The sequence below is a fragment of the Stenella coeruleoalba genome (assembly GCF_951394435.1).
Source record: "Stenella coeruleoalba genome assembly, chromosome: 10".
In the NCBI taxonomy this organism is placed as follows: Eukaryota; Metazoa; Chordata; class Mammalia; order Artiodactyla; family Delphinidae; genus Stenella; species Stenella coeruleoalba.
Window position 1 is genome coordinate 13,095,802 of NC_137156.1, and position 288,358 is coordinate 13,384,159.

Here is a 288,358-nt window from a genome sequence, read left to right on the forward strand (position 1 = left end):
ATTTTTTTTTTTTTGGCGGTACACGGGCCTCTCACTGTTGCAGCCTCTCCCGTTGTGGAGCACAGGCTCCGGATGCACAGGCTCAGCGGCCATGGCTCACGGGCCCAGCCGCTCCGCGGCACGTGGGATCCTCCCAGACCGGGGCACGAACCCGTGTCCCCTGCATCGGCAGGCGGACTCTCAACCACTGCGCCACCAGGGAAGCCCCCTTCCACAATTTTTTATGCACCTAGTTCACGTCATCTGTCTTTCTTTTTCTGAATAAAATAAGTAGTTTCTCTTTCCTGCACTGAACCCATATAATGCCTTACCTATGATTATTTTATTCTTTCACGAACTTCCTTTCTTTCTGAGTAGTTAAGCTTTTTACAGGAAGGAATCACACTTCTTTCTCTTATCTGCCGCCCATAATTGTCATCCAGTGCTTTGCTCAGAGTGGGAACAGGAAAGCAATTCAATTCATTTGTGTATGGCATTCAACTGAAAAGCTGCTCAATGAATAAAATCCTGGAAGAAGGGATGAAAAAAAAAAGGACACCCCCCATCCCAGTTTTCCCTCCTCCTCAGTGTGTTATAGCACCTGGATGTGCTCATCTGAACCAGGAGAGAAAAACTGCTTCTAGTGGGAAACTGTTGTGAGACTTTCTTACTAATGGGCTTGATTATATGCTCCATTCCAGGCAAAGGGCCATACAGAGTATCCAGAACACACACTCTCCCTAGAATCATATCAATCAGGCATTTGGCTCTAAATATCTATTCGCTGATGACTCCCAGGTTTACGTCCCCAGGCCTGGCCATTCTCCTGGACCCCAAACTTGTATATGTAAATGTTGATTTGACATCTCCACTTGGATATCTGATAGTCATATTAAATGTAACATGTGCAAAACCAAACTCTTCTTCTAGCCCAGTCTGCTTCTTTCACTGTCTCTTGCTTCTTCGTTTGTAAATGCCAACATTATCCACTCATGTCAAAAATGACTAGAAATAATGACTAATTTCTCCCTTTCCCTCAACCTCCGCTGCCAGACTATCAGCAATCCTGTGTTTTAACTCAAAAATCGATCTAGGGCTTCCCTGGTGGCGCAGTGGTAGAGAGTCCGCCTGCTGATGCAGGGGACGCGGGTTCGTGCCCCGGTTCGCGCCCCGGAAGATCCCACATGCCGCGGAGTGGCTGGGTCCATAAGCCATGGCCGCTGAGCCTGCACGTCTGGAGCCCGTGCTCCGCAACGGGAGAGGCCACAACAGTGAGAGGCCCACGTACCACCAAAAAAAAAAAAAAAAAAAAAAAAAAAAAAATCGATCTAAAATCCATCCATGTCACTCCATCTCTGGTGCTATCACCTTGGTTCAAGCCACCATCACCTCACTGGTTTCAATGTTTTCTCTCTTTCTCCCACATTTTAAAACAAAACTTGGATCATGTCTCTACTCTGTTTAGATCTGGTCTGTAGCTTTTCATCAGAATAACGTCAACACCCTTTAATCCACTGAACACAGCTTTACATGGTGTAGCCAGTGCTCAGCTCTCCAAATGCATCCTGTCCCATTCTCCCCTTACTCTTCATGCTGCAGCCCTAGGTCTTTTTTGTGTTCCCTGATCTCCCAAGCTCCTTACTACCTCAGGGGCTTTGCACTCGCTTATCTTATCCCTTCTCTGGCTCTTTGCATGTCTAGTTCTTTTTCTCTTTCAGATCTTGGCTCACATGTCATCTTTCCGATATGTTTTGCTTGATCAGCCCATGGTAAGTAAACCCCACCCTCGAAGTCATTCCTATCCTATCACCCTGGTAATTTCCCTTAGCCGTCATCAGCATCAAAACTACCTTGCCTACTCATCTGTTCTTTTGTTTATTGCCTGTGTCCCCCCCCACCCCGCCCACTAGAGGACTAGAACTCTCATTAGGGCAGGACCATGTTTTGTCTCACTGCTGCATCTCGGCACCTGAAACAGGGCTCAGCACATTGCAGGCCCTCAGGAAATAGTTGTTGAATGAAGAGTTGAATATGTTCTTATCCAGGTTATTTCATTGTGGCAAAATACATATAACATAAAATTTACCATCTTAACCATTTTTAAGTGTTCCGCTTAATGGCATTAAGTACATTCACAGTGTTGTGCAGTCATCACCACCATCCACCTGCAGAACTCTTTTCATTTTGCAAAATGGAAACTCTGTATCCATGAAACAATAGCTTCCTGTTCTTCCCTCCCTCCAACCCCTGGCAACCACCATTCTACTTTCTTTCTCTATGAATTTGACTACTCTAGGTACCTTATATAACTAGAATCATACAGTATTTGTCTTTTTGTGACTGGTTTCGTTCACTTAGCACAATGTTCTCAAGGATCATCTACGTTGTAGCATGTGTCAGAATTTCCTTCGTTTTAAAGGCTGAATAATGTTCCAATGTATGTATAGACCACATTTTGTTTATCCATTCATCTTTCTATGGATACGTGGGTTGCTTCCACCTTTTGGCTATTATGAATAATGCTGTTATGAACATGCGTGTGCAAATATCTCTTTGAAACCCTGCTTTCAATTCTTTTGGGTATATATATATCCAGAAACATAATTGCTGGATCATATGATAATTCTACTTTTAATTTTTTGAGGAACTGCCATACTGTTTTCCATAGAAGCTGCATCATTTTACATCCCCACCAACAGTGCACCAGGGTTCCAATTTCTCCACATTCTTGCCAACACTTGTTATTTTCAGTTGTGTTCTGTTTTTTATAGTAGCAACCCTAATGGATGTGAGGCGGTATCTCATTATAGTTTTGATTTACATTTCCCTGATGATTAGTGATGTTGAACACCTACTCACATGCTTTTTGGCCACTTGTATATCTTCTTTAGAGTAATGTCTGTTCAAGTCTTCTGCCCATTTTAAAATCAGGTTTGTTGTTGTAGGAGTTCTTTTTGTATTACAGATACTAAACCTTTACCCAATATATGGTTTGCAAATATTTTCTCTCATCCTGTGGATTTCCTTTTCATTCAGTGGATTATATCCCTTGATGCACAGAGTTTTAAATTTTGGTGTAGTCAGTGAGATCAGCTCGGTGCTTTGTGACCACCTAGAGGGGTGGGATAGGGAGGATAGAAGGGAGACGCAAGAGGGAGGAGATATGGGGATATATGTATATGTATATCTGATTCACTTTGTTATAAAGCAGAAACTAACACACCATTGTAAAGCAATTATACTCCAATAAAGATGTTAAAAAATTTTTAAAAATGAAATTAAAGAAGGTTTCATGTCTGTACACTGGAGTTTTTATGGTTATGAAATTTGTACCCACCATATGAGAACTGTAATTGCAATGCAAGGCAGTATGTGATATATGCTGTATCAATTGTAGAAGCAAAGTGTTTTATGATTTCAAAGAAAGGAGAAAGCATACCTACTGGAGTTAAAAAAAATTTTTTTTGGTGTAGTCCAATTTATCTTTTTTTTTTTTCTTTTGTTGCCTGAGCTTTTGGTGTCATATCCGAGAAATCATTGCTAAATCCAATGTCATAAAGGTTTCCCCCTATATTATCTTCTAAGAGCTTTACAGTTTTTGTTCTTGTGCTTAGATCTTTGATCTATTTTGAATTAATTTTGGCATATAATGTAAGATAAGGATCCAACTTCATTCTTTAGCATGTAGATATCTAGTTTTCCCAGCACCATTTTTTGGAATAGACTGTCCTTTGGCCAATGAATGGTCTTGACATTTACAAAAAAACATTTGTCCATGTATTTGAGAGTTTATTCTGGGCTTTCTATTCTATTTCATTGGTCTATATGTCTGTCTTTATGCCAGTACAACACTGTTTTGATTACTGTGACTTTGTAGTAAGTTTGGAATCAGGAAGTGTGAGATCTCCAACACGGTCCTTTTTCAAGATTGTTTTGGCTATTCAGGGTCCCTTGAGATTCCATTTGTATTTTAGAATGGATTTTTCTATTTCTGCAACAACAACAGAAAAGTCATTGGGATTTCGATAGGAATTGCATTGAAACTGTAGACCACTTTGGGTGGTATTGACTTCTTAACAGTACTAAGTCTGCTGTTGAATCCTGTTTCATAGTATCTTGTTAAGAATTTTTTCATCAATATTCATCAGGGTCTGTGGTTTTCTTTTCTTGTAGTGTCTTTGTCTGGCTCTAGTATTAGGGTGATGCTTGTCCTCCTAAAATGAGCTTGGGAGTGTTTCCTCCTCTTCAATTTTTAGAAGAGTCTGAGGAGGCTTGATGTCATTCTTCTTCAAATGTTTGGCAGAATTTGCCAGAGAAGCCATCTGGTCTGGGCTTTTCTTTACTGGGAGGCTTTTTATTACCGATTAAATCTCCTTACTAGTTATAGGTCTGTTCAGATTTTCTATTTCTTCATGATTGAGTCTTGATAGGTTGTGTTTCTAGGAATTTGTCTATTTCATCCAGGTTATTCAAGTTCTTGGACTACAGTTGGTCACAGCACTCTCTTACAATCCTTTTTACTTCTGCAAAATTGGTAGTCATGATCTCGCTTTCATTTCTGATTTTAGTTACTGATTTAGTACTCTCTCTTTTTTCTCTTAGTCAATCTAGCTAAAAGTTTGCCAATATTGTTGATCTTTTCAAAGAACCGAAAAGACTGGTTCTTGGTTTTGTTCTTATCTATTTTGTTTAGAACTTTAAAGGGAGGGGGAATGAAAAGAAAATAAGTACCTTTAAGATAATTATAAACTTGACTGGAAAGGAAAGGAGAGATTGTTGAACTGAAAATGACATCATCACCACTTAGGTATGAAATTGGAAAAATTTTTTTGGCATTCTTCATTCCAGACACAGCCAAGCATGGAAAAGAGGGGCTTTATTGTGTGCTCCATGCAAAACAGATAATTTTTTAAGCTTATATTTACATATATGCTTACTATGTGCCAGACACTATTATAAGCACTTTACATGTATTAACTCATTTAGTCCTCTTAGTAACCCAGTGAGGTAGGTATTATTATTAGTCCCATTTTACAGACGAGTTGACTGAGGGAGAGAGTTTAAGTCATGACTAGTAAGTGTCAGAACTGTGATTCCCACTTAGGGACTCTAGCTTCAGAAATGCTATACTACTAATAAGCACATCCTTTTGATGATTGAAATAGACACATAAATCGGTCTTTCCTTTAAAGTTTGCCAGTAGGTAAACTGGCAAATGAATGCTATTTAGAAGCTACCAATGAGATGGCCTTGAGATATGCTATCCCAGCCCAAAAAGCTTGTTCTTAGGGCTTTGGGATCCAGGTCTTCCCTATTCCAAGCTTTCTTCCCAGTGTCCGGACATCCACTTGAATCTCTGTGATGAACATATTACTTGCCAAGCTTTACCATCACTCTGACTCAAACAGTGTCAGAATCATGGTCTGAAATGCCAAGGTGACACCGTGCTGGGCACTTGGGCATGCGTGATCAGTGTTACGATAGGCACCCACACTTTGGCCCCTCCCCTCCCCTGTGGCATCTGTCCCATTTTCAGACCTACTGTGCTTCCTTTATGTTGTTGCTTTGGGCTCATCAAGTTTCTCATATAAATCCTGACTGCTGTCTTCACTTCAAGGCTGAGCAATCTGATAGGGCCTATTTTAAAAGGTCATTCTTGTTATTCGTAGAGAACAACAGCAACCAGAGCAAAACAGAGTCGGAACGTCAGTGCCCTGGTCAGAACCTTCCTGGGAACTGGGGGAGAGGAAGGCGGATGGAAACCTACCTTGACACAACGCAGTACCACGGCCCTGACGCAATAATCTGTAAGTACATATATGCACATATGCGCAGTAGTCACGGATTTCTTCTCTCTCCTGCTGGAACACCGAGTCAGGAAAAATATTCAGAGCCTGAGCCGGGACGTTGCTAGTGAAGCAGAGATTTCAGGTGAGAAGTAAATGTGCAGAGCGGATGCAGTGACCTTTCTTATTTGCAGTGTTTTCATTCTGCAGCTTGCACGGCAGGGACCCTGACATCAGAGGCTCTGATGGCCCGAGGCTGTGTTGGAGAGGAAATAAATGAGCCTGCCCTACTTCCACAGGCGCTGGTAATGTGTGCGGCAGGGAACCTGGGCCGGGCGAGATGTGTGTAGCCGAGCGACCTCTAGTGCCTGAAAGCGGGAGCTGCATCGCCTGCTCCAGTGGGCGGAGGGAGGCCGAGGGGATCCTGAGTTTGAAAGCACAGGGTTTGTTGGGAAGATCCTGTTTGTCCAGCGCCGTCCAGGGTGTTAGGGAGGATTCAAAGGAATTACAAGCAGGCAAACTTAAGGAGCTTATCCTCTGGCTTGGGGAAATCAAAAGAGCATATGGTTTCTGTATTGACATGAGGCCACAGGAGGAGTTTCTGAGAAGGGAGAGAACACCATGGATGAGTAATCCCGGCAACTGAACCTGGAAGGGCGAATGGACTTAAGATGAAAAGAGGGAGGGCAACCCGGGGATGGGAGAAAACAAGCCGGCAGGAAGAAAAACCTTGACCACGTAGAGCAGAGATTTCTAATGAAAATATCTGATAGTCTGTGGTATTGGGGTGATTGACAGCGAAGCCCAAGAATGGAGGATCCAGCCCCTCTGGGCTCTCCAGAGGACCCTGCTCAGGTCTCCGCTACGGAAAACCTCCTCGCCACCCAGCCTGCCCAGCTCTTGCAGTCAGAAGGGAGCCCAGCAATCGCTCTTTCTGTCCCAATGTATGGGGAATGATGATGGACGTTTGACAACATGATCATGGGCTGCAAACTCAAATAGTACCGGGCCAAAGAGTTAATGTGAAGGCCTGAAACAGATGGGGTGGAGGATTCTGGCACTTCAGCGATGTCCGCTTTCGTTTTACATTTTGCAGAGACATTTAGCCAGCCTAGAGTCCTCAATGCAGCAGGAAGTAGTGGAGGCTTCTTCAAGGGGCAGCGGTGATTCAGCCCCGGCCAACTGCTAGGGTCAGGAATGCAGGTCTGAGTGCCAAGTATTCCACGCCTGCACAGGAAACACATTATCTAAAATTTTAGGTGACGCCTCTCCATGTTTAAGTGATGGGTCTTTTTATTTTTTAATTTAATTTTTATTTGATATTGGAGTATAGTTGATTTACAATGTTGTGTTAGTTTCAGGTGTACAGCAAAGTGATTCAGTTATAGGTATACATATATCCATTCTTTTTCAGATTCTTTTCCCATATAGGTTATTACAGAATATTGAGTAGAAAACATTGTGCGGATCAAACAATGCATGCTGTCCCTTTACGAATCGGGGTTCAGTTTAATCACATTTATTATGAAAAATGTTTCAAGATGCTGAATTAAATAGACAAGTTTTACTATAAATCTTATGACTTGGGGGAAAGGTACTGACTTTGGGGGCTGCCTTAATTTCTTTTTGGTGAGAGTGGGAAGTGTTTTTTCTCTGATCGTGGCCTTGAAAAGAGCTTGGGCTAAGTTCCTGAAGCCCTTTGCTCCTGTCTCTCTGCCCCTCACTTGCAAGTCCGGTCACCTTCCTGAGCCACCGTTTTCTTTTTTTTAAAACTGATGTATAATTGACATATAACATTATACATATTAATTTCAGGTGTACAACATAATGATTAGATATTTGTTTGTAGTGCAAAATGATCACCACAGTAAGTCTAATTAACATTCCTTACCACACATAGTTACAATTTTTGTTTCTTGTGATGAGAACTTTTAAGATTTACTTCCTCAGAAGCTTTCAAAGATACAGTGCAGCATCATTAACTATGGTCACCCTGCTGTACATTACATCGTCACGCCTTATTTATTTTGTAACTGAAAGTTTGTATGTTTTGACCACCTTCATCCATTTTGCCCACCCCTAACCCCCATCTCTGGCAATCACTAATCTGTTCTCTGTATCTGTGAACTCAAGTTTTGGGATTTCTTTTAGACTCCACATATAAATGAGATCATACGATATTTGAGCCCCTGTTTTCTCATTAGTAAAATTGGCAATCTAATTAGAGGTCATTTTAGCACAACAATCTATGATTCCTAAGGCACCATCTAGATCTAAAATTCTGTGATTCTTGCTCCAGTCTGAAAGAGGGTGTGTTTTCCAGCTGACCTCACCTTACAGAAGGCTCAGAGAGAGTTTCATTTTGTGTGCTGGATTTCTGTCATCCTTCAAGGGAGGCAGTGCAGAGTGGCAAAATCACTGTCAACCTTGGCCACACATTAGAATGAACTGGAGGGTTTGGCAACAAACCCAATGCCAAGCCCCATTCGGAACCACACAGGCAAACTGAAGGGACTCTGGGGATGGGTTCCAGGCATGGGGATGTTGTGATGGCTCCTCAGGTGATTTGAATGTGCAGCCAAGATTCAGAGGCACAGGCATAGGCAGAAGTAGACTTTCAACCCAGCATCTGGAATCTGACAAACCTGGGCAGTGGCAAGCCACATTTGCAGCCTGAGGCAAAAGGAAAAAATTTGACCTCTGTACACACTTATCAAAACACCCTCCCCTAGTTCAAACAAAATGCGAAAAGTTTATAAAATCTCTACAATTAGAAATCAAGACTGTATATAAAGTCTGTGTTGTCCAATCTGTTCTTGAACTATGGTCAACCTTGGCCATCAACGCATTGGGGACGCAAGGTCCTGCAGTGCTGGGAACCATGAGTTGACTGGAAACAACCGTTCCTGCTGCACAATAATGCAGGGTCGTAAAACAAATCAACAGTCTGTCTTTATTTAAAATTACAGGGACCTCCCTGGTGGTCCAGTGGTTGAGAATCTGCCTTCCAATGAAGGGGACGCTGGTTCGATCCCTGGTCGGGGAACTAAGATCCCACATGCCATGGGGCAAGTAAGCCTGCGCACCACAACTAGAGAGAAGCCCGCGCACCACAACAAAGAGCCCACGCACTGCAATAAAAGATCCCATGTGCCACAACTAAGACCCAACACGGCCAAGGAAATAAATAAATAATAAAAATAAAATTATGAGAATTTGTTCATTATGGATATTTTTGCATTTACTTAGACTTTTAAAAAATATTGAATTTAAATATGATTTACCTTGATTACTGAGTTTTTTGCAGCCCCCCCCCCCCCCCCCCCACAGTGTGCACCTGAGGAGAGTGCTTCACTCATCCCATCCTAATCCCAATTCTGAACCTGGGTGTAAATCCTGCTTCTGCTTGGGTAAGTTACTTAACCAATCTAAGCCTCACTTACTTGTGTGTAAGATGTCGTTTATGCCAGCCCCTCCTTTACAGTGCTGTGAAGTTTAAATGAGGTGACGTGGTGAAGTGCCCAGCCCAAAGTGGGAAGCCTCTACTATGCCCTAATGTGGGTTGGCTAATATCATGTACAAAGGTTGCACAATACCATGGTTCTAATTTGCTTATTCCAAGAAAGTTGGCTTACCTGGGGTTTGCCGGTTCTTGGGTATAGGACTGGGGTTGTCTCAACATTGCAAACTGTCTCCAACCAAGTAATTCTAGATGAAAGGTGTTCAAGCTCTTCCATAAAATCCTAGGGATCCCCAAATAACCAGATGTTATTGACAGCTGAACACTGACTCTATAAATTGCCTGATAGGCATAATTATTTTAATCTATTTTATATTTTTGGATCTGTGCAAATTTTATTTTAATCAATTTAAAGAAAGAGTTTGTAGATTTAAAATAAGTTTGAGAATTATGCTTCTAGATCTTAGTTCTCAAAGTTTAATGTCCATAAGAGTCAGCTGGGCATCTTGTTCAAGTTCTCAAAGTTTAATGTCCATAGCAGTCAGCTGGGCGTCTTGTTCAAATTCACGTTCTGATTCAGCAGGTGTAACTGCTGAGGTTCTGCATTTGTAACAAGCTCCCAAGTGGGAGCGGCTACATAATTCGTGGGGCTTGGTGGGAATGAAAATTCAGGATGTCTTGTTCAAAAATTAACGATTTCAAAATGGCGACAACAAAGTATAAAACCACATGCAGATTCTTAAGCACGAGTCCCTGGGCTACTCCACAGGCCACACGCCCATGAAGGCAACCCTGCTCCCAGGTGACACCAGTGCTGTTGGCCCATGGCCATACTTTGAGTAGCAAAGGTCTAATCAGCGGTGTCCAGTAGAACTCCCTGTGATAATGGAAATGTTCTATATGTGTGCTATTCAATACAGCAGCCACTTAGCCACATGGGGTTGTTGAGCACTTGGAATGTGGCTAGAGTGACTAAAACCGGTTTTATTGAATTTTAATTAAATTTAAATAGCCCCATGTGTCTGGTGGCTGCTGCACTGGACAGCACAATTTGGTTGTCAGCTTTCTCCAGCAGGAAATGTCCTATTCATAAGCACATTTTCAGTCTTCAGGTTGCCTAAAGAACGTTATAGTCAAGGGAAGTCAGACCAGATCTTTTTCTTTACGTTTTAATAGATTTATTATTATTATTACTTAATCTGACAGGGAATGCTGCTCCAAATAGTCTCATGGAAAAGACCTGGCCTTTTGGCCTGGGAAATAATCATTTTTTTACATTAAAAATTTTTTTGTACTTACTGTGGAAAAATATTGGCAATTCAGATGTTAAAAGTTTCTTGTCTCCCGTCGTAGGACGTGATTGACAGCCTTTAAGTGCTTGTCTGCGTCTTTTAAAATGAAAGTGACTGACACTCTTCAAGAAGAGCACACTTTCCTGCAGCCTGGAAATGTGACTTGATCGCCCTGATGTGAAGATGGTTTTCAGGTGTCTGAGCAGCTCCTCAGGCTTTTTTGCGGTACGCGGGCCTCTCACTATTGTGGCCTCTCCCGTTGCGGAGCACAGGCTCCGGACGCGCAGGCTCAGTGGCCATGGCTCGCGGGCCCAGGCGCTCCGCGGCATGTGAGAGCTTCCCGGACCGGGTCACGAACCCGTGTCCCCTGCATCGGCAGGCGGACTCTCAACCACTGCGCCACCAGGGAAGCCCCTCCTCAGGCTTTTAACCCTCTGTGGTCAGACATCTTGTTTCCGGTCATTGGACTGAGCCTGTGCAGGGAAGACAGACAGAACTCGCGGGAGTGCCACCAGGCTTGCTATTATGAACCAAAGAGGCACTTCAATTCTGAAGGGCTTTTTTTTTTAGTTTGGTCTGTGTGAAATCTTCAAGTTGCTAAATTGCTAATCTCCAGAGAGGTTTTCTGGTTTCCAAACTCTGCTCAAGACTTTAAGCTTTCTTTTTGAAACAGGATGAATTGGGCACTCAATGAGAGACAGAGAGATTTAAAATCTAACTTCTTGAGTCAAAGAAATGGAAGTAAGAAGATGCCACGAGAAGTTTGGGAGACCAGGAAGGAAGGAAGGAATGTGAGAAGGGGCTCATTTAAGAATAACAGCCAGAAACCAAAGCTCCATCCAACAGGAATTTATAAGTATCAGGAAAAAACAGCCCTTGGTTTCTGTGACTGCTTTTTCTTTGGATCTTAGTTGGTTCTTGACATCAAAGCACAAAGCACAGGAGGGATTAAACATTCTCCAAATGGGTCACTGCTTGGCAGCCCCGAGATACACTATTTAGAAACCTAACATCTGGAAACAGACCCAGGAATCTATAAGAAGTTAGTAAATGATAGAGTGACAGTAGAGGAAAAGGTAGTGTTATCCAAAAGTGTTAAGTCAACTGGCCAAATATTTGGGGAAAATAAATATTGCTCAATACTTATACTCTACAACAAAACAAATCCCATATGGATTAAATATTTATATGCTAAAAATAAACAAACCCCCAAACTATAAAAGTGCTGGTGGAAGAGTGGAATTTCGGGGTCAGGGGTGTGTGTGTACTTAATTTGACCACAGTTTACTCTCCCACTGGCAGTGCAAGGGTTCTATGTCTGCAAATCCACACCAATACCTGATATTATCTAGTTTCTAGTTTTTGCCATTTAATAAGGCATAAGTTTATTTCAAAATGCATTTCTTATATTATTAATGAATTTGAACATCTCTTCAAATTCTTTTTAGTTTTTTGGATTTCCATTTTCATAAAATGCCTGCTTATACCCTTTGCCCAATTTCTACTGGGGTTTCTGTAGTTTTCTTCCTGATTTGAGAAGTTTCCTTGTGTATTCTAGATATTAATCCCTTGTTAATTTGCACATTGCAAATACCATTTTCCTCTTTGTCACTCTAAAAAGACCAATGTTAGTAATGTTAGTCTTTGCTGAACAGAAGTCCTTCATTTTGATGCAACAAAATCTGTCTCACAGGATCCATAAGTGGATGCAGGATTGTTTGTGATGGGAAGTTGGAGGCAGTTGGAATGCCCATTGCTGGGAGAGCAGATTGGTGAAATGTTAGAGGCACACCAAGGAGGGCTGACTAGAAGTTAGAAGCAAGGCATCAAATGCACACAGAACATCAAGCATGGATCTTAAAAATGCAATGCTGAGTGAAACAAGTAAGAAGCCTAATGAGAATATATAACACAATATCATTTATGTATGTCAATTAAAATGCATCAACATCATACAATATGTATTTAGCAAAAACATATGCAAATGAAAAAGATACATATTCAACACCTTAGAATGGTTTTATGAAGGGGAGGACTGGAATAGGAAATGGGGATTACAGGGAATAAATAAATAAGAGAGGAGCCTAAGAAGGATCAATCACTGATAATATCTTAGGAAATGAATCAACTGCGCCTGAGTATTCCACACTCAACCACAGAAGAAAAAAGTACAGGTAAATATTTCTATCATGTGGAGGTAAGAAAAGACTTTCTCAGCATGATGCTAAAGACAAAAACTATAAAGGAAAAGGATGTTCAAGCTAATGAAATAAAATATTTTTGAATTATAGTAAATATACATAGCATAAAATGTACCATTTTAACCATTTTTAAGTGTGCAGTTTGGTAGTGTTAAGTACCTTCACATTGCTTCCCAACCAATCTCCAGAACTCTTTTCATCTGACAAAACTGAAACTCTGCACCCAGTAAACTAATCCCCATTTCCCCCTCCTCCCAACCCCTGGCAACCACTGTTTGATGTTCTGTCTCTGTTCATTTGACTCCTCTAGGTACCTCACACAAGTGGAATCATACAGTATTTGTCCTTTTGTAACTGGCTTATTTCCCTTAGCATAATGTCCTCAAGGTTCATCCATGTTGTAGCAAGTGTTAGATTTTCCTTCCTTTTTAAGACTGAATAATATTCCATTGTACAGCATTTGATTTATCCATTCATCTGCTGATGGGCAAGTGGGTTAGTCCCACATTTTGGCTATTGTGAATAATGCTGCTATAAACATGAATGTACAAATATCTCTTCAAGACCTTGCTTTCATTTTTTTTTGAATATATATCAAGTGGAATTGCTGAATCATATGGTCATTCTATTTTTTCAAAGTGGCTTTGAAGAGCCACTTACTCCTAATATGAAGGGTCTACATTCAGCCACAGAGTGGCCATGGAAAATTCCCATTATGTGGAGGTCAGCAGGGAGAGTCACACATCTCTAAGGGGACCCCTGACCCTCTGAAGATGGCAAAGGTTGCCTGAAACAAATATTACAATAAAAATGTATTATTAAAATTTTATAAGATGTAACAAGTATAATAGAAATTTACATAATTTAACTTTCCAGTGGTGTGATTTTGAAAGATTTTAGCAAATATACTTCTGAGGTTATTAAAGCTGCACTGAGACTTGTGGAAACCCTCGTGCGACAGGCAATGCTTCCTTTGTAGTTTCACTTTAGCTACTTGTGCACATGTGCAGGTGATATACTTTCCATCTCCTTTCAGAGCCTTTCTTCCTCTTTTTATGTGGTGCTCTGTATATGTAGAGCTGCTAATGTGAACTCACTCCCCGCTCCCCAAAGCCGTGCTGTGTCCAGGAAGTTACAAACTGGAAGTAGTTGCATTGAAGTGAAGGCATGGGGACAAGTTTTAAAATGGGGAAACTGGATTTCTTTGGCCTGGAGAGGAAGAAACTCAGTACAGGATAGTGGTCTTTAAATACCCGAGCTGCTCAAGAAGCAGAGATTACAAAAGACAGTGCTTTCTAGGAAAGAAAGCTGTCCATCAAAGAACTGGGCTCCCTTGAGAAGTAGTGAGTTCCCCATCCCTGGAAATGTTTCTCCTGTAGAGAACATTGCTCCAGGGGGCTGAACCAGATGAAGGTCCGATGAAACACTGGGGTTTTGTGACTGACTGAGCACACAACTGCCTTATGAAAAGATGAGAAGAAGACCTCAGTGGGAATTGTGTGTCTGAGGAGGAGGCTTTGTGGCACATGCCTGGCAGCACGTGGAGAACGAGATTGGGATATAAGCTTGATGTCCTTAGTGCCCTTTTTTCCAGTTAACTATCAGCCCCCACTGGGCCGCCCCACCCACTGTCTCCCAGTCTCTCTCCACCACCTAAACCTCCTTCCTCTTTGCCTACTCAACCCTAACCATTTTCTGAAGCCTCTCTTCCTCCACAGAACCTTCTATTAAAACTTCCTCCTACTCACTGCCGCATTTAATGGAGATGTGATTCAAAGTTACTGATAGAGATCATGGGGCTCTACCCACCTGCCCACTCACCACAGAGCAGTAAGACGTCAAAGTTAAGAGAATGGCCTTTGCAGTCACACCAACGTTAGAATTTGAGTCTTACCAAAACTACCTATTACTTCCCACCCCTCAGCTTCGGTTTCCTCATCCGTCAGTTGGGGAAGATGATGCAAATGACAGCTCATGTTTGCACCAGGTGCTAACTAAATGCGTCATACACACAACCTCTCCTGAGAGGTACGTACTCTTCGTTCTCTGCACTTGACCACCCATAGGATTGCAGTGAGGCACGGAAGCGCTTCACCCAACCTTGCCCCACCCCCACTCCCAGTGCACACTTGGTGCTGCATAAATGCTGCCTGTTATTGTGATAAGTCAGGTCGTGGGATCTGGTGCTATAGCAATGGTAGACGTAACTCCACTCTTTTCTCCCCACGGATCATGACAACCTTGAGAACAGCTGGTCTCTACAGCAGTTTGGCATTTATTCATCTTGGACTGTTACTGGGTTGCTCACGAATCTATTTGTGTCTTGTCTCTGGAGGATAAGAACTATTGGTGACACTCAGGACATCTCCCCCAGAGAGTGATGAGCCTCTCAAGCCCACGGGGTCGTGGTGGCTGGAGAATGCGTGTTGGATTAGGTGGATCCCAGCTGGGCAGTTCCTCTAAGGCTGGGGAACGGCGCTTTCCCAGATGCCAGACAGATGCCTTGCAGAGAAATGACAGGCTGTGGGTGGGACCTCAGATAATGGAGAACTCTGGGGCCTCACAGCCACCAAGCTTGCCTTGGCAACAGCTCTTTTCCCTGTTCTCGTTTGAAAGGGAATTATGTGACTGCTGGCACTAGGCAATTATCATTTGTGAACATTTTTTCTCTTGTGTCATGTCAGAGAAAGGCACACACAAACCTTGCCTGTGAATAGTACATTCAGGAATTATAGGCATAAGCCAATCTAGTTTTAAAAATGATGTTGCCATCTAAATTCTATTAAGCCTACAATGCAATCTCCCTTAGACCAAAATATTCTCTTTTCACTTTCTTTTTCTCCAATTTAATTTGATTTTTGCTCTCTTCAGAGGATACACAGAAATCGGGTTAGGGCTTCGTCGATTCAGTATTGCCCGTAGAGAGCTTCTTCCCTTTCTATTTCAGCCCATTCTCTACTTCTTCCTTAATCCACTTTCTGCCCAGCGAATATCCCAAGAAGAACTGGACAGAGATAAATCATTTTGCCTTGGAAATTTATCAGGTTGAAAAAAAATAAACAATCTGCTGCCCTCCGAAACTCAGAAAATCACGTTAGCCTCAGGTACCAAGTCTGTTTATTTTCCTTTATCCTAAGGGATAGATTTCATTATGAAAGCTGGGCCCAACTGAATGTCCAAAGCAGTCCCTCATACCCAGGGAGTGCCAGAAATAATAAATGAATGTGTTTGCTATTGAAATGGTCCAATCGCGAATTCAGAAGGGATTATATTTGGTTTTTTGGAGGGGTTGAATCATATAGGTTTTAAATAATAATTCTGCAAGTTCAGCTCTTTTTGAGGGCATGCAGAATCACTTGAATCACAGGAATCACAACTCCTGAAAACCCAGAGAGTAATTGTTATAACAAGACTGAAGCAATATTGCTTTTTATGCAGCTTAAGGTGTAAGCAAATATTTCCTCTTAACACATTTCTAATGTTTGGTACAGTAACGTTCATCAGATTTGACGAAAAGAGACATACCTTTTTAAAAATCCAGGCTTCTCTCATTCCTTCCCTTTCTGTATCCAAGAAAATGAAGAAGAAAATACATAAATTAGAATAAGGCAAGTAATGGAGTCTAAGTGGCGTGTTTCTTTCTTTCTTATAAATTTTAGTTACGTGTTGACTTGTAAAGAAGGAAAAGGACTCTCTGTCTACAAGATCTGGTAAAAAGTGCCTTTCTGTTCTGTAGGAAAGGAAAATGACGGAGTAATAACAATATGATAATATTTCCATCCTGGCAGGCAAAGCAACCTCATGGATGTTTAGTGCAGCTAAGGAGAGCGCTATGATCTAGAATCATTTGAAGGCGCATCTCTGACAATTGGGAAGCCCCAGTGAAACTCCACATAAAAACTCAGACACCCTGGCCTGTGCACTACCTCCCATATTCTGGTCAGCTTTGCTACCACCCTTGGTCTGGCTTCACACACTGGCATTCTAGCCCCCTGGGATCCTGCCACCCTTTGACATGATGGACTTGATGTTGCAATGACCTTAAAAGACATCTTTCTGGTAACAAGACTACTAGGTTACAGACATCCTTGGTTACAGCCCAAGCAATGTGGCTTGGAACATTCTCCAACCAGGAAGGCTGGGCATGAATCAGTGGGCATTTCTCATAGTCAAAAGTAGAGTCCATGTTCTTCCAAAGAAGAATACAAGTCATTCAATCTACAGGGGCAAGAAAGAATATATAAAGGCCCATGAGCAAAATCTTGATCTCTTTGTCAAACTTAAAATTAGATTCATCAGCAGGGGGACCTTCAAGATGGTAGAGGAGTCATACATGAAGATCACCTTTCTCCCCACAAATACATAAAAAATACATCTACATGTGGAACAACTCCTACAGAACACCTACTGAACGCTGGCAGAAGACCTGAGACCTCCCAAAAGGCAAGAAAATCCCCACATACCTGGATAGGGCAAAAGAAAAAAGAAAAAACAGAGACAAAAGAATAAGGATGGGACCTGCACCTCTGGGAGGGAGCTGTGAAGGATTCCACACACTAGGAAGCCCCTTCACTAGCAGAGACGGGGGATGGCCCAGGGGGAAGCTTCAGAGCCACAGAGGAGAGCGCAGCAACAGGGGTGCGGAGGGCAAAGCGGAGAGATTCCCGCACAGAGGATCGGTGCCCACCGGCACTCACCAGCCTGAGAGGCTTGTCTGCTCACACGCCGGGGTGGGTGGGGCCTGAGAACTGAGGCTCGGGCTTCGGAGGTCAGATCCTAGGGAGAGGACTGGGGTTGGCTGCATGAACACAGCCTGAAGGGGCCAGTGCACCACAGCTAGCCGGGAGGGAGTCCGGGAAAATCTCTGGATCTGCCAGAGGCAAGAGACCATTGTTTATGGTTGCACAAAGAGAGGGGATTCAGAGCACCACCTAACCGAGCTCAAGAGACAGGCACAAGCTGTGGCTATCAGCGCAGATCCCAGAGACAGGCACGAGATGCTAAGGCTGCTGCTGCAGCCACCAAGAAGCCTGTGTGCGAGCACAGGTCACTATCCACACCCCCGCTCCTGGGAGCCTGGGCAGCCTGCCACTGCCAGGGTCCCATGATCCAGGGACAACTTCCCCAGGAGAACACACGGCACGCCTCAGGCTGTTGCAACATCACTCTGGCCTCTGCCACTGCAGGATCGCCCCGCATTCCGTACCCCTCCTTCCCCCCAGCCTGAGTGAGCTAGAGCCCCCTAATCAGCAGCTGCTCTAACTCCATCCTCTCTGGGCAGGGAACAGATGCCCTCAGGCAACCTACACGCAGAGGCGGGGCAAACTCCAAAGCTGAACCCCAGGAGCTGTGCGAACAAAGAAGAGAAAGGGGAATTTCTTCGTGCAGCCTCAGGAGCAGCAGATTAAATCCCCACAATCAACTTGATGTACCCTGCATCTGTGGAACACCTGAATAGACAACGAGTCATCCCAAAATTGTGGCGGTATACTTTGGGAGCAACTGTAGGCTTGGGGTCTGCTGTCTGCGACAGATTTGTTTCTGATTTTTATGTTTATCTTAGTGTAGTTTTTAGCGTGTGTTATCATTGGTGGATTACTTTATTGGTTTGGTTGTTCTCTTCTTTTTTTTTTTTTTTTTTTTTTACGGTACACGGGCCTCTCACTGTTGTGGCCTCTCCTGTCGTGGGGCACAGGCTCTGGACGCGCAGGCTCAGTGGCCATGGCTCATGGGCCTAGCCGCTCCGCGGCATGTGGGAACTTCCCGGACCAGGGCACGAACCCGTGTCCCCTGCATCGGCAGGCGGACTCTCAACCACTGCGCCACCAGGGAAGCCCTGTTCTCTTCTTTTTTAAAATTATTATTATTTTTTAAATTTTTTCATTTTAATAATATTAATTAATTAATTAATTTTTCTTTATTTTTTCTTTCCCTTTTCTTCTGAGCTGTGTAGCTGACAGGGTCTTTGTGCTCTGGCCTGGTGTCAGGCCTGAACCTCTGAGCTGGGAGAGCCAAGTTCAGGACACTCGTGCACCAGAGACCTCCTAGCCCCACGTAATATCAATCAGCAAGAGCTCTCCCAGAGATCTAAGTCTCAATGCTAAGACCCAGCTCCACCCAACGACCAGCAAGCTCCAGTGTTGGACACCCTATGCCAATCAACTAGAAAGACAAGAATACAATCTCACCCATTAGCAGAGAGGCTGCCAGAAATCATACTAAGTTCACAGACACCCCAAAACACACCACCAGATGCGGCCCTGCCCACCAGAAAGACCAGATCCAGCCCCACCCCCCAGAACACAGGCACCGGTCCCCTCCAACACGAAGCCTACACAAGCCACTGAACCAACCTCACCTACCTGGGCAGACACCAAAAGCAATGAGAACTATGAACCTGCAGCCTGCAAAAAGGAGACCCCAAACACAGTAAGTTAAAAAAATGAGAAAACAGACAAATATGCAGCAGATGAAGGAACAAGGTACAAACCCACCAGACCTAACAAATGAAGAGGAAATAGGCAGCCTACCTGAAAAAGAATTCAGAGTAACGATAGTAAAGATGATCCAAAATCTTGGAAATAGTATGGAGGAAATACAAGAAATGTTTAACAAGGACCTAGAAGAACTAAAGAGCAAACAATGATGAACAACACAATAAAAGCAATTAAAACTTCTCTAGAAGGAATCAATAGCAGAATAACTGAGGCAGAGAACAGATAAGTGACCTGGAAGATACAATAGTGGAAATAACTAGCGCAGAGCAGAATAAAGAAAAAAGAATGAAAAGAATTGAGGACAGTCTCAGAGACCTCTGGGACAACATTAAATGCACCAACATTCAAATTATAGGGGTCCCAGAAGAAGAAGAGAAAAAGAAAGGGTCTGAGAAAATATTTGAAGAGATTATAGTTGAAAACTTCCTTAACATGGGAAAGGAAATAGTCAGTCAAGTCCAGGAAGCCCAGAGAGTCCTATACAGGATAAACCCAAGGAGAAACATGCTAAGACACACATTAATCAAAGTATCAAAAATTAAATACAAAGAAAAAATATTAAAAGCAGCAAGGGAAAAGCAAAAAATAACATACAAAGAAAACCCCATAAGGTTAACAGCTGATCTGTCAGCAGAAACTCTGCAAGCCAGAAGGGAGTGGCATGACATATTTAAAGTGATGAAAAGGAAAAACCTACAAGCAAGGTTACTCTACCCAGCAAGGATTTCATTCAGATTTGACGGAGAAATTAAAAGCTTTACAGACAAGCAAAAGTTAAGAGAATTCAGCACCAACAAACCAGCTTTACAACAAATGCTAAAGGAACTTCTCTAGGCAGGAAACACAAGAGAAGGAAAAGACCTACAAAAACAAACACAAAACAATTAAGAAAATGGGAATAGGAACATACATATTGATAATTACCTTGAATGTAAATGGATTAAATGCTCCAACCAAAAGACATAGACTGGCTGAATGGATACAAAAACAAGACCCATATATATGCTGTCTACAAGAGACCCACTTCAGACCTAGGGACACATACAGACTGAAAGTGAGGGGATAGAAAAAGATATTTCATGCCAATGGAAACCAAAAGAAAGCTGGAGTAGCAATTCTCATATCAGACAGAATAGACTTTAAAATAAAGACTATTACAAGAGACAAAGAAGGACACTACATAATGATCAAGTGATTGATCCAAGAAGAAGATATAACAATTGTAAATATTTATGCACCCAACATAGGAGCACCTCAATACATAAGGAAAATGTTAACAGCCATAAAAGGGGAAATTGACAGTAACACAATAATAGTAGGGGACTTTAACACCCCACTTTCACCAATTGACAGATCATCCAAAATGAAATTAAATAAGGAAACACGGGCTTCCCTGGTGGCGCAGTGGTTAAGAGTCTGCCTGCTGATGCAGGGGACACGGGTTCAAGCCCCGGTCCGGGAGGATCCCACATGCCGTGGAGCAGCTAGGCCCATGAGCCATGGCTGCTGAGCCTGCGCATCCGGAGCCTGTGCTCTGCAACGGGAGAGGCCACAACAGTGAGAGGCCCGCATACCGAAAAAAATAAATAAATAAGGAAACACAAGCCTTAAATGACACATTAAACAAGATGGATTTAATTGATATTTATAGGACATTCCATCCAAAAACAACAGAATACACTTTCTTCTCAAGTATTCATGAAACATTCTCCAGGATAGATCATATCTTGGGTCACAAATCAAGCCTTGGTAATTTTAAGAAAATTGAAATCATATCGAGTATCTTTTCCGACCACAGTGCTATGAGACTAGATATTAATTACAGGAAGAAAACTGTAAAAAATACAAACACATGGAGGCTAAACAATACACTACTAAATAACCAAGAGATTACTGAAGAAATCAAAGAGGAAATCAAAAATTGCCTAGAAACAAATGACAATAAAAACACGACAACCCCAAACCTATGGGACGAAGCAAAAGCAGTTCTAAGAGGGAAGTTTATAGCAATACAATCCTACCTCAAGAAACAAGAAACATCTCAAATAAACAACCTAACATTACACCTAAAGAAATTAGATAAAGAAGAACAAAAACACCCCAAAGTTAGCAGAAGGAAGGAAATCATAAAGATCAGATCAGAAATAAATAAAAAAGAAATGAAGGAAACAATAGCAAACATCAATAAAACTAAAAGCTGGTTCTTTGAGAAGATAAACAAAATTGATAAACCATTAGCGAGACCCATCAAGAAAAAAAGAGAGAAGACTCAAATCAACAGAATTAGAAATGAAAAAGGAGAAGTAACAAGTGACACTGCAGAAATACAAAGGATCATGAGAGATTCCTAAAAGCAACTATATACCAATAAAATGGACAACCTGGAAGAAATGGACAAATTCTTAGAAATGCACAACCTTTCCAGACTGAACCGGGAAGAAATAGAAAATATACACAGACCAATCACAAGCACTGAAATTGAAACTGTGATTAAAACTCTTCCAACAAACGAAAGTCCAGGACCAGATGGCTTCACAGGTGAATTCTATCAAACATTTAGAGAAGAGCTACCACCTATCTTTCTCAAACTCTTCCAAAATACAGCAGAGGGAGGAACACTCCCAAATTCATTCTATGAGGCCACCATCACCCTGATACAAAAACCAGACAAAGATGTCACAAAGAAAGAAAACTACAGGCCAATATCACTGATGAACATAGATGCAGATATCCACAAAAAAATACTAGCAAACAGAATCCAACAGTACATTAAAAGGATCATACACTATGATCAAGTGGGGTTTATCCCAGGAATACAAGGATTCTTCAATATATGCAAATCAATCAATGTGATATAGCATATTAACAAACTGAAGGATAAAAACCATAGGATCATCTCAATATCTGCAGAAAAAGCTTTCGACAAAATTCAACACCATTTATGATAAAAACTCTCCAGAAAGTAGGCATAGAGGGAACCTACCCCAACATAATAAAGGCCATATATGACAAACCCACAGCCAACAAAGTTCTCAATGGTGGAGAACTGAAACCATATCCTCTAAGATCAGGAACAAGACAAGGTTGCCCACTCTCACCACTATTATTCAACATAGTTTTGGAAGTTTTAGCCACAGCAATCGGAGAAGAAAAAGAAATAAAAGGAATCCAAATCGGAAAAGAAGAAGAAAAGCTGTCACTGTTTGCAGATGACATGATATTCTACATAGAGAATCCTAAAGATGGTACCAGAAAGCTATTAGAGCTAATCAATGAATTTGGTAAAGTAGCAGGATACCAAATTAATGCACAGAAACCTCTTGCATACCTATACTCTAAAGATGAAAAATCCGAAAGAGATTTTAAGGAAACACTCCCTTTTACCATTGCAACAAAAAGAATAAAATACCTAGGAATAAACCTACCTATGAAGACAAAAGACCTGTATGCAGAAAACTATAAGACACTGATGAAAGAAATTAAAAATGATACAAACAGATGGAGAGATATACCATGTTCTTGGATTGGAAGAATCAACATTGTGACAATGACTCTACTACCCGAAGCAATCTACAGATTCAGTGCAATCCCTATGAAACTACCAATGGCATTTTTCACAGAACTAGTACAAAAAATTTTACAATTTGTATGGAAACACAAAAGACCCCAAATAGCCAAAGCAATCTTAAGAAAGAAAAATGGACCTGGAGGAATTAGGCTCCCTGACTTCAGACTATACTACAAAACTACAGTAATCAAGACAGTATGGTACTGGCACAAAAACAGCAATATAGATCAATGGAACAGGATAGAAAACCCAGAGAGAAACTCACGTAATATGGTCACCTTATTTTTGAAAAAGGAGGCAAGAATATACTGTAGAGAAAAGACAGCCTCTTCAGTAAGTGGTGCTGGGAAAACTGGACAGCTACATGTAGAAGAATGAAATTAGAACACTCCTAACACCATACACAAAAATAAACTCAAAATGGATTAAAGACCTAAATGTAAGGCCAGACAGTATCAAACTCTTAGAGGAAAACATAGGCAGAACACTCTATGACATAAATCACAGCAAGATCCTTTTTGAGTTACCTTCTGGAGAAATGGAAATAAAAACCAAAATAAACAAATGGGACCTAATGAAACTAAAAACATTTGCACAGCAAAAGAAACCATAAACAAGACAAAAAGACCACCCTCGGAATGGGAGAAAATATTTGCAAATGAAGCAACTGACAAAGGATTAATCTCAAAAATATACAAGCAGCTCATGCAGCTCAATATCAAAAAAACAAACAACCCAAACCAAAAATGGGCAGAAGATCTAAACAGACATTTCTCCAAAGAAGATATAAACCATGAAAGGATGCTCAACATCACTAATCATTAGAGAAATGCAAATCAAAACTACAATGAGGTATCACCTCACACTGGTCAGAATGGCCATCATCAAAAAATCTACAAACAATAAATTCTGGAGAGGGTGTGGAGAAAAGCAAACCCTCTTGCACTCTTGGTGGGAATGTAAATTGATACAGCCACTATGGAGAACAGTATGGAGGTTCCTTATAAAACTAAAAATAGAACTACCATACGAACCAGAAATCCCACTACTGTACATATACCCTGAAAAAACCATAATGCAAGAAGAGACATGTACCACAATGTTCATTGCAGCACTATTTACAATAGCCAGGACATGGAAGCAACCTAAGTGTCCACTGACAGATGAATGGATAAAGAAGACGTGACACATATATACAATGGAATATTACTCAGCCATAAAAAGAAATAAAACTGAGTTATTTGTAGTGATGTAGATGGCCCTAGAGTCTGTCATACAGAGTGAAGTAAGTCATAAAGAGAAAAACATATACCGTAGGCTAACACATGTATATGGAATCTAAAAAAAAAAAAAATTGGTTCTGAAGAACCTAGGGGCAGGACAGGAATAGAGATGCAGACATAGAGAATGGACTTGAGGACACAGGGATGGGGAAGGTAAGCTGGGATGAAGTGAGAGAGTGGCATTGACATATATACACTACCAAATGTAAAATAGATAGCTAGTGGGAAGCAGCCTCATAGCACAGGGAGATCAGCTTGGTGCTTTGTGACCACCTAGAGGGGTGGGATAGGGAAGGTGGGATGGAGATGCAAGAGGGAGGAGATATGGGGATATATGTATATGTATAGCTGATTCACTTTGTTATAAAGCAGAAACTAACACAACATTGTAATGCAATTATACTCCAATAAAGATGTTAAAAATAAATTATATTCGTCACTGTTGGAGAGATGAATGAATCTGTCTAGATATCAATAAACATAAACCAATATGAGTATGTCTGTCTGTCATCTATCTATGTATTTATCTATCTATCTTTCTATATCTATCTTTTTGTCTCTTTATCGTGACATGAACATAGTTCCAGGTAATACGTTTTGCTAGTACTTACTAGACTCTATGCAACTTAACTTGGCACAATAAGGTCATGATGTTTACTCTCTCTTTTTTAAATGAGCAAAAGTAAAGTAGCTCCTCCTTAGGCAATGCAGCAGGCAAAAGTGTGTTATCAAATCACTGTCAGTGACTCTAAGCAAGCTGTAGAGAAAACCCTCAAAAATGAAAATTGACTGGAAAAGAAGGCTTGTACCCTTTGTGAAGCAGACATGAACACAATTACAATTTGTCTCAAACTTTGCAGGCAAATCTACCTTTGGATTGATGTCAAATAGGGAGAATTTCAGCCTGAGGACACTTTTTTAAAAAAAAATTAATTTATTTTATTTTATTTATTTTTGTCTGCGTTGGGTCTTCATTGCTGGTCGTGGGCTTTCTCTAGTTGTGGCAAGCGGGGGCCACTCTTCATTGCAGTGCACAGGCTTCTCATTGCGATGGCTTCCCTTGTTGCAGAGCATGGGACCTAGGTACACAGGCTTCAGTACTTGTGGCAAAAGAGCTCAGTAGTTGTGGCATGTGGGCTCTAGAGCACAGGCTCAGTAGTTGTGGTGCATGGGCTTAGTTGCTCCACGGCATGTGGGATCTTCCCGGACCAGGGCTTGAACCCGTGTCACCTGCACTGGCAGGAGGATTGTTAACCGCTGCGCCACCAGGGAAGCCCCTGAGGACGCTTTTTAAGGAACTGATCAGTACTGGAGAACAGAGGAAACAGAGAGAACTAGAATGGGCGTGTTAATGGAAACTCCATCTCTGTCATGCCTGTAGTGTCAATGAGAGCACAACCATGGAATGGGTACCACAGAAGCAGATAATCCCTGTTCCTATTTCCCCACCTTCAGCCTCCCAATCTGTCATTCTCCTAAAGTAGGAATTGTTTTCCTCCTTTCTGTTTTTAGTTGGCAATTATATCTGAGCACTGAGGTGCTGCCATCATGTTCTTGTAAAACATCCTGGAAGGGAAGCCAAGGTCCACGACCACAAAGAACGCTTGAGGATCTTCAGCATAGCCATAGAGGCACAGCAGAAAACGACCTCAGTCAAATCATCATGCTGCACGCCTGAAACTCATGTACTGCCGTATGACAATTTCACCTTAATAAAACTGGACGAAAAAACAATTAAATTTAATTAAATTAAAAAAAGAAAACACACCTCAAGGCAACTTTACCGTGATGGACCATCTTTATTTATCAAGTGTCTAACTTATCATTGGCTACTTTTGTTTAATAAGTGTCCGCCTATTTACTTGTTCACATGGAAATGATGTGTCGTTAACATTATCTGAAGCCAATGTAATTCATTCAAAGGGTCCCTGCTGAGTGTTCTCTCCGTTCTCCATCTCCATTGTCTGGGGAGGGTCTAGGGCATGATGCCATCTGCTGTTTCAACAAACAAGCAAAGGGAAGGGCCTGGGGTTAGGTGATATGATATGGCGCTTTAACTCATGCCTTGGAACCAGAGCTGAGCCTCTGTCTCTTTAGCGACTGGAGGGAGTAGAAGCACAGTGTATGGGCACACACTGAAGGCATCACACCCTTACTTCCTTTTTTAAAGGGCAAAGTCACGTTGAGTGGAAGGTGCTGTTGGAAAAAGAAAATGAAGGTCCAGGGGATTGGACTGTGGGATTCTATGTGTTGTTCTCATCAATTCTATCTCCATTCTAGGGGCTGTTTGTGCAATAGTGGGTGGATAGCTTTCTCTCTGGCTTTCAATTCATTCTAGTCCATTCTAATCCAATTTAATTTCTCAAAACACACACACACACACACACACACACACGCCTTCATCTCCACGTGGGAAGGAAAGGGAAGAATAACCGAGGTGACAGCAGAAGTCATGAGTTTGGCAATGAGTGGGCTAAGAGGACAGCAAAGGATGTAGACAAGGCAGCAAGGAGATGCTCTGGACCGATGGCCATGAGAAGTGCCAGTCGCGGGTAAAGCATGGAGGACTCAGGAGGTGAAATCATATCAAAGCTCTTTTATCGGCCCCATCTGTGGTCTCACCCTGTTCCCCAGGTTTTGTTTTTCTCCCTTGGTGAGACTTTGTACCTATGTGCTGGGGTAGAGAGGAGTGGAAGCTGGGTTTGGCAGAAAGGAAATAGAAGAAGAAGAATGAAACAAAGGTGAGAACTGAAGGCCGGCTAACAATTCCCTTGATTCCCCAGTTTCTGGATGTTGCCTCTATGTTTGTCCTGCAGAGTATGTGATGACGAGACCCAGTCCTGCAGATTCAGCAGCTGAGGCGTGAAAATTGGAATTGAATACTTTTGGAGAAGGACACATTTGTGATGGGATAAATGAATGACTATGTTCATTCATCAGAAGCTACGATGCAATGAATTTCCAACTGGTTAACTTCTAAATAACAAGACTTGCTATAATGAAGGCTGAAGGGTACTTGATTTTGGTTCTTATACTATAAAAGACATCAGAATTTGCACTTATTTTAAGTGTGGTAGGAAGCTCTTGATATAAAGAAATAGCAAATTCTGACCAGTGGGTCTTCATCTGCGTGGGCAGATATCTGAGAAACGAAAATGATTCCGAAAATGAAAAGACTATGGTGCAAAGAGAAAGAAAAGTTGTAGAGATAAGGTTGGCAACGCCTATCCAAGCACCGCTGAGTGGGGAAGACGCTCTCAGGCTGATGGGAGTTATGTTCCCACCTTAGCGAGGGATGTATCCAACTATCAGATTCTATGCCATTAAACATTCCAATCCAGTTCTGATGCCATATTCACCAATCCCCCTATGGTGATCTAGCTTCCCAGAGAGCTTGCGTAGGGGGAGAAGACATTGTTCAGGTCAGTGCAAATTTCTGAGCTATGCAGAGTTACATTTTCTATCATCAATTAATACACTTAAGTGTTATGCATCTATTTTAATATTCTAAGTGCAACGCTCTGGTTTTCAAACTGAGTCAAAAATGACGTCTTACAAAGCTCACTTCTTTCAGGGCCATAGGGAATAGTCATTATCCAAATCAGCAGTTGTTTCCAAATACACAGCTCCTGAAATCAAGGGAAGCCGACACCGACAAGGTTGTATTGTATACACCGACAGATTGTATAAGATTAGTCAATTTTGAAGGCAACTTAAGTGAGTCATTTCACACTGTTGACTCAACTGGTTTTGTATTGGTTTTGAATTTACATACCACACGCTTCACTTTCCATTACTAATTTCATCTTGCTCTTTAGCCTGCATTTATGCTGATGGCACAAAACTCGTGAGCTTTTCATCCTTTCTAGCTTAAAGATGCTCCTTGAGGTAATTATCCAGTCTTTTGGGATTTCTCCTCCTGTTTCATTGATGGGGCCATTCTCTGGGTCTTCCCAGAATCTGCAGTGGTGTTGCCTGACCTACCTGATCTTTTGGGCATCAAGTTAGCTCCAAATCCATTGCCTCTGGAGCTTAGGTCCCTACCCTCTGTGGAGGGAGTAGAGACATCCTGCTCAATGTGGCTTTTATTCCAAATCATGGTCAGAGTGATCTTTTAAAAACTCAGATTTTTTCCATCACTCTTTCCCCCCAAGTATTTAAAGGCTAACCATTGCTCTGACAAAGTTTGTTTCTTTTTTTTTTTTTTCAATCCCCATCTCCCAATTCATCCCATCCCCCCTTTTCCCCCTTGGTATCCGTATGTTTGCTCTCTACATCTGTGGACAAATTTTCTTAACAAGGTCAATGGAGCTCCACACAGACTGCTCCTGCCCCGTCCAGACCCTCATCAGGCTCTATATTCTCTCTGACCCCTGACCCTGCTCCAGCCCCACCAGCTCTCTTTCCTTTTATACGACACATTGTGCAGCTGCCCACCACAGTGCCTTAGCACATGCTGCTTCCTCTACCTCGAATGATCTTTCTCCCCTCTTGCCTGTTTAACTCCTATTTGTTCTTCAAATCTCAGTTCAACCATTAAAAATTCAATGGATGAATGTGCTGTTAAGGTATTTGGATGTATCCTTTTCATGGCAAGGTTTTCAAAACTGTTGTTTCGTTCTGGTGTACTCCAAAAAATTCTGTTTTCTGAAGCAGTGAAGCATACCATTAAGGTTTAAACCCTCACTGCTCTAAACACTCAAATGATAAATATCTATGCATTTATTTGTCCACTAATCTCAGACCAATGAACTTTATTTCTACTTAGAGTAACTGTGAAGATGTTAACAAACAGATCTTGAGCTGATAGGCCAAACCCTTAGTAGTAGCTCAGTGACTATTAAAACACAGCAAGATTTCTCAGTTACTTTTGACCAACAGAATAACTGCTTTTAGCTACCTGTGCCACATCAGATATTGATGAATATACAGATTTTTTTTAATGACATTTCAAGATGAATTTGGTTGATTAATATATATTTGGTCATATTTTTCTTCCAGGCTCACGTTATAGTCACAAAATCATAGTGACTGCATGCTGGTTGGAATAAGTGAGGGGCAGTATATGGCTTTTGATTTTCTAAAAATACTGAATTGTAATAACTTTGCATACCTGAGGCCTTTAGTATAGATCCAATTGAAAAATAAACTTTTAGCAAACCTTGGAGAAGGTTCCAAGCAGCAGGATGTACTAACCTAGGAAATAGTCACTCTGGTCAGTTACCTACTTAGGCTGCCGCTGTTGGTTGGGTAAGTAGTTTTGTGCGTTGGTTGGCCAAGTGCTGTGAAAGCAGATAAGAAACTCTTGTACACACACACACACACACACACACACACACACTATGCACACATACAAAGTTGCAATAACTGAACCTCAAAGAAGAGACACAGATTTTCTTACGAGTTGAAACTGAATGAAGCTATGCATCTCAGTACCTGTTATTGGAATCCAAAGGGTATTCAGGCATCAACTGGGGCATTTGTTAACTACTCGACTTCTGAAATTAACTCAACAATAATAATCGGGAATAGAAATGTAGTAAATGACAGAGTACCCAAGAGGAAAATGCAGGCTCAAGGTCTGGGTTCCCTAGCAGAGAACGTCCATCCCCCAGCACCCTTGCTTGAACACAAAAAGTTTTAAGGAAGTGATGTGACCCTGGCCTCCTTTTGCAACCATAACTAGTGGGCAAACTCCACTCTTCCAGTAGACAACACTCCAGCAACTTTGGGTGGCTGTTCTAACAGAACGGCATCATTGTCAATAGGGCAATGAAATATACACCCTCAGCCCCAAAGACTCTGTTTCTCGATGCACATAGATGTATGTTTGGATGCATTGTCCTGGTGTGCATGTTAGCTCACTTCTCGTTCTTTCTCTTTTCTCACTTGTTAAAACGCAAACTTCAATATCTTAGTAAGAAAGCTTTTCTTGGAAATAGATTTAGAACACGTGGAGTTAAGTCTATACAAGGGAAAAGGACATTAATGTTAATCTAGTAACGTGGGAAATACCCTCACAACAAGCTCCCTCTAAGAACTCCTTTGTATCTCTCCCACAATGATACAAACGTCTTGCTGTAAGTCAGGGCTGTTACTGCTGAGTTTTTCGCAGTTAGTAATGGATGCTTCTAATCTGCTTGCATAGACAACAGGAAATGAGTGACTTTAGGGCCTTGGAAATAAATTATTGGGCTTACGGAGCCCAAGGAGGCAATGTTTTGGGGTCACAATTTTTCATCTACAAAATTACTTCCCACTTATTCCATCTGTGAGTCTCTTAACCTTTGTTTTTTCTATACACCATTGCCAGATCGGTTTTTCTGAGGATAGCCCTGCTCAGCCCTGCCTTGTTCAGAGGCTGCTGTTCATCTTTAGACTGATGTAGAAATTTTCATCCTGTACAGTTGAGACCTGCCCATATAAAATTCTAGCCAATAGTTTAGTCGTGTCCATCCCCATACCCCACCCCCATCACCCTACTTCCGCTCTGTACTTGAGCCCAAGTGGATGGCTTTCTGTTCTCTGTATGTCTTTCCCCAGCCTGTCTTTTAACATCTTTCTTGTCCCCTAAAATCCATCTCAAGTCTCATCTCTCTGATGAAACTTTTTCCCGGGTCTCCCAGCTACATAAGAGGCCCTACCCTCTTAACTACAATAGATCTGTATTCCTCCTAGAAGTGTGTGCACTTATGTCAATGCCCATCCTCCAGTCAGAGCTCCCCCAGGGCAGCTAATGCATCCTAACCTCATCTCTGTGTCATAGTTCAACCTCTGCAGCACAGTCCCTTGCTCAAAATGGATATCTGTGGAAAGGAACTGAATCAATGTATTTTCCACTTATTTATAAACAAGCAAAAAAGTGTCGGGTATTAGATGGGGCTAGGGAAGAGAACTATCAGATAAGAAAGGTCCACAGACAAGTGGTTGTCTTTCTTCCCTTTAGAGAAGAAAGAATATCTATCCATCCAGTTCTCGTACTAACCTGTTACTATCTCATGCTATAAATATCCCAGGGAGATCCAGAAATAGCAAAAGAGAAAAATGGGGCTTCTGATATCATGGGGCCTTGGGAGTGGAGGGGTCTTTACTTGTCCCCAGACCCATCTTAGAGAGTCTGTGAATGGTGGGGAAAATGCAGAGAGAGGGGGGCGGGATTTGGGAAGCAGCTGACCACTAACAAGAAAGCAGGTTAAACAAAGAATGAAGTAATGCCATTTGCAGCAACATGGATGGACTTAGAGATTATCATCCTGAGAGAAGTAAGTCAGACAGAGAAAGACAAATATCATATGGTATCACTTTTATGTGGAATCTAAAAGAATGATATAAATGAACTTATTTACAAAACAGAAACAGACTCACAGACTTCAAAAACAAACTTATGGTTACCAAAGGGGAAAGGTGAGGGGGGCGCAGATAAATTAGGAGTTTGGGATTAACATACACACACTACTATATATAAAATAATCAACAAGGACCTCCTATACAGCGCAGGGAACTCTACTCAATACTCTGCAATAACCTATATGGGAAAAGAATCTGAAAAAGAACTGATGTATGTATAAGTATAACTGAACCACCTTGCTATATACCTGAAACTAATACAACATTGTAAATCAACTATACTCCAATATAAAATAAAAATTAAATTAGAAAAAAAGCAAGCAGGAGGGGGTGCTGAGTGGGGGGATGGGAAGAGAGAAGGAAAATGGGTCGCTAAAATGGAGATGGAAGACATTCCAGCTGGTTGACGCCAGGGCTGCTGGGAAGCCACCACAGCTCTGCCCTTCTTGTAACTTAATCTCCACCCTTGCCTCTTCGTCTATAAAATGCCCCAGAGGTGATGTGGGTCCAAAGCGCTGGAAGATTCTTGAATTAAAAGGCACTATGGAAAGGCCAAAGCATTACCATTATTATTATAAGGAACGTGTCATAGCAGAAACAGACACCACAACGCAGAATTAAAAAAAAAAAAAAAATACCATGCTGTCAAATTCGAGAGTGACTGGGTGTGAGATAATCTGGCAACCACAGTGGAGCAAGTGTTCAGGAGAGGTGAGTATTTTTCCACTCTTCCAGAAGGCCGGGAGCATAAACAGCAACAATTTTTGCCTCAATCTTTCAGGCGTGTCCATCACATGAAGCTTTCAAGTTGAATGCTGAATAAAATACCCTAAACACAGCAGAGAGCAAGCCCAGACTGAACATCTTGAAAGTGGTAAGCTGAGAGAGAAAGCATGCCCATTCCACGTGAATGTTTCGGCAGTGTCAGAAAATGCAGCACGTTGAAAAAAATCAGGCTGTGGCTTTCTTCAGCGAGTTCCGTTTTAACAGTCCAAGGGGAATTCGCGTTTTAACACAGCAATTTAGGCATCGTTAGCATCAGAGCGGGGAGCAGTTAGCTGGACACCATGTGCTCTGTGACAAATTAGGACGCCCTGAAAGCAGAGAAAACTTACACAATAGGTGTGTCCCTAGCACAGGCCAGCGCTTCGCGCCAACCACGTGCATGAGGTGAAGCGAGATCAGCTGTGTCTGTGTGGATTCAGGACCAAGGGCACGGTGAGAAGAGTGGGATGCTGGAGCGACAGACTTGCCCACCAGCAAAGAGATTGGCTAATAATAGTCGTGTTTGTACCAGAGAGAATTGAAGCCACAGCAGAAGGGGAAACTAAAGACATTAGATTTTAGTAGAGCTAATTTTGGAAGAAGGGGGAAAGTGCTGAGGGAAATGAAACAGGATAAAGCTGTAGAAGAGAAAGCCACGAAGGAAATAGAAAGTGTGCAGAGAGAAATGAATGCCTTTCCCAAATCACTACAAGCTACCCAGTCATAAATATTCCAACAGCGTGTTAAAAAAAAAAAAGGAAAGTGAAGGTGGATTAAAAGTGAGAATCAATAGCAAGAGAAACAAATGCTGTGTGAGAAGAATTTGGGGAAGGATAAGAAATCAAGGATTGGCTAAAAGACAATGATTGAATGAAAATAAAATGTGGAGAGGTCATTCTTTGGTTGAACAAACACCTCTGATCGCTCCTCTCTATACATTGTCCTCCCAGCTCCCTTTCTCTCATCCTATAAATAATCCTATTTGTACTTTTCTGTCTGGCATCTGCTTCCATCCACATCCATTGTGATTCAGGTCGTGTTTACTCCCATATTTTTTTTTTAATTGCTAAGATCATTTTATTTATTTGCTTATTGACTTATTTATTTTTGGCTGCGTTGGGTCTTCATTGTTGCACGCGGGCTTTCTCTAGTCACGGTGAGCTGGAGCTGCTCTTCATTGCGGTGCGTGGGCTTCTCGTTGTGGTGGCTTCTTTTGCTGCAGAGCATGGGCTCTAGGCGCTCAGGCTCAGTAGTTGTGGCTCGTGGGCTCTAGAACGCAGGCTCAGTAGCTGTGGCACATGGGCTTAGTTGCTCCACAGCATGTGGGATCTTCCCGGACCAGGGCTCGAACCTGTGTCCCCTGTGTTGGCAGGTGGCTTCTCAACCACTGTGCCACCAGGGAAGTCCCTCCCATATGTTTTTGACTGAAGGTAGGGAGGTGGGTTATCTGAAGTTGGGGTGATGGGGGGACCCACCTTGGGGAAAATACTAAGGCTTTAGGCGATGGCTACCCTGCCTGTTAAGAATGCTTCCCTCAACATCAGAACAAGACGTGACTGAAAAACTTCTGAGGTACACACCGAATAAGTCAAGATGTTGGCAAGGGATATTTAGAACATCATCACGACATGGAGAACACGGTCACTGAGGGAGGCACAGGCGAGCATCTCTGCCCCACTGTTCCCTTGGGGACATGGGAAGAAGGCACACATCTCTGGGTGGCTTTGCACAGGGTGTGAAAGGCACTGGAGACTGACAGCTTTTAAGCCTTAACTCCCTAATAAGTAGGTCAAGTGGAAGTCTGCAAATGAAAAATGAAAAATCAGGAAGGGGCAAAAATTATACCTCATGGCTAAATTACCAGCAAATGACTCCAATTCAGCATGTTGAAAAGGGGAAAAAAAAAATGATAAAAAGAAGCATCTGGTCTGTGGAAATTCAATACATTTATCAGCAAGCACACATACTCTGAAATCCAAACTAGCATGAGTTTTCATACTTCGTTTTCACAGATTTTTTTTTGGGGGGGGTGTCTCAGTTTGGTGGGTAGCTTTTATTTGGTACAAAGAGTCCAGAAAAAAATTCTAGGCGCTACGAATTACTACCTACAGGTGAGCCCTTGTGACCCCCGTCTCAGGGCCCTGCTGGGAGCTGGCCACAGGTCAGGAATCCCCAGCCTGCTCCACCTCTGTGTGCGTTACACTTAGAGGAGAGGGACAAGGCTAGGCTTTCTTCATATACCTTTTACAGTAGAGACAGTAACACTTCCTCACTAGGAAATCTGGGGGCTATAGCCAGCTTGGCAACAGAGGGCTCAGGTTGACTCTGGGGAAGAGGAGGCGATGCTTGGTTATACTGATGTCTGAGCTCGTAGTATGTGAACAATGGGAAATTGGAAGAGGGCTGTACTGGGTTAAATAGTATCGCCCCCAATATACACGTCCATCCAAAATCTCAGACAAATGTAATTCGTTAAAATGAGGTTATACTGAATGAGGACGGGTCCTAGATCCAATGACTGGTGTCCATATAAGACACAGATACAGACAGACCACACACACACACACACACACACACACACACACACACACACACACACACGGAGGAAAGATGACCATAGGCAGATAAAAGCAGAGTTGAGTGATGGAGCTACAAGCCAAGGAATGCCGAGGATTGCCAGCCACGACCAGAAGCTAGAAAGAGGTGAGAAAGAATTCTTCTCCATCCTTTAGAGAGAGTACAGCCCTGCTGACACCTTGATTTTGGACTTCTAGCCTCCAGAATATGTGAGCGAATAAATTTTTGTTGTTTTAAACCATCCAATTTGTGCTGCTTTGTTATGACAGCCCTAGGAAACTAGTATATGTGAGGACAGTCACAGGCAGGGAGTCTGACAATAAGTTACAAAAGGAGTGAGGAAACAGTCAGAATAACTACAAAAAGCTGACCTGAGGACAATAAAAGCACAGCCTCTCAGGGCCTTTTACCATAGAGTAAATAACCCGATGTAGCCCACACACACAGTTGGGGATGGAGGGGAAAGCGAGAGGACATTTTAAAAATCAAGTCTCAGACAATTTTGATGTGCATGAAAGTAACACTTAAATCCTCATTGGCCAGATACTGCAAAGGGAACCGTGGGCAGGGGCAGAAAAGAAAGCACCTTTTGTTTCCAAGGGGCAGTGTTTTTAGCCGCACCCTGCTGGAAGCTATTTCTTCCCATTCAAAAGCACGGGGGAAAGATAAATCGCTCCTCCTAACAGGTTGCAAGGAGAGATCAGAGGGTTTGCTAGAATCAGTACAGTAGAAGATTCAGGGACCTAGAATAAACTGTAGAAGTCGGGCTGGGAAGACGTGTGGGGCAATTTCTTCTCAGGTATTCTACATGCCCAAGGCCAGTTCCTTCTTCCATTCTCCAACGTGTGGTTCCAAGCCTTCAAGACTTTCCCTGAAGCCCCAGACCTCTCCTTCTGTTTTCTTCTTTCTTGGTTTAGTGCATCCTTGCATTTCTCTACACAGAGAAAGTTCAGGCCATCCACTATGCATGCATTCAACCTCTTGCCCCCTTTTCCGTAAGTACCCATTGTATGTCTTTCCCGCCTATCCTGGAAGAACAGGATTCTCCCTCGTGTTCAAAGTCAACTCTTCCACCTGCACTCTGTATCTTCTCATCTTCTTAGAGACCTTGCTCCTTCAGCTATCTTCTCCTTCATGTCCCTCAGTATAAAATATATTCAACCCTTCTCAATTGAGGAAACCTCTCTCTGGCTTCTGGGATAGCTCCCATCAACCTCAATAATTACCCATTTCTAGTCCTTCCCTTCTTGAGACTCCTTGGAAGAACAGACTGTATTCAACAGGTGCATTTTTGCACCATCCTGCTGTAAGTCAGGCTATTGGCCCTATCATTGCACTGAAACCATCCTAGCCAAGGTGACTGCCAAATAAGATGGCATTTCCTACTCTTATCATAGGTGATATCTCTGTGGTATTTGGCATTGCCCTCTTTGAAATTCTATTCTGTGACTTAAATGACACTACTCTCTTCTTGTTTTTCTCCTACTTCTCTGGAAACTCTTTTTTATCTTTTTAAGGTTTTTTTGATGTGGACCATTTTTAAAGTCTTTGGTGAATTTGTTACAATATTGCTTCTGTTTTATGTTTTTTGGTGTTTTGGCTGCAAAGCACGTGGGATCTTAGCTCCCCGACCAGGGATCAAATTTGCACCCCCTGCATTGGAAGGCAAAGTCTTAACCACTGAACTGCCAGAGAAACTCATTTTTAAATCCCCTTCCCTTGATCTCCTTTTGTTTTGGGACTATCCCATGGTCTTCCAATAGCCCCCCTTTTAAATTTCTGAGCCCTCTCTTTTTCACTCTGAGAGGAAGATGCCTGGAAAGCCTCTGCCCAAAGAATGTCATCCACACCCATATTTTAATACATGCTGATGAATCCAAAATACGTATCTAAAGCTTTGCTCTTTCTCCTTACTCATACTCCACAGCCTCTCCCAATTCAACACGTTCAAAGTTCAACTCATCGTCTTTGTCTACTACTCCTTTACCCACCCCAACCCCCAATCAAAAACCCTTGCTCTCCCCCTAAGCTTCTTTCCTTCACTACCGATAATTCAGCTAAGGTTTCTTGAAGTACCGGATATATCTAAGTGCCTGGTCCTGAGCTTGTAGAGATAAATGAGACCTCAGAGAACAGAAGGAAAGAAAGACAAGCAAACACATAAGTTATAGTTTAACAACAGAAGCAAAACTAGAAAGATGTACAAGATATAGAGCTAGCGTGGAAGAGAAGATGGTTATCTGGATCGGAGTAGGAGGGAGATTAGGTCAGCAGTGCCAGGGAATGCTCCCACAAAGAGCTGCTGGTCTGTCACTCTCAATGCTCACCGCTACTAATCTCCACCCCAGCCTGAATCCTGGGAATTTTCCTGGAGTCATCTCCTATACCTATATCAATTTCTATCAGTTCTACATGCAAAAATCTCTCAAAACCTGTCTCTTAGACAAATTTAGTTTATCTCCTAATGGGCTTAACTCTTATTTCACTCCCAATTCTATCTCAGTGAGAGCAAGGAGTTCACCCACTTTGGTCACTTATCTATCGTGCATGAATAGATTAATTTCTGTACAAAGTGGATGCTTAATTTTGTTGAATGCAGAAATGGTCCAGAATGAGATTCCTAAAACTTTTATCTGATCATGCCACTTTACTCTCTACAAATCTTCAAGGCCCACTCACTGTGATCAAAGTAAAATTGAAAATTGCCTTGGCAAACAAAGCCATCTTTACATTCCGGGCTCTGCAGATTTTATCAGCAGACATATCACTCGTTCCAGCTTCTGTGTTTTCTTTTCTTTGCTCTCCCTTAGAATCCATTTACCTTTCTGGTCCTCCAGATGGATTTTTCATCATTTAAAATTCAGGCATCTTCTTTTTATCCCTCCTATTCATCCTTTCTGTTCCAATAAGACTATGACTTGTCCTTGACTGTCTGTGTTCTTAGGCTTTCACAACATTTATCACTAATTATCTCTTTGACATATTCACTTCCCCCATAAAATTGTGAGATCCTTGAAGACAGAGCATGGGAGTCAGAACAACAACAACAACAAGTCAACCTAATTAGCATGTGATGGTGTCACTCTTGGGTCAAAGAGAAAACCACAAATAGAGACAAATACAGGCTGATTTAAGATTCTCCTTCTACTATACACATATTGCTATCTCTCAGGGTAAAATTATATTACATTTATATAAGAAGGCAATCAAGCGTGTAATATATTTAGAAAGATTTCTATCAAAACGGTTGAGATTTTTTAAAATATTTGGGAGCTTACAGAGGATAAGCTTTAATTATCTAAAGACTCATTGGTATGGAACACCTCATTGCCTTCTAAAACTAGATAAATGGATATATGACAAAGGTTACGAAACATGCAGCAATACCTTCAGAACAAATGCGAGATGACAAACTCTACTGGTGTGATCTGTAGCATTAAGCCCCAAAGGAAAAACTAGAAAGACCATGGATAAAAGCCACAAAACTGGGGGGACTATAAAACATTCAGCAGGAGAAGGGAAGGGAGGGACAGAGTTCTAGATGCCTGAAAGAGGTCTTTCTTCTTTTAGACGTAAAGGGTAACTGCTGCTTATAAAGTGTTTTCAAAATCATGATATTTAGCGTGCCTTTGACACTCTTGATTTACAAAGCATGATTGTGAATATCAACTAATCGATCAACCTGCAAAACAGTCTTTAGAATTCAGTAATACTGGATCCCAGTTAAAGAGGAGCAAACATGCCTGGAGAAGCCACGGAAAATCCCATGGTTGGGTCAGAATCTTCAGGAGCAATGAGGTCAGCCATTGCAGATGTAAACTGCAATCTTAGTCTTGGGTCAGTGTCTCCCAAGTTCTGGAAGCTTCATAAGATGATAAATTAGTAAAGGACATATTTTTTTTTCCCCAGCTTTATTGAGAAGGACAGATATTTTTACTTTTAATAGTTGATTATTTTAATGAGACTTTGGATAATTTATAAATATAGCACCTTATTCATGATTTTATAACGCTTAAGATGAGTAAAAAATATTAAAAAGGAAATCTATTCAGAGAAAAATAGTGATGATACTGACATTATGTGCCTATGGAAGAAGCCACCAGGGTGATAGGTTTTGGCAAATTCTAAGTAAGAACAAGTCTGACTCTTATTATTTCAAATTTGTGCCTGTTTAGTCTTCATGTCTGAATGAAATGATTCTAAATTTGTGAGATTTTTATTTCTGATGTGGAGTTAAAGAGAAAAGGATAGAAAAGGGGGATGATCTGAGGAAAAGGAGGCAGGGAAAGTAGGGAAAGCTTTATATGTAAGTTCTAAACGCCAGTTAAAGAAACCCAGCAGAAACAAGTCCTCTGAATACAGTGTACAAAACAGTCTTCATGAAGCTTCAGCTCTATTTTATTTAGAATTTGGCTCTCTTGAGTGCCCTGGGGAGATAGGCATCTCATTTTTCAGAGGGGCCGAGAGAAATAGCAATCGCTCGCCATTCTTCTTGCCAACGTCTTGCACAAACAGCACACAGCAGTGGCTCAATCTAACAGACAACACAGAGCACTCAGAGCCCAGTTCTCTTGGTAGAGACGAGGCTCCTAGATGGGTTGACCCAAAAATAGGATATTTTTGAAGTTCTTTTTTTCCCCCCTTTTCTCAAACTACTGCTTCTAATTGCATCCTTGCAGTTGATAGGAATTTAATAGGAAAAGCTAGACCAAGAAATGTCAGAGGTGACACAGAGACATGTCAGGTCCACTCTGCGGAGGTCACAGAAACAGGAGCCAGTCACCAGATTTGCCAGAAGAAAGGCCTGGAACATCACATTTCAGCCACTAAGGGATGTTCTGTGGTCTCCTGCAGAAGGGCCCAGCCTCTGCCGTAGGACATCTCTCAGCCTCATCTCTCAGCCTCATCTCTGACCACTCCAGCTCAAACAGTCCATTCTCTCAGCCTAGTGGAAATCTCTTTGTTTTTCAAGACTCAGCTTGACCTCACTTCTTTCAGAAGATCCCTGGTTCTTGTGTCCTGAGTTAGAGCCAATGCTCTGGGCTCCTGTAGTGCCCTCTCCCTTCTCCTTTTGCCTCTCTCCCTCCCTCCCTCCCTCCCTCCTTCTCTTCCTCCTTCCCTCCCTCCCTTATTAGATCCTTCAGCAGATATTTACCGAGCACCTACTATGTTCTATGATTGTTCTAAGCACTAGAGCTATAAAAGCAGCACCTGTTTTCATGGAGGGTACATGGTGGGTACAGCCTCCCGAAACCCCTCCAAACTTTAAACAACATACTTTTGGGTTTTTGTTTTTTTGTTTTTATTGAAGTACAGTCGATTTCCAATGTTGTGTTAGTTTCAGGTGTCCGGCAAAGTGATTCAGTTATAAATATACATATTTTCTTTTTCAGATTCTTTTCCATTATAGGTTATTACAAGATATTGAATACAGTTCCCTGTGCTATACAGTAAGACCTTGTTGTTTATCTATTTTATACATAGCAGTGTGTATCTGTTAATCCCAAGCTCCTTATTTATCCCTCTCTCACCCCCTTTCCCCTTTGGTAGCCATAAGTTTGTTTTCTATGTCTGTGAGAACAACATACTTTTTGATAATAAAAGTTCTGTGATGACAACAAAAAGGGTCACATGTGGTGACCGGAGGAGGGAGGGTGGTTTACTTTAGGCTGGATAGACAAAAAGGTCCTTTCTGAAGAGAGAATTTTAAGCTGAGACCTTGATGACACAAAAACGCTGTAAAAGGAAAGATCTGGGAGGTCAGTGTCAACAATGTAAGAAATGGTTCTAAGACCGGGAAGAGCTCTTGGGAGTTTTCAGAACAGAAACAAGGCCAGGGGGCTCGCGTGGATGAGTGAAAGGGGGATCAAGATGAGGTCAAAGAAGGAGGTAGGGGCCAGGAACCACGCGCCTTTTTAGGCCATGGACAGGCATGTGGATTTTATTCTGAGGGCAGTTGGAAGCCACCTTAGGTGGCTTTCAACCAGGGGGAGGTGGGAGGATCTTCTCGAAATCACCTGATGAGTTATTTTAAAGACGTGCTTGTTTGCCAGACATTCTGATTCCTCAGGTCTGGGGCAGGCTGGGCGTCGCATATAGTGAACCATTGACCAAGATGCTCTGTAGACACATCTGACTTGACATGTTCAAAGTCAGAGTCATCATCTTCCCCTCATTCATCCTTCCTTCCCCTATGTTTGACCAAACCTGCTTCTCTTGTATCCTATTCCAACATTGGCAGTTCACAGCCACCTAAGTTGGAAATCAGAGTCCTGCTTTATTTCTCCTTCACTGTCACAATGAAATCTAACCAGACTGAATCCTGTTCATTTTATCATCAAAATATCTCTTCATTTGGTCTTTCCTTTCCACTGCCAACTGCAGTAATTCAGACTTTCACTACCTCTCATCTGACATTCGTAATACTCTCCTAAACTCGCCCACGGTCTCCATGAACAAAGTTATCTTCCACACCTCAGTCAGTGTTCTCTTTCTAAAACAAAAAATGTGATAACAGTGGGCGAATCTCTGTCTATGAGGGAGTCTACTGACATTTCCTTCCCAGATATCGCGGACTCTCTTGCCTGTTAAATATCACTAATAACTCCATGCACTTACAGAATAAATTTCAAGTCTTTACTATGGTTTATCAGACCCTTTTGAATCTGCCCTAAAAGTATGTCCCTCACACCACTCTAACTCTATTTCCTACAATTACTTCTTGCTTCTAGACTATGCCCTGCCTTTTCATGCCTCTGTCTTCTCACAAGCTCTTTCCTCTGCCTAGAATGTCCTTCTTCTCAAGCAAACTTCACTTGTTTTTCAAGTTCCAGCTCAAATGAATCCTCTAAAAGTGTAGGTGCTGCGTTCTTAGTGCCCGCACATACAGCATTTAGCACTTTATATTTTCAGGACTTCTGGTTTCAGTTATAAATATCTGAATCCCCATGAGCCTCTCAGGAGCAGAGCCTGGGTCTTATTTATCACTTTATTTCTAGCACCTAGTGTAGTATCTGGCACAGAGAGCTGAAAAAGATATTCATTAAATGGATAAACCAATGAATTATCTTCATCTCCCACCCCCATTTGCTATGTATTTTGATATACACCCCCTCTTTGCGAGCAAACACAAAGAACAAACAAGATCCAAAATTTCAAGCCAGTTCTGTTCAATGGCCCCCATGGATTCTTCCTCAGTCACAGCTTTAAATAATGTAAGGTGATGCTACATTGGAATTATCGTGGCACAGCAACGGCATCTGAGATTTAACTGAGTTTAGGCCAAAAGATTTCATTTTTCAAGTGGTTTTTGCCAAAGTGGCTAAAACAGAAACAAGCAGGCACTGCTTTAAATATAGTTTGCTTCTTCTTCTGTTCAGGGAGTTACTGGCCCACTTTGAAACTGGTGAAAGCTCTCCAGGGGACAAAAGCAATGATCATTCCTTTCAGTTTAACTACAGGTAGGACAGCCACTCAGAGACACTGAAGGGTTTGAACTATTTGTCCTGGCACTTTCATTTGGGTTTACCTGATACAGTGCTCTGCTAAGAACTTACTAATGAAAAAGCAACGTTATTAATGGTTGGCTGTGCTTAGAAGTTTAGGCAAGGAGGTCAGCAAGCTCTAGAAAGAAGGTGTCCGTATATCTCCCTTAGACAGAGTTTTACCCACTGTAATCACAAAGCAGAACACAGGTAGCAAAGGCGGCTGTAGGGCTGAGCTGGGAGACTTTTGACGCATAAACATGTAGAGATACAGCTGGAGCCTGGGAAGAAGGGGACTACCATTGCACAGAGAGGACCTCTGTGTTGGTTCCCTTCAACTGTTCACCTGTGTCCCTCTTTGTCTGGACAACGGGAAGGGGCTTCACTGAGCTGTGCTCTCACTCTATAGAATGCCTGTTGCCCAACTTCAGGGTGAAGCCAGTCCCACACTGGCCGTTTTCCATCTCTTCACTGTAAAATAGGGGAATTCAGGTCTAGGAGAGTGAGAGTGAGTTCAGAGGAACGAAAGATGGCTGACAAAGGGGTACGGCACACACCAGGGAAGCCTGCATAGAAGTTCTGGTCTTTGAGCATAGAAGAAAACACAAGATTTAGAGGTTAAGAGAGGAGGAGAGTGCTGCCCTGAAGGGAATGTAGATGTGCAGAGGGCAGAGACAGAGCAGGGGGAAGTTTGTTCCAAGAACAGTGAACCTAACTGGTAGCAGAACTGAGTCCCACCACATCTGTCATTTAAATCTTTAATCCGCTAATGTTAATTGAGTTCCTTCTATAGGCTGAGTACTGTACTACAGGCCTGAGGAGGTAGGGAAAAAAAAAGACATAGTTTCTGAACTCAAATAACTCAGAGTCTAATGGAGGAATCAGCCTCCATTAGAGCAATATGATCGATGCTATGGTAAGAGGTATCAATAAGTGTCTTGGAAGCACACAGAGAGGACAGCCTAATTGCCTGGGGGATCACAGAAACCTCCACGGAGGTAATGACATTTGGAGTGGCTTTTCAAGATAAGCAGGAACTTGCTAGGTCTGCAGAAGAGAGCGCCAGCAAAAAGAGACTCTCCTAAACCTTCCCTGCATAACTGCTCTCCATGAACCCTCCAGTACTTCCAGTTTCCTTAATGGTTCTCATCTACACCAGACTCATCTTCAGCCCACTCTTTCTGCTTGTTACCTGTCGTGTGTGCCAAGCTCTGGATGCCCTTTCCTGAATGCGGCGGCCCAACACCTCCCTGAAGCTTTCCACGTGGTCTCTATAACTCTCGTTCTTTGGGGAAATGACATTACTGCTGATACATCTGAGATGTCCAGTGATCAGGCAAGACAGTGTACAGCAGTGTAAGGGCTGGCATAAACGCCTACAAAAGAACCACTCACGGCGATCCTTCTACGCCTGTTCCCAAAAAACATCTCAGGAAAATGTGATGCCAAGTTAGCAAATGGCTGCCACTACTCCAGCCCACGATGTTCTCTCCCCGCTTGGAAATTCTAAAACGCTCTTAGTTTGTACTGCCAACTTTAGAATATATAAATGCATCATTTTAAAAATAAATTCATCATTTTAATTGTTTCTTATGTGCCACTAACTAGACAAGAGTTGATGGTATAGTCAGCTGTATCTCCCTAACTTGACAGTAAGGTCCCTCATGACAAGAACCAACTCTCAAATTCTTCTATAAGGAGCATGACCCTGCGCCCTGGGACACCGCTAGCAGTCCCAGTCATACCCATTACGTGATGACCCTACTTAGAAGCCTACCACTAACCAGCCCTGTACTGGAAACATCCATCCACTCAATGGAAGGTACCCAGAAAATATTCGATTAATTGATTTTCTCCAAATTTTCACCAACCATCTGGTCCTAAAGACAAAATGTCTCAGAGCTTTGCCTCGGCTGTGACAGCAGTGCTAAAGTATTCACTGGATCTGATACCATTTCTTTTATGCAGATGATGCCTAAAGCTACATCTCTGGCCCTGACACATCATGAGATCTTCAAGAATCCCACTGTCCTCTAACTCCAGTCACTTAAACTCAATATGTCCGGAATTTAGACTCATCACCTCATCCTCAGGCCTTCTCTTACTCCTTCCTTCCCTGTCTCGGTGAATGGCATCCATTCTGTGGCTCAAACCAAAACCCTGTGAGACACCTGTCATTTCTAACAGGAGGAACCATAAAATTTACCATTTAAAGCAGTGTGTTCTTGAGAGTGAAGGGAGGTGCTAATCGTAATTACTGTGGCATAACCAGAACTGTTCTGGACAAACGAGGACCCATGGCGACTCTCTGCTTACTTTCTCTTACCACTTGATGATCAATCAATCAATCATCACGTCCTGTCAGTTCCATCTCCTAAAGACCTCTCAGGCTCTGGTGCCCCCCCTTTTTGTGGCCATCATCTCTTGCTCTCAGTTTTGCAAGTTTCCAATCCATTTTCTACCTAATGGAGGGATCTTTCTGAAATATACATTTAATCATTTCACCCCGTGCTCAAAAACTCTTCAGTGGTCTTGCATTTTTTTTAAGAAACAAGTTCAAGCTCCTCAATCTGGTCCCCATTTACCACTTCAACATCTTCCCTCATCGCCCTTGTCTCTTATTACCCTTGCAATTTATGCTACAGCTTGAGTGTAGTACTTCAGATTCCCTGCAAATGCTGTACTCTCTCATCATGCAGCCTTTACACACACTCTGCCCAGAGCCCCGAACCCTTCTGTCTCCTCACATATATCACATGGTGAACTCTTCTTCATCCTTCAGTACCCCTGCAATCTTACCACCAAGGTTTACAACTAGCCTCCATCCAGCAATTGGAATGCCTTAGCTAAAATACAAATCTAACTATGTCACTTCTTTGATTAAGCAATTCAGTGATTTCTGATCTCCTGCAGCAGAAAATTCAACCTCCTTAGTAGATCTCTGGAAACATTGATTTACACTCTGCCTTTGCTCTTACCATTCCTTGTGCCTGGAATGCCCCTCCATATCTGGGGTGGTGCTGGGCTTGAATCTTGGTTCTAACACTCATTAGTGGATGATCTTGGGCAAATTTTTTTTTTTTACATCTTTATTGGAGTATAATTGCTTTACAATGGTGTGTTAGTTTCTGCTTTATAACAAAGTGAATCAGTTATACATATACATATGTTCCCATATCTCTTCCCTCTTGCGTCTCCCTCCCTCCCACCCTCCCTATACCACCCCTCCAGGCAGTCACAAAGCACCGAGCTGATCTCCCTGTGCTATGCGGCTGCTTCCCACTAGCTATCTACCTTACGTTTGGTAGTGTATATATGTCCATGCCTCTCCCTTGCTTTGTCACAGCTTACCCTTCCCTCTCCCCATATCCTCAAGTCCATTCTCTAGTAGGTTTGTGCCTTTATTCCTGTCTTACCCCTAGGTTGGTTCTTCATGACATTTTCCCCCCTTAAATTCCATATATATGTGTTAGCATACGGTATTTGTCTCTCTATTTCTGACTTACTTCACTCTGTATGACAGACTCTAGGTCTAGCCACCTCATTACAGATAGCTCAATTTCGTTTCTTTTTATGGCTGAGTAATATTCCATTGTATATATGTGCCACATCTTCTTTATCCATTCATCTGTGGGTGGACACTTAGGTTGTTTCTATCTCCAGGCTATTGTAAATAGAGCTGCAATGAACATTTTGGTACATGACTCTTTGAATTATGGTTTTCTCAGGGTATATGCCCAGTAGTGGGATTGCCGGGTCATATGTTAGTTCTAGTTTTAGTTTTTTAAGGAACCTCCATACTGTTCTCCACAGTGGCTGTATCAATTTACATTCCCACCAGCAGTGCAAGAGGCTTCCCTTTTCTCCACACCCTCTCCAGCATTTTTTGTTTCTAGATTTTTTGATGATGGCCATTCTGAGATGATATCGCATTGTAGTTTTGATTTGCATTTCTCTAATGATTAATGATGTTGAGCATTCTTTCATGTGTTTGTTGCCAGTCTGTATATCTTCTTTGGAGAAATGTCTATTTAGGTCTTCTGCCCATTTTTGGATTGGGTTGTTTGGTTTTTTGTTATTGAGCTGCATGAGCCGCTTGTAAATTTTGGAGATTAATCCTTTGTCAGTTGCTTCATTTGCAAATATTTTCTCTCATTCTGAGGGTTGTCTTTTGGTCTTGTTTATGGTTTCCTTTGCTGTGCAAAAGCTTTGAAGTTTCATTAGGTCCCATTTGTTTATTTTGGTTTTTATTTCCATTTCTCTAGGAGGTGGGTCAAAAAGGATCTTGCTGTGATTTATGTCATAGAGTGTTCTGCCTATGTTTTCCTCTAAGAGTTTGATACTGTCTGGCCTTACATTTAGGTCTTTAATCCATTTTGAGTTTATTTTTGTGTATGGTGTTAGGGAGTGATCTAATCTCATACTTTTACATGTACCTGTCCAGTTTTCCCAGCACCACTTATTGAAGAGGCTGTACATTCCTGCCTCGTTTATCAAAGATAAGGTGGCCATATGTGCTTGGGTTTATCTCTTGGCTTTCTATCCTGTTCCATTGATCTATATTTCTGTTTTTGTGCTAGTACCATACTGTCTTGATTACTGTAGCTTTGTAGTATAGTCTGAAGTCTGGGAGCCTGATTCCTCCAGCTCTGTTTTTCGTTCTCAAGATTGCTTTGGCTATTCAGGGTCTTTTGTGTTTCCATACAAATTGTGAAATTTTTTGTTCTAGTTCTGTGAAAAATACCAGTGGTAGTTTCATTGGGATTGCATTGAATCTGTACATTGCTTTGGGTAGTAGAGTCATTTTCACAATGTTGATTCTTCTAATCCAAGAACATGGTATATCTCTCCATCTATTTGTATCATCTTTAATTTCTTTCATCAGTGTCTTATAATTTTCTGCATACAGGTGTTTTGTCTCCTTATGTAGGTTTATTCCTAGATATTTTATTTGTTTTGTTGCAATGGTAAATGGGAATGTTTTCTTGATTTCACTTTCAGATTTTTCATCATTAGTGTATAGGAATGCCAGAGATTTCTGTGCATTAATTTTGTATCCTGCTACTTTACCAAATTCATTGATTAGCTTTAGTAGTTTTCTGGTAGCATCTTTAGGATTCTCTATGTATAGTATCCTGTCATCTGCAAACAGTGACAGCTTTACTTCCTCTTCTCTGATTTGGATTCCTTTTATTCCCTTTTCTTCTCTGATTGCCGTGGCTAAAACTTCCAAAACTATGATGAATAAGAGTGGTGAGGGTGGGCAACCTTGTCTTGTTCCTGATCTTAGTGGAAATGCTTTCAGTTTTTCACCATTGAGGACGATGTTGCCTGTGGGTTTGTCATATATGGCCTTTATTATGTTGAGGAAAGTTCCCTCTATGCCTACATTCTGCAGAGTTTTTATCATAAATGGTGTTAAATTTTGTCGAAAGCTTTCTCTGCATCTATTGAGATGATCATATGGTTTTTCTCCTTCAATTTGTTAATATGGTGTATCACATTGATTGATATGCGTATATTGAAGAATCCTTGCATTTCTGTGATAAACCCCACTTTATCACGGTGTGTGATCTTTTTAGTATGTTGTTGGATTCTGTTTGCTAGTATTTTGTTGAGGATGTTTGCATCTATGTTCATCAGTGATATTGGCCTGTAGTTTTCTTTCTTTGTGACATCCTTGTCTGGTTTTGGTATCAAGGTGATAGTGGCCTCGTAGAATGAGTTTGGGAGTGTTCCTCCCTCAGCTATATTTTGGAAGAGTTTGAGAAGGATAGGTGTTAGCTCTTCTCTAAATGTTTGATAGAATTTGCCTGTGAAGCCATCTGGTCCTGGGCTTTGGTTTGTTGGAAGAGTTTTAATCACAGTTTCAATTTCAGTGCTTGTGATTGGTCTGTTCATATTTTTTATTTCTTCTAGATTCAGTCTTGGCAGGTTGTGTATTTCTAAGAATTTGTCCATTTCTTCCAGGTTGTCCATTTTATTGGCATAGAGTTGCTTGTAGTAATGTCTCATGACCTTTTGTATTTCTGCAGTGTCAGTTGTTACTTCTCCTTTTTCATTTCTAATTCTATTGATTTGAATCTTCTCCCTTTTTTTCTTGATGAGTCTGGCTAATGGTTTATCAATTTTGTTTATCTTCTCAAAGAACCAGCTTTTAGTTTTATTGATCTTTCCTATTGTTTCCTTCATTTCTTTTTCATTTATTTCTGATCTGATTTTTATGATTTCTTTCCTTCTGCTAACTTTGGGTTTTTTTGGTTCTTCTTTCTCTAATTGCTTTAGGTGCAAGGTTAGGTTGTTTATTCGAGATGTTTCCTGTTTCTTAAGGTAGGATTGTATTGCTATAAGCTTCCCTCTTAGAACTGCTTCTGCTGCATCCCATAGATTTTGGGTCGTCTTGTCTCCATTGTCATTTGTTTCTAGGTATTTTTTTATTTCCTCTTTGATTTCTTCAGTGATCACTTCGTTATTAAGTAGTGTATTGTTTAGCCTCCATGTGTTTGTATTTTTTACAGATCTTTTCCTGTAATTGATATCTAGTCTCATAGCGTTGTGGTCAGAAAAGATACTTGATAGAATTTCAATTTTCTTCAATTTACCATGGCTTGATTTGTGACCCAAGATATGATCTATCCTGGAGAATGCTCCATGAGCACTTGAGAAAAATGTGTATTCTGTTGTTTTTGGATGGAATGTCCTATAAATATCAATTAAGTCCATCTTGTTTAATGTATCATTTAAAGCTTGTGTCTCCTTATTTATTTTCATTTTGGATGATCTGTTCATTGGTGAAAGTGGGGTGTTAAAGTCTCCTACTATGAATGTGTTACCGTTGATTTCCCCTTTTATGGCTGTTAGTATTTGCCTTATGTATTGAGGTGCTCCTGTGTTGGGTGTATAAATATTTACAATTGTTATATCTTCTTCTTGGATCGATCCCTTGATCATTATGTACTGTCCTTCTTTGTCTCTTCTAATAGTCTTTATTTTAAAGTCTATTTTGTCTGATATGAGAATTGCTACTCCAGCTTTCTTTTGCTTTCCATTGGCATGAAATATCTTTTTCCATCCCCTCACTTTCAGTCTGTATGTGTCTCTAGGTCTGAAGTGGGTCTCTTGTAGACAGCAAATATATGGGTCTTGTTTTTGTATCCATTCAGCCAATCTGTGTCTTTTGGTGGGAGCATTTAGTCCACTTACATTTAAGGTAATTATCGCTATGTATGTTCCTATTCCCATTTTCTTAATTGTTTTGGTTTCGTTATTATAAGTCTTTTCCTTCTCTTGTGTTTCTTTCCTAGAGAAGTTCCTTTAGCATTTGTTGCAAAGCTGGTTTGGTGGTGCTGAACTCGCTCAGCTTTTGCTTGTCTGTTAAGGTTTTAATTTCTCCATCAAATCTGAATGTGATCCTTGCTGGGTAGAGTAATCTTGGTTACAGGTTTTTCTCCTTCATCACTTTAAATATGTCCTGCCAGTCCCTTCTGGCTTGCAGAGTTTCTGCTGAAAGATCAGCTGTTATCCTTATGGGGATTCCCTTGTGTGTTATTTGTTGTTTTTCCCTTGCTGCTTTTAATATGTTTTCTTTGTATTTAATTTTTGACAGTTTGATTAATATGTGTCTTGGCGTATTTCTCCTTGGATTTATTCTGTATGGGACTCTCTGTGCTTCCTAGACTTGATTAACTATTTCCTTTCCCATATTAGGGAAGTTTTCAACTATAATCTCTTCAAATATTTTCTCAGTCCCTTTCTTTTTCTCTTCTTCTTCTGGAACCCCTATAATTCGAATGTTGGTGCATTTGGTGTTGTCCCAGAGGTCTCTGAGACTGTCCTCAGTTCTTTTCATTCTTTTTTCTTTATTCTGCTCTGCAGTAGTTATTTCCACTATTTTATCTTCCAGGTCACTTATCTGTTCTTCTGCCTCAGTTATTCTGCTATTGATCCCATCTAGAGTATTTTTAATTTCATTTATTGTGCTGTTCATCGTTGTTTGGTTCCTCTTTAGTTCTTCTAGGTCCTTGTTAAATGTTTCTTGCATTTTGTCTATCCTATTCCCAAGATTTTGGATCATCTTTACTATCATTACTCTGAACTCTTTTTTAGGTAGACTGCCTATTTCCTCTTATTTGTTAGGTCTGGTGGGTTTTTATCTTGCTCCTTCATCTGCTGTGTGTTTTTCTGTCTTCTCATTTTCCTTATCTTACTGTGTTTGGGGGTCTCCTTTTTGCAGGCTGCAGGTTCGTAGTTCCCAATTGTTTTTGGTCTGTGCCCCAGGGGCGAAGGTTGGTTCAGTGGGTTGTGTAGGCTTCCTGGTGGATGGGACTGGTGCCTGTGTTCTTTTGAATGGGGCTGGTTCTAGTCTTTCTGGTGGGCAGGACCACGTCTGGTGGTGTGTTTTGGGGTGTCTGGGAAGTTATTATGATTTTAGGCAGCCTCTGTGCTAATGGATGGGGTTGTGTTCCTGTCTTGCTAGTTGTTTGGCATAGGGTGTCCAGCACTGTAGCTTGCTGGTCATTGAGTGAAGCTGGTTGCCGTGTTGAGATGGAGATCTCTGGGAGTTTTTCACCGTCTGATATTATGTGGAGCTGGGAGGTCTCTTGTGGACCAGTGTCCTGAAGTTGGCTCTCCCACCTCAGAGGCACAGCACTGACTCCTGACTGCAGCACCAAGAGCCCTTCATCCACACGGCTCAGAATAAAAGGGAGAAAAAGTAGAAGGAAAGAATTAGTAGAAGCAGAAAGAAAGAAAGAAAGAAAGGAGGGAGGGAGGAAGGAAGGAAGGAGGGAAGCAAGGAAAAAAAGAAAGGAGATAAAGTAAAATAAAATTAAGATAAAATATAAAGTTATTAAAATAAAAAAAATTATTAAGAGAAAAAATAAAACGGACGGATAGAACCCTAGGACAAATGGTGAAAGCAAAGCTATACAGACAAAATCTCACAGAGAAGCATACACATACACACTCACAAAAAGAGGAAAAGGGGAAAAAATCATAAATCTTGCTCTCAAAGTCCACCTCCTTAATTTGGGATGGTTCCTTGTCTATTCAGGTATTCCACAGATGCAGGGTACATCTAGTTGATTGTGGAGCTTTAATCCGCTGCTTCTGAGGCTGCTGGGAGAGATTTCCCTTTCTCTTCTTTGTTCTCACAGCTCCCAGGGCTCAGCTTTGGATTTGGCCCCGCCTCTGCGTGTAGGTCGCTGGAGGGCGTCTGTTCTTCACTCAGACAGGACAGGGTTAAAGGAGCCGCTGATTCGGGGGCTCTGGCTCACTCAGGCCGGCGGGGGGGGGGGGGGGGGGGGGGGGAGGGCGGGGCACGGAGTGCGGGGCGGGCCTGCGGCGGCAGAGGCCGGCGTGACGTTGCACCAGCCTGAGGCGCGCAGTGCGTTCTCCCGGAGGAGTTGACCCTGGATCCTGTGAGCCTGGCAGTGGCGGGCTGCACAGGCTCCCCGGAAGGGAGGTGTGGAGAGTAACCTGTGCTCGCACACAGGCTTCTTGGTGGCAGCAGCAGCAGCCTTAGCGTCTCATGCCCTTCTCTGAGGTCCGCGCTTTTAGCCGCGTCTCGCACCAGTCTCTGGAGCTCCTTTAAGCAGCCCTCTCCTCGCGCACCAGGAAACAAAGAGGTAAGAAAAAGTCTCTGACCTCTTCGGCAGGTCCAGACTTTTCCCCGGACTCCCTCCTGACTAGCCGAGGCGCACTAACCCCCGGCAGTCTGTGTTCACGCCGCCAACCCCAGTCCTCTCCCTGCCTCCGACCGAAACCCGAGCCTCAGCTCCCAGCCCCGCCCGCCCCGGCGGGTGAGCCGACAAGCCTCTGGGGCTGGTGAGTGCCGGTCGGCCCTGATCTTCTGTGCGGGAATCTCCCCAATTTGCCCTCCGCACCCCTGTGGCTGTGCTCTCCACCGCAGCTCCGAAGCTTTCCCCCTCCGCCACCCGCAGTCTCTGCCCGCGAAGGGGCTTCCTAGTGTGTGTAAACCTTTCCTCCTTCACGGCTCCCTCCCACTGGTGCAGGTCCCGTCCCTATTATTTTGTCTCTATTTATTCTTTTTTCTTTTGCCCTACCCAGGTACGTGGGGGGTTTCTTACCTTTTGGGTGGTCTGAGGTCTTCTGCCAGCGTTCAGTAGGTGTTCTGTAGGAGTTGTTCCACGTGTAGATGTATTTCTGGTGTATCTGTGGGGAGGAAGGTGATTTCCGCGTCTTACTCTTCCGCCATCTTCCCAGAAGCCTCCTTGGGCAAATTTTTAACCTATCTTTCTGTGTTAGCTTTATCCTCAGTTCAGTACAATAGGGATAATCATAGTATGTATCTCAGAGAGTTTTTGTGAAGATGACACAAATGAGAATTTTAAACAATGCACATAATCAACTTTCAGCAAATATTAGCCATCATCATTAGTATCCTTATTGTTACTGATGTTCTAGACATTATCTCCTTCAAGAAATTTCTGTTCAATTTCCAGGTTTCATTCATTCATTCAGTAATACTTTTTATTTTATTATAATTTAACTTTTTATTTTATTATATTTTAACTTTTTATTGTATATTGGAGTATAGTTGATTAACAGTGTTGTGAGAGTATCTAGTGTACAGCAAAGTGATTCAGTTATACATATATATGTATCTATTCTTTTTCAAATTCTTGTCCCATTAGGTTGTTACATAATATTGAGCAGAGTTCCCTGTGTTATACATTAGGTCCTTGTTGGCTATCCATTTTAAATATAGCAGTGTGCACATGTCAATCCCACACTCCCTAACTATATTCAGTAATACTTTTTAAACCCATACAGTCTTCCAGAGACTCTCTAGACACTAAGAAATAAAGATGAATCAGGTGGTCCCTGCTTTCAAGAATACCATAGTCTAATTCTTCTCCCAGATCCCTTGTGGTAATTTCACCGTAATATCCCAACATCATCTGTTCATATGTGGTACCTTCTCCATGAGGTTGTTGACTCTATGGTCCTCAGAGTCAGAAATGGATGTATTCACTCTTGATCCCCCAGGGCCTAGTACACTTCCTGGCACATAGTAGGTTCTCAGCTAATATTTGTCTGACTGAACAAATACACATTTCATCATTCTAGTCTTAACACAACTCTTATCAAATATTATGCAAGCAAGTCTCAAATTTATAGAAACCAGTTTATACCAGTTCTAAAAACTGTCCTTGTTTCTGCTGTGCCGGAGAAAATAAAAGTGCTACTGTACTCTTTGTCTATTACTGCTGATGATTTCAGAAGTCTGCAAACCTTAGAGACAAAATATGCAATAGCCTGTTATAAGTTATGGATGGAAGTGAAACAATATCTATTTTGGTTAAGTTTTCTTAGTAAGCTCCATAACAATAATCATTGTATATTTCTCTGAAGCAGTCCTGAAATTTGTACTGCGGACAAATTTCAGCAAGGAGCATCCAAACTCAAAGCCATCTGTCTGTCCCTCTTTCCATCCCTCCATCCACCTATCCACCCATCCATTCACCAGTTAATGTCAGTTAAGCTTAAACTCTATCACAAAATGGTGTCAAGACACTAGAGTCTTATGCATTTCAGTATTTCTTTCTTTGTTTTTTGTTTTTTTTTTTTTTGCGGTACACGGGCCCCTCACCGCCGTGGCCTCTCCCACCGCGGAGCACAGGCTCCATATGCGCAGGCCCAGCGGCCACGGCCCATGGGCCCAGCCGCTCCGAGGCACGCAGGATCCTCTCGGACCGGGGCACGAACCCGTGTCCCCTTGATCGGCAGGCCGACTCTCAACCACTGCGCCACCAGGGAAGCCCTTTCTTTCTTTTTTAATATTTTAATTTTATTGGAGTATAGCTGGTTTACAATGTTGTGTTAGTTTCAGGTGTACAGCAAAGTGTTTCAGTTATACATGTACATATATTCATTTTTTAAAGATCCTTTTCTCGTATAGGTTATCACAGAATATTGGGTAGAGTTCCCTGTGCTGTCCAACAGGTCCTTGTTGGTTACCTATCTTATATATAGTAGTGTGCATGTGTTCAACCCAAGCTCCTGATTTATCCCCCTCTCCACATTTCCCCTTTGGCAACCATAAGTTTGTTTTCAATATCTGTGAGTCTGCTTCTATTTTGTAGATATGTTCATTTGTATCTTTTAAAAATTAGATTCCACATATAAGTGATATCATATGATATTTGTAGTATTTCTTATAGAATTTTCAGCATTAAAAGTAGGAGAAAAGAAGACTATATGGATGTGTCATTTCTCCTTAACACGTTTATTATCGGTATTTTTATCTGATCATAAGCACTTTTATCGGCGTTGATGATAAATATGCCATGTTTTGGGAAAAGTTACCTTTTTTAAAAAGATTTACTTATTTTTATTCTTTTTTATTTTTGGCTGCGTCATCTTAGTTGCTGCATGTGGGATCTTAGTTGAGGCCTGTGAGATCTTTCGTTGTGGTGCGTGGGCTCTGTAGTTTGTGGCACGTGGGTTCTCTCGTTGAGGCACGTGAACCCAGTAGTTGTGGCGCCAGGGTTTAGTTGTCCCACAGCATGTGGGATCTTAGTTCCCTGACCAGGGATCAAACCTGCGTCCCCTGCATTGTAAGGCAGATTCTTTATCACTGGACCACCAGGGAAGTCCAGAAAGTTACCTTTTGAAGAAAGCAAAATAATTTTTTTACATTGCTTTGGGAAAGCAAACCTGAGTAAATAGGTAAAAGTCCTGAGGATTTAGTAGAGCTGGGACTTCAAGGCCTAATGAGCAAATGGAGAGAGATGATCATATGGTTCTAAGTTAAACAGTAACCCCCCCAGCGCGCACTTGGCAAACTGTAATCATTACCAGTGCTGAGTGTGCTGATAACACTAATAAATCTAATCCTCCAAACCAAACTTAATTGACCTGGAATAACTACAAAGAATACCAGTCATAGTAGAAGAGAACATGCTTATCGTGAACTCTATAGCTGCACACTCTCAGAAGCAATGCGTCAAGAAACACTTTCTTTGAAGAAGATCCCACAAGAACAAATGTGTCACCATAGTCCATGGTATTCCACCCTCTCCAAAAAGTCTGATCTCTATTGAATCAAAGAAGAAAAATCTCCAGGCTTAGACACGTCATTCCCTGCATAGTTATAGAGCTCCACCTGCTGCACGAGGCATGGGCAGCACACCCTAAAGCCAGGAAATCTCAGAGGGGATAAAAAGATGGGATCAAACCTGTGCTGACAAGGAAACAATCATGCACGTAGTCTCACGAGAGCTCCTTTTCAGAAGCCCTGAGCATGCCACCCTTCAGCCGAGCTCAGTTAACTTCATTAAACATCAACAAGCAAAGGTTGTATTGTTACTCGGTAGAGTCTATCCCTAAGGGATACTCAGGAAGTTGGGGGAATGTAGGACAATTTCCAAGCTCACCTATCTTCCTTCTGATGAACGTGGGGGAACTTTAGCTCCTAATCCTATACAGAACCAATACAAATATATCCAACTGTGAATAGCTGATGATAACATCACAGAAGAGTTGCTTTCTCTCTCTGTTCCGAAACCACGGCCACATTTTCCAGGTGTTTCCCTTGAGAACGGACCATCAGCATCTCATAGTGTGTGCTGCCCACCTGCTGTTCCGGAAGCAGCAACCCACGAGCCCAGAGGAAATATCTGAGTCATTTTCTTCTCTGGAGTGCTTTTTTATAGCATGCCTCTTGTCTCGGAATCTGAAGAGGCTGGCAGGTAGGACTTCCTCCATGGAGGACCTTGGGGAGACATTCCACCAAAGAACAACTCTCAAGCCTTCTGGTCTCTCTCATCTGAAAGATCCTAATTCCTCATTAGTAATTAGTCACTGTTTTCTAGGATTCCCAAAGGCTTTCTGGTTACCTCAGAAAACATAAATACTGTCGTTTATGTTTAATCTGTGGATTTTGCTCTGTCTCTTTGAATTCTATTTTGCTGGTTACTTACTTATTCTAGAATCATCTAATGGAATCATCAGCTCAATAGTTGGATGCCTCCTGTCCTCTCCTGCTGTCCAGAAGCAGCTCTCTGCCTGTTGGCAATCATCTACAAGAGGACAGCCTCACAGACAGGGACCACAGGAGCCTCTGAGAGACCATGCAAATTAGGCCAGCCTTTCCAAGTGCTGAAATGAACTTGCAGGAGTCTTGCAGGCAAAGGTATATTTTGGGACGTCAGCACTGCATATTGAAAGTTAAATCCCCTGTTTCACATTAGTATTTCTCTCTCTCTCTCTCTCTCTCTCTCTCTCTCTCTCTCTCTCACACACACACACACACACACACACACACACACACACACACACACACACACTGAGACACACAGATACAGTCTTTCATTTCTCATTGTGTCTGATTGTCTCTTTCTGTATCAGTCTGTCTTCTTCATGACTTTCCACTCTTTCTGTTTCAATCTCTGTGACTCTGTGTCTATCTTTATCTGTCTAGTTCTCCCATGTTACTTTTCCCAGTGTAGTCCTTTCATTAAAATAAGAAAATCCTATTGTTAAATGGCTGCCACTAGTTGGTCACATGAGTCAGTGTGACCTACCCCATTTATAGGTTATTCTTGTACTATAGAGACCTGATTGGATAAGGGTTTTCCAGGTAAGAAGAAACTGATGATTTTGTATTCCCAAGATTTGGATGCTTAAGAATGGACTAGCATGGGAATTCCCTGGCAGTCCAGTGGTTAGGACTCTGAGCTTTCACTGCCAAGGTTTCAATCCCTGGTTGGGAAAGTAAGATCAAAAAAAAAAAAAAAAAAAAAAAAGAATGGTCTAGCAGTCTGCCAAAAGACATATAGAGAAGAGGAAGAGGCATGCCATGCCTCTGGAAATATGGAGTGCCCCGTCTTCTAACCACACCCAGGCAATAATCAGGAATTCGATAACTTCACGAGGAGTGTCATGGAGCTGAAGCCCAAGTCACATGACGCCATCAGAATTCAGATGAAGGCTCTTCTGAAGATTTTAGAAAATTGATTGTATTCAATCCTTGCTATAAGAATGTTTCAAATCAGCCTTCCACGAGTTTCTGATGAATAGAAATACAGGCAATCTCTTGTATCCATCCCTCCCCCACATTCCTATCCAGTGGCCACATCAACATCTGGTGGACATTCTGAGTGAAATCTTAACCAATTTTCATAATTGGGAGGAGGAAAGTGGAGCGTAAGAAAGAATAGGAACGATGATCAGAGTGTACAAAAACACTGGAGGAAAGTGCTTTTTTAAAACTTGGAATAAATATATTCCAAGTTGGGAAAGGGTGACTAAAATAAGTGAAAATTAACTAAAGTTACTCATTTCTAAAGTAGATTCAAAGAGAGTGTTTTTCACATACTAAATTGGCATAGATTCTAAACTGAGAATAACTAGTGCTGTTAAAGATACAGTGGAAAAGGGACTTTTAGGGACTCATAAAAGGACACAGAGGTTTTGGAAATCAGTCTGATGGAACATTAAGATCCTTAACATTTTTTTTCATATCCATTGACATAGTAACATAGAATTCTGGGTAGGATTCTAAGCATATATTCTGAAATGATTTTAAAAATAATAAACAGAGAAATTCATTACAGTATTATTCATCATTGCATAAAGAAAGAAAAATTGGAAAGAATTTGAATATCTACCATTAGGGAAATAGTTAAGGAAAATGATTTGCAGATAATTTTAAATATAGAGAAATGTTTATAATACAGTGTTAGGAGAAAAGGAGCAAGATATTATCTAAACTATGATGATAGGAGTAAGAAAAACTGAATGTGGATTTATAAGTACTTTTTTCCTTTTGAGTTTCTGAGGTCTTGCAAAGTCTCTACAATATACCAATGTTACTTTAACAATCATTCTCAGAAACCTGTAGACCCAAAGACAGAAATTCGAACACTTATATAAACCTTGTGACTCAACCCACCAACCAATTCTCTGATGTCTGACTCCCTGAGAAAAGAAACTGTATAAATGTTTCCTTCTGAGATTCTTAGACTCTCTGATAACTTTCTATATTTATCCTTTATTGAATTAAAATTACCACAGCCCTGATTACCAAACCACATGCAAGATTTTCAGAAATATTTTGGAGCAGCTTCCCATATCCTCCAGGGTTTTTCTGTAGTTGCAAATTTCAGAGGGTTTAGGTAAACTGAATATTACATGAAAATATAGTGTTATAAGTTGACTTACAAAAGTTCTTTGGTAAGATTTTAGTAACCATATTTTCGTGAATAAATGGAACTAGGAGAGTGAATCATGTCCTGAGATGTCTTTGTCTGGGAAAGCCTTTCTTAATTAGAAATCTCTCCCCTGGGGCCTTAGGGCCAGGTTCAGGGTGCCACAGGACTGTCAACCGTACCCACTTCCGTTTAATTTTAGTAGGCTCTCACAGAAGCTGTTGGTCTGATAATTCAACCTTGTTCTTAATTTGTATATTCTGGATAGTTGTAGTTGTCAGATATACGTACAGGGAATATTTTCTTAACAATGACATTTTTTATAGGTAATCTTTTTTTTAACTTTTTATTTTATATTTGAGTACAGTTGATTAACAATGTTGTGTTAGTTTCAGGTGTACAGCAAAGTGATTCAGTTATACATACACAAGACTTTAAAATTTTTTCATGAAATACAAGTTGTTGGCTTTTTTCCTGTTAGTTTTAGTGTTTTTATGTCCTTTCTGAGAAACATTTGCCTACCCCAAGTCACAAAGATAGTCTTCTATGTTTTCTTCTAGAATCTTTATAGTTTTAGCTTTTAAGCACAGGTCTACGATTTAGCCTGAATTAAGTTTTATGAGGCATAAGGTAGGGTTCAAAGTTGATTTTCCTCATGCATTTGTTCAACTGTTCCAGAACTATTTTGTTAATAAAACTTTACTTTCCTTATTGAATTCTCTTGACACATTTGTTGAAAATCAACTGACCATATATATGTGAGCTTATGACTAGCCTCTGTTGTATTCCACTGCTCCGTTTGTATATTCTAACACCAATTATCACACTGTTTTGTTTACTGAAATGTATACTGAGTCTTTAAGTCATACACTGTAGGCCTCCCAACTTGGTTCTTTCTTCCCTTCCTCCCTCCCTCTCTTTCTTTCCTTCTTTCCTTTCTCTTCCTTCCTTCCTTCCTTCTTTTCTTTCTTTCCCTCCCTCCCTTCCTTCCTTCCTCCCTTCCTTCCTCTCTCTCTCTCTTTCTCTCTTTCTTTTCCAATATTGTATGCTATTCTAGGTCTTTTACATTTCCAGATACATTTTAGAATGAACTCTTCAGTTGTGATTTTGACTGAGAGTACAGTTGGCCCTTGAACAACATGGAAGTTAGGGGCACTGACCCTCTTCAGAGTTGAAAATCCACATATGACTTATAGCTGACCCTTAGTATATGTCGTTCCTCTAGATTTGCAGTTCCGCATCAGTGGATTCAACCAACTGCTGACAGTGTAGTGCTGTAGTGTTTACCACTGGAAAAAAGCCATATAAGTGGACCCATGCAGTTCAAACCCATGTTCTTCAAGGGTCAACTGTATATTAAATCTACAGATAAATATGTGGACAATTGACGTATTGAGAATATTGAATTGCCCTATCCATGAAGATGGTATTTTCTTCCATTTATTTGCATTTTCTTTAATTTTTCTCAGGAATATTTTATAGTTCTCAACATGTCTTGTGTGTTCTTTCATTAAATTCATTCCTTAGTATTTTATTATTTTTTTAAGTTCTGTTTTAAAGGAATTAAAAATTTACTCTCCTATTCTTTACTGTTTGTTTATAGAAATGTAAATGATTTATGCATATTGATCATGCATCCTGTGACTTTGCTAAATTTACTTATTCTAGTAGTTACTCTTTAAAATATTTAGTATTCTCTATAAAATATCACATTATCTGCAAGACCACTTTACTTCTTAATTTCCAATCTGTATGCCTTCTTTTCTTACAGCTTTAAGATAAAAATCATCATAGAAGAAACTGAACATACTTAATTATTACAGTTTGATATGTTTTGACACATGTATAGCCCCATAAAACCATCACTGTAATTAAGGTAGTGAATATATCCATTACACTCAAGTTTTTTTGTGCCTTCATGTACTCCCTCTTTTCTACCCCTCCCCATCTAAATTTCTTTATTTCTTTTACTCGTCTTATTGCCTTGACTAGAGCTCCAAATTACAAATATCAAAAATGAAAAAGGGAACATCACTGCAGATTTCACAGATATTAAAAGGATAATAAGAAAATATTATGACTACCAATACTTGACAACTTAGATGAAATGGACAAATTTCTTGATAAATATAACTTAGACTGAAACTAAAAGAAATGGAAAATCTAAATTATTCTATATCTATTAAAGAAGTTGACTGCATTTTGTTCCCTCATTTCCAAAAAATTCTCCCAGACATTCCCAGTCATTCCTTTTGTTTCAATGATTGTCTCTACCCTGATGAATTCCAAATATCTATTTCCAGACCAAACTTTTCTCTTGAGCCCCAGATCTTATATCCAACTGTCTATTTAACTTTTCCACTTGAGTGTCCAAACTCCACATGCCTCAAGCTGAACTCACTACATTGTCTCCCCACCTCCACCCGACCTTGTCCTTCAGTGTTCCTAATCTCACAGGAATGGGACGTCCAGGTGCTTCCATCAGAATCCTGGGTGTCATCCTTGACTCCTCTTTTTCCTCAGTCCTTCACATTCAGTCAGTCATTATGTTGCCAGTTGAACCTCCTCAAAATCTCACAAGCCCATCCAATCCCTTCCAACCCCACTGTATTATACTAGTACAATCTACCTTCAGTTCTCACTTCGATTCTACATTTGTATTTTAACTGTTCTCCTCTTACTCAATCTTTTCTCCCTATAGTCTGTTCTCCAAATTGCCGCCAAACTGGTATTCTAAAACTGAGATTTAATCGTGACATCCCCCTGCTTAAGATCATTATTGGCTCTGCAATGAAGTCCAACTCTCTTAACATTCTTATGGGCCCTGTGTAATCTGATTGGTGGTTGGCTCGTCAGCATTCTGAACTTTCCCTGCCATAACACTAATTACATGATAATATCTTGAAACGTCTGTCTTTGTGCTTTTCTTTTCCCAGCATCCATATAGTTGCGTGACTTTTCTGTTTGTCAGAGGCATTTACTTTGCTTGGAGGAAAAGTAGAGTTAAATTAGGAATTTAAAAAGCAGGAAACAGTCAATGTTCAGAATTTCTTTTTTTTTTTTTTAAACCTCTAAACAAACTTTTGAATATCTGAAGAGAAGTCCTGAGGGAATCAGAGAACAGAGTTTAGACCATAAAAATAGAAGTAGGAAGAGGATAAAAGGAAAGTGGAGCATTGCCTCCCCACCACTACATATAAATAGAGGGTCTGTTGGGCTGAGAATCGGGAGTGTGGAGTAGAAGATGGGCATGACCTTAGAAAAGGTGGGGGCTGGGAATGAGAGGCCTGACTGGGCAGGACAGATACAGAGAAGCAGGGTGAGCAACAGAAGAATTGCTAACCAGACTGAACAGCACTAGGAATTCCTGTTGAAGCTGAACCAGTGCCTGCAGACCATCTGTTGCCATTCTAGGGCATATGACACTCTACCCAAATGGTTAAGTGTTAGCTCTTCATCTTGTCCTTGGCTGCTTCCATTATAACAGTTCAATTGTTTGTTGCTTTCCATCTGAAATGTATGGGTAGTCACTGCTCTCCTCCATTTTTTAAAAGCTTAGGATACTCATAAATTCTTCTCCCAACAGATAGGGTTGGGGCCCTGACACCCAGAGATGAGATAGTAGACAGTCCCTGCACTAAGACTTAGGTGTAACGGGACAATAGTGAAAAACATTTCTATCACACGCTTACTATATAGTATTAAAATCACTTCTTTACTTTTCCTATCTTCCATTAGACTGTAGGCTTAGGAAGGCAAAGACCTTGTCAATCTTGGTCAACATTAGGCCCCAGTGCAGAGCCTGGTATGTTGCAGGTGCTCAGTAAGCACTGTTTGGTTAAATCAATGATTTAATAAAGAATGAGTGATTTTAAATATGTTGACTTTAACTAGGGAGAATATCAAGGTGGCAATGCTTTTTTATCCTACACATGTAAGGTTGAACACTTTTAGAAATTAAGTTAGGGAACTAAATTATTAATAATTTTAAAGTATTTCCTGTTTTGTTTTTAAGACTTCCCAACCTTGGAGGCCTGTTTGCAGTCTCCTATATGCATTCTTTGGAGTCCTGTATATATTTGGCGTTTCAAATGATAAAGCCGTTGAAAGCATGGCACCAAGAGGGTTGGAGCAGGCATACGTGTCATCATGAGGAAACTCCATTCCTCCCTTTTGCAAGAAATAGTTTGACGGACATAAAATTATTACATTAAACTTTTTCTTTTCTACGTGTGGTAGAGTGAATAAGAGTCCTCCAAAAATGTCCATGTCCTAATCCTCGGAACCTGTTATCTTACAGAGCAAAAGGGATTTTGCAAATGTGATTAATTTCAGGATTTTGAAATGAAGAGATTACCCTGGATTCTCCAAGTGGGCCCAATGTAATCACAGGGGTCCTTATAAGAGAGGCAGGAAGGTCAAAAGTCAGAGGAGATGTGATGATGGAAACAAAGTCAGAGGGAGATTTGAAGTTACTCTGTTGCTGGTTTTGAAGATGGAAGAAGCAGCCATGGACAAAAGAATGCAGGCAGCTGCTAGAAGCTGGAAAAATCAAGGAAACAGATTCTCCCCTAAAGCTTCCAGAAGGAACATAGTCCTGCTGACATTTTGATTTTTAAGGCTTCTGATCTCCAGTATTGAAAGATAGTAAATTTGCATTGTCTGAAGCTACTAAGTTTTGGGTCAATTATTATACAACCATAGAAAACTAATGCAGTTCTATAAACTTTATCAGTTGCATTAGGCATATTCAGAATGCTAGCTGAGAGGGGTTTGGAAAGAGCTTAATGAGGTGACACTCAACTGGGACAGAACAGGAATTCTATAAACAGATCAGGTGATGCTAAGGAATTTAAATTATTCAGTTATGTATAAATTGCCTAATGAATATTTATAAGCATATGTCTGAATATTATAAACATATCCAGATGATATATACACACACACACACACACACACATATCACACCCAAATACACACATATACACTATCTTGAGAGAGGTGTAAACAGAAGAGTGTGATAAGACTCTTTTGGGATAAGAGTACCTAATCCATTTTTAATTACCTGTGACTTACCCAGATTTTCCCCATATAGTACTTTACTTGAAAAACTATTGTCAGAGTTAGTCTGACCAGTGTTTCATGGTAAACCAATGATTGATTTCACTGGGTTTTTCCTAAGAATATGAAAAATCCTGATCTTTGAGCAAAGCTGAAAAAATATTTTGTCTGCTTTATATAATACTAGGGTCAAGGTTAAATGTATAAATAGAAGCCATGAGTGGTGCCAAGTTCTAAACCTGAACTCTGCCCCAATTACAATGTTTTGAGAGATACCAACGAGACCCTCTCAGCCAAAATGTACTCTCCACTTTCATCTTAATGTCTGAAATTCCATTAGTAGCCATTTGTTCAATTATGTTAGTAAGAGCTTGTGCGTTAGTCTTCTCTTAAAATGCCAACATCCATAGGATAGGGAAACTCTCCACGTCGTTACCGCCAGCTACTTTAGCAGGAATAATTCATATAGATTCCTTTTGAGGAGAGTAGGAGATGGGGAAGGAGGGGAATATTAAAAAAAGAAGAAAAGAGGACACCAGAATCTGCCTAAGGCTGGCCATAGCGAAGTTTAAGAACTCTGTACTCAAGCTGTTATCAAACTCAGCTGCGAGCAAAATCACAAAATAATAATTGCTAAATGCACTAACTGCTATCTCATCTATGCCTACAACAGCCTGGTTTATTAGGTGGTAATATGATTCCAAATTTAAGGAGGTACAAGGTGACGTATAGAGCTGGAGGTGAACAAGTCACTAAATAAGTGCCTGGTCTGTGGGACTCATTATGCTGCCCCAGTTCCTCTCGCGAACCTTATCTTTGGTACCAGCCTCTTCCTCCACTGCCTCCCTGACTTTGCATCTCAGATGCTCTGTGCTTTCCTGTCACCCTGTCACCCAAAGCCTCTCATTCTAGAGCCCCCATTTGATTGGCTTCAGACTTCTATTTCTTCCCTCAGTGGCAGAGCTGGGGTTCATTTAACTCAAGGAGGGTTGCAGAGGGTTGCAGAGGGCACAGAGATGCTCCTGAGAGGACTCCCATGGGCTTAGCTGGAAGTTCAAGAGGGCAAAAAGTTAGCACCCTATTGATTCAGTAACAAGCAGCAAACAATGACCATACCTGTATTTATTCAATGGCCAATGAAGGCCACTTTTGCAGGGTGCTATGGTAGCTGCTAGACAATTGAAGTCAGTGTTGGGGAAATCTGAGAGCGTGCAGTGGAAACACAACCACATGAGCGAGAAGACTTCAGTGTAAGAAGAATAAATCACAAAGAGGGTCTTGTGCTGGAGCCCCAAACAGTGATCCCGGATTGGAATTGGAGCACAAGAAACAAAGCAAGAGCCTGATTGCTAGAATAGGTGAAAGTCAGCTGAGCAGCAAGTGTGCCTCGACCTTGATCTACTCAGCTGAGGAAGTTTCTGCTGACTTACTAGAGCTCAGCCTGCAGCTGACGGTTGTATAGGCTGAGCCAGTGTTTTTCAAGCTGCGGGTCATGACCCATCCGTGGTCATGAAATTGGTTTAGTGGGTAGTAAAGAACACTCTTGAAAATAAATAAAATAGACTGGAATGGAAGAGAAAAGAAGGTAATGAAGGGCACTGCACATAGTAATGGTTTCAGTTGAGGTACAGGTATCTAGTGATGTAAAATACATTTCTCAATGTCACAGCCAAAAGAAGTTTGAAAACTTCTGACTTGAAACTAGAAGATACAGGCCAGGAAGCCAGACTAATGATTATGTTTAAAATATTTTCTGCTTTTTCCAAATGACTGTGAGCTAAGATAATATACCAATCCAGATAGTGGTGTGGCTGCAGATGAAGGAATTAAATAATACAGCCTTCTTCATGGAGATATTCCACATATAGCCCCACTTGAGAAGAAAATTGGGAAATAAGGACGGAGAGTTTTTAAAGCTCAATGAACTATTAGTTGTTTCCATACCGAGTTACTTTACACGTTGACGAAGGTATCACATGGATCCTTAGCTCAGGCGTCGTTGAGCTGCTCTGCCTTCATGAGACCATGAACTAGGACCAGCTCTGAGGAACTCCCTCTAGCCAGCATGGCAGTGCCCTTGTGCGGTTCAGTCATGAGGTCGTTGACAGCTAGTGTCAACGAATCCAAAATCTGGATCTGAAACCTCCCTTCGCCTTTGTTCCACATCTTCAATTACTCACTAGATATTTTCACTTCAGATCTCCTTCCACATCCAATCCTTTCCAAAAATTGTATCTTCTTTCCCTAAATACACTTCAGCTGCTATCTTTTCTGTCTTTGTTAATGGTACCAACACCCTTTCAATCACTCATGATTTAAAGTTTGGAATCATGTTTAATTTTCCTCTTTTCTTCATTCCCCATAGGCATGTACATATACTCCCAGAACAGAATAAATATGTATTGAGGTGTGGTCTTTTTGGTCCCAGGTTCCCCATTTCCAATGTCTGCCTCTTATCACTGCCAAAAAACAAAAAACAAAAAACTCTCCTAAAGTAATCTCTAATCACACTATTTCTCCTCACTGAACAAGTGGCTCTCATTTCCTGCTATGAGGCATTTCATTTTCTGACTGTTTCCACTTTTTAACCTCAAACTCCTTCCCTCTGCCTCCTCAAATATAGACCCATCTCCACCAATCTATTTAACAAACCCTTAAATTGTATTTTCCCCAGAACTTTTCTAAATGCCTTATACATATTAAAACTTTAACTGACAGAAAAGCCCTGTGCACAGTAGGTAATATCACCTCGCATTTTTACGTAGGAGAAAACAGAAGCACAGAGAGGTGTATGAACCCAAAGGATACCCATGTTCATGTATCTCATCTCCCTGTATCCCGGGAAGGTCGTATTTCTTTTACCTGCAGTGTTCCCCTCTCCTGAAATGCCACTGATCTACCTGTTAGTTATAAAGATCCTACTTATGCTTCAAAGCCCAATTGCCAGCTTTATCCTTTCTCCTTGACAACTTATCTTTCTTGAAAACTCCAGGTCTCAATATTTATCGCCGTTGATTCCTACAATACTCACCCTCTTCCACACGTAAGTTGGCGCTTGATGACATAGCTGTCTTATATCCCCCTAACGGTTCCTGTGCAGGAGTCTTACCCTGGGGGCAAGGACCATGGCTTATCATGGTTCTGCGTCCTTCCCCCTCATTCTTTCCTTCTTTGCCATTTTTACGCCTCCTTCCCCTACCCCCAGCCAGGCCTTGCAAATATTGAGTACATGAAAGATACTCCCCAAATAATGAATTGACATTGAATTCCTTTCATAGGTAGAGTGGGGTAGCCTGGCGTGTTCATTCAGGTCCTCTGAGAAGTAAATAACGAGACAGAATGAGACTTACTGGGAGTCTCACTTATGTAAGAGATTTCTTGGGCTAAAAATGCTGTGAGGGAAAAAGAGGAGAGAGTCAGTGGAGGTGGGAACAGTCTTTAGAACATGATGCCGGGCTAACCCCTATGAAAGAGAAGGAAAGGAAGGAGGGTTGGCTAGGGAGACTCTCAGACTGCAGCACAGTTCTAAGACAATCTTGGTCTAACAGCTATGGAGTTCCTAAGCTGAAGTCCCCGGTGGGAGGAGTCTCACAGCAACAGGCTGCGTTAGGACTCTGCCGAGCCAGATCCTTGCCCCGAGCAGACTCCGGGTAACTGCGGCCTGGGCGTGGACACAGAGGTGGATTTGGAGCACAGCAGTTTTGACCGTCATTCAATTTTGCTTCCTGCAGCAGAAGATCTGAGTGGCATGTTTTCTTGGCCATTACTCCTGGGATACTACAAAGAACACTGGATTCAAAATCAGAAATCTTACCTTTGCATCTCAAATGTATCCATCACTAACTCTGCACCTTCATTAAAACTCATCTTCGTCCCTTCATTTGTAAAATGGAAATGGTCAATAACTCAGAGACCTATTGTGAAGACCACACATTGGCAAGAATACACAGCACTCTGTCTACACTGCGTGTGATTTCATCGGCTCTATCTAATTGTAGTAACACCTGACATTTGTGAAACATCTCATGGGTCACAGCAAGTTTTGTTCCAGCCAGTGATCCTGTGAGGAAGGCAAGACCAGGATTCTTTCCTACCTCCACTGCCCTCCTGGCTCTCTGAGAGATAGAATGGCTCTGGAGAGGAAGTTGGTGTGCTGAATTCAGATGGGGACAGGATGCAGAGCCCACTTGCACGTAGGGCCTGGTTAAAACCATGGCAGGTGAGGAATCAAATTACTGAGGGAAGGGCTTCCCTGGTGGCGCAGTGGTTGAGAGTCCACCTGCCGATGCAGGGGACACGGGTTCATGCCCCGGTCCGGGAAGATCCCACGTGCCGCAGAGCAGCTGGACCCGTGAGACATGGCCACTGAGCCTGCGCGTCCGGAGCCTGTGCTCCGCAGCGGGAGAGCCCACAGCAGCGAGAGGCCCGCGTACTGCAAAAAAAAAACAAAACAAAAAAAATTACTGAGGGAAAAACATATGTAAAGGATCACATGGGCCCTGGTGATCCAGGTAGATGTGCACTGGTCCAGAGCATCCTCTCAACCTGAAGGCAGCCTGGCCAGGTCCAGAGTCTAGCAGGTCACAGAAAGTGAGTTCTGATCCTGGCATAGACACTGACTGGCTGACTGACTCCCCCATCCTCCTCGTGCAGGTGGAAAGGGGCACACAGGTGTATCTGGCAGATCTGGGGAGAACTTACCTCTGTCTATGTAGGAGCAGAGGGCTCATCCCCTTCCCTTAATGGTTCTGGCCCTCAAGAGTAGTATCAAGTAAACAGTCATAGAACTGGCTCTCCTCTGCCTGGAGAAGCATGGGAAAGTCAAAGCCAGGGGCAAGGAAAACTTCTTACTCTTCTATGTAATATCAAGTTCAAAGAATGCCAAAAGCATCTGCAAAATCCCTGCAGGAACAGCAGTAGCGAATTTGGAAGGAGCTGGCCCATGCGCTGGAGGTTGCACATACACAGGGAGTAGAATTAGAAAAGAAAGTAAACAGGGTTTCTGCTATGGGTTGACATATGTCCCCCAGAGAGATATGTTGAGGTCCTAACCTCTAGGACCTCAGAATGTGACCTGATTTGGAAAGGGGGTCTTTACAGAGGTAATCAAGTGAAAATGAGGTCATCTGGGTGGGCTATCATCCAATGACTGGTATCCTTATAAAAATGGGAGACTTGGGCACAGACACACACACATAGGGAGAACACCACGTGAAGGTGAACGCAGAGATCGGGTTGATGTTTCTGTAAGCCAAGGAAGGCCAAAGATAGCCAGCAAGACACCAGAAGCTAGAAGAGGGGAATGGAACAGAACCTTCCTCAAGCCCTCACAAGGAAGCAACCCCACTGGCACCTCATCGTGGACTTCCAGCCTCCAGAACCGTGAGGCAATACGTTTCTGCTGTTTAAGGCACCCACTCTGTGGTACTTTGTTACACACCAAGCAAACTAAGGTTCTCCAGGAGCTCACCCAAAGTGTCATCTGTGCTGAAGGAGAATGGAACTTGTCCTAAGGCCACTTCTTTACTTCTAGATGAGGTCAAGTTCACCTCCTCTTCCTCTGCCTCCACACCACTGCCCCCCACCTGTCAGCTCCTAAGGTTTATCCTGGAGGCGTCTGGGGGATGTGGTGACGTTGTGGGGGGAATCAGTGTAGGTAAGTTGGGGGAGGGGGAGGGATGGTTAGTGCGGGTCCCTTTTTCCTACTTCACCTCTTGCCGGGCGTTTGAACGGAACAAAATAAGACCAAACGCCATTGATCCGATTTACCTCTGGGTCAGAAGACCAGCTAGCTCTACGACTAGGCAGAGCACTGGGGCTCACGCGACTCGGCGTCTCTGAGCAGCAGAGTCCCTGGGCAGCACCCTCTCACTCTTTCATCACCCAGTGAGTTTCACCTGTTTTCGCACAAACGCAGGCCCCCTTTGGGTAATCAGAGAAGGAAAAAGCAGCTCTGTGGAAGGCAAGGTAAGGAAATCCATGCTGGGCTGTCCAAAATTAGACCGGAATCCTCACCACCTAGGAAAGCAAAGCACTACCCTTCTCTGCGAGCCTGGATCACACGCCTTTGTTGGGAGTGGGATTTGCGGCGTAGACCTGAATTGTTCCAGCCTCCAACACTGCACCCAGACCTGAAACGGAATCTCTGTCTGTGGGAACTTTTGACAAGAGCTGGCAAGCTGAGGTTTTCTTTGAAATGTGGACGAGGGCGTAGCACTTGCTCTCTCGTGAGGGGCAGGGCTCTCCAGCCTGTGTGAGCTGCAGGGTTTGCCGTCATCAGCAGGAGGGGAAATTGCCCTGGTAAATTACCAAGTGGGGGAGATAGGAGTCAGGATCGCCATAGCGGAATTTACTGTGAAGTTCCAAGATTCTGTGAGAAGAAACCATTCTGATGTGTCATGTCGTGCATGCTATGGCTCTGTTCAACAAGAAAAGCTTTCATTTTAAATCATGAGAAAGCCGTGACACATGATTTGAAAATATTCTGCCCTGCTTTGCCTTCCCTTATGGCAAATAAAAGTCTTGAAATAAAAATGTTTCCACTGGGGCTTCCCTGGTGGTGCAGTGGTTGAGGGTCCGCCTGCCAATGCAGGGGACGCGGGTTCGTGCCACGGTCTGGGAGGATCTCACATGCCGCGGAGCGGCTGGGCCCGTGAGCCATGGCCGCTGAGCCTGCGCGTCCGGAGCCTGTGCTCCGCAAAGCGAGAGGCCACAACAGTGAGAGGCCCACGTATAGCAAAAACAAAAACAAAAAATGTTTCCACTGATTTTCAGATCTTTGCATGGGTTGCACCTTTCGTCACACATTCTCTCTGATATTACTCACCGGCAGCTTTAATGGAAGTTATTAGCATGAATGAACACTCTTTCTTAATGGCTGAATCCTGGGTGAAATCGTTTGTAAAGCCCAAACAGTCAGACAGAGAAAAGCAATTAATAGAATTCTCCTTCATCTGAAAGAAACTTGGATTGTTCGTGCAGTTATGTGCTGAGGGAAATGAATATGGTAGTTGATTATCAGGAAAAGTAGACTGAATCTTGCCCTCGGGTCAATTCACAAATGTGCTCCAAGTGGAAAACCCAAGTCTGCGACCTCGAGGAATTGCACAAATGTATCACAAGACAAGATCTGGCCCAATGCCAGAAGCGGATGAGGTCAAACTCATGACTCAGAAAATACGCAGTGGACCAGGCTCTCATTCTTTTGCTCTCCACTGTTGAACGGAGATCTCTTCCACTTTTCTCCTGCCCCCATCTCCTGTCATTAGAAGTAAAAATGGGATTCCCAGGTGTTTAACTTATGTAATCTTGCAAAGATGCGACATGTACTCTCTCATCCCATAGCCTGATTTTTGTTGTGGCCCTTCTTGCTCTGTCTGGAGGCATTTCAGCAGTTAATGGGAGTGATTCAAATGATCCTACTCCAATTCTGGCTATTTTAAGATCCTTAGCTTTTCTTAGCCATGGATTTCTTCTGTCTAAATCTGCCCGACGGAATTGGAAGCTGCCCAGAATCATCTTCTTTGGAAATTACATTTGTGCATCTAGGGTATATTTGTCGTTCCACCCACGCTCAAGCCACTTTTTGAGAAGTGCAGAGCAAGTCATGTGACAGTCATCAGTGTATTTGCACCCTTTTTTGTTTAAAAACATAATCTGCATTACAAATTGCACCAATTCCTGTATGTAGTAAGTCATCATTCAATAAAAAGCCCAAATGTATGCCTGTCACATCCAACATAATAAACTGCAAGTAAATACATCTTTTCTTAGTCCAAATCAGTCAGTAAATGATGTCTTTATTTTCTCTGTTATGCACCAAGTTTGCAATCAGCTTTATTCTTGATTCTCTCAGGCCAAGCCCGCACAGCTTAAGAGCAGTGGAAAGAGCGTGCTTTTGTCAGAAGCATTTGGACAGCTGAGGACAGGAACGTGGCCAAAGCCATCCATTTCTCCAGTTCACTTTGTTTTACCTCATCTTCGTCCGTCCAACATGATCATCATCTTCATCATAACTTCCATCTAAAAAAGATTTATTACGTCTGTATCTGAGACGATGCTGTAATACAGCAAGACATTGCTCCCTGCCTGCTGTAGATGAGTTTGCTGTTTACAAAGGAGTATGGTGTAGAAGAAACACTTGTGATTTGAAGACAAAACTGGGTTAGGACTGCAGTCTTGTCACATACATTAGATACTTGTCTTTGGAAATATTATTTAACCTCTGAGATCCTCTGTTTTCTCATCTACAAGATGAAGATAACAGGTACCTCCCAAAATAGATGTGATGACTTTAAAATACATGTGTGTTGTGCTAGGTACACAGGACCTGATCAATTAAGCTTTAACAAGTAACACAGATGCGATTTTACGGAAAAAGGCAAGCTACCCTGGCTATATCTACTGTGGACATATTATTAATAACAGTGATTTATCATACTGGCTACCACGATCTCCTTTAATTCTGTAACAAGTAAGGTCGACTCGTCATTTCCTTTTTATAAGTGAAGAAAGTGAGACTCAAATAGTAAGCCAGATTTTTCTGCCTTAAATCTGGATTCCCTTTTCACGAAGATCATAACCACTTCAGTGCCCTCTCTTTGTCCTTCAAACAATTCAAGCTTGTTTCTGCCTTTGGATCCTTATATTAGCTGATTTCTCTGCCTAGAAAGTTCTACCTTCAGTATTTTACATATCTGGCTACTTCTCATTATTTAGGTTTCAACTCAAATGCCGCCTCCTCAGAGAAGTCTTCCTTGACTACCCTATTTAACGCAGGCTCCTCACCCAGCCATAGCTTTAAGTCTCCCTTTGCACTTTATACCCTTCCACTGACCCATGGCCCTCCTAGCAGTAGAGGAGTCAAGTGACATAATGGCTAAGACTGTGGGCTCAAGAATTAGGTGGTCTGAATTTAAATTTTACTTTCACCACTTACTGGCAGGGTGACCTTGGAAAGTGGCTTAATCTTGCTTTCTATGCCTCAGTTTCCTCCTCTATAAAATGGGGTTGATAATAATGTCAGTGGCAGCATAGAAGCGTTGGTGGGATTAAATGAATTAACACATGTGAATCAGTGTCTGATGGAGAGTAAACACTCAATTAATATTGATTAAGCTTTTAGGGTTATGTGACACACCTCATTCTCTGACATTATCTCAACTGTTTGTGTTTGTTTATTGTCGTCCTCACCACGACAAAGGCATGGAGTCCCCTGTCTTGTTCACCACTCTGTCCCCAGCATTCTAGAATGGTGCTTAGTAGGCACCCAATAAATATGTGTTGTTAGTGAATGAAAGAACATTAGATGTATGTATATTAGAGACCAACGAGCAAAGGTGTGATGAAAAAGAGGTGAGGACACAGTAGCTGCATATTTAGGTGAGATGGTTTCTGGGGAATTCCTGCTTCTGTTTCACTATATATCAAGGATTTATTCTCTCAGTGCATTCCAAAGCCCTCTGTCCCCTCTGATCTTGTCTCTGGGCACTCAAGCAAAGATCTCATCTAACCAGCACCTCCACACATGTGCTTATGACCCACAGGTGTAACTTCATAAGCTGCTACGACTCAGGAAGAAAAAGGCACGCTGAACCCTCTAGAAATAATAGCAGATTTTATGGCTACTCAAGTAAGGCAAGGCGTGGGCCGACTCTATAAAACATCAGTATCCTTATAAAAATAGAGCAGGATCCAGAAAGTGAGCAAAAGGTGGGGGGGAGAGGGAAAGACCTTGACAAAAGCCACTTCTGCCACACACACTTCACACACATACACACTCTCACACCATGAAACACTCTCACACACATGCAACACACACTCACAGCCTTGATGCTTCTGTGCTTTTCCTTCTGTGATAGGAACCTGTACCGACTCATAGAGGTTGTCCAATTACTCATCCAAAGCATGAAGCCAGGCCAGGTGGTCATCGCACCTTTGCCTCCATCTCTTTACCTGGTCATCGCACCTTTGCCTCCATCTCTTTACCTGGCCAAACATCCACAGTTTGGCCTCATCCATCACCGTTTCGGTTACCAGTGCCCTCCTGGCCGCTCTCTTCTGTACCTTACAGCTTGGTTACACCCAGGGTGACCTATGTCCCTGTTTGTCCAGGACAGCCCTAGTTTACACACATTATCCTCAAGTAATTACCAGTGGACATTAAATTATATGGTCCCCTAATCATGCTCAGCTTCATGTGTGAGGCTCAGAAGAAGATGCCGAAATCCCAATGGGAGTCACTTCTAGTGTTTCCCCCAAAAGAGCTCCCGAGAACAGCCATCCACTGACTTCTAAGTCAACAGTAAGCTAATAATCTTAGGCTGTCCCATTTCTAAAAGGATGGCAAAGAGATGGAAGAACGTTAAGGTATTGAGGTTATGGGGGAAAGTCGGAATGCAGGTGAACTATAATAAAGTGTAATGAATTACAACAAAATAGAAAAATCAAAATCTTACTTCTTCCTTCAGCTTCCTAATGCTAAATATGTAAGTAGGTGTATTTTGCCATTTGGAATAAGTACCACTCTGCCTGTAAGAAAAGCTGCCTGTAAAATAAATTTCTGTTTATGATAGCTTACGTTCCTGTTGAATTTCAACTTAAAATATGTCGTTCAGTGTTTGTACATTCTCCTGGAACAAGTGGACTTAAAAGTCTAATAAACTTTCACTTCTGTATGACTGGGATGAATGCCCACGCAGGTTGAGATTCAACTACTTGCAGCAACTCTTCCCCAAAATGCACATCCTCGACACACTGTATACTCATTTACACAGTCACCACTCATAGCAGGAGGTCCAGAAGATCGGTCTAACAATTCTCCAAGACTATCATTCGTGTTCTCATCTCCTGAATAAGATTCTAGTTCTTTGAAGCAGGAAATAAGCTTTGTAGTTTTCTTACTTTTAATTCTACTGATCTTTTTACAGGAATAAAACATGAATACATTCTCCATGTAAAATATTCAAGTAATGCTTTGTACTTTTCTTGTCTACCTGAAAAGATCTTGCACATACTAGGCATAAAATAAGTGTTTAGGAAAATGTCAGCTTTATAAATAGAATACTGTCATTTGGCATATTGGAAAATGCTCCAAGTGTTCAGTTAAAAGGATTTTACTGTGAAATAGATCACACACACAAAAGAGTGTATAAAACATATGTGTACGGTGTAAACTATACTAATAATATGTGTAATGTTTAAACTATACTAATGATATGAATGCTCAAAAATTTATCATCCCGCTTAAGAGACAGAACATTATCAGTACTTAAGAATTGCTCTTCTTGACAAGTTCCATATAAAACCATACTGGAATTTTTGTTAAAATTTTATTGATTCAATAGCTATATACCTTTCTATTGTTAAATAAAATAGAGATAGAGAAGACCACACTATACCCTATACCTATACCCTAATTATTCATTAGGGTATAGCCTAATGAATAATTATAAGGTAAAGAAACAGAAATTTACCAACCATTCTAAAATCTCCTCCGTGTTCTCTATCCAGAAAAAAGTCAACCACCATCTTAAATTTTATAGTAACCAATTTCTTGAAATTCTTTATGATACAAGTATAGTCTTATTCATCTTTTCAGTATTTATATACTGTAAAATTAACTTTGGGGCTGTACAGTTCATTGACTTTTAGCACATGCATAAATTTATGTAACCACCATCACAACTGGGACACAGAACAGTTCCATTGGCCTCCAGATTCCTTCATGCTATGCCTTTGTATTCAAATCTTCCTCCACCCCTAACCTCTGTCAACCATTGATCTCTCTCTCTAGAATTTTGCCTTTTCCAGCATGTAATATACATGGAACAATATGGCATGTAACCATGAGACTGGCTTCTTTTATTCAGCATAATGCATTTGAGATTCATCCATGTAATTGCTATCTTTTTATTGCTTAGTATTCCACTGAATGGGCTACCACAGTTTTGTTCATCCATTCACCCACTGAAGGACCTTTGGGTTGTTTCCTGGTTTGAGTGATTATGAAGAATGCTTCCATAAACATTAATGTGCAGGTTTTTTGATGAACTTAAGTTTTCATTTGTCTAGGTTAAATACGTAAGAGTGAGATTGTTGGGTCAGACTGTAAGGGTATGTTTTACTTTGTAAGAAACTGTCAAACTCTTTCCTAAAATGGCTGCACCATTTCACAGTCCCACCAGCCTTGTTTCTTTGCCATCACAAGAATTGCAAGTTTTATACTTTTATTTTTGTTTTAGCCATTCTAACAGATGTATAGTAGTGTATCATTGTTGTTTTAATCCGCCTTTCCTTAATGAGTGATGGTGTTGAGTATCTTTTTATGCACCTGTTTGACATCCCTATATCCTACTTAGAGAAGTGTCTACTCAGATCCCAGTCCCACTTTTAAATTGGGTTATTTATTGAATTTTGAGAGTTCTTTATATATGCTGGATACAAGTCCTTTGATGCATATGAGATTTGCAAATAGTTTATCTCTGTGGCTTCTTTTCATTCTCTTAACCTTGCCGTTCATATTTTAATTTTTAAATTTTGATGATGTCCACTTTATCATTTTTTCTTTTATGGATCACGGTTTTGGTGTCATATCAAAGAACTCTGCCTTACCTAATAAGATTGTAAAGATTTTTTTCCCATTTTCTTCTAAAAGTTTTGTAATTTAAAAGAATTCTTGACTTAAATATAAAGTCTTTTAAGTTGAATTTTGTATACAATGTGAGGTATATAGGTGTCCAATTGTTCCAGGACCATTTGTTGAAAAGACTATCTTTTCTCCATTGAATGACCTTTGTTAAATAAATTGGCCGTATTTGTGTTGGTCTACTTCTAGATTTATTTTCTATATGATTCTTATGCAAGAATCATACTACCCTTAATAAGTGTAAGTCATAGAAATCCAGTAATGTGATTTCTCTATTCTTTCATGAAACTGTTTTGGTTATTTTAATTCTTTTGATTTCTGTGCAAATTTTAGAATCAGTTTGTCTATTTCTACAAAAAATTCTGCTATTTTCTTATTAAAATTACATTGAATCTGCAGATTAATTTGGGAGGTATTAACATCTTAACTATACTGAGTCTTCTAATATATTAGCAAAGCATGTCCATTTATTTGCATCTTTGACTTCTTTAAATGATGTTTTGTGTTTTTAGCGTATAGATCCTACAAGTCTTTTGTCATATTTATACTTAAATATTTAATTTTTGGAGCTATTATAAATGGTAATTTTTTTAAATTACAGTTTCCAATTGTTTATTGCTAGTATCTAGAAATAAGATTGATTTTTGTACGGTGACCTTGTATCCTGCAACCTTGCTAAATTGACCTACTAGTTCTAGAGGCTGGTTTTGTAAACCCCTTGGTATTTTCTATACAGATAATCATACTGTCTCTGAAGGGAGATAGTTTTATTTCTTCCTCTCCCGTATGTATGCCTCTTTTTTTCTTGCCTAATTGTGCGAACTAAGTCTTCCATTGTGATGTGGAATAGAAGCGATAGAAATGGATATCCTTGTCTTGCTCCTGATCTCAAGGGGGAAGCATTCAGTCTTTTCCCATTAACTCTGGTGTTAGCTGCAGGTTGTTGATGTTCATCAGGTTGAGGAAGTTCCTTATTGTTACTGGTTTGCTGAGTGTTTTTATCATGAAGTTGTTTTGGATTTTGTCAAATGCTTTTTCTTTGCTTCTTTGGAGACAATCATGTGGTTTTTGTTTTTTAGTCTGCTAATATGGTGAAGTACACTGATTCTCAAATGGTGAACCAGACTTGCATCCTGAGATAAAATCCATGTAGATGTGATTTTTTGGGTACATATTGTGGGATTTCATTTGCTAATATTTTGTTGAGAATTTTGGCATCTACTTTCATGGAGGATATTGTTTTTTGTTGTACTGTCATTGTCCCATTTTAAGATCGAGGTAATGCTGATCTTCTACGTGAGTTGGGAAGTGTTCTCTCCTTTATTTTGTTTCACATCAGCCACACGCATGTACAGGTTGGGGCTTCACGGAGAGTTTTATGGGATTCTTTCCTCAAGCTCCTTCTCGTCATGACTTCCTCCATTCTCTTCAGCTCCCAGAGTCCCATTGTCCTAGTTCCTGGGTCCAAAATATAGGATTTTATCTTTCACCTTCTGTTTCACACTTCCCATGGTTGGTTCCACTTCCAGAGCGAAGCAGTAAAAGAAAAGAAACCATGGCAGGACTTCCCCTCCTCTATCAGGTAAAGTAACTCCCTTTACCCCCATTTCTTTCCACAGAGGGAAGGAATTTTTTTCTCTCCAGGAGTTTTAGGTGCCTGTGCACTGCTGCAGCAGTGTTAGCAGCCGTGACTCATTTTCAGGACTAGGTCTTGCCTCATGGAATGGCCAGGAGAGAAGAAAACAGGTGGTTTCTCCTACTCTCCATCCTCCTTCCCATCCCCACCATCTTCCTCCTCTGCTTAGAAAGAAGGATTTTCTCCTGGAGCTTGTTCTGACCATTGCCTATAGCACAGTTCCCGAGTTCAGGCTACAGTGGGACTAATCCAGGAGATACGGGAAGAGAAAAAAAGAGGCAAGTTGTTACCCTATGCACCATTCTTCAACTTTTTAATTCCTTCTCCAATCTACCTCCTATTATTTATTTTCAGGGTCCTCAAATAGTTGCTTTGTATATTCTGTCCAGGGTTTTTAGTGCTAGGCTGTAGGAGAGATAGCGTATAGTGTGCTTACTCCATCAACTGAGACTGGAAGTCTGGTCTTTCCCATTTAAAGAAAATTTAGTATCTATATTAGGCCTCTTTTAACGTTCCTGTCCATCCTTTTCTTTTCCTTATGATTCATTTGCTAAAGGACTTGGGCCATTTGAGCTGTAATACATTTCCCATACTCTAGATTTTGTGGATTAAGACTCAGGTTTGATCACTTTTGCAAAACTATAGGTGACAGGGTATTCTTTCAATGGGAGGCAGATAATGTCTTGCCTATTTTTCTATAATCTTTATAGCCATTATATTCAACCTCTAGATCCATTAATTCATTAGTGGGTGCAATGAATGGTAAAAATGACGTTATTAACTTCCATGATTTCTTTTTTATTGATTTATTGGAATACGTATAAAGAGAGACACATCCCTCTATCTGTTATTTGGTTACTCAAGGGTATAGTTATAATAGGGAGGTCAGGATAATGTTTCTCTTTCCTTGCAATTATTATCTTTAGCGAAGCTCAGATTCTTCCATCTTCGATGAGTGTGATCCTCTTCAAGTTGGCTACTGAATTTTTTTTGATATGACTCTAGTCATCTTTGATAACTTCCTTGCTACCTGATATAGCAAGATATTCCAGGGACTTTTTGTGTATTTCCTACTCCAAATCTAGAATCAGCCATTTCCCCAAGAATCATTGATATCATTCAGTGGGAAGTCAGTTGTGTTTCAATACCATCATCTAAATGCTAGGGGTGATTATTGCTACTGCGTTGGTCATTGTTTTTAAGGAAGTTTTAGTGTATAGACCTAGAAAAAATATATATGAGATAAAATATCTAATGAGCTCAACTGACATTTTCTATTTAAATTCAAGATTACAGATTTTTTACTCGAACTTTTCTGTATTACATTCGTATCTCCTTTCTTCCACACTAAGAATCCTAGTTCCAAAGAATACTGAGGACAATAGATTAGAATACACCATAATTATTTGTTTAAACCACAAAGCATATACAGCAGTCTCATAAAAGCAAGCTAATTCTACCACCACCCATGTAATTACTGAAAATATTTTTTAAAGTTTTCACACTCTCCCCATTTTTCACAATCGTCCAGTATCTACACTGTCAGAGCATATATCCATTACATACTATATCCTCTTCCTTTTGAGCCTCTTTTAGTCTTGGTTCTAAAAGTAACAGTACACTTGATGTTTGCCAATATTAACAAATGTCAGTATCTCTCCAGTTATTTTGGTTGTCTGAAGAGCATTCTTTAATAGATGCTGCAGGAGGAAGTCATATGAATAATATTCCCTGCATTTATGCATGTTTACTAGTTTGTCCTAGTTATGTTTGAAAGTCAGTTTTGCTGGATATAAAATCCTTAGCTCACATTTTTCTTTCTTTAATATTATATATATATATATAATTTATTTTCTGTTGTTATTAGAAGGTCTGACAATAATCCAATTTAATTTCCTGTATAAATTGAGTGTTCTTTTTAGCTAGATGCCCAATGGATTTTTTTCCCTTTTCTTTAAGGTCCAGTAATTTTATTGGAGTAAGCCTGGGTGTTAGTCATTCTAGGTTGATGTTCTCAGGTGTACGGGGTGGCTTTTCCATATATAGTTTCAAAACATTACTATTTCAGCCCTGGCTAACAGCTTGACTGCAGCCTTGCAGTGGACCCAGCTAAGCTGTGCCTAGACTCCTGACCCAAAGAAAACCTTGAAATTCTTTAAGCAGTATAGTTTGTGGTTATTTGTTATAGCCACAATTCAGTTATCCTGAAGTATAGGATTTGAGCGGATTAATGAAATCATGTAAAGTGCTTGACACATTGCCTTACATATATGAGAACTCAATTAGTATTAGCTATAATGTAAGTAACAAAATTCAGAATCCCCCCCCCCTCAAATAAGATGAAGGAACATTTTTAGCTTCAGATTTCTAAGAATCTGAATACAATGTTTGATAGAAGAATGATATTGCTGAGGTGGTTATATTCACCAGAGGCTCTCATAAGCTAATGTCCCCATGCAGACACTGTGTAGCAAGCAGGACTCTGTAAAGATGTGATATGATTTTTTAGTTTGAAGAGCCAGAAACCGCCTTTTTTTTTTTTTTTTTTTTTTTTTTTTGCGGTATGCGGGCCTCTCATTGCTGTGGCCTCTCCCGTTGCGGAGCACAGGCTCCAGACGCGCAGGCTCAGTGGCCATGGCTCACGGGCCCAGCCGCTCCGCGGCATGTGGGATCTTCCCGGACCGGGGCACGAACCCGCGTCCCCTGCATCGGCAGGCGGACTCTCAACCACTGCACCACCAGGGAAGCCCCCAGAAACCAATTTTAAATTAGCCATAGTCCTTAGAAACCTGGAGCAAAGTAGATCTTCACGAGTACCATGTATTGCCTCCTTACCCCCTGATGGACTGGTGCTATTTTGATATAGTTGGAAGTTGGGATTGATTATGTCTATATGAAGCGCTGAGCATTTAGTCTGCCCCATTGACTCTATCTCACCAGACTGATCCAAGGTCTGAAATCTCCCCTGTGACCTTGCTAAAGATAGCTCAGGTAGCAAACACAGAGTGTAGTTTGAACCTTTCTCATTCTGATGACAAAATCCTCAGCATTCTGCTCCACTTGCTTTCACATAGTTTAAGGCACAAATCAGAACTGTAGTATCATGATGGGGCATATTCTCCCAGCCTATCTTGGAGAAAAACCATACATTTGTTTCAAGCATTTTGCCTGCAGGTCCCCATTGCCAATCTTAATAGTCCATCCTAGTGATGCTTGACTTCACAACCACATGTGCTCAATTAACTTGAGCTATATTAAACCTGTAGGAATCAATCCCACAGATGCCAGCAAGCTTTGGCCTGTGTTACCTCTTTTGCCCTTAGTCCTATCCTGCTTCTTTGCTCCAACACAAAGAGCCCTCTTGAATGTTTTCCCTGACAGGCTGGCTGGGCTACAAAGTTGCTACCCACATTCCATAGTCAGGTTGCATTGTCTGGCATTACGCTCCACTGTTTACTTAGAACAAGGGTGGGGACATTTTTCTGTAGAAGGTCACTGACCATGAGAGAAAGTTTTTCAGTGGCTGTATAAGTAAAAAGCAGGTAAATATCAAATATAAGGCTCAGCCACTTTGTGTATTTAAAATTGTTAACAAGAAAACAAATGAGAAGAGAACAAATAATAAAAATTATTGTTTCATATCTTGGCTCTTTATAAAGGAGAGAATGGGAGACAAGTAGAAGGAAGAAAAAAAATACTGTTGAAAATTTTAAAAATAAGTACTGATGGATGGAGTAAAACTCCAAAGATTTAAGGAGAGCAATTGAATACATACATACATACACACATATAGGTTTTATACATACGCACACATATATATGCATATATATTTAATTGAATACTGTGATGGTTGCTTTTTTTTCTATTTATGTGCTGTTTTTAAGAAACACATTCAAAACATAAGGATCCAGAAAGGTTGAAATTAAAGGATACAAAAAGTTACTCTGTAGAAATATCAACTGTATGTTTTCTACGGTGTATAACAAATAACCACAAACTATACTGCTTAAAGAATTTCAAGGTTTTCTTTGGGTCAGGAGTCCAGACACAGCTTAGCTGGGTCCACTGCAAGGCTACAATCAAGCTGTTAGCCAGGGCTGAGTTCTCATCTGGAGACTTGGGCTGGGGAGGACCTACTTCCAAGCTCCCTCAGGTTGTTAGAAGAATTTATTTCCTTGCAACTGTAGGATTCATGGCAGCCTGTTTCTTCAAAGCTAACAAGAAAGGGACAGAGAGAGAGAGAGGAATGGAGAGACTAGAACAACATCCAAACGGCCTGTGCTAAACATGGACCTCTTGAGAAGGAGGAAGATAAAATCTTGTAAAATTTACCATAACCACAGGAGTGACATCACATGTGCTGGTTAATTTTATGTGTTGACTTGGCTAAGGAATGCCCAAACAGCTTGTAAAACATTATTTCTGGGGGTGTCTTCAGAAGAGATTAGCATTTGAATCAGTAGACTGAAAAAAGGTCAACCCTACTAATGCAGATGGGAATCGTCCAATCCATTGAAGGCCTGAAAAGAACAAAAAAATGGGGAAACGGTGAATTCATTCTCTCTACTTGAGCCAAGACATCCATCTTCTCCTACCCTCAGACACTGGTGCTCTTGCTTCCCAGGCATTTGGACTTATACCGGGACTTGTACCATAGTCCCCCCGATTCCCAGGCCTTCAGACTCAGACTGAATTACAGCACTGGCTTTCCTGGTCCTCTAGCCTGCAGACAGCAGATTGTGGGACTTCTTGGCCTCCTTAACCATGTGAGCCAATTTCTACAATAAATCTCCCCATATACATATATATCTTATTGACTCTGTTTCTCTGGAGAACTCAAAACACAATCAATTATATATATTCAATACATATATTCAAATATATATTCAATTGACTACATATTCATATTTGCATGGCTATAATCTCCCAGATATCTTGCCTTCTCTGTGATCCTATCACATTTGAATGGAAAACAAATCAAGAGAAACTAAAATCGTCCAGGTCCCCATTAGAGAAGTTGCCAGTGGTCACTTTTGTATGATATAATTGTGTTTGGGTAACCATGGGATAAGGGAAAATACAGGCTCTTGTTATTTGTCTTGTGCTGAGGATTAAATTGAAATTGAAGAATCAATTTAGCTCCAAGCCCAAAGTTTCCCCAATCTGGTCCAAATCATTCCCTCTCTTAATTCCATGTGTACACAGCTGGCCTCAGCATAACCTGAGCAACTACTATCTTGTGCTATTTTGTTCCTTCACTTGTTTGTCTTCTGAATCATCATCACAGCTCTTCCACAGTCCCTGTTCAAAGTAAATATCAGTTACTGAAAGAAATTAATATGCCACAGAAGCTTCCTTCGACAACAAAGAACATATTATGGTCACGTTTCAGTACCAGGAGGCTGCTAATTCAGACACAGGATGTTTAAACAGCCATTAAAGATGGACCTTGAAGCACTTTTCTTTGAGAAGAAACCATAACACAAAAATATAGGTTTTAAAGTGAATTCTCGTAAGACTCAATATATACCATATTTTCTCATGAATGAACCCTTTCATTTTACATTCATTTCTGAACCATTCATATCATCTTTTTTTTTTAACATCTTTATTGGGGTATAATTGCTTTACAATGGTGTGTTAGTTTCTGCTTCATAACAAAGTGAATCAGTTATACATATACATATGTTCCCATATCTCTTCCCTCTTGCATCTCCCTCCCTCCCACCCCTCCAGGCGGTCACAAAGCACCAAGCCGATATCCCTGTGCCATGCGGCTGCTTCCCACTAGCTATCTACCTTACGTTTGTTAGTGTATATATGTCCATGCCTCTCTCTCGCCCTGTCACAGCTCACCCTTCCCCCTCCCCATATCCTCAAATCCATTCTCCAGTAGGTCTGTGTCTTTATTCCTGTCTTACCCCTAGGTTCTTCATGACATTTTTTTTTTCTTAAATTCCATATATATGTGTTAGCATACAGTATTTGTCTTTCTCTTCTGACTTACTTCACTCTGTATGACAGACTCTAGGTCTATCCACCTCATTACAAATAGCTCAATTTCGTTTCTTGTTATGGCTGAGTAATATTCCATTGTATATATGTGCCACATCTTCTGTATCCGTATCACCTTGACTTGCAATAATTTCATGAGATTCTAGCAGATATACCCCTTCTTATGGCACTTATATTTGCTGTGAGGGTAAGGGTAGTTAACTGTATTAAAACTATGACGATATTTTACATATATCAAGCAGCTTTAGAATGAGCAGAAAAGCTCCCCAGTCACCTGGACTGCAGCCCTGTTCCCTGCATCTGAAGCAGAATATCATCTGGTCATTTGTCTTTGTGCAGTGGGTTTTTCTGAGGTTTAAATTCATATAGTATTTGTGTGGCTCTAATCTCTCAGATGTCTTGCCCTCTCATATCGTGATCCTATCACATTTAAATGGAAAGCAAATCAAGGGAAACTAAGATTATCCAGCTCCCCGTTACTCGGACATCTATTAGCACCTCGTCTGGATGTTATATGGAGTGATGCAAATATCCTCTGTGTTTAGGAGGTCCATGTTTAGCACAGGCCATTTGGATGTTGGCTAACAAGAAAATGGCCTTTATGCCACAGGAACAAACTTAAAATAGTTTATTTAACTGGTGCCTAGGAATGTTCCACCTAAACCACATTCCCATGGAGAAAGTCTCCCTGGTTACAGTTTTTATTGGTTGGTTTGTTTATATCTGCCCTGTCCCCGAAAGAATTTTAGACAGCTAGTCCCTGCTGTCAGTCTGATATGGTGTCCCATGTGTTATTAATAAAAATCCTCCCAGTGATGACTTGAGGATGGGGATAAAGCAAACATTTTGGAGTTTTCTTAGTGCACCATTAAGATATTGCTAAAACCTCATTCTGGCCCTTGCTGTCACTTTTTTTTTTTTTTTTTTTTTTTTGCGATACTCGGGCCTCTCACTGCTGTGGCCTCTCCTGTTGCGGAGCACAGGCTCCAGACGCGCAGGCTCAGCGGCCATGGCTCACGGGCCCAGCCGCTCCGCGGCATGTGGGATCTTCCCGGACCGGGGCACGAACCCATGTCCCCTGCATCGGCAGGCAGACTCTCAACCACCGCACCACCAGGGAAGCCCTGCTGTCACTTTTAATACTTTAACCTATGACATAGATTTTTAAATATAGATGCTATTGTTTTCATTTAAATGGCTAGGATTTTATTTTATGTTCACAAGTAATACAAAGCAAAATGATAACACCTGATCTTAATCTGAAAATGGGAAAGTATTGATGGAGGCATTCTAGGTAATTCTGTCTTCTGGGAAGATTCACCCTCAGGGAGACTAAGGAAGCTGAGAAATAAGGAAGACTTATTTACCCAATTAATCAAGACCAGGAAGTGATGACTTAAGTTGTATACACTTTTGTGATAATAGTAGCAGTTTCCACTGATCAAATACATATTCCATACCAGGCACTGTAATAGGCAGGGGCTTTACAAACATTTGTCCTTTACCATGATCGTACTATTATCACCAACCTACAGAAGAGGAAATGGAGGTGAGGGAAGGTGTGGATGCTGCTCAAAGTGATTCAGCAATGTCAGGCTTCAAACGCAGGTCAGTCTGGCTCCAGGCCTCACCCTTCAGCACGGTGATTCTGCCTCCCATGTGATGCTATGATAACACACATGTGACATCAGGAAGTCCTTGTCTGCTCTTGAGATGGCTGAAAGAAGCTTCATAGATTTCATGTGCACCCACATCATAGCTAATTTTGGCCTTTCTTTGGGATAAGTCTGGAGTAACTGTAACCCTCTGCATAGCCCTGGTTCTAATTTGGATTATCAAATATTTCAAGCCTCTTAGATAAAGAGACTAGATCACAGACGTTGTCATGCAGGATATAGTTGGCAAACATTTCCCTTGCAGTCATCATTCATTAGGAGAATTAGCAAGGTTAGGATGGAAGAGACCGACACTTGGAGGATTTGGTAGAGAAGAGATTTCAGGAACAACAGGAATGAGTGCTGTCTGCCACAGTCCACCCTTTTGGCTCACCGATATTTTTATATACTCACAGTGCGTATTTGTCCCATCTCCATAAAGATGATCCCAAAGTCCGTCAAGTTATGGCAACAAGCTCAAAGCTCAGTTTCTGAAGCAAATTGAAACCTTAGTTCTTCCTGTCCTGATGCAACGAAGGGAGGTGTGTCAGGGAAGCCAAGAAATTCCCTTGGAAAGTAAAACTGCAGGAAGAAAGAAGAGAGAAATGTTGTAGTAAACTCATACAATTTTAGCAGAGCAAAGAGAAAAAGGAGAGGGGAGAGAGAGTGGAAGGAAGATGACACCTGGAGCAGAATGTGCTGAAGAGGGGTCTTCAGGCGCCATAGACCCTCATCAGGAGGAACTCTACATCCGCAGACAAAATTGGAAAATAAGGGACGTTGTTGTTCCAGAAAATGTGTTTTGATATATTAACCCAGAAATAGTAACTCTTTATTCTATACTTAAGTTCTTAGACTCCTTCCTATGCAAATGAGAATCTCCTTAAGATTAAAGGATAGATCAGCATGGAAGTGTATTGTAGCAACTGCTGGTTCCATCCAAACTTCTCCGTTATTGGCAGGACCCTTACTTTTTTGTTTGGGTATCCTTCCCTCCTCTTTGTGACGCGTGAATAAACATTTATGAGCCTCAGACAATCATGGTGGTCCATTCCCCCTTGCCAATGATTATTTAAGGTGTGCCTGTCACTCAGTTCTGCCTAAATGAGACATGGGATAAATCTGCTGGGTGGGGCCTATGGAAAAAAATGTTTCCTTAAATAGAAGAAATAGTCCCTCTTCCACTCCATTTTATAGTAGTATCTGGATGTAATACTTCGAACAGAAGCAACAATCTTCTGACCCAGAAGAGGCTAGCCAAAGTCAAGGTTGACCCTCTGAGGAAGACAGGGCAGAAAGGCAGAAGGAATGACATAATCTAACCACTGAGTTAACTGGACCTTAGATCTTCCCTATCCAAGAACTTCTTGCTATGCGAAGTACTGTATCTCATTAATGTTTAAGCCATTTGAGTTGGCATTCAGTTGGTAGCAGGATTTGTTTTAGGCAGTTGTGGTAAGACACACAGACATGGAAATGGTCACCAGAGAGGAGGAAGTTTTTATTATACTCACAGTCTCCTAGAAACAGGAGGCACAGCGTGCCAGGAAGAGCCACACAGGAAGCACTGAGGTAAGATGAGTGGGCAGAGAGAAAGAGAGAGGGGGAAACAGTTGGCAGGAGCCTTTATTGTGGTTTCTGAGGGAAATAATGGGCTTGGTAAGGAAGCAGGCTTAGGACTGGCTAGATTGAATAATTTCTGTGGGCTCTGGGGCATAGGGGCTGTCCCTACTCATCTGGTATCTGGTCCTGGGGTGATTAGGACAGGGTGAGAGTGGCCCAGAGTACAGTCCCCAGCCTTAGGAAGTTTCCAGCATCCTTGATGAAACATAACTAATATGCATGAAACAGAGAACAACAAAATAGTGTCTAATTGAGCAAGGAGCAAATTATAGGCTTTAGAAAAAGGAAAAATTAATGTGGACTACCCTTATTCATGAAGCTGTGACAGGAAACCTTGCACCTAAAAGAGTTTTAAATAAGTTTACGCCAAAGTATATCCATCAGTTCCTATTTTATCCTTTAGTGCCTTCGTTTTCACATTTGAAAAACTGGAGGTAACACTTATCCTTTCTCATAGAGGGAAGGGATGATTACCAAGGGAGATCCTTGGGATAAAGGTGCCAGGATGCAGAGACACCTGAAGGAAGAACATTATCTTGTTAACCAAATAGAAAAGGCAAGAAAATAAGAGATAGGCATCAAAACCTGAACAGACTGCATCCATTAACATAACCTGGACTGGCCCAAAGGCACAATATTGAATGCTTCTGGTATGGTGTTTCTCCAGCATCGTGTTGGCCAGAACTTATCATGTAGATCCCTTTTACCACATTTCTAATTATTTGGCAAACTTTGGAATCTTCAACGAGAGAAAGCAGTTATCTAGTGCCAGGGACTATTTCAAGAGCTTTTGGGACATATCAATACACTTAATCCTCTTGAAACAATTCTGTGTGGTAAGCATTATTATTATCACCTTGTTTTACTGATAAGGAAACTTACGCACAGAGAAATAGCTTGCCCAAAGTGTCACAGCATGCAAATGGAAGCAGTGGTTTTGAATCAAGATAGTCTAACTGGAGCTCATGCACTTAACCTCCAAGTGGTAAAAAATCTCCCAGCACAACATTGTGAGGCTTTGTAACTGGTTGGTACTGCAAAGCAAAGGAAGAGCCAGCATAAAGCTCCTATTATTATTATAATATTAATTAATATTGTACAGGAGGTGTCCACAGATTGCAATTTCACTGGCAGACCAGGGAGGGTAATGGGGCCACCTTTACCATCTAGACGCCCTATTAATGATTCTGCATACCGCCTAGTGTGGAGGCCATGGTGGAGAGGGGTGGGCAACAGAGAAACAAAAGATGGTGGTAGGAGGAGGGATGTGGAAATGGGACAGCTGGAATGGATGCAAAGTGGGGAAAAGGTTGGAAAGCAGGGCAGCATCTTAGGCAGCCAGGGCTCATTCTGTTATTGAAATAAAATTTCCTGGCAATAAATTATCTGAGTATCTCAGGTCTTTTGTCTATGTTGAAATGTTAATGCAATGAACCACATGAGTGCGATTTCAAAATTGGTGGGCCAGCAGCACAAACTGGGAAGTCTTTTGCTTAATTTAAACCTCTAAGACAATGAGATTTGACCAGGGTGAGTTTGTGATCGTTGGCATGTTTACAAAGTCACAGTCTGGGTATTTTTCTTCTGGACACAGGTTATCCAGTTGGCAGGTACTACTATTGTAAACACTGGGGTAGACACTCTGGTAGATGCTGGGGAAATAGATGGAGATGTTCAGCCCCTGCCCTCAAGGATCTCACAGTCTATCGTTGATCGATGACGATGCAGCACGTGTGACAAGAGATGGCACAAGCTGCCAAAGAGGCACAGAGGGGGAAAAGCCTGACTATTCAAGGAAGTTTCCGGGAAGAAATGTCATGGCTGACTGTCGCAAAAAGATTTGGAGTCTCCCAAATGGAAGGGAAGGATGAGGAAGGACGTTCCTGGCAGAAGGGATAGGTGGGCAAAGGATGCAAGTATGAGAGAGCATGACGAATTCCTGCCCTTAGAAGATGGTATTTTTTTTCCAAGTTAGCGTACATTTATTATCTCACAGTTAGGACTCCATGGTCAGGAGTCTGAGCATGGTGTAACTGGGTTATCTGTTTCAGAGTCTCTCACTGGGCTGCCTTCAAGGTGTTGGCCAGTGGTGGGGTCTGATTTTAAGGCTTGACCTGGGAAGGATCCACTTCCAAGCTCATGGGGTTTTTGACAGGATTCAGTTTCTTGCAGGCTGTTGGTCTGGCAGCCTCAGTTCCTTGCTGACTGTTGGCCAAAGGCTGTCTTGAGTTCCTGAGGCCACGAGAGCTTCCCCAACCCAGCAGCTTGCTTCATCAAAGACAGCAGCGGAGAGTCTGCCAGCAACTTGGAACTTAGCATCTTATGTCGTTCAGTCCAGAAGGGTCACCCATCATCTTGCTGGATGTCATTGATTAGAGGCCGGTTACTAGACCGGTGCACACTCGAGGAGAGAAGATTACACAAAAGCAAGTGTACTGGAAGGTGGGGGTTTGAGGCAGGAGCAGCTTAGGAGTCTCCCTGCCACAGAGAGGCCATTCCATGTCTAGAAGGAGACGTAAATCTCTATCCATATGCCCTGCATTGTAAATACCCTCCCAATTGAAAAACGTGATAGAAAATTCTGGCTGGATCTATAACAGCCTCCTAATTTGCTTCCCCCCCCCCCCCACCTATCTTCTCAGTCACTGCAGGGAATTTGTGCACCTCTCTTGTACCCCTGAAACCAAGCCCCTTCCTGGGATGACAATGTCACTGGCTCCCAGTCTCCTATCTCCTAAATTTCTCCCTAATCTGATTACTACTATATTATTAGACTCCATTATCATATTACCCTTTTTAGCATATAGATAGAATTTTGGGTTTCCCTAAATGCTTAAAATAATTTTTACCCTTTTAAACACTCTTTAAATGCTTTTTCAATGTTACTCATTACCGGTGAGATGTAGTCACCTCTGGCTCTTTTCAAAGGGCATAGCATTAAGGAGATAACAGGTTTTGACAAGTTATTAAAGAAGGGTTAAGTCCACAGATTTCATCATCATTCCTGGCACAGAGTTTGAGGTAATATTTCCTTTTTATTTTGTTACATGGGCTTTAGCACTAACTAATCCCCCACGGGCCACCATCACCCAAGGACCTTACTATGTGAGAGCTTCAGTGACAATACATGGCTTGTGAGTTGCCTGAAAGAGATCAGAGAGTATCTTAGAAACAAAGTAGAATTTGTCTCTCTCTGATCACTATAACCAGAAATGGAAAAGAACACCGAACCAAAAATAGTAGCACCATTTACTCTGACAGAATAGGAAACTAGCAGCTTCTGCTTGTGAGTTTTAGCCTTTCAAGCAAGCAACACCTCTGTGACTCCTTCTACTCATCTGTCAAACAGCAAGGATGATATAAATGCAAATGTATTTCCCTAAACAGCGTCCAGAATTAGTACAGTGTTGAGCCCAGTTTGCACAGCTCTGAATTTTACCAAAAGAAAGGCCCAAAATAGCTGAGTAGTCCACCAGCCAAATGGCAGGCCAGGGTTGCCACGGGTTTTAATAAAATTCTATTTATAGCCAGCATCTGGAGCCACACTCACAATTGTCTCTTAAATAAAAGAAAGACAGGATTGTTGTATGCGTCATTTAGAACACAGTTTAACAGAACATTCTAGCACAGAAATGAACAATCTTGAAGAACAATCTTTAGATGTATGTGGGAAGGTAGAAAAATCACATGCTTTGGAGTCCAGAAATATGGTTCCTAATCTCCACTTGGCTTCTATGGGACTCCCACACCCACTATAGCCTAAGTCATTAGTTCTCAAACTTTTTCACACGGGAACCCTTATCTGCAAAGGGGAGCAAGCAAGTCACTTACTCAGGAATTTGAGGGAGGGCCTGGAGAAACTTCTTGAAATCATAATATCCTGTTTAAAATCCTCCGATTTACATGGACATAGAGAACCGTTGCCAGGGGGGAGGGTGTTGGGGAAGGGATGGAGTGGGAGATTGGGGTTAGCAGATGTAAGCTTTTATATATAGACTGGATAAACATCAAGGCCCTACTGTATAGCACAGAGAACTATATTCAATATCCTATGATAAACCATAATGGAAAAGAATATTTTAAAAAGGATGTATATATGTATAACTGAATCAGTTTGCTGTACAGCAGAAATTAGCACAATATTGTAAATCACCTATACTTCAATTTAAAAAATTTTTTTTAAATACTCCGATTTACTATAAAAATCTATTTGAACTTTGTGTTCGAATCCACATTTTATATGTGTTCTTGGTTTTAAATAAAAATGCTTTAAATTAATTATTGTCATGTAAATTTACCTTCCGAAAGTTGGGCCATGTTTATCATGCGGCATTGAGTGGCCACTGTGGCACATTGCTATGTATGTCGGGGAAGGTGGGGAGGGGAACGTACTCCCTGATACTGAACATTTCAGCCAAAGTGATTATACAAATGAGAGAATTGATATCACTATAAACTCATGATTTCCAACCTCAAGTGGACACCTGATGTGGCCCAGCTGTACAGTGACTGACTCATTGTGTCCTCACTCTCACAGCTCTGATTCCCCCCTGCCCCAACCATCCTCCTCCAATTCTCCTTTCAGGCTTTACCTTAGGAAGTAATCACTCAGGAGCATTTGACACAGTGAATCACTCCCTCCTTCTTGAAAGATCCTCTTTTCTTGGCTTCCATGATACCACTTTCTCCTAGCTTTTCTTAAACACATCTGGCAGCTCCTTCAGAGTCACTTTTGCATGAATCCATTTCCTGCCTGTCTTCCGAATACTGGGGTCTTCCTGGGATCACTTTTCAGCCCTCTTCTCTTTCAACCCTGTTTTGCTAGGCAACCTCATCTACTCTCGGGGTTTGTGCAGATGATCCCCAAAATTGAATCTCTGTGCTACCACCTTCCTTCTGAGCTCCAACCTTATATCCCCTTTGGATGGTTTCCTGACCTCCCAAATTATCGTGTCTAAAATCGAACACTTTATCTCTGTCCCTCTTCCTGCGTCCCCCAACTCAGTAAATGTCACCCATCCACCCTGTCATGTGCCCAGTATTTGGGGAGGTCATCACTGATGCCTCATTCTCCCTTAACCCTAACATCGAAGACAACGGTAGATCTAGTCTCACTCAAACTACAGAGGGAATCTGTTTACTTCTCTCCATCTTCACTACTGGGCATTCATTGTTTATCACCGGGGGACCATAACAGCCTCCTAATAATTCTCCCTGCTTTAACTCTTGTTCCCTTTCAATTTTTTCTCGAAATAGAAACCAGACTGATCTTACAAAAATATAATTGCATTCATGTCAATCCTCTGTACAAAACCCTTCAATACTTATTATTGCACTTAGAATGAAATCCCAAACCCTTGACATGGCCTAGAGGGTACTTTGCACTCAATGGCACCAGCCTCTCTCTCTCTAATCCAGTATAATTTGGTGTCAGCCTGGAATGTTCTTCTCCAGGTTTTTGTTTGTTAGTTTGTCTCTCCCCTTAAGCCTCAGGTTAAGTGTCTAACCCCCACTCCCATCTCATTATATGATCTCACACTAACTTGTACTTTCCTTTATATCGTTGTGATTAGATGTTGGTCTGATCATTAACTCATTATCTGTATCCTCACCAGACCCTGAGTTCCTGGGGGCAGGGGTCATGTCTGTATTATTATTGTTGTTATATTATTATTATTATTCCCTCCAGTATACCTCAATGCCTTGACCTTATTAGGAACTCACTAAGCCCATGTTAAATACTGTGGGCACACAAAGAATATGATTGGTGACGCCATTCCTCACTGAGAAGGCTGCACAGTCCTGTGGGGTTCCTAGTAGATGGGACGCAGGATCTCTGGGGTCCGAGCCTGTTTCTAGGAGAATGGTGCTGGACAATCCACTTTTCATGTCGCTGGGCTTCATTTTCCTTATCTGGAAGTTTCCCTGCTCCTGTCTATGCCCACCCCCAACCCACCCCATGATTCCCATCACAATCCCTTTTAAGGCTAAGATTTCTTTCTATGGGGGAAGGTAGCAGAGGGGAATAAAAGTTTTCCCCACAGAGCCTGCCCAACTGTACTGCCCAGCTGCATAGGCTGATTATTATTGGTACTTTAAAGTAGAAATGTAATTAGTGTATTCGTTCTTAATTGCATCGTTGACCATGAGTAGCACAAAATCCATTCACCTAAGATTATCCTTGGAGAAGTTTTGGACACAATAAAGGCAAGCTTATTATTACTCCAGCATCGCTGTGTTTTATTGCCCCCTGGTGGCGACGTTAATTACTTAGCCCTGCACGTTTGAAGATGCTGCTGTTTAAACCGGGGTCCACAGATTTTCCCCTGGAGATCATGGTATTCGCTTCTCTCCGAGTAAAACTAGAGACAAAGGGCGTGAGGGCATTCTCTTGATGAAAACTTCTGTGTCGGCTCCACATGCATTTTTTTCCTTAAGGGCGATTGCTCCCTCCCTTTTATGTCCCTTCCCCCAGGAGACGTTTTTGTCCCCTCTGAGTCGCCATCCAGGGAGGCAACCACCAGAGCGATTAGCCATTTGGTCTCAGAGAACAACTGCTTGGGGACTCCCATTTTAGGGAACAATATTCAATCCGATAGGAGCTAGCTTTCACATGGGACTTAGATGTTCAGGCGGCAAATTGATTCAAATGTATAAAATAATAGAAGAACTACCAACAATCAGACATCTGAGGTTATGTATAATAACTGCATATAATAATTGCATTCTAGGGAAGTGTCACCTGCACACATGTTTTCATGTTTCCAAATGCATTTTCACTCTTCAAATCAGAAGCTTACCCAAGAGACACAAGTCAGCTACTCACAATTGTACATCCCTTTTTTAGCCTTTGAGATGAAGTAGGGAAAAGGTGGATATGGGGAATGTTTCTAATTGATAGAAAATGCTTTAACAGAGTTGAAAAAATATATATATATCTTCAGAGATGGCTGCATTTATCGTTAAAGGAAACAATTCAATAAGAAGTGACTGACTGTTCAAAAAGGAGAGCTAGCAGTGGAAACGCAGTTTTCCCTGCTCTCTGCATTCCCATTTTTGTCTCTGTAGCACTGGATTTAGAATCAGACAGTTCTGGGTCTGAATCTTGACTCCTTCCTTACCAGTTGTGCTACTTTAGGTAAGTGACTTAAGATTTCTAAGCCTCAGGATCTTCTAATCATCTACAAGATGGGTATAATACCCACCTCATACACTTGTTGTGAAGTTCGAATGTAATATTATATGTAAAATGCTATGCAAAATGCCAGGCACATATTAGGCATTCAAGAAACAGTAGCTATTACCATAACTGTAATTATTCTTAAGGTTATTCAGAAGGGTATGAATGATCTTGAGGGGAAAAAAATAACATAAAGCCAATCAAAGCTAATCATTTGCATTCAGGAGCAATATTTAATCTCTTTTAAGAAGAGAATCTCTTTTAGGAGATATTATGAATAACAAATAATTGACAAATAATATTCATTTTATACACTTATTTCTTCCTGTCTCCCTGGGGCAGGCAGAACTCTAAAATGGCCCCTAATATCCCAGGACCCTAGTGTATACCCCCTGTATAATCCCATCTCCTTGAATGTAGGTAGACCCTGTAATTATGTTGGGGTGTCACAGTCATGGTTAGGTTAAATTATATGGCAAAGGTGAAGGCATTTCACCTAAGGTTCTACATTAGTTTATTTTGAGTTAATCAGAAGATTATCCTGGGTGGACCTAACCAAATCAGGTGAGCCTTGTTTTGTTAAGCAATTGATTTTATTTTTTTTTATTTATTTTTTATTGAAGTAAAGTTGAATTACAATGTTGTGTTAATTACTGCTGTACAGCAAAGTGACTCAGTTATACATATATATACATTCTTTTTCCATTATGGTTTATCACAGGATATTGAATATAGTTCCCTGTGCTATACAGTAGGACCTTGTTTATGCATCCTATATATACCAGTTTGCATCTGCTAATCCCAAACTCCCAATCCATCCCTTTCCCACCCCTCTCTCCCTTGGCAACCAGTTGAGCCCTTTAAAGGAGAGTCTGCAGGTCAAAGATAAAAAGAAATAGCAGAGAATCTCTCCCTTTTGTCTTGAAGAAGCAATCCTCAATGAGTTCCACAGATGCAAGAAAATAAATTCTGCCAATAACTACGTGAGTTTGGAAAAGGATCCTGAGTCCCAGCTGAGACTCCAGCCAACACCTTTTTTGCAGCTTGTGAAATCCTGAACAGAAGACCTGGACTCCTGACCTATGGAAACTCTGAGATAATAAATGTGTGCTTTGCTTCCCTGCTGGCGCAGTGGTTGAGAGTCCGCCTGCCGATGCAGGGGACACAGGTTCATGCCCCGGTCCGGGAAGATCCCATGTGCCGCGGAGCGGCTGGGCCTGTGAGCCATGGCCGCTGAGCCTGCTCGTCCGGAGCCTGTGCTCCGCAATGGGAGAGACCACAACAGTGAGAGGCCCACGTACCGCAAAAAATAAATAAATAAATGTGTGCTGTTTTAAGCCACTAAATTTGTGAAGATTTGTTACGCAGCTATAGAAAACTAATACACTTCCCAATTACTGTTACAAGTAATTACTATTACTTATTACTCCCCCCAAATCCTACCATAATAGTTACTGGTGTTTTAATTTCCCAAAGAATTGGGAAAAGAGACTAGATGTCAAGACCCTTTCTTTCAGTTATTTGATTGCTTCTTTGACTCATGGGTTATTTAGAAGAAAGCTTTTTAGTTTCCAAATATTTAGGAGTTTATTCAGAGATCGTGTCATTGGTTTTTTAATAATATTTCCAGTATATTTTTCCATTTCTCCCCTCCTGGCCTTTGTGCTATTATCATTGTCATACATTGTATCACATAGGTCATAAACCCCATACTATGTTGTTATTATTTTTGTTTAAACAATCAATTATCTTTTTAAAAGATTTAAATAGTAGGAAACATTCCTTTCTATTCATGCATAGTAGTTACTGTTTCCAGTGCTCTTCATTCCTTTGTGTAGACCCATATTTCCATCTTCTATCATTTTTCTTCTGCCTGTAGGACTTCCTTTTCCATTTCTATATATAAGTCTGCTGGTGATAAATTCTTTCAATTTTTGTATATCTGGACAAGTATGTTTTGCCTTTGTTTCTGAAAGATATGTTCACAGGTTATAAAATTATAACTTGCTCCCCCTCTTTTCCTTTCAGTATTTTAAGATGCTATTTTATAGTTCCTCTGTACATGGCAAGTTTTCTTTGTCTGCTATTAAGATATTCCCTTCATCACTGGTTTTGATTGGCTGATTATGATGTACTTTGGTGTAGTTTTCTTTATGTTTCTTGTGCAGCAGATTTCTTGAGCATCTTGGATCTATGGATTTATAGTTTTTATCAAATTTGGAATTTTTTTGTTCATTATTTTTTCAAATACTTTTCCTATCCCTCCACTCCTCTTCAATGGGAACTCCAACTACAGATATTTTAGGCTGTATGAAGTTGGCCTTCAGTTCGCTGATATTCTGTTCATTTTTGGTTTTAGTCTTTTTTCTCTGTGTGTTTCATCTGGAATAGCTTCTATTGCTATGTCTTCAAGTTCACTAGTCTTTTCTTCTGCAATGTCTAACTGGTCATTGCAATGGACTAAATGTTTGTGTCCCTTCCAAAATTCATATGTTGAAATCCTAACCCCCAATATGATTGTATTGGAGGTGGAGCCCTCACAAGTTGGATTAGTGCCCTTATAAAAGGGACCTCAGAGAGCTCTCTCATCCTCTTTCCACTATGTGAGAATACAGTGAGAAGTCTGCCACCGGAAGAGGGCTCTTCTCAGAACTCAACCATGCTGGCACCCTGGTCTCAGACTTCTAGCCTCCAGAAGTGGGAGAAATAAACATCTTGGTTATAAGACATCCAGTCTATAGTACTTTGTTATAGCATCCTGACTGGATTAAGACTGTCATTAATCCCATTCAGGTTATTTTTTTTAAATCTCAGACATTGAAGTTTTCATCTCCAAAAGTTCAGTTTGAGTCTTTTAAAAAATATTTCCTGGCTCTAATCTTAACATGCTTAATCTTTCCTTTAGCTCTTTGAACATATAGAACACAGTAATCATAAGTTTTAATGCCCTTGTCTGCTAATTCCAACATCTGTTTTAGTTCTGGGTCTGTTTTGGTTGGCTTATTTTTCTCCTAATTGTGGATCGTATCTTCCTGTTTCTTTGCATGCCTGGTCCATTTTTTTAATTAGAATTCTGACAATATCAATTTTATCTTGTTGGGTCCTGGATAGCTTTGAGTCTCTATAAATATTCCTAAACTCTGGGGTGCAGTTCCATTACTTGCACGCAGTTTCAGATTTTGCTTTTATGATTTGCTAGGTGGGGCCATAGTGATGCTTAGTGAAGGGCTAATTTTTTTCCCACTACTAAGGACAAGTATTTAGTACCTTCTGAGTACTCCAACCTATGCCTGCTGAGGTTTTCTAGTCTGACTGGTGAGAACAGGCACTGTAAGAGCTCAGAGTTCTATTCCCTCTAATCCTTTTGGGTGGTTCTTTCCCCAGCCTTGAGTAGTTTTCTTACATGCCTGTGTTGATCAGTCCTCCACTGAGTACTCAAGGGGACACTCTGCAGTCCCCAGAGTTCTCTCTGTCTCCTCTCAGGTACTTTGCACCCTGTAAACTCTTGCCACCTTTTCCCTCCCTGGACTCCCAGCATCTTCTCCTCAATTCAAGGACTCTGCTGGCTGTTTGGGGTTTTCTTTCCCTGTACCATCATCTGGAATCTTTCTCAAGGCAGTTAGATAAAGGTAATCATAGGCTCACTCTATTTGCTTTCCATCTCTCAGGGACCACTGTCCTTCATTGCCTGGTGTCCACTGTCTTAAAAGCCATTGTTTCACATATTTTGTTTTTAATTGTTTCTGGTGGGAGGGTAAGTCTGCTTCTTATTACTCAATCTTGATTGGAAGTCTACCTGAATCATGTTACATCAGGGGAAAGGGAGAAGGTTGGAGGCATCACTTAACCAAATTTTTGATGCTGTCAAGATATATAATAATCATAAAACAGATAATTTTTTAAAAATATATAACAGATTGAGGAAAGAGGACAGGGGAGATGTCTCTTTTTTTCCTCTTGCGGCAACTTTGAAGCATTCTTTGCTTTTTTTTCCTAACAGAATGGGAAATAAAAGAATTCTTATATTGTTGCTAAATTGAATTCAACCCAAGCTAAATGTATTGTATAAGAGGATAACAAGCTGAATATTCCCCTCTAGCAGTTTGAAGGGATATCACATGTGCTCTGAACAACTGAAAGTACGATTTTACTGCATTGTGTGGTGTACTTTGAAAGTAAGATTCTCCCTTCTAGGTGAGCATCACTGCTAATATTACTGCAAATATCTGTTACTGTCGCCCTTTCTGCACTTAGCTGGTAAATAGTCAGCCTAATTAATAGTCAGCTGGGATTCACTCTGGAGGGGGAATAAGAATAAACTCAGCAGGAAAGTTGTAGGCTTGCCCACTACGGACAGTTCTTCAGTTCTTTTAATTCTTCAGATACTGCACTGAAAGAGATTGATGGATCCATTAGTGATAAATCCTGTCAGGAGAGAAGCATGTTCCCTGCTGCAGTGCTTCTGGAGCACATCACTGTCCGGGCATAATCTTGGGGTCCCCGTCAGAGTCCCCACTGCCTGTTTGTAAAGTAAAAATACATTTGGAAAAAAAAAGGAGGATTTTTGTCATGAAATACAGTATGAGCCTCTGCTGAGTGCTGGAGAAACTCTGCTAAGGGAAGAAGAAACAGTGGGATTCATGCAGGCGACGTGGACTTAGGATCACTGGGTGTGACCATATCGTGGGCCCATAGATTGACAAATGAGCCCCTTTCTGACCCTCACACACCTGATACAATGAGTATAATAATACACAACCTCCCCAAGAACAAGAAGGAGATGGTACTACTTCTCTTGGGGTTCCACCCAGTCCTATGAGCAATGATGCTGACATTAGTTGCCTCACTGACCTGGACCCTATATTCTCCTAACTCCCGGGCAGCCACACTGGCCTCCACCCTCTCCCTTGCACAGTCTAAGCATGCTCTGGCGCAGGGCATTCTTGCTTGCTGTCCTCTCTGCTTAGAAAACGCCGTCTCCCTCCATCCACAAAGGTCATTTCCTCTCTACCCCTCCTGACCCCTCATCTAAAATTATAGCTCCCCCCCCCCCCACCTCCCAGTTACTTTCTATCCTTTTCTGAGCTTTATTTTCCTGCACAGCACTTTTCACCACCTCCCAGGGTATCCGGCTACTCTTTTGTGTATTCCGTTGCCACTCTAGACTCTAAGCTCTTTGAAGGCAGGGACTTTGTTTTGGCCTCTCCTGTACCCTCAGCACCTGAACGGTGCCTGGTGCACAGTAGGAGCTCACTAAATATTTGTTGAGTGTAAATAAGCAAACATGTAGAACAAATGGCAGGCTCCAAAAGTATGTGTGGATGACAAGAAGATTGGCTTGGTTAGGTGGAAGTAACAAATGATGCTTGGCCATAAATTAAAATTCAATACATCAGACAATGGGAGATTTCATGGGAGCCTATAGGTATGGTGTCAGCTGGGGTGTCTGAGGGGCAATCTAGGAAGGTGATGAAGGATTCATGAGAAAAATGAGGCAGGTTGGGTCTGAAACACTTCCCCAATAATTAGTAAGAAGAGCCTCTGGAAGGACAGGGGCGGCCGTCATCCCGTAGCTGGCTGATGTACACTCCGTGGAGAGTGGAACAACACAGGCTTTTTTTGACCCACACAGTTACTTTACTAGCACCTGAAAGTGTGGTGGCAGGTACCTCACCACGTGCAAAAAGTGACCATCAGCTGCCACTCAAGAGCATTCACAAAACTGAGCTGGAGTTTAGCATTAGCCCTCGAGCTGGCATTCTGAACACGGACCTTTTTTTTTAAGAATGAATGACATTTTTTCATTCTAGGTCCACAGTCTCTGCATGACCCTTCTACTTTTAATAGTTGTCCCTACAAGAATTCCACCTGCCGACACCTGGTTGAAAGGTAGGGCTAAAGCAGATGTTATCACACACCAACTCTGAGCTCAGCAGAGCACCTGACACTTAGTAGGTGCCCAATCCATGTTTGGGGAATTAAATGGAAGGGAGCTATTTCTGCAAACAATGACACTGGTGCCACCTGGTATGGGGATGAAGCCCATTCAGGCACAGGGAATTGAAGAACTGAGTTCCTCTTTCCCACCGGAGGCTGGTCCAGAGCATACTCTAGACTCAACGCACACTTCTCTGTTTGGGAAAGTTGTCCTTACCTTTCCCCTTCATAAAAAATCTTTCTCTCTCTCTGTTTCCTTATTGTCTCTCTCTCTCTGTCTCCCTCCCCCATCCCTAACTCTCAAAAAGAGTACTTGTACCTGAATTTCAGTCTTCACAGAGAGAGAGAAATCAGTAACAGCCTCCCTGTGATGAATCTCCTGGAGAGACTCAACAGACTTTTGAGGGGAGAAGAGCTGTAATTTCCCTCCAAGTAATTCAGACTATCAGGCCCTCACCACAGCTTGTTCCGAAAGAGAGCACGGAGCAGGCAGCTCGCTGGGGCTGCTATAATTGTAGAGCCTGATCAAAGACAAGACAGAGGGAAGGAGAGCGAAGCAGGGAATCATGGGGCTTGTGTGAACCCCACCCGCTCAGAAGGGGGCTTCTCCAGAAGAAAGGAAATTGGCAGCATCCACTGTGAAAAGGGCAAGGCTTGCTTTCGGTTGGTGGTAAATGACAAGTGATATTTGCACTCTTTTTTAAAAATTATTATTTTCCTAGAGCTTTGGGGCCTGATGCATGAGGGCTAGAGGGCAGATGAACTGTCCTTGTGGGTCTAAAAATGAGATGTAAGCAAGCTTGTGGTTAAAAAAAAACCTAAAAAACTAATCTTGTTCAAAAGCCAGATTATCCAACAAAACTTGTTTTCTTCACTTGCAGTGATGTTAGTTTGATAAAGCTGTGGACTTTCAGTCAGAGTTTAGAATTTTACAACTTTACAATAAAAAAAAATAGGTCAACCCTAAATGTCAAAATATAGTCTAAATCGTCTTAGCTGCCCTGAATTTTGTAATTACTGTGGGTGAGTGAAGCATTTTCCATGCCTATATATATATTTAGTTAGTTATATATTAAATATATATATTAGGACGATTAAATATATAACCCAGTAACCCTAGGAGGTAGGTATTATTGCTATCTCCTATTTTAAAGATGAGTACACTGAGATTTAGGAAGGTGAAATAATTTCCCAAGGTCAAAGGTTGATCTTCTCTGAAGCCCAGATTCTTCTCCCCTCTGCTCTTTGCAATGTGGCAAGCATGCCTATGCATATGAATAACTCCAAATGCTTCTTAAAAATGCAGATTCTGGGGCATCCATCTCAGAGATTCTGATCCAATGCGTTTGTTCGTATTGCTGGGAATCTGCATTTATGACAACATGCAGAGGTTATTCTGAAACAGATGCTACAGTACCTCACTTTGAGAATAGGTGCTCCAGGGGCTATTAAATATTCAGCATCCTCCTAGTCAAGTCCTTTTATTACAAGAGTGAGGCGCTGACCCCCAGAGGTTAAACAACTTCCTGGAGGCCAGTCCACTACCAAGCCAGCTGGCCCAGCATTCTTTCCACCACATTCCAGTGGAGAAAAAATTCAAGTCTCTTAGAAAGCTTTGTTCTCCCCCTAGTCTTTCAGTTCTGCAAGCAGCCAAACTCCCCTAGAGTATCAAACAATATGTTCAAGGCCAGAGCGGAAAAATCACACCACTCATTCTAAAAGGCTCAGTGCTGCGTGCCCACGTACTGCCAAAATTAGAAGCGGTGAAAATCACTTAAATATTACTTTTCTTTAATTGTGAGAATATCAGTGTGTGAAAATTGCCATGTGTAAACTTAAGAGTTGTTACAGCTTTCTAAAAAGCGAGTTTGCCTTTCACTGCCATTCAGCGAGGACTGGTCCCCCTCTTACACACCCCCATTAAGCCCTCAGCACAGTCTTAGACCCACGTAAGACCTAAAGGTGGCTCAGAACTGGTTCTTACGGGTAGATGTAAATGGAAGGCTTATAATTCTATGAGATTATCATGGCTACACTTCCTGTGAAGCTGCCATTCACTGAGGTATTCCTCTGAGATTGGCATTTTCTCTCTGTATTTACCCAGTTTGTGTTGAATGAGCCAACATCCAGATTGGTGGCTTAATGCCAAGGTTTGGTAAACAATTGTTCCCCTGTTTGTGGGCTTATTCATTTATTTCTGGGTGTTCCCTGCCAGAATCTGTCCTATCAAGTCCCTTAGAGGGAGGCCTAAAATACGCTTGCACTCTGCATTTTAGGCAACTCCATTAATTCATCGCTGGTGTCACGGCAAGCTTTCGCACAGGGGTTGCAAAAATCTTGATTATGCAAATGTGTTGTTGTGTATTTCTTAACAATACGCTGGTACAACTTGCCTTGACTCATAGTAGTTTTATCACACAACCGCTCAGATCCGTGAGGTTTCTAAGTGTGCTTGGTTCTGTTACTGCGGCAACCTGCCCCAGTGGATTCCTCAGCTATAAACTTCACATCTGAGCGACACAATGTGTGCGTGAAGGGGAGGACTGTTTTCCAGAAATACAATGTTTGGGTTGAAGCGTCTGACAAAGGACGTGAAGAACCAGAACAATATGGGGTTTTTAAATTAGGTCTTTAAATTCAAGATGACACTTGAAATACCACCCTCTTTCTTGCAATCTGGTGCTCTTTTTTCTTTTTCCAGAAACGACAAGCGTCCCTGCGCTAAGTCTCAGGATGCAAAACAGCTGAGCGGCACAGGGAAGTTTTGTTCGCTACTCCATAGCCATCCTGTGAACAGGGCACTCGATGGAAGCAGGGGAGGGTTTTAGCAGTTGAATGAAGCCACTTAACAAAATGTTTCATGGGCCTGGGAGTTGTTAGTTAATGAGATAAATTCCCCTCGTATGGCAGCTCTTTCCTGGGAGTTTTTGGCCCTTCTGGAAGCAGTACAAACTCTTTCAGGCCGTTGGGGTTCCGCAGAATTATTTCATGCCCTTGTGGGAATTACTTTATCATTTTAAATCAGAGATCAGCAAACATTTTCCATAAAAGGCCAGATAATAAATATCTTCAGCTACGTAAGCCATATGGTCTCTGTCACAACTATTCAACCCTGCCATTGTAGCAAAAATTAGTCAGAGATAATATGTAAACGAATGGGGGTGTCTCTGTTCCAATAAAACTTTATTTACAGACAATGGAACTAGGATGCCATGTAATTTTCAGGAATTACTAATTAATGTTCTTTTTTTCCTATATTTTTTCAACCATTTAAAATCTATTCTTAGCTCATGTGTCAGATAAAGACAGGCAGTGGGCCCTAGTTTTCCCATCCTTGCTTTAAACCAATTGACTGATAAAATAGAAACACCAACATAGTCATCAGCTTCCCTCATTTACCTAATCCTTAGCAAGCCCTCAACAATGTCAGCTATTACTGAAATAATTAGTCAGTTGGGACACGTTTGGGAATGAAGGTCAGCACGTAATTTTTCTATGCATAGGAAGAATGCTGGTAAACTCAGTGGATTTGGTGGTGGGATCAGAATTGATTTCTCTGACGTCCCACTTCCTAGAAAAGCTTAGGGTCTGAACTAAAATTGTAGAGCTTTCAATGTGAACTCTGAAACCCCTTGGCGGCGTGGTACCAACCGCTGCCCCCGCCAACCCCCGCCGCCCTGATATACTAACCTTCCCAGTGCTGCGGGGAGACACGTCTGCTCTCTGGTTTGCCCGTCATCCCTGGAAGGGTAACTTTCAGAACAGACAGGAGAGGAAAAGCTACCTCCAGAGCTTGGGTGATGGCAAGTAAGGATTTTCTTTTCTTCTTCACTCTGATCCACTAACGTGCAAAGATCCTTTCTCTACCAGGGAAGAGGATGAGAAGCTGGTGTGGCACTCAGGCTCCTAGTTGTAATTTTATGTGATAAAGGTGCTTTCTAGACAGAGGATACCTTGATAAAATGAGGCCAGGGTTTCTTTTCCTCTATGCTTGATTGTCTAATAAACTTCATTTTATTCTTCCCTGTCATTTGCCTCCTCTATTCTTTCTCCTTCCTCCCATTTTTCCTTTCTCCTTTCTGCCTTTTGAAGTCATGATTTGATATTCTGATGAGTTCTGCACCCTTCCCCCTCCAAGTGTGACCCTGTGCAAAAAGCGACAGAAGCACTGGGAGCTTTTCAGAAATGTGGGATTTGGGGCCGCACACTAAACCTACTGAATCATAATCTGCATTTTAACAAGATCTCCAGGGTGTGCACTGTAAAGTGTGAGAGGCCCAAGTCCTTACAATACCCTCATCGCTCCAGAGGGAAAAAAAGCTCAAGACAAAGCTCAGGCTTAAATAGATTCCGGAGGGAAGTAAAAACTTGACCTTCCAGAGGTTATTCATATCTGAGGAGAAAAATGGAGAGTAGTAGTCAAACTTTAAAGTGAGCAAGTGACAGCCCTGCTTGGGTGAGCCTCGAAGGATTTTTCCCTCTAGCAGTCATCCAGGTGGAAACAGGTTATCCAAGACCAGAATAGGATAGTTAAGGACACAGAGCCTGGAGCCTTAGGATAGCGCCCCAGCTCCAGTGAAGGGAGATGTGGAAATGATACCAGCACACATTCTTAGGCTGCGGGTAACAGAGGCCGCTTCACTGCAGAGAGAGGTCAGAGGACGGTGTAGAGGGCAGAGGCATTCCTTGGCATTCTGGAATAAACAGTCAGTGGTGTGCTCTCTGGGGGAGGGGGAAGGGGAGGGGGAGGGGGAGGAGGGCTGGGGAGAAAGCCTTTGATTTGGAGCATTTACCAGTTTTCATGGTGTACATAGTCCTACCTTGGCTGATTTTAAACTATCAACGTGATATCACTGAAGGTGGAGTTGGGAAGAGACACCCAGTAGCACACCATACAGATACAAGAGACGTCAATAAACTCAGAAACGTAGTAAGTTGTAATAATTAGAAACTGATTAAAATAATTTCCTCTTCTTCAATTAGAAACTGAGTTGTACTTATTACCTTTGTTTTTAATATAACTAATTTGTGAGTTTATATAATTTAATTTTTAGTAATGGCTGTGTTGAACAACTAGGTCCAAATATTCCCGAGAATTGTCTCTCATGAGACAGTACAAAGCAGGCTCCAGCACATACCTTTAAAAAGGGCATTTTTCTACCTAGAGGGGTGGGATAGGGAGGGTGGGAGGGAGACGCAAGAGGGAGGAGATATGGGGATCTATGTATATGTATAGCTGATTCACTTTTTTATAAAGCAGAAACTAACACACCATTGTAAAGCAATTATACTCCAATAAAGATTTTTTTAAAAAACGGGCATTTTTCACAACTTTGGACTGTAAATGATAGGATGCCTCAAAAGATAGCTGCACAATACATTTGGGTATCATTCATTCACACTGATGTCCCAGCAAGCCTCTGTTCACAGATGGCCTTCAAAGGAAAAAAAAAAAAAAGATCTGTAGTATTTCACTCTTACAGTTCATCCTACAAACTTCCGTTAAACTTTCTCAAGAACGTTTTATAAGTGTCCTCTGTATTGAGTTCTAGTTGAGAATTTTTCAGTTTCCAATTGGAACATTTCATGTGACTTATTACACCCATGAGTTAACACAGAGAAGTTCCCAAAACACCATTTTAGCCTGGCTTCAACTCTTCATTCACAAATTTTTAATGCCTGTCGCTCAACAATCACAATGCCTTGGCTTGAGTTTCATCTCATCTTTCCTCTTCTTCAATTTTAGCCAAAGGAAAATTGACAGGCAGCACCCTCACAGCAGTAAGGCGAGTGAAATGAGCTTAAATGGTATAAAGCAAATAATCAGCTTCCTATAACACAGCTGACCATTAATTTCCTTAGCAGGACCCAGAACTTTTACATTTCCAAGAATCCTTTCTCGTATTTGCCTGGTGTTACGGATACACGGGACAGAGTGAGGCCACCTGGTGCCTCATTCCAGCTCCCTCATTAACTCCCCCCCCCACCCCCCCACCCCCGTCTACGTCACTCAACCTCACTGAACCTAAGTTTGCAGCCTGTAAAATAAGGGGCTGGTAGATAACGTCTAGATCCCTTTCAACTCTTTTAAAAATAATTTATTCTGGAAAATAAAAATTAATTGGAAATAGGATAAAAAGAAAAAAAAATCCAGGAAGGAACAACTTGTTGCTCATGTGGGCGGTCCGCCTGGTCTGCCTTTCTTTGATGGATGCCACCATTTTAATTCTCTGAGAGAAATATGCACACCCATCCACCCTCTTTCCTTACAAGGTAACAGCCCATAAAATGCACCTTCCATAAAAATGATTTGCATGACCCATTTCGCGGCTGCTGAGCTGTTTATGATCCTAAAAGTCTGGTTTTCTTCACTGAGTGGGCTTCTGTTTGCGTGCCCGTCCCCTCCAGGGTCTCCCTGCGCCGCTGCAGTCTGCTGCCAGCCGGGCCGCCTCCACCGTCCACCTGTCCTCAAGCGCCGCTTCCGCCGGCGGGACTCCTACGGTCGCCTTCCTCGCAACCTCCTTCTACACAGTCCCCACGGGGTCTGTAGCCCCAAAGCCAACAGCTTGAGCGCCCGGCTGAGGCAGCAGGGGTGGGGACATGCCCCACGATGCCTTGGAAAGGAAAAAAAAAGAGGTCCCCGCAGGATGCTGGCGCCTAGGGTACTTTTAAAACCAGCGTGGCCAGGCAGCAGTCTCTCCCCTCACTAGGCTCGGGAGAGGGCAACCCAGGTGTCCTTTGAACGCCTCCGATCTTGCAGGTCCCGGTTACAAAAGTCCCATTGCCGCCCAGGTCCTATCCGCGTGATGGGGTTTACGGTGGCGACGGTTCCGGGCCACGGCCCTGGTGTCGAGCGCCTCCTGCCGAGCCTTTAAGTGCGCGAGGCGGGAGAGGCTGGAGTCACTGAGGGCGGCTGGGGGAGGGGCAGCGCGCAGGGCCGAAACGCACGTGCGCAAAGAGCGCGGCGAGGAGCGCTCGAGGGCGCGCAGGAGGCGGCCCGGCCTGAGGAGCGCCGTGCGGCGCGCGCCGTGGGCTGCCGACCTTCCCAGGCCGCTGCAGAACAGAGACGTGTGCCCGCGCCTCAGAAGGGCTGGAAAGAGGGATTCAAGGTAAAAACAAAGAGACAAACGGGAACAAAGTCTTTTACCCGGCAGGCCTGGCGATTCCCACGCTTGGAGGCGGCTTGGACGACGGGCAGTGGGTGGGCGGGGAGGAAGCGGCTTTCTTCTGGGGCCGCTTAACTGCTGTCTTAACCAGGTCCCGTGCTGCTACAGGACTAGCTTTTGTGTTTCAAAAGGCCGCGAAGGTGGTCGCACCCCAGGGCAGAGGTAGGAATAACGGGATGAGCGGGGCGTTCGGCACAGAGCTGGTTTGTTGGTGATTCGCAGGGGAAACTGAGAGTTCCTGGGAGCCGCCATATAGGCTTCCGGAAAGTGGGCCCCTTGGGAGTTCCTTAGCGCTGGAAGAGATCTTAGCAGCCGTCTGGCTGAGCCCTCGTGCTGCTCACAAGAGGATCTAGAAGCCCAGAGAGGTGGACAACTTGCCCGAGGCTCCACAGCTCGTTTGGGGGCAGAGCTGGAGATAGGACCAGTTGTCAAGAGTCTCGTCCTAGGACTGCCCACTCTCCCTCACGGTTGCATCTCCCGTAATTCTTCTGGAGAAAAGAATAGGCGCTTTTTTCTAGGGTAGTGTATGGAGGGATGGGCTGGGGGAGGTGGAAATGCGGTCCATGATTTACATCCTCACCACCAGGGCGAGATTCCACAAACAGAACTAGGAACCCACAAAGGTTCCTTCCGGAGCGGTTACCCAAAGACAGTGTTACCATATAATTTATCATTAAAAGCAGAATACTCCTAAGAATGGAAGGGAACCCTATTAATAACTTTGCTCAGACAGTCTGATATAAGCCCATACTGCCTGCCGCAAACCAAGACTTAAGGTCACCCCTTCTGAAGCGCATTTTTGGAACTACAGTTTAAAGAGCACACACTTTCTCTCAGCAGGTGATGGGCAAGACATTCTTCAGTATCAGTTACAGCACCTACTGTGTGTGCGTCCATCAAAAACAAACCAGAGGCAGCTAAAGGCTGGGACTCAGGCTTAGTCCCTGGTGCCCTGGGGGATGCCTGTCCCCAGATGCCCACCCATCTCAACATTGTTTTCTGTTTTCCATCCCAACCGCCACTGTCTGCCTTTAGGGCCCCATTACTTATTATTGGGTCTTTCTGCCTCTCCCATCACCACCCTAACCAGGCTATCTTGCTAAGAAAAAAATTCCGTGCAGTGTGCAAAAGTTTACATTTGGTCCTACTGGTCTCTCTGATGTCATCCTCTGCTCCCCAGTCACTCTCATTCGTGGACCCTCAGGTCTGCCAAGCCAAGAACCTGCAGTGCTCAGTTCCTCCAGGCTTCCTCACCCTCCGTGCCTTTCCCCATGCCATTCCCTCTTCCTGGAATGCCTCCCTGGGTCGCATTTCCCGTGTGCCTCGTGAAATTCTACTTCTCCTGTCAGCGCTGAGCCCGAGCACCACTGCCCAAATACTCTGGTGCTCCCTTATCACGTGGTAAATGTTTGTTTAAAGCTGCTTCTCCCTAATAGATTTATGGGCTTCTTGGGAGCAATTTGGTCATCTTTGTTATTATTCATCACTGCTGTGGAGTAACATTAAGAATGCTGTTTTTCCCTCTCCTTTTCCAAAAAATAATGTGATTTTAAAGTACTAATCCATTTTGCTTTTCCTTGTTTGTGCAAAAATCTTTTAAAATTTATTTTACTGGCATGATTACATATAAGACTTCAGTAGAAGAAAATTTTCACTATTTGAGTTTGTTTTCTGGCCATTTATCATTTGTCCCATTTCATGGTTATTACTGAAAATAATTTTGTTGTATAGAGAAGGAGTGCTGAAAAGCAATCCTCTCCAAGTGTCAAATGCACTAGGTCCCTTTGGGCCAAGCATCTCAAGGCCTGGGAGGGGTTTGGGTTTCTTCCTGAATTTCCTTGCTTGGATTTTGGTACAAGACTCCTCATTAGTCTCCCTGGGTGCTTCCTTCATGACCAGCCTGCACCTGCCCTGCAGCTCCAATCTTCCACATGACCTCCAGAGGGATCGTTCTAAAATAAAATCTGATTATGTCAGTTCTCTGCTGGAAAAAAGTCAGTGACCCACTAGGTAGACACACCAACCAATGGTCAAGAATGTGACTACCTAGGTTTGATTTCTGGATTCACCACTTGTTAGTTGTGTGACTTTGGTTAAGTCATTTGACCTCTCTGTGCCCTGGCTTCCTTATCTGTAAAATGAGGGTAATAATAGTTATTTTATAGAGTTGTGAGGATGAAATGAATTGAGTTCACATTAAGTGCTCATACCAAAGTTTGGCACAGAATAAGCACTTGATATTAATTATTACAATCACTATTATTACCATTATTTATGTGAGATAAAATCCTAAGTTCTTAGTGTGCCTTACTAGCGACTCTCGAGCTGACGCCTGTCAAATTCTCCAGTTTCATCTCTCCTTTCCCTCCGATTCTGGTCAGACCTCACCACGTGTTCCGCAACCCCATTCTGTTCCTACCTCTGTGCCTTTGCACCTGTTCTCTTTCTTTCAGACCTTTCCTTCTTTGTCTTCCTGGACCACAGGCAAATATGCCCCCAGGTTTCAATATGACTCAAGACTACTCTTTGCAGTCCCCCTGCCCCTGCCCCCGTGCTGGTGGAGTGGACCTTACACCTTCTCCTATCATATTTCAGAATTTTTCATTGTACTTATTTGTTTCCATGCTTGCCTCCCATCCTAAGCTATCACTGAGGAAAAGAACTGCTTTTTTTTTTTTTGCGGTACGCGGGCCTCTCACTGTTGTGGCCTCTCCCGTTGCGGAGCACAGGCTCCAGACGCGCAGGCTCAGCGGCCATGGCTCACGGGCCCAGCCGCTCCGCGGCATGTGGGATCTTCTGGGACCGGGGCACGAACCTGTGTCCCCTGCATCGGCAGGCGGACTCTCAACCACTGCGCCACCAGGGAAGCCCAAGAACTGCTTTTTGTCTTTGTGTCTCCAGTGCTCGCTACAGTGCTTGGTGCAGAGCAGCCATTAACGAATGTTTCTTGGGTGACTGCATGTCCCTCCCAGCTCCTTCAATTCCTTAGCATCTTCCTGTTTCCTAGTAGCATAACTAGACTAATGACACTCAGCAAGGAGGAAATTTAATATTAAAATAACCTGAAAATAGACTCAGAGTTGACTCACGTCTGTACCTCTCTTTCCCTACCCCAAGCATTTGACTTTGGAAATCTGATCTGGGAAAAGTATGATTATTAATTAAACACTCTCAGGCTGTCAGAACAGTACTTTTTGCTACCTTCATAAATGCGTAAGGCTGAGAGTTTACTAGTTCGGCAGTGTCTTTTAAATGAGATGAACATGTTTGCTTGCATGAAATATTTATGTTTCTTAGCGGCACGACTTCAAAATATTCTGAATCAAACTTCTTGAGATCTGCCTGCAGAGTTTCTGTTCACTCTCCCTTAAAGTGGAAAGAGGACATGGTAATAAAATAATGCATAAGAAGGAAAGCATGGGAAACTTTTTTATTTAGAGAAATGCTCTTCTTCTATGTGATTAACTCAAAGTTTCTTGCTTAATATAAAAGGGGAGAGACTAGATTGGAATAGATGATCTCTAAGTATCCTTCACAGTTTTCCCCTAAACTTTGACAAGAAAATTCTTGTTTGTCGTCAGTAAAAGGAGCTAACTTTTAAAGTGCAATTAAAAATATATATTTATATATACATTGTAAAGCAATTATATTCCAATAAAGATGTTAAAATATGAATATATATATATATTTCTGTTTGGTTTTTGGAGGGTTGCTATTTATTATTACATTTATTTGAAGTACACTAGAAAAAAATCAAAATTTGATGAGAAAATTCTTCCTGTATGTCTACAGACAAATATATTTATAAAATGCATCTGCCAGTAATTTGATTTCAGAAGGTTTCAGCTCCAGGGAGCCTTGACAAATGACTCCCTCCCTCCAAGCTGTTTGGCAAATTTGTTTCCCCAAAGCTTTAGAACACAACATATAATACTGCCAGACCAACCAACCAACAAACAAACAAAACACCTTTCTGTAGTTAAAAGTAATACCTTTTTCGGAATGGTGTTAATTCCCATGCATAGCTGTGACCTTGGAATTCACAGTTTTTCAATTCTGTCTAAAATTTATCAATTTTTATTAAGACAAGGAAGCATAAAATGAAATTGATACAAAATGTGGAAACATTGAATCTGTACTTCTGCTACAACTTCATCTCAAGGAAAAAATAAAACCTTCGACCCACCTCCCCACCCCCTTCCCCCAATACCATTGCAGACAGACTTCTTATTGGTGTGAAAATATAAACGCACGCATAGGTAGACCAGGAAAACTGTCTATGCCGTATCCCTGTGAGGCATAGATCTAATTAGTTTGTAAATATCTCTCATCTTTGGACTATGTCTATTCTCAAGTCTAGATTATGAAATTGGGTGTTAAAATTTCCAGAATGTGTTGCACATAGATAAGATGTTTGAAAGACTTCTTAGTTTGCAAAAGAGAAAAACCTTAAATTTCTGCTCTGGAAACTGAAGGCTGGTGCATGTTCTTTTATGCTGGAAGCTTGTGTTTCATTGGCTACAATTTAAGTTTTGGTCACTGACAGAGCTTGAAGGCAGACCATACCTAAATAAGCGTAAATGGAAAAGTTCCTTGCTCAGGCCTGGATGAATTGCTTTGTGGGAACAATTGGGAGGTTGTTCAGGGTTGTGGCCTTTAAATCTATTCTGACTTGTATTTGACAGATGATCTTTGTGAAAAGCCACGTGTTAGACTGAAAACATTCAAGTTTGCTCTCAGTTCCAATATGGGCATTTTGTTTATTGTTGTTGTTAAATCAGTTCTCTGTTTCAGGATCTCCACTGGGAAATCTTAAATGGCAAAATTAGTCCCTGTGTGTAACTCAGTGCTGTTCTAGGTTCAAAAAACGATGGATCTGTGAAACGAAGTGAACTCGTCAAAATAACTGTCTTACTCTCACTGTAGATATTGGTTTTTAATAGTTCATTTGGAAAGAGGGACAGTATAATCTTTACCTTCAGTGTGAACTGTGAGCCCCGAAAAGATAAATATCAGACATGGCCTCCTTTTCCTTTGTTATATAAAATATATGTGTGTGTGTGTGTGTGTGTGTGTGTATTTCATATTATATATATTTCGTATAACAAAGGAGAAGGAGGCCCTGTCTGATATGATTGTTATTATATAATAACATAGCATGTAATATGTAAAGACTCTTTTCCTGGGTCAGCTTACCATGCAGGGGCTACATGGGCAGTAACTGAGTCTGTGAAGAAAGAGATGGAGAGAGAAAGAGAAAAGCATGTAGATCCTCTCCCACTTTCTCCTTGTGCTGAGTCGTAGTACAGATCTGTTGAGTTTTTATTTGCTTACTTGTTTGTTCAGTTGGTTGGTTTTTCATATTTTCCCATGTAGTTCTGAGCCACAGAACTAATTAACCATCAACACAATGAACTGATGTTGGTTTAGCTGGAGTGATCACGTTCTGTAAACAGGGTGATAAGCAATGCGAGTCTCCCTACGAACATGTGAGAATCGCTAATTGAATTCTGAGAACCCGAGGGTGACAGGGACCCACCACCTAGCTGTGGTGATTTCTCCTTAGCCTCTGAGGGAGCTTTGGAATGCTTCCAGAATGTGGTCAAACGTGCTTAGATTTTTAAATTGGTATGATTTTTATTGTGAAAGTCCCAAGAGTTTCATGCCAGTGTCCTGGCCTTTTATTGTTTTCCTAAAGGGAATGTTTTCTGTTTAGTTCCTAGAGTCATAATTTAGAGCCAGAAGGGACCTCTCTCCTTTAAACTGAAGCTCTGAGAGGTCCGTTATCCACCTTTCTGATATTTCGGGGCCCACCTCTTTCCCCCATTTTCACTACCACGGTCCTAGTTCATGCGTAATCTAGTCTCACCTGAACAACTGTAGGCATCGTAACTGGTCGCTCTGTGCTGTCCCATCCTTCCTTCTACTCCTGCCATTTGCACTAACCCCAAAGTCATTTTTCTAAAAATCATACCTGATGCTTTTACACATCCATGTGTAAAAATCCTACAAAAGATTCCTGTTGCCTTCAAAATAAAATGACACGTCTTTACCTGTCGCAAAAGACTTTCCCACCTCAGCACCGACCACTTTCTACCTCAGTCTATTTCTGCTAAACTGGAGTAATTCAAGTTCCTCGGCACACCATGTTGTTTCACACCCTGTCTTTGTGTGTACTTGCTCCTGTGTCTAGAATGACCTTTTCTCCTTCCCCACCGGAAGCTCATTCATCAAGACCCGATCCAGGCATTTTCTCGTTGGTACCATTCGTGACCCCCAACAAGACACACACGTGTATCCGTGTGACAGGGCTGTGCTGAAAAGAGTGGGAGTTGGAGGGTGGAGTCTTGAGGCCCTTTGAAGTTTCAGAGGAGAAGATCACCTCTTGGGCCAAAATAGTAAAATCAGTAGACATTTTAAAAATGGCTAGAAGGGTGTGGACGCAGCTTTGTTGCCTGAGGTGGGTGGAGGTGGAAGTTAAGGGAGTCGGGGGCCATCGCTTTTCGGGACCCACAGTCACTTCGCCTGGTGGCCTTTAGCGTAGGAGTCGCATCGATAGCAGCCATGAGCAGCGGGGTGTACGGCGGAGATGAGGTTGGAGCCCTTGTTTGTTTTTTGGGTTTTTTTTTGTGGTACGCGGGCCTCTCACCGTTGTGGCCTCTCCCGCTGCAGAGCACAGGCTCCGGACGCGCAGGCTCAGCGGCCATGGCTCACAGGCCCAGCCGCTCCGCGGCACGTGGGATCTTCCTGGACCGGGGCACGAACCCGCGTCCCCTGCATCGGCAGGCGGACTCTCAACCACTGCGCCACCAGGGAAGCCCGGAACCCTTGTGTTTGACATTGGATCCTATACTGTGAAAGCTGGTTATGCTGGTGAGGACTCTCCCAAGATGGATTTCCCTATGGCTATTGGTATGGTGTAGAAAGAGGTGATGGAAGTACATTGATGGAAATAGATGGTGGGAAAGGCAAACAAGGCGGTCCCACCTATTACATAGATGCAAATGCCCTGCGTGTTCCGAGGGAGAATACAGAGGCCATATTCCACCACTGAAAACTGGGATGGTTGAAGATTGGGGTAGTTTCCAGGCTATTTTGGCTCATACCTCCAAAATGAGTCATATCAGAAGCCAGCCTGCATCCTGTTCTCATGTCAGAAGCACCGTGGAATACCAGAGCAAAGAGAGAGAAACTGACAGAGTTAATGTTTGAGCACCACAACATCCCCGCATTCTTCCTTTGCAAAACTGCTGTTTTGACAGCATTTGCTAATGTTCATTCTACTGGGCTTATCTTAGACAGTGGAGCCACTCATACCACTGCAGTTCCAGTTCACGATGGCCATGTCCTTCAGCAAAGCATTGTAAAATCCCCTGTTGCTGGAGACTGTATTACTATGTAGTGCAGAGAACTCTTCCAAGAAATGAATATAGAACTGATTGCTCCATATATGATTGCATCAGAAGAAGCTGTTTGTGAAGGATCTCCAGCAAACTGGAACAGAAGAGAGAAGTGGCCACAGGTTACAAGGTCTTGGCACAATTACATGTGTAACTGTGTTATCCAAGATTTTCAAGGCTCAGTACTTCAAGTATCAGATTCAACTTACGATGAAAAAGTAGCCGCACAGATGCCAACTGTTCATTATGAATTCCCCAATGACTACACTGTGATTTTGGAGCAGAACGGTTAAAGATTCCTGAAGGATTATTTGACTCTTCCAGTGTAAAGGGGTTATCAGGAAATACAATGCTGGGCGTCAGTCATGTTGTCGCTGCAAGTGTTGGAATGTGCGATATTGATATCAGACCAGGTCTCTGTGCCAGCGTTATAGTGGCGGGAGGAAACACGCTAATACAGAGCTTTACTGACAGGTTGAATAGAGAACTCTCTCAGAAAACACCCCCAAGTATGCGGTTGAAACTGATTGCAAATAATACAACAGTGGAACAGAGGTTTAGTTCATGGATCGGTGGCTCCATTCTAGCTTCTTTGGGCACATTTCAGCAGATGTGGATTTCCAAACAAGAATATGAAGAAGGAGGGAAGCAGCGTGTAGAAAGGAAATGCCCTTGAGAAGAGTTCCCAAACCTCTACCTTCTATGTCACCTTATGTTTCATAGCTTTAGTATACTCAGGAAAAGAACAACCATCTTTTGTAGAATGTTTATACATTTTTGCATATGTCAGTTTCCACTTAAATTTTTTTTTTTTTTCCTGTACGTGGGCCTCTTACTGTTGTGGCCTCTCCCATTGCGGAGCACAGGCTCCGGACGCGCAGGTTTAGCGGCCATGGCTCATGGGCCCAGCCTCTCCGAGGCATGTGGGATCTTCCCGGACCAGGGCACGAACCCATGTCCCCTGCATCGGCAGGCGGACTCTCAACCACTGCACCACCAGGGAAGCCCTCCACTTAAATTTTTTAAGGCTTTAACTGGCTCTATAGATTAAAATAAGTTTGTGCTTTCCTTGAAATGCACTTATTCTTATTACAAGCATTTTATAATTTTGTATAAATGTCTATTTTCTCGAAATATTTTGCTTTCAGTAAAATGCTTTCCAACTCCGTTTAGTATATTACCACTGGGTTGGTAGAATTGCTTTTTATTGACTAGTAAAACTTACTGCCTGTATTTTTTACCTTAAGCTTTTAAAATTAAATAAAAATTACTAGCCAAAAAAAAAAATAGCTAGAAGACAGTAGTCTGTAGAAGATGCTTATGTTCTTGCCTCTTCTAGGGATACTATAGAGGATTCCTCTGGTAAGTGTGTCTTAGATGGAGAAGAAGTTGGCTGATAACATCTACTAGAGGCCTTGACTTCCATTGAATGAGGAGTGGGAGAGAAAAGTTTTTCTGAACATATTAATTTACTTCCTTTCAAAATAAATGACAGTTCTTTAAATCAAATTAATTTAGCTTCATGAAAGACTCCTTATATTTTCCTTCTTTTACTGTGGAATTATGAAAAATTTGACATGCACCAGCATTTTGGAGTTGGTGGTTTACTAAATCACCTATCAGCCCCTTTTATGCCATGTTTCAGCCTATCTACAAGCAGTGAAACTGTGGTATGAAGAAATAGACATCCTTAAAAGGAGAAGGTGGGATTGTAAGTCAGTGCAGGATTTATAGAAGGCCCTCTGGAAACACATATTAATATAAAGATGTATATCCTCTGACTCAGCAGGTCCACATCTAGGAATTTATTCTCATGGAAGGATTGGGTGAGTTCACACTGATGTATATGCACAGATATTATACCAGTTCTGTTTATTATATTGAGAGGTTAGAAACCTAGATGTCCTTCAGTAGGTGGTTTAGTTACATAATGGACTGCAATGCAATTGTCAAATAAACAACTACTCTCACCATTAAATAGAATGAGATAGACCTATATGTATTGACATAGGTAAATGTCTGTGATATATAATAGTTACTAGAAAACAAAGGTTACAGAAATACAATATATCACTTAATATATAATCTGATTTCTTTTGTTTTTTAAACAGCTTTATTGAAATGTAAACCACATATATTGATACAATTCATCCATTAAAATGCACAATTGACAACCATCACCACAAGCTAATTTTGGGACACTTTTGTCCCCCTAAAAGGAACCACTATCCATTGGCAGCCAACAGGCATTTCCTGAGAAACCACTAAATCCGCCTTCTGTTTCTATTAATCTGCCTCTTCTGAACATGTCATGTAAGTGGAATGATCTTTGTTACTGGCTTCTTTCACTTAGTATAATGTTGTCAGGTGTCACCTGTATTGTAGCATGTATCTACTGATACACGTAAGTCTATAAAAAGCTTCATTGCTTTTTATTGCCAAATAATATTCCTTGGTATGGATAGGCCACATTTAATTTATCTAGTCATCAGTTGCTGGACATTTGGGTTGTTTCCACTTTTTAGATATTTGAATAATAACTATGAAGATTTGTGCAAGATTTGTGTGCAAGATTTTGTATGAACAGACGTTTTCATTTTGCTTGGGCATATACTTAGGGGTGGAATTTCTGGGTCATCTGGTAACTCTATGTTAAGAGGAAATTTTTGAGGAACTCTCAAATCATTTCCCCAAGTGTCTGCACCATTTTACATTCCCACGGCAATGTGCAAGGGTTCCAATTTTTCCACATCCTTGACAACACTTCTTATGATGTGTCTTTTTCATGATAGTCATCTTAGTGTGTGTGAAGTGATATCTCTTTATGGTTTTGATTTACATCTCCCTAATGACCAATGATATTGAACATCTTTTCATATGCTTACTGGCCAATTCCAATTTATTTTTAAAGATTATAGTTATATAATCAAACATATTTGGGAAGTTATATACTAAGATGTCAATAATGCTTCTGTCTAGGGACTGGTCCTTCTTATTTTCTACTGTGTTTCTATATCAGTCAGGGTTTTACCAAAGAATCAGAACCAGTAGGATGGATGAACAGATAGATAAATAGATGTGTTATAAGGAATTGGCTTATGCAATTATAAGGGCTGGCAAAGCAAGTCCAAAACCCATACAATAGAATAGGTGGTCCAGAAAGCTAGGCTGGAGCTGAAGCTGCGTCTACAGAATTCCTTCTCCCTCAGAGAAACCTCGGTTCCACTCTTAAGGCCTTCAACTGATTGGATGAGGCCCACCCAGATTATTTGAGGATCATTTCCTTTGCTTAAAATCAACTAATTTTAGATGTTAACCACATCTACCAAATACCATAACAGCAAAGCCTAGATTAGTGTCTGATTGAAACAAAAACAATAATGGTAGTTTCATTTTTAAAAAGGCTTTTACGAAATTGAGTTATTTGTAGTGAGGTGGATGGACCTAGAGTCTGTCATACAGAGTGAAGTAAGTCAGAAAGAGAAAAGTACCGTATGCTGACACATATATATGGAATCTAGGGGGAAAAAATGGTTCTGAAGAACCTATGGGCAGGACAGGAATAAAGACACAGATGTAGAGAATGGACTTGAGGACATGGGGAGGGGGAAGGGTAAGCTGGGACCAAGTGAGAGAGTGGCATGGACATATATACACTACCAGATGTAAAATAGATAGCTAGTGGGAAGCAGCTGCATAGCACAGGGAGATCAGCTCGGTGTTTTGTGACCACCTAGAGGGGTGGGATAAGGAGAGTGGGAGGGAGACGCAAGAGGGAGGGGCTATGGGGATATATGTATAGCTGATTCACTTTGTTATACAGCAGAAACTGACACACCATTGTAAAGCGGTTATACTCCAATAAAGATGTTAAAAAATAAATAAATAAAAAGGCTTTATACATAGCAGTGTCTTTACTTTTCACATTTGATGATTAAACTTGTTCATCTTGGTGCCCTCCAGAATACTCAGCATGATAGCTTGTACCTGGTAGATTCCTATTAGTCACTGTGTTAGATTCCTACTGCCACTATAACAAATTAATGTAAGTTTAGTGGCTTCAAACAACACAATTTTATTCCCTCACAGTTCTGGAGATCAGAAGTCCAAAATTGGTTCCACTGGGCGAAAGTCAAGATGTTTGCAGGGCTGGTTCCTTTCAAAGGCTCTGAGGAGAGAATCTTCTTCCTCGATTTTTCCAGCTTCTAGAGCTGCATTCCTGCGTTCCTCGGCTGGTGGCCCTTCCTGCATCTTCATTGCTGGTACTGCAGCACCTCCAACTGTGTCCGTGCTTCTGACATCGCATCACCATCTCCTTCTCTGTGATCAAATCTTCCTCTGCCTCCCTCTTCTAAGGACACTTGTGATTACATTCAGAGCCCACCTAGATAACCTGGGATACTCCTGCTACCACAAGGTCCTTAATTTAATCACACCTGCAAAGAAAGTCCCTTTTGCCACATAAGGTCACATTGACAGGGTGCTGGGTACTACTCAGCTATTCACAAAGCAGACTGTGTGGCATTTTCATCTTTTAAGAAATCTTGACTCTTACAGAGCCGTTTCCTTTTCACAGGCTGATGTCGGTGTGGCTTATTCCGGGGAGAATTTCAGACCCCAGATTGAAACTATGCTCCCCAAGGATAATGTGGGCAGCCCTGGAAGCCTGGACAAGCAGGCCCAGTTGGGAAGCTTACCTGGAACCATTCCAGAAAGTTCCCCATTTCCTAGTGAAAGAAACAGAAGAATAAATTCAGGTAACAGCCCCTGTTCATGTTGATCTATATAAAATACTGTTTCTCTGAATATATTTTATAACGTGTGTTTGGTGACTTACCACAGCTTTGTGAACCAGACAGTGCTTCAAATGTCAAGGTCGCATCTCCAAGACATAGCCTTAGGCCTTCATTAGGTAAGTAATACTAACCGTTAATCATCTTGTTGATGACATAATTAAAACTATCTTTTTTTAAACTAAGAGCCTTTATTGGTGGTTGGGATAAGGCCTTGGGAATACGAGTTGCACAGGCTTTCGTTAAATTCCTCAAAACTTGCACTATGTTGACCTCTTTCCAAGGCAAAGTTCTACATTTGAAAAATTAAGTAAAATCTACATCAAACTTTTTCTCTTGTCTCTCCCCATTCAAAGTTATAAGCAAATGTACAATAAAAATATCTTTCAAAAACATAAAAGATGTGATGTTGACCTGGTGTGTTCTTTAGAAACTATTTGTGGTTTTTCCTGTGGTATGTTTTCACTTTACTTGAGTTACCCTTCTGTTGTTAAGAGCTCTTGTTTCTGTTTCATCAGCCTTTGAAACAAATTGAACTTAACAGACTTCAAGGAAGACTTATTTGGGGTAGGGGGAGGGTTTCCTTCCTCATTGCTGTAGTTTCTTCCCTAGGGACCAGTTAGAGTTGGAAAATAGATTGGATGGTAAGTGAGATTCTTTTTCCTGGACTTTTGTGGCAACTCAGGTTATGACAAATTTCCTTTTTTAATACCCTTTTTATTTATTTCTTAAATTGAAGTATAGTTGATTTACAATATTATGTTAGTTTTTAGGAGTACAGCATAGGGATTCAGTATTTTTACAGATTATACTCCATTAAAAGTAATTACGAGGTAATGGCTGTAATTCCCTGGGCTATAAAATGTCCTTGTTGTTTATCTATTTTATACATAGTAGTTTGTATCTCTTCATCACCTAGCCCTATCTTGCCCTTCCCCTCTTCACTCTCCCCTTCGGTAACCACTAGTGGGTTTTCTATACCTGTGAGTCTGTTTCTGTTTTGCATATGTATTCGTTTGTGTTAGTTTTTAGATTCCACATAGAAGTGGTATTATACAGTATATTTCTTTCTCTGACTTATTTCACGAAGCATAATATTCTCTAGGTCCATCGCAAATTTCACATTTGCCCTCGTCTTGTGCTTCTGATAGGGTGTAGCATGACCTCTGAGGATGAAGGAGGAGATGGGGGATGCAGGGCAGGGATGGCCTCTTTCTCTACCTCTGTGTTGGGCCAGCACATGTATTTTTTCTCTCTGATGACTCTCTTGATGAGAATCCCTCCTAGACTGCAACACGAATACTCAATATCCATGTGTTAACAGACTAGGGATTGTTAGGAGGACAGGGGTGCCCTCGGACAGGCAGTCCTGCCATCTGTACACCGTTGAAAGCAGTGTGGGGAGGGAGGGCCCCAGGTAAGCAGGATGGTGCTAAGAGAGACCAGCGGGGGAGGGACTGAACCACCAAAGCAGGTGTTTTCAAAATGTAGTGTAAATTTGTTTTCAGGAGAGCTCTTCCCACAGGATGCATAAGAACCGGTACCCTGAGCTTTCTACTTGTTCTCTGCCCAGTTTCCTCTCTGTCTCCTCTCTGCATCCCTCCTCTTCACAGCTACAAAGTATATTTGTTAAAAATTTCAAGGTTCACACATTGTAAATCAGCTATACTTCAATAAAAATGTTTTTAAATTTCAAGTTTCACACTAACATTTCCCAAGTATTTCCTTTTAGTAAAAAAACAAAACAAACTAACACTTCTGTGGAAGTCCCTGGTGGTCCAGTGGTTAGGACTCTGAACTCTCACGGCCGAGGGCCCGGGTTCAATCCTTGGTCGGGGAACTGAGATCCCACAAGCTGCATGGCACGGCCAAAAACAAAAACAAAACAAACAAACAAACAAAAAGAACTTCTGATTTTGAGAAGTTTCAGATAAGAAAAGTTGTCCAAAACAAAGAATGCCTGTATTCTTTCACCCAGATTCCCCCAAAGTTAATGTTGTACCACGTTTGTGTTATCACTGTCCCCTCTCTTCCCTCCCTCCCTCTTCCCTCTCCCCCCCTTCTCCCATATACATCTATATTTTTTCTGAGAGTAAGTCACAGACATAATGATACTTTACTCTTAAATATATCAGTGTGCATTACCTAAAAACAAGAACATTCTTTGCAAAATCGCAGTACAAGGATCCAAATCAGACAACTACCACTGATGCAGTGCTGTTCACTCACCTATTCAAATTTTGTCAGTTGTCTCACAAATGTCCTTTGGAAATAAATTTCTGGTTCAAGATCTAATGCAGAATCACACGTTTAATGTAGTTGTTGTGTGACTTCAGTTTCCTTTAATCCGGAACAATTCCTTGGCCTTTTTTTGTCTTCTAAACCCTTGATATATTTGGAGATATAAGCCACTTACTTTGTAGAACATTCCTCCGTTTGGGTTTGTCTGATATTTCCTCATGATTAGGTTCAGAATATGCATTTTTAGCGAGAATACCAAAAATGATATTGTATCCTGCTTAGCACATCAAATCAGGAGGTACGTGATACCTAGTTTTGACTTTTACTGTGGGTTTTTTTTTTTTTTTTTTTGACATTCTGAAGGTTTTTTTGTTTTTGTTTTTGTTTTGTTTTCTTTTGGCGGTACGCGGGCCTCTCACTGCTGTGGCCTCTCCCATTGCGGAGCACAGGCTCCGGATGCGCAGGCCCAGTGGCCATGGCTCACGGGCCCAGCCGCTCCGCGGCACACGGGATCCTCCCAAACCGGGGCACGAACCCGCATCTCCTGCATCGGCAGGCGGACTCCCAACCACTGCACCACCAGGGAAGCCCCTGAAGGGTTTTTTTTAATGTAGTAAAAGTTATCAATCTTTCTTTCATTGAACCTGGATTTTGAGACATAGCTAGAAAGCCTTTCCCTACACCAAGATTAAAGACAAATCCACCCATGTTCTCTTGCATAATTTCACTTTTTACACTTAGGCTTATGAAATTTCTAATGGCATGAACTGATACTACTGTAAATATTAACTACATAAGAAATAAAACTGGATGTTCAGTATGATGTCAAATTTATAAAAATTAAATTTCATATGTTAACTGGCAACCTCTGAAAGGTAAGAGTATGGACATTTTAATTTTCCTCTTTACTCTTTTTTATATATTCCAAGTTTACTCTGATAACTACGTATTTCTTTTATAATCAGACAGAAGCACAATGTTATTTTTAAACATTCCCCCAATAGTCTTCAGTGTCCCAAGAAATCATGAATATTAGCTGAAATGACTGATGTAGTTCAGGGATTTCTGTATAAGTGAGCTACTGTAAATGTCAAGCCAAGTACTTTGGTAGACTCAGAAAAGAATGGATAGAAATGGTTAAAATAATTCTGTTATGGTAGTGACAGATGTCAACGATGACACTCTTTTTAAGAACATCCTGAGAGAGAAGTGGACCATGACCAGTGGGAGCCATTTATTGATACAAAACCTATTTGGGAAGGAGTACAGTGAGGTGGTGAAGAGCGTGGATGCTAATGTCAAATAGACTTGGGTTCAAATCCTAGTTAATTCACTTACTACTTGTGTCACCTTGAGCAAGTTAATTAGCCTCTCTCATATAGTTTATGTATAAAATAGAGATACTGGGCTTCCCTGGTGGCGCAGTGGTTGAGAGTCCGCCTGCCGATGCAGGGGACATGGGTTTGTGCCCCAGTCCGGGAAAATCCCACATGCTGCGGAGCGGCTGGGCCCGTGAGCCATGGCCGCTGAGCCTGCGCGTCTGGAGCCTGTGCTCCGCAACAGGAGAGGCCACAGCAGTGAGAGGCCCGCGTACCGCAAAAAAAAAAAAGAAAAAAAGAAAAAGAAGAGATACTAACACCTCTGTCACAGAATTTATGTTTGAATTAGATCTTACAAAGAACATAAAGTACTTAATATAGTGCCAGGCACATGAGTGCTCAATAAATGCTCATTATTATTATTATTTTGACCCTTGCAGATAAGCCCAGCTTCTAACAAATAATTCATTCTGATTCCTTGAAGAGGATTCACCTCTTCTTTATTGATTTTTTTCTGTTCTTTTAGTTTCTAGTTTACCTCCTTGAAACCCATGCTTTATTTAGTACTCTGTACCAAAATCTGTACAGAGCACTTTAAAATGAGAACTGACTCTATTTCAAACACGTGTATGAGTAGAAGACATAGCACTGGAAAGGTGATAAGACTATAGGAAATTCGTTGGGGTTAACTGCAGCAGGCAATTAGAGAAGTGTCTGATACTAGGAAGGTTAATATTCTGAAGTGAGAGACATCTGGTTTGTGTGTGTGTGTGCGCATGTGTGTGTTTTTCCTGTCTTCCCATTACAAATTCATGAAAACTGTCTTTGTTAACCAGTGGGTTTAGAAATTTTCATAAAAAGATTCCATCCACTGGATGAAATGGACTTCTTAAAATAGAAGAGAGCTCATTTCTGAGGACCCCTCATTGCACCTTTATTTTATGAGGTTGTAAAAACAGATGCTTGCTCGCTTATTTATATAATTGGGTGATGTGTAATGGGAGTGGTCTCTCTCATTAGTGCTCCCCTATAAACTATTTCAGCGCCATTTTTAGAATAAAAATTTAGCTACCAGTCGACTCCAATTCTGATTTGGTTCAAAGACGCTTTTCAAAAAGGCATGCTTTTACTTATGTAGATTTAGCAGATGGCGTAATTGTAAACTCAGGGTTGCAGAACTAGAAGTCTCTTGGCAACATCACGCTGTTTATCCTTTGTATACAAAGCATAGAAACCAAACTGCAACTCAGAGTCACTGAAAGACTATCTCATTCGTGGCTATGGTTTAGCTTCATAATTATTGCACAGAACCTGTATAATCGTACCCAAGTGTGTAAGTGTTGTTACAACAAAAAAGTAGTACATAGCAGCACAAAGACTTTTTGTTATGTTAATATTCGACCTGCTAAGTATACAGTATATTATGTTGATGTGTATCCTCTGTAAGAACATTAAGGATTTGAAGTTCAAAGGATTATAAAGATTTGTAGTAGAAACAGCTATTTAGGTACAAGTGTTGAGACTAAGAGTTAATTAGCATGATTTATAAGGCATGTATTTAGCATTTGATTGATAAAATCTTCGTGCTTAAATTTCTTTTCTTCTTTTTTCTTTTCCTTTGGAAGACCTAGTGATCAGTGGATTAATCCATAAACCCCAACCCTTAGAGAATCGAGAGCAACAGAAGTCATCAGACATCCTAGAGGAGTTAATTGTTAAGGAATAATACAAAGCCACAGCAAAATATTTAGAAATGGAGAATCATATGATGTCACGGCAAGTAATTTTGTAATTAACAGTAGCTTATAGTTAAAATAGCAACAGAATATGACTGATCACGAGTTATTTTTTCCACCAATATGCATCTTAGTGTCACAGTACAGATTACGGCATTTATCTAAGCCAGTTTTTTCTCCCATAAACTCCCTCACCCCTCTGCACACCATCCTTCTCTACGGATTCAGGAATTGCCTGATTGTTAATGATTAATGAATCCAATGAAACATATCTTGGGTTTTACCAAATTTGAGACATGATAAGCCCCATTGAATAAAATGCCTTCATTCTTTCAGCAGTTTTTATTAAACATTGCCTGTGTACTAGGCATGTGAATATAAAACTGAACCTTGACTTATCCAATAAGAAAATAGGCCTAAATGTTAAAGCTAAAATAGATACACGTATACATTTATATATACACCCTGAGGTCAACCATGAGGTAATAAATACAATGATAAAAATTGTTATACCCTTAATTTTCTTTGTTGATTCATCTTGACTGATCTATCATTGTTTTTCTGTAGTGTGAGCATTATTTGTAGCCTGATGTTAACTTGTCGTGGCCAAAGTCTTGAGTTCTTGACTTTTTAATAACTTCTTTGTAAACCTATGAAGAAGATGGCAGATTTGCTGTTGTTCTGTTTAGTTCTCATTGGTTTGGGTTTCTTTTTAAGCCACTGCCAGCAGCACCAGTAATCCTAAAGCACAGACAGAGGAAGGAAGATAAAAAGAAGAAATAACACAGAAAAGAGGCATAAGGGAAAATGAATAGGAAAGAAAAGAAAGAAACAGAAGTGATGGAAATTGAGACCAGAAATTATATCAAAGGCACCTTAGTGGTGGCCAGTCCCCTGTGTTGTAGGGAAAACAGTCAATAGGGAATAAAAAGATTCATTAGTGAAATCAAGTTTGCACCTAGACCAAGTCAATTAGTGTTTCAATAAAGGTAATTTCCTTCTCTGTGTGTGGGACCTGCTGAGAACTCATAAATAAAAGCCAAAGTGGCATTTTCTTTTGAAGAAGGAAAAATAAGTACTGCAGAAAGTACTTGGCAAGGAAAGAAGTTTGTTAAGCCTTATGAATGATATTATCAGGCTGCCAATAATAAGAGGGACTGGGGGGAAGGTAAAAATGGACCACATAATGGAAAAACTGATGCCAACATAATGACAATTTACATTTGCACAAGGCTAGCTATCAGGATGCAAGGCATTTTCGAGTACCTTATCTTACTTCAAAGTACTAAAAAATGATGCATCTTTAATATGGAAAGGACAAGGAGAGTTTTTTTTCTTGCTGTAGGTGAATCGCTGGGGGTCAGAAAATAAAAGGTGGGTCAAAAAGAAAAGACAGGAACTTCCCTGGTGGCGCAGTGGTTAAGAATCCGCCTGCCAATGCAGGGGACACGGGTTCAATCCCTGTTCTGGGAAGATCCCACATGCCTTGGAGCAACTAAGCCCGTGCACCACAACTGGTGAGCCTGCACTTTAGAGCCCGTGAGCCACAACTGCTGAGCCTGCACATCTAGAGCCCGTGCTCCACAACGAGAAGCCACTGCAATAAGAAGCCTGCGCACCGCAACAAAGAATAGCCCCCACTCGCCGCAACAAGAGAAAGCCCACATGCAGCAATGAAGACCCTATGCAACCAAATAAATTAAATAAATAAATTTATTAAAAAAAAAAAAAAGAAAAGACAGGAGTCTCAAGCCTCTTAGATAGCCTCATCCACCAGAGAGTAGAGAGCAGAAGCAAAAAGAACTACAATCCTACAGCCTGTGGAATAAAAACCACATCCACAGAAAGATAGACAAGATGAAAAGGCAGAGGGGTATGTACCAGATGAAGGAACAAGATACAACCCCAGAAAAACAACTAAATGAAGTCGAGATAGGCAGCCTTCCAGAAAAAGAGTTCAGAATAATGATAGTGAAGATGATCCAAGACCTCGGAAAAAGAATGCAGGCAAAGATCAAGAAGATGCAAGAAATGTTTAACAAAGACCTGGAAGAATTAAAGAACAAACAAACAGAGATGAATAATACGATAACTGAAATGAAAACTACACTAGAAGGAATCAATAGCAGAATAACTGAGGCAGAAGAACAGATAAGTGACCTGGAAGACAGAATGGTGGAATTCACTGCTGCAGAACAGAATAAAGAAAAAAAGAATGAAAAGAAATGAAGACAGCCTAAGAGACCTCTGGGACAACATTAAACACAACAACATTCACATTATAGGGGTCCCAGAAGGAGAAGAGAGAGAGAAAGGACCGAGAAAATATTTGAAGAGATTATAGTAAAAAACTTCCCTTACATGGGAAAGGAAATAGCCACCCAAGTCCAGGAAGCGCAGAGAGTCCCATACAGGATAAACCCAAGGAGAAACACGCCGAGACACATAATAATCAACTTAGCAAAAATTAAAGACAAAGAAAAATTATTGAAAGCTGCAAGGAAAAAATGACAAATAACATACAAGGGAACTCCCATAAGGTTAACAGTTGATTTCTCAGCACAAACTCTGCAAGCTCTGCAAACTCTGCAAGATCACTCTACCCGGCAAGGAGCTCATTCATATTTGATGGAGAAATCAAAAGCTTTACAGACAAGCAAAAGTTAAGAGAATTCAGCACCAACCAACCAGCCCTACAACAAATGCTAAAGGAACTTCTCGAAGTGGGAAACACAAGAGAAGAAAAGGACCTACAAAAACAAACCCAAAACAATTAAGAAAATGGCCATAGGAACATACATATTGATAATTACCTTAAACGTGAATGGATTAAATGCTCCAACCAAAACACACAGGCTTGCTGAGTGGATACAAAAACAAGACCCATCTGTATGCTGTCTACAAGAGACCCACTTCAGACCTAGGACACATACAGACTGAAAGTGAGGGGTTGGAAAAAGATATTCCATGCAAATGGAAATCAAAAGAAAGCTGGAGTAGCAATACTTATATCAGATAAAGTAGACTTTAAAATAAAGAATGTTACAAGAGACAAGGAAGGACACTACATAATGATCAAGGGATCAAGCCAAGAAGAAGATGTGACAATTATAAATATATATGCACCCAATGTAGGAGCACCTCGATACATAAGGCAACTGCTAACAGCTTTTAAAGAGGAAATCGACAGTAACACAGTAATAGTGGGGGACTTTAACATCTCACGTACACCAATGGACAGATCACCCAAACAGAAAATTAATAAGGAAGCACAAGCTTTAAATGACACAATAGAGCAGATAGATTTAATAGATATTTATAGGACATTCCATCCAAAAACAGCAGATTACACTTTCTTCTCAAGTGCGCACAGAACATTCTCCAGGATAGATCACATCTTGGGTCACAAATCAAGCCTCAGTAAATTTAAGAAAATTGAAATCATATCAAGCATCTTTTCTGACCACAATGCTATGAGATTAGAAATCAATTACAGGGAAATAAACGTAAAAAACACAAACACATGGAGGCTAAACAATACATTACTAAATAACCAAGAGATCACTGAAGAAATCAAAGAGGAAATCAAAAAATACCTAGAGACAAATGACCATGAAAACATGACAGTCCAAAACCTGTGGGATGCAGCAAAAGCAGTTCTAAGAGGGAAGTTTATAGCTATAAAAGCCTACCTCAAGAAACAAGAAAAATCTCAAATAACCAATCTAACCTTACACCTAAAGGAACTAGAGAAAGAACAACAAACAAAACCCAAAGTTAGCAGAAAGAAAGAAACCATAAAGATCAGAGCAGAAATAAATGAAATAGAAACAAAGAAAACAATAGCAAAGATCAATAAAAAAGCTGGTTCTTCGAGAAGATAAAAAAAATTGATAAACCATTAGCCAGACTCATCAAGAAAAAGAGGGAGAGGACTCAAATCAATAAAATTAGAAATGAAAAAGGAGAAGTTACAACAGACACCACAGAAATACAAAGCATCCTAAGAGACTACTACAAGCAACTCTCTGCCAATAAAATGGACAACCTGGAAAAAATGGACAAATTCTTAGAAAGATATAACCTTCCAAGACTGAACCAAGAAGAAATAGAAAATATGAACAGACCAATCACAAGTAATGAAATTGAAACTGTGATTAAAAATCTTCCAACAAACAGAAGTCCAGGACCAGATGGCTTCACAGGTGAATTCTACCAAACATTTATAGAAGAGCTTGTGTACGGCCCCGGGCGTCCCCGGGAGTCCCGACCAGCAGGACAAATCCTTGTGAGTCCGAGGAGGAACCTGTGGGGGTTGAAAAAAGGGGGAAGGGCAGGAGACGCGAAAGAATGGAGGCAAGACAAAATCCTGATCAAGCCTCAAACTTTTATTGCTGCGGTAGCTGTATTTATACACTGCAGAGAAAGGGGGGCGGGATTCAGAATGAGGGAAGTACTTGGCTAATCATCATTGGTGCTGCGTGCGCGGGCTTTCATTTTAGGCGCGAACTTCTATCTCATAAATCAGGAAGAGAAGCAGGGTGTCGGCCATCTTCTAATGGCGAAAACTTCTTGGCTCCCAACATCTCCTCCCTTTTTATTTCTTTTAAGGAGGTGGGCATTAACCGAGTGAGGGAGTAGTGACCTGAATCCTCCCGTGGACAAGGTATGTGTGTCCACACTCATCCGCTCTTGGTATCTTTTGGGGAGGAGAGGCAGAGCCAAAGATAATCTTAGCTACTAAAAGCCAAAAACAATGTTTAGATACCAACCTCTATCATAATTCAGGTATACTCACAGGGAATAACAGAGATTACCTTGTATATACATATATACACGTTTTCCCTTGTGCATGCTTTGCTGCCACACTCAACTCGGTACCCATACCCTCCATCAAAGAGGGGGGTAGGCATGTCTCTGTTTCATGCTGCTCCAGTGGAGGGGCAGCCAGAATCATCCTTTGGTTCTGCTTCTGTAATGGCGAGGCGATGGTAATGTATCAGGTTAAATTTTGAGGCAAGTGGGGAGTGCTTTCAGCCTGTCCAACAACCAGCAAAGATGACAGGATCAGGGTCACAACGGATAGCTCATGTCGTCTCTGCCGCTCTTTCAATATTAGGAGGGTCTCCATCTTTTTCTGAAAAAGAAAAAGAAATACAATCTCAGGGAAAAGGGCCCTGGATAAAATTTATTACTTTATAGAACTTATAGGTTTAATAAGGCGCTCAGGCAACCAGCGTGCTCCACCTTCTTTGGTATTATATACACATGCGGATCCCCTCCCCCAGATGAGGAGTGGATCGGGTCCATGCCATTTAAAGGTCAAAGGGTCTTTCCACATAACTTGTGCATATTGATTTTTAGTTTCTTGATGCCAAAGGCGATCGGCGGCAGATCTACCATTATTATCTAATTGTAAAAAATTAATTACAAACAGGGCATGACTAAGAATATTTTTTGGGGAATTTTTTGTAGCAGTTAAATCATTATTTTTAAGCTTGGAAATGGTATTTTTAAGGGTTTGATGGGCTCTTTCTACTATGCCTTGACCCTGGGGGTTATATGGAATTCCCGTAAGATGTTTTATTTGAAGCCGGGTGCAAAAATCTTGGAAAGCCTGGGAGGTATACCCAGGCCCATTATCTGTTTTAATTATTTGAGGCTTGCCTAAAACTGTAAAACATTGGAGCACATGTGAAATAATGTTTTTTGTGGCTTCTCCTCCCTGAAGGGAGGCATATATAAAGCCGCTAAAGGTATCAATGGACACATGAATAAATTTTAATTTTCCAAATTTAGCAAGATGGGTAACATCCATCTGCCAGATTTCATTAGGTAATAGACCTCTTGGGTTTACCCCAAGATGTGGAAGAGGTAAAAATGTAACGCACCCTGGACAATTTTTTACAATTTGTCTTGATTGTTCTCGAGTAAGCTTAAACATTAAGCGAAGAGTATGTGCATTAACATGATGTAGCTGATGAAATTGAGTAGCTTGAGAAACAGAATCAGAGGTTACGGTGCACATCAGGCGGGCATTTTTATCAGCTAAATCATTGCCCTGAGAGAGGGGTCCAGGAAGATCTGTATGAGCCCTAAGATGATCAATAAAAAAAGGCGCTTGTCTTCGAAGTATAAGACTTTGAAGTTGTTGAAAAAGGGGAACAGCATTGGAAGAGGGTTTAATATATGGAACAGTTTCTAAAAGGGGGACGGACAAAGCTATATATGAGCTGTCCGTATATAAATTAAAGGGGATATTCTGTAACATCTCAAAAACCTGAAGAATGGCAAAAAGCTCAACAAGTTGTGCTGATAAAAAGGGGGACTGTACCCTATAGGGCTGATTATTTATAACAAATACAGCAACACCGGATGATGATCCATCAGTGAATACTAGGGCAGCATCTCCCAGAGGAACAGCAGAAGTGATTTTGGGAAATATAAACAGATGTTTTCTAGCAAACTGAAGGAGCTTATCAGGTGGATAATGATTATCAATATTACCCTGAAAGGAGGATAAGGAAACAAGCCATTTATCATCAGTTTGTAATAACCAACCAAGCTCTTCTTTGGTATAGGGGAGAATCAAATGATCAGGATCTCTGCCAAAAAATTGACGGCTTTTTTCTCTGCCCAAAGTAAGAACCTGTGCTACTAAGGAAGGGTAGGTCTTAAGCACTTTATTAGGAGATACGGACAAATGTATCCACAAGAGGGGATGATCTTGCCATAGGACTCCAGTGGGTGTATGTGCAGTGGCACAAATAATCAAACTAAAGGGACGACCATAATCTAAAAAGGTAATCTGTTGACATCTAATGGCCTTTTCTACTAATTGAAGAGAATTTTTAGCCTCCTTAGTCAGCCTACGGGGTGACAAGGGATCTGATGGCCCTTGTAAAATTTCGAATAAGGGTTTTAACTCTCCCGTAGTAAGTTTAAGATACGGTCGTAGCCAATTAATATCTCCCCAAAATTTTTGAAAATCATTGAGGGTTTGCAAATGTGATACTTGTATGTGTATCTTTTGAGTGGTAATTATTTTTTTGTTTAATTCGAAACCAAGATAATAGTATGGATCTTTTAATTGTACCTTATTTGAAGCAATTTGAAGGCCAGAGGAAGCAAGATTATCTTTTAAATCTTGATAACACTTAAGGAGTTCATCAGTTGATTTTCCAGCCAAAAGAATATCATCCATATAATGAATGATATAGATACCAGGCCAACGAGCCCTAAGAGGGTCTACAGCTTGTGCAACAAATTTTTGACATAAGGTGGGGCTATTGGCCATACCCTGCGGGAGGACCTTCCATTGAAAACGTGGCATTGGGCCTTTAAAATTAATTACTGGGAGACTAAATGCAAAACGCTCTCTATCCTGAGGATGGAGAGGGATAGTAAAAAAGCAATCTTTAAGATCAATAATGATTTTAAAATAGCCAGCTGGAATGGCAATAGGAGAAGGCAAGCCAGGCTGTAAAGCTCCCATAGTAAACATTGTTTTATTAATTTCCCTAAGATCTTGGAGAAGTCGCCATGAGCCAGATCTCTTTTTTATCACAAATATAGGGATATTCCATGGCGAAGTAGTGGCTTCTAAATGTCCAGCGGCCAATTGTTCCTGCACTAACTTTGTGGCAGCTGTAAGTTTTTCTTCTGTTAGAGGCCATTGGTCCACCCAAACGGGATCATTAGTTTTCCATCGTATTTTGTCCGCATGGGGCACAGGAAGGTCAATGGCCGCTAAGAAAAAGGCGAACTGCCTAGGCCCTGGCGATTTATGTTAGATGCCAGGGAAATATGTCGTGTAATGCCCTGATTATTTTTTCCTAAGCCTAAGCCTGGTAGAAACCCTTGGTTTAGCATTTGTTGGGACACCACCTCATTGGGGCTGGCCATGATTAACTTTAATTGTGACAGGATGTCACGTCCCCAAAGATTCAACGGGATATGTGGCAAAATATAAGGTTGTACCTGTCCAGTATTACCTTCAGTATCTATCCATGTAAGAACTTTAGAACTCCGTTTAGGATTGGTAGAATGTCCTATGCCTTGTAAATGAGTTATAGACACTGTACAAGGCCAAGAGGAGGGCCAATATTTTTCCGAAATAACTGTTGCATCGGCTCCTGTATCGACTAAACCCTCAAATTTCTTTCCATCTAACCACAGGGTTAGGAGTGGCCTTTCAGGAGTAATTTGTTGGACCCAATAAACATCTGAGGAGCCAAAAGCAGCATCTGCTCTAGGACAATTAGTATGGCTCTTATTTAAAGAATTTAGGGGCAACAATACTAACTGTGCTATCCTTTGACCTTTAGGGATTGATATAGGGCCTTGTAAAGCAGATGCCAAAAGGGTAATTTGACCTGAATAATCATTATCAATAACACCAGGTATAATTTGGAGGCAGCCAAAGCGGAACTACCTCTTCCTAAAATTAAACCAAAAGTATTTGGGGGCAGGGGGCCATAAACTTCTGTGGGAATTGGTTGTACTCCTTGTTCTGGGACTAATATTGAGTCGGTGGAGGCTTCAAAAGGGGGAATCCCCAGGGATCATCATTGCGATGATAACGAGCAGCCTGCTCATCGAGAGTTTCCTGATCTTAGGGGGAAAGCTGGTCATCATTGGGATCACCCTTAATAGCAGTAAGGGAAGGATAAATCTTTGGGATAACTTTATCATCTGTGGGATAATGATGACCGGTTTCTGGAATTTTTGGGAACTCTTCATTTGAACCCATATCAATGGTAACGGATGGACAAGCTGAATGGAGACGAGAGGCTGCTTTAAGAATTGTTTCCCCGGTCTCTACAACCTTTTGGACATCGGGGTCAAAAAAATGACCCATGAGAATCTCCCTAATTAAATTCCAATACGAAAATGCAGTCACAGGCACTTTAGAAGGCCCAAAGGTTTGATAATAATCATTTAAACAATTTCCTACACGATTCCAGCATTTTTTATCTATTGTCCCTTCCTGTGGGAACCATGGGCAAACATCAGACAAGAACATAAAAAATTCACGCAAATCTTTTTTTCTAGCCTTAATCTTCCGCATCTTGAGGGAATCCTCGATCCCCTGAAGAAAGAGTTCATGGGAACTCAATTCCTGTCCCATATTTATAGCTCCGCTTACCTTATCCTCAGGTCACGACTGCCGAAGGGCGGCCAGTCCTCCGGGGACCTAATCAAGCTGCACTTTCGAGTAAGTCTCGCGGCGGCTCAGTGGGTGCCTGGCCAGGCGTTCGTAAGCGTGGTACCTCCGTCAGGATCCGTTCCTCGAGCCCCACGTTGGGCGCCAATTGTATACGGCCCCGGGCGTCCCCGGGAGTCCCGACCAGCAGGACAAATCCTTGTGAGTCCGAGGAGGAACCTGTGGGGGTTGAAAAAAGGGGGAAGGGCAGGAGACGCGAAAGAATGGAGGCAAGACAAAATCCTGATCAAGCCTCAAACTTTTATTGCTGCGGTAGCTGTATTTATACACTGCAGAGAAAGGGGGGCGGGATTCAGAATGAGGGAAGTACTTGGCTAATCATCATTGGTGCTGCGTGCGCGGGCTTTCATTTTAGGCGCGAACTTCTATCTCATAAATCAGGAAGAGAAGCAGGGTGTCGGCCATCTTCTAATGGCGAAAACTTCTTGGTTCCCAACAAGAGCTAACACCCATCCTTCTCAAACTCTTCCAAAAAATTGCAGAGGCAGGAACTCTCCCAAACTCATTCTATGAGGCCGCCATCACCATGACACCAAAACCAGACAAAGATACTACAAAAAAAGAAAATTACAGACCAATATCACCGATGAATATAGATGCAAAAATCCTCAACAAAATACTAGCAAATGGAATCCAACAACACATTAAAAGGATTATACACCATGATCAAGTTGGATTTATCCCAGGAATGCAAGGATTCTTCAGTACATGCATATCAATCAATGTGATACACCATATTAACAAATTGAAGAATAAAAACCATATGATCATCTCAATAGATACAGAAAAAGCTTTTGACAAAATTCAACACCTGTTTATGATAAAAACTCTCCGGAAAGTGGGAATGGAGGGAACCTACCGCAACATAATAAAGGCCATATACGACAAACCCACAGCAAACATCATTCTCAATGGTGAAAAACTGAAAGCATTTCCTCTAAGATCAGGAACAAGACAAGGATGTCTGCTCTCACCATTATTATTCAACATAGTTTTGGAAGACCTAGCCACAGCAATCAGAGAAGAAAAAGAAATAAAAAGAATACAAATTGGAACAGAAGGAGTAAAACTGTTACTGTTTGCAGATGACAAGATAGTATATATAGAGAATCCTAAAGCTGCCACCAGAAAACTACTAGAGCTAATCAATGAATTTGATAAAGTAGCAGGATACAAAATTAATGCACAGAAATCTCTTGCATTCCTATACACTAACGATGATAAACCTGAAAGAGAAATTAAGGAAACACTCCCATTTACGATTGCAACAAGAAGAATAAAGTACCTAGCAATAAACCTACCTAGGGAGGTAAAAGACCTGTAGTCATAAAACTGTAAGACACTGATGAAACTAATTAAAGATGATACAAATGGACGGAGAGATATACCATGTTCTTGGATTAGAAGAATCAATATTGTGAAAGTGACTATACTACCCAAAGCAATCTACAGATTCAATGCAATCCCTATCAAATTACCAATGGCATTTTTTACAGAACCAGAACAAAAAATCTTAAAATTTTTATGGAGACACAAAAGACCCCAAATAGCCAAAGCAGCCTTGAAGGAAAAAAACAGAACTGGAGCAATCAGACTCCCTGACTTCAGACTATACTACAAAGCTACAGTAATCAAGACAATATGGTACTGGCACAAAAACAGAAATATAGATCAATGGAACAGGATAGAAAGCCTAGAGATAAACCCACGCACCTATGGTCAACTAATCTATGACAAAGGAGGCAAGGATATACAATGGAGAAAAGACAGTCTCTTCAATAAGTGGTGCTGGGAAAACTGGACAGCTACATGTAAAAGAATGAAAATAGAAGACTCCCTAACACCATACACAAAAATAAACTCAAAATAGATTAGAGACCTAAATGTAAGACTGGACTCTATAAACCTCTTAGAGGAAAACATAGGAAGAACACTCTTTGACATAAATCACAGCAAGATCTTTTTTGATCCACCTCCTAGAGTAATGGAAATAAAAACAAAAATAAACAAATGGGACCTAATGATACTTAAAAGCTTTTGCAAAGCAAAGGAAACTACAAACAAGACAAAAAGACAACCCTCAGAATGGGAGAAGATATTTGCAAACAAATCAATGGACAAAGGATTAATCTCCAAAATATATAAACAGCTCATGCAGCTCAATATTAAAAAAACTACCCAATCCAAAAATGGGCAGAAGACCTAAATAGACATTTCTCCAAAGAAGACATATATATGGCCAAGAAGCACATGAAAAGCTGCTCAACATCACTAATTATTAGAGAAATGCAAATCAAAACCACAATGAGGTATCACCTCACACCGGTTAGAATGGGCACCATCAGAAAATCTACGAACAACAAATGCTGGAGAGGATGTGGAGAAAAGGGAACCCTCTTGCACTGTTGGTGGGAATGTAAATTGATACAGCCACTGTGGAGAACAGTATGGAGGTTCCTTAAAAAACTAAAAATAGAATTACCATATGACCCAGGAACCCCACTGCTGGGCATATACCCAGAGAAAACCATAATTCAAAAAGACACGTGGGGCTTCCCTGGTGGCGCAGTGATTGAGAGTCCGCCCGCCGATGCAGGGGACACGGGTTCGTGGCCTGGTCCAGGAAGATCCCACATGTCGCGGAGTGGCTGGACCCCTGAGCCATGGCCACTGAGCCTGTGCATCCAGAGCCTGTGCTCCACAATGGGAGAGGCCACAACAGTGAGAGGCCCACATACCGCAAAGAAAAAAAAAAAGACACATGTGCCCCAATATTCATTGCAGCACTATTTAGAATAGCCAGGTCATGGAAGCAACCTAAATGCCCATCAACAGACGAATGGATAAAGAAGATGTGATACATATATACAATGGAATATTACTCAGCCATAAAAAGGAATGAAGTTGAGTTATTTGTAGAGACTTGGATGAATCTAGAGACTGTCATACAGAGTGAAGTAAGTCAGAAAGAGAAAAACAAATATCATATATTAACGCATATATGTGGAACCTAGAAAAATGGTACAGATGAACTGGTTTGCAGAGCAGAAATTGAGACATGGATGTAGAGAACAAATGTATCGACACCAACGGGGGAAAGCGGCAGGAGGTGGGGGTGTGTGATGAATTGGGAGATTGGGATTGACATGTATACACTGATGTGTATAAAATGGATGACTAATAAGAATCTGCTGTATAAAATAATAAAATAAAATTCAAAAATTCAAAAAAAAAAAGACAGGAGAGCCATCTTGAGGAGGATATATTGTGGGAACATACAGTAGCTAAGCAAGCCTTCTGAAGAGAGATGCTATGGACTCTTGATGCTCACATCAGTGGGAGTAACATTAAAACATTTTTCAATGATTCCAGTACCAGAGATGAATGACTTCAGACTCGGACCTTGCAAGGGCACCAGCAAGGTTAGTTAATATAAGCTACCTTGTGAAGGAAACGTATCTATTAAGAAATGAAAACTACAGGCTTGACTTTCAGTAACATCATTAAGAGAGCCAAAGATGAAGACTGTGATCCTATTCGTATTACGTAGAAATAGAATGGTTGTCAGGGGCGTTGGTGGAGTGTTCTCAGAAGGATTTAAATGTGACAGGACTGCAAAGGTAGGCAAGAATAACACAGTTGGGCTTCCCTGGTGGCGCTGTGGTTGAGAGTCCGCCTGCCGATGCAGGGGACGCGGGTTCGTGCCCCAGTCCGGGAAGATCCCACATGCTGCGGAGTGGCTGGGCCCGTGAGCCATGGCCGCTGAGCCTGCGCGTCCGGAGCCTGTGCTCCGCACTGGGAGAGGCCACAGCAGTGAGAGGCCCGCGTACGGCAAAAAAAAAAAAAAAAAGAATAACACAGTTATTATTATTTTTTTTTTGCTTTGGAATTGCGCCAAGATGGCCAACAAAAGCCAGACTTGCAACAGGCAGGAGCTGTAACGCACAGCTGTGCATCTTATTGCCTAGTGCAGTCCTTAATCTGTACATTTGCATCACCCAGGAAACTTTCAAAACTCCTGGGACCAATGGCTTGGGGTGGGCCCAGAATGTGGTGCTTTTGAAAGCTCCCAGGTGATTCAGTGGGCAGCCCAGGCTGAGAACCGTTGCCATGAAGTTTCAATAAAAATATACACCAAGCCCTCAAATCCATTATCAAGCTGGGAAGGGTTAAAGCTTTTGAAACTGAAATCCCCATTCACTGTGAAAGAGAGTCCTAAAATATTCCTGAAAATAGAACATGTGTTCACCTTAGGACTAAGATGATACCCAGGAAGCGTATGGAAATGAAGAGGTATAATTGCTCAGTGTCACAGGTAAAGTCTCTTTCAATCCAGCTGTAGCTGAGAACATGTGTGTCAGACACCAGATGTCTTGGATATTCGGGGGAAAGTTCTGAGGCCAATACAAAAAGATGAGAATGAATATTGAAGGACTGAAAATGATAATATTTTGAGACAGTTAATACTTTTAACTAAGAAACAAAGAGACAAAGGAAACAAAAAGGGGATAGTCAAAAAAAAGGATGTTAATGTCAGCAGATACTACAATAGGATGAATCCAATCAGACATGTGAACACCATTTCTTCATTCATTTAAAAAAAACTTTAAGTGAAATATTATGAGGAAAAACAGAACAATAAAAGTGAGAATACTTAAAAACAAGGCTCCTTGTGTAGACCAATATTATATATAAATACAAGGGAATTTAGACATAGATCTGTCCCTGTCTTAGCCAGGTTGTTATCTTTAATTCAGTTATCATTTAGAGTGAAATATAATAAAGGATGCTGAAAAGGGGACTCCCCTATGAGCTAGTCTCTTCTTAGAAGTCTACAGCAGTATCTGTATCCACAGGGCCCCCTATCGTCTTTTTTCTTAATTTTTTTCATCATCTGCTTTTTAGCCAGTACTACAGCCATTCCATAGCCCCTCTGGGTAACCTGCCTGCAAGCACATTCGCGCTGATAGATGTTACGCTCACTCAGAAAGAATTATAATGATATGTAAGTAATACGATGTTAAGCTAAATTATCAGACTAAGTGAATCTTCCGGTATATTTTAAAACATTCTACTGAGACTCCAGTGGCTGTATTATAAATGTATATTAGTTTTATATCCACATGTAAATACATGTATGGATTGGTACAGAGCTCTTAAAAGAGATGGGAGTGGCTCTCATTTATCCACATAGGTATTAACCACTTTAGGTGTTTTTCATCCAAACTTATTCCTCCCGTTCTGGGTTTCCCTACACAAGACTCTCAATCCTCTATTGATCCCTTCTGTCTCTAGTCTAAGTTGATTCCCTTTTCCAGGCAACCTCTGTCCTTGATAGCCTTCAGTGCAGTTTGGGAGTTTGTTGACAATGGATCAGAGTCAGTAACATTATTTGCTGAACCTCATGGGGAGTCTTAAGGAGGAGGAAGTTGACCAGGGTAAAGACAAAAGAATGGCAGTTAACGCTCAGAGCGACCATCTTAGGAGGTCTTGACAGTGGCAGAGCAGGAGTGACCGATCTGTTGTGAGAAACTTCGGCTTATTCTATGCGCAAGACTCCTATTAAGAGAACATAGCCAGGGTAGGTTTATCTGTCAGTCAATAATTAACTAGGAAAGCTCTGAGGAAGACACAGCAGATGCAAGAAGTAATGTATACAAGCAGGTTGGCTAGAAACGAGATCCCCTTCTTATCACAGCATCTTTGGTTCCATCCCCTGCTGGTGTTCTTAAAGAGAATAATTGAACTAGTAACTTCTATAGGTTTTAAAGTTAATTTTTTTTTTAGAGTTTCTATGGGTAGTACCTCTCTACGTATAATGTGATCATATAATGCTATCATTTTTTAAGTGCCAACAATTGGTAACTCCTGACTTTATAGAATCCAGTGGTAAAGAATACAGATAGCTTTCCTCAGGTCTTTCAGTGCTTTTCTTTAAAGTGTCAAACTCAAGAAAGGACAAGGGCTGCACAGGTAGGATTAACTTCCACAAGGGAAAGGAAGTACATGATTTCTTATGCATCATTTTGGGATAAAGCCACAGGAAGAGGTCAGCCAAACCAGAAAGCCCAAGCTCTCTTGAAACTGTTGATCTCATGATTTAAATCAAGGCTCAGACTCCTGTGTAAGCCTGAGGGAGACTTGCTTTATTGGATCTTAGATGACTATTCCATTCTCTGTTAGCCGTCTATGAGTGAACTTCCCCCCAAACCTGTTTCATCCTAATTTCACAGTATCTCTAGTTGAACCTCCACAGCAAGCATGTCCCGTCTTTTTAGCAGATGGCTTTTGTCAGCAGGGAGCCTAAAAGCCAATTGTCACAAAAGATGACACAAGGATGGGGGAGGGGGAACTTGCTTTGACAAACATCTCCCAGTTTTCCTGGAGTGAAAAATTTCTCATCACATAAAAGTGTCTGAAGGCTGCAACTGAACCAGAACTTTAATAAATATTTATCCTTTAGAAGGATTCTTTCCAAGGATCATAGGTTTTAAAGCTGGAAGGAACCCTAGCCATCCTCAGCAAGTTGCAGAGGAGCGTTATATGGTATACTTTTGAGAAAAGTGAGTCCAAAGAGAAGTGCTTTGTGTCAGGTCACACAGTGGGTATTAGCAGTAGACCCAGGGTTAAACAGAGCCCAGACCTCCTGCCTGCTGGCCCCTGGGATTCTGAGTCTCACTTCTCCCCTTCGTTACAAAAACTGTATTTGGTTGTGATTCTGTGTGCTGTCATTGAAAAAGGTCACTGCTTTCACTGAATAAGTAATTACCATTTATTGAGTGGCTACTGTATACTTTCCTCTTTATTATTTTCATTTCAAACAAGCTTTTATTTTCAATGTGAACAATACTGTTATCTCTAAAAGTTAAGAGTAAAGTCAGATGTCAGTTAATATCATTTTGGGGTGTTGAACTTTGAAACAAAATTGGTATTTTGGGCTAATGAAGACTAGAATATCCATGAGGAGCAAATGCGTCTTTCTTTTGCCATCCATTTCTTTTATGCCTTCCAGCTGTGTTCTCCAGAGCTGCCCTCTGCTGAGACCGTATCCATTTTAAGTCCTTCTTCTGGTTTTTCATTCCCATCCTCGTCATCAGCGTTTTCATATTGATATTCACTCTCTTCTTTAGAACCATACAGACTTTGCGATCATAAGTTGGCGGAAAAAGTATCCCAATTTAAAATCAGCAGCAGAATCTAGTACCCTGCCCTCAGGAGGATCGTCCCCCTCTTCCTCTTGGTCCACATAATTCTCATCCTCTCCCTCATCTCTCCTTCTCCTTGTCCAACTCTCTCCTCCTCTTCTTCTGCCTCTTCCCCCTCTCCTACTGGCTGTACATCCCAGTACTCCTTGACTATGGGCTGGGCGCCCTCCTGCCCACCCTCCTTTGCCCGAAGAGTTCGCACTACCACCTGGAAATCTCTAGGGGCTGCGTCTCGGCCGACCCTGGTACGCCATTCGGCAGGCACCGCTCCTCCCCTGACTGATCCAGGGTCGTGGCCCATCCCACTACCTGCTCTGTTCTGACCACTGGTGGCTGGGCCTCGCTTCTCTGTGCCAGACGTGGCAGGAGAGATGCACCAGTCAGTGCCTCAACCGGAGAAGTGATCTGCCTGCTAGACCAAGTTGGCAAAGATTTTCCTCTTTTTTTTCTAAAAAAAATCCTGTGAAATAAAACCTATTTTATAAATGAGGAAGGGAAGGCTTACGGAGTTTAAGAATTCAGGCAAAGCCACACCATGACCAAGCCAGGATTCAAACCCAGGGCTGTATGTGTCTGGATCTGGTACCCTTTCCTGCTATGCTGACCTGTCTGTCTTTGTGTGATTTACTTTCTCAGTAACTACAGTACTGCAATCTGAAGAGACCGTCTTTTCGATATGACAATGGATATCAATAGCTCCTTTGTCTTTAAAAGTCTTTAGAGAAATTATCTAGAATAATACAGGAGTACCTAGTTGGAGATACTGTGGGTTCGGTTCCAGGCCACTGCAATAAAGCAAATATCACGATAAATCGAGTCACACGAATTTTTTGGTTTCCCAGCGCATATAGAAGTTATGTTTACACTATAGTGTAGCCTGTTAAGTGTCCAATAGTATTATGTCTAATAAAACAACGTTCAGATCTTAATTTAAACATACTTAGATTGCTAAAAAATGCTAACCATCATCTGAGCCTTCATCGAGTCATTATCGGTTTGCAATAGTAGCCTCAAAGATCACTGGTCACCATAACAAATACAATAATAATGAAAAAATTTGAAATACTGCAAGAATTACCAAAATGTGACACAGAGACATAAAGTGAGCAAACACTGTTGGAAAAATGGCGCCTACCTGCGACTTGGTCGAGGCAGGGTTGCCACAGATCTTTAATTTGTAAAACAAAGAAAACCAAAATATCTGTGAAGCACAATAAAATGAGGTCTACCTGTTTTGGTTCATTTTATAATGAAGGCTTGGTGTTCATTAAGACAGTTTAATAACTCTTTATATATACTTTATATACTGACCTGGAAAGATGTCCATATTAAATTAAATGAAGAAAGTAAATTGCAGAACAGTGTATATGGTATAATCCCATTGATTGGTTGAACATGACAGGTGCACTGTTAATATATGTGTATATAGATATATGTGCACAGAGAATGTCTGGAAGGACACACACCAAACTCTTTAAAATGGTTCGTGCTGATGAGTGGGATTGGGGGCCAGCTGGTTAAACAGAGAATTAGGGGACTATTTCTGTATCATTTTAATTTTTTTATAACCAAGGTATATTATTTTTAAAAACCAATTTTAAAAAATTAAACTTTATAAACCCTTTACAACAGTTTAACCTTTTTTAATAACTAGAAATTATAATCAAAGTCATTATCACTGCTCTAAACATATAAACGGTAGTCAATCAGGAAATAGTATGGGTTTTCTTCTATTGTCATGAAAACATTTGTAAAGTACTGACAGCAAAGACCAGTGTTAATTCTCTCTTTCACCAGACCAAAAGTCCTAAAACTAATCTCGACCCCAAATGAAAGTCATTTGTAGCTTATGGAATATTATAAAATCATGGGGTTTAACTTTTTACCTTGAACTACAAATGCATCATTCATTCGCCACCTTTTCCCATCTTTTATTTGTTCTCCACGTTTTTTTTTTACTTCTCAAGAGCCCTCCTCCATCACTGCATGTTTCTTTCATGTTTTTTTGATAATAGCCTGTTTTTTCCTAGACATCTAATAGATATTTTTTCTTTAGGAATTAGTTCTGTTGTTACCAGGCATAAAGTCTTTAGGGATGAGTTCAGCTGTTACCAGTTTTCACGTAATTATTTTTACAAATCTATCCAAAAATCTGTTTAGATTTTTAGGACTAAAACCTTAAACAATGTTTATTCTCTCTCTCTTATCTTTCTCCTCTGCTAATAAATACATTTGTTTCTGCATTTTAAAAAGTGTCTTTCTGCACGTAAGCATGACTGAGAAGCTACTGAGAAAGCCACCAGCCAGGCTGAAAAAACTTAAAATCAAAAAGGAAATAAAAGATTTCCTGATGAAGGACATAGAAGAGAAGATGCAGTCAGTGGAGGAGTGCAGGAAGGTAGCCCAGGTCTCGCGTGAGGGGCGCTGCCTCTGAAACGTGTGCCTCCTCTTCAGTCACCAGCTTAAAGACCGATTACGTGGATTGTATTAATTCTTTTAGTGATCTCTATGCTTCCTATGCTGTATGTTTAGTTTTTTTAAGTTCTCTTTGTGTGGTGAAGAAATGCAGCACTATCTTGAAGTTGGTTGAATTACAGTTTCATCCCTGTAGCCTAAGGAAGCAATATCCACTTCTGAGAATTAAGTATGGTGTTTTTTTCCTATTAAAAAAAAGAGAAACTTCAGTTGGGGCCAGGGGTGGCAGGAGGTCCCAGGTGGAGGATGGGAGATGAGAGGAGGCCGTGCAGACCCTCAGACAACTTCTACAACGTTTACACACACATGGTGCCCATAAACCCTCTGTCTGCCCTTCTGCCGGAACCAGCCTTCACAGCTCTGGTCTGACAGCCTTTACTTCGGTGTCTCTACTTGGTCTCTCAGAGAGCAAGGACAGACCACAGCCCTGTGAGGGAATGTCTGGAGGGTGTCTGGAGGGTGTCTGGAGGGTATGGGGTGGGGGCTGGCGGCTGGCTCTGTCTTCTTCAACAGTAATTCCTCAACCTCTGCTTGTCGAATGATTGCATAATGAAATAGGGAAGCCAGGAATGTTCATTATAGGCAGTAGTTATGAGAACTTGGAGAAAGTCACTCGGACTCGTTTTCACTCTTTAATACTGCTTTTCAGACTAAAGAAGAAGAAATAAGAAAAAGGCTGCGGAGTGACCGACTTCTGCCCCCAGCCCATCATTCAGATTCAGCTGAAGCAGGTGGGAAGGAGGCTCCGTTTGCAGAAGGACTTAAAACTGTGAGTTGTGCCGCGTTTGAACCCTCTGACCTGCCAGAAGGAAAGCTGCTGAAATGATAGAATGATAGAAATTACAGGTACGGAGGTATCGGGGTCGTGGAGTCAGACATGTCTTACAACCAAGCAGATGACGTATTCTAATGAGCCGTTTTATGTGAATTTTGTGAAAAGGCATCCTTTCCCCCAGGTGTGACTTTCTTAGTATGTCTCATGTTTTCTTTGACCGTCTGACCCACTGGGATGTGCCTTGGGTTTAGGAATGACTGTGAGAGCTGCCTGGGCTGGAGCTTAGCTGAGTAAACCAAATGACTATGTTAGCTTAAAAAAAAGAAGAGGAAGATTTGACTAGCTTCGGTTTTATAAAGTTGTCATTCTCCTTCAGTGTGGCTTCCAACATGTGAAAATGTCTTCATTTATGAGCACCTTTCAGCTTCCATTAATGTATTCGTGCCAAATGAAATCCTTCTTTTTGGTTCCTGCCTCTTGGCTGTGTCTGCCCTCTGAGGGTCCTTTAAGACAAATTGTAGGATTTGTGTTAAGTATTTTAATGATCTGTATGCTTCTTATGCTCTATGTTTAGGTGTGTTTTTTTTCTAATTCTCTTTGTGTTGTGTTGTGATTAAAGCAATATCCTGAAGTTGGTTGAATTATAGCTTCATCCATATAGCCTAAGGAAGCAAAATCCACTTCTCAGAATTAAATGAAGTATGGAGTTTTCTTCATATGAAAAATGAAAAAGTTATCAGGTCTTATGAGTCTACATTCTGTGAAGATCTCTTGCATCCCTTTTCATACTTTCCCCTGTCATTACCTGTTCAGACCACCCGACCATTTTTCAGTTAGTTATATGACTACAACAGTCTTCTTAGTATTTATCCAACGGTCTTCTTTTTTATTTTTTGATATTTATTTCTTTATTTGGCTGCGCCGGGTCTCAGTTGTGGCATGCAGGATCTTCATTGTGGCATGTGGAATCTAGTTCCCTGACCAGGGATTGAACCCCAGGCCCCCTGCATTGGGAACGCAGAGTCTTAACTGCTGGACCACCAGGGAAGTCCCTATTCAATGGTCTTCTGCTGAAACCCTTTGTTGGCTCCCTTTTATGGTCAAGGTAAAGTCCAGCCGCCTTCTTCTGGCTGGTAAGACACTCAGCTTTCATAACTCGCTCCTGCTGACCTTCTAGCTCAGCACATTCCCTAGCCTCTGCGTCTTTGCACATGCTGTTCCTTCCTTCCCCTCTCCCCGTCTCACTGCTTTACTTGCCTGATGTCTTCTTGTTTCTCACGTCTCCACTCAGACAGCACTTCCTCTGAAGCCCCTGGTCTGGGTTGGTGGCCGTCTCTCATAGTTGCCTTTTGGCAGCCCGGATTACTCAGTGTCGCACTTGCCACCCTCTTTTGGAATTACCGGATGCGTGTCCATCTTTACCGCTAGATGTGTCAGTTCTAACAGGACGGAGGATGGGTCCGTCTTGATCACGGCTGCAGTTTTGTACCTTGGAAAGTGAATGGCACATGATACATGGTGTGTAGATGTTTCTTCTGTGGATAAATCAGTATACCCATATATCCTCCAGAAGCTGGAGGACAGCCCCAGGAGATGGCTTGTTTCCCTGGGAACCCATGGCAGTGCTGATTTGAGCAGAAGACCACTGGGCACCTCCTGTTTGTACATTCCCTTTGGGATGTTGCAAATGGACACCTCATCTTCCTATAGCTTGTAGGACTGAGAACTCCTGCAGCAGTGAGATATGATGATGGTGGTGGTGGACGGGGCTTCTTTCCTAACTCATTCCAGAACCAAAACCTTTAAGAACCAGTCTACTTCTTACAGCGGTACCTTGGAAAGTCCTTTAGGCTCCCTAGACCTCTTTTACCTTACAGTAAGTCCACTGCATACGAACCTTCTAGTTGTGAGCTTTCAAAGATGTGAACATGCGTTCCATCGGTGTCAGGCGTGAGTGACATTGCAGCTTGCCCTCCGTCTCCTGTTGCCGACGATTCTTCAGCTCTACCGTCTCCCACCTCCTCTCCCTCCTCCAGCCGGTAACTCTTCTTGCCTGTTCACTTGATGCCAGCCCCTGTGTGCCAGCTGTTGTACTGTACTTCTCAAGGTACTGTACTGTAAGATTAAAAATGTTTTCTTTACTTTTTGTTTGTTTTTTATGGATTACTTGTGTGAAAAGTATTATAAACCTAGTACAGTACAGTACTATTTAGCCGATTGTGTTAGTTGGGTACCTAGGCTAACTTTGTTGGACTTAATGAACAAATTGGACTTACCAATGCGCTCTCGGAACAGAACTCGTTCATATGTAGGGGACATACTGTATTTGTTAATTTGGGATCGCCATTTTCCCGGAGTTATACCAAATGAAATAATGCTTAAAAGTACTGTGCAAACTAGAATATGCCACAATATTTATAGCATATTATTTATATAAAATCCTATGTGGGCAACATGATGTTTTTCGTCTGTCCGTTGCTTTTTCTATGGAGATGATCTCGTGGTGGCATGTGCCAGTCTTATGAAATATTAGATCAGCTGATGATTTACTAGTACAAAATGATTGTACTGGGACACTTCGGAAAAGTTGGACTATCATTCAGATCTCTGCAAATAATAAAATTTAAATGACCCAAAGTACATTCAGTTCAAATTTTAGTAATTCTTGTAAGTTAAATCAATCCTCAAACTTGCTAAATACCCAAATAACACTTTCTCTTGAAATCTCATGCTCTTGCCTATGCTATTTATAGTGGCTTGGAAGACATGTTTATTGAGTTAAAATATATACAATATAGATGTGAGCATTATCACTGATACTCTGGCTTGAAAACCTCTCTCTCTCTATATATAGAGTGAAACATGCCAAGTAGTAACACACCCTAAAGATAAGCCATATATTTTCTTAGCAAGACCATCCATTTTAACAGGATGGAGGGACGATGCGTTACCTGGATTCTGGGAACTGCCCTAAAACTCTAGGCGTGTTACTACTTGTAAAACCTTCTTAGGGTTTAGGGGTGAAGAGGAGGCTCAGAGACTGTAGGCACTTCCCACGTTCCCAGAGCCACTAACATCAACTGGGCAGGAGGCTTGTTTTTGAATCCGCTCTGCCTCTAATGAGCCATTAACCCCATCTCTGCAAAATTTAAAAAACGAACAAACAAAACAAAACCAACAACTTCAAATGTAAATGTGACTTTTTTCCATGATTGACTTTCTTTCTTTTTTAAAGATGATTCACACTGAACGTTAAAGGATTGAGATTTCTAAAATATTTCCTCTGGGAATAATGTTAATGTTATCTATTGAAAGAACATAATTGGTTTTCTCATTCATAAAACAAAGTTTTGAACATCACCAGCGAACTTCAATTAAAACCAAACCACAACCTTCAGGAAAGTTATGAGTCAGAAGAAGGGATTAGATAGACATCTTTGTAAGCATTTTAATTGAGGGCGGCTGAAAATATGCCTGTATTGATCTCCTTGTGAAAGATGGCCTTGCTGTGTCTAATAAAAGGTACTTTGATATCTAGTAAAAATCCCCCAGTTTTTCTGGGGGAAAAAAACTTACGGATAACATATTTATTTAAAATAATATTTAAAAGGTGTATTTAAAAATATTTTACATACATTTAAAAGATACACAATGTAAGATTCTTATGTTAACAAAAGAAATTTTACAATCACAAGGACAAAAATAGAATTTATTATAGGGTGTTGGTAGTGGCTACCAGTAATTTATGACTGTGCCTATTTCTGTCTTTGTTATTTCATTATCAGTAAATAGCTCGTATTTGAAGGAGTAATTATACAGTAAATGCTGCATTCTAAAGATATATAATGCTACGGTGTGTCAGCAGATAGATCACTTTTGCACCCATATAACCTGTGTATACAGCGCCTTCCTATAGGATGGTGGAATTTTTGTCTCAGGAGATCTATAAAGGGCATTATTTTAAAATAAACAGTGGGAGATGACCCTTACGGTCTCTCTGTGTCACTTGTATTTGCTTCTTAAAAATAATAGCCACCTCTTTGTTTTTATTTTTCTAAAGCCCGTAAGTAATATGTTATAGGAAATATGCACTGAAAAACATAAGAATCAAAAAACACCAAGAATCCAACATTTTCCCCTCCTACCAAGAAAACTACTGGGAACATTTTGCAGGTACTGTAGCTTTTTCCTCGCATAAATGGACTAATACAACATAAACTGTTTTGTAACTTGCTTTTTTCACTCAGAAGTACAATATCTTTTCATGTAAATAAATCTGCTCCCACAGTATCATTCTTTTGTTTTTGTTTTTGTTTTTGTTTTTTGCGGTACACGGGCCTCTCACCGCCGCGGCCCCTCCCGCCACGGAGCACAGGCCCCGGATGCGCAGGCCCAGCGGCCACGGCCCACGGGCCCAGCCGCCCCGCGGCATGCGGGATCCTCCCGGACCGGGGCACGAACCCACGTCCCCTGCATCGGCAGGCGGACTCCCAGCCACTGCGCCACCAGGGAAGCCCCACAGTGTCATTCTTGATGTAACATTGTTTAGTTTCCCTGTTATGTGTTTAGGGATTCTCATCCTTAAAGCCAGTCATAACACATTTCTGTTTCTGTTTTTTATGAGTTGGTGAGTAAAATAATTTGAACACTCCCCGTTTAACAACAGTCTTGAACCCCCGGGAAGTCAGACAGCTGCCATGCTTGCTTGTCCAGGACCCCGCTTTCCATTGCCCTTATTCTTGGTCCCTGTCCCTCAGAGGACAAATGACCAGTCTTGCAAATTCACCTCCAGACTCTTCTCCTGTTCAGGAAACTGTATTCACCTCATCACAGTTTGTATTCAGCACACTGAGATCTCAAGTATGCTTCAAAAGCCCACATGATAAAATTATTTTTTTAACATCTTTATTGGAGTATCATTGCTTTACAGTGGTGTGTTAGTTTCTGCTTTAGAACAAAGTGAATCAGTTATATCTGAGTTAGTTTTTCACTGATCAGGAATAAAGGCTACCTACATTTGCAACGTGTTATTGACAGAAAAGTGTTTGCAGTTAAGGATCCGTAACCTTTTCTCTCGTCATTTAGAAACAAGAAATTACTGTCAGAAAAATTAAGCGATCAGCTATTTTGAGCACCAAATGCAGCCATTCTAAACATCAGGATCATGAAAGCAGTGATTCAGTTCCTAGTCATTTCTAGTAATTGAAACATACATTTCCTCTCTGTGTAATACAGTTCAATTCCTGAACCAACCATATCGCTTAAAAAGGTGTATGACAAATAAAAGGTATATGACACTTCGTGCTTTTTCCTCTTAAGGAGGAACTAGCAGTGTTCACTTGTTAAAGGAGAGAAAGACTGTACAGAGGATTTTAGCCCTTAACCAGCCCTGTGGGATTGGCCTGTGCCGGTGGTTCTCAGCGTGTGGCCCCCCCGCCACTGGCAGCATCAGCATCACTTGGGAACATGTAATAAATGCAGGTTCTCAGCCCCACCCCAGACCTTCTGTATCAGATCACGGGGCTGAGCAATCTGAATTTAACAAGCCTTCCAGGTGATGCCCACTCAGGTTTGCCCTTTGTGTTCGTTCACTCCGTAAGCCTATCCAGCCATGCCCACAGTAAGCTGCCCATTTATGACTAGTAGGCCACTTTCCAGCAAGTTCAAGTACCCATGCACCCAAGGGTCAAGTTGAATATTTACCGAGAGTCAGTTATGTCTCTTCTAAAACATATTAACACCATTTGTATTGATGTATGGTCAGGCCATTCAAGATGGCTGTACTCTTGCTCGCTGTACATCCTCTGCTTGACCAGTCTCTGCTTCACTCATGACTATCCATTTCTCTTAATTATAAGGCTTAATCAGCTGCCTACCTGCTTGCCCCCTGCCCTACTCGCTGGTTTCCGTGGTAACTGATGAGTCAACCTGATGTCAATTCCCCATATAAATGGTAGCCTCCTTCTCTTGCGAGTACTGAAGATTGCAGCTGTGTCCTGCCTGCTGTCTGCTGTGCATGGCAGGATGTCAGTCCAGGACCTTTTGCTTCAGATGCGTAAGATCCCCTATCCGATAGCCGTTGATGTCTCTGTCACTGTCTGCGGGCTCTTTCTTTCTTTGGTCTAGAGGCTGGGCAACTACAAGGCTTGCAAGCCTGTGGGGTGCAGCCCAACAACTGGCTGTTACATTTAATTTTGAAATGCTTTTTGAAAAAATGTGCTCTATAAAGGAATAGACAAGACTGTAAAAAAAAAAAATCTTGGAAGCTTCTAGACTCACATGGTTTCATAAAATGTACAAATTTCACCCTCCAATTCAAGGAAACTAAACCTGCAGTTGTAGATAATGCATTACGAATGTGGTTTTTGTAAGAATCCTGACCATGCCTTGGTGTTACATCACAGTACATTCAGGTGAAAGTATATATAAATGTTTTAAGTTCAAACAAAATATTTAGAGTATATATGCACTGTTTTTTAAGACTCTCTGTCTAACTGACTATTTTTATTAACTAATAACCTTCCACACGATTCATCTATTGTATTTTTAAGAAATTTTCTAACACAATCTTTAGTATATTGACCCCAAAATGTTTAACATTTTAATTTTTTTTTTTTTTTTTTTTTTTTTTTTTTGCGGTACATGGGCCTCTCACTGTTGTGGCCTCTCCTGTCGCGGAGCACAGGCTCCGGACGCACAGGCTCAGCGGCCATGGCTCACGGGCCCAGCCGCTCCGCGGCATGTGGGATCTTCCCGGACCGGGGCACGAACCCGCGTCCCCTGCATCGGCAGGCGGACTCTCAACCACTGCCCCACCAGGGAAGCCCTAACATTTTAAATTTAAAATGAGTTTTTCTCTCACATGCCATTCAAAATTGCATTTTTTTAAAACAACTTAAGGGGTTTACAGTTTTAAAAAGTTGGAAGATGCTACTATTTATTTAACCAATGCCTGTTTGTTGGAGGTTTTGGTTATTTTCAGTTTATCAGTAAGTTATTGTAAACAGTTCTACAGTCATCACCAAAATGCCAGCTTATTAGTCTTAAATTTCACCTCATAAATTCTATAAAATGGACATTTCCATTTTGGATCTTGTGTCTAGCATTGCAGAGAAGTTGATGATGCAGAGAATTGCTATTTCCACAGGAATATGGTGACAATGAGCGATTGCCAGATTCGCCCAGAATACTTGGAACCATTTATTTAATTCTTCAGGGAGGGACTGTTTATCCCTTTGTCCTTCCAGAATTGTTGAAATCTGTGCAGCTTGAATGTGGGAAACCCACACCAGAAAAAAACAAGTAATTACCAGCTGCAGCCGAGGTGGAGAAATTCATCTAGACCTTCGTCCTCAGCCCAAGGTGAACAGCTGCTGGCCCGCCAGTCAGGTGCTAGAACTCTCTGTAATATGGAAGTTGTAGGTTAAATGTGGTCCAGTCATTGGCAATTTTGTGTCACTCAGTCTAGTAAAAGCCTGCTCTTTCATATGATCAAGGAGCATTTCAGGGCCTGCCTAGACAGCACTTCCCCAGGCCAGTGTGAGGACAGCCTCAGTGGGGGACTCAGGACCCTAACAGTGACCACACCCCCCAACTTCCCAACCACCAGGCGGCTTGAGCCCTCCCAGGGGTGGCGACTTCATGAAGTGTTTCTCCCCATCTCCCACATTGCTTCAACAAGATCAGTGAATATTCTTCCATTTGTTTTTCTCCTTCCTTTGGTCTTTTTAAAAATTTGTTTTATTGAAGTGTAGTTGATTTACAATGTTGTGTTAATTTCTGCTGTACAGCAAAGTTATTCAGTTATACATATATATGCATTGTTTTTTAGACTTTCCCATAATGGTTTATCACAGGATATTGAATATAGTTCCCTGTGCTATGCAGTAGGACCTTGTTGTTTATCCATGCTATATATGATAGTTTGCATCTGCTAATCCCAAATCCTTCCCATGGTCTTAAATTGAAAGTTTTGGAATGATTTTAGTCACTACACTGTCACTCCAATTCCCAGTTTTTCTGAGATTACATGCATACACAAACATACACACACACACACACACACACACACACACGGTCTCAAAATGGTTACGGTGTTTTTCTTCTCTGACCCATTGATGGGGTGAATATACAGCATCTTTGCCAATACTGAACAACACTGTCACTCCCAGAATAAACCCTCAACCAAGTCATTTTATCAGGATGCTTTCACGTAAAAATAATTAAGAGCTCAACTTGCACCAATATAAACAATAAAGAAATAAAGAAATGTACTGATGTATATAATCAGAAATAAAAGGCAAGGCGAGCCCATGGTATGTGGATCCATTGCTCAGCAGTCATCCTGGATCCAGGTTTTCCGGCTCCATTCTTCTACCCACATCATTAGCTTCCTTCTAAGGCAGGTATTCCTCGTGGTCATGGGATGGTTTTAAGTAGCAGCTGGGGCTACATGCTCACTTACCTTCGGCAGAAGAGAGTCATTTCAGGAAGCGCTCCCATAAAAGCAAGGGGGAAGTTTCCTAAAGAACCCTGAAAGCATCCCTTTGCATTCCATATACCTAGATCATGTCCATGCCAATTCCTGAGCCAGCCGCTGTCAAGGGAACGGGAGTTACCTTTGGGACAATCAAATCCCCCCCCTTGGAGTTGGGGACAGAATTGTTTTCTTGGAGGCAAGTTGGAAAGGGGTGGATACCTGTATAAAATTGGGTTCCATTCAGAAAAGAGGAGGGCAAGTGGGTGGGTGCTGTACAATGTAAGCCACAGTTGTGAGGTATTATTTTAATATGATGCTGGACTCATTTTGCTAATATCATATGTTGAATTTTTCATACTGTTGTGTAGTTTTCTGCGTTATGGCTGTTTCACATAAGAAAGCTATTTTAAGATTCTCTACCAAAAACCTACCATCATGCAGCGCATCTTCCTCCCAAGCTGCTGTCTGACTGTCTCCTGCTATTCATCACTAAGGGATTTGAATAACTTGCTTTCATCTTGGCTGCATTTGAGAAAGCTACGTTAGCGAACTTTAGACCATCCTTTCAATTCACCAGTATCTAATTTATTCATGCTCTGGTCTTTGAGCAGTTTATTTTCAATACCAAGTCATTTTATTAGATATTTTTTTTTAAATTAAACTTTTATTTTTCAGTCGTAAGAAATAACATAGAGAGATCCATGTGCCCTTTACCTAGGGGTAACATCTTGCAAAACTGTAGTACAATATCACAGCTAGGATATTAATTAACGTCAATTCGATCAAGATCTGGGATATTTCCATCACCACAAGGACGCTTCATGGTGCCCTTTTAAAATTGTTTTAAAATTTTTAAATTGTGGGTTTAAAAACCACATAACATGAACCATCTTAACATTTTTAAGTGTACAGTTTGGTAATAAGTATGTTCATATTGTACAACTAACTTTTTTCTTAACTAAAGTATAGTTGATTTACCATACTATATTAGTTTCAGGTGTACAACACAGTGATTCAATATTTTTATAGATTGTGCTCCATTCAAAGTTATTACAAAATAATGGCTGTATTTCCCTGTGCTGTACACACACATATGTAAAATAGATGTGCTTGTTGCTTATCTGTTTTATACATAGTAGTTTGTATCTCTTAATCCCAGACCCCTATTTTGCCCCTCCCCCATTCCTTCTCCCCACTGGTAACCAAGAGTCTGTTCTCTATGTCTGTGAGTCTGTTTAAACTATCTTTACTCTTGATTGTTTCTTCTTACTCCAGTCCTTGGTGAATAGTAAGCATCTACTCTGCCTGGCTCTGTCATAGATACAGTGGTAGGATAGGCATGTCACTAGTAATGTGTAAGACGGGAGACCTGATGACAGAAAACTTTAACCTTTGGGAGAGGGGATAACACGTGTACACATGAGAAATTTCAAAAATGGATAGTGTATTTCCCAAAAGACAAATCATAGAATAATTAGACAATTCTTCTGTCTCATTTCCACTTCTTTTTTTATCCCTTTGTGTGCCTATTAGTCTTCTCCAAATTCTACTTCCCTCTTTATATATCCTCCTTTGTTCTCTATTTTTTCCCCTAGATAGTTCAGAAACCAAGCTTTGTGAAATTGATTACCTCTGGTGAAATTGCAAAGTGATTATCTAATTAATCAGAGTACACTAAGAACTTTTTTCCCACCTGCTGTGAAATTCTCTTAATCACAAGGACTTTCCTTAGAGTTCATCCTTCTGTAGTTATTGATATTTGCTTTGATCTATGTCCAGCAGGTGGCACTAAAGGATAGTTAATAGAAAATATGCATCTCCACCATAGACTAAACATCTGTTGGCGTATACAGCATTTTGAGTCCTACTTGACTGCATAATAATCAAAACTTTGGATGGTCTGTCCCTTGAATATTTTAGCTCCTGGGTCACTGTTACACTCTCCAACACTCCTCTTGTCTTAATTCTTGGTGATTTCAATATCCTCGTGGAAGATCATTCCCACATCCTTCACTTCTTGGTTCAGTTCCTTGACTTTCTTATATCCCTGATCTCTTCCCATTGGAGAGCTCAGAACATTTTGCTTTGGGCTTTTTCTCTCTTCTATCTATATACATACTGTTGACCTGAAACAAACAGACTGACATATTTCTCCTGCAAGGATGGGTTAATTTGGGATCAGCAGAGAATTGAAATTCGGGGTCTGCAACCATGGTGAGCCACATGCAAGTCCCTGCAGAGGAAGAGAGGAACACTTTAATAAAAGGAAAAGAAAGTTGGGAGGGCTGTAGTAAACAAAGAGTCCATAGCTTTTCACTGGTTGAGTCCTTGCCAGGAAAGGAGTCTTTCTTCTTCCTGCTGCGTTAAGCATGGCTCAGGGTGTGAGAGCTCCCCCTTCTGGTTTCCCAACTCTAATTGCAATTCCTGGTTATTAATTATTTTTACAATACTCATCTTTGGTGATCTCATCCTGTCTGATGGCTTTAAATACCATCTACATGCACATGACCACCAAATTTATATCTTCAACCTGGACATCTTCCTTAAGTCCAGGCTCCACTTGGATGTCTCATCAGCACCTCAACATGTTCCAGATAGAGCTCTCTGCTTCTCTCAAAGCCTTTCCCATCTGCCCCCCACCCCCAAACAAACCCTGACATCATTTTTTACTTCTCTCTTTCTCTCACGTTTTCTGTCTAGTCCTTCAGCAGATCCTGTCAGCTCTTCTCTAAAAATATATCCAGAGTCTGGCCACTTCTCACCACCTATGCACTAAATCCTTGTCTAATCAGCAGCCACCTCTCAGCTAGATTGTTGTCACAGCCCTCTGATTCATCTCCCTGCTTCTGCCCTGTCTCCCTTCAGTCAGTTCCAGAGATGGCAACCAGATTGCCTCTGTTAAAACATAGGAGAGATCCTATCGCTTTTCTACTCAACGATACAAAGACTTCTGACCTCACCCCAAGTAAAAGCCAAAATAATAGTGGTCTACAAAGCCGTGTAAGACCAGACCCCACCCCCCAACTCCCGCCACCCTGTTCTCTTGGATCTCATCTTCTAACACTCTCCCTCACTCACTCTGCTCCAATCACACTAGTCCCTCCATGTTCCTCAGGCGTGTCAGGCGTGACACCACCCAGAGCCTTTGTGCCTCTTGTTCCCTCTGCCTGGAAGTTTCCTCCCCCAGACAGCTGATTGGTCACTCTTCCACCTCTCCAGGTGGGACAGCCAGTGAGCTCTTCCCTGGATGAAAACCAGTCCTACAACTCCCATAATTCTCTAGCCTGCTCCCCGCTTTATTCTTCTGGGGTGGTTCACACACGCGCATGCACGCACAGGCATGCCCACACACGCACACACGCACACGTTTGGTTTTTTTTTTTAACCCATCTCTTCCCCAGCTAGAGCGTAGGATCCATGCGGGAAGAGACTCGTATCTGTTTTGTTACTGCTGTATCTTCAGGGCCAACAAGGGTGCCTGGCACATGATTGGCCCTCAATAAAAACTTGTTGAATGAGTGAATAAATAAATGATTACTTTACATTGAATTAGTGGTTGAATCCCAATATTTCTCAGCACACCAATGTCACCTAGCCCTCATGACGTAGAGTACTTTGCCCTTCTGAAGTACAAGCATGGGCAGATCTCCAAGCCCTTGGTCAAGGTTTTATTGAAAAGGAAGTTTGAAACTCAGAACAAAGGAAGTCACATGCTTTTGTAAATCATTTACTGACAAATAGTCTGCCAACAATCCTCTTTCCTTGATCCAGCTTTTATCTGAATGTATGACTCCTAATGGCATAAATTCTACAAGGCTGAACACAATGACATGTGTTGTAAAATACCAGCCAGTGAGAGAAAAGCATCCTCACCCTTAGAATCATCTATAAATTTAGGATTTTGTCAGTCTAGCCAATGTTTTAGAACCCTGAGAATGGATGACTGTAGTTTATTTTTGTGAACCATGATAAGTTTCTCCTGTAGCCACTTATGTGTCTTTAAGCCCTAAGATACTTGCATTAATCTGAATAAAAAGGAAGGACTTTGGGTCTCTATCCTCCAAATTACATGTCCTATATTTCAAATGTGATGGGTGTTATTAAGCCATTTCTCTTTTTTGTCAGGTGAAGTAATTTTATTTGCAGTTTATTTGCTCAGAAGAGAGAGACCACACCCAAACTCTTTTGTACCAAATTTTAAATGCTAAGACCTTTTTTGGAGGGTAGGGTAAGGAATGGAGAATGTAGCATTAATTCCTGTGTAGAAAGGATAGTGTTCTAAGGATATTCTTTATGAAATCTGTATATTTTCCACACTGTCCAGCCTTAAACAGTTTCCACATCTAGCTGACTGATAGCTTAACCCCCATTAAACAGTGATTCTGGTTTTTTACTTTAAGTACTTTTATGCTTTAAGGAAAAAGCCAACCAACTCTTTGCCTATAGTGCCCTTGACTATCCAGTCTTCCGTGCAACAAGTGTTAATCTAGCATGTCTTTTGTGCTAGGTCTTAGGGATATAGAGAATAAGCAATAAAGAGAATAAAATTTAGCTTTATTGAAGAGGCTCACGAAGCATTAGCAAGGTATGCAAACAGATAATCGAGATATTCAAATAGAGAATCAAAATGCAAGGCACTGTATTCCACATCAGAGCACAGAGGAGCAGAGAGAGGAATGATAATTCTGAAGGATCCTGTGATGGTTTCATGGAGAAAGTGACATTTAAGCAGAATCTTGACTGATGAGTGGGAGTTGACCCAATATAGAAAGAGGAGAATCTCTCCAGGGAGAGACTTGTATCTGCAAAGACTGCGAGTATGAAGGAACACGGCATTGTGGTAGCACAGGGAAGTGTTTGGTGTACCTGAGCCAGAGATGTGGACAGGAGGGAGAGGTGGAGAGGTCACTGGGAAAGCTGAAGTGTCTGTGGACGCTGCTTAGTGGTTGGGCTTTCTGCTGTAAACATGCAAGGCTTTTAGGCAAAGGACAAACCCATCAGTCTGTTTTAGGATGCTCATTCCAGTGCAGCGCTCCTCGAAGTGTGGCCGTGGACCAGCAGCAGTGGCCTCTCCTCGGAACTTGGTGGAACTGCAAATTCTCAGCTCCAATCCCAGACTTCAGAATCAGAAATTCTGGTCATAGGGCTTGGGAATCTGTGTTGTATCAAGGTGCCCAGCTGATTCCGATGCACACTTAAGTTTTAAGAACCACTGTTCTGGTAACAACAGGGAAGATGCAATGGGGTAAATACAGATTGAAGCTCGATAGGCTGTTCCACATAGCTCAGTCCTGAAAAAAAGCCAGAGGCATGAGTGTGGGCAGGACAGGATGCATTAGAGAGAACTCTCTGAAACCTTACACTTGGCAAGAGATAAGCAAAGGATATCTGGAGCACCAGTTGCCAAATCTCACCAACATTTTCTGGGTGGCTTTTAAAAACTTTATCTTCTGGGTCCCACTCTTTTATCTCTTTTTAAATTTTATTATCTTTGGCTGTGTTGGGTCTTCATTGCTGCGCGTGGGCTTTCTCTAGTTGTGGTGAGAGGGGCCTACTCTTCGTTGCAATGTGCGGGCTTCTCATTGCGGCGGCTTCTCTTGTTGTGGAGCATGGGCTCTAGGTGCGTGGGCTTCAGTAGTTGCAGCATGCGAGCTCAGCAGTTGCGGCGTGTGGGCTCAGTAGTTGTGATGCACGGGCTCTAGAATGCAGGCTCGGTAGTTGTGGCTCATTGGCTTAGTTGCTCTACGGCATGTGGGATCTTCCCGGCCCAGGGATCAAACCCCTGTCACCTGCACTGACAGATTCTTAACCACTGAGCCACCAGGGAAGTCCTGGGTCCCACTCTTGACTCATGAAACAGAATTGGCATCCTATTTGGGGATCCTCTTCTGCTGTTCCTATGTCTTCTTTGCATTTTGTGGTGTTTGTTCGTGGAATCTTCCTTCTTGCTAAAGTTGTTCAACTACTTGCACTTTGGGGGAGTTTCTATAAGTACCACCTGCTTTCTTTAGGGAGGAAGATGGCCTTACAGCATCAGAGCTGAGAAGCGCTGTCACCATGAAGAGACCCAGGAATCTCAATTCCTGCCACTCATGAAGTCCCCTGGACAATTTATTTTAAAATGCTGCCGCTCAGGCTCAATTTCAAGCTTAAATAAATTAGAGTTCCTGGGAGTGATGTATTTCTAAAATGCTCCCTAGGTGATTCTAATGTGCAGCCAGCAATAAGAACTATAATGTAGTCCAACAGCTTCATTTCAGGAAAAAAGAGGAAAAGAAAGATCCTAGGGTCAAAGAGGAGCAGACCCTGTAACCTGGGTCAGATAAGGTATAATCAAGTGTATTAAAATGCTTAAAAGGTGAAGGAGGTTGAGTACCATAAAATATCTTTATGATTGGTAATGAGGATGATAACTGTTGGACTTCCAGACACAGATGGCAGAACAAAGCCAACTCATGGGCTCTCTTCTCTCCCCAAGAGTTGAAGCAACAAAAAAAATATTGAAAACACACAAAAGCCAAGGAAACAATAAAAACTTACCAGCCTCAATTAAATAAGAAAAAAGGCAAAACTTCACATCATACACTTTGAAAAAGAGGCATCAACAGAAGAACCAAGTGATCCTGGAGCAGTACAGTCTGTTGTGGCTTCTGCTTTTTCCTCCCCAGAAGCACTATATCAAGCCAACAAAATCTTGAATCTTCTCACTAACACCTTCCTATTTGCAGAGAAGAGGACCAAGGGCATGGATTGGCATCCCGGGGAGAAACTGTAGAAAAGTCTTCAAGATTAGAAGCCCTTTTCTCTCCCTTGGGGCCCTTGAAAGATGCCAGAAAGACTACAAGGTCTTCCCATCCTCCAAGACATTGGGTTGAGTTGGAGTGATGAGCCAAACCTCACAGAAGTTGGGTGTATCCCTTGCTGGGTTGACTGAGCTCTGTTACACTTGACAGAATCTCCAAGCACTTTCAGAGCTCATGTCTCCTAGGCTCAGACTTCAGCCCCAGCTTGGCTCCACCCCCACAGTCCTCCTACCAGCAGGTACAGAAAAGTGGTCTAAGGGCAATACCTTTCCTTCAAACTGGAAAGGCACAATAACCTGGCCTCAAAATAAGGTGGGGAACACATCAAGTAGAATCCATTCCACCAAATGAGAGCAATTAGACAACTGAGCAGAGCTATTTAAAGCATGAATAACTTCTGTCTGCTCTACAGGTGTTCTGTGGCTGAAAACAAAACTAAACTAAAAGAAAATTAAAAGTGAAAAAAAGAGCATGCAACAAATGGGCAAAGAACCCAGTCTGGAAGAAAACATAAACCAAGAAGTAGAAGTAGATTTCCCATGAGTACATCATGCTACAGAAGACTTTATTTTTAAAATACTTTTTTTTTAATTGAAGAAGATTCTAATACTCTTCAAGGAATTGGTTTTAGAAAAGTGGTGAGGTAGAAATTGGATCCCAAAGAGTAAAAGACTAAGTACAGGGTAAGTAGACCTTTATTATAATAATGAGGAAAAAAAGGAAAAAGAGAAGTTTGAGGGTTTATGTGAGAAAAGACAGGGAATTATGATTATGTTTGTATGTTTATTTTTAGATGGAACCGCTGAGCATATTTGTAGGTTAAAGGAAACAAACAATAAAAAAATAGAGGCCTATCAGTCTTAAAAGAGAAGAAAATTCTGACACACGATGAAACATGGATGTATTTACCTTGAGGACATTTTATCTAAGTGAAATAAGGCAGCCACAAAAAGATAAATACTGTATGATTCCACTTAGACGAGGTAACCAAAGTAGTCAAACTCATAGAATAGGAAAGGAGAATGGTGATTGCCAGGGGCTGAGGGGAGGGGAAATGAAGAGTGCTTGTTCAATGGGTATAGAATTTCAGATTTGCAGGATGATAAAATTCTAGAGATCAACAATGGGAATATACTTAACACTGCTGTAGACTTAAAAATAATTATGATGGGAAAGTTTATGTTTCTTTTACCACAATGATAGATAGATAGATAGATAGATAGAGAGTCTTAAGGTCCAAATAACCCCCATTTATCACCTCACTCGTAGGGTTGCTGCTTATCTGGTTAGAAGGATTTCCATCCTCTCTGCTGGAAAGGAATCATGATTTAACAAAGAGGAGATAAAAAGTCAAAAGATGAACAAAGACTGAGATTTAGTGACGTCATTTGAGCCCCTGGGTCATGTAATACCTGAAACAGTAACCCTTTGGCATTTTCAGTTAGGAGAGACAATCAAACTCCTTTTTTTTTTCCTTCAAGAAAAAAAAAAAAGATGAAACTAACACAGCACTGTAAATCAACTATATTCCAATAAAATTTTTTTTAAAAAAACAGGGAAAAAGGCATACTATAGGATCCAGCCTGACTTTTATTTTATCCTTCAGACCACAATGTTGTAAATCCTTTCTTAAATAATAGGTTAATAATAGAGTACACGTGCTCTACCACAACTGAATCTGCATTTAGCTCAGTGTGTTCACTAATTGCTGTGGACTGGCTGTGGCGCATTTTGCTGCACAATCTAAAAGTGCTGACTGGTTTCATTAGTAGAAAAGATGAACTGTGGCCTATGCGTCAGGCAACTGCTTTGCTTCCTTGTACGTAACTGATTCTGCTCCAAAGTGCCAAAATCCATATAAGTTCTGAAAACCTCACATGGATTTGCGAGATGATTCTCATTCATTTTGGAGCGGTTCCCCTTCTTGTTCATCCTCTTTCCGACTTGGTTATTTTTGTCACTGCCCGAGTTGGAGACCCCAGTCTGCTGGTAATGCACCGTGCCTCTAAACTGCTTTTCAAGGTGGTTGGCCAGTCCCTTTAAGAACACCCAGAAACCTCACCCTGAAGGGGAGGGGCCCCAGGAATAGTTCATCTAAAAGGTGAACGGAATGGGTTCCTTGTTCCTCCTCTCTCCAGTACAAAAAGAACATTTCCATGGGATTTGATTAGCTCCCCTTTTATTGATCTCTGGCTCATCTAAGAAAGTGCAAGAGAGAGAGTTTTAAAAGACTCTGTACCCATAGGAAGCTCTCATGAAAAGAACCAACAGCTATTTCAAATGATAGTTTAGATCAAAGACCTGAAGCCAAAATTGTGCCACCATAGGCCAATCAATAGAGACAGCAAATGTTTGGTGTGTCAGAATAGCAGTCCTTCCTGGAGAAGAATTTTTTGGAATTAAAGGTGTCCCAGGTGGGCTTCCCTGGTGGCACAGTGGTTGAGAGTCCACCTGCCGATGCAGGGGACACGGGTTCGTGCCCCAGTCCGGGAAGATCCCACATGCCGTGGAGCGGCTGGGCCCGTGAGCCATGGCCGCTGAGCCTGTGCATCCGGAGCCTGTGCTCCACAACGGGAGAGGCTGCAACAGTGAGAGGCCCGTGTACCGCAAACAAACAAACAAACAAAAAACCCACAAAGATGTCCCAGGTGACTTTTTTAAAAAAACCCATTGAAATCATAGTTTACAAACAGCCTTATATCATGATTTACTTAGCAGTGTAGAGCATAAAGATTTTGATGAGAAACATTTTTATTTCTATCAATGTTTATAATGGCTGCATAATATTCCTCCCTGCGGGTATAAAATTTATCTTTTTTAAACTTTCTTTTGTTGTTTAATACTTTGGATATTTCTGATCTTGCACTGTTGGGGCTAACCATGATGAACATTTTTGTCCATCTAGAGTTTCCCATATTATGAACTGTTTCCTTAGATTCTCAGGGGAATTATGTGGTCAAGCGGTAAACATGTTTATCAGCCTTGATCTGTGCTGCTCAATTGTTTTCCAAAATGCATTTAGTCAGTTGAAGATTAGTTTCACTCTCTCCCTGTTAACACTGAATATCATTAAAATAATTTTCATTGTAACTAAGGGGGAAGAAATGTCCATTTGTACCCATATAATTACTACTGAAATTAAACACTTTCCATATATTGATTAATTTATTTCCCTTTTATGAATTGTTTTTGTGATAGTTTGTAAACCAATGACAGGTTGATTTCTGGAACTTTCTAATGTCCTCAAACTCCTTCTTTCGCTCATTTCAACTACCTGTGACTGGCAAGCCAGAAAAATGCCCGTAATGCTCTATTTTCACACTAGGTAACTCGGTGGGTAACACTAGGTAACCAGTTAATTGCCATGTGGTTCCAGGCAAATCCCCATCCGCCTCTGCGTTACCCTCTTCCTTCTTGCAGCCCTCTGCTCCCTCAGAGGAGTGAGAATGCCGTTTCTGAACTTGGGAGAATTTATTCCTGAAAGCACTGGTTGCCAACATTGACGGCACATTAGAATCATCTGGGGAGCATTTAAAATTCCCAGCTCTCAGCACATTCTACACACCAATTAAATCAGAGTCTCTGGGGGTGGGACCTGACATCACTGTTTTTGGAAAGCTCCCCTGAGGATTCCAAAGTACAGCCGAGGTTGGGAACCACTGTTGTGAATCTGCAGCCACAGGAGCACTGCGCCAGGCGCTCAGGCTGCAAAGGCCCACATGCAGTGAGCCCTGCTCTCAGGGAGCTCGCAGCTGGGCGGTTTGGGGGCAAAGCACGTTCTGAATGTTTTCATAAGGGAGTGATTTTATATATATGTATATGTATGTATATATACACACACACACGTGTATACATGTGTTTGCACATACACACGTATATATACCCATGTGTGCCACTTAACTAACTATAACCTATGATTTGATCAACGAGTGGCATCATTTCAAAAGGCTGACCTTAAAGCACGATCAGATTCCGACTTGCCTAAGAAATGGTTGGTTACGTTCACTGCGCTACATTTACTGAGGTAAAAAATATATATGTACATATTAGAAAAATCATTTACAAACTAGAGATTAAAGAGGGTTTTCACGTTATTTCTCTTAACAAGAAATTTCAACTCACTACACTATCGCCCCCTGAGGTTTCTGCAGCAGTACTTCTCTCCACTAGGTGGTACTCTGGACAAATTCATAAGCTGTTGCCTTTGCCACCGTTGGGGGTCCCGTTAGAGAAATTCAATCTTTCTGTGGCAGAAATGGCTATTCATTCATGGTCTGGATCTGCAGCAATCAGAAATGGTTTTCTTACCTTTTTCTAATTGAGAAATGAAGTTAGGCCTGCTTGAACAGTATTTATAACGATCAATCCAAATATTGTCTTTAGAAGTTTTAAAATCTACCTTATTATGTTATTGAATTCTACTGCATCTCCACCTAATTATCAAGATAATTATAGACTTTAAAAATGGCTTCACAGGCTTCATCTTACAGACACTCAGTCCCTTCTTTTTCTGTTAAAGCCAATAATGAAATACAGCCCCCATCATCTATATATAAAGATCCAAACACACATTAGACCTCAGAGAATTGAATTTATTTTTATGTGTTAAAGCATCTGAATGTTATTTGAGACAGGATTAAAAGAAAAGCATTCCTGACTCTTCTCAACAGAAATAGGACTGTCCTTGGCCCTGGGCCTGGGTGGTTGAGCCCTTGGCTAGACTAATATACAGTATTCAGCAGAAGGCAGGTCAGGGTGGAGTTGCCGCTCGTGGTGCTTGTGCAAATTCTCAGGAAGCTCGACCAGAATTTCCAAAGGCAGCTGGTCACTGCCATTCCTTCAGCTACTCTGGAAAGGGCAGGATTCTTGACCGTCCAGGAAGCCCAAATGCCACAGTGTATCCTGCGTTCATCCACATCTAAGTGCAGGTCCTGCCCCATAGATTCCTTCTGCCATTTTTGTTGATATGGATAGACCATTGGAATGAGCCTGGGTGCTTCTTCATAAAACTAAGTTTGATATCAAGAGCCAGAGAAGGACAGAGACATGTTTGCTTCCTTCTCGCACTAGGTTTCCTCAGTGTGAGGAAACCTCAGAAAACGGGATATTGACAGCAGGGAAAACGACAGTAGTATTTCATCCTTCCACTGGTATGGCCTAGAGTTCGGCTGGTCTCTGAGCCTGCCTCGGCAAACATGATGCACTTGACGTTCGTAGCAGCTTCTTGGATGAGGATATTGGTGCCTGAGTGTTTACATGGTGCTCTTTCTGACTGCTAGTTAATTCTCTTTCCCGTCATTCCCAGGGCCCAAGTCAGCTGTGGATAGGGTTAGCCGGCCTCTCACACCACAAAGCAGAGCCCCACCATCTGTGCTGGTGCTTTCACACGAACGCTGCTTCCTCCTTCTAAGAAATGTTCTCCAAGAACATGGGGTACTTGGAATGAACACAAAAGTAAACATGGAAGGTGAGAGGATGCAGGACTGGAACACCTAAGTCATAGCTTTTAAAAGAGCAATCTTCTGCTCAAGGCTGACTTCTCACCTCAGTGGGGAGCTGGACACACAGGACAGGCAGACCGTCCACGTCGAATGGGTGCTTGTCCTACGTGAGGCCAGCCAACCAGCCATGACCCGCAGTTCATGTGAAAACAGCAGAGAGGGAAGGGACAGTGTGAGTTAAGCAGTGCCGCTGGAAGCCAGGCTAACGTGGTATTGGTCAGGCTCATCCTCAACATGCCCCTGGATGCTGGGGGGAGCGGAGGGGACGGAGAGAGGCTCGGATGACCCAGCAAAGGGAAGGAGGTCAGAGTATGGTTGCGACCAAATACAGCTCTCACCAAGTCATCGTGTGCCAAGCACTTTACATCAACCATCTCCTTTAATACCCCAAACAACCCTGGGTGATCGTATTGGGTTGGCCAAAAGGTTCATTTGTTTTCTTCCATAAGATGGCTCTAGTAGCTCTTAGTTGTCTTTAACTTAATTCAAAACCATTTTGTTAAATTGTGTGTGACGGCTGTCATATCAGCGTGCATTTAAAAAAAGACATCAAAATTGGTGAATTTTTGTGTAGCCATGTCAATACTGAAGATGGAAGAAAAAAAGCAACATTTTCAGCATATTATGCTTTATTATTTCAAGAAAGGTAAAAACTCAACCAAAGTGCAAACAGAGATTTGTGCTCTGTTTTTGGAGAAGTGTATGGAGAAGGTGCTGTAACTGATTGAACATGTCAAAAGTGGTTTGTGAAGTTTCATGCTAGAGATTTCTCACTGGACGATGCTCCATGGTCGGGTAGACCAGTTGAAGTTGATAGCCATCAGATCGAGACATTAATTGAGAACAATCAACGTTATACCACGAGGGAGATAGCCAACATACTCAGAATATCCAGATCAAGCATTGAAAATCATTTGCACCAGCTTGGTTATGTTAATAGCTTTGATGTTTGGGTTCCACATAAGTTAAGCGAAAAAAACCCTGTTGACCATATTTCCTCATGCAATTCTCTACTTAATGAAAACGTTCCATTTTTAAAACAAATTGTGCTTGGAGATGAGAAGTGGATACTGTACAACAAGGTGGAATGGAAGAGATCGTGGGACAAGCGAAATGAAACACCACCAGCCACACCAAAGGCCGGTCTTCATCCAGAGAAGGTGATGTTGTGTATATGGTGGGATTGGAAGGGAGTCCTCTATTATGAGCTCCTTCTGGAAAACCAAACGATTAATTCCAATAAGTACTGTTCCCAATTAGACCAATTGAAAGAAGCACTTGAAGAAAAGCGTTGAGAATTAGTCAATAGAAAATGCATAATCTTCCATCAGGATAACGCAAGACCGCGTGTTTCTTTGATGACCAGGCAAAAACTGTTATGGCTTGGCTGGGAAGTTCTGATTCATGCATCGTATTCACCAGACATTGTTCCTTCAGATTTCCATTTATTTCAGTCTTTACAAAATTCTCTTAATGGAAAAGATTTCAATTTCCTGGAAGACTGTACAAGGCACCTGGAACAGTTCTTTGCTCAAAAAGATAAAAAGTTTTGGGAAGATGGAATTATGAAGTTGCCTGAAAAATGGCAGAAGGTAGTGGAACAAAAGGGTGAATACGTTGTTCAATAAAGTTCTTGGTGAAAATGAAAAATGTGTCTTTTAGTTTTACTTAAAAACCGAGGGCACTTTTTGGACAGCCCAATATCGTCCCGGTTTTACAAATGAGAACATAAAAACTTTAAAATGTTGAGTATGCTATAGTCAGTGCCACACAGGATGTGGCCGGGTCTCAACCTGAATCCAGGCCAGTCTGCCTCCAAGTCTCACCCTTTGTGAGAGCAAGGTTTTCTGCTTGGTCTTCCAGACTTTGTCCACATCCTTCAAAGGGGGCAAATAAATATCTCCAGTGAAGTACTAGCTACCCCTAGGACCCGGGAATGGGGAGTAGGCGGGATAAAGGAAGAATGCTGCTCTGTGAAGTGATGATTGAATGCAACAAGGCTGAACCTAATGGTGGAACCCGGGCTGCTTTTCTGCTGCAATCGATACTTGGCTTTTTAAAGGATGGTGACACATACTACCAGTGCTCATTCCTATTTTAAAATATGGGCACATAGCCCAGAGCTGCTTTTATCAGCTTTTCCCCCAAAACCTCAGCTTTAATTCCTCAACAAATGAAATGTATATTTAAAACAGTTTTTTCTCGCTAGAAACAGTGCTGTAGTGCTTATTAAATCTATCGATTATTCACAACACTATATATTTTTTACACAATAGCATTTAATACAGGATTTTAAACAGAATGTCCGACCCATTTTAATAAATGGCAGACTTTTTTGCCGAGATGAATCGATGTTTCCACTCATTCCAGAAAGGTTCTGTTGAAGGAAACAAACACCATATTCAAAGCATTCATTTTTCAAAAAGTGACGACATGTACACAGCAAAATCATCAAGATTTGCATCACACAAAAGAGAGGATTTAGGCTCAAGCACTCAGTATAGTTTGATAAGCTGTCCAAAGGAAACAACTTTTCCAGATATCTGAGGGCTCTTGCATCCAGGAGTGACGTGCTTGCCCAAGTTGAACCAATCAGTGCCCTTCCCTGGCATTTTATTTAACCTTGGGACCAAGAAGAAAGTGGGTTGGTCCTGTTCTAGTTGTGGGAGTAGCGAGATGTAAAATGTGGACCAGTGTGTAGTGATAATGAAGTCGACAGGTAGAGAAAAGCATAGACAAAGCGCAGATCCTTGTGATATTTCGGTCTCTCATCATAGTTTCTCACGCAGGGCTGCATCTTCATCCTCGCCCCTCTGGCTCTTTGGGTGTCAGTTTCCTTTGATGATATAAGAAATTCCCATATCCCATCAAATCTCTCTTTGTACATAAGCTCATTTGAGTTGATCTTTTATCACATTCAAAGAAAAAAACAACTCTTGACTAACATGCCATCAAACTGAAACTATATGAACTATTTGTCTCAAGAAATTTCAGGACTATGTCAGAATTTTAACTTCTTGATATAAGGAAGCCAGCTTCTTTGATAGAGTTGCCAAATGGTCCCTACCTTAAAAGGACTCGGTAAGAGCTGAGCAAGATGAGAGCAGGCACAGGGTAGTCCTGTTGTGCATCAGACATTTACATAAAAGGAAAGCATTCAGCACATCTGCATAAGAGCACACAGACTGGCTGGTGGAAAATGCTAATAGGAATCCAGCACTCCACCCCGGGCTTGTGCTCTGTCCCAAAAGAAGCTGAGCTGAAGAATCCGTGAAACACAAGCCTTTGAATGTAGAGACGAAATTTTCAAAATGGTGCTCTATAGGGAGGTTGAGGGGATCCAATCACATTCAAGTCTTGCCAATAATTAACAATTACACTTAGGCAACTGGAGAATGCCATTTATATGAGTGAATGCCACTAGTCATTTATTTCCTGGGCAGAAACCTCAAACACCAGCCTATCATGTTCAGAACACTATGGCCCTATCCCTGTGAAGCCTACCCAGGCGCCTTAGAATCAGGTCCTCTGTAGGGAGGAGTAAGCAGGCAGAGGAGAAAGGCAGGAGAGAAGGTTCTCCAGATACACAGGAGGTCTAAGGCATGGAAGAGAGCTCGACCCTCCAGGTGGGCATCTGCAGGTACCATCTCCTGCTCCCTTGGGCCTGATTTTCCAAAAGGAGAAGCCACGTCTCACCTGGCAAAGAGAAGAGGAAAAAGGACCAGTCCTAGAGTACGCACTTAAATTTTGCAGGTTGTACATGTCCTACCCAGCACCACCTATGAGGCCCCCTCCCCTCTCTCCCACTCTTGCAATGCCTATATAGTGGTTGAAGAGTGTCCCACCCCAAATTCATGTCCAGCCAGAACCTCAGAATGTGACCTCATTTGGAAACAGGATCTTTGCAGATGTAATTAGTTGAAAAGCTTGAGATGAAATCATCCAGGATTTAGGGGGGGGCCCTAAATCCAATGACTACTGTTCTTATAAGAACAGAGGACAACAGGGAGATACAGATAGAGAAGAGGCTGTGTAAAGAGGCAGGCAGAGAGGCAGAGATGAAGTGATGCTGCCACAAGCCAAGGAATGCTAAGAGCTGTCGGAAACTAGGAAGAGGTAAGGAAGGAGTCTTGCCTAGGGCCTTCAGAGGGAGCATGGCTCTGCTGCTACCTTGATTTTGGACTTCTAGCCTCCAGAACTGTCAAAGAATAAATGTCTGTTATTTTAAGACACCAAATTTGTGGCAGTTTGTCACAGCAGCCACAGGACACTCATACAGTCTCAAAGCCCTTTGGCATCCCTCCCCATGCCACACAGACCTCCCTTCTACACACCATCTTCCCACCCCCTACTACGTCTCATCTCTACCTTCCACTTTCCCATCCCACTATCAAAGGCCCCACGTCTTTTTTTTTCTCATGTATCTGTTAATCCCAAATTCCTAATTTATCCCTACCCACTCCCCTTCCCCCTTTGGTAACCATAAATTTGTTTTCTATGTCTGTGAGTCTGTTTCTGTTTTGTAAATCAGTTCATTTGTATCATTTTTTTTAGATTCCATATAGAAGCGATATCCTTTGATATTTGTCTTTGTCTGACTTAGTCTCTAGGTCCACCCATGTTGCTGCAAATAACATTATTTCATTCTTTTTTTAATAGCTGAGTAGTATTCCACTGTGTGTATATACCACATCTTCTTTTTCCATGCATCTGTGGATGGACACTTAGGTTGCTTCCATGTCTTGGCTATTGTAAATAGTGCTGCTGTGAACATTGGGGTGCATGTATTTTTTTGAATTAGAGTTTTCATCTTTTCTGGATATGTGCCCAGGAGTGGGATTCCTGGATCATATGGTAACTCTATTTTTAGTTTTTTAAGGAACCTCCATACTGTTCTCCATAGTGGCTGCACCAATTTACATTCCCACCAACAGTGTAGAAGGGTTCCCTTTTCTCCACACCCTCTCCAGCATTTATTATTACAGACTTTTTGAGGATGGCCATCCTGACTGGTTTGAGGTGATACCTCATTGTAATTTTGATTTGCATTTCATTAATAATTAGCGACGTTGAGCATCTTTTCATGTGCCTGTATGTCTTCTTTGGAGAAAAGCCCCCGCTTCTGAAATGTGGCTCATGTCAGTTAAAGATTCAAAGAAAATCTATTTGGTTGAATCAGTTCTCATCAGAATAGATAATGCCATCATTTGCTCAAAACATTTCCATTTTTAGAGAGGATTCTTAGAAATCTTTAATTGGTAGAATTTACTATTTGGGGGGAATGAATATTTAAGAATTAGAAACACTTCTCTTTTAAAGAAGACGACATGTTCACCCCTGGGATTCTCTTGGTTCGGAACTCAGGTGGTATTTTTTTTTTTTTTTTTTTTTTTTTTTTGCGGTACGCGGGCCTCTCACTGTTGTGGCCTCTCCCGTTGCGGAGCACAGGCTCCAGACGCGCAGGCTCAGCGGCCATGGCTCACGGGCCCAGCCGCTCTGCAGCATGTGGGATCTTCCCAGACCGGGGCACGAACCCGTGTCCCCTGCATCGGCAGGTGGACTTTCAACCACTGCGCCATCAGGGAAGCCCTCAGGTGGTATCTTGAACAAGAACTGGGAAGTCAAGCAGCCAGCTTCAAACCCAGATCTGTCTTTATCTGCTCTACCTCATTTGTTCTCCTGGGAGTTGAACTGTAGCTCTCCCGAGAGCTTGGCCCCAGGCTTCTCCTCCCTTAGCTGTCTCCTATCAGCTGGGGAAGCCACAGCTGCACTCATGCCCACCTAAGGGTAGGGGTTAATTTTGGAAGTGGGGTGAGCTCTGGGGACTGGAGAGTTAGCTGACGTCTCCCACATCATCTACCCACGGCCCTGCCTGCCTGGCTCGGCCTCTCTGGTGCGTAACTCGCATGCGCGGTTGTGGAGCCTACGTTTCCCAGTTCACACTGACGCAGAGGGAAAACGAGGCCTGCTGACAGTAATGCAAAATATTTCTCTGGCTCTGCAGTCCCCTCCTCCCCAGGGCTTCCTGCTCCCCTCTCCCACCTTGAACCTCCATCCAGGTGGAGTGAGAAGTGAGGGGATTGTACCACCAGCCCCACCAGCCAGGCGTGTCCTCTGGTCAACACCCTCCAAAGCCCCGCTCCGTGGCTGCTTCTGAAAGGGAGGCTCTCCTCCCAGGCATTAAGCAGAGGCCGTTACGTGGATGGTTATTTGGGGTTATTATACCTTTATTTCTTGAGGACTTGGACATAAGCTATATGTCTGTGCCCTTTTTCCCCCTTTACTCCTTCCTGTTGGTTGAAAAATACACTTGGTGGCTGAACTGGAACAGCCAACATAGACCAGAAGGTGACCTTGGAAAATGAGGTCATGGATTGCTGATCGTTAAGCCGGAAGGACCCTGAGTTCCCGAGGCTGTAGGGCACTATACAGCATCATGGACGGATGGCTTCCAGATTCTTACATGAAAGAGAAATACATTTCTATCTCCTTCGAACCACTGCTATTTGGGGGTTTGTACCTCATAACTGAGCCAAATCCTACTCACACCCTTTAGCTTTATTTGTACTTAATGTTCTCAGTTAAGGGTGCTTAGTTGCAAGTGACAGAATAGCTAGAATTTGAGCAAGCAGCCACTGAATTGTCCCCTGTTACAAGAAGCCTTGAGGGAGGGAGCTTCAGAGTTTGCTCGGTGGTTCAAGAACACCAGGATTTTAGGGCAGCAGCTTGTGGCCTGCTACACCTGGTCACAGGCTGGCTGCAGCAGCTCATTTTCACACGATAGCACCCAGAGCAGGAAGGAACTCTCTCCTTTATTAGGTAGAAAATCTTTCCCATAAACCCACATGCGGATATTCCCTTATCCCTCTCTGCTCACCCCTAGTCCTGCCACTACCAAGGGCACATGGGATTGTTCCATGGGTTGGGGGACATTGCCATTCAAACAAAATCACTTTTCCTTTAGAAACGAAGAATGGAGAATGGCTATTGGGGAGGCCACCAATGATGTCTCCCCTACTAATTAAAAAGTGCACATTGAGGGATAAAGATGTTTTGGTCCTCGGTTTGATTCCTTTCTACAGTCGTGTTGACATCATTCTGAAATGCCAAAACAAATTCCATTCACTTGGGGCTTTGCGATTTTAGAACAGACTATCCCATGACTTAAGGCTAAAGAACTGTGCATGAACAATATTTAACTAACCTTACAATTAGAAAAGATTATGATTTAATCCTTTATGCTTTCAGCCCAAATCAACCTCAGCAAGAAATGAGAGCTATTTATTTTAAGAAATACCATGGAGAACAGTATGGAGGTTCCTCAAAAACCTAAAAATAGAACTACCATACGACCCAGCAATCCCACTACTGGGCATATACCCTGAGAAACCCATAATTCAAAAAGAGTCATGTACCACAATGTTCATTGTAGCTCTATTTACAATAGGCAGGACATGGAAGCAACCTAAGTGTCCACTGACAGATGAATGGATAAAGAAGATGGGGCACATATATATAATGGAATATTACTCAGCTGTAAAAATAAATGAAATTGAGTTATTTGTAGTGAGGCGGATGGACCTAGAGACTGTCATACAGAGTGAAGGAAGTCAGAAAGAAAAAAATACCATATGCTAAGACATATATACGGAATCTAAAAAAAAAAAAAAAGGTTCTGAAGAACATAGGGGCAGGACAGGAATAAAGATGCAGATGTAGAGAATAGACTTGAGGACCTGGGGAGGGGGAAGGGTAAGCTGAGATGAAGTGAGAGAGTGGCATGGACATATATACACTACCAAATGTAAAATAGATAGCTAGTGGGAAGCAGCCACATAGCACAGGGAGATCAGCTCTGTGCTTTGTGATCACCTAGAGGGGTGGGATAGGGAGGGTGGGAGGGAGATGCAAGAGGGAGGAGATATGGGAATATATGTATATGTATAGCTGATTCACTTCCTTATACAGCAGAAACTAACACACCATTGTAAAGCAATTATACTCCAATAAAGATGTTAAAAAAAAAAAAAGAAAGAAATACCAACCTCAGGGGCTCCTGAGCCATTCCCTCTCTTTCTGAATTGTTGGTTGTCCTCTGGAATATGGCTGGTGTCTGCCCTTTCTCCAGGGAGCTCTCCTCCCTCTCCCTCCCTCCCCTCCCCCTCCCCCTTCTCCCTTGCCCTCCTTGTGCTTCTTCCCCCTCCTTCCAGACTTGCCCTGGGCCTTCTCTCTTTTTTTTGGGGGGGGGGGCTTCTCTTTTGTTATTGTTCTTTTTCTCTTTATTTCTTTTGTCTTTCTTGCTCCTCCCTGCCTTTCAACTGCTCTCAATATTGAAGTCTTCCCAGTAGAATCTGTTGTTTCCTTAGATTTGTTTCATGTTCATTATCCTTACGTTAAAAAGCAGGTGAGTTAAATGTTTGGGCATGGTCCTTGAAGAAATCCCTCACAAAATGAAACTAAATGAACACAAAACAAAACAAAAAACCAACCTTCCCCATTTCTATCACATGATTAATTAGATTTAGTATTTGTTCATATGAGGGAAAGAACTAGCAAAAAAGCAGTATCCTGTTGGGCTCTCTTCTTTGATTTGATCTAATTCATTCAGCCCTGGCGGACAGTGCAAAGCCATATGGGCTGTGGTGAAGCCCAGCAAATATTCATGTAGCTGGATCCTTCCAGGTACTTGGCTACCGACACAGAGACCTGGCTTGGACCCAGCACTGAGCAGAAGAGTCCTGCATGGGGGTGGTATGGACTGAATTGTGTCTCCCAAAATTCATATATTGAAGCCCTAAACCCCAAATGTGAGGGTATTTTGAGATGGGGCTTTTAGGAAGTAATGAATGTTAAATGTGTTCATAAGGGTTGGGCCTTAATACAGTAGACCTGAGGCCTTGTAGGAAGAGGAAGAGACCTCTCTCCTCTCTATTTCTCTCTCTCTCTCTCTCTCTCTCTCTCTCTCCATTTCTCTCCCCACCTCCTGTACCGCATGAGGACACATCAGGAAGGTGGCTGTCCACAAGTTGAACCAGCCAGTACCTTGATCTTAGACTTCCCAGCCTATGGAACTGTGACAAAATTAATTTTTGTTGTTTAAGCCATCAGGCTACAGTATTTTGTTATGGCAACCTGAGCTGACTGATACAGGGGGCATAGTGTCAGAGCCAAGATTACGACAACATGGAACCATTTCTTCATCCGCCTTCCTCTGTCTGTAGCTGAAGATCCACCTCCCAAGGAGGCTCTGCTTGTTCATCCATGAATCAATAAACTCTGGCTTCTCAGGGGTGTGGTGAGGAGGGAATGAAACTTTCCTGAAACTAATTCTATTTCTTTCACATCTGTGGTCAGTTCTCTATTATTTCTGGGGTGATTTCTTTCTTTTTTTGAATTCCATCCATAAAATGTTTTGCATTATCTCCAAAAGATAAGGAGTTTTCAGAAATAACCATAATGATCACATCCCGTTAAATTACCAGTAATTCCTCAATACCATCAACTATCTAGTACCCAATATTCACATTTCCATTTGTTTCATAAATGTGTGCATTTTTATTTTTACAAATAATTTATTTGAGTCAAAGTCCAAGAAAGGGCCATCAACGGCAGTTAATTCTATGTCATTTAAGTCTCTTATAATCTGTTGGGTCCACATTCATTATTTTATTTCCTTGAATTTGTTGTTGTTGTTTGTTATTCTCATTGTGGGGAAAGCCAGACGATTTATCCTATAGGGTTCCCCTGTTTGGATTTGCTTGTCTTATCTTCATGGTATTTTAAAATGTTCCTCTTTCCTTTGTGATTTCCTGTAAATGGCTAGTTGGATCTATAGGCTTGGCAGGATTCAGGACGAATTCTTTTAAGACTGCTTTATAAGGGTGCTGTGATCTTCCATGTGAATGAAAATAATATTTAGTTGTTTCTGTGATGTTGGCAGGCACTGATGATTAATACATAGATCCATTAATTCATTAAGGGATGAAAATGATAATATTCTGTTGATCCTTATCTATTTATTAGCTGGAATAATTCTATAAAGAGAAACTTTCCCTCATCTACTGTTTAGTTATCCAGTACAGTTTAGATAACAACATCAGGATAAATCCTAATTATTTCCCTTTGTTTATTGGCTTCAAATTAATGTGTTGGTTCACCAGCATTCTCCAAAGGGGACCAATTGGTAATTAATCTGAGTTGATTTTTTTGGTTTGTTTTTCTGTACCATTGTGAACTTGTGGATTTCAACATATTTTATGTGTTTCAATCCATTGCAATTATTGTCCTTAATAATGTTAAAATTGCTCAGTCTTTAGCTAGGGAGAGCCTCTTAGGTCAGCCCCAAGTCCTTTTGACATGCCTTATAGTAAGATGTCTTTGCCGTCATCCTTTCTTCCTTGATTTCTGATCCGAACACATATTCCAGGTTTTTCTTGTATGTTTCCTGACCCAGACCTAGAAGAAGTCATCTCTCCAGAGAAATCTTTCCTTATAGTGGGAAATGGTATTGTAAGATCACAGTCGGGCCACTCAGGATATACATTGCTATGAAGTTGATCATTATTTTTTTGGCTATTTCTGTAGACAGAACTAGGAATTTTTTTTTGAAAAAGATTTTATTTTTAATTTTTAAAAGACAAAATACATCATGAGAACATATTGATACTTCCAAAATTCAGGAGTAAAGGGTTTATTTAACCTTTTCTATCGTAGATATGTCCTTTTTCCTGCACCAATAAAACTGGTTGTCAGTGACACTGGAAATGATACAATTAGAATATCACACCATTTTTCATTTGTTTTATCCCACAATATATTCACAACGGTCTTAGAGAAATAATGCCACCACTCACCGACAATATGAATGCTGAAACTTGTGTTTAGATTTTTCCCCATTATGTTTATCCTAAAGGTATAACCCACTGGGGGTGTACAGTTAAATTATTGTGTTTAAAATCTCTTGGAATAGCTCTTTTTTTTTTTTTTTTTTTTTGGCTAAATGGCATGTGGGATCTTAGTTCCCTGACCAGGGATCAAACCTGTGCCCCCTGCACTGAAAGCACGGAGTCTCAACCACTGGACTTCCAGGGAAGTCCTGGAATACAGTAGTTCTCTTCTGTCTGGTCATCTTTCAGAATGTAGATCCGAGAGGTCTGAGGAGGAACAAGGCAGAGGAGAGGTAAAGGACCAGCAGGGAGAAGGACCATTACTCTTCCCAAGAGCACCAAGTGCTCTCAGATCCAGCTTAATTTTATCCTCCTGGGTCCATCATTCAGTCCCCCTAACTCCAAGTTCCCCTGTTACTTCACTCCATGCTCCACTACTCCAGCACTCCCTGCTAACATTCCAATGTCAGGTCTCTGTGGTATCGTTATCTTTACCCAGTATATGGGGATACAGGTTCACAGCAACATTGAGCAGAAGATACAGAGATTTCACATGTATCTCCTGCTCCTGTTCTTGCACTGCCTCCCCCATATCAACGTCCCCCACCAGAGCGGTACGTTTATTACCATAGATGAACATACGTTGGCACATCATTATCACCCAAAGTCCACAGTTTACATTAGAGTTCACACTTGGTGTTGTGCATTCTATGTGTTTGGACAAATCTGTAATGATATGTATCCACCATTCTAGTTTCAGACAGTGTAGTTTTTCTGCCCTAAAAATCCTCTGTGCCCTACCCTAGGCATCCCTTCCTCCCCACTAACGCCTGGCAACCACTGATGCTTTTACTGTCTTCCTAGTTTTGCGTTTTTCAGAATGTCATGTCGTTGGAACCATACAGTACGTAGCCTTTTCAGATTGGCTTCTTTCACTTAACAATATGCATTTAATTTTCCTCTGTGTCTTTTCATGGCTTAATAGCTCATTTCTTCTAAGTGCTGAATTAAATTCAATTGTTTTGACATACCACAATTTATTTATTCATTCACCTACTGAAGTACACCTTGTTTGCTTCCAACTATTTGCAATTGTGAAAAAAGCTTCTATAAACATCTGTGTATAGGTTTTTATGTGAACATAAATTTAACGTCTTTAGGATAAATAGCAAAGAGTATGATTGCTGGACTGTATGGTAAGAGGACGTATAGTTTTGAAAGAAACTGTCAAACTGTCTTCCCAAGTGGCTGTACCATTTTTCACTTCCAGCAGCAATAAATGAGAGCTACTGTTGCCCTACAAACTTGTCAGCACTTGCTGTTGTCAGTGCTCTGGATTTGGGCCATTCTAATAGGTGCTAGTGGTAGGTCTTTGTCTTAATTTTCAGTTTTCAAGTGACACATGATATGGAGCATCTTTTCATACACTTATTTGCCATCTGTATATCTTCTTTGGTGAGATGTTTGTTAAGGTCTTTGGCTTATTTTTAAATCAGGTTTTTTTTAATTGTTGAGTTTTAAGTGTTCTTTGTATATTTTGGATAACAGTTCTTTATCAAATATGTCTTTTACAAATAATTTCTCCCAGTCTGTGTTTTGTCTTTTCATTTTCTTGACAGTGTGTTTTGCATAGAAGAAATTTTTAAGCTTAATGAAGTCCAGCTCATCAGTTCTGTCTTTCGTGGATCATGCCTTTGATGTTGTACCTTAAAAGTCATTGCCAAACCCAAGGTCATCGAGATTTTCTCCTATGTTATCCTCTAGGAGTTTTATAGTTCTGTGTTTGCGTTTAGGTCTGTGATCCATTTTGAGTTAATTTTTGTGAACGGTGTAAGTCCTGTCTCTAGATTCTATTTTTTTTTTTTTTTTTTTTGCATGTGGATATCCAGTAGTTCCAGCACCATTTGTTAAAAAGATTATCTCTGCTCCATTGTATTACCTTTTGCTACTTTGTCAGAGATCAGTTGACTATATGTATGGGTATGTATTTCTGGGCTCTCTATTCTGTCCCATTGATCTGTTGGTCGATTCTTTCTCCAATGCCACACTGTCCTGATTACTGTAGCTTAATAAAGTCTCAAAGTCAGGTAGTGTCAGTCCTCAGACTTTATTCTTGCCTTTCAATTTTCTGCTTTCTATTCTGAGTCTGTTGCCTCTCCATAGAAACTTTAGAATCAGTTTGTCAATATCCACAAAATAACTTACTGGACTTTTAATTAGGGTTGCATTGAATCAATAGATTAAGTTGGCAAGAACTGATATCTTGATAATATTGAGTCTTCCTATTCATGAGCATGGAATATCTTTCCATTTATTTAGTTCTTCTTAATAATTCATGGGCTACAAGATAGTTCTGAAACTTTAAAAAGAATTTAAAATTTCCTAGGAAGTGTTTAAAATGTAGATTCTATATGTGACTTTAAAGTACTTTACCTGACCACCAATTAGACTGGGCAGCTTCTCATTTGTCTATTGGCTATTTTATTTCCTTTTCTTGTGAAGTGCCTGTTTATGTGGGAGTTTTTCTCATTTTTTTCTATGAGTTCTCAGTTCTTTCCTTATTGATCTGTAGGAATTTTAAATATATGCAAGATACTAGACTTTTTGGTAACACATGTTGCCAACTATTTTTTTCTATTCGGGCTTCCCCCTCCCCATTTTCACTCTATGATGTCTTCTGATTAACAGAATTCTTAATTTTATTAAAATTAAATACATCAACTTTTTCCTTCATGATTAAGAAATCTTTCATTACTCTTGAGTCATTGATATATTCCTATCTTCTTCATCTTTATAATTTTGCCTTTCATATTTAGGTCTCTTCTCCACCTGGAATTGATTTTTATGTACAATATGAGGCAAGGATCCACTTTTGCTTTTTTCCGTATGGATACCTATTGGGTTGGCCAAAAAGTTTGTTCGGTTTCCCTGTTGGATGTTACGGAATAATACTTGTCCCCACAGGACCATTTGAAAAGTCCATTTTCCCCCACTGATGTACAAGGACATAGCGGTCACATATCAACTTTCTATACGAGTATATCTCTGTTGCTGGGGTCTTTATTCCATCACTCTCTTTACCTTTCTGCATCAATACCTCACTAATTACTGTAGCTTTATACCATATGGGAGGACAAAGTCACCCCTTGTATTTTCTTCAAGAGTGTTTTGGCCTTTTTAAAAAATCATTTACATTTCCATACACTTTGGAAGCAATGAGTCAATTTCAATAAATAATCTGCTTTAATTTTTGTTATGATTAAAAGGACTATAGTTCAATTTAGGGACAATCAGCATGTTTAAGTAACACTAAATCTCCCAATCCATGAACATGGTTTAGCTCTCCATTTATTTAGGTCTTCCTTAATGTTCAATGAAGTTTTATTATTTTCTCCATACAGGTCTTTTGCACATCTGTTGTTAGATTTATTCCTAGGTATGCTTAGTTGTTCATGTTAAAAGCATTCTTTTTCTTACCTCACTTTCTGGTTGTTTGTAGCTAGCACTAAAAATACAAGTAAATGTTGCATGTTGGTTTTGTATCCAGCAACCTTGATAAACTAATTTATTAACTCTAATAATTTATCTGTATAGTCTTGTGTATTTTGTACATACATTGTCATATCATTTACAAATAATGACAACTTTGTTTCTTATTTTTCAATCTTACTATCTTTATTTATTTTTGTCTTATCATTCCGACTTGAATCTCTGGTAAATATAAGTGGTGATAGTGGATATCTTTGTCTGATCCTAACCAAAGAGAAAGCTTCCTTTTTTTGAAGATTTGTTTGGATACTCAGATGAACATAAGAAATTCTCCTTCTATTCTTAGTTTTCTAAAAGTATCTTTTAAATTATTATTATGAATGGATGTAGAATTTTATCAAATGTGGTTTTTTTTAATCTATAAAGGAAATAATAGGATGAATCTTCTGTAAGAATTTCATGTGGTGGATTACTGCAGTTGACTTTTCTAATGTTAAATCACCTTGTATTCCTAGGACAAACATAACTTGGTCATAATATATTGCCCTTTTAGAATATTGATGGATTTGATTTTTGTGGAAATGTATATATTTCATTCATTCACTCTCTTAGCAAATATTTATTGAGCACATACAATGTGCCAGGCACAGTTCCACATCCACAAAACAAACCAGGATGTTTACCTTCATGGAACATAAATTTTAGCAGGGAGAGACAGAAAAGAATAACTAAACATAATTGATAAGTACTATTCAGTGTGTTAGAAGATGAAAAGTTCTATGGAATAAAGAAAAATGGAGCAGGGGCTGGAGGATACAGAGATTCAGGGATAGGATGGGAGGGTGCAGTGGAATAAGATGATAAGAATATGGCTTGTTGAAAAGATAACAGCTAAGAAAAGAGTTAAAATAGATAAGGGGCACTAGCCATGTGGATATCTGATGAATAGCGTTCTAGGAGTAGGGAAGAGCAAGAGTAAGTGCAAAGAGGTCAGTGTGGCTGAACTGGAGTCGCAATGGGAAGACAGTAGGTGAGGTAGTCAGAAAGTTAAAGGGCTATATAGATCATGTAGGGCTCTGTAGACTATTGATGGATTTGGGATTCTCTGGGTGAAATGAAGAGGCACTGAGGGTTTTGAGCAGAGGCATGACGTGACCTAACTTACACCGTAAAGGGACCACTCTGGCAGCTGTGTTGGGAATAGACTATAAGACGGCAAGCTTGGAAACAGGGAAGACTATTAAAATAATCCAAGCGTGAGGTGGTGGTGGTTCAAGGAAGGGTGATAACAGTGGAGATGGTGAACAGTGGTTAGATTCTGGATATGCTCTGAAGGCTGAGACCACAGGATTTCCTGACAGATTAGATGTGGAGAGTGAGGGGGGAAAAAAGAGGAATTAAAACTAGCTCCAATTTTTTTTTCACACATGTGGCCGGAAGAATGGTTATGAGTGCTTGGCAGATAAAATCTCAAGGTCATTTTGGTATGTGTTGAGTTTGAGGTTTCTATTAGACAGCCAAGTGGTTTTGTCAACTAGGTAGTTGGATCTTGAAACTGGGAGAGAAGTTCAGGCTGGCAATATACATTTGGGAGTTCTCAGCATATGGACAATATTTGAAGTTAATAGTCTGGTGAGATTACCAAGGAAGTGTATGTACATAAAAGTAAGAAGAGGGGATTCAGGGGTTCACCCTGATGAACCCTAACATTAAGACTTTGAGGAGAAGAGGAGGAATCCACAAAAGAGAGAGGGGATGAATAGAGAGTGAGGGAGGTGAAGAACCAGGTGACTGTGCTGTCGTGGAAGCCAAAGGAAAAGGTACTTCAAGAAGAAAGAATAAGGGCACTTCTACTCTGTCAGATGCTGTTGATTGGTAACTTAAGTTGAGAGCAGAGTTTGGCCATTAAATTTAGCAAGGTCGTTTGTTGTCCTTGACAAGAGCTGTTTTGGTAAAGTGGTAGGAGAAAGGACATGAGTGAGTGGAGAAAGAATGGGAGAACAGGAAAGGTAAGCAGAAACAGAAGCAGAAAAACAAACAGAAGCAGAAAAATGGGTAGATGGAGGGAGATTTGGGGCCAAGAGAGGAGTTTTTCTCCCTAGGATGGAGAAATAAGCATGTTTGCGCACTGGTGGAAATAACCCAGTAACGAGTAAAAAATTGAATAGGGAACAAGGAGAAGGGAGAATTGCTAAAGCAATATCCTTAAGTAGGAGAGAGGGATGGGATCTAGGGCATAAAGGAAGAGTTAGGAGCATGGGTAAGTTCATTATGTTAATAGGAAATATGTGGGTGCAGATGAGGGTGCTTGAGTTGGGTGGTCGAGATCTGTGGAAGTTCTCTTCTATTTCCAGTTTCTCATGGAAGTTAGAAATGAGGTCATCATCTTAGTTGTTAGATGTTAATTTTAGAACACAGTTGCTCATATTATCCTCTTATTTGTAAAATAACCAGAACATCAGTAGTGGAAACTTGGTTTCATTCTTGTTATTGGTTATTTGTGCCTCCTTTTTTTTGTTCTTAAACAATCTCACTGGACATTTTTCAGTATATATATATTTTTCAAAGAACTGCCCTTCCCATGATTGAGTCTGCATATGATTTCTTCATTTAAAGTTCATTTAATTTATTTCTGTACTTTATTTCCTTTCTTCTACTTTGGGGGGGGGCACGGTGGGTATTTTCTGCTGCTTAGTTCATTAATTTTCAGCCACTCTTCTTATCTAATATATATTTTCCTTTATAAGGCATGTTAGCGGCATTCCATAAGCAGCTAAACATATACTAGTTTTATAATCAGTTCAAAATATTATGTAGTATCTATTACGGTTCCTTCTCTGACTTGTATGTTACATGGAGTTACATATTTAATTTATAAAAATGTAAGCTTTTCTACTCATTTTAATTATTGATTTTCAGCTTAATTACATTGCAATTGGAACCAAGCTGTGTAAAATTTCAGTTTTTTGAAATTTATTATGACGTGCCTCATGACCTTGTATTTGGTCCTTTGCTATAAACACTCTATGTGTGCCAGGGAAAACTGAATCCTGCAGTTAGTGGGTTCAGTTTTACATCTATGTTCATTAGATCAAGATTGTTAATAATGCTATTAAAATCTTCCGTACCCTATCTAATTCTTATGTGCTAAATTTATCAATTACTGTATGGTGTATGTTGAAATCTGTTATGACTGTGGATTTGTCTCTTTTTTCTTACATTTCTGTCTATCTATCTGTCTACAAAATTTGGGGACTAAATGAATAAGTTATACTGCCTAAAATGTATTGTCTTTAGTTTGAACCTTTAGTTCAATCTTCTCTTATAAGGACACCAGTCAGATTGCATCAGTATCCACCCTAAGGGCCTCATTTTAACTTAATTATCTCTTTAAAAGCCCTGTCTCCAAAAGGGTCACATTCTGAGATCCTGGGGTTTAGGGCTTCGACGTAAGAGTTTGGGAAGGGGGTGCAAAATTTAGCCATAACAGTGAGAAGCTCCTAGGAGGCTCCCTACCTTAGGGGGAAGCTGCCTTTGGCATCTGTCCCCTTCGCAGCAGGGAACTGTCAAAATGTAAGCCTACATTTACCTGGCTGAACAAATGCCCTCAGGGCACAAGAGTTTTAAGAGCTTGGGTTCCCATGTAGTCCGCTTGGTTCCCATTTCCATTCAGATTTTAACCTGTTAATTTCTTATTATCTTGTCAGCTTTTTCATGTTTTAATAACCTAGCCTGGCATAGTATCCGTATCACAGATTATATTCTACTGAACCTTATATAGTAAATAGAAGAGCAATTCGCCAGTTTCATGGAAATATTTTCCTACTCTATTTGTGTTTAGTTTTTATTGTTCAGCGTACAGAGATGGAATGATCAAGTTAAGCAGGGCCCCGAGCCCTGAGCACAGAGTTGGTCACAAAATGAGAGTTCATTAAATATTTGTTGAATAAACAAATAAATGAATGTTCTTTATAATTATGTGGTCAAATACGCTACTCTTTTCCATTGTGAATTTTCCTATTGGCAGGCTCCAAAGTTAAGAAAGTTATTCCTATCATTCATACATTAAATGTAAGATACATTCTGAAGAAAAATGAATCAGTATTTCTAAAAAATATGGCAGTTATAAATACAGGTGAAATTAATACAGACCTTAACTTTATTTAGGTCTTTATTTAGGTCTTAACTTTATTTAGACCTTAACCTGACAACATGCCAGGCCTCTTAAGACACTCTATGGTCAAAGACCTCATTCTGGGTGATTTAACACCTTGGATTATGTTTTTCTTCCCTCCTAACGTCAGTTAATCATATTGGGAGTTGGGCCTGAATACCACCAAGGGCATTACACAAAGTTACTTATTGAGGACGTTTTTCCAAGCCATTTCCAAGGACCTGAACCTTGGAAACACCAAACTAGTTTGAGGACACACCTTGGCAGAGGAAATCACTTCTCACCGTCCTCTCCCAGCTTCTGCTCAGCTTCCATAATCCCTTTTGCCTCTCCCATCTGCAGTGACCAAGGAGCAAGGGGAACAGTAAATCTCCATGTTAGTGATGGTGGCGGTATTGAGCTCCCTCACTTCCAAAGGTCCTGGGAGCACATCCCCCACTTGGTGAGGTGTCCTATTTATACCAGTGACCTTCCCCATGTTCAAAACTTGAGCAGCTGCACAATATATATAACGGAGTGGAAAGTAACATGACACACATTTCAAAGAGAAAATTGGAAAGGGATGTGTATCCAACCTTCCTTCCAGCTCTACAAGGCTATGTTTCTTTGAGTCTATATTATAAAAATAACAAAGGGGCCGGCATGGGGCATGACGGAAGAGGCTGTTTTAGGGGAAATTATTTTGACTCCCTAAAGTGAAAGCCTGAAATAAAGAAGAAAATGTTTAAGAAAAAAGGGATTACTGATAAAGACTCTTATAGAATGATATAATCTTTCTGAATTTGTAACAGTACATTTTAAAAGGTACCAATCATTCCACTTAATATATTTTAAAATGACTGTAGATTTTTTTTATTGGAACCCTTGAGCGGCAGTAGCATGTGTATGTGACTCTATCTTCAGGGGTTGTCTAATGCAGTCCTACACATGTAATAGTCACTCAACTCATGGATTGTAATTAATAAGTTGTGACAATCTCAAGAGTGATGGAGGATATGTGTGTGTTGTATCTACACATCTGTAATCATAAGAAATCATCAGCATTTATGGAGTACCCACTGTGTACACCACACTGCTCAAGGGGTTGAGACCTTGGAGGAGATAACACAGGGCTCAAGTAAAGTGAAGATACTGGGCTTTGTGACAGGATAATGACGGAATGTAAAACCATTTTAAATCATCATTTTAAAAGTCAAGGGACTTCCCTGGTGGCACAGTGGTTAAGAATATGCCTGCCAATGCAGGGGACACGGGTTCGAGTCCTGGTCCAGGAAGTTCCCACATGCCGCGTAGCAACTAAGCCCATGCGCCACAGCTACTGAGCCCACGTGCTGCAACCACTGAAGCCTTCAAGCCTAGAGCCTGTGCTCCACAACAAGAGAAGACACAGCAATGAGAAGCCCGTGCACCTCAATGAAGAGTAGCCCCCGCGCACCGCAACTAGAAAAAGCCCAAGCAACAATGAAGACCCAATGCAGCCAAAAATAAAATAAATTAATTTAAAAAAAAAAGAGAGAGAGACATTGGGTTAGAGCAGTCGTTCTCAACCTTGGCTCCACACTGTAATCAGCTAGGGAGCTCTACAAAATACTGGTACCTGGGTCTCACCCCCAGAGCTGCTGATTTAAGCAGTTTGAGGTGCACCTGGGCACTGGGATTTGTCAAAGCTTTCCAGATGATTCCAATATGCACCCAGGATTGAGAACTCCTGAGCAGGAGAGGTAGGATCTGAGAGTCTGCAACATGAGCTACAAAGGAGTCACTGGCACCAGATATGTGAGGAAGAGGGCTATAGAGACTGGAAGGTGGCAGAGTCCACTGTGAAGTCCGTCTGTGAGGATGTCTCACTAGGAAGAGAGAAGGAGGGACTCTTTGTAAGACTACGTGACAATACAGGGTGGAACCTGGAAGAATGTGAAAGGAAAACCCTATTTCTATAACTTTGGACTAATGGAAAATGAAGGTACCCTAGCACCAACTAAAGTTTTTCTTCACAGTTGAGTAGAAAATAGATATTTTTCTGCTGAGAGGGATTCTGATTTTAATTTCCCTTTCCAATGTCTTTTTCTGCCCCCACGTTAAAAGTTTTTGTTTTTCTTGGGCTTCCCTGGTGGCGCAGTGGTTGAGAGTCCGCCTGCCGATGCAGGGGACGTGGGTTCGTGCCCCGGTCCGGGAAGATCCCACATGCTGCGGAGCGGCTGGGCCCGTGAGCCATGGCCACTGAGCCTGTGCGTCCGGAGCCTGTGCTCCGCAACGGGAGAGGCCACAGCAGTGAGAGGCCTGCGTACTGCAAAAAAAACAAAAAGTTTTTGTTTTTCTTTTGCTATTTCAAAGGCGTTCGTGAGCACGATTCATATTTGGGCCTCTGATTTTGAGCAGTAACGTGAATGCTAAGAGAGACCGTGGGGAGAGGTGATAGGAACCAGAACTGTGCAAGATGTTTCGTGGATCGCAATGCAGGCCAACGTGATGGGGCACGAGTATGAGCACCTCAGTGTTCACGGCATTGCCCTTTCCCCACTGCTGAAGAGAATTTTGGATTGTCGACTTAACTTCAACTCTCTTCCTCCCCCGCTGCCCCCCAGATGGAAGGGAACCTACATGGCGGAAGTTGGAAGGTGGAGAAATGCCAGAAAACTGCATTGGCTGTTTGTTGAGAGAATTTTGTTCTGGACCAGCTTTGGGGTGTGAGAGAAAGAGTGTTACTGTGGATTATGAAAGGGATCCTTTTGACATTCTCTGAGAAACACAAATAAGGGGGTGGAACTGCTTTTTTAAGTACTTTCATTTGCTCTGTGGATGCACCCCCACACTCTGAAGCTGGTTCCAGATATGCAAATATCAGGTAAATAGGAACGTAGTTTTGGGAGCTGCAGTGCTGCCCCAGGGACTTCTGCTCCCCTTGTACATTAGAGGCAAGGTCCTTGGGGCAACACTCCACCTTTTCAGCATTTATATCTACTTTTATTAACAAGATGTTACCACGACTAGTTGATTTTTCAGTATCATGAGAGAAGAGCAAAACAAAACATGTTCTCATTGTGTTTTTTACTCGTTTTACTGCATTTTTTTACCAATTGAAGGTTTATGGCAACCCTGGCATATGGCAAACAAGTCTATCATCGCCATTTTTTCCAACAGCATTTGCTCACTTTGTGTCTTTGTGTCACATTTTGGTAATTCTTGAAATATTCAAACTTTTTCATTAGTGATCTTTGATGTTACTACTACAACTAGCTGAAGGCTCAGGTGATGGCTAACATTTTTAGCCATAAAGTAATTTTAAATTAAGATATGTAAATTGGTGTTTTTAGATGTAATGCTATTGCACACTTTATAGACTATGGTATAGTGCAAACATTACTTTTATATGCACTGCGAAACCAAAAAATTCATGTGACTCACTTTATTGCAGTATTATCTTTATTGGGGTGGTCTGGAACTGAACCCACTGTATCTCCAAGGCATGCCTGTACTCTGTTGCAGATGGAATCTAAAATTTAAAATAGTTTGTAGATAGTCATATGAGAGAAGCAAGGAAAAAATTTGTTCTGGTCAGTAGTAACACAGACCACCGTTTTCTTGTATAAACCCGATCTCTCATGTGAAAGAACTTCCTTTTATTTGGTTCACAATAACTGGGCAAGGGTGTAGTGGGAAATGGTGCCGAACAGAGTCCTCAGGGACAGAGATGGTTAATATCCCCCAAATATGGGTGGGCTTCCCTGCATTGCCCCCAACGCCTTACAGCTGGGTTAGGGGCCTAATGACTAGATCTGGACAATGAACTTCAAGTAGAAGTGATGTTCGTCACTTCCAAGCCAGGACATTTCAAAGCTAAAGTGCTTCCTCTCACTTCCCCTCTCTGCACAGTGACCGGAAGTTGTATGATGCAGATAGCACAGCAGTAAGATGGAAGCCCAGACTCCCAGATGTCTGCTTGGATGAGAGCTCCCAAGGGAAGCCTGCATCAGCCTGTTACAAGCACAAATACAGTTTTGTTACTTTAAGCCCCTGAGGATTACTTGAGCTTTATTTGTTATTGAAGCATAACCTAGCTTTACCCTGACTCACATGGTCTCTGAGGAAAATGGGGAAAAGATTCTGCTCTTCTTCTTACTGGAAAACTATGTACAGGGAGGAAAGACTATGGCCACTACTTTAGAAATCAACTCAGGAAGGCTACCTTCCCACTTGATGAGAGCCACAAAGATAGATGAGATACGGACATTGTGAGGCAAGATAATTTTGTATCTATTTGCCTAGTTCTCTGAGGTCCCCACTGATCTCCTGACTAATGCTTTTTGTGACCAACTTTTCAGTAAACCTTACTGCATTTACCTGGAGTCGAACCTGGACAGAATTCTGTGCTAACTTGGAAAAAGATGTGGCAACACCTTTGATGAAGCCACTGGTCTTAATCTGTTTAATGATTTCAACACTTCCTTCCCATTTATTCAACTGATGTTGAAGACTTTCTGTAGCACTAGGCTGCCTCCAATTTTCCAGGATCTTTTGGTCAAGGCCAGGTGCTCCAAAGAAAAACTGACCTCTTGGCTCTAGGCTCTCAAAATTTCAAAGTAGTGCTACAGAGTATAGCATTTAGTCGAAAGGACATTTCATTGTTACATAAATAATAGCCAGTGGTAAATTAAACAGATGAGATCTCAAAATCAACCCTCTTTACTTAAAGCTAAGAACTTTCCTTAAAGACCTGATGAGCTAATATTTTTTGAAGCCCCAATTGGATAATGTACTTGAAAGTGCTTTTTGAACTTCTTTTTTTTTTGCTACTATCCAGAGAAATGCTCTCTTCCTTGGCTTTAGAGAAATGGAGAATACTAACCTTATTTTTATGACTATTTAACCCCAATAACAATTTAGAATTACTGCCATGCAGCCGGCTGCCTCATAGCCGCCTTTGTCTTTATCTGATAGAGCTGTGGCTGTCTCCTCACTGCCTGTCTCTCTTTCAATAGTGTACAGTCTGGTTATTATGTGAGTTCTATTTTTTCAGCACCAAAACCCAGCTTTTAGCCCATAGGTTTCTTTATTACCATCTAAGGAGTCCTGGCAGACTGGAGCCATTTTTCCCTTCGACAGACCTTTAAATGATTCTTCATGCTTTTGTCACATAATTAAAATTAGATTACTTTAACTCCCTGCTGGCTGGCCTGAGTAGGGGCCCTTGTAAAGCCTCCAGCTGGCCAAGGGGCCTTTAAAAGGAGGAACGTGGTCCAAACACACTCAGCCGCTGCCTTCCCCCACCCCAGCCAGGAGGCCACTGTGTTCCTTGCCACTTAGACAAGATTTACCCCGAGTTTATCAATGGCTGCTTATTTTCTAACGTCTAGATTTTCTTTTCAAAAGACTTGGAGTCAGGGATTGGTATGTTTGTTTTTAAGGGGCTGAAGCTCGTCTAGTCACCATTCTCCAGCACCTAGAGAGAAGACCAAGCGGCTGAGCGAATAAACTGTCATACCTGTTTGCACCCAAATACTTGTTTGGTTTCTCAGCCAAGGCCGAATGCAAACTCCCTTCTCTCTTCTCTGGGCTCTTCTCCTTTAAACCTCCCCCTTCCCCTCTGCTACCAGGACACTCCCTGGCTGCATTTCGAAGCACAGCCTCAATTAGGTTTCCACTGGAGTAGCCGGGAGAGCTCCTATCACACAACAACCTTTCACAACACACCTACTCCTGCTCAATTTTTGACACCTGCATCTTGCGCCTTCTCAATTTCCCCCCCAAAAATACAGAGGCAGGACAAGTAAAGTCCAGTGTTACTATCCATCAAAGAATCTCAGCTCTCCCTCCAAGAGAACAGCTCTTGGTTACTCTTGGCATTTTCTCTAGCCAAATGCCGCCTCACAACCTTGCCCTGGATCATTTCATCCTTCCATCTCTCTGCCTGCCTTTCACCTATCCACGTTCTATTATACAGCGCAGCTGTGAGAGAGGGTTTGAACTTGATCAGATGTTCAAGGCTAGACTCCTGTGTTAGCAACTTGTTAGGGTTGTGACCTAGAGCGAGTGACTTAATGTCCCTGTATTTTCTTTTCTTATCATAAAATTAGGGATAATAATACCCACCTCCAGTGGCTATAGGGAGGATTGGGAATAACACTCGATGCCTGGCTTAACCAGGCATCAGGTAAAATGCTTTAACCTGGCTTCTCAACAGAGCTGAGAAATTGCACTCGTGCGCTTTGTTATTAAACACTGCTTTCCCGTCTTTCTGTAAAAGGCAGTTAATTTCCCTAGTCTATTACTGCATCTTGACTACCTCGTGATAGAGTGGATCTCCCCTCATCTCTTAAAAAAGAAGATAGAACATCATGTGAGTTTTCCTTGAGGGACAAGGTTGACATTTCTGACGCAGCGACAAGGCAGTTTCTGCTTCTCCTTTGCTGCCACACTCTTGGTCACTCCCCACTGTGCCCCCTGCCATTGGTGTGTTTGCCTCTTCCAACCTCCCCACTTCTGATTTTCTGCTGATGGTCTGTTCTTTACATGAAATAAGACACCTAAGCTGGCTAAGATTATCAGTGGAGTTAATAAGCCCCCAGTGACAATCTGGGGACTCTCTGAAAGATCATACCCTTCAGACTGTGTTTGACAATTTCAGTGACTTGGTAAGCTTCTACATGTTACCTGTGGGCGTCTCACAATCTAGTTGTGGGAACAAGACAAACATGCAAAACAGTTGAGAATCATATAGGTCGGACGAGAATCAAACCCCACCACTATAAACACTGTGGAAAAGGGGGGAAGTGGTGAATCCATCTCCAGTGGCAGACAAAAAAAGGGCACAGAAAGCACCCCATGTCCCAGTTCTCCCCTCCCTCACCGTTGCATTGAATTCCGTACCCTCTCCTGCCTCTGCTTCCTCATCTGTAAAATGGGGGTGATAATACTATGCACTTTGTACTATTTTTATGAGAGCTAAGTGAGTCCGTGTTTGTGAGCTTCTTAGATTAATGCTTGACATATAACGTGTTCTTAAGTGCTTTCAAACAAGTTGTGAAGATGCAGGGGCTGAGATGGTCAGCCAACACACAACAAAGAGGGGCAGGGAGCCTGGGCGTAAAGCGAGCTGTCCAGCCAGGCCAGGATTCCACCCCGCCTCCCATGTTGCTGAGCAGGCGTGAGCATCCACCCCTGACTGCTCCCTGAACCTGCTTCTCTGAGCATCAGGGTCAGACTGGGTCCTGCTCTTGGTTCTCCCAGAAAAATAAAAATGTTCTCTGCCTAAAAGGCCACGTATGCTTTTGTTCCCTCATCAGACATCCCTTTGACTTGGATCTTCAGAGACAACCCGAGAGCATTTTTATAGACAGTTGTCTGTCTTCACACTAGGACTGGTCTTGGCATGTATACGCTTATAGCTGTGCTTACCTATATAGACGTAAGAATGGAGTTTCTGTTTTATTCCAGAAATGATCTGAGGCCACTGGAGAAAGTTTTGTGACCTGGTGCCCATCATTTGCCAAAGGCTGGGCGAGTACGTACCTGATGCCCATAAAATAGCTTTATGAAATGTGTGTGTGTGGCTTTAGTCCCAGTTGGCTGAATCTGGGTGAGCTGTGCAGTGCCCCCTGCAGCATTAGCCGTGTTCCTGGCACTAGCAGGTAACCGCAAAACCTCAGAACTTATTTCCCTGGGATGTGATTTCTTTTATTAGCGCTGAGGCCTGGCAGGTGTAAGTAGGTAGAAATGGTCTGTGGTATTACAGAAGCCCAAGGACACTTCCCAAGTGGATAAGGTGGTAGGTGCTGGTTGGGTGGCCTGCCCTCTGTGGGACTCTGAAAATGCTGCCCCAGGCCCTGAGAATTGTGGATGGAAGCCCCAAGGAGCAGTGCTCTGTCACTCACCATCTTGCTGGTGTTAAAATGTCATGTCCACATCTACCCCCCCACCCCGTGCCAGGAGCAGGTGATGACGTGTAGTCAGAAGCCCGGTTACGTTTAGGAATGGGTTTCCTGGTGTATGGGATGGGGGGCATCTTTAATGCCTGTTTTGTACCCTCTCAGCACCTCTTTTTGTTGTGCACATTGCCGAGGTCGCCAGGCGCCCTCAGGTGGAGTGGCTTTTCTCTTGCTGCCTGCCGGGAGCTCTCCACCTAGGATGTCTGCAGAGACCACTGAGCCACACATACTCCCACATTCTATACAGTTCTGGGAGAGAAGGGAGTCAACATTTTCAGAATAATCCTTGAGCAAGAGACGTTGAGACAAGGAGTAAATACTCCCATGCTCCCTCTCTCTGGATAGTCCCAAAATACATTCTAGAAAGTTTCTCAGAGGGGCCACAGTGGGCTAGATCCCCACTGATTACAGGCGTAACAAGGTCAATCATGCCTCCTTGAATTGGCTTTCCTTCTTTCTCTGTTTCACTCTCCCCAGTGCCCCCTTCCTTCTGTTTCTTGGGCTCAAATCCCTAAGTATACTGGCTGCTCTAGTCTGAGACTAGGCACCAATCCTAGTCTCTGGCTGTGTGTTTCCAGGCTCAGACAGCAGGAAAGACCACAAGAGCAGGATGGCATGAGCCTTCCATGGATTTTAGCCAAGACTCTGTGACAGTGTTACCACACAGAGCTCTTAAAGAGGAAGATGAACTTCAATCCACTGTACGTTATGCTACCATGTGCTTGTTGCTAATGGTATCGGTAACAACCAGTGTCCCCAGATTGCAGGCTTGCAAAATTCAAGCCAGTCTGACAAAAGGAGGGCACTTAAAATTGTTCCAAAATGGGTAAGAGGAAAATTATCATGTTAAGAGACGAGGAAATTTAACACATCCCTCTTATTACTGAGTTTAATGGAGTTTCTACTTCCAAACTAAACTGTGGTTAAAATGTGTGGTGCCCTTAAGAAGGAATCTTCAGTTGAATTCCCAGAATTTCATTTCTTAGTGGAAAACTGCCTGCATTTCACATAAAGTCATCTGCTAACATTCGCACAAGTGTGTTTGTAGGAATATCTTGAGACCCACAAGGAACCAGCCTTGTTCTGGTCATAATGTCCTCATTTTACATCATCAGAGAAAATAACTCTATCATATTTAGAAGGAATATGACAAAAACATACAGCAAAAGCCGATATTCCTATTTTTAAGTGATAATAGCTGAGGTCCAATCCTTGTTTTCACTTATCAGCGTTGCTGCACAAATTTCTTTAAAGAGAGATGCTAAAAAGAATGTCAAGAAACTTAAGTACTTTGAAGTTTTGATTCAAAGAAAAGAAAGGAATGAATCAGAGGCAAGAAGGTGATAAAGATGATGACAGCAACATAAAGAGTGCTAGATGGTCAACGAACAGCTCTGAAAAGTTAGGAAAATTGAGGGGGGAGAATTTAAGTCTAGTTTCCTAATTTAGAACTAGAACTGGGAAAGCACAATAAGCCACTGCTTCTGTGATATGAAATAATAAATTCTAAAAACCTGACCTATTCTAGAATTTCTTATCCCTTTCAGTTACTTCGTTTAGAGGCATTATTTAAAACAAAATGAAAGAAAAAAAAAACGCACCTGTGAATGCTGGGAAGCCTTTATCCTGCATTTCTTTATCAGATGAATTGTCACCTATAGGAATTCTGATGGGATGGGGTACAAGGCAATAACTTTTGATCCTTTTAATTATTATCTGGAGGCTAGAAGCACAGCCCTGGGAGAACATATTCAGCAATTCAGTAGAGAATCTTGGTTAATCAAAAGGCAGCATGATACAATAAGTAATTGATGGAGAGTTCACATAGGGAAATTTAGTGTGTATTAAAGGTTATATTTCAGATAAGTGGGGAAATTTCAATTATTCAATAAATGGTACTAGGACAAGGAGGTAGCCACCTGGAAAAAGTTAAATAAATCCACATCTCATTCCTTGAGCCAAAACAAATGACAGGTAGAACACATAGTTAAATATAAATAAAACCATAGAGTATTAAAGAAAACAGAAAATTTTAAAATAATTATGGAGTGGCGAGAACTTTCTATGACTCAGAACACAGAAACTATAAAAAAGGTAAATTTAACCATGTGAAAATTTAAAATTCTGCACAACAAAGAAAAAACAAAAATTCAAGACAACCATCACCTAGAAAAGTAACAGCAACCCGTATCACAGACATGGAGATAATTTCCTTGCTATATAAAGACTTACAAATGGCTCTTAAAGTACATAAACATATTCTCAACCTTACTCATACTAGATGAAATACAAAATAAAACCATAAAAAGACACAGTCAGAATGACAGCTGTCCATAAAGAGGCAAGAGGACGTCTTAAATCTTACACACATAGAGACCACCTGGAGGTGCGATTAACTTGCAGAACCTCATGGATAAAGTCTGGAGTGGGGCCTGAGAATTTGCATTCCTAACAAGCTCCCTGCTGATGCCTGCACCAGGCCCAGTGACCACAGCCTGCGTAGCATGCATTGCTGGTGGGCATGTACATTTATATTACCTGTCTGGAGGGCCATTTGGTAACACCCTTCAAAATAAAAAGTGCACAGGCTGTCGGCAAGTCCACTTTAGTAATCCTGCAATAGGAGCAATGGATACAATTGAATTTGCAGATGGGAGAAAGCCAGACAATCCAGACAAAATCCATACATTGAATATGCAAATGAGGCAAAGAATAAGGCTGATACTGATGCAGAGAAATCTCCAAGAAACTTTAACTTGATAAAGAAGTTTCAGAAAAGAAAAACCACACAGATTTGTGTCTCTGTGCGTGTGTGTGTGCGTGTGTGTGTGTGTGTGTTATTGAATGGGCTGAAGACATACCTGAGTATTTTTTCCACCTTCACTACCTGTACAAACCCACTCTGTCATCTAGTTCTGCCTCAGACAGTTTCCGTAACTTTCTCAAACTCGCTTGGTAACACACAAGCACACACACAACTGCAAAGTGCTATTGGCTTCCCATGGAATTCCCTTTCTCTCTGATCCATCATTGTGGGCAGACGGTCACAGCTTCCTGCCCCTTAGATTCTTCAAATATGAATCATCGGGCATCATGCTTTCTTTACCCTCCAACTCCAGGAGACACACTTCAAGCTCTCCAGGTAGACTCCTTGAAGCCCCTCTCAGGTTTAAGGAGTGGTAAGGCAGAATCTTGTGTTATTTAAGCCGCTACTTCTGGAGCCTCTGCCACTTGCTTCATTGAAATAGATGTAGCTGTAGATCTTATTGCATAGACTCTAATGTTAGAGACCATAAACTGGTAGCCTCGGCCATGTCTGGCAGCAGAGATATTTGGATATTTTTCTTCTTATTTTGTTTTGTTCAGAAATTTTTTCCCAGCTTTATTGAGAGACATAGACACATAATATTGTGTAAGTTTAAGATGTACAACATGTTGATTTGATACATTTATAAATTGCAAGATTATGGCCACAATGGTGTTACCTACCACCTCCATCCCATCATAGAGTTACATTTCTTTTTCGTGCTGAGAATATTTAAGATGTACTCTCAGCAACACTGCAAGTATATGGTACAGAATTATTACCCATAATCACCATGCTGTCCATTAGATCCCCAAACTTGTTCATCTTCTAACTTCAGGTTTACACCCTTTGAGCAGTTGTCTCCCCATTTCCTCCACCTCTTCACCTCCTGTTTCTCTGAGTTTGTCTTTTTGCGATTTCACGAGAAATATTTTGTTTGACTCTTGACATCATGCTCAGCATTCCCAAACCAGAAGATTTCACTTAAACCTCCAGAGTCTGAAAATTTGAAAGATCTGCCAATAAAGGGCCTGTGTTCCTCCTTTGAAAGATTTGGCTGGAGCTAAGCTGTGGTCGTCCCTTTAGTGAGACCCACAGGGGCCATGTTCCAACCATTCCCTTGTCTCGGGTTTACTCGTTATTATGCTAGCACTGTAGTCTTTCTTCCACCCTCCTGTTTCTTTCCCGGGTGTACGTTTGAGTGTGTGATTCCTCCCCCCACCGTGGAGAGCATTACCCTTGGGGCAGGGCTGGGCCCCAAGCAAATCTGCAGAGCTCCAGAGCATCCTATCACGTCTTTCTAAACTATTTCCCCCTATTTAATGCCTCTTCCCAACCTCCAAATCCACAAGTTAGTGCTTTCCTATTGCCTCAGGTTCTCCTCTTTTCTGAAAGAAATGGGATCATCTCATTCACACTAAATTGTTAGTGATTTAATGTGCCTTTGGGGGGAAAAAAATAGCCGGAAAATGCTCAGCACTTCCAAATGGTGAAATTCCAGCCAGTTGGACACTTGGATGAATGAGGCATTTGGGGGCAGGAGACTCTTCTCTAAGACCCTCCAAACCACACCTTGTGAGCGATTACTCCTTCTCTACTTTACGTCAGCCCGCTAAATTATTTGCCAAATCCATGAAGGGCTGTTCCTTTCTGTTTCTCAGGCTAGTGGTTTGCCAAGGAATCCCTGCCCTAGTTGGTTCTTCCTGGAAGAAATATTTATATAATTCACTCCTATTCTGAGATGGGGTGCCCTGTGTGTTTTAGCCTACCAGAAGCTTACTATGTGCCAACAGTGCAGTGTGGCTATAGACAGACGCACACACGCGTGCGCACACACACAGACACACACTTGAACGCAAACTTAGCCACGTCGTCCATAGATAAAACATAAGAAGTAGTTTCACTGAAATTTTAACCCACATCTGGGGATTTGTACAGCTCATTCGGAGAGACCACATTTTGAGAAGAATGCTGGCAAGTTAATAACATTCTGAGGAAAGAAACTGGGAGAGTGGAGAGGTTGGAACCGCACCAGTAACAAAAGAAGGTTAAAGAAAGACTCAATGGCTGCCTTCAAAGGTTTGAAGGACTGTCACCAACAGGGAACCAGATGGATTAGGTTCTTGTTATGCCAAAGAGCAAACCAAGACCAATGGATACATGTTAAGGATGAGAGTGGGAAGTGATTTTGGCTCAGGGAAGAAAATTTAACAGCTACTAGATAGAGATTACATGAAAATGACTTTCCCTTTCACTAAAAATATCCCAGGAGAGGCTGTTTGACCATCTGCTTGGAATGCTATAGAAAGAAACCTTACAATAGTTGGTGGCCTGATTTGATTTTTCTGGGACTCTTGATACCAAATTCCACTTTTGTATGATTCCACTTGCATTTCGCAGAGAACACATCATCCACGAAGGCAGGATAATGTCTCTACCTATTCCGTTTGAACTTCAGTATAATCATTGAGGTCCAATTACACCAATGTTCCCTTTCAGACCCAGCATCTGTGATTTCTGTAATTTCACGTTCATGCCCCTTGGATGTGCATCCTTTGTATTCTTGTTGTCAGTTAGCATGTAAAATCGATTTTCACTCAACGGGTTTTTCCTAAGCACCCTTGTAAAGCAAATGATGTGGCCAATTGTTTATTTTCTGGACAGCCTTTTTCTGTCCCCATAATGGGGCTAACATATCTATGACTCACATTCACAGGACAGAAGGATTGTTCTGGTTTGTGCTTTTACTTCTTTTGGCCAACTGGAGAGTTATTTATAAACATTTATCGATTTGGATTCATAAACCAAAGGGGGGGGAATCTTGCTGTGCTGGTTACTATGGTAACTAGCATTTCACACGTTTACTCACCAGCCAGCAGTGATGGCTCAGAACAAAACCCAAAGCCTACCTGTAGCTTCAGACCGCGTATTTGCTCCTTTTACATTTTTAATTGAAAATCAGTTATTTCCTCCACCAGTGCCATGCGACAGCATACTGTATTGAAGTCGAAAAAAATATTTTTCAAATTTATTCCTGAGAATAATAATTTATTCTGTACTTCTCTTGGGGCATTTTCCAGACATATGTGACTTCTAATCAATTTTGATTGTCAAGAATGAAAAAGATTCCACCTCGACTCTCTGCCATATGTTGAGAGTGATAGGGAAGAAATTTGGGTTCTATTTTTTATCTTCAAGGAACTTACAGCTGAATTAAGGACCATAAGTATAAAAGCAGCAGACAGACAACACAAGAAAAATGTAGTTAAGTGTGATACCAGGTAACAAAGAGGGTAACAGCAGCAAAGCATGCTGGCTGGAGCACAGGCTGCAGAATGAGACAGAACTGGTTTGACCCTAGTATGGCCTTGAGTAAATTACTTCATTTTTCTGTAACCCTCTGAAATGAGAAGCATATCAGCCACAGGGTTGTCTTAAGGATTAAATAACAGAATTATATAAAGTGCCTAAAATAATGTCAGACCCATAGCAAGCCCCCAAGTAATAAGAGTTATTACTTTTGTGTTGGGCTAATTTATTGAGGTAATAAATTGTGTTTTGTTTTTGCCATGAGAAGATCCAGGTTTTATGGGGGAGGGGAGCTTATACAATTTTTAGGTCCTGTTTTAAAAACATAATAAAAACTTATGAATGTAAAATCAAGTATAAGGAAGAACTACAAATGCAAAATAAGCAGACAAAACCCCCCCAAATAATATATTTTATTATTCAGTTGCCTGACATATGTCTGTAATATTTCTTCCTACACTTTCTGACTATATACTCTTTGATTGCCTCTTCATATGACATTGTTTTTGTAACACATTCTACAAAGCAAATACAAAGATAACTCAGTCATTCTTCCAACAGGGTTCATTGAAATTTGCTTTTTGTTACTGACAGTTGGGATGCATAAAACATGTGACTTCACATTGGATATCCTTGCTGTTTACTGCTACAGGCTTCTGTCTTACAAGCACAGGAATTCTGATCAATTTTATTTCATGTGATTGCCATGAAATAGGAAGAAAATAAAAGGAAAATAGGATAAAAAATATAGTGCGTGTATAATTGTATATGCAGCATCATAGGGTATATTCCGAGAGCTTCTGTTTTGACTAGGCACCCATGAGAATGGAATACTTGGCGTACATTTTCCTACATTTGGTGATCGGAAGAATTTTTCACAGGTCCCCTTCCAGTTCCATGCAGTTTAAACCTAGCTTTTCTTCCACTATCTGTGTATTCCTGTTGCCAGGTACCCAAGGAGACATACATGCCCTAATTGATCCGCCAGCCTTGCCCAGGGAGTTGACAGAATGGTAATAGCAGGATTTCTAGGAGCCATTCCTAAACCAGAATGGCCAGCAAAAACCTAACAATATATGTGAGTAACTGCCTACCACATAAATATATTCTACTAAATCTAAACTGAATGTTTTTCCAAGTTAACTTCCTCTAAGCTGGATCCCCAAAATGCCCATGGCCACCCATCACCACCCAACACTAGGGGACAGAGAGAGTTGTCAGCTGAAATTAGAATATCTTATTTCTGCTAATTTTGTAATGACCATGTGAATACATTGCTGGGGTTCCTCCCAAGGCCTTAGGACCATGCAAGTGAGGCGCCCTGAAGCTAAATTTCATTACCTCCATGGAAATGCTTTCAGTTCTTTCTGCTTTAGAGCAAAGTGAAAAAGAACGTGAGCAAGGTCTCGGAAGAGGTGCAGCCCTTGATGGGATCCTGGGACAACTCCTCAGATATGAACCGAGTCCTTGTCAATAAGCTTATGAAATCCATCTCTGGAGGACCTTGAAGGGCAGGCAGAGGAAGAGCTAAGAGTGAAAGGCTTTGGGCAGGAGAGAGACTAAATGAAAGCATTTTAAAAGATTAGTTTGGTTAATTTGAAAAGATACATGCACCCCAAATTTCATAGCAGCGTTACTTACAATTGCCAAGATACAGCGGCAACTTAAGTGTCCATCAACAGATGAAGGGATAAAGAAGATGTGGTACATATACATGTATATACACACACACGCTATGGACTACTATTCAGCCGTAAAAAATGGAATGTTGCCATTTGCAACAACATGGATGGACTTGGAAGGCATTATGCTAAGTGAAATAAATCAGACAGAGAAAGACAAATACTGTATGATATCACTTATATGCAGAATCTAAAAAATACAACAAACTAATCAATATGCAAAAAAAGAAGCAGACTCACAGATATAGAGAACAAACTAGTGGTTACCAGCAGGGAGAGGGAAGAGGGGGCAAGACAGGGGTAGGGGGGTAAGAAGTACAAACTATTATGTATAAAATAAACTACAAGGATATATTGTACAACACGGGGAATATAGCCAATATTTTGTAATTATAAATGGAGTATAACCTTTAAAAATTAATTTTGAAAGGTTAAAATAAATAAATATATATATAGACAGTTTAGAAAACTTTGAACTTCCATTCTTCATATTACTAAGAACAAATCTGCATTTGATTCTCTCTGACAAAATTGAGCAATTATAATATCTACTATTTCAATGTTTTCCAGAGAATTATTTCATTCAATTCTTAAGTAAAGAAATTGTTTATGGTACTTCCCTGGTGGTGCAATGGTTAAGAATCTGCCTGCCAATGCAGGGGACACAGGTTCAAGCCCTGGTCAGGGAAGAACCCACATGCCGCGGAGCAAATAAGCCTGTGCGCCACAACCTCTGAGCCTGCACTCTAGAGCCCGCAAGCCACAACTCCTGAGCCTGTGAGCCACAACTACTGAAGCCCACGTGCTACAACTACTGAAGCCCAAGTGTCTAGAGCCCATGCTCCGCAACAAGAGAAGCCACCGCAATGAGAAGCCCGCACACCGCAGCGAAGAGTAGCCCCCCGCTTACCGCAACTAGAGAAAGCCCGCACGCAGCAACAAAGACCCAATGCAGCCAAAAATAAATATTAAAAAAAAGAATGATTAAAAAAAATTGTTCATGTTTAAAAAAAATGTTTTAAATAGAAAATAAATAAAAGACTAGTTTGAATGAGTACCCTTAGTTATTTGCAGAGGCCCAAAGAGAAGCACATGGACCTCAGCCAGAGGCAGAACTGACCATTTCAGGAGCCCAGAGAGGAGACGAGGGAAGTTGTATCTTCCAAAAATACGCTGTTTAAGGCAGTCTGTGGGTCTAAACTACAGACCGTTGGGTTAAAATGCTCTTATGATGAATCTACCTGGCCTCAGACACAGGGGGAATATACAAAAACTGTTGCTGACAGTTCTTTCAGTACGCTTACTCCAACTGGAATTTTAAACCAACAAGCTGTCTTGTCCTCAGAAGTCAAGATGCGAATGACAGATATCAGAGAGAAATTCCGCTCCAGCGGCCAGGCCGTTCTGCACCCCCTGAGGTCTCCCAGCTGTCACCCAGCGTATCCCAGCTTGTCTGGTGGACCATTGCATTGTCTCCTGAGGACTACTGGACAGTAAACAGAAGAGAAACGAGGCTGGCTGTGGATCACTCAGTTACACAGGGAAAAGTGGCAAGAAATAAGAGATGGACCCATAAAAAGAGGAAAGAATGAACCAGGATATCTGGCTGAAAAGGCCTTGTAGTGAGTAAGAGAGGGAAACAAGGGCCTAGAATCATATGACTTTGAATATCAAAATAAATATGGCTACCATATGACCCAGCAATCCCACTACTGGGCATATACCCTGAGAAAACCATAATTCAAAAAGAGTCATGTACTACAATGTTCATTGCAGCTCTATTTACAGTAGCCAGGACATGGAAGCAACCTAAGTGTCCATCATCGGATGAATGGATAAAGAAGATGTGGCACATATATACAATGGAATATTACTCAGCCATAAAAAGAAACGAAATTGAGTTATTTGTAGTGAGGTGGATGGACCCAGAGTCTGTCATACAGAGTGAAGTAAGTCAGAAAGAGAAAAATACCGTATGCTAACACATATATATGGAATCTAAAAAAAAAAAAAAGGTCATGAGGAACCTAGGGGCAGGACAGGAATAAAGACACAGACCTACTAGAGAATGGACTTGAGGATATGGGGAGGGGGAAGGGTAAGCTGTGACAAAGCGAGAGAGTGGCATGGACATATATACACTACCAAACGTAAAATAGATAGCTAGTGGGAAGCAGCCGCATGGCACAGGGAGATCCTCGGTGCTTTGTGACCACCTAGAGGGGTGGAATAAGGAGTGTGAGAGGGAGGGAGACACAAGAGGGAGGGGATATGGGGATGTATGTATATGTATAGCTGATTCACTTTGTTATAAAGCAGAAACTAACATACCATTGTAAAGCAATTATACTCCAATAAAGATGTTTAAAAAAAACAAAACAAAACACATGGAGATACCACTACCTACCTATTAGAATGGCTAAAATAAAATATAATGACAAGACCAAAAAAAAAAAGGCCATATTGTGTACCCTAAATCAGTACAGTGGAATATATGTATTTGTATGATAGGCCAATATGCCTGGATTTTCAGTTCCTTATTTGTTCAGTGACTCTTGACTGAGTGTCTGCATGTGTCTATAAGCATTACTGTTGGAGGGAAGAAAGTAATGTTCAAGACAGACAAGGTTCCTATTCCCATGGAACTCACATTGTAGACAGAAGGAGAAGGGAAGTGAAAAGATAAAAAAGCAGAATAGTTTCAGATGCTACATTGCTAAAAAAAAAAAAAAGGATAATAAGATAGAGTTTGTGGCATATGGGGAAGGGGCTCAGCTATTTTCCCTTAGGTGATCAGGAAAGGCCTCTGTGAGGATAGGATGCTGGAGCTGACAGATAAGAAGCCATCCGTCATCCAGACACCTGTGGCAAAGCATCCCTGACAGAGGGAGCACGGAAGACAAGACCCCTTGAGGCTGGAGGAACAGACAGAAGAACAGAGTAGCCAAGTAGAGTGGGCAAGGGGGAGAGCGGTTAAAGCATGAGGGCACAGAGATAGGCAGGGGCTGGCAGATCCTTTACGACCGGTAGCCATGGTAAGGCATCTGCATTTTAGTCTAAATGCACTGGGGAGTCATTGAAGGCTTCTGAGCAGGGGAGTGACACAACCCGATGAATGTTTCTAAGAGATGATCTTAACTAATAGATGGGGAATGGATTGTAGGGACCAATGGTAGAAGAAGGGTAACAGGTATATAATAGTGGCTATGGAGCCATAGAGTCAAGACATACTATGACTTGGCCTAGGGTGGTGTGGTAGAGTGCTTGCATGAATGGCCCCAATTAATGGCCTTCTAGTATCCAAGCTCTTTGGTCTAGAATTTACAATCCTCTTCCATCTGACTTTGGGCTTTGAGCAATGGGATGCAATCAGAGGCTACAAAGTGCTATGCAATGGGGCTTGCTCTCCTGCAGGATTAGTCCTGCTTAGTCTTGGAGCCCTGCCATGCCATGAGAACAGACTCAGGCTAACTGCCTGCTGGAGGAGGAGAGATCACATGGAGAGGTCCTGGGTCCTGTATCATCTCAGCTGAGGCCATCCTAGATCATCCAGCCCCTGACCACTTTTCAGTTTGAGTGTAGACACGTGAGCAAGCCCAGCTGAGCTCAGTGGAGCCCAGTCCAGATCAGCAGAAATGTCCACACAAACCAAGGACAGGTAAGAAATACTAATCGTTGGTTGTTTAAAGCTAGTACATTTTTAGAGTGCTTGTTACTCAGTGAGAGCTTGCTTAAAGGAATTGATCTTGAAGGCCAGGACAGCTAAGGAGGAAGGTGCAGCCAGGCGTGGGGCTGGTCAACCAGCATAACTAGAAGGAACCAGGGTAAGAAGAGGTTCTTGGAAGTGAAAAGCTTTGGTGTAGCAGCCGTATCAGGGGGCTGCTGAAGTGAGGTGAAGGGCCCCACGTCTTCTCCTATCAGTAATTTTATCTTGGGCCTTATCAATAAGCAATGATCTTAGGGTTCAAATATTTCTAGTCTTGCTGGCCCTCCTGCCTAAGAAGCCAGTAGCCACCTTACCTGTCAGGCCTTGTGTCTGACCTGATATCCTCTAATTCTCAAATCCTTCGATCTCTCCTTCATCTTGGGTTCCAATAGTCCCTGTTGTCAGCACCGTGAAAAGATGACCTATCATACCTTTGTAGATCGGAGTGGGAATGCATGACTTCTTGGTAAAGTGTGGCTGGGAAGATGAGTCTTTCCTCTGTGGGATTATCTTCTATCCCTCTGAAAACCTGACCTTTTCTTCCTACTGACAAGACAAGGAGAAAATGCTCTATGGCAGAATTGATTTTATACCAAGACAAAATGCATGTATGTATATATAAACGCTTTCCACATGGGATATACCCATGTGCAACCGCAATGAGCTATGTTTAAGTAAACTTGGGACAGTAACAAGACTTACGTTTCATATGCATATATGCATGTATGTAAAAATCCTATTAAGGATTCATTAGAGATTGTGAAATATGTCTGTTCTATGAGATGACATCTGAGTCAAGGTGATCTTTATTTAAATGACATTAAACAAGGTTACATGAGAACTGCTGTAGTCTTTTTAGGGGACAATAGTAGAAACCAGAGATAGATGAGACCATTTAGGTGATTCAGCACCTCAAGATCCTTGGCAGAGAAACTTTGCCCAATGCCCTGTGTTCACTTATGCTTCTCCCAGGTCGGTTATAACAGATGCAAGAAATCAGGCTGTCACCAGCTCCTCAGGAGTTTCTCCTTTGCAGAGTTGATTAAGACCTCTGGCCTTGTTCCACTCTGGTTTAATCTTGTCATTGCCTCCTGGATATACAGTGAAATTCCTGAGCCATATATCCTGCTTATCACAAGTCCCTTCAGAATGTCTTCAAGAAAAGAGGGGAGGGTGTACGTTTCCTTATAAGGAAGCTTTGGACCAAATGACCCCCCATAACCAGCTCACTATTGACCTAAACCACAGACCATCACAGAACCCTTCCCACTTGCCTTAAGGACCAATAAAGAGAGTATCCCAGGCCTCACAAGAGGATAGTTAACTTGACAGGAGAGGTAATAAATAAGTAATTCACTCCCAGGTTCAATTTCTTTTGTTTAGTTTAAGTGTCCAAACGCCACCTTGTTGTTTTATTAATGCAGGTGTCTCATTTCCATTCTCAGTTTCAAAGCTGATGGAGTCGGAAGAAAAACAAAAACCCAAACCAAACCCCTGCATCTGTTAGTAGGCCAAAGTCCATCAATCTCCCCATGAAAAGTATGTTACTTTGGAATACTAAAGAATAAAATTCTATTGGCATTGTCTCTAGTTTGATTGTTTAGGGCACATACCTTCCTATCCTGTCTTTGTTTGCTGCATCAGTGCTGTCTTACAAGGAGAAACCATGCCTGGCTGTATATAAATTGGACTCTACCAATCTGTGTGATCAGCTTGTAAAGGAAAATTGGCTCTCCTCCTCTAGGATGGATCAGGAAAAGGAGCCCTCGACGTGCCTGAGTGATGGTAGAGGAGCTCAAGAGAATGTCTGCTCATAGGCAAATGCCAAAGTTGAACCTAGTAAGCTAAGGACTGGAAGAGATCCCTCGAGGCTCAGAACCAGAAAGAATTGTAGAGATGGTCTAGTCCAATCCCCTACAGGCATGAAAACGGAGGTCTAGGCAGTTCAAATAACTTCTACGACACTAGCATGAATGGGGAGCAAAGACAAGAGTAAAATCTAGTCCTTCTGACCCCCAAGCCAACACTATAACCTCAGATTCTTAAACAGAATGACCAAATCTTGGGGATACAACTGCCAGGAAATACCCGAAGCTGTAGCATAACTAGGCTACTTCTTTGAAATCTTAAATATTACTTTAAGATAAGTAAGTTAAAACAATTTTTTATTACAAGAAACAAGCATGTATTTATTTTCTAGAAAAGAGGGAGAACCCAAATCTCAAAGGAAGTTTCTGCTTGGGGCAGCCAAGCATAGACTCTCGGAAGGAATGTGTAGTCATTGCTCAGGGCACATCATGGGCTGGTGTAACACGCACTGCTTTTCACTGCAGCACTATTTACAATAGCCAGGACACGGAAGCCATCTAAATGTCTATCAACAGAGGAATGGATAAAGAAGATGTGGTACATATATATAAAATGGAATATTACTCCACCATAAAAAATGGAATATTACTCCATTGGGTTATTTGTAGAGACATGGATGGACCTCGAGACTGTCATACAGAGTGAAGTAAGTCAGAAAGGAAAAACAATTATCATATATTAACGCATATATGTGGAATCTAGAAAAATGGTATAGATGATCTTATTGGCAAAGCAGAAATAGAGACACAGACATAGAGAACAAACATATGGACTATGGACAGCAAGGGAGGGAAGGGGGGATGAGTTGGGAGATTGGGGTTGACATATATACACTATTGATACTATGTGTAAAATAGATAACTAATGAGAACCTACTGTATAGCTCAGGGAACTCTGCTCAGTGCTCTGTGGTGACCTAAATGGGAAGGAAGTGCTCGCTTCGGCAGCACATATACTAAAGTTGGAATGATACAGAGAAGATTAGCATGGCCCCTGCACAAGGATGACACACAAAATCATGAAATGTTCCATATTTTTAAACTCAAAGTGGAGTAAAGACCTAAATGTAAAGCCAGACACTATACAACTCAGAAGAAACACTCTATGACATAGATCACAGCAAGATCCTTTATGACCCACCTCCTGGAGAAATGGAAATAAAAACAAAAATAAACAAATGGGACCTAATGAAACTTAAAAGCTTTTGCACAGCAAAGGAAACCATAAACAAGATGAAAAGACAACCCTCAGAATAGGAGAAAATATTTGCAAACGAAGCAACTGACAAAGGATTAATCTCCAAAATTTACAAGCAGCTCATGCAGCTCAATATCAAAAAAACAAACAACCCAATCCAAAAATGGGCAGAAGACCTAAACAGACATTTCTCCAAAGAAGATACACAGACTGCCAACAAACACATGAAAGGATGCTCAACATCACTAATCATTAGAGACATGCAAATCAAAACTGCAATGAGGTATCACCTCACACCAGTCAGAATGGCCATCATCAAAAAACCTACAAACAATAAATGCTGGAGAGGGTGTGGAGAAAGGGGAAGCCTCTTGCACCGTTGGTGGGAATGTAAATTGATACAGCTAACATGGAGGTTCCTTGAAAAACTAAAACTAGAGCTACCATGTGATCCAGCAATCCCACTACTGGGCATATACCCTGAGAAAACCATAATTCAAAAAGAGACATGTACTACAATATTCACTGCAGCACTATTTACAGTAGCCCGGACATGGAAGCAACCTAAGTGTCCATCAACAGATGAATGGATAAAGATGTGGCACATATATACAATGGAATATTACTCAGCCATAAAAAGAAACGAAATTGAGTTATTTGTAGTGAGGTGGATGGACCCAGAGTCTGTCATACAGAGTGAAGTAAGTCAGAAAGAGAAAAACAAATACCGTATGCTAACACATATATATGGAATCTAAAAAAAAATGGTTCTGATAAACCTAGAGGCAGGACTGGAATAAAGACGCAGACGTAGAGAATGGACTTGAGGACACGGGGAGGGGGAAGGGTAAGCTGGGATGAAGTGAGAAAGTAGCACTGATATATATACACTACCAAACGTAAAATAGGTAGCTAGTGGGAAGCAGCTGCATAGCACTGGGAGATCAGCTCTGTGCTTTGTGACCACCTAGAGGGGTGGGATAGGGAGGGTGGGAGGGAGGGAGATGCAAGAGGGAAGAGATACGGGGATATATGTATATGTATAACTGATTCACTTTGTTATAAAGCAGAAACTAACACACCATTGTAAAGCAATTATACTCCAATAAAGATGTTAAATGAATAAATAAATAAATAGGAAGGAAATCCAAAAAAGAGGGGATATATGTATATGTATAGCTGATTTACTTTTCTGTACAGTAGAAACTAACACAACATTGTAAAGCAACTATACTCCAATAAAAATTAATGTGAAAGACGATACATATTCATTGCAAACACACATTGAGATTTGCAAAAATACAAAATCAACATTCCAGGCTACAAAGGAAGGTGTTTCTAAATGGTCTACATCAAGATGAAGGGGGAAAGTCACTTAGTTTTTACTCATTACTCCCTTTCCACATCCTGCATAGGGAGTTTAGTACCTCTCTTTGTATGCTCCTTATTATTTTGTTGTTGATCTTAAGTGGCCTCTGCAGAAATTGAGACAGAAAGAGTCCCAATATAGCACTCTATTATTATTATTATTATTTTTTGCGGTACGCGGGCTTCTCACTGTTGTGGCCTCTCCCGTTGCGGAGCACAGGCTCTGGACGCGCAGGCTCAGCGGCCATGGCTCACGGGCCCAGCCACTCTGCGGCATGTGGGATCTTCCCGGACCGGGGCACAAACCCGTGTCCCCTGCATCAGCAGGCGGACTCTCAACCACTGCGCCACCAGGGAAGCCCCCAGTATAGCACTCTATTACATATATTTTCTATTCGTCTCTTTTCAAATTTTTCTGTTTTTCTTTGGTGTGCTGTAGTTTTACTCCAATGTATTTAGGTGTGGATTTATTTTTATTTATTCTGTTCATAATTTGGTTTTCATCTGCATGTTTTTCTTTGATTTGAGAAACAGCCATCTATTATCTCTTTAAATATTGCCTCTCTTCAAATACTGTTTCTTCAGTGTGGATCTCCTATTAGGCATATGTTACGCCTTCTGATTCAGTCTTCTATGTTTCTTAATCTCTCATTTTCTATCTCTTTATAATAATTCCCCCCTCCTCCCATATCTTCTTCTCTTTGGATGAATTCCTCAGCTCTACCACGGGCACATTACTTCGCCATTCATCTGTATCAAATCTCTTGTTTACTTATTGATTGAGTTTTTATTTTAATTTTTTCATTTCCTGAAGTTCTCTTTGGTTCCTTTTAACTCACAGTATCCTATCTTGCAATGCATTCTTTGTTCTTTCTTTTGTCTCTTTAACAATTTAAAATATACTTATAGCATTTTCCCAGTTATCTCTTATGTCTGATACCTGGCATAGGACCTGTTTTTTCTATCGACTCATCCTCACAGGAGTTCATTTCTTTGTGTCGTCCATAATTTTTTTACTGGTAATTCACATTGTTTCCCTCCCACCCCCAAGGGCACCACTTAATCCTGAGAGGTGGAACTGTCCCTACAGATCCTTTTGCATTTCCTTGTGTCAAAGCCCCGGACATACTACTGACTGTGGACTAATTTTTTTTTTTTTTTTTTGCGGTACGCGGGCCTCTCACTGCTGTGGCCTCTCCCACCGCGGAGCAACAGGCTCCAGACGCGCAGGCCCAGCAGCCATGGCCCACGGGCCCAGCCGCTCCGCGGCACGCGGGATCCTCCCGGACCGGGGCACGAACCTGTGTCCCCCGCACCGGCAGGCGGACTCCCAACCACTGCGCCACCAGGGAAGCCCCCTGTGGACTAATTTTTATGTCTGTTTCTAAGCTTCATGTTTCTTTACACTGTGGGTAATAAAAAATGTGGACTTCATACCCACATGGAACACAGGTTTGGAATTTTGTTTTTTCCCTTATTTAGGTTTGCTCACAAATTTACAAATATCTTTGCCCATCATTGCTCTAAGAAGACAACAAAATTCTTTTTAGCTTTCTGGGCTGTTGGGCAAAGTTTTTCTGTCCAACATACAAGGCAAGACTCAAATATTCCCAGATGTAATAAAGAGCTTCATTCCAAGCTCCCCTCCCTGCATAGGTTCAAGTTGATGTGTCCTGTTCCCCATGCGGACAGTAAAATCCTACCTAGTTCTTAGTGTCTGTATTTGGGTCTGGTAGTCCCTGGGGCTTTACTGCTTCATTTCTTGTCATGACTCCAACTGTGAGTTTCTTCTCTGTTATGACACCTAGGCATTTCCCTTTCTATCAAGCGAAATAACGTATTATATTTTATTGTTGATATTTTCATATGATTTGACATCATATGGAAGTTAAAAGTGTGAAATCAGACCATCTGGATTCGAATCCCAGCTCTGCCACATGTTGACTATGTGACCTTGAGCAAGTTACCTATGTTCTTTGAACATCAGTTCCCTCATTTGTAAAATATGAGGAATAATAATACAGACCTCATACGAGGATTAACAGGATTAACATACGTGGAGTGCCTAGAGCAGTATGTGGCACATGTTAAAAGTTAAATACGTTATTAGCTATTATTGTTCTTGCTATTTTTCTGATGATCATCACCACCATTATCATCTCATGTATTCCCATGTGTTTATAACAAAAGCAGAGCCCTTTTTAAATGGAAATGCTACAATATATTTTCTTTTTAATCCCAAAACAGTATCACCCTGCCATCTGTCATACTAAACAAAACTCCCTCCTCTCTAGCTCACATAGGCTCAGAGGATGCAAATCAACTTTAAATTTAGTCTGTGTCAACCAGAATTAGGAAGAGTGAAGTGTTTCAAGGGCAATTTATATTTTTCTAAACTAATTATAAATAATTTTTATTATCTTCTCTCTCTCTTTCTTTGAATCATCTGAATCATGGCTCCTCTACATCAGGGCAAATAATTGAAAGAAGGGAGTTGCAGATTAGTGATAAAACCAATGGCTCAACTGTCAAAACATGCTTTGAGTTGAATAACCTGTTGTGAATCCCCTAGGGACAGAGGTCCTCAGACGTGAAGGCTTAGCAAGAATGAACGAAGTGGAGAATAATGAGGGAGGCTTTGTAGCAAAGTCTAATGAATGACTCCTTGACATTCTCTGATCTCTGACATGACAGGCATATGGTGTTTATCAATAAATAAAAAGGATATAATTACGTTGAGGCTGAAGCAGTCAGGGCTTGGTAACATTTGGTAAGCTGGAAAGCTGTCTGCCCTGCTGTTTATTCTGACAGGTGGAATAAAATAAAATATCTCCACAAAAATCTATTTATAGTATACGACAGTCCAGTTGCCTTCAGATTCCCCAAAGAAGCAGTAGGTCATGCCCTAATTTGTGTCCATAGATTAAATAAATATATTATTTAAATGACACTTCGAGGTAATCACAATTAGTCCTTAGAGCTTTCAATGCATAGCTCCTTAAAAATATCTCCAGTCTGAAGGTTAGGGCTTTTCATGGCATGTGCTTAGCGTAAAATCTTTGCTATCACCCGTAAGTTCTTCTTTCTGTCACATCTCATATTCAATCTTTAGGAAATTCCGTTGGTTCAACCTTCAATCTATCTCTGGAATCTCACCATTTCCCCCCACTTCTACTGCCACCGCCATAGTCTGCGCCCCTTCACCTCTCACCTTGATGATTATGATCACCTCTTAATAGTCTCCCTGCTTTTAGCCTTATCACTCTATCATCTAGAGTGATCTTTAAAAAGATAAGTCAGGTCATATCACACCTCTGCACAAAATCCTGCAATGGCTCCAAAGTCGTTACAATGGCTTCCCAGACCCTGTGGTCTGGGCCCCCATTTTCTCTCCTACCACTCACTTTACTCTAGCCAACTGGTTCCTTGCTGTTCCTCAGTATTTTAAACACTGTCCCTCAGCCTGGAATACTCTTGCCCTAAAGAGCATCTGGAAAAATGCTCCAAGTCCTTGTTCAAATCTTGCCTCTCAATGAGGCTTATCTCACCAACAACCCTATTGAAAATGAGAACCTGCCCTCACACCTAGGTTAAGGGATCCTGCTCTCTTCTTTTATTCTAAAGCATTTATCTTCTCACATACTATATAGTTTACTTATTAATTATGTTCATTGTATTGTCCATCTCTCCCCTCTAAAAATATGAGTTCTATGACAGCATGAATCTTCTATTCATGATGTACCTTACGCACCTAAGTTAGTATTACCAGGTAAAATAAAAGCTATCTAGTACTATTTTAATTTCAGACAAAGAGTGAATAATTTGTTTTAATATAGGTATGTCCTGGGCAACAGTTGGTTTACTTGTTGTTTATCTGAAATTCAAATTTACCTGGATATGCTATATTTTTATTTACTAAATGTGGCAAACCTAAGCTAGAACAATGCCTGACATCGTCATCACAGAAACATTACATATGATTTTTTTTTTTTTTTTTTTTTTTGCGGTACGTGGGCCTCTCACTGTTGTGGCCTCTCGCGTTGCAGAGCACAGGCTCCGGACGCGCAGGCTCAGCAGCCATGGCTCACGGGCCCAGCCGCTCTGTGGCATGCGAGATCTTCCCGGACCGGGGCACGAACCTGTGTCCCCTGCATTGGCAGGCGGACTCTCAACCACTGCGCCACCAGGGAAGCCCATGGTCTATTTTTTAATGAAAATTAATTTGAAAATGTAATGGTGTTTTGAGCTAACTGAAGATACCCTGGACTATCACCTGAAGGCTTTTATGTCATCATTATAAATACTTTTAGGAAAAGCATATTGTCAAAAACAAAAACACTCAGCTGAAACAACCTAAGTATACCAATCACAATTCAATAGAGCAGAGATACAGTAAATCAGCTTTAAGCATTAGGCTTTGTAGTATTGGGCAAAAAGGAAAATGGAAAGTCCCAAAACCCAAAGCTGAAAAATATGTTGGGGAAATCATATTAAGTGGAGAGCTAGAGCTTGAGGTCAAGTGTAGTCTATTGTTGAAGAAGGTCTCTAGAGGATGAGAACGTGACCCAGATTACCCACATAGCGGACCTCTAGTTGTCTTTTTCAATTAACTGTTGTCACTAACTACTTATGTGACCTTGGGAGAGTCAAGGGATGACAGTGTTAGATGTCTCACCTTTATACAAAGATTTGTAAGATCCATTCTATCTCTAAAATCTGTGATTCTATAGAAAAATATGACCAGAAAGTAAAGAGACTATTTTTACAAACATACTAGAAGTTATATATAACAAATAATCAGTGTAATCACCTAATAAGCTATTCACTTATCCCAATAATGCTACCAACGATCAAAATATTCTTGGCATTTGTATTTTCCTTTTAGCAGGGTAATATTTAAGAATTATTAACAAATGTTTTAATCTCAGCAAGACACAGAGCTAGGACTTGAACCCAGGCAGTCTGGCAGCACCATCTGAGACCTTAACATCTATGCTATACTTAAAGTTACACTTCTTGCACGCCACAGTTTGTGGACCGAGATTGATCTACTGCAGACTAATACAAGGTTAATAAAGATTTACATTTTCTTCTAAGAGTTTCATATTTTTACCTCTGTACTTAAGACTGATCCATTTTGAGTTAATCTTCGCATATGGTGTAGGATGAAAATCCGACTTTGTTTGTATGTGGATATTCAACTGTCTCAGTACATTTGTTGAAAAGATCATTCTTTCCCATTTAATTTTCTTGGCACACTTGTCAAAAATCAGTTGACTATAAATGTATGGGCTTACTTCTGGACGCTGAATTTTTTTATTCTGCTGATCTATATGTGTAGCTTTATGCCAGTACCTCACTGTCTTGATTACTACAGCTTTGTCATAATTTTTGAAATCAGGAAGTATGAGCCCTCCTACTTTATTTTCTTTTTCAAGATTGTTTTGGCTATTCTGGGCCTTTTGTAATTCCATATGAATTTTAGGATCAGCTTGCCAATTTCTGTAAAAAAAAAAAAAAAAAAGCAGCTGCAATTTTGAAAGAGATTGCACTGAATCTTTAGATCAGTTTGGAAGGTTGCCATCTTAATGTTAAGTCTTCCAATTCATGAACATAGGATGTCTTCCCATTTGTGTAGGTCTCCTTTAATTTCCTTCAGTGATGCTTTGCAGTTTTCAAGGTTCAACTCTGGCTTTTGTTTTGTTAAATTTACTCATAAGTATTTTATCTTGATACTGTTATAAATGGAATTGTTTTTTAATTTTATTTTTGGATTGTTCATTGCAAGTGTATAGAAACACAAATGATTTTGTATTGTATTTGTAATGTATTCATTCGGCTTTTGCTTTTGACAGTTTGACATGAAATGTTTATAGGTGTATGCCTAATTGAGTTTTCCTACTTGGAGTTTATTGAACTGCCGTGATGTGTAGACTAATGTTTTTCATCAAATTTGGGAAACTTCAGCCATAATTTCTTGAAATATCTTCCTATTTTTTTCTTTCTCTCTTCCTTCTTTGACTCCCATTATAAATATATTTGTACACTTGTGTTGTCCATAGGTCTCTGAGTCTCTGTTCATTTTTCGTCTTTCACTGTTCCTGCTCAGTTTCCCAAGCTGGATAATCTCAATTCTATCCCCAAGCTCAGGGTTATCCTTTCTTCTGCCAGCTCAGATCTGCTGTTGAGCCCCTTAGCAAATTTTTCATTCAGTTGTACTTTTCAACTCCAGAATTTCTAATTGATGCTTTTTTGTATAATTTCTATCTTTTTATTGGTAATCTCTATTTGGTTGGGCATCATTATCATACTTTCCTTCATTATTTATTTAGATATGGCTTCTTTTAGTTCTTTGAAAGTATTTATAATTCCTGATTTGAAGTCTTTGTCTAGTAAGTCCAACTTGTGGGCTTTCTCAGGGAGAGTTTCTTTTGACTGCCCTGCGCATGGGCTTTTCTGTTTCTTTGTATGACTCTTATTTTTTGTAAGAAATTTGTTAAAACTGGACTCTTAAAATATTATAATGTGGCAACTCTGGAATTCAAATTCCCCCTCTCCTTGGTGCTTATAGGTGTTTATTATTGTTGTTGTTGCTTCTTTGCTTAGTAACTTGATGAAGTAATTCTTTAAAGTGTGTATTCTTTGTTGGGTCTAACCACTAAAGTCTCTGCCTGGTTAGCTTAGTTATCATCTAACAATTGGACATCAATTTCCCAAATGCCTTGAACAAATGTCTCCCAGCGTTTCTCAAGAAGCTTTGTGTCCATGTTGGGATACACATTCAATGCTCTGGCAGTTTAAAACTGTTTAGCCTTTACTTCCTGCTTGCACAGGCCCTCAAGGTCAGCCAAAGGTGAGAGATTAGGGTCTTCTCTCAGGTCTTTCCCGTGAATGTGCGCAGTCTTGCAAATGCACGTGGCCTCCTAGATTCTCAAGAATATGGCAGAGTTTTTCAAAGCTCCCTATGGACATCTCATTCCCCGGCTTTATCTTTTAAGTTTCTTATTCATCACTGGGTATCATGACCTCAGGCAGCTACAATGTTAAACAACTACCACTGAAAGTTTTTTGACAAGTGCCCCAGGAAAAAGGCCATCTGCACTGAGTTCTTCATGAGGTCAAATAAAGACAAGCTCTGTGAGTGGAGATTTTCAGGAAGCTGTCGGACAGGTCAAATAACGACAGTTCTCTGGGAATGGCACATTTGGGGGGATGCTCCAGAACCACTTTACTCCCTCCAGTGGCTGCTAGGCTCCTGTTTTTCACACCCACTGTGATCGCAAGGGTATTGGTTTTCAAGACTCCTATGAAACTAGAGAGAAGAAGATGGAGATTGGGGAAGATAAAATGCCACAAAGCTCACTGTTCTTATCAAGAGTCACCTGTTTTTCTTCAATAAATGTGACTCAAATTTTTGCAAGTGTTTGATTAATTTCCAGAATTCTGAAAACACTGATTTTGACAATTTTGGGGGCTGATGCTCTCATTGCTTTTATGTGAGAACAAATTTTCAGAGGTCCTTATTCCACCATTCCTGAAGAGTTTCTCCTCTTTCAGTATATTCTTAAACTACTTGTTTAGACCCTTTGATTCCTCTTGACCAAGAAAAATAGATCAAATTTTGAAAGTTCTGTCTACTCTTTTTTAATATATTGCAACTTTTTAGAGTTTTTTACTATCACAGGCAACTTCTCCAAATGGAATCTTTTTATGTGGGACCCATCCTTTGGTTTTGGCTAATACTGAGCAGCTCATTGATTTCCAAGTGAGGAAAAAGCACTCTTTTTTTTCCTACTTTTTACCTGCTATTTAGAGTTGATTAAAATTTTATTTCTTCTGAAATCTTCATATTCTAGCCTCTTCCTCCTGGTTATAATAGCTTAACAATGTTTTGCTGAGCTAAGATATAAAATAACACAAGTATAGCCTAATTAATATTAATAAAAGAGTGGCAGAGAAATCAGGATACTGACGAACATGATACACACCAAACACTTCAGAAAAGTTTTTCTCTGCCTTACACCAATAAGAAATAAAATAGAGCAATTCGGGCTTCCCTGGTGGCGCAGTGGTTGAGAGTCCGCCTGCCGATGCAGGGGACACGGGTTCGTGCCCCGGTCCGGGAAGATCCTACATGCCGCGGAGTGGGTGGGCCCGTGAGCTATGGCCGCTGAGCCTGTGCTTCCGGAGCCTGTGCTCCGCAACGGGAGAGGCCACAACAGTGAGAGGCTCACGTACCGCAAAAAAAAAAAAAAAAAATAGAGCAATTCATCTCTTTAACCCATCTTGTCTGTGGATCTGAATGACCTGGGGAGAATTCTGGAAATCCTTAACCAATGCATTTTGGCATTTAGAGAGTCTTGTGATAGAAGTGTCCAGGATGGTTCCAGGAAAATGGAGGTAGATTTGGGTTTTCTAACATTTAAAAAAATCTCCAAACGTGCACTATTTACCAGTCATAAATATTTTATTCTTCCTAAACTTACCAATATGACTGAGATGATGACATCTCAACATGAACAGGAGGAAAAGAAAAATATATATATATATATATATTCACTAAGAAATATATTTTCAAGAAAAGGTAAATATTTAATGGGCATATATGTATACAATATTTGGACCTAAGCTAATTTATTTTGATACATAGTACTATGATATTTCTTATAAAGTACAAGACATCCTGAGAAAATGTTTGTTTGCTTTTTTCATGTAAAATTGCTTGTTGGTCTTCTTTTCCTAAGAAAAAAACAATGACAGTTTCACACCCATAAGTGTGCAAGAAAAAGAAAAGGTAAATGGAAATTGGAAGAAAAATACAATTAGAAAAAAAATCTGTTTTTAAAGCTGTGAGGGAAAATATTTTATAAACATCATCCTAGGATTAGAAAAATAACCAACTGTGCAGTTAGTTACTTAAGTTAAATAACTTTTATATCAGAAATTCATCTCTTGAGTTGTCCTTTTAAATTAAAAGAAAACTGCTTTAATTGTGATAGCCTATATTGACAGGGATTCTCAGTACAAGTTGAAAATGACATTTTTCCATATACAAAGAAGGGCCAAGTACTGTTATGCAGTGTAATATAAATAGAAACAGAATAGATAAGCCAAAATAAATTATCTTCATAAAATGTTTGGGTTGTTTCACTGTGTTTTGGTGGATATAATTAGCTGAACTGCTTTGCTTTGTAAACAGAAAGAGGTATCGCAACCACAGTTATACGTATACACATGCATATTAATCTTTATGTCTTTATTTTCACTGTTTATGTGATTTAAAACAGAACAGTACAGAAAGGTTTCTTTATTTGCACAAGATCCCCTCAGAATCACTGCCAGAATCTGACAGAAACCCTGATTGTGTTTGACTCTTCAGTGTATTTTTTTGGCTAATTTACTGTTACTTGTCTCTTTGGCAGAGCCTGATATAAGTATAGATAGACTTCGTGCTTTCCTTAGTTGACACTCCTAAGTGGTCATTAGTTGACACTCCTAAGTGGTCATTCTGCTGTTTCTTCTATTTCTCCCTTCTAGTCTCCAAATTTCTGGAGTTGCCTCTCACAGCAAGGACATAGACCTGTGGTTATATAGGAATATTGCCGGGTAAGGAAAGATCAATATTCAGATGTCAGAGAAAACATCTGGAATGATGTTTTCAGGCCCAGAAAGTTTCCAAGAGAAAGAGAAAGCCAAGCCATTGTAAAGCACTATGATCCGCTGAAAAAACCACACGCTAGGAACAGATATGTCCCCATTTTCACGTCCCTTCTCCATCCAGAACAGGGGGCTGTACACAGCCTTGCCAAACACTTCTGGTTCCTCCTTGACCATGTTCTTTTAAAAAACTCACCCATGTACGCTGAGGCAGTGGTTGCAAATGCTTATATCAATGAGCATAAAATTTCTGTGCTCAAGAACTACATTTGCAGAAAACAAACCTATATATGTATGAAGAAAGGAGAAAGAATTCTAAGGCAGTGAAGATTCACACTTCAAGCTTATGGCTCTCTTAAAAGACATATTTGCATTGTAATTTTGACTCTATGTTGGTTTTAGTTCAGTTACACTGCTTCTGAGCATTGTCATTAACACAATTATGTTCTAGGCTAAACTTGGCGATATTATAATTAATTTTATACAATTTACCCAGAAATTGAGGGATAAGGATGCCAATCTGGGACGCTGACTTTGATGGACCCATAATTTTTTTTGCTTCTGTATTTCAAAATCTGATCATTAAAACTGATCATTTCTTCGTCTTTTGGTTAAGGCAAAAAATTAGTGTGAAGAAGATATTTATTTACTCTGGTAGATTTTTCTGTATGAATATGTACCATAAAAACAGACAAAGAGAGTCCGCCTGCCGATGCAGGGGACAGGGGTTCGTGCCCCGGTCCGGCAAGATCCCACACGCCGCGGAGCGGCTAGGCCCGTGAGCCATGGCCGCTGAGCCTGCGCGTCCGGAGCCTGTGCTCCGCAATGGGAGAGGCCACAGCAGTGAGAGGCCCGCGTACCGCAAAAAAAAAAAAAAAAAAAAAAAAAGAGAACTATCCTGCATTTTTGGTAAAAGTTTGCTGGAAATCCAACATAAGTACACTCATTGCTACAAAACAAGCCTCAAGACATGTTTGTTTGATGAGTTTTAAAAATAAAGAGATACATTAATATTTTTAGTGTAAAGGAGTTTTCACCAAAAATATCCATATAATTGATTTAAAGGAATTCTGGTTCAGGCCATGATAAAGTAGCTGGTAATAATCAGTCTATTATGTGGGATACGAGCCAAAAATGAATGGTGACTGTGGTACACCCCATTCAAAGGTGGCCTTGAAAGACAGTGGTGATAGGAAATCCTCCCTTTGGATACAATTTAGGCAAAATACCAGTTCATCCACCGTTATGTCGGAAAAGAAGTGGTCGGAGGTTAGAATCAATACAGAGGGGTGGCAGCAAGTTATCTGGCCATCTGCTCAGACTCCTGGAAGGAGAAATGTTGGACGATCAAGGACCCAGAAGTCTTAGGAGAAAGAGGCAGAAGGATCGCTACAGGGCAGTGGGCACCAAGTGTGAAGACATCTGTAGCATGCGTTAATGCCCGTCAGAATGTAACCACCACAAAATGTATCACCACATCAGGTAGACAAAGTGGCTTGACCAGTAGATATCAGCTAGCTTCTGTCATCAGCCACCCAGGGCAGGCACAATGGATACAGGAACAGAGTGGCCAAGGTGAGAGGGATGGAGGCTATGCACAAACCCTACAGCTCTTCCCGAGGTTCATTGGATGTCTAACCTGCCAGCAGCAGGGATCAACGCTTGTTCCATGATACTTCCCTATCTTTCTATGAGACCAGCCAGCCCCTTGGCAGCAAGTTGACCACATTGGGCTCCTTCTACCCGGGAAGGAGCAGAGATTTTGATATGTATGAGTATATATTCTGGGTATGAGTTTGCCCTTTCTGTTCACAAGGATCAGCGTTTGATCCACTAGCATAGGCTTCCACATAATATTGCAATAGGCCGAAATATCCCCTTTACGATAAAGGGGCATAAGACTGGGCACGTGATCATGGAATCCACTGGTTGTAACACATGCCTCACTACACAAAAGCTGATGGCCAATAGAAGGATGGACTGTTCTGTTCAAAACACAGAGTGCTTTCTCAGAGGTGAGACCTTGCAAGATTGAGGCATCATCCTCCAGGACATAGTGTACACTTTAAATCAGTGACCCTTGTGAGGTAATTTGTCTCCGTCTACTTTTCTCTGATACCAAAAGAGTGGTGTCTTTTCCAACACCAGCTACGTGTCCAACAACTCAATTCAATTCTGACACTAAGTACCCAGAGTCAGCACAGACCCCACGGGTCAAGGGCTCAGTCCTACAGCATTGCCTCCACTTCAGATGCCAACAGCCTACATCGTGATCTGGGTACCGGTTACATAGGTGTATGCACATGTACATTTAGATTTGCGCAATTGAGTACGTCTAAGTTACATATAAAGTTAACAGAATTTTTTTTCAAATGTAAGATAGGGTTTATTTGAATCCCAGTTGCATCCTTTGCTAGATATGTGACCTATTAGAAGCCATTTCTCTCTAGGCCTCAGCTTTCTCAACTCCAAAATGAGGGATTGGACTCGATGATCCGAATTACATCAAATGAGGCCATCAAAACAGCTCTTTAAAGTGTTCTTAAAAATCGGGGAATTCCCTGGCAGTCCAGTGGTTAGGACTGTGTGCTTCCACTGCAGGGGGCCTGGGTTCGATCCCTGGTCAGGGAAGTAAGCTCCCGCATGCCACGCAGTGCTGCCAAAAACAAATAAATAAATAAATAAAATAAAGTGTTCTTAAAAGTTGAAGGAAAAGACAAAAACCCTATTTTTTTTCCAAAAAAGTTCTCAAAAACAAATGGCCCACAGACGTATGGAAAAACAAGCAACGAGAACACCTTTTTACCCCAGAAAATACATGTGTTTTAAAAATTAAATGCTAACATTTAGTGTGGTTTTTTAATTGCTTCTAAAGCATTCACTCTATTATGTCTTCTTCCCAAAAGAACCCAGAATCTCACAACCATGGGGTTGAGTAGTGTTCCTCAGTTCCGGGCCATCATGGGTCTGAGTGAATCAATGTCATCTCATCCCTGCGTCTTAGGGATGTGTCCCATGATGGGAAAACAGAATGGAACCCAGGCCTAAGAAAATCAACAATTACATTCCTTGGCTTCTAAGTTTGGTTCAAAGGCAAGCTTGTGACCTAAGATGATACAATCGAAAGGAAGATGGGACTTTGGTTTGATAATTGGGCAAAAGAAATTCAGTTTTCCCCTGCATGTGACCAAGGAGGCTCATGGCTCTGAGAGCTGCCGGCAGCCAACTTGCTACTTTGAGGGAGTCAGCTAAGGAACAAAGCCAACCAGCAGAGGAGGGCGAAGACAGGCGGATCGCAGCAAATGCTGTCATCCTCTTGGTGACAACATGCCCCTTGGGGTCAAACCACACCTAAAGCCTGCCCTACCTCTGGACTTTTCAATTATAGGAGACAAAAAATTCCTTTTTATTACTTGAGCCAGTGTGAGTTAGGATTTTTCTCACTTGCAAACAAAATTATTCTATTTTATATAGCAACATCAATGAGGATTCTAGAAAACTGACCTTAATATGCTCCTGGTAGAAGTAAAATCTGCATTACCTTTTGAAGGGCGATTTGGCAATACACATCAAAAGATCTGAATATGGGCATACCCTGCGACCTAATATATAAACTTGTAAGAATTCATTCATTCATTCAACAAGTATTTAAGCACTTCTTATGTGCCAAACACTAAACTAGGAGTTAGGGGTTCAGCCACGGACCAAACAAAGTCCCTTATGGATCCAGCCTTAGGAAATAACCACGGATGTGTAAAAAGATTTATCAACAAGGATGTTAATTTCAGAGCTCTTTATAATAGGGAACAATTGGAAACAATAAAAATGCCCAGCAAAAGGGGATTGCTTAAATAAATTTGGGGGCATTGACATGATAAAGTGCTATTTAGGCATTTTAAATGAACTGTAGCAACTATTTAATAATAGACAAAACTATTCACCATATACTATTAGGTGAAAAAAGCTGATAGTAAAACAGAATGTAGGGTAACTCATAACAGCACACATGTAAGCATATATTTATGTACAAGAAACACCTGCTATTAGACACTGTAAAATATTGTGTTATTCTGAGTAGAACTGTGGGTGATTTTGATTTTCCTTGTACGTCTTATGCTTTTTCATAATTTTCTGCCATAAATATGCCTTTCCTTTGTTAGCAGGGAAAATATCCATCTTACAACATAACTACAAGTAGTGTGTGTATATATATATATATATATATATATATATATATATAAATTTTTGTTGTTGTTGTTGTTGTACACGGGCCTCTCACTGCTGTGGCCTCTCCCGTTGTGGAGCACAGGCTCCGGACGCACAGGCTCAGCGGCCATGGCTCACGGGCCCAGCCGCTCCGCGGCATGTGGGATCCTCCCGGACCGGGGCACAAACCTGTGTCCCCTGCATCAGCAGGCGGACTCTCAACCACTGCGCCACCAAGGAAGCCCGTAGTTTATATTTTAAAAGTAAATAAATAACACTTGAGTGCCAACATTGGGCTGTCTCCTGATTCCAAGGTGACCCTCTAAGCATCTGTAAGTAAAGGGTCAGACTAGCATCCTCCATTCTAGGCCGTATTTGCTCAGGGAGGACTGTCACAGGTTTTTCTAACCACATTTGTACTTTTTAATGGAGTAAAGCAAACAAGGTCTTGGAGCTGGTTAATGACTGCTTAGACTAGGCCCTAGGTCTCCTGTTTTGGGATCCATGGCTATTTCCACCACACAGTGTCCTCTGCCTCCCAGCAACAGCATTAGAATGAATCTGTCATCAAGAGACAGTCATTCAGTACATTTGGAGAGATCATCAGCTCCTTAAAATAACTTGGCAGCTCCAAGGCTCACTGTTTAAAGATTTAGAACCAAAGTACACCCTGAATTTAAAATGTGAAGAAACACACGGTGGATTTAAAATGCTTGCATTCTCTTCCTTCCCTTTCAGATTTATATACTAGAATGTAAAGTGTGCATACGCTTAAAGCCACTTCTCCATGGGCAGAGTGAAACTGTCCCAAGGGCGAGATTGGCAGGGGACGTTTTTGTCCCCCTCCACTACTGCCCCCCGGTGCCCCCGCTTTCGTTTTTGCCCTTCCCTCATTCTCCAAAGTGACCCTATTCCACTTTCTATTTTCTGGATGCTTGATGTGAAAGAGGCATTATGATTTTCATGATTGAATTACAGTTACAAATTTCCATTGCACTTTACTTACCAGCTTAGATGTGGTTTAATGCAGCATGACTAGAATTCTCCCAGAGGTGGATCTGAGCTGAACTGACTAGGTTTCTGACTGCCAACTCTTCTGCACACTAAAATAGCAGCATAACCTATTACACACATTTGTTATCTGTTACTAAGAGAAAATTACCCACCCACCCAGAGAAACAGAAATACATCTGATCATGGGACCTCTCCAAAGGGCAGAAAACCTGTTGGTTTTACATCGGAGTGCTCACACAGACTCTCAAAATAAGTAAACGTTTCCAAACAACCGAAACAAAAGACTCCGTGGAAGCCATTTTTTTGTGTCCCAAATTAAAAAAAAAAAAAAAAAAAAAAGTGCCTGGCCTAAATACTCTACAAGTGGTTAGTTCTAGCTAAGAATGTATTTTCTCTCATCAAGCATGCAAGTAGATATCTTTAAGACAGCAATTCTCTTCAGTAGGTATTTCTTCAGTGTTCATGTGTATAGAACCCCGTGGAGGACGTAGGACTGACCTACGGGAGATCCAATAACATCTAAGAGGCCAACCCTGCCTGGAGGAGACTTGCTGCCCAGAGCAATGTACTCCCTCTGGAACAGGCACCTCCTTAAGTGGGGATAGTACTTCTCTCCCTTCATGAAATGCTATTACCCTCTTTTCTCAACATTCTTCATAAGCCTTGGGCCTGGAGTTCATTTCCATGATTAACTTAAGAGGAAGGGGGTGGGGGGGGGGAGAAGAAAATATATAAATAAATGTGAAACTTGTAACTTTGGTTTTGGCTTTTAATAGTCAGATAAAGATTTTGAACCAAGTGGACAATAATTTACTGTAAGTAATAAAGTCATATCGATCTTGCCATGGAGTAGGAACCCAGGATTCAGGGCTATCCATATGTAGTCATTTGGATATGACAAACGTGGAACCTATTTATAACTTTTAAAGTACTTTATGGCTCTTTCTTTCCAAAGAAGCACACATCATATTGCATGAGGTCTGTGAATATACAAGCGTTCTTCTCTGCCCGAAGCAGCTGAGCAAGCAAAAGGATTACCCCAGTATTGTTTTTCAAACCTGAATTTGTAATGGGTAATTACACAGAAATATTTGGTACTTAATAACCTTGAAACTTTGAATTCAGAAAGATTTTATGCCCCCAAGGCTACATGGTCTGATGGCTCAGGTTCATAAATCCACTGAGAATGTATCTGACTATAATAACTATACCCACCTTTGTGCAGATGTCACACGAAACCAGCGTAACGCCTGGCCCTAGCCCAGTGCCTGCGTTTTGGGGGGCACTCAATGGTTTGTCAAGCAGAACCGGGTATGAATTATGGCTTCGGGCTTCCCTGGTGGCTCAGTGGTTGAGAGTCCGCCTGCCGATGCAGGGGACGCGGGTTCGTGCCCCGGTCCGGAAGGATCCCGCATGCCGTGGGGCGGCTGGGCCCGTGAGCCATGGCCGGAGCCATGGCCGCTGGGCCTGCGCGTCCGGAGCCTGTGCTCCGCAGCGGGAGAGGCCGCAACGGTGAGAGGCCCGCGAACCGCAAAAAAAAAAAAAAAAAAATTATGGCTTCTATTTAAATTGGTTTGGAAAATAAGGAAGTTCCATTCCTCTTAACCTTTGTTTTCAGTGAATCACATAACACCTGATTATTGATAATGCTTTAATTATCTCTGGAATTCAAAATCAGGGATATCCAGGTATCATTTCATACAAAATGAAGGAAGTTTCAAATGAAGCTATAGATTTACTGTTGGATTGAAGGAATAAAAGCACACCAGGCAGGGATTACATGGGGTAGGGGGAGGGTGGCTGCATTATTTTCTCTAGGACTATGGCAGGGAAGCATCTTATTTCCAGAAGCCGAGTTCTACAACACAGGTATCCCAGCATAGGATCAGAATTCCTTGTAGATCTCACCACTTTACCTAGTGAACATTGGAACTTCTGGCTACCCTCCCAGACACTCTCCTTCCCTTTATCACAGTCCCTCTGGGGTGGGCTCCTGTCCCGGTAGGAAGAGAAGTGAGACAGCCAAAGTCACTCTTCTCTGTAAGTAGTCTCCCCTCACAAAGATGTTTTGCCTGAGCCTCATCTAAGTACAGTAATTCTTAAGTGACACCGCAAGATGGATGTTGAATATTAAAAAAAACGCCTCCTCTGTTTCATGGCCTGCTTTGTTTTTCTAATTTAAAAAAAATCATCTTTCATTGTACCAGTACACAGAGTTCCTTTTAAACCTGTATTTTACTTGAGCAATGAGGAGAGGGTGTTTACAATTTCACTTTCTGGCTCTCATATGTCTGTAAAATATTTTTCTTCAACTGGATTTTAAAAACATTTTCTCAGGAAACTTTAGATTTGTTTCTTTCTATCTCCCGCTGGGGGTTCAAACTTAAAGAAACTGATGACCTCAAAAGGTCAACCTCATGCAGATGTCAGCAAGATGAAGAACAGAATTCAAAATTTTGCTCAAGAATATTTGCATTCCCATTAGCTTTTGCAAATGCAATATATCTCATCCTCTTGGGCTGACTACAGAGGTGCTCTGGAAAGAAGAACAGAAGTATGTGCCTCTCTAATAGGTTAACATACTGAACTGCTTTAAAGAGAATAAATGTTGCAGCCCAGGGGCAATTACTGGGTGGACTTCGGCGAACGCTCCTGGTGGAAAAAAGCAAATTGTGTGCCAACAGTAGGGGGTGGGGGGTGGGGCGGACATTCTGCTCACATTAAATATCTTCATCCAAACCTCAACTACGACCATGATCTTACAGCCTAGTTGAAGGTACTCTTGATAAAAAGAAGTTGCCAAAAGCTGATACAAAAAATAAATATATATGGGCTGCACTGAAGTCTGTATTTCTACAAATGCTTTAAAGATTTGCTGGTAGAAACCAGTGATTATGTAACAAGTCGATTTCAAAAAATTACACCTCTTACAATTTCTGTACATCCTGATAAGACACTTGAGATCAAGTCAGTAAACATCCTTACAATTCAAATAGAAGGAAATTGATTAACTCTCTGCTTAGGGGAAAAAAGAAAAGGATTTATGATGAGAAATCTATACCAATCTTCCCGAATAGTTAGGGAGGCCTAAGTTAAGGAGGTAACACAAATTTGGTGACCGTGAGGTGAAGTACTAATTTATGGTCCTTTGAAATAGAAAGCAGTGTCTGATAGACAGGTGTCTACGGTTACTTAGCTTGGCTAGGCGGTGAGCAACGAAAGCTAGTGGTTCTCCGCAGCGCACCCGAGGGCCAAAGCTTTTTTTCCCTCCTGGCTCTGCCTCGCTGGTTCTCCCCAGCACCGGCTCTTTGGGGTCAAGAAAGGTTGGGGGCCCTCCTTCTCACTCTCCAGACCCGGGAGCATCCAATTCCGGTATCGTTGGCGGAGCTCTTGGGCCCCCGCGCCCGGGAGGGAACTGGCCTCCCAGCGAACCGCCCCAGGCATCCGGGCCACCCCCCAGCTCGTCAGTCCGGGTCGCCGGCCCTGTCGCCGAGGCCGAGCGCAAAGACCTCGCGTCGCCGTTTTGGAAAGCGACACAACTCCCAGTTCGGGCGCAGTCCCCGCGACCCGGGTCCCGGCTGGGGCCGCGCCGAGTCCCTAGGACTTTGACGGGTCAGGGCAGGCGACGCCGAGAGCCAAGCAGCCTCCAGCCCTCCCCAGCCCTACCCCAGCGCCGGCTCCAGTGCCCGAGCCCGGCGGCCCAGCGCCGCGCCGCGCCGCGCGGGGAGAGAAGCAGCTGTTCCCAACAGCTGGGGGGCGGCGGCGCAGGGCGCCCCAGGTGCGGCCGCGGCCAATCGCAGGCGTCCGGCCCGCCCCCTCCCCAGCCAGGCGCCGACCCCCGGCCAGCGGGGGAAGGGAGCAGAGAGGGGGAGAGCCGTCCTCGCCACTTGTCTTCCAGCTTCCGCGGCGGGAGGGACGGAACCCGAGCTGAAGCGCGCGGAGTCCCCCGCCCCGGGCTCCGCCGCCTCGCCCCCCGCCCGCCCACCTCCGCGCCCGGACGCTCTCACCGCCGACCCTCCCCGCGCCGCACCCGAGACACCTACCTAATTTCTAGGGAAGAAAAATCTACCTCTAAACGCACCCAGTTCTTCGCTTGAGGACCACCCTCCCTTTTCAGCTTTGGCCTCCCCGCCGGGTGAGTGGAAACCGTTTGCACATCCTACAGAACCGGAGCCTAACCCAGACGATCCGGAGAATTTGTACCGTGACCGGCAGGGGGGGCGGGAGGAGAGAGCGAAGTCAGGTCTCCGGGGCTGCTGGCGACTTCGGCAGCCGCGCGCCCCGCGCCCTCGGCCGACCCCGGCCGCTCGACCCCGCCTCGCCGCCGTCCTCGCCCCCGGGCTCGCCCGCAGCCCCCGGCGGCCGCGCAAGAGTGCGGGAGACGCGGAGCCGGAGGAGGAGGCGCAGCCGCTGCCCCAGCCGCAGCCGCAGCCGGAGCCGGAGCCCGAGCCGCGGGGCGGGCGCGAAGATGCACACGACCCAGAAGGACACGACGTACACCAAGATCTTCGTCGGGGGGCTGCCCTACCACACCACGGACGCCAGCCTGCGCAAGTACTTCGAGGTCTTCGGCGAGATCGAGGAGGCGGTGGTCATCACCGACCGGCAGACGGGCAAGTCCCGGGGCTATGGATTTGTAAGTTGCGCGGATGGGGATGGTGGTGGAGGGGGCGATAAAGATCTCGGCGGGGAAACAGAGGACCACGGGGGCGGGGAGGGACAGAGTGGCGCTTGGCCCGAGGGGTCGGAGTTGGGAGTGAGGGGCTCGGCGTGGCCGCGCGAGGACCCCAGCGGACGTGACCAGCGCTGCCTCTTCGCTCCCGGCTGAACTGAAAGTTTGCGCGCGGCGGAGCTGGGGAGGGAGGGCCGGCGCCTGCCTCGCGGGGTTCCGAGGGGACCGAGAGCGCTGCGGTGTCGGGGGACAGGCGGAGCAGGGGTGGAGGGAGAGAACTGTGATGACTGCCGGATTTGGGGGTGCGGAGGTCTGGGAGGGAGGGGCCGTAGCCCCTAAGAATTGCACTCCCGGGTTGGAAGCTGGTCGTTAAGCGCGCTGTTGCTTTGTAAAAATATGTGTGTCTTCCTGGCGTTCCGGCTGGGGCAGGGAGGGGACACCCCAGGAGGTCTGGGGCTTTTCTTCTTATGCCACCCCTCCCCACCCCTTTTTTAATTGCAAAGATGAGTTCTTTTAAAAGATGAACCTCTGGCTCTTTCTTTGCCGAAATGAAAGAGAGTATAGTAACCTTCCTGGAGATTTCAGCGAGCAAATTCATTTGCCGAGGAGCCGGGAGCCCCAGCGTAGGACAATAGCTATTGTCGCTGGGGAGTGTTTGCGGGGTTGGGAACACCGGCCGGATGTGAGGCTAGTCTTTCTTTAAAGCAAACAGTGCCTCTCAGGCCGGGTAGGGACCTGGGGAATGGTCGGCGGAGGGGGAATCTGGAGGAGTTCTAAGACAGAATTCAGGCTTCCAAATCTCTGCTAGGCCCTACTAGCACCCTTAGAACTTTGGGGGGTGAGAAGGCGGTGTTTCTTTCCTCCTTTCTGTTTTCTTCTTTTGTTTTGTTTTGTTTTGGATGGAGGATCAAGGGATAAGTTCAAGCCCCCCCCAAAAAAGAAAGAAAGAAAAAGTTTAAGACCCCCCGCCCCTCAGTTTTATTAACAGGAATGACTTCTCCAGTGCGATTGTTGGTTTCTTCAGGGGTTGATTTAGAGCTTTGTGTGTATGTCTGTGTGTGTATGTTGCTAAGGTCACCATGGCTGACCGGGCTGCTGCCGAAAGAGCCTGCAAGGATCCCAACCCCATCATTGATGGCAGGAAGGCCAATGTGAATCTGGCATACTTGGGAGCAAAACCAAGGATCATGCAACCAGGTGAGCAATGTCCCTCGATGCCCCACCCCCAACTAGAGACCCCCCCCCCCCTTCTGAATAGAATGAATCCCTGATTGGGAAGACACTAGTTCCCTGAGAATCTGTAGATGTTTAGTAAAGGTGAGCTGTGGCTGGTTATTCTACCAAGGCATTAAAGGTAGATGAGAGTTGTAAACACTCCTTTCCTGACTTGAAATGTACCTGTGGGCAAAAAATAGATCTTGGGGGTCAGTTCAGTTTGCACACACCCAGGCTTGAGCTTGACTCATCTGTTTCCTATATACAATCATAGTTCACTCTTCACTGTCTGGTTTTTAGCCACTTGTAGATCATTCACATGTGGATGCTATGGGCCAAATGTGTCAACTCCAGCTGGTTATACTTCTTAGTGTTGTCTCTCCTTTTGCCACCCGTTGCCCTGTGTTCAGAGCGGGCAATTCAGCTGGAACACTGAGCCAAGAGAAGCATAGGGGTGGTGGTGCCTGGCTGGTAAATGTTCAAAATAAAGTCCCAGAATATATTAGTAATGAAAGAGGATGAAGAGATTTCATGCACTCCAGGACCCTTATGTCACAGATGAAGAAACTGATGCAGAGATGAGAAGGGGTTTACTCCAAAGTCACATAGCTATTAGTCACCAAAAGGGAGAGAATTTTGTTTGTGTGAAAACATGACCTCTTGAATGGTTTACAACACTGCCCTGTGCACGAGCACAAATAATTGTGAATCGACTCTTGAACAAATGTCATCTTTTTCTTGGGCATGCAATTTTGAGTAAGTTGTGTACTCTTCATTCTTAAGTCTGTGCATCTGAAATTTTGGAAAGAGGTGGACACTTCAAACAGATTTACTAGGAAACTAGGTTGTCAAGAAAGGGAGTGCATGTGCAAATATTTGTGAGCATTGAAAAACATGTATTTGTCTAATACAGTGTGTGTGTGTGTGTGTGTGTGTGTGTGTGTCTGTGTACGCTATCCAGAAAAGAAAGAAGAGTTTGTTTTGTGAATTTTTAATACTATAATCTGTAAAATCCAAAACCTTACAAAGCATTGTCCAAAGCATTCCAGAATGTTCCAAATTAAAAAGGCTTTTTTATAGATCATGATTCAGAATTGTAGGAAGATTTGTGACATGTAACTTCATTATCGAGTCCTATTGTTCTTGGTTTCATTCCACAAGAACTTTCTCTATGTCTGATTTTCTAAGGTCGTATTCTGTGTCTGTCAACTAAACTTTGCAGATCATTTTTAGTTTCCACTTGTAGCCTATTAAAATTTTTATTTAGATCAACAACAACATTAGTAAAATGACTTTTAAAAATACGTATACTATTTTCTCTAAAGTATTAAAAGAATGATTACCTATTCTAAGTGAAAGGTGTGATTGCATTTTATGTGTAGAAGTAATAAATGCCTAACCATGCACAAATAGAGAATGTGGTATGTTTTATTGTTAGGTTTTGCCTTTGGTGTTCAACAGCTTCATCCAGCCCTTATACAAAGACCTTTTGGGTAAGTCAATTAATCAGGCCCTCCTAAGTTTCAATATGGATATCATTTGTTAACCTGCCTCTTTTTTATATCCAGATAAGACCATCATGTCACAGATTGTTCCCGGTTATACATATTTATATATGTTTGTGTATTTTGAATGCTGATAAAATAAATATTTTTAGATGAGTCAAGTTATCTGACCAAGTATGCAGCCTCCAAAACAGACACATTTGAGCTCATGATTAACAAAACAAAACAAAACAAAAATACCAGGTATGACTTGTGTACCAGACGATTGTGTCCCAACACCATTACTACTGTTCAACTTGACTCAATTGTATTTATCTCTTTCTAACCTGACAGGGCTCGTATACAGTTAAGCTAACTGATCAGAAGGATACGATGATAAGAGGTGGAATAGTTCTGTTTGGAATTAAACTCTGTAACCAGTAGACTCAGACACACAAGCTCAGATGGTGATTAACGATGCATGGATGTTGCTGTTGTTGTTTTATTTTTCACAATAGTCAATAGACCTCCGTGTGCTTTATTTTATTTATTACAGTAATGAAGTGGTGTTGATAGCTAAACTGTGTGCTTTTTTACTTATGAAAAGAGCTGTAGTGAAAGTGTTTTCTTTTCCTCGGGGAAGGGGCTCTTTGTGTTTTTGGTTTTGGTGGTGGTGTTGACGGGTGTTGACTTTTGACTTTGCCATGGGAAGCAAAGGGCCTTTTTATTCCTTGCTTTTAAGCTGTAGCCTGTGACTTCCATTTAACCATATTTTTGTAGTGAGTGCTAAATGGTGTGATTTCCCTCTGTAAGAATACAGATTCATCGCTTGCATGTCCTAAGTTTCTGTTTTACTGGGGTGTTTTTCTGGGAATGGGGTTCTTTCTTTGGCAATGTATATCCACTTCTAGGCCTTCTAATGTAAAGGTTCAACAACTCTCATCAGATTTCATTAACACTGGCCAGGTTTTTGAGTAGAGTAGCACTGACTTTCACCTTCAGACCTGACTCAGGTGAACAGCCTACTTATATTTGTGTTCTGTGGGTTCTGTGATTACCAGCTTTCCTCATCCAAGCTCCCCCAGTTCCCTTCCATTCAGACACGATATGGGTGGGAGATCCCCACCTACCTCAATTTATTCCAAACACCTAGGGTCTGATTTGGCTGTTTTCTACCTGATCAACATGGTTGTAACTCTAATGCCAGAGAGTTACACTCTCTTTTTAAATATTCTAACTGTTTAGAAGTGTTTCATCCTCGACAATAGTTTCTTCTCTAGCTTAGCACCTGAACATCTACATGTGTAACCTGGAAGGTTGGATTCTACCTACAAAGACAGATGTCTACCTTATGTGTCTCCAAGAATAGATCCAAAAAAGTAATAATAAATTGACTCGGAAGAGTCAAGTTATACTTTCCACGAATACCTTCTTTATAACCTTCCCTTTACCATATCGAGAGCTCACTTACTGACAACCCTTACTTTTTTTGAAGCCGTAGAAGAGTCTTCTGTCCAATATGATTAGAAAGGGCCTTCGTATACCCATAACGATTTATCAGTGCCACATCCAAACCATTCCAGATACTGATGATAAACAGTGGGCTGATGGGTCCAACTACTTCTGTGGATCCCCCTCTCATTGGTCTAGACTATGTTTAAGGTAGAATCGGGGACGAGAACATACATCTTAAGAAGTGATGGTGAACTTAGTCATGATCTCACATGCATAATCTTGAGACAGTTGTTAATACAGCTAAACTGATCAACCGGTATTAGCATATGAGTAGTTCTCTCTGTGCCAGTGGATGGTACAAAATAAGGCGATGGCACTTTAGTTGGGGAAGCCAAACTAACACAAACGAATCAGGACCTACTAATTGCTAAATTACTTGGTATTATTTTAAGTATAAAAGGAATTCAGAAGAGCAAGAAAATAGGTGAGTTGGAGGAGTTGGACAAGGCTTTGTGAGGACTGGAGCTAGACTTGGACCAGTGGGTAGGTCCTGGACAGGTAAAAGGAAGAAGGGACACGTCTAAAGGGTGTAAGATGAGGGGAGGCTCAGCAAAGGCAAAGAGGAGAAAAGACTCAGTGCGTGGAGAAACCAGACTCTTATGGAGGGTCTTGAGAGCTAGAATAGAAATTTGGACAGGCTGTGGTAGTCCTTATAGATCCTTGAGAAAGAAAGTAGCACGAGGGCAATAACAACCAGAATAAGATGTGTCATATGGAAATTTTAAATGAAGCATATTTTGATAGTAACCTTTGGTTTTTCATCCCTTCTAATATTAGCTGTCTTTATAAAGGATGGTGATTATTACTGTTTGCGTAAATTGTTTGAACTTGATTAGAAATAGATAGCATTCCAAATAGACCAAGCAAGCCTTCTCTTTCTTTTTTAAGGGATTCTTAACACTGCTCTAATTCCCGGAGTCTGTACCTAACAAATCACACCTGGTCATCCTAAATTCTATTTGATGCCACACGTTCTTATTTTTAGGCCTGGAAAGAAGCCTGAGAATTTTTAATCTTACTTGACTTGTTTGAAATTCTAGGAACTATTTTTTTATATGGTCTTTAAATGGCCCCCAGGTTACTCTGGGCCTTTAAAGAGAAAAACCTTGGCCTGAAGGAATTTCTGATGTAACACAGTGGGCAGATGTACAGAAATTTGTGGATTTGCTAAACAATATCTTATAAATATTTTATATTTGAAAGAATCATTTTCTTATTGAAACGTTGGAGAGGAGAGCCTATGGATCTTGAGTAGAAAATTCTGGGCTAGTTTAGATCAGGTTGAAATACACTTAAATATTTACTTAGTAAATATTTAGCACTTAGCACTTAGTACTTGGTACTTAGCACTTAGTACTCCTTTAAGTGCTACGTTTAAAGGAGTACTCCTTCAAGTGCTAACCTTAGCACTTAGTACTCCTTTAAGTGCTAAGTTTTACTCTAGTTGTGTTAACGCATAATAAGTATTATACTGTCCACTACGTGGAGCAGAAGGGACAGTAATTAACATTAACTGAACACCTGCTACTTGCCTGGTACTGATAAGGGATTTACATAAATTATATAATTTAATTATCACAGTAATTATTTGATGAAGGCACTGTTAATGTCCTTTCCATGGGTGAAAAACTGAGATGCAGAGAGGTTAATTAACTTCCCTCAGGGACTACTAAGTGATAGAGTCTGGTTCTAGGTTCCGAATCATGGCCTCCAAAGCCATGTTCTTTCCTCTGTGTCAAGCTGTAGTCTGAAAGACACAACCTGGCTCTCTCTTATAATCTAGTAAGAAAACTGAGAAGCGCCCAGAAGGGCTGTCTATATGGCTTCAGATAAGGCAGAGAGACATCAGGTTGGTGGGATCCAGGAAATCTTCATGAAAGAGGTAGAAGTTGACCTAGATTTTAAACTATGATGGAGGATAGGGAACTCTTGCAATGAATATATTCCTCACTGTAGGCTCTTCACATTGATAATTTTATTTAATGCACAGCAATTCAGGGTTGGAAATACTAGGATTGGAAATATTAGGTTCATTTCACTTATGAGAAATACATGAGACTAAAAAGGTGAAGCAAATTCCTGAAGGCTTTACACGTGGTGAGTGGTAGAGCTGGGGTAGATAGGATTGCGATTTCAACAGGTAGAGATGGAGTGAGGATTGGCATCCCTGACAGAGGGATGTCGCGAGCGAAGGTGAAGCTCTAGGTGTGTATGGTATGTCCAGGAAACATTGAGGAGCCCAGCTGACCTGGGTTCAAGGAAAGGTGAGAAGAAATACTGGAAAAAGTATTTTGGAGCCAGAAGTATAAAAGGCCTGGCATGCCAAAGTTTAAGAAGTTTGCACTTAGTTTGGTAGGATGTTAGGGACCTAGGTTACTTTAAACAAGTGAATGAGATGCAGCCTGTGTCAGCAGTTTATGTGATAGGTTGAAAGAGGAAACCCTTTAGGATGTCAAAAGTCACAGAGAGATGCCAGAGGGACCTGAAGAGATAGGAAGAAAAGGAAAACATAGTAAATTTTCTTTGAAAGTTGTCCGAAGTGTCGGCTTTGCTCTGGTGCTTTTATTTCTGCTAGGCATTTACATTCTGTGATTCACTGAGGGAAAGGATGTTGGTAGCTCTCTAGCAGGAGGGAGATTCCCAAATTGCCTTAATGGGCTCCGCAGGCTATTAAAAGAGCTCCTAATACAGGAATTGTTTCAGAAGTGCCGCCTCACCCTTTAGTCCGATTCTGCCTGCCTTCTGAACTATTTTAGTCTCTCCGTGGTCTTCTGGATTCTCCTTTCCCTAAGCCTTAAAAAGTCTAGGGTTTCATTTGCCTGCTAGATAGCTTCCTAACCCTTGCCAGACTTCATGTAGGTTTCTGATAGTCTAAGGAACTTTATACTCATTGGTTGGCATTTTCAAGTGAAAACTATTAATGTAAAATAAACGCAGAGACAAGAGTCCTGTAAGCAACGCTGCCTATGTATCATTTAAAGCATTCTTCATACACACACACACACACACACACACACACACACTTTTATCCTGCCTTTTTGTAGGCTAAACTTATTTTCAGTTACCACCTTTATTTAGAGATACAAGCCTAGCAGCTGTCGTGTTGTCTTTGGAACTTTGGGAGCACAGGGGTTAATGTTTCAGTATCAGTGAGATTCATACTGGCTGGCCTTTGGAGCTGATAGATGTTTTACTTTGGCCTTATAAAGACATTTTACCCGCTGGAAACCCTTGTCGCATGACAGGATCAAAAATAGCCCGGCTGCAGCCCCTGCTGTCCATCACCACATGTAAACTGGCATGAGTAAGGCTTTCTTATCCGTGTCTGCACATCGTGGACACGGCGGCCTCCAGGGACGGTGTTTCATAAAGCCACACCTGTCGCTCTGAACGAGCCAGTCACCTGACCTGCAGAGAAGTTCTGAGTGTGTGCATGACCACGAGTCTGGTTTCTGACAAGCAATTAAGAACATCTCTAAGTGTCCTCAGAAACACTTGATGACGTCGTTTCTCCTGGCACTGGGAAAGATCTACAAGTCTAGTAAAATTGAGTGTATTTTTATCATTGGGGTCAAAGTTCACTACCCTCTGTGATAAATTCATCTTTTCCATGGATGTTGGTTAATGAGTGCTTTCAGTAAAACTCTGAAAAGGCAAAGCAAAATTTATGTTTTCATAATCTAAATATGAAGTTTTCTGTTTTGAGTTCTTTAAAATTCAAAGATTGTTACTTGTGCTGGTACTTCTTGTAAGCTGCTTTTGGCAACAACCAGATGGCATTATGGTGTCATATTTTTAGAAATACAGGGGGTTTTGATGGAGATTATTCTAAAGAAGGATGAAAATAAATCAGATATTCACAGTAGCGTTTTAACTGGGCAGTTATGAATCGCAAGAGTGAGAACTGAGATGCATGGGTTTTTTGAAATACCTCTTGTGATTTCTTTTTTTTTTTTTTTAACAAAATTAACTTTTAAGTGAGGCCATTGGAGTGTGTCTTGTATGTGACCTCTGAATGTATCATTTTAGAAGGTACTCAATTTTGTTTCACTTTCTAGAACTTTTGCAGGATAATACACCATAATAGAATTGATTTGTATAAAATATCTACCAGTAAGGAAGATTTAAAACAGATATGCTAATAAGTCTATTTCTGTTGAGTTAGAGGATAAAACAAGACTTAGTAGATGCTCAAAAAAAAAAAGTTTCCTTACTGTTATTATGTAATCCTTTTAAGTTGATATTAATTTTAGAAATATTTAGTTGTGTTTCCCTGACCCTACCTTTTCCCTCAACCTCATCATTTCCCCAAAACCCCTTCTGTCTGTCTTGCATAGAGATAAACAAGCTGGCTGACCTTCAGTTGCCTGATAGTCAAACAGGTTTGATTGACCCTTGTGTCTTTATGAATTTAATGGAGAAAAAGAAAGAAAGAAAGACCAAAAGCGTGCTGCACATCTCTTTGGGAATCACTGCCATGAATGTTAATAGCATTTCTGTAGCTTCCCACAACAGCCTCTTGTGATAGAGTGAGCTGCACTACAGTTCGTTTGAGAAGTGTGATTCTGCTGTGTTTACCAACACTTGTGATCTTTTAAACTCCTTTTTTATTTTGGCGCCTGCTTCTCTTTTCATTATTATTATCTTTAATAAGGGTGACTGAGGTTGCAGAGAGATTAATGTGTGCTGAGTCTGCATAGCAATTTCCAGTAGGGTTGCCATGATAATAAACATACGGCTTTTGTTGAAATTTACTGTAGTTTTTGAGAAACCGGCCATCACCCTTATGGAATTGAACGATCACAGATTCCCTTTGGATTCCTGGTTTCACGGTTAAGAATTTTTCTATTGTCTAAACCGTTTTTGTTGAACGAACTCACCACAAAATTTTCTCAAGTCTTAACTCAATTCAGCATTTATTAAATACCTCCTCTGTGCGAGGCCCTCCTGAAACTTGATTTATTTTTCCAAACTTTGGCTCCATGCCATTTCTTGGTTCCAAAATGATCCTGAATCAAAATTCTGGCAGGGAGGGTATCCTATTTTCGTTGTTGAATTCCTTCTGGGGCACTCCATGATTTGGGCTCCCGCCAGAGTACTTTCACAGGTGACTGGCAAGTCGATATTGTGGCAACCCTATGCTCATAATAACCACTAAATTTGAGTTTGGTCTGATCTCGGAAGAAGCCATGCTCCAGGCAGGAGGCAACTCCTGCCTGACTCTGTTTTCCGTTTCTCGACAGGATACCTGCCCACTATGTCTATCCGCAGGCTTTTGTGCAGCCTGGAGTGGTCATCCCGCACGTCCAGCCGACCGCAGCGGCCGCCTCCACCGCACCTTACATTGACTACACGGGAGCCGCGTACGCACAGTACTCGGCGGCCGCCGCAGCCGCCGCCGCCGCCGCCGCCTACGACCAGTACCCGTACGCAGCCTCCCCGGCTGCCGCTGGCTACGTCACGGCCGGGGGCTACGGGTACGCGGTGCAGCAGCCAATCACCGCCGCCGCACCTGGGACCGCGGCCGCCGCCGCCGCCGCAGCTGCCGCCGCCGCTGCCTTTGGCCAGTATCAGCCTCAGCAGCTGCAAACAGATCGGATGCAATAGGCCAGAACCTGATCAAAGTCGAATTGTTTCCTCTTTCCCTCCCGATTTCCCAATTTTCAGTAGCTAATAAGAGTTAACATTGACTTAACAGCTTTAAAAAAAAAAAAAAAAAGCTATGCTATTGTGAAGCAGAATTATGATGATTATTTTTTTTAATACTCCAGTAGTAGTTCTAGACGTGAAAGAGATGAGAATGAGGAGGGGAGTGGGCGCAGTTTTGGAAGTCAATCCCAAAGAGCCTGAGTAAGTAAAAGGCCGCGACGAAACGGTGGCAGGAGGAACAATGGAACTTCACTTTTATAACGGGATTTTTACTTTTGCTCTTTTTATAGTATCAGGGAAGCAAACTGCCTTTTACCAGTTAGAAAATGCTATTTGAATCCAGTTGAACCAGGGAATACAGAGTGAGCAATATGTAGCTTGAATTACATTTAAAAGCAGATTTTTTTAAAAAAATGGTGAAAGCACTGATTGTCAGTTTTAGCAGTCACTATGGCCTAGAGAACTTTTTCAAGAAGGTAATGTTCTTACTCTCAAAAATGGGCATCGAACAATCAGTCTAGGAGCATGGCAGTGGGTGAAATGGTGGACAGGCACCAAAGCTATTTTCTCATCTACCCAGTGGATGAGTGGGACTGTGAAACAAGTGATGTGGAATGAATGGGTGCAACAGCTGTACAGACAATCAATAACACACACAGTTCTGGAAAGAACACATCACTTGTGCTTGTTTGATGAGCTTGTCACATTCTAATCCCTCTCCCCATCCTGTTTCAATTTTGGGAAACTTGTATCTGCTGGTGTCAGCAATTCTGATTCTGAAATAGGATCAGGCTTTTACTACAACAGCCTTCTCTTTCTATTTATTGTGTCGACTCGTGGCTTACGATTAAAGGCGGGCAAAGTTTGCAGACTCTAAACCCTTAAGAACTGTCTTAAGGACATTTATTTTTTTCCCTTTTTAAATAATTTTACACTTTTTAGTATCTATTTCAGAGTCATATTTAAAACTATTTATTAGTGAATACAGTACATGAGACAACAAGGTTACTGAGATTACAATTCTTCAACAATTAATGATAATGTGGTTTATACTGTGCCTTAATAGTAATGCTATTTAAGATATTTATTTTTAAGTTTTACTATGCTGCACTCTAAAGAAAGGAACTTTAGATGTGACACTGTAAAATTATGTATTCATCTCATGGCATAAATTATTTAGTAGGTCTAGATGTAGCATATTAAATATTAACCTATTCAACTAAAGATGTTGACTTGGATTTATTTAAATTCATATGTGCACTGTATAAGAGAGTACTCTTACATTAACACATTTTAGTTTATTTTAGTTTTTAGGGTTTTTTTTTTTTTAATTTTTAACAGGACCTATTGCTAGTTTCATGCTTCCTTCTCTGATTTTTGCTCGTGTAGCTCTCATTTATTGGTACTTCATTAGTTTAACACTCTTCTTATGTAGTTTATGTAGTTTTTAAATGCTGCTTTACATTTTTCTTCTGAAACTGCAATACTTGCAATTTTTATTCTTAAAGTAAATTGAATACTATTTTACACTGTATTGGATTTTTATACTTGAACAATTTCATACAAGGGAAGACAGGTTAGCATTTTTATGGACTTTCTCCATTATCACTGGATTTACTTTAAGTATTCCCATACTAGACAGTGTTATGTAATGTAGACATGACTCTCCTGTGCAAATTATTTATTCATTGTGTATATTGCTTTATAACATTTCAGATCTTCTAATCTATTCACTTGTATTAAATATAATTTTTAAAAACTTTTGTTGCATTGGTTGTTTCTAATTTTGTTGTAAAAGTGGACTGATTTCTCCCTTTAACTAGAATTAATGGCTGTGATTTACAGGTAACATTTTCAGTGAGCAGAAGGCTTCCCAGATGCCCTGCTTTTATACCTTTTAAGTAAATTTCATTAACTCAGTATCTGCGTTACATTTAGCAAATGATATAGGTCCTCCCCCAATAGTGAACCCTAAAGGACGATTCATGGCAGTGATACTTGGTTACCTGAAGGTTGCTTGGAAGGAGTGGGCTGTAGAGGGGAACAGTCAACTCGAAGCTGGGGTAGCACAGTGATGCTGGGATCAGGTAAACTGAGGTTTGGTGCTAGCCTGTACCAGGTACTAGCAATGTGAATGGAACACGTTGCTTTTTGTAGTTCACTTTTGGGGTGAGGTTTTTATTGATTTCTCGTCTATCATGTTGGACGGTACTACCTATCTTACATGGTTATTTAAGTATTAAAGTATATCAACTACTTGGCACAGTCAAATATATTACTATTTATCTAGATAAATGATTACTGGTAGCACTTGTTGTAATGCCCTATAGTGAAAGCTAACCAAAGAGGAAGTCACCTCTTGGAATGTTTCTATTTTTTAATTTTTGTCCACAGTGATGTGGCCATATCTAATAATGTGTGTCTTAGAACATCAAATGAATGACTGTCATATTGTCTTAAAGTATACATGTTATGTTAATTATGGAATGGATTGTCTGTTGGTCCCTTGGTCTTAATATTTCCCAAATGCATGATACGATATCTTTTATTGAATTCCATTAGTTTTCAAAAATTATAAGCAGCAGAAAGTTATAATAACAGATTCCATCATGCTTTCTATTTTTGTTTATTTGTTTGTTTGTTTTTGGCCGCACGGCATGTGGGATCTTAGTTCCCTGACCAGGGATGGAACTGGTGTCCGCTGCATTGGAAGCACGGAATCAAAACTGCTGGACCACCAGGGAGGTCCCAGACTTTGTACTTGATGATAACTATCATCCTGTTTAGAGCCATCATCATCTCCAACCTTAACTGCCTTTAATTTTCCAAAGAAAATAGATACCACCATATCCCTGGGGAGAGACTTTATTGCACCCCAAGGTATTATCTTGGATCAATAAAATAATTTTCTAAGTTACTTAATTCAGCCAATGCATCAATGATTATTTCAAAAGACAAGTTCAACATTTAATGTTTCAGATTTACAAAAGGTCACTTTTGTCCTCTGTAAGTCATGTATTGATTGCTGAGCTTTAAAATGAAACATTATTTGATTTATCAATTAAAAATAGGTTCTGGGAAAAGCTTGTCAGAAATAGCCATACTCAGGGGAGTCAAAAGTCCATGGATCCCTGACTATACCTTTCTTGGAGGTATTTACTGATCAATATTAGCAGTTATAGAGAGGGCGAGATTTTGACTTTATAATGCTAAAGCATGTATTTTTAAAATAAATAAAAGTTCTTAATTTCTAATGAAGAGGGGAGAGTACCCATGACACAATGTCTACCTTGGTCAGGAGGTTAGTTGTATTTGTAGAGTCGGAGAAGGCAATGGTCTGAGATCCAAATTGCTGGCCAAGTCCTGGTTTCTTTACTTACGAGCAGGGTGATCTTGAACCCTTCTGTCCTGGTAACGTGTAAGCTGATAGTACTCAACATAGTTGATTTGTTTACCTGTGATCAAATGAGTTAACTGATATGAGAACATTTTAGAAATTCTGAACTATTAGGCAGATGGAAATTATACTGTGGGAATATATACAATATTAATTTGGAAATTGACCTCAGCAGTCATCTGGTATGAAATGATCCTCCCAAAAGAGGACAAAAGTATCTCATGATGTTACCTTCGTTCTGTCCCAACCAAGTCACAGCTAAACTTGCTGTACAGCAAGAGCAGCACAAAAATCACATTGAAAGATGGAGAGATTGCTCAGGGGAAGGAAGGGGAGAGGAGAAGATTATGGAATATATTTCTCTCACAGGGGAACTATATTTAGCTCCTTCCTCACTCCTGTCAAATATTGTTCTTCTTAATTCCCTCTGAGGCTTGAAAGTGTTCATTAAGATGACAGCCTGAAGTTTGCAGGGGCAGAGGTACAGAGGAACCAAAAAATAAATAAATGCATTTTCATGCTTACTTTTGTCCTCTCTTTTCCTTCAAGAGTTCCAGGCTGTTTCCATGGAAATTCTTACTTTGTTTTGCTTAAGCACTTCATACAGAAGAGGTTTCATTTTGGATATTTGTTCTGAGTTGAATTTTAGAAGTTCAGTAATGATTTTAGCTAAGTCATTTACATTCCAGACTTTGAAATCTCAATCGTAAATCAAAATGAGAAGGATATCAGACAATACATGCATGTATAAGCACTTTAGAAATTTTAGATAAGAAAAAGGATTTTTAGCTTTGATATCATAAATTAGTTCTGTCTCAAAATTGCACAGCATTTGGTCATTCTTGACCAACTTATTCAGAAAGTACCCTTCTTTCCAGTCACTTGTCTCCCAGAAGATGAATGCAATTATTTTTTAAATTCAAGTTGCTACCACTAAACTATCAATATAGTTTAAGTGAGTTGGAGACTGTGCATTGTCTTCCATTTTTCCACACTTAGAGGTCATTCTGATTACATCATAACAGGGATTGAGTAGCAATCATTATTTCTTTTCATTTAAAAGTTCAGATAATGTGTTCCTAAAAGGACAGATATCTCAGACTGACTTCCAAAATGAGCGTGAAATACAAAAACATAGTTTTGCCAAGTAGAAAGTTGTGGTTTAGCTCTATTTTTAAACTATGTTCATCTGACAGTCCCAACCAGGTATGAACTTGTTTACTTTCTGAATACTCTGACTCTTAGCTGTGCCACCTGTGCCGTAGGTGCCTCAGGTGAGGCGAAGGAGATAGAGAAGATGCCTTTGGAGAGTCTTAGAGTACGCGCTTCCATCCTGCATTTGCTTATGTACATTTTGAAATTTGAGAAAAGAGTGATGTGCAAAGGAAGTAGAAGAAAATAATGAAGAAAAGAAACAAGCTTCCCTGAAAAACAAGTGAAAGGGGAGGAGATGAAGGAGTGGGGGTCACGTGGGCTGGATCGCACGAGGTGAGGACTTGCCACTAAGGGGGCTGCTGTGGGCAAGAGCCGGAGAGGGGCTGGCTGGGTGGCAGGAGACTTCATCTGGGGGTGAGAGGGTGGGGGGTCATTTAAAGGACACGAATTAGATATCTAGTTTTCTAGTTAAATAAAAGACAGGACAACAGCTGAATTTTTGAACTATGCTTGCAAGGTTTTGATGTTTAAGAAAAAGGAGTATATTTTTTGTAACTGAAAGCTGGTAGGAACAGACAATTATGGTGCCTTTGGTAGGATCAGATAGAGCTTCATCAGGGCCCTTGGGCCTCCAGGGATAAGGAACAGTGGAATTCTTTGATCTATCCTCACTTTCCATTTTAAGCAGACAAGCGAGTCAGAAAAGAGAGGAGGAAGATTAAAGAAAATGTACTTACCTTGCTAACCAGTATACTTTCCTTCTACGTATGAAAAGGTCACTTGTGGCTGAGAAAGGTGAGCTCTTCGCATCGGTGTTTGCACGTGCTTTGCTGCTTCTGCCTCGATGCGATGCTGGTCGCTCCCGTTGATGGGCCTATGGAGAAATAACAGAAAGTTTGCCAAGGGATGCGAGGGAAGTGGCCTGCACCACTAACCACACACCGCGTACCAGTGCGTGTACGTAATCCTCATTAAACGTAAGGTAAGCAGTGGTATCCCCATTGAGCAGTAAGCAGCCTGCCCAAAGCCACAAGTTCAGCATATGGTGCAGAACCGGGATTTCAGGTTGGGGTGGCCTGGAAACACATCCTCTGTACCCTCCACCTCAACACACTGCTTCCTGACCCTGTTCTTTCTAGTGAACCCTATGCGCTTCCCCTGGGTTCCTTAGCACCTGTCCTCAATCTCCTGTGACATATGAGCAAGTGACCACTGAATTAGTGGAGGCAAAATTCCTGCACGTAGGTATGAATTCTGAGAAGAATGGGGGTAGAAGATTCCAGGGGGCTGAGGAAGCTTTCAGCGTTGCTCTGAACATGTTTGATTCATTCCCAATTACAACCGAATCCACTCTTCTGACCTTTAGCCTGACATCTAACTGTACTTTCTGTACCTGCTTATCAGTGGGGAACCATATTAAAAAATTTAATGCCGATTTTCTGCACTATTGCTACTTCATCAATAATATTTTTAAAACACTCCACATAGAGAACAAACTAGTGGTTATTACTGATGGGGAGAGGGGAAGGGGGAGGGGCAACATAGGAATAATCGTTTAAGAGGTACCAACTACTATGTATAAAATAAATAAGCTACAGGATATATTGCCCAGCACAGGAAATACAGCCAATATTTTACAGTAAATCTTTTAAAATTGTGAAACACTGTGTTATACAGGTGAAACATATAATATTGCAATCAACTATACCTCAACTAAATTTAATTAATTAAATAAAAACACTCCATATGCTTCTCATTGATCGTGATCAGCAACGTGCTTGGCATAAACCAATGCCCAATGGAAACGTAATACACTGGGAGAGTGGAACTGGCCAAGTGGGAAGCTGAAGCAAGTGAGAATTCAGAGGGGGATTTTAAGTACAAAATCTTACCTCACGACAGCCTCTTCAATAAGTGGTGCTGAGAAGACTGGACAGCAACATGTAAAAGAATGAAATTAGAACACTCCCTAACACCATACACAAAAATAAACTAAAAATGGATTGAAGACCTAAATGTCAGGCCAGACACTATCAAACTCTTAGAGGAAAACATAGGCAGAACACTCTATGACATAAATCACAGCAAGATCCTTTTTGACCCACCTCCTAGAGAAATGAAAATAAAAATAAACAAATGGGACTTAGTGAAACTTAAAAGCTTTTGCACAGCAAAGGAAACCATAAATGACGAAAAGACGACCCTCAGAATGGGAGAAAATATTTCCAAATGAAGCAACTAACAAAGGATTAATCTCCAAAATTTACAAGAAGCTCGTGCAGCTCAATATCAAAAAAACAACCCAATCCGAAAATGGGCAGAAGACCTAAATAGACATTTCTCCAAAGAAGATATACAGATTGCCAACAAACACATGAAAGGATGCTCAACATCACTAATCATTAAAGAAATACAAGTCAAAGCTGCAATGAGTTATCACCTCACACCAGTCAGAATGGCCATCATCAAAACACCTACAAACAATAAATGCTGGAGAGGATATGGAGAAAAGGGAACCTTCTTGCACTGTTGGTGGGAATGTAAATTGATACAGCCACTATGGAGAACAGTATGGAAGTTCCTTGAAAAACTAAAACTAGAACTACCATATGACCCAGCAATCCCACTACTGGGCATATACCCTGAGAAAACCATAATTCAAAAAGAGTCATGTACCACAATGTTCATTGCAGCTCTATTTACAATAGCCAGGACATGGAAGCAACCTAAGTGTCCATCAACAGATGAATGGATAAAGAAGATGTGACACACATATACAATGGAATATTACTCAGCCGTAAAAAGAAACGAAATTGAGTTATTTGTAGTGAGGTGGATGGACCCAGAGTCTGTCATACAGAGTGAAGTAAGTCAGAAAGAGAAAGACAAATACCATATGCTAACACATATATGTGGAACCTAAAAAAAAAAAAAGGTGAACCTAGAGGCAGGACAGGAATAAAGATGCAGATGTAGAGAATGGACTTGAGGACATGGGGAGGGGGAAGGATAAGCTGGGAGGAAGTGAGACAGTGGCATGGACATATATACACTACCAAATGTAAAATAGATAGCTAGTGGGAAGCAGCCTCATAGCACAGGGAGATCAGCTCGGTGCTTTGTGACCACCTAGCGGGGTAGGATAGGGAGGGTGGAAGGAAGACACAAGAGGGAAGGGATATGGGGATATATGTATACGTATAGCTTTGATTCACTTTGTTATAAAGCAGAAACTAACACACACACACACACACACACACACACACACAATCTTACCTCACAGATCCTTTGATTGGTGCTTTCCCTGCAGCCCCTGTGTCACTTTCAAAGAGTCATTCTGTGTCAGAAAAGAAATACTGATAGATCTGTATCAGAAAAGGAATACTGATAATAGTCAACATCAAACTGAACACTTTTCTGTTTATTACCATTGTACACTTCTTTACTTTAAATGTCTAGATTTTTGGCTACCGTTTACTGGGCATCCACTTATGCCAGACACTGCATACATTATTTTTTTTCTTTTCTTTTTTTAATTGAAGTATAGTTGCCATACAATATTATATGTTACACATGTACAATATAATGATTCACAATTTTTAAAGGTTTTACTCCATTTATAGCTATTATAAAATATTGGCATTATTCCCCATGTTGTACAATAAACCCTTGTATCGATTTTATACAGAATAGTTTGTACCTCTTACTCTCCTACCCCTATCTTGCCTTTCCCCTCTTCCCTCTCCCCACTGGTACCCACTAGTTTGTTCTCTTATCTATGTGTCTGCTTCTTTTCTGTTTTACTCACTAGTTTGTTGTATTTTTTTTAGATCCCAGGTATAAGTGATATCACACAGTATTTGTCTTTCGCCGATTTATTTCACTTAGCATAATGCCCTCCAAGTCCATCCATGTTGGCATTATTTCATTCTTTTTTATGGCTGAGTAGCATTCCATTGTATATATATATCATTTTCTTTATCCATTCCCCTGTTGATGGCCACTTAGGTTGCTTCCATATCTTGGCAATCGTAAGTAACTGCATACATTATCTTAAATCCTCACAGCCTCACTATAGACTTGGCATTATTATCTTCACTTGACGTGGAGGCTAATGTAGTTTGCCTAAAGTCATAACTGAAGGTGGTAGAACTGTAAGTTGAAACCCAGGTCTGGATGATGCCAAAGACTAACTGCCACTGGATTATTTTAGCAGTCTCTTTCTGTGTCACTAGGAATTGTCTCAGAAATTCTAAGGCAAGTTTAACAAACATGATTTCAATTCTATAGACCCTTCAAAAGCAAATTTAAGGACTCCAAGGCAAGTTATTTACATGATTAAAATGCTTAAAAATATATAAAGATATACAGAAAGATAGCATAGCACAAATGCCTCTGTGCTCATTTTCTGAATTTAATTTCTGTTGTCAACATTTATGTAGTCACAGTACTAAGGGTTATAATGACTATTTGGTCATCTTGACCTCTTTCCACTTATGCTGTTTTGGGAAAAGTGTTATACTGTGATTTATTATTGTAGTAAAATATAAAATTGAATGAGTATATGTCAAAGAGTGCCAAATAATTATAAACTTTTAATAATGCCAATCTTAATAATAATAACATGGGATTTAAATGTAGGGTATAGTTATTAAAGGTGTGTGATTCAAGTCATCTGCCATGAATGAGCTTGAGTAGGGAGCTTGACTGTCTCAATGCCAGTTAAGAAAAGATTAAGGAGGAAAGGAGAACTTGAAGAAGAAATAGCACGGGAGACAGGAGCCACAGCAGCTTGGGAAGGGCTGAATGGGAGGTACACACAGGGTCTTCACTTGGAGTCTAAGGAGTGAGACTGACCAGTGAAAGAAGTCCCTGTGCTTGCCCTTCAGGCACACATGTGGAATTGCTTTATGTCCTGGGCATACCGGGAATCTTGATAATTCACACTTTCATAACAGCTGCATTTCTTATCATCTTTGGCATATTTCTTCAGATTGCACAAAACTCTTATCTTGCAAACATTCTCGCTCTGGACTGCTGTCTCTTTCAGCTGCTTAGAAGCCGTGTCCCTTAAATCTCCCAGCTGTCTGTCTTACCTTTCAGCCCTTGCTTCCTTTATCTGATATTTTTTTAATCTTTCCCAGCTGCCACTTCTGGCACAGTAGTTGTCTCTCGGTTCTCTCAGAGTGAGACATTTCAGCACGCCAATGTGGGGAGGGAACGTAACCATTATAAAAATGCATTTGCAAACTTAGCCCTGAAATCTATGAAGAAAAAAAATCATCTCAGCATTCCTGCAACCTGTGCACTGCATGCATCAACGCATGCATTTCTGCAAGGATGAGGCACTTAAGAGGCTTGCACAGGAAATGCCAGAGAGAACCACAGGGCACTTAATTGTTCAAAACAAGAGATTTCTCCCCTTAGAAATGCACATTCTCTGCGGCAGCAGAGAAATGCACATTCCAAGCTTATGTAACACCGTCTCGGTTGGATAAAATGTTTACTGGCATCCCCACTGTGTACAGAAAGGTAAATGCTACAAGCTGGTGACAAATTTCACTTCGTATTGGAAACTCTTTGGTTTCACTTGCCTATCACCAATACCTGTAGTTGATTCTAAGTTTTTGTAATCAATGTGATTGTCATGCCTCAGGGTAATTCTTTTGGGAGAATTTTAGTGGTTCCGTGGGGTTACCAGATTTTCTTAACATGATGGATTCTGAGTGATTAAGAGAAAAAATATAATTTTAGTTTGAGGGTCTTTTAAAATAAATTATGTAATAAGGGCTTGAGGACCTCTGAAAACTTTGGGGATGCCACACTGCTAGGCACAGCTAGGAGCGTCTGGCTCAGCAGCTGTCACTCATTTATTCCCACTCAAGGAATGCTCCAAAAGTAAGATGTCCTGGGTAATCCCCTGGTTCTCTGTGGGGTTGGCCAATATTACTCTCTTCTATATTAACCTCGGAAATTTGAACAAATCTGTTAAGCTATCGTTGTGTTGCTAGTATGCTGTTAAGAGTATTATTCCAAAGAATGATATCAACCAATATCGAAGGTAAATCTCTTGCTTGTACAGAAATACATACCCACTATGCTTTGAAGTAAATGGGAACTTTTTGTATACCTAATTAAGTACAGGTTCTTGAGATGAGGGGAAAATCAACAAGCAAGGTCCATTTGAACTGGATTTACTCATTTTGACTGTCTTCTCAATCAGATCAGTTGCTGTCTCTGAATGTATTTTATAAAAACCTACATTGATTATAATCTGCCAGAAAGAATAGTTGAACACACACACACACACACACACGCACGCACGCACGCACGCACATCTCCCAGTTGCAAAGGGCAAACTCTTTCCAGCTATTGCTAATTAGATAAAAGTTTGGATCCTGATAGAAATAGTTTGTGCTAGAAGGGTAGAAGCTCTATAACTCTAAACGCTGAATTGGTGTCATATTTGAGATCCTGCAGTTCCAAACATCATCAGCTCAGCACTTCATAGCCCTGGGGCAGACAAGTGATATAGCCAGTGGATTCTACAAATTACAATTTAAAAACTAAAGTTGTAATTATTTTTCATTTCCAGAGTCATTCTTATTCTTTTTTTGTCCATTTTCCTTTTCTGTTACAGTGATATCAACACTAAAAGTTTAATCTTTATTGGACATCGCTGGGCATTTTCTATGTATAAGGCATGTTAAATATACTACATCTTTCTGGAATTTTTCTTCGTGTAACAGCCAATATATGGCAGCTAACATTCCCTTGACATTATTAATTTTTATGTGATCTTTGAATAAATGACTTTTTAAAATCTTTGATAGAATAAAGAAGGAGTAACTAAAATGGTAGGAACTGGTTTCTTAAAATTAAAATGTTTACTGTTTTATAGATCAGATATCTTTCTTATATTTATTCCAGAGGAATTATTTGCAGTGGTTACCATAAAATTGTAATCATTTTCGTGATTTCAGTTATGTTAAGTTAGATATAGCTAGTAGGTGTGTATAGATTCTTCAGACACAGAGGAGATGTCAGTTAACGCAGACATGAATCCAAGCATAAAAGCTGTAAAAAGACTATGGAACATGCAAGTGCATCAAAGAATGATGCAAAGTATTCTCTAAGGGTGGGAAAGTAAAAATAATGTCACCATAGGGTGAAGAATTGTGACTCTGAACAAAGAGAAACATTGAACTGTTTAACTGTTCCAGTGTCTATTGCAGTATAACAGACCAACCCAAAACCTAGGGATGCAAAATCAAAAACAGCTATTTGTTCATGTTTGCTGTCCTGTGGTCAGAAATTCAGAAAGGGCACAGAGGGGACAGCCCTTCTCTGCTATACACTGTCTGCACTCCATCAGCAGACATGATTAGAATGGCCAAGGTGTCTGGAATGCACAGTGACCCAAACAGCTGGGCCCTGGAGGATCACTTCCAAGATGGTAGCTCCAGCATGGCAGTCTCAGGGCTGTCTGATTCTCTACACAACAGCTCAGAACTCCAGTGAACAAGGTGAAAGCTGTATGACCTTTCTTGTCCCAGCCCAACAAGTTACATAGCATTGCTTGTGCTACATTCTGTGGATTCTAAGTGAGTCACTAAGGCCAACCTAGACTCAGTGGCAGGGGACTTAGACCCCACCTCTTGATGGGAGGAATAAAAAGTATTTGGTGCTATCTTTAAAACTGCCATATTAATAAAGTTTTTTTCAATGTAAATTCATTTCCCTTTAATGCCTTTTTCATCCTAATACCTAATTTGTACGTAATAAGTTCTCTTCTTTCTGTGGCTGTAGTTGCTCATGTTTGAAATGTAGGAATTGGTGTGCTGTGTTATGAGTGGTAGAGCCCTGGGGTATAGCTGTATAAGAGGTTACTAGTTTTAATAGCAAAATAGAAATTCAGATGTCAGTAGGGTATGTTAAATAGTTATTAGATATAATTTAGCACCCAATTTTTTAGGAGACTACACTTTTTCTAAATCTGATAACCAACCAGCCAGATGTTAGGATGTGAGTCCAAATTCCTGGAGTTGGGATATGCACTGGAGGAAAAATGGCCAGATCTAGAGAGCACAGAGTGAGCCATGACACTAGATGGCAGGAACCTACATCCAGAAGAAGCCAGCAGCCTATACACTTCGCAGGACAATGGAGGGGGAGGTCAAGGGCTACAAGTTTAATCCATGTCCCACCAGTTATCACCATTATGTGCTTGGGTAAGTCCCTTACTTCTTTGTCTTCTGTTTCCTCATCTGTAAAGAGTTTGCCTAGGTAACTTCAGGAGTTCCTTTCTTCCAGTTACGGTGACACTATGATTTTAGTTCAGGTCCCTCCTACCAGGGCAGCTCTTAAAGCATGTATGAAAAGGAGATAGGAAAAATAATTTTAAAAGCATTCCTTTGGTGACTACCTTATCTTACAATAGAGCTTCTAGCCCTTTGCGTGTTTCAGTGCATTTTGACATGTATTAAAATGCCTACACTAAGAGAAGAGAGACATGAGAAAGAGCTTGAAGAGAAGGTATTTGGTGCCGATAGGTTACAGTTAAGATAATGGGTCCCTTTACTTCAATTTAAAAAATAAAATAAAATAAAATAGCAGGTTAAGTATATTAAAATTGAAAAAAAAAAAAAGGTTCAGGGTCCAGTGAGAGCTTTCTGGTCAACTTGAGAGGCACCCAGGAGTAGTGTCTGTCCAGGGAGGTGACAACACCAGCATCTCTCCCCTCTCCTCTCTCTATTCACTCAGCCAGGAGAAAGCTGCTCTTCCTCTGATATGTAGCTTGAACAAGAGCCACCCTCACATTGCCTGGGGCAGGTACACACGTGGGCTGCTGGAGGGGACGTCTGGGCTGCTGAAATGAGGCTGAAAAGCTGTGTCATATTTGTGTGGGGCAACGGGGGCCTCGCCTAACAGTGAGATCCATCAATAATCCATGGCCCTGTACAGAAAGAACCCTATTAATAAGAAATGTTGCTGTTTGTAAAAGACAGAGCCAGTGATGCCCTCCTTCCAGGGAAACCGAATATGCTCAGAGTGACGCAGCGCTCTCTGAACTTTCCAGTGACACCAACAGATAGCTTAGATCAGAAGCAATTTTAGAAGATGCATTCAGCATACAACAGTCATTTCTGCCAGCCTCATTTGTTAGGGTCAAAAGCTGGTCAGAAACACATTTGACCCATGTGTCAATTATACTGCAATAGAAAGAGAAAAAGAAGGAAAGAGAGAAAGAAAGAGAAAGGAAGGAACGAAGGAAGGGAGGGAGGGAGGGAGGGAGGGAGGAGAGAAACTTGACCAGAGGTTTGCTTGTTTGTTTGTCCCTTCAACACTGGTCAAGGGCACCGAGTTATTTTGGGGCCTTAGGCTTTATATCAGGTCACTGTTTAAGTATAAAAATGTTATCCGCCTGGTTTTAGACCCAATATGGAAGACTGAAAATCAACAGAATTTCCAAATCGATTTTTCATTCCATTTAGAGTTCATAATCTTCTAGATATGTCTAGTTCTTCTTTATGGTAACATTTAATTATTAATCCTTCCTTACTTTTAGGTTCTAATTTAAGAGTGCATTAATAGATTGCTCACTAGGGAGTTTGCCAAAATCATGGCAGGACAAGGTCATCAGGAGCTCGGATTTGGAGGCAGACTGAGCTGGGACTGAGACTGGGCTCCACCATGTGCCGGCTGAGTGACCTTAGGCAAGTTACACACCCTCTGTAAGTCTCTATTTCCTCCTCTGTAACAGGGGGATGATGTCTCATGAAGTACAATAATGTAAAGCATTGAGAAAGGCGAGGAGTAAGCATTCAATAAAGGTGAGACATTTTCATCGCTTTTCTCAATTATTCATTTGACAAATATTTATTGTTTAATATGTGCTAGGCATTGTTTTAGGCACTGGGGACATGAAAGTAGAAAAACATACAGCTTTGGTACTCATGGAACTTACATTCTGGGAGGAAGGGAGACCAAAAATAAACAAACAAGTAAATACGCTATTCCAGTAGGTGAAAAAGTAATGACAAGGGAGAAAAAAGGAAAAGGGATTGAGAGCAGTAGAGGTGGGAAGGGGGATAGTGACATCTTATCAGTTTCTCTGATAACATTTAAACCAGGAACAAGAGGATATAAGGGAGTAAGCCATGTGGGCATTTGTAGGAAGATCATTCAAGGTACAGGGAACTGCATGTGCAAAGGCACTGCTGTAGGAGTGCGCTTGGTGTGTTGGGCAAGGAAGAAAGAGCAGCTAGAGTGGAGAAAGTAAGGGGGAGAGTGGCAGGAGAGGAGGTCAGCAAGGTGGCAGGGAGCAGCCACAACATTGTACAACTTTATAGACCATGACTTTGGATTTTACTGCGGGTGAGATAGGGAGCCACTGACAGGTTCTGAGCTCGGGGAAGGTCAAATATAGCAAAGTTTCGGGAGGATTCCTCTACCTTCTGTATGAAGGATAGACTGTCGGGGGCAAACAGGGAACCAGGGAGACCAATTAGCAGACTATCACAGTTGTCCACACAGGAGATGATAGCAGTTTGCACTAGATGGTCATAATAAGGTGAGAAGAGGTCAAATGCTGTATATATTTCAGTTAAGAGTCAATAGTATTTGCAGATAGAAACAGTGTGAGGTTTGGGAAACAGAAAGTAGTCAAAGATGACTCCAAGGTTTTGGCCTGAGTAGCAGGTAGGATGGAACGACTACTTACCAAGAAGGCAGAATCAAAGCAAGGACAAATTCGGTAATATGAGATGAAGGCTAGAGACAAACCAAGAATTTTGATTTGGATGTACTAAGTTTGAGTTGTCTATTAAGTAGCCAAGATGTCAAGCAGGCAGGTGGATACACTAATCTAGAGTTTAGCAGAGATGCCAGGGTCTGAGGTAAAACTGTGAGAATTGTTGTCATCATTAGAGCTATTGACCAATATTTGTGGTTTGCTTCTTCTAGGTCCACGATGTGACTGTATTCCCTGCCCCCTTAAAGTTAGGCATAGCCATGTGACTTGATCCAGCCAATGAAATGAGAACAGAAATGATTCTGTCACTTCAGGCAGAGGCTTTGACAGCTCACCATGTCTGCTTTTCCTGCCTACGTGATTGTGGACATATGTGTCAGCCTGGATATCTGAGTGACCACAATTAACAGATATCCCTGCTGACTCATGATGGACACTTAGAGTAAAAGAGAAGCCAATCTTTATTTTCCTACAGCACTGAGATTTGAGGGTATTTTGCAGAAAAATCTAGCTATTCTAGCAATTATGCATAAGTCATAAAGATAAAAATGTATTTAAATCATGGACCTGGATGGCATGCGTTTTGATGGTGACCAGGAGCCAGCTGAGGGCTGAGACCCGTGGTCCTGTCCCAACACCTAGAGGTGAGGAAGAAAAGGAAGTTCTAGGAAAGGAGAGTAGAGGAGCAGCTGCTAAAGAAAATTAAGAGATCGTGTGGAGAAAATGCTTTAAGGAGGAAGTAATCGACTGTGTTAAGTGCTGTGGATCGGCTAAGAAAGATGAGAATTTGGAAATGAGCAATGGATGAACAATGGATTTGGCAACATGGAAGTTACTGATGAGCTTGTTAAGAAAGATGTTGAGAAGGGTTGGGAGCAAAAGTTGGTTGGTACTGGGCTCAGGAATGAAGGAGATAAAAGGAATCATGATGGTAAGTACACACAAGAAAGATGGAGAACATTTTCCTGTTAAGAGAAACAAAATGAGCAGGGATCAAAGGAGGATGTTTTAAGGTAGAAGATTATAGCAATGAAACAATTTATCCAGTAGAGAGAAAATATTAATGTCGCAGGAGAGTGGACCACTGCAGGAGCAATGTCACTGACAGGCAGAGGGGGTGATCTAGTGTTCAAATGATGAGGCTGGAATGTGAGTAGTCCTCCACAGTCAGAGGAGAGAAGGCAAATTGTAAGGGTACAGATGCAGATAGGGAAGTAGGTGGGGTGATGAGGTAAAAGTTCTCTTTTGATTGGTTTGATTTTTTCAATGCAATAAGAAGTAACGTCAGGACTTCCCTGGTGGTCCAGTGGTAAAGAATCTGCCTTCCAATGCAGGGGACACAGGTTTGATCCCTCGTTGGGGAACCAAGATCCCACATGCTGCGGGGCAGCTAAGACCGCCCATGCGCCACAACTACTGGGCCGGTGCACCTCAACGAGAAAGAGAAAAACCTGTACACCATAACTTGAGAGAATCTCGCACGCCACAATGAAGAGCCCATGTGTGCCGCAACCAAAGATCCTGCGTGTCACAACTAAGACCCAATGCAGCCAAAAAAATTAAAAAAAAAAAAAAAGGTAACGTCATTTGCTAAGAATGAGGACAGCAAAGGTAAGAATGGTCTGAAAGGTTCTGTGTGTTCTGGTTACTCCCTGCCACCTCCCTGACCTCCTCTCCTGCCACTCTCCCCCTCACATTCTCCACTCTAGCTGCACTGTCTTCCTTGAACACACCAAGCACACTCCTGCCCCAGGGCCTTTGCACATGTGGTTCCCTGTGCCCAGAATGATCTTCCTACAAATGCCCACATGGCTTACTTCCCTTACTCTTGTTCTCTGTTTAAATGTCATCTTATCAGAGAAGTTTCCCAGACTTGCCAATCAAAGACACCACCCGGTACCTCCATGGCGGTACAGTGGTTAAGACTCTGCACTTGCACTGCAGGGAGTGGAGGTTCCATCTCGGGTGGGGGAACTAAGATCCTGTGTGCCACATGGTGAGGCCAAAGAAAAAAAAAACAAAACTACCATCCCACTTTCTACCTGTATCTATCCTACTCTAACCCTTTTCCTTCTTTATTCTTTGATATTACCTTTATCACCTATAAGTATATTTGCTTGCTTGTTTATTTTTGGTCTTCCATGCCCCCAGAATTTAAGCAGCACAAGCACCAAAACTTTGTGTTTTGAGGAGGGAGGTGAAGGTCTAAGATAAAAGTCTAGGAGAGTGGGATTATGGTGAGAAACAGAGTAGGACTAAGAAGCAGCTCTCAAGGCCTACTAAGGTTAATGTCCATGAATTTAAAGCACTGTATCTTTTCAAAAATATGCCAATATTCAGAAATATCTCATTTTCTATCTGGGAAAAAATATTCAGCTTCATGAACGAACAGGAGAGGTAAGAAAAAAAGAAAAAGTCATGAGATTCCTAATGAAATGTTTTGGTTGTCATTCAAGTGATGCTGCTGCCAAGTGTTCCAAGAGCCCCAAAACCTGGTATCTTAGCTAAGGTCTTTGCTCCCAAAATACCATTCCACTTCCACATCATCTACCTCCTATTAGACACTAGGGCTGTCTTTTTAGAAAATTCAAAAGAGCTGTCTGGGCCAAGGAACAGATTCTTCCGCTCTCACTGCAAAAGGCTGAACAATAGGAAAAAAAACTGCCTTTACTTATAGCTTATCGGGTCTCTGTATAAAGTTGAGTGTTTGACTTACCCCTTTTAGGATAGAGCCACCTTGAAGTCAGGGACCGTGTTTGCTTATAATATGTCTAATTTATGCATAAGTGTAGTTTTGCAATTGTGGCAACTAAATTAAAAGGATAACATGACAGAAATTGTTTCATCGTCACTCACTGAGAGAGAAATGTGGTTCATCTCTGAACACAGGTGAACTACATCAAGGTAATGTGCTCTCCTTCCTAGGACCTATCTTGGGTTGCTTTGCTCATGAATGATACGGTTTTGGTGCTTTTGACCCCTGATATTTTAGTAAATTATTGCCTTGAATTTCTTTGTATGGAAGACTCAGCCCAACATCATTGAGCAGCCCTGAAAGGTGCGCATTGTGAACAGATCCCCAAATCTCAGTGGCTTATGATAACAGAGTTTGAATCTCAGTCAAGCCACATGTCCACTGTGTTTGGCTGCCATGCTGTTTCATGTCATCTTCACTCCAGGACCCACGATACCCTGGCAGAGACTATCTGGATTGTGGCTGGTGACAGAGGGAAAAGATTACAGCAAAGCACAAACTCTTCTTAAACTTTTGAATGAATGAGATACATATCACTTCTCATACTCCGTTGGCAGAGCAAGTCTCTTGGCCAAGCATGACTTCAGTGGCTTGGGAAAGTAGGATCTTCTCTCAGGAAGGGCAAACAGATGTTGGTAAACTGTAATACAATCTACCAAAGGAACCTCCCCAAGTCTTCCCAGATAGAGTTCATCACTGCTTCCTCTATTTCACCTCCAGAATTTCTCTATGCTTCTATTATTACAGAGGGTGTTATAACTGTTTACATGGCTCTAGTCCCTTGACTAGACCAGGGACTCTTTGTCAAGATTAGGACTGTCTGTTATTGTCTTGTCACTTACACAGTGCCTGGGACAGAGTAGATGCCCTGTTGAATTAAATATCAGTAGTACTGGATGGATTGATTAAGACTGGATGAATTGAATAGATTTGGATAGATTGGATCAGATTGATGTAAAGCAGAGTGTTTGAGTCCATGTGTTGGTGTGTGGTGTAAATAATTAAGCCTGAATTGAATGTAGCATAAGGCGAAATTAGCTTAGATGGGACTTTGAATGCAGAGAGCTGTTCGCTTAACGATGATGCTTTACTGATGAGAAAATTAAAGCCTATGTAGAAGAGATGACTGGTCCCATGACGTCACAAGAGTCAATGAAGAAACTAGGTTTTCATTTTCCTAATTTGGTTCTCTTTCTATCATAACCAGAAGCCCCTTTGGAAAAAACAATACCACCACAATCACCACCTAGGTATTTACTTGATATTTATTTATAAAATACATATTTGAGGTAAAATTTGACATAATAAAAAGGGATAAGCAAAATCCACCATCCCCATATCATGCCTCTACTTCATCTCCGGACAAGTTACCACTGTTGACACCTGCTTATGTATCTTCCAGAAATTTTCTATTCATGCACAAACATTTATATGGGATTTTATAATACAAATTATATGATACATATGCCATTTGCTTTTAAAATTTAAGAATATGTACAACAGCAATTAACACAATATTGTAAATCAACTATACTTCAATAACAAACAAACAAATAAACAAATAAATAAATTTAACAATATATCCTGAACATCTTTAGCATCAGCCTATGTGAACCTACACCCTTGTTAGGCTACATGATATTCTACTATGAATACCGCTATTTATATAACTAGCTAGCTGTTATATGCATTTAAACATTTCATATATATATATATATATATATATTTTTTTTTTTTTTTTTTTTTTTTTTTCGGTACGCGGGCCTCTCACTGTTGTGGCCTCTCCCGTTGCGGAGCACAGGCTCCGGACGCGCAGGCTCAGCGGCCATGGCTCACGGGTCCAGCCGCTCTGCGGCACGCGGGATCCTCCCGGACCGGGGCACAAACCGGTGTCCCCTGCATCGGCAGGCGGATTCTCAACCACTGCGCCACCAGGGAAGCCCATTTCATATATTTTAATATTACAAGTGATGAAATATATCACCTATATGCTCAGACTCTCTAATTTATATCTGAAGCCCTGACCTCTCCTCCAGATTATTATACTATCTATCTACTTGGTATCTTCACTTTTAATATCAAATAGCTATCAAAACTGAAATGGTCAGAAAAGAGAATTTTTGTGTTCCCCCATCAAATTTTTCCTTTCCTAATCTTCCTCTTCTCAATTAATGACACCTCTGTGCACCTAATAATACAGACTAAAATATTAACAGTCATTCTTATTTCCTATCTTTTCTTCAACTGTTGTATCCAATTTCACATTGGCTCCAGCTCCAAAATAAATCATGAATTCAACCACTTTCCCTGACCTCCATTACTGTTACTCTAGGCTAAGTTCTCATCATGCTTCACTTGATTCACTGCAATAGCCTCCTAGCTGGTTTCTCTTGACCCTTTTGGTCCATTCACATTCACCACAAAATAGCAAGAGTGATCTGTTGTTGTTTTTATTATCAAACAGAAATATATATTTATACATGTATATATATGTGTGTGTGTGTGTATATACATCCATAAAATTTAACTGAAATGCACAAATTTTAATTTTTCTGTTTTATGAGCTTTAATCCTATAAGATATAGAACATTAACATAATGCTGGAACATTTTCTCATGCCTGTTTAAAGTCAGTCCATGTTCCCTATCTCCAACTCTAGCGATATCAATTGTTCAGATTTTTTCCTCCTTAGGTAACTTTAGCTTGTTCTAGCATTTCATATAAATAGAATCAACTGTGTTCTTTTGAGTGAATCTTCTTTCACTTAGCATAATGTTCTTGAGATTTATTCATGTTGTTAAATGTTTCATTAGTCTGTTCCTTTTTATTGCTAGTTAGTATTCTATTGTATACATACACCACAATTTGTTTATCCATTCTTGGGTTAATGAACACTCGGGCTATTTCGAGTTTGGGGCTATTATAAATAAAGCTTCTATGAACATTTACATACAAGTTAATTTTGGGACGTATATTTTCATTTCTGTTGGGTAAAAACCTCAGGAGTAGAATTGCTGGGTTATAGGGTAGGATTAAACTAGGTTTTATAAGAAACAGCCAGACCATCTTCCAAAATTGTTATACTGCTTTATACTCCCAGTAACAATGTATGGGAGTGCCTGCTTTCTCCTTCTGCACTGTGGCTTTATTTCTTGTTCACTCTTTAAGATCCAGCCGTTGGGGATCTCAGCTTTATATAGGAGTTCCCTATAACACTCCCAGCTCGGGTGGACCCTAGGCTTCATCTCCTTCTCTGTGCCCTGAGCATCGATCAAAACAGAGATTAAAGTTCACCAAAGTTGCAAACATTGCAACTTTGTTTTTGCAAACAAAAACAAAGTTGTTTTGTTTGTTTTTGCAAACAAAAATCCTTAGGATAAAAGCCAGTTTCGGGCATGTACCAAGTAGGATTCCTGGTATCATTTCATTTTGGCATCTGCAAATTCCTTACTTATTTGCAAGATCTTGAAAGTGTTAAACGTATAAAATTATCCAGAACTTTTAGTTGTTTTTAATAGGAGGGATTCATTTCACATTTTAATCAGATTAGATTTCATTTAGGACATCTAGTCTGCCATGCTGTCATAATTGGAAGTCTCCAGAATGTACTTTAAAAAATGTAAAGTGGATCACGTTACGTCTCTGATTAAAATTTTCCAATGGTTTTGTATGGCACTTAGAACAAAACTTCAACTTCCTAGGTTGACCTTCAAGGCCCTAGGTTACATGACCTGTGCTTACTCCTGTGATTTCATCTTAAAACACTACACTCCTGCTACATTGGCCTTCTTTCTGGTCCTCAGACACAGACAGCTTTTCTCCAACTTAAGATATTGCTGATTCCTCCACCTGGCTACCTCTTTCATATCTTTAATATCTCAGAGAGACTTTTCCTGACTTTACCATCTGAAGTAGCCTCCCTCACTACAAATAACTCTTTATCCCAACAATCTTATGTTATTTTCTCATAGCTCTTATCACCATAAGAAATCACATTATTATTTCCTTATTTGTTTGTTGTCTGTCTTGCCCCGTTAGAGAATGTAAATTCCATGAGAGCAGAGACTCTATCTCTTTTGTTTCACTGCTGTTCTCCCAGTGCCTGAAATTGTACTGATAACCTAGAAGCACTTAGTGAAGAATAGTTAAATGAACAAATGAACCGGTCTGCAGGGTCTAACCTTTAACTATTTACTGTAAACGTAGCCATGCCTAAGTATATAAATATTAAATTTCCATTTAAAATATAAACTAATTTCCTTTTATTTCTGCTTTACTTGGATTCTTAAAAAATTTACTATATGTGCATATTATCTATGAATTGCAGGGTTATTATTCTATGTTATATAAAGAAGATGTTGGTTTTCAAAGGGTTGAGAATCACTGTGCCACGTGCTCATGATTCCCTATAGTCTAAGCACCGGACCCATATTTGTCCAGTGTTCTACTGGACATCTTGTCCTTAGACACTGCATGGCATTCTAGATGCGTCCAAAGCAAGTATCCTCATCTGGCTTCACAAAACTTCCTCCCTGCGCTTGGTTCCTGAGTGCTACACTCTTGGTCACCATGCCCCCAGCCCCACCGTCATTTAATTCATCAAAAGTATTATCTTTCTACCTCCTTGACATAACTAATGACTATCTATTCTTTGCCATCCCCATTTCCTTGCCTTAGTTTAAATGCTCATCATCTTACCCGTGGAACCTTGAAACATTCTACTTTTGGGTCTTCTCGCCACCCTTCTATCACTCTTATTCATAGACTATATGAATATCAATCATATTATGGATATGGAATAAAAAAGAAGCTACTGTGCATGACATTGACCATATTACAAATTCACATTACACGACCATCTTTCTAACGTTTCAAATCTGGTCACATCCCTGGCACCACATTGCCTGCCATCCCCCTCGGCATGGTTATACTGCCCTGTATTACCAAGCCCCATCTTAGTTCTTTAGCCTCTTCCCCAACTCCATCCATGTCCTATACTCCAGCCGTACAGACCAAGTGTGCAGTTCTCAAGACATGTTCTTATGTGTCTGAACGGATTTGGACATGTTTCCTCAGCCAGAGTCATTCCCACCCCATCTCCTCTTGTTTGCTGTTGATACCTATCATCATCCTCCAAAACTTAGCTCACCCAATCGGTCCCACCATGGAGCTTTTCCGCATTTCACCAGGCTGGATTGCCTGGGTCTGAAATCTTCTCCCATATGTCCTTGAATCATCACACTTGCTGTGCTGTACTGTAACTCCTCGTGTACATCCCCAACTGTAATGCCAACTTCTCATAAAATCACAACCAGCCCCATGTTCATAAGAGACCAGACACAGGATTTCCCTGATGGTGCAGTGGTTAATAATCTGCCTGCTAATGCAGGGGACATGGGTTCGAGCCCTGGTCCAGGAAGATCCCACGTGCCGCAGAGCAACTAAGCCCGTGTGCCACAACTACTGAGCCTGCGCTCTACAGCCTGTGAGCCACAACTACTGAGCCTGCATGCCACAACTACTGAAGCTGGTGTGCCTAGAGCCCATGCTCTGCAACAAGAGAAGCCACCGCAATGAGAAGCCCACGCACCGCAAGGAAAAGTAGCCCCTGCTCTCCTCAACTAGAGAAAGCCCGTGCACAGCAACGAAGACCCAACACAGCCCAAAATAAATAATTAATTAATCAATTTTTTAAAAAGAGACCAGACAAATAAGAGATATGTAACAAACATTCCTTGGGTAGATTAATGAATCTTGCACTTGTATGGTATATTTCTTCTAAGGAATATCATTTCCAATGTCTGTTTTATGAGCTTGAATTAATATTTCCCCCAGGTACTTGAGGCTTCTTTTATACATCCTTAGATTGGAATTTAATTAAACCATACGTAATATAATTACTGCATATCTGCCACAGGCAAAGCAATGTGGGCTTGAAAACAAACAAACAAAAGACAGAATCCATAGTGTTGTGAAGCTCACAATCTTATGAGGACATGATGGCCTCATAGAACTTTAGAGCTGGAAGAGATTTTTGAACTGTAATCCAACCCATCATTTTACAGGACAGGAAACTGAATGAGGAGCAGCCTGGAAAGCAGGTTGTAGTAGAATCAGACTAGAGCCAAACTTTCCTAGTGGGAAGAATACAACACACACACACACACACATACACACAAACACACACACACATACACACAAACACACACACACAGTGGGAGAATGCTGTAAGTGCAGGAAGCATTCATATTTAGCCAGTAAATGACACCTATTTTAAAAATTGGAAATGCTAGTAAAGTGATGAGACCGTTGCGTAGCCTCAGACAAGTAATTTAGACTCCACGCCTCCATTTCCTCATTTATAAAATAGCGATAATAATGGCTACCTTCTAGAGTGTTGTGGGAATTATAAATGATGTATGTGAAACACTCGATCAGCTACGGATGCTTTGACTGCAAGCAATGTAAAACCCAATCTACAGCATCTTAAACAAATAAACGGTTTTTAAATATATATTTTAAATGTATATTAAAAGTCTAGATGGAGGAAGTTGCTGGCCTTAATCCAGTGGAGTGCATCCCTGAAAGTTTCTTGGCCTTTTCTTTATGTTTGTGGCCTCCTGGTGGACACATAAGTGTTAAAGATCATGACATCATGCCTGCATTCAAGACAGGAATGAGGGGGAAAGGAGAAAGGTCCTGCTGGACATTTATCCCTTGTTATGGGGACAGCAAGCTCACCTAGAAACACCCAGCAGAATTCTGATTATCTCAATGATATCATATCACCATCCCTTGTTAGACAAAAAGCTACAAAAGCAACTGTTTGGCTTTTAAGCATCTGTAGAAGGGATGTCAGGAGAAAGGGAGTGGGGAATAGCTTTTCAGTAGCCAAAGAACAAGACCTTCCACAGGAACCTACCATATGAGAGGCTTACTAATGGGCAGTTATTGAAATTTTAAATGAACCTTGGAGGTTTGCTATGAATCTATGCAGTCGTCTTGATCTCTGTGCCCTAAAACAATGAACTTCTCATTATAAAGAGTAAACAAGAAAGGACTGGCTGGCTTTGGTGTGTGGTCTGTGGCTCCACCCTCCACACCTTCTGCATTTCTTGAGATTGCCCTGGGATGATGGGGATTTTGTGACTTGCGTCATGACCTCCATTATTTTGTCATTAGCCTTCAAGGTAAAGTTCAAATATTAAGCTGGTCTTTATTTTTAACATCTTGGATTTGGAGGTAGAGGAGATTAGATGAAACCCCCAAAACACACTGAAGATTGTGAAGCAATGAAAATGTAAGTGGAAACATGAAGAATCAATGCGTTCTTTGTCATCCTTAACAGCTTAAATAAAATGACTGACTATTCTCAGAGTCAAAAATAATTCAGGATTTAATTGGCAAGGGTATTTTAAGGTTCTGTCTTTTTCTATTTTTCTCCTGCCTTGGTGAAGCTATGAATTACGTTGCAGGCACTGAGCATCTTGAAATAGTAGTTACTAAGACAACGTCTTGAATTAAGAATTAATTGAATTTTTAAAAACTCTCCTCCATGTGCACACAAACATATTGGTATTGTGCTTCTCATTTTGCCTTTGCACAACATCTTCCTGAGAGGAGACTATATTCTTTAGATTCTGGAAGTTAACATTTTCACATCTCCATAAGTAAGTAGAGTCCTTTCAACATGACAGAGAATCTTCCTAAAGGAAAGCTACTTACTATACAGAACGGAGTCACATTATATACTTAGAAGGTCTCCAGACTGGCTTCCACCAAATTATAGTAAATAGCTGCTATTATGTAAAAGTTGATTCCAGAGTTGCCATGATTATTTGTCAACAATGCCCGGGCTTGTTGACTGTTTTCTTTTCTTAATTTCTTGTTGTGAGCACAAGGTTCCTCTAAAGTGGTAAACTACGCGCCTTGAATTTGAGCTATGTAAGAGCTGGCAGGTGCTACTGATGAGATGAACTAAGTATTCCAGCAGAATGTTTCCATTCTCTATGGAAACATAAGCCTTCCTGTAGACACAGAAGCTTAGGGGCAAAAGGCAAGAACACATGGGTCAACCTACTTAATGTTATTCATAGAGAATCAAAGCACAGATTAGGTAAGTCACTTTCCCAGGACTGTAAACTAGTGGCAGAGGTAAAACAAAATCCCAAGTCTTCATAAGCTTGAAACTCCTTCACAGCTTTTTATGGAGATAATATGCCAGTGGTCTTCTCCCCATCAGCTTCATTCCACACCTGCATGCTGGGTGTCAGCCACTGTACTAGGGGCTATCGATGCAAAAGGGATTGAGATATGATCTTGCCCTTAAAAAGCTCATAATCTTTAACATCTTCTAGAGTAATGAGAAAAATCGGAACGCCCTGATTTAAGTAGAGTCATCTCTGCCCATATAAGAGAGGGAACAGCAGTGGTGGTAGTGATTTAAATTAAATGAAGCCTATTCTCTTACTGATTCTGTCTGCTCTAAAAAAATCTTTCTCAAAAGGTCGTTTAATGGCTTTGTGTCCAGCAGAATGAGAAAACAAATCTTGGCTCAACCTCTTACCTTTTTGCATCTCAATGTCTTTATAAATAAGGATGATGACAATGCTTAACCCCTAGACTTGTGACAATAATAACACAGAACCTCTAATGTGTGCATTAAGGGGAGAACTTACTATACACCAGGTGGCCTTCAGAGAATCTGCTTTTCCTCTTATATTTATCCAGCCCCGTTTTTCCTCCTTCACACAATTTGCCCTTTGAGGCTACAAGAAAACTTTCCTCAATACCCTTCCTTTTATGCCTCTTGGATCTGGTGACTCCCAAAACTGTTGGCAATGCAAAGCCCCTAGAAATTTACAAGAGTGACTGTGGGTTAGGGGTGGGGTTGGGGACAGCTGAGTAGGATGTGTGGAATGGGGCGATGGGAAGAGAGCTGTAGCAGCAGCCACTGCAGACTCCTTAGCCATGATGAAGTGTGGCTGCCAGACCTTCAATCCAAGCCAACTCTAGAGCAGCCGATTGAATAAAGAGCCTTCAGCTCCAGTGTTCAGGATTTCCACTCCATACTCATTTCTCACCCCCTGCCATAGGGGTACCAAGAGGAGCCAGTTTAGCCATGAGTTAGGCAAATGTCATCCTCTACACTGGGACTAGTTGGAATCTTCTTAGGTTTTTAAAAAAATTATTATTATAAAATAATGATGGTTTTCTTTCTTGTAAAAAGAATACAGGTCATTTCTAAACATCAGAAAAAGAAAACGATTGAAATATAAACACTTCATATTTTGAAACTTCACCATCTTCTAAACACAAGCATGGCAGTGGATTGTTGAGAAAAGATTTGATTATGAATTTCAATATTTCACCACTGTTGCAGGAAGAATGCTTTCCTTAGCTTAAGCTTTAAAGTGTCACAATAACAATAAATATATTCAGAGAATTCATTTGCATCATTTCAGGTATCTTGATTGGTATGTACATGATTGGGTATATTTAGTATAATATGTATATTTTGTGCCCATAAATTTGGGAAACATAAGTGAATATACATATATCAAGGACATCTTTGATCTGTAATTGTAGTAAATTAATATCTAGTACTCTATGCTTTCTGGACATTGTGAAATACAAAACTAAATGCCCTCAAAGAGCTCAGAATCTAGTTGGGGAAACAACCATTTCATTGCTGCCAGAAACTGACCTCATTGTCTTGCTAGCAGCTACTGACTGTGGTCCAAGATTCTAAGAAAAGACATCCCAACTCACAAATCAACTCCAAGTTATAGAAGAAATACAGTTGCACATTTCAGTTCTCTTTCTCGTCTTTTTCTGTCTCTGGTGCTACCCCATCTACTGCCTACTCAAGGAGAAGTGTGTTGCTGAGACTTTGTCCTACTCACACATTAAAATGTAGGATTGAGGACATTAATCTCATGGGTCAAGCCATTTGGGTTTTTAAATTTTTAGATTATGCATAGAAATTTTTGCCCTGAATGACCTAACTATCTGCCTTAGTTCTTTAATTTTATAAGTGTACTCATAGGATGAGATGGAGTCATATTCAAAAGAATGTTTGTTTATCTACTTATCTGGTACACCAGAAAAGAGAGCCATATTTATCCAAATCTTAGTTGCTTGGCAACTGCATCAGCTTTCCATTCTAGTTGTTTCCATTTCCAGCTGTGGATGGAGCTGTTACAGTGCAAGGTTTGAGCTAACACTCACATATTCACAGGAGGCCTAGAACTAAGGCCAGCCTGAGCTATGCACTCAATAGAATCAATGCTTCTGACATTTATAAGATAATAGGCTCCCAGATTTGAAAGGGGCCCAAAATGTTATTTAATCTAAGTGCCATCCTGTCTGTAACTTCACTGCTGAGCTCCGGACCAAGTGCTGCATGCACATTTGCCAAATTCAGTGAACTATTAAACTCAAAACTTTTTCCAACAATGCATTAACGTGCTTGAGTTTAAACAGATGGTGAGATTTCCAAATAATAACAGTGTTTATATTTCAAGATTTTGTGCTCTCTGATTTTCTTAAAAGGACATGCATTCTTTTTACAATGAAGAAAACCATTATTGTTTATACCATCTTTGGACAGTGTTTACCCATAAAAATTCTTTCATAGACTGAGACAAAAAGCTCTCTCTTAATTCTCCCCATTAAAGATAGTTTACCTGTTGGTGCCTTATAGATCAAATCTAATTTCTATCCCATATGACAACCTAGCAACATTTTATCCTCACGTACCTTTTTCCTCCAGGCTAAATTCTCCTTTTCTTTAACCAAACCTCACACACATAGTGCCAGGTCCTTCATGATCTTGATCACTCATCTCTACATTCAAGCTAGTTTTCATATGTTGTTTTTAAACTGGGACTCTGAGAGTAGAACATAGACTTCCAAGAGTCACAGAGTAAGTTGGGACCATGCCTTAACTTGACTTGGTGCCATGCTTAGTTGATACCGTGCTTCCAGTAAAAGGCAACTCAAAATTGCATGACCGATTTTTTTTTTCCCAAGGGATTTTTGCCCTGTCTTTTTAAGAGTCTTTGTGTACAGCTACCCTCAGTGGGATAGGGAGGGTGGGAGGGAGGCTCAAGAGGGAGGGGATATGGGGATATATGTATACATAAAACTGATTCATTTTGTTGTACAGCAGAAACTAACACAACATTGTAAAGCAATTATAGTCCAATAAAGATGAAAAAAGAAAAAAATAATAAAATAAAATTTAAAAATAGAAACAAGTTTCCAATTTGATAAACAACAACAACAAAAAAAAGCATGACCTGATTGATACAAATAACATTTGAAGTTCTAGGCTCTGGGGTTATACAGCAAAACATTTGTATTCCCATACATACAAGTATTATCCTTATTTTGCAGAGTAGGAAACTAACTCCCAAAGTGAACATATAATTCCCACCATTTATACACACACACACATAGAAAATGAGGTGTGGAAGAACACAGAGGTAACTACAATCAATAATTTTTTCTGAGTGGCACAGAGACTTGGGAATTTGGGAGGCTTCTTTTTTTATTATTATTATATACCCTTTTTTTCTACTAAAACATTAATCCAGTTTCAGTTATTATTTTTTAAATAAAAGTCTGATTCATTATGGTTTTAGTAGGGGGAAAAAGGATAATTGTGAAAGATTAAGGACATGAACTTAAATTTGTTACCTAAAAGAATAAAGACACATATAAGAGATTCTGAACTACTTTCTGGTGTCTTTTGCATTAAATACAACATTAGTGTTCTCTTTGGGAACTGAGAGCTAGCACTGAACACCCTCAACCCTCATCCTCTTTTCCAAGGCATTACTTGGGGCTATGGTACAGTGTATATATATATATATATATATATATATAGCGCTTTTTTCTTGAAGTTCTTCCCATGTAAGACAGGGGAACTTGCCACATTCTTTTTTTTTTTTTTTTTTTTTTGCGGTACACGGGCCTCTCACTGCTGTGGCCTGTCCCGTTGCGGAGCACAGGCTCCGGACGCGCAGGCTCAGCGGCCATGGCTCACGGGCCCAGCCGCTCCGCGGCATGTGGGATCTTCCTGGACCGGGGCACGAACCGGTGTCCCCTGCATCGGCAGGCAGACTCCCAACCACTGCGCCACCAGGGAAGCCCGCCACATTTTTTTTTAATACTTACATTGTATAGTTCTGCAGATGTACAATATCTGATTTAAGCAGCCTCCTGTTGATGGACATTTGTCTTGTTTCTAGCCTTCACAGTTGAGAGCAATTATTTTAACTTAATTAATTCAAAATATATAACATGTACCAAGTGCCAAGCTGTGTTCCAAGCACTTTACAAAAGTGAGCTCATTTAATCTCTAAAATAATCCATTGAGGTAGGCACTGATACTATCATTCCTGTTTTACAGATGCGAAAACAGAATAGAGCGATGAAGTGACTTGCCCCGGGTCACACAGCTGTAAAAGCAGCCAGAGCTGGAATTCAAATCCAGGCTGCTCTGGCTAAGAATCCATCTTAATCTTTGATAGGCTTTGATTCCTCTCCATTGCTGCAACACAATTGTCTATTCCTGAAGTAGATCGGTTGCTAGGCATAAGGAATGAAAGATGCTTTTAGTAGCCAGCATCAGCATGTGGAAAAAAAAAAAAAAACTGAGAAGAGAAAAAATAGATGACAAAATACATCAAGAGCCACTTCCATTGCACTCTACCAGGCTTATTCCCACAATTTCTGCAAAGCATTTTGAAAGGCAGACAGACCAAACCCTCCCAAGTGATAAGTTCCCCTACAAGTATGAAGTCATTTCAACCAGACATTGAAGAAGTGGAAGTGACAGTCCAAAGATCATTAGGTTGGTTTTTTTTTTTTTGAAGATGTTGGGGGTAGGAGTTTATTAATTAATTTATTTATTTTTGCTGTGTTGGGTCTTCGTTTCTGTGTGAGGGCTTTCTCTACTTGTGGCAAGCGGGGGCCAATCTTCATCGCGGTGCGCGGGCCTCTCACTACCGCGGCCTCTCTTGCTGCGGAGCACAGGCTCCAGACGCGCAGGCTCAGTAGTTGTGGCTCATGGGCCTAGTTGCTCCGCGGCATGTGGGATCCTCCCAGACCAGGGCTCGAACCCATGTCCCCTGCATTAGCAGGCAGATTCTCAACCACTGCGCCAGCAGGGAAGCCCCGGATCATTAGGTTTTAAATCCTGTAGAAAAACAGTACTGACACTAACACAATCTTGCATAAAACTTCATTGGTGTGCACAATTTTAAGTTAAGGGTAAACAGTCTAATTTAGATTTTTTAAAAGAAGAATTTGTCTCAGGAAATCTTTTTTTTTTATCAGAGCTACAATTATAGCTTCTCAGTCAGAAGAGAAGTAATTTAGTTGTTCTGAAAAGCTCAAAAGCCAAAATGCACTCAATTCTTTTTCCCAGATGCAGTGCAATTGGTTCTCTGGTGCCAGTTTTGAAGTTTCTTAAAGATGACATTGCATGCTGCCAGTAGTAATACTATTTGAGTCATGATTATAAGTCTTGAGGGGAACGTTGTCAACGCTTTGGGTTTTAAACTTGACAAACTCCACCCTCCCATTCTCAAGTGGTCAATACAGAAAATAGCTGCCGGTTTCTTTCAGTACATACAACATTAATTAGTTCACTGCTCTCATTTTACTTCTGGTCTTTGGTACAGCTGAAGCTTTGCTGGTATATTAGTCACGGCATAAACGTTTGCACATCTTTGAAAGTCTGAGAATATGAATCACCTTGAGAGAAATAGCTTTGATCGGAACACAAGAGCTACATCTGAACAATTTCTTTGCTGTTGTTAATGGTGCTTGTAATGCAATTTGAACTTCAGAATGAAAAAATTACAGAGAATAAATGAAGAGAGGGAGTTCATGCAAAGTATATGCAACTCTTGGTAATCAAAAGAGAAAATTCAGAAAATGAATGGCTCATCTGGGAGACATGAATTAATTTGGTGTTCTGATAAAAGGAAAAAACATAACATTTTCCAAGATTTAGAAGAATTAACAAATAAATTTCCAGAAATACTGAAAATCTTTGCAATGCTTCTTGATATTTCCTTTGACAACCCCCAGAGGCCAGACCCACCGAAGATTCAAAGTCAGCTGTCCCCACAACTTCCAGCTCCCAGTTCTGATGTGCCCGCATATCTGGTATCTCCCATCTAGCGTGGTCTCCTTACAAAAGGGAACCGTGAATCCTCTATGGCCATTTTAATCTTCTGCTTCTGTTACCGACCCTCCTGAGTCAGTCCCCAACAAGGGTCCATCTGCCCCATGTCCTTGGAGCCAACAGAATGAGACCGAGTTTTGTTCAGAAGTAAAGGAAATCTTTATTCTCTATCAAAAAATCCACAGGCGCGCGCTCATGCTCTAGCGTGCATAATCTCCCCACAGGCCGTGGGCGGGGCTGCTTTATAGGGATCTCGTCTGCCGGGAGACGGGCAGAGTTCTCGCGGGGATGGGCGGAGCTGCGCGGCTCACGCTCCAGACCGCAGTGCGGGGTGCAGCGTCTGTGCGCACGGCCCGCCGCTGCCATCTTGAATCAAGGCGTCTTGTTGACACACGGCCCGCTGAGCTGTGGAAAACACGGCCATTTCGCACTAGGACCTCTGTCCTGAAGTGACGTGTAAGGCCTCTGTGCGCAGCACCCTGTAAGTGAAACGACTAAGTACAAAGGAAAAGAGAAGGAAAAAAAAGGTTAGACTTTATTACCCAAATTCTGTTTTTATTTCCCAGGAATTGTTAATGGGCTTTGCTAATGACGCTTCTGCAAGTAAAAGATGAATCTTCACCATCCAAAAAATAGATGTAAACCATTGCTCTGTGTATTTGGAATGATATCAAACCTGAGAAGGCTATATCTACATCAGAAATACTAAGAACTTTATGTAGCCATAGGAATAATTATGTTTAATTTCATATCATCTGTGTAGGAAAAATTGTGAAAGCCTTTGAAATGTACTGAAAGATTATTGGGGGTTTTCAGTGGAAAACTACGTTCAGTTTAGAGCACACTCTTTTGGATTATCTGGTTCTATGGGGCTCATGTCCTTCATTGCCTTTGTGCTATTTTACAACTGTAATTTGTAGATAATGAATCCAATACAAATATTTTGGGGCAATAGTCCTGCAAATAAATTTTGGCTGGTGGAGAGACAATTGCTTTCTCTCCCTTACCCTGCAGACATAGCCAATTTTTGCCTCTATTTGCAGATGTATTTCATGATTTTCCTATGTCTCCACCTCTTAAGTTCTCCTTGGAACCAGCTGTAACATCTTATTGGTTCCCTTATTAATTAATGAGTTAAATTCTTTGGTATTTATTCATTTTAGATGTACTATATAAAAGTCATGATTTTCTCTTTTATGAAAATATTTTTAACGATTTAACAAATTGCTATATATACCAATTTAATTAACTTTTAAAATTAGTCAAGCCATCACTTCATTTTGCAAGAGAACCTCTAGGTTCCATTTTCGAAGAAGAGAATATGGAAATGTGACTATTGCCCCCAGCTCTGCTCATCATCCTTATCTTACAAGTCAATTTTTTCCCATAATTTCATAAGATCTTTTGTTTCCCTTATAAATGTTTCATTCATCAACTTCCTCCGGGCCTTAATATAGGAAAACTCATCAAAGAAGAGACATTATAGCTATTCTGTTAGTGGAATAGGTTTCCCTTTTTTTTTCCCCCTTTTCTTGTTTTTGGTGCTTTTTAATACACACTTTTTATATCAGTGCTATCCTTCTTTTTCTCTTTATTTTACAATGTCTAAGCCGACTGAGCCTATGGAGTGCAACTAACTAATATTTATGTAGAAAGTATGTTTGTGACAGGACCCAAATTCAAGAAATGCCCCCGAAGAGGTCTTTAAGTTATATAGGTGTTGCATAATTTGTTCAGATTCTCCTGGTGCATAAATTAATGCTGAGAGTATTGAATATTTGAGAAAAAATCTGTAGCTTCCAGGAAATCTTTTAATAAACGAGTATCACAATTCTTTCAGCAATAATTACTAACGTCTTATATATTACGATAACCACACACACATATGCACTCATTCCCAAAGTACTGAAAAGGAAATATATATTTTTCATTGAACTTGATTTCAGTTTGAGACTTCCTTTAAAATTGCAATCAATGTATCTTTGAAAGAAGTGGAAACTTTTCCTGCTCCTGTATCAGGAACAGACAAACGAGCAGTTTGTAGTGATAGAATTTTATTAACAACTTAAAACTTCTTACGGAATCTACAGCTAAAGGGTCATAGAAGGGAGAGACTCAAGGAGGACTAGGAAAGTTAGATTAGTTAACCCTAATAGTGAACCACGGTGCTCCTAGCATCAGCAGCAATTTCTGCAAGGGTCGAGGATCATGTTTATTTTTTTCTTTAACTTCTTCAAAAACATCCAGAAATAGGAACTGTTGTCAACTCTGATCCTTAGGCTCCCCAGGAAACAGGATTCATGGGAATAAATAGACCCAAGAATGCTACTTATGTTTATAGATAAAGCAATTTTGTTTTAGTTTTATATTTACTAATGCTATAAATGACAACGCTGTCTCTAATACTGTTTACTTAACAGCAAAGTGATGCTTTGCATAAAAAGTCCTCAGTTCTGCTGAGTCCCTTTCTGATCCTCCAAATAGTTCTGCTTCTCACCTGTAGGAAGTATAGAGTGGTATTTAAGAGTCAAGCCAGATGCCACCATTTACTTAATCATTTATTTCAGTCCCTATTCTGGAAAATGACTAATAATCGTGTCTATATTAGAGGGCTGCTTCAAGGATTAAGAAAATTGATGTGTGTACAGCATGGTATCTGGGCTGCGTTAGGCACTCAATAAACATTAGCAGTATAAAGGTCGAAGATTGACTCGTAAAAGGCGCTAATCCAGGAGCAATCCACTCCAATTAACAGGACTGCAGAAAGGAGCTCTCCGCTTTGAGGTTTGGTGGGAGGTGGAAGACGGAGGGGGCAACCACCCCTGCACCCAGAGCACTTGTTAAAGGATCCTCTGAGGCAGTAGTTTTCAAAGTGGCTCACATACTTCTCTGATGGCTCTTCAATATCCTCCAGGTGGTCTGTGAACGTCCTCCTAGATTTAAACACAAGTGAGAAGACTTTAAGAGAGAACCTCACTGCCGTAAATAAATTCAGGTCTCTCAACCCAGGTAAATGGTGCTCAGAAAATGGAGGCAACCAGCAGATGTATTTGTTAAATAATTATCAGTTGTCCATAAAAAATCTTGGAGCATGAAAGACATGCCAAAAGATTAGAGAAGGGGATATATTATCTTTGTATTTATAATGGGTGGATTCTGTGAATTATCAATTTATGCCTTTAGTAGAGATCCCAGAAAAAATTCTAGGGAATGTTATTAAATAGTTTTTAAGTACTTGGGAGTAAAGGAGAAAGGGCAAACATTTTAAAGGTTGATGATATTTTAGGGAGGAAAAGAAGATATAGAGCAGTTCTTATCAAACTTTAATGACCATGTGAATCACCTGGGAATCTTGCTGGCAAATTCTGATTGAGTGGTTGTAATTGGGCCTGAGAGTCTACATTTTCAAAAAATTAGTTAATTAATTTATTTTTGGCTGCGTTGGGTCTTTGCTGCTGGGTGGGTGGTTTCTCTAGTTGTGGCAAGCGGGGGCTACTCTTTGTTGCCGTGTGCAGGCTTCTCATTGCAGTGGCTTCTCTTGTTGCGGAGCACAGGCTCTAGGCGCGCGGGCTTCAGTAGTTGTGGCACGCAGACTCTAGAGTGCAGGCTCAGTAGTTGTGGTGCCCGGGCTTAGTTGCTCTGCGGCATGTGGGATCTTCCTGGACCAGGGCTTGAACCCGTGTCCTCTACATTGGCAGGCGGATTCTTAACCACTGTGCCACCAGGGAAGTCCCAAGAGTCTACATTTTTAGCAGGCTCCCAGAAGATGCCAGTTCTATTTGTCATAGGACCATGCTTGGCATAGCTAGGCTGTGGAGTACTATCACATACTCCTGAAAGAAATATAAATTGGAAAAAAATGTTTGTAGTATTCATTAGGATTTTTAAATAAAGACGCAGACGTAGAGAATGGACTTGAGGACATGGGGAGGGGGAAGGGTAGGCTGGGGTGAAGTGAGATAGTGGCATGGACTTACATACACTACCAAATGTAAAATAGCTAGTGGGAAGCAGCTGCATAGTACAGGGAGATCTGCTTGGTGCTTTGTGACCACCTAGAGGGGGGCAATAGGGAGGGTGGAAGGGAGATGCAAGAGGGAAGGGTATGGGGATATATGTGTACATATAGCTGATTCACTTTGTTATACAGCAGAAACTAACACAACATTGTATTGGAGTATATTCCAATAAAGATGTTAAAAAAATGTGCATGTCTTTTAATATAGCAATTCCATTTCTGGGACTCTGTACTAATGAATTCTTTCTCATTTGTTTGAAGATAAAAGGATGTTCATAGCAGCGTTGTGTATAAAAGCAAAAATTTGGCAACAACCTAAAGGTCCAACAAAAGGAGAGTAGTACAGTAAGTTGTGGTAAATTGAGGACTATTTTGAAGCCATTAAAGAGAATGTGTACTGTCATGGAAGATCCTCAGTTTATTAAATGAGATAACATGGAGCACAACCCTATATATATTTTTAAGAAAGAAATATGTATATCAATACATATACATGAAAATATATAAGAAAGTATCTGAAATGATCAATTTCACAGTGGTTTCCTCTGAGTAAAGGCATGGTACTAGAATAGGGGAGTGCAAAGGAAACTTTCAGTTTTCAGTTTTTTTCCTTCTATATTTTATACACTTTAACAAAGAGAATCATTTACAACCGTGTGACTGTTTTTAACAGAAAATCAAGAGGTGGCCCGTGGAAGTTGCCACAGGTTCATCGGGAATATGTTCATGAATGTTGTCTTGAAAGAAAGCTTCTGTTTTCCTCCACTGCTCCTACTCCCGCCTCTTACGTCAGATGTGTGGGTTTTCCACACCAAGAAAGTCAGGCATTAACTGCCTGGAGTTAGCACAGACCCCACGGGTTACAGGCTCAGCAAGACACTTTCCCCCACTTCAGATGCCAATTGCAAGTCCAGGCCTCCAGTACTTCTGATTTTAACTCAAGGGGCCCAAGACCCTCTCCTCAGGTTTGGTAATTTGCTAGAACAGCTCATAGAACTAAGGAAAGCAGTATACTTACTGTTACTGGTTTATTACAAAGGATACAACTCAGGAACAGGCAGATACAATGATGCATAGCGCGAGATATGGGGAAGGGGTGCAGAGATTCCATGATCACCCTGGGTACATCACCCTCCCAGCACCTTGATGAGTTCACCAACCCAGAAACTCTCTGAACCCCTTCAGTTAAGATCTTTCATGGAGGCTTTATTACGTAGGAATAATTGATTAAATCATTGGCCATTAACGATCAACTCCAGCCCCTCTCCCCTCCCTGGAGGTCAGAAATTGCCAGCTCTAGTCACCTGGTTGGTTCCCCTGCAACCAGCCCCCATCCTCACAGGCTTGCCCGGGGCTTGTTATGAATAATAAGAGACACTCTTCCCTTTATTGCTTTGGAGCTGATTTCAGGAACTAGAGACAAACCCCAAATATTATAACAAAAGATACTCCTACTCCTCTGTTACTTAGGAAGTTATCAAGACAAGAGTTTTAGGAGCTCTGTGCCAAGAACTGGGGACAAAGACCAAATATATCTTTTTTATTACATCACAATGTCCTCATCAATGAATTGGATCCAAGGACTACGAAGTAGATTTGTAATTGTTAGAAACAACCAAATCCAGATCCCAGTCACCATTGAGAGAGGTCTCTTGTGGTGTTCCAGAACTCTCTGTCGGGTCCTATTTTAAAAATATATGTAGGGACTTCCCTGGCGGTCCAGTGGTTAAGACTTCACCTTCCAGTGCAGGGGGTTTGATCTCTGGTCGGGGAGATAAGATCCCACATGGCTCGCAGCCAAAAAACCAAAACATAAAACAGAAGCAATATTGTAACAAATTCAATAAAGACTTAAAAAAAAACGGTCCACATCAAAAAAAAAATCTTAAAAAGTATATGTACCTATGACCTTCATAGGAAAAGGAAAAAGCACTTTATCAATTTTTCAAATGATGTGAGGCTAGAAAAATAGCTAATTGTTTTGGTGATAAAACCAGGAATTCAGAAATAACTCGACTATCTGGAAATGATCAAATCTAAGAAAATGAAATTGATTTGGGATAAACATAATGTCCTACCCTTAAATTTAAAAATCCAACAACACAAGTTAAAAATGGAGGAAACATGGTTTAATAAAATCTCATTTAAGAAGACAGGAATTTTGGCTGATTGACCCTCCAACTGATCTAAGAATATAATTTGTCTGCCACAGACATTTGATTACATAGTTGCAAGAAGGTTCTTCAACATCCAAATTAGAACCAAAGAGGGGAACTTTCAACAAGATAAATCTCAGGTCAATATAAGGAAAATCTTTAGCCTGTCTAACAGTAAATGGATTGTTTTGTGAGACTTGTATTCTCCATCCTTGGAGATGTTCCGGCAGAGACCAAGCTACCTCTTGCTGTAGATGAAGTAGAAAATCATCAGATAGACAACCTTTAAGACCCATTATAGAATTCTAAAAATGTATAATTTTATGACATGAATTAACAATCAACTTGTGATTTTTAATGTTTAAAAACAAGATGTGATATCTTAAATATTTTTATTTATTTGATCAATTCTATCAAAAATGGTAGTCTTATGATAGGCATAGTAAGTATAATTGGTGTTCCAAGGGTTTTCTGTCTCACTGAATATGGTGCACAGTTCTTTACTAAGGGTACCTCCTTAAATTCTCAACCTGAAAGAGATGATGAACATCTAGTCTAGAACAATCTCATTGAAGATGAAATAGAATTGTGTGCCTGAAGCATATAGAATCCTTTGTGCTCAAATTCAGTCTCACCCCAGTGAGGGTGAGGGTGAGTAGAGCTCCTTTGCATTCCTTCACCCTCTCTCCTGGCTACAATCATGCAAGGGCACCTCGTGTCAAGGATGGCTGCTTACCATTTGAGATACTGGCAGTGGTGGTGCAGCAATTGCCCTACCATATTTATACACTCTGACAGTGGGTTTTGGTGATATTTAGGAAATAAAAGTCCTCACTCCTAGGCAATAATGTGAGCTTTCTGGCCAGAAGACTTCCATGTTTCCCTTACACAAAACTACTGTGCCATGAATTTATTTTTTAACCATCCCCCCCATCCAAAAATTAAATTACCTCAATATTTTCATGGCTTTATTTTTGTTGGCCATAAAATTGCTATTGGCTGCCTTGGTGTTTGTGTTGGCATCAGTGGGCACGCTGATGTCAAGTTAAGGAAGAAAATAAACCTTCAAAGGAAAAAACAAATCGACCCATTTTGGGGACTCATGTTGTATATGAGAGAAGAGGAATTTGTTTCTCTGTGTGTAATGTCATTCTAAAAATTGATGCAGGTGGGCAGAAGTATGCTCATAGTTGATTAACTGCTCTCCATGAAGACAAAAAAAAACGCTGATTTATATATAGCATTTGCCAATTTCTATGGTGTAAATACTCCAGTCATGGTTGATTTCAGTCTACCAAAATAGATCTCACTGAACTTGGGGTTGGGAAGAGATGGGCTAATAGGCTCTGAGTCAAGCAAGTCTCTTGAATTGGAAGTGGGGAAAAAAATTTAGTTGGATATTTGGAGTAAAAAAAAAAAAATGCCTGTAACATTTGACACCTATATTGAATCCTTCCTCATAAAAGGTTTTACAGAGGTATTTTAGGTTGGTTTAGGCCTGGCACATTAAAGCCGTATTTGTTTCTTTTTCCTGTCCTTTTCCAACTATTTTGATCAGCTGTTTAAATTTGCTTTCTTACTAAAAAGTATTTTAATAATGAGAACTGCAGCTATTCTAATATTTATCTTGAGGTCCTTCCCATCATTGTGAAGTTTAATCTGTATTTTCATATCAAAGAAGAAACTTTAATAACAATTAAAATTATGTGGTTATAAGAAGAAACATAATTATATATCTTTAGAGTGATTCATATACCAGGAATACCCATTCTTCCATAAAATATATACATAAGTAGTTTGATCTCATTCAATATAATGAAATCTATTATTAAGGTTGATATTCTTTATTGAAAAAGAAAAAGAGTGCCAGAAATTCTTGGCTGGATATCCTAATACCCATTCCCAATCCCTTTTCCTTGTCTTCCTGAAAACTAAATGAACTCTTACCCAGATATCCTTGTAGCTAAGCTAGAAAATTCCATGTTTAACAGGTCTGTCTAATAGGATGTAACTTGAAGCCTACTTAGAGCTTATGGGAAAAAAGGCATGGATACAACTTTCAGCATCCTCTTGCCTCCCCCTCACTTCTTTCTGAGTTTAATATGAATTAAATGCCTCAATGGCAGGCTATATTATGAGGCAACTAGCATGAGGATGAAAGCTACCATCATAAGGATGGCAAATTGGCAACGGAAAGAGATTAGATGAATTCTCACAACATAGTCAAACCATTGACTAGACCTGGAGTATATACCTCTAGATGTCTTGTTATATGAGAAAACAGCCCTATCTTTTTATAGCTTCATTGAAGCATAGTTTACATACCATAAAATTCACCTGCCATAAGTATACAATTCAATGAGGTTTAGTAAATTAGTGGAATTGTGTAACCATAACAATCCATTTTCCGCCCAGGCTCACTTTCAGTCATTCCCCATTGGTCCTTGGCAAACACTGACCAGCTCTCTGACTATAAACTTACCTTTTCTAGATATTTCATATAAATAGGATCATGCAATATGTAGTCTTTTGCATCTGGCTTCTTGCATTTACAATAATGTTTGTGAAGTTTATCGATGCTTTAGCATGTACCAGTATTTTCTTCCTTTTTAATGCCAAATACTATTCTATTTGTATATCCATTTGTCTGTTGATTGATACCTCGGTTGTTTTCAGTTTGGACACGTTACAAATAATGCTGCTAAGAAAACTTATGTATAAGTCTTTTTGTGGACCTATGTTTTCATTTCTCTTGTCTAGATTCCTAGGAGTAAAATATGGGAGTCATATGGCAAGTTTGTTTATGACTAACTTTTAAAGAAATTGCCTAATTGTTTTCCAAAGTGGCTGTGCCGTTTTACATTCCCACTGCCAGTGTATGAGCGTTCCAGGCTCTCCCTATCCTTGCCAGTACTTGATACTGTCTTTTTGATAAACATTCTTAGTAAGTTTATAAGGTGGTATCTTATTGTGGCTTTAATTTTCATTCCTCTAATGACTAATGATGTTGAGCACTTTCTCATATGCTTATTAGCCATTCATATGTCTTCTTTGGTAAAATGTCTATTCAAGTCTTTTGCCCATTTTTAATTGGGTTGTTTGTCTTCTCATTATACAATTGTAGGATCTCTTTGCAGATTCTAGGTACATGTCCTTTACCAGATATACGATTTACAGATATTTCTCTGAGTCTGTGGCTTACCTTTTCACTTTCTTAATCTTGTCTTTTGAAGAACAAGTTTTTAATTTTAATGAAGTCTAATTTATCAATTTTTTCTTTTATAGTTTGTGCTCTTAGTGTCATGTCTTATTTTTTTAAATAATTTATTATTTATTTTTTTATTTATGGGTTGCGTTGGGTCTTCGTTGCTGCATGCGGGCTTTCTCTAGTTGCAGCGAGTGGGGGCCACTCTTCGTTGTGGTGCGCGGGCTTCTCATTGCGGTGGCTTCTCAGGCTCTAGGTGTGTGGGTTTCAGTAGTTGTGGCACACGGGCTCAGTAGTTGTGGCTTGCGGGCTCCAGAGCACATGCCCAGTAGTTGTGGCGCACGGGCTTAGTTGCTCCGCAGCACGTGGGATCTTCCCGGACCAGGGCTCGAACCCATGTCCCCTGCATTGGCAGGTGGATTCTTAACCACTGCGCTATCAGGGAAGCCCTGAATTCTTTGCTAAACCAGGGGCATGAAGATTTACTCTTATCCGCTTTTACAGAGGTTTAACCATTTTAGTTCTTTTAGGACTCAGGTTCCTTTGGAGCTAATTTTTGAGTATAGTGTGAGGTAAGATTCTATGTTGGTTAAATCACTTATTTACTCCATATATTTCTTTTTTGCATCTGGATATCCAGTGGCTTCATCACTATTTGTTGAAAAGACTATCTTTTCTCTATTTAATTGTCTTGGCACGTTTGTTGAAAATCAGTTTACTACAAATGTCAGGATTTATGTCTGGACTCTCAATTCTATACCAATGATCTGTAACGGGTGGCAAAATATGGTCTGGGGGCCAAATCCAGCTCACTACCTTTTTTCTGTTGTTAATAAAGTTTTATTGAACACAGCCATTCCCACGTGTTTACATCTTGTTTGAGCTACTTTTTTACTCTGATGGCAGAGTGCCGTCATTTGCAACAGAAACCAAAAAGTCTCAAATATTTACTATATGGCACTTTATAAAGATTATTTGCTAACTCCTGAGCTATATGTTTATCCCTCTGTCAGTACGATATTCTTGATCACTGTAGCTTTATAATAAGTCTTGAAATCAGGTAGTGTGAATCCTCCAACTTTGTTCTTCTTAATCAAAATTGTATTGCTTATACTAGGCTCTTTGCATTTCCATATAAATTTTAGGATCAGCTCATCAGTTTCTTAAAAGTAGCATGCAAGATTTTGATAAGCATTGTGTTGAATCTATAGATCAATCTGGGGAGAACAACCATCTTGACAATATTAAGTCTTCCAATCCGTGAAGATGACATCTTTCCATTCATTAGATCTTTAATTTTTCTCAACAGTGCTTTTTACTTTTCAGTGTACAAGTGTTTGATTTCTTTTTGTTAAATGTATTTCTAAGTATTTTATTATTTGTGATGCTATTATAAATAAAACTTTCAGTTTTTTAAATTGTCCCTATTGTTACAATTGTATAAATATACAATTGATTTTTGCATATTGATTTTGTATTCTGTGAACTAGCTAAAATAGTTTATTGCTTCTCGTATGTATTATGGATTTTTAAAGGATTTTCTACACACAGGCTCATGATATATGCAAATAATTTTATTTCCTTCTTCCAAACTTGGACTGGATGCTTTTTTTAAAAAAAAAAAAACTTGTTACACTGACTAGAACCTTCAATCTGATGTTGAATAAGCATGTTGAGAGTGGACTTTTTTCCCTGATATTTGGGGGAAAAAGTTGTGGCTTTTTTCCCTGATATTTGGGGGAGAGCTTTCAGTCTTTCACCATTAAGTATGGTTGTAGTTATAGGTTTTTCATAGATGTCCTTCATCAGGTTGTGGAAATTCCCTTCTATTCCTAGTTTAAGTTTTTAAAATCATAAATGGATGTTGAATTTTTTCATATGCTTTTTCTGAAACAATTGAGATAATCATGTGATTTTGGTTCCTTACTATTCTACTAATACGGTAGTCTATATTAATTGATCTTTAGTTGTCAAACCAACATTGCATTCCTGGAACACACCACACTAGGAGGTGGAATATAAATTGTTATACATTCCGGAGTTAATTTTTCTAATATTTTATTAATGCTTTTTGCATGTATGTTCATGATATTGGCTAGTTTTCTTTTCTTGTGAGGTTTCTGTCTGTTTTGTTATCAGGGTAATACTGTCTCATAGAATGAGTCGAGAGGTGTTTCCTCCTCCTCTGTTTTCTAAAAGTTGGTGAAAAACTGGTATTATTTTTAAATACTTAAATTCACCAATGAAACCAACTAGACCTGATCTTTTCTTTGCCTGAGCTTTTCTTTGTAATATATTTCTAATTACCAATTCAGTTTCTCTTCTTGTTATAGGTATATTCAAATTTTCTATTTCTTCCTGAGTCTGTTTTCATAATTTGTGTCTGTCTACGATATTTTTCTGTTTCATCCAGGTTGTCTAATTTGTAGCTCTAATATTGTTTATAATAGTCCTTATAATCCTTTAAACTTTGATAGGGTCAGTAGTGATATCCCCTTTTTTGTTCCTGATTTTGGTAATTTGTGTCTTCTCATTTTCTTGGTAAATCTATTTGTTAGTTTTATTGAACTTTTGGTTTAATCTATTTTCTTTTTTTTTGTTGTTGTTTTTTTCTATTTCTGTGATTTTCATTCTAATCTTTATTATTCCCTTCCTTTTGCTTGCTGTAGGCTTAGTTTTCTTTTTGTAGTTTCTTGCATTGGAAGTTTAGGTTATAGATTTGAGAAATTTCTTTTTTTCTGAAATTAACACTTCTGTAGATTTGATGGTGTTTTTTTAATGAGTTCAATTTAAAATTACCAGACCAAGCATCACTTACATGCAAAACTTATACTGTAATGAAGTTGTTTGATAACAACTAATGTTGTTTAAATTACAAGTAAAGTCGAAATGTTTTGTTGACCTCCTTCTGGCAAAAGTTAAAACAAGAAAGAGGATCCGACAAGCCAATTTTCAGTGGATATATCTTCTGATCTTAAACTATAAGAGAAGAATCTAATAGAATTCTATAAGTGCCTTCTAAGGGATGAACATATTCTATTAAAATCATATGATTATAGTCTGATATCAATATTTGGTAGTACCTATCTGTTTAAAAGGACATTTTCAAAGATGAAATACAGAAAATCTCATGACAGGTCAGTATTAACAGATAAATATTTGCAATTGACTGTTATGATAGGAAACACTAAATTTAAACCTCAAACAAAATGGCATCCCCACCAAAAGAAAATCCCCACGTTCTTATTGCTAGACCGTATTACAAAAATGTTCACAATTATTGTAATTATATGTTGAATTTCATCAATAAAAATGTTTGAATTTTTTTTTGTTATATACATATGTACACAATATCTTTGATTTTGTCTCTTAGACTGCAATACTGTTTGGTTCCTTACAAAAAGTTTTCCAAACCCAGCAAATTAACATCTGATATCTGCCTAGCAAATTAAAGATTTACCCTCTTTGGAAGAAGATAACATCCCCAGAGCCTCTAGAATTTTTCATACATAATATATGGCATTCAAAAAAAATTACTAGCCATTCCAAGCAATAGACATAAACACCTCAAAACTAGGAAAAAACGCAGATGGTAATAACAAAACTGGATGTGTTCCAGATACTGGAGTTACCAGGCAGGAATTTTATTCAGGCAAGAATATTTTTTTTTTTAAAAGGTGAAAAGATGGAGAATTTCACTAAGTCATTGGCATATATGAGAAAATATACCAAACATCACAAAATCCAGAAAAAAGCATACTACTTTTGTTAATTTGTGACACATCGCCATAGTGCTTTTCCCCCCAAACTTTTGGGGCTGCTTACTCTTTTATTGCCTCTTTGCATAATAACAAGTCACATTACTATTTTATATGGAGGCAATAGATATATTATTTAGTCTTTCCTCTAACATGTTGACCATTTGCTGAATTAGTAACAATTTGGATTGCTTTTTCCTCAGAAAGCACCAGACTTTGTCAGGGTAAACTATGTGAGATATGCTAAAACAATCCAATATATTGGAATATGTAAAATTTGACATCTGACATAGACAGGGGTAGGTTTGTGTTCTATAAGTGAGTACATTTTCGATAAATGTTATTTTACACCATTCTCATCAGAAGAACATGCATGGTACATTTATAATTATATACACTGTGTTATTGAGTATATTCATGACAGAAGAGAACATTAGTTTTGGTCAGATGTCAATGAGAATCACATCTTCCATTTATAATTTTACATGTTTGATGTTTGGAAGAATTTTCCACAGGCTATTTTCAACTCTCTACATTTCAAATTTTGTTTCTCTTCCACCATACATGTTCTTCCAGTGTTGTATGAACTAATTCATGTCCATGTAGTGATACAATCTCTGGTCCTGCATCTGTGTATCATGAGGTGGGGAGATTCAGCACAGTGGAGAGTAGGGATATTCCTAGCATCTCTTCTTTTTTTTTTTTTTTTTTTTTTTTGCGGTACAGGGGCCTCACTGCTGTGGCCTCTCCCGTTGCGGAGCACAGGCTCCGGACGCGCAGGCTCAGCGGCCATGACTCACGGGCCCGGTCGCTCCGCGGCATGTGGGATCTTCCCGGACCGGGGCACGAACCCGCGTCCCCTGCATCGGCAGGCGGACTCTCAACCACTGCGCCACCAGGGAAGCCCTAGCATCTCTTCTTATATCAGAACAGTTACCAATAAATTGACTATACATGAAAGTGACTATAAACCACATAAATATGCCCTTCTAAGCCTAAATTAAATGTAGCTCCAACTCAGCTTCTCTTTGGCTAGATTCCAAAATTGGATGCAATCAATTCTGTCACCACTCAAATGAGGGAAGATATAATGGAGGGAAAGTTGAGTGGAAAGAGACAATGGTCTTAACTTACTGCAGTTGAAGATATCTTATTTTTGCAACATTTACAACAATAAATTTGTAAATAAAAATAAATTTTTATTTACAAAAATAGATTTCTTTGTGAACACATTGCTGGGACCCCACCCAGGGCTTTGGAAGGGACCTAGGCAAATAGAGTGCTGTGAAGATTAAGCTTTGTTAGATAGAAGGATAAATGAGAAAAAATAATAGTTATTAGGCACTGGAGATTTGGGAACTGAGACAAATAGGGTGCAGGTATAAGAGAATATTTCCACTGTATGCCTTTTTTTATTATTTGGACATTTATATACCTATTAAAAATTAAAACGTTTTAATTGAGGCCAAATGTTATAAATTAAAAATGAGTGGCAATGACATTGAGCACTGAATACTGCCAGAAGCCTAACTTTCTGATTAAAAAGGAAAAACATCAGGAACTGACAATGATTATGAATATAACAGTCTATCCAAGAACTCTGAGGGCTGGCAATAAGCCTCAAACACTGAGCAAGTAGTGAGATAACCATTTCTCATCAACCCTCAGTCTCTCCCCTCTTCGAGGGCCTCGACAAATATTTTGCTGAGATGTAGCTAGGTATTGCATAATGTGATTTCATGTGTGCAAAAGCATGCTATTATAAATTCAGGAAGTGTAGAACTCTAAGGTTGCGCTATAGCCCAAGCCACATATGTCGATTGGGCACTTGAAATGTGGCAACTACAAATTGAGGTATGCTATAGGTATAAAATACATACAGTATTTCAAAGATTTAGTACAAATAATCTCAACTTTTTAATAAAAAATTAATTTGAATACATGTTGAAATCATACTTAGAATATATTGGATTAAATAAATTATATTAAAACCAGTTTCGCCTTTTCTATCATTTAAAATGTGACTACTAGAAAAATTAAAATTACATATGTGTTTCAACTTAAATTTCTATTGGATAGTGCTGCTCTAAAAGCACACTTTCCTTGCTCCTCCAGTTTGTAGGACTGCTGAGGATATAACTTGGCATACCTATGCCAGTTTTATCACTTTAAAAGAGAAAGTTAACTTTCAAAATATCAAGAGCTAAAAAACTCCCAGAATGAGAAAATGACATATCTACCACTACAATTGAATAGATCCATTGAAGTGTTATATAATCACATTGTTTCACAAGATTGAAATCATCTCAAGAATTTTCTTTAAAGTAATAAGTAGTTTCTCCAGATAGTTCATTCTAGTTTTTTAAATTACCAGTTCACTTTATGCCTCTCTAAAATATCTTAATTTCCATAAAATGAGAATGATGGACTTCCATAATCTTTAAAAATAATGTTATAAGGAAAAAGCTATGAGCAAGAAAAAGACACATACAGAAGAAATCACTCAGAGTTCTTCAATAGTCAAAATTATTTATTAAGGTAAATATTGTACTGGCTCATCCTTCAGTATCAGCCAGTCTACAGATCAAAATTTATGTGGGATGGTTCAACATGTGAAAATCAATTGGTGTAATACAGCACATTAACTGAATGAAAGAAAAATTATATGATCATCTCAATTGATGCAGAAAAAGCATTTGAAAAAATTCACACTTTCATGATGAAAACACTCAAGAAACTAGGAATAGAAGGAAACTACCTCAGCAACATAAAGACCATATATGAAAACTAACAGCCAACATCATAGTCAAGGATAAAAGACAAAGTGTTTCCTCTAAGCTCAGGAACGAGCAAGGATACCCACTTTTGCCACTTCATTTCAACAAAGTACTGGAAGTTCTAGACAGAGCAATTAGGTAAGAAAAAGAAATAAAAGACATCCAAATTGAAAAGGAAGAAGTAAAATGATCTCTGTTCATAGATGACATGATCTCATATGTAGAAAACCCTAAAGATCACACACACACACACGCACACAACTGTTAGAATTAATAAATTCAGCAAAGTTTTAGGATACAAAATCAACACTCAGAAATCAGTTGCATTTCTATACACCAACAATGAACAATCTAGAAAGATAATTAAGAAAATAATTTCATTTGCTGTAGCATCGATAATAATAAAATACTCAGTTATAAACTTAACCAAGGAGGTGAAAGACTTGTACACTAAAAACTACAAAATATTGCTGAAAGAAATTAGAGAAGACACCAATAAATAGTAAGACATCCCATGTTCATGAATTGGAAAAATTAATATTGAGATGTCAATACTACCTGAATCAATCTACAGATTCAATGTAATCCCTATCAAATTCCCAATGATTTCTTTTTCCAGGAATAGAAAAATTCATCCTAAACTTCATCTGGAATCTCAAGAGACCTAGAACAGTTAAAAAAAAAAAAAATCTTGAGAAACACAACGTTGGAAGTTTCACACTTCCTGATTTCAAAACTTAACTACAGCAAAGATACAATAATTAAAACAATGTGGTACTGGCATAAAGACAGACATAGATACTAGTAGAACAGAGCTGAGAGCCCAGAAATAAACCCTCACACATATGGTCAAATGATTTTCAACAAGAGTACCAAGACCATTCAATGGGGAAAGGACAGTGTTTTTCAAAAATGGTGCTGGGAAACTGGATAGCCACATGAAAAAAAAAATGCTGTTAAACTTTTGCATTACTCCATATACAAAGATTAACCCAAAGCTTGCTAATTCTAGAATATTTTCATCAACCCCCAAAAGAAACCCCATACCCATTAACAGTCATTCCCCATTTTGCTCTCCCCCTGGCAACCACCAATCAACTTTCTGCCTCTGTGGATTCCTATTCTGGACATTTCATATAAGTGAAAGTATACAATATCTGGGCTTTTGTGTCTGGCTTCTTTCACTTAGCATAATATTTTCAAGGTTCATCCACACTGTATTTTGTGTCAGTACTTCTTCTCTGAATAATATTATGTTGTATGGATATACCACATTTTGTTTATCCATTCATCCTTTGGTAGCCATTTAGGCTGTTTCCACCTTCTGGATATTATGAATAATGTTGCCAAGAAAATTAGCAAACAAGTTTTTATGAAACTATTTGTTTTCATTTCTCTAGGAGTGGAGTGTGTCTGTCTTTTTTATTTTAGCCATCCTTGTGAGTGTGAAGTGGTAATTTTTTGTGATTTAATTTGCATTTCCCTATACAGTAGTGTCACTGAACATCTTTTCATATACTTATTGGCCATTTGTACATCTTATTTAGAGAAATGTCTACTCAATCTGGTTATTTTTATTTTGATTTGGGTTATTTGTCTTTTTATTGTTGAGTTGTCAGACTTATTTTTTTTATCGAAGTATAGTTGATTTACAATGTTGTGTTTATTTCTGCTGCACGGCAAAGTGATTCATTTATACATATATATACATTCTTTTTTATATTCTATTCCATTATGGTTTATTACAGGATATTGAATATAGTTCCTTGTGCTATACAGTAGGACTTGTTGTTTATCCATTCTATATATACCAGTTAGCATCTGCTAACTCCCAGTCCCTCCCTCCCCCATCCCCCTCCCCCTATGCAACCACATGTCTATTCTCTATGTTTGTGAGTCTGTTTCTGTTTTGTAGTCAGGTTCATTTGTGGCATATTTTAGATTCCATATGTAAGTGATATCATATGGTATTTGTCTTTCTCTTTGTGACTTCACTTAGTATGATAATTTCTAGGCCCATCCATGTTGCTGCAAATGGCATTATTTCACTCTTTCTATGGCTGAGTAGTATTCCATTGTATATATGTACCACATCATCTTTAACCATTCATCTGTCAATGGACATTTAGATTGTTTCCATGTCTTGGCTATTGTGAATAGTGCTGCTATGAACATAGGGGTGCACGTATCTTTTTGAATTAGAGTTTTGTCTGAATATATGCCGAGGAGTGGGATTGCTGGATCATATGGCAACTCTATTTTTAGGTTTTTGAGGAAACTCCATACTGTTTTCTATAGTGGCTACACTAATTTACATTCCCACCAACAGTGTAGGTGGGTTCCTGTTTCTCCACACCCTCTCCAGCATTTGTTATTTGTAGACTCCAGACATCTTTATATATCTAGATGCTAGACCTTTATCAGATATATGAGTTGCAAATATATTCTGTTCTCTGAGTTGTCTTTTCATTTCTCAATAGCATTCTTTGAAGCACAAAACATTTGGATTTTGATGAAGTTTAATTTTTTGTTTTTTTGGTTGCTTGTGCTTTTGGTGTCATACCTAAGAAAACATTGTCTAATCTGAAGTCTTAAAGATTTATGCTTATGATTTATTCTAATAGTTTTATAGCTTTATATCTTATATTTAGGTTTTTGATCTATTTTGAGTTGATTCTTATATATTGTGTGAAGTGGAGGTCTAAATTCATTCTTTTGCATATGTTTATCCAGTTTCCTAGTAGTATCCAGTTTCAAGTTGGTTGAAAAGACCATTCTTTCTCTGTTGAATTGTGCTGTCACTCTTGTCACAAATCAATGAATCATAAATGTAAAATTTTTTGTGGACTTTTCATTCTATCATTGGTCTATATATCTAGCCTTATGCCAGTACCATATTATCTTTATTTCTGCCACTTTTTAGTAAGTATTGAAATCAAGAAGTGTGCAAACTCCAACTCTGTGGTTTGTAAGATTGTTTTAGGTATTATGAGTTGCAATTCCGTAAAGAATTTTAGTATCAGCTTTTCAATCTCTAAAAACTAGACAGTTGGGATTCTGATAGGGATTATG

At 40.9% G+C, this 288,358-nt stretch overlaps 2 protein-coding genes and 1 pseudogene across 6 annotated transcripts in view; all 3 read left to right on the plus strand.

The window, feature by feature from the left end:
• The first annotated feature begins 107,164 nt into the window (after positions 1-107,164).
• Positions 107,165-238,819, plus strand: RBM24 (RNA binding motif protein 24). Its single transcript, XM_079935527.1, is given in 9 exon segments — positions 107,165-107,276; positions 119,310-119,490; positions 124,712-124,801; positions 124,804-124,866; positions 143,524-143,651; positions 144,378-144,497; positions 228,320-228,443; positions 229,900-229,954; positions 236,704-238,819. Coding segments are annotated over 8 exon segments (1,071 nt in total). The 5' UTR covers positions 107,165-107,276; positions 119,310-119,363; the 3' UTR covers positions 237,068-238,819.
• LOC307193493 (actin-like protein 6A) lies at positions 113,898-115,605 on the plus strand (annotated as a pseudogene). The gene is made up of 2 exons: positions 113,898-113,927; positions 114,152-115,605. The product of its transcript is annotated as an actin-like protein 6A (transcript).
• A 30,773-nt stretch (positions 238,820-269,592) lies between the features above and the next one.
• The window catches only part of CAP2 (cyclase associated actin cytoskeleton regulatory protein 2), a 168,669-nt gene continuing 149,903 nt past the window's right edge, over positions 269,593-288,358 (plus strand). For 3 of the 4 annotated variants that reach the window (XM_079935519.1, XM_079935518.1, XM_079935525.1), the window contains exon 1: positions 269,593-269,899. The gene's annotated coding sequence lies outside the window, so the exon portion shown is untranslated. The remainder of the gene's footprint in view (positions 269,900-288,358) is intronic. The other variant, XM_079935520.1, reaches the window with a different exon arrangement.